Source organism: Bubalus kerabau, chromosome 9 (assembly GCF_029407905.1).
Source record: "Bubalus kerabau isolate K-KA32 ecotype Philippines breed swamp buffalo chromosome 9, PCC_UOA_SB_1v2, whole genome shotgun sequence".
In the NCBI taxonomy this organism is placed as follows: domain Eukaryota; kingdom Metazoa; phylum Chordata; class Mammalia; order Artiodactyla; family Bovidae; genus Bubalus; species Bubalus kerabau.
In genome coordinates, this window is record NC_073632.1 from 70,437,741 (window position 1) to 70,726,098 (window position 288,358).

Sequence of the window (288,358 nt, forward strand, 5' to 3'; positions counted from 1 at the left end):
CCTGGCGGTAAGGAGAGCTTTGGGGAGGCCACTAGGTTAGATAAGGAAAGCATTTATGTAGTCTAGGACAAAGCAATGACGCTGAAATTTAAGAGAAGGGACAGAATTTGGGAAATACTGCTAACGTGACTGTGAAAAGAATATTGGTAGAGGGAAGGGAGAAAGGGGAGTGGGGAAGTTCAGGTTTTAGCTTAAGAAGACAAGGTACGAACAGTGCAGCAGGCATTTGGAGACATAAAGAGAGAGACAGGTTTAAGACAAGCTGTTGTCATTCAGTTGCTAAGTCATGTCTGACTCTCTTTGATCGCATGGGCTGTAGCCCACCAGGCTCCTCTGTCCATGGGATTTCCCAGGCAAGAATACTGGACTGGGTTACTATTTCCTTCTTCATGTTCTGTTTTTTTAGCTGTGAGGCATGTGGGATCTTAGCTTACCCACCAGGGATTGAACTCACACTTCCTGCTCTGGAAGGTGACTATTTAACCACTAAATTGCCGGGGAAGTACCACCTCCTAGTCCGTGTTGACCCCTCTCACTGTTTTCTCTCCTCCATTAGACTTGGAGCCCATTGTAGCCTGAAATGTGCTTTTGAATATTTTGGTTTTCCATCAAAACGCTTACAGCTCAATAGTGCCATGCACATAACTGGGGATCCATACATGGTTTTTGACTGAATTTATTTAGTTTTTTGAATTGTGTCTTTTGTAGTGAAATTTCAGATGAAGACTTCTAATCAGGAGTTGTTTGGTTCTCTGGAATAATAAGATTGGAAGGTGTTTTCTTTCTTTCTGGCAGAATAAAATCTGCATGTCCTGGAGAGAGCTTTGGAAATGTATAGTTGATGTATTTTTGAAATGCTGCCCTGGTTTCCTGTAACTCTTCCTCCAGGAAGTCTTTCCAATTCGTCATAATTCCCAGTTGCTTCGCTATGGACAGCAGCTCCCCCTGAGTGTTAACCAGTTTGTCCATCACACTTCCAAGTTTGGCCTGATGTGTTTTCTCTGCTTCTTGAAGCACTTCCTGAACCTCTTCTTGCTTCTGCCTCTGAGTCATGCAATAGTAGAGGTTCATTTCGTGTTGTTTTTCCTTTATCAGTTGGTTCACACTCTTCTTCTGATCCTTCACAACTGTGACACCAGAACTCATAAGTTCCTCCATGGCCTTTCTATCGAAAAGAGTAAGAGTTGAATGTTAGTGGTTAGATGGATTACCCACTAAAAACCAAAAGATTTTGTCTTTCACCACAGATGGAGAAGACATGACTGTATGGTTTACATGAGTCCCAGTCTGAGACAGACTGGTCAAGATGAACTTTCGATTAAATGTTAACAATAAAAAAGTACTTTTCAGAGCAGGGAAGGAACACATGGATTTCCTTGCTGTGGGCTAGAGTGAAGCCACCAGTCTACTGACTAATGCTAACTTTAGGGAGTCTACCAAGGTCAGAAAATATGAATGGAGAGTTCTACAAAGATGAAGAAATAAGGTCAGAGCTCCAAACCCCTAGAGAAAGTATTTCTATATATCAACATAGCTACTCATCTTTAGTTAGAGAGCAGGAAACTATCTCACAAAGTGAGTTTAGCCTTAATTTTGATTCTATCTGAGCAATATTCTATGACAGCTAAACTTTTTGGTCTCAAGATCACTTTCACTCTTAAAATATCCAAGAAACCCAAAGAGCCTTTGTTTATATATATAGTTTATATCTACTGACCCTAACATTTTCAAAAATTCAGACATTTCACAAGCATTATAAATTCATGTGAAATATTGGATAAATCCATTAAATGTTAAAATAAAAAGCTTACCTTGTATGAAAAATATTTTTTGTAAATCAAAAATCATTTGATGAGAAAAGTGGCATCATTTTACATTTCTGTAAAACCCTTTATTGTCTGGCTAAATAGGAGAAAAGCTAGATTTTCATTTTGCTTCAATCTGTTGAGGTATCACACAGCATAAAACCCTGGAAAATGCCACTATATACTCCTGAGATGGAGTTAAAAGACAAACCATGTCTTAATATTATTAAGAAAATAGCTTTGACCTTAGTGTCCTACTAAAGGATCTGGGATCATACTTTGAGAACCATTGCTGAACAAATTCATATGCCTCTGATTATAATGTATCTAAAGGAAATCAACCTTGAATATTCATTGGAAGGACTGATGCTGAAGATGAAGCACCAATACTTTGGCCACCTGATGTGAAGAGCCAACTCATTGGAAAAGACCCTGATGCTGGGAAAGATCGAAGGCAGGAGGAAAAGGGGATGACAGAGAATTAGATGGTTGGATGGCATCACTGACTCAATAAACATGAGTTTGGGCAAACTCTGGGAAACAGTGAAGGACAGGGAAGCCAGGTGTGCTGCAGTTCATGGGGTCTCAAAGAGGTGGACACGACTGAGTGACTGAACAAGAACAACAAGAGATCCACAGTGGAATTCTAAACAGTGGGCTTCCTTAGTGGCTCAGCTGGTAAAGAACCCACCTGCAATGTGTGAGACATGGGTTCGATCCCTGGGGTGGGAAGATCCCCTGGAGAAGGGAAGGGAGTGGCTACCCATTCCAGTATTCTGGCCTGGAGAATTCTATGGACTGAATAGTCCATGGGGTTGCAATGAGTAGGACATGACTGAGTGACTTTCACATTCACTCCACATATTAGTTTCTGCAAATGTTCTAAAGAATGCTGGAATCTAGCAAAATCTCTAAATGAGATCTGGTGTGCTGCAGAGTGGGTTCAGCTGACTGGAACAAATTTGAACCTTTGACAATTATCTGAAGAATGCCCACTGTGTGCCAGGCTCTCTTATAGGCACTAGGGACACATCAAAGAACAAAATGGACATTCTAGGTGGATATACTTACATAACAGGCACAGCAGTTTCCTAGTCTTAGTCAACAGGTTCAGTGAAAGATGGCCATTGAAAGTCTTCCACCTTTAAACTTCATGGAGGAAGGGGCCAAAGGTGGGCAAAAGTTAAGGAGTGAAGGAGGGAGCAGGAGGCTCAGGGGAGTGTGAGGAGAGACCCAGATGTTCCTTTAGGATGGGCAGAGTTCCTGAGATGGAGCGGAGGAGGCAGAGGGAGAGAACCACCCTCCACTGCTTTGGACAACTCACTCAGGAGTTACTGTCTTCTCTAACTTTCTCCCCAAATCCTCTATTTTCTTCCTTCTGTACCTCACAATGACTTACAGACTATGCAGGTAGGGAACCACTGAAATAGCCAAGGCTGCAGCCTTCATTCCTATTTATCCATACTTCCTATAGGATTTTACTTTTGGCTCTCTTCTGAACAGTTCTAACAAGGAAATTTTGCCCATTAATTATATACAAATCAGATCAGATCAGATCAGTCGCCCAGTCGTGTCCGACTCTTTGCAACCCCATGAATCGCAGCACACCAGGCCTCCCTGTTCATCACCAACTCCCGAAGTTCACTCAGACTCACGTCCATCAAGTCAGTGATGCCATCCAGCCATCTCATCCTCTGTCATCCCCTTCTCCTCCTGCCCCCAATCCCTCCCAGCATCAGAGTCTTTTCCAATGAGTCAACTCTTCACATGAGGTGGCCAAAGTACTGGAGTTTCAGCTTTAGCATCATTCCTTCCAAAGAAGTCCCAGGGCTGATCTCCTTCAGAATGGACTGGTTGGATCTCCTTGCAGTCCAAGGGACTCTCAAGAGTCTTCTCCAACACCACAATTCAAAAGCATCAATTCTTCCGCGCTCAGCCTTCTTCACAGTCCAACTCTCACATCCATACATGACCACAGGAAAAACCATAGCCTTGACTAGACGAACCTTTGTTGGCAAAGTAATGTCTCTGCTTTTGAATATGCTATCTAGGTTGGTCATAACTTTCCTTCCAAGGAGTAAGCGTCTTTTAATTTCATGGCTGCAGTCACCATCTGCAGTGATTTTGGAGCCCAGAAAAATAAAGTCTGACACTGTTTCCACTGTTTACAAATAGATTTGTTAATTCAAGCAGTGAAGCAAGAGACAAGTCCTAGACCAGGAGGCCAAACAGAGAGGTTTCAGTTTGGGTCCAGCTGTGTCAGCTACATGAGCTTGGGCAGGTCACTTAGCACCCAGAAACAGGTTTGGAACCTCTGGATCCTGATAATTACTAGGGTTCTTGAATGCTGACTTGTTAAAACTGGCCAAACCCATCAAATGTTCACTACATATATAAAATGGTTACTTTGGTATTTTTCACATATATATTAATAAGTGTATATGTGATCTGATTTATGTAAAAGTTATTTCAAATTATGCACATATATAAGGCAGTTCAGTTCAGTCACTCAGTCATGTCGGACTCCTTGCGGCCCTATGGACCACAGCACGCCAGGCCTCCCTGTCCATCACCAACTCCTGAAGTTTACTCAAACTCATCTCCATTGAGTCGGTGATGCCATTCAACCATCTCATCCTCTGTCGTCTCCTTCTCCTCCTGCCCCCAATCCCTCCCAGCATCAGGGTCTTTTCCAATGAGTCAGCTCTTCGCATCAGGTGGCCAAAGTATTGAAGTTTCAGCTTCAACATTAGTCCTTTCAATGAACACTCAGGACTGATCTCCTTTAGGATGGACTAGCTGGATCTCCTTGCAGTCCAAGGGACTCTAAAGAGTCTTCACCAACACCATAGTTCAAAAGCCTCAATTCTTCGGTGCTCAGCTTTCTTTATAGTCCAACTTTCACATCCATACATGACCACTGTAGAAACCATAGCCTTAACGAGACGGATCTTTGTTGGCAAAATAATGTCTCTGCTTTTTAATATGCTGTGTCTAGGTTGGTCATAACTTTCTTTCCAAGGAGTAAGCGTCTTTTAATTTCATGGCTGCAGTCACCATCTGCAGTGATTTTGGAGCAAATATATCAAAAGAGCAAGGAAGGATACTGAACTACATTCTTTCAAATGATTGTCTCCGGGAGGCAGTGGGCAGGAAGCAGGGAGTCAGGACTTAGTAAATTTTGCTCTCTCTGTATTTCTAGAAGCTCAACTTTGTTTATAGCATTATGACTTGTGTAAAAATAAAGAGACCAAAAGTAACACATCCACAGTAGTATACCATGTGGGCTAAGGGATGTGAAGACCGTTATGTGTTTGTGGAAAAACATTTCTTAATACCTTGCCTCCCCTAAAATTGGAGATATGGAATGAAAAGCACAATTTTTAGGGCAGTAGTTACCTTGCAAGATAGGAGGAGAGGAAACAAAGGTGGTTGAGGAAGAACATGGGACTTTCCAATCCGCTGAAAAGGCTGGTAGGCCTTGAGTATTCATGTTATTTTTCTTTACATCTCTCTCTCACACACACACACACACACTCTACAATATATTATATACTGTTCCCCATGTTTGATATATTCTGTAATAAAAATGTAAAAGCACAAAAAGTAGGAAGTATCTACAGCATCCACCCTATCCTCTTTCCAAGGTGATTCTGACAGGGGACACACTGATTTGAAGGGGTGCTCCCTGGAGTACCTTCTCTGAGACTGGATCTCTTCCTGGGCCATGAGCCTCTCCTGCTCTCTCGCTTCCTGCACAGCCTGGACCTTCTCTCGGTGGCACTCCATCATGATCCTTTGGATCCTGTGGACCATGCGCTGCTCGGCAGCCAGGTGTTCTCGCTGCAGTTCTTGTTCCAAGTTTTTATGCAGTTGCATCTTGGTCCTACTTGCCATTTCCTTAAACAACAGGAAAACCAGGGTCAGATGCTACAGCTTTGATGTTTGAAAATGAATACTAAGAGGGTATTCAGATCATAATTTATCTGCCTGATGCCAATTAAGCCTGATGATTTAAGAGTGTATAACAATTAGAAAAGGCAGAGGAACCAGAGATCAAATTGCCAACATCCGCTGGATCATGGAAAAAGCAAGAGAGTTCCCGAAAAACATCGATTTCTGCTTTATTGACTATGCCAAAGCCTTTGACTGTGTGGATCACAATAAACTGTGGAAAATTCTTCAAGAGCTGGGAATACCAGACCACCTGATCTGCCTCTTGAGAAATTTGTATGCAGGTCAGGAAGCAACAGTTAGAACTGGACATGGAACAACAGACTGGTTCCAAATGGGAAAAGGAGTACATCAAGGCTGTATACTGTCACCCTGTTTATTTAACTTATATGCAGAGTACATCATGAGAAATGCTGGACTGGAAGAAGCACAAGCTGGAATCAAGATTGCCGGGAGAAATATCAATAACCTCAGGTATGCAGATGACACCACCCTTATGGCAGAAAGTGAAGAGGAACTGAAGAGCCTCTTGATGAAAGTGAAAGTGGAGAGTCAAAAAGTTGGCTTAAAGCTCAACATTCAGAAAACGAAGATCATGGCATCTGGTCCCATCACTTCTGGCTCCATCACTTCATGGGAAATAGATGGGGAAACAGTGGAAACAGTGTCAGACTTCATTATTCTGGGCTCCAAAATCACTGCAGATGGTGACTACAGCCATGAAATTAAAAGATGCTTACTCCTTGGAAGGAAAGTTATGACCAACCTAGATAGCATATTCAAAAGCAGAGACATTACTTTGCCAACAAAGGTTCGTCTAGTCAAGGCTATGGTTTTTCCTGTGGTCATGTATGGATGTGAGAGTTGGACTGTGAAGAAGGCTGAGCGCGGAAGAATTGATGCTTTTGAATTGTGGTGTTGGAGAAGACTCTTGAGAGTCCCTTGGACTGCAAGGAGATCCAACCAGTCCATTCTGAAGGAGATCAGCCCTGGGACTTCTTTGGAAGGAATGATGCTAAAGCTGAAACTCCAGTACTTTGGCCACCTCATGTGAAGAGTTGACTCATTGGAAAAGACTCTGATGCTGGGAGGGATTGGGGGCAGGAGGAGAAGGGGATGACAGAGGATGAGATGGCTGGATGGCATCACTGACTTGATGGACGTGAGTCTGAGTGAACTTCGGGAGTTGGTGATGAACAGGGAGGCCTGGTGTGCTGCGATTCATGGGGTTGCAAAGAGTCGGACACGACTGGGCGACTGATCTGATCTGAACAATAAGAAGCAGATCCACAGATATAGAGACCAAACAAATAAGTTACCAGTGGGAAGAGGTCAGGGGGAAGGCGTGATATAAGGGTGGGGAGAAAAGGAGGATTTTTATGGGGTTGTATGAAATCAAGTGTGTGAAACTTTTGAAAATTGTAAGGTACCATAGAATTTAAAGAATTTTTCATTCAATACAAAAAGAATTGTTTAGAAAAGTGAAGGAATACCAAAAAAGAAAACTTTAAAAAACTTGGGGGGCAGTGGTTGCGAGGGAGGCTCAAGGAGGAGGAGATATATATATATATATATATATATATATAGTTATGACTGATTTGCATTGTTGCATGGCAAAAACCAACACAACATTATAAAGCAATTATCTCCCAATTAAAAAGAAAAACTGAAATGGTATGTCTATACCATGGAATATTATTAATATACAACTATTGAAAAGGAAAGAAAAGGAGTATATACTATATGGGAAACTTATAAGATGCTAGGTAAAACCAGAAATGTACAAACTATATAGCATAAGTATGTATACTATAGCTGTTGTTTACATGCTAACTCATGTCTGCTTGTTTTGCAACCCCATGGACTGTAGCCCACCAGGCTCCTCTCTCCATGCGATTTCCCAGGCAAGAATACTAGAGTGGGTTGCCATTCCTTCTCCAGGCGAATCTTCCCAACCCAGGGATCAAACCCACATCTCCTGCATTGGCAGGTGGATTCTTTATCACTGAGCCACCAGGGAAGTCCAAGTATATACATAGATAATATTGAAAAGGAATATGCAAAAGGAAAAGTAATTGAGTCATGGTCATTTTTTGATTCTTCAAATATTCTATAGCATCCTATTATCTTTATCCATGATTAGAAATACAGACTACAATTCTGCTTTAGGAAGTCAGTCCTGGAAAGTGGCAGAAATAATGACCAGGAGAGTCTCTTGGGTAGGAGTGGACCTGAGCAAGCAGTCCAGAGGACGGCAGTCTCAGGAAGCTGCCTGCATGCCCTCACTGTCCTTCTGGAGTATTCCAGCTCATTCACCTTGAGAAGCCCGTCCTCAGTCATGATGGAGACAGGAACAAGAGTTCCACCACTTGTTCCTGTAGAAGGACCTATGGAGCCTTCAGCTAGGTAAAGAGAGGAGACACTTGTCAAACCAGGACTAGGGACTTCCCTGGAGATCCAGTGGTTAAGACTCTATGCTTCCAATGCAGGAGGTGCAGATTCAATTCTTGGTCCAGGAATAAGATCCCACATGCTGTGCAGCATGGCCAAAAGATAAAAAAAAAAAACAAAAACAAAACAGAACTTGAGGGCAACAGGCTCTCAAGGGAAACCCCGTATGCCTGGAAATGCCCAATGAAGGCATGGTACGCCAGGCACAGTGCTGGGCCCACTGCTCCAAGCAGGAGGAGGCTGGAATTCCATCCTCAGGACTCTGCCTATTGAAGGAGACCCAAACTGCATCCTGCAACCACTGTTCTAAAAGAAATACATGCCAGAAAGGAGGAGCAGTTAATTCTCTCCAGTTGTTTCAAAACTTTCATTTAAAGGGAAATGTGTATCTCTATTTTAGGGATAAGAGAGAACATACAGAAACTAAGTTGTTCAACATTCTGTAATAACCTAAATGGGAAGAGAATTTGAAAAACAATAGATCCATGTGTCAATATATGTATAACTGAATCTCTTTGCAGTACACCTGAAACTAATACAACATTGCTAATCAACTATGCTCCAATATAAAACAAAAAAAATTTTAATGTAAAAACAAAACATACAAAAAAAGAAATTAAGTTATTTCACAGGGTCATTGGAAGAACTACGCAGGATTCTCACCACACTTCTCACTTCATTGCTGGCTGTGATGTTCCAGAGAGCTCAGTTGTTCAACCAGAAGTTCAATTTCTGAGGAGAGTATGGAAGGTTCTGCTATGGGTAATAAGTCTAAGTCTTTATCTTGTAGTCAGAGGCTGCTGTTGAACATCTTAGGGGATATTTCAACTTCTTAGGTATCATTTCTGGGTTTTCAAGTACATTTTCAGCAACTGAGATTGACGAACGGTTGCGCCTTATAAAGATGATGTATTACCGTGATACATTTCTATTTGAATCACAGAACTTAAAAAGGATACCTCAGCCCTTTATTTTGACTGGGTTCTGAATTTAATTCAGAGAATGAAATCCTGTTCCTCTTTCATGTAATGATTTAGTGAAACCGAAATCATTTTACTGTATCACATGGCATGTCCAATAGCTATTTAAAGCTACAAAAAATAACTCAATGACCTACTGTTTGGCAGTGTTCCTATTCAACAGAAAGCCTTCCAGTCAAATTACTTTTATTGAAGTGCATTTTGGGAGAATGGGCCTCTATTGTGAAATAAGAGACAGCCTCGCCAAATCCATCATCTTGACTGTGCAGACGTGTGACAGACCTTTCTTCATGCCACCATGTCTCCCTCAGGAGAAGTTTCTCTCATGTATCACAGGCAGCAAGATCTTGGGCCTTGAATCTGTCTTTAGCTGGGGGACATGGTGATTTGTAGCACTTTCCTCTTTGAACTGACTGTCAGAAAGCTCAAAGGCCCAGCTGTGATAACAGCACAGGACCTCATGGCTAGTGACATTTCTGAGTCTTGGATTCACACCTGACTTGGTATTTCCTCTTCTCATTTTCCCTTAGCTTTCATTTTATTATTTACTTTTTAATATTATGGTATTTGAATAAGATAATATTAGCACTTTTTCAGAATCCTGTCTGTCCATTGGACAAGACCTGGAAATTTGGTTTCACAGCAATTCACCTAAAACTTATCCCAAATTCTTAGCATCACAGAAGAGCAGTACCTGGTGAGCTCTATGTATCAGAATGTAAGGCTGTTTGGTGCTACAAATTGGTTTTCTGCTCTCTGTAGTGGTAATCTCAAGCTTTCTTAGGCATGAGAAGCACATGGTTAAAAACACTGTCAGTGACTCTGTAGGACAGGTGGGACCAGGAATCTGTAGGGAGACTCTAGGGAGGTGGTTCAGAGGCACGCCCTGAGAAGCAATAATGAGGTCTATGTCTGGGGATCCTACAGCTGAAACAACCCTATGTACTCCACTTAGACAAATCTTCATTATATGAAAAAAGTCACTAAAACTTTTATGGAATAATTTGGAAAGGCCAACCTCCCTCTAACTATCCCCCTTAAATTTTCTTAGGACTTCCATTTTAACACTAAGTGGATTAACTCAACCCAGACATGTGCGTGTGTGCATGGTCAGTCATGTCTGAGTCTTTGTGACCCTGTGGACTGTAGCCTGCCAGGCTCCTCTGTCCATGGAATTCTCCATGCAAAAATACTTGGAAGGGTTGCCATTTCCTGCTCCAGGGGATCTTCCTGACCCAGGGATCGAACTTGCATCTCCTGTGTTCCCTGCATTGGCAGGCAGATCCTTTACTACTGAGCCGCCAAAGACTATATGTGATAAAGTGAAGTTGCTCAGTCGTGTCCAACTCTTTGTGACCCCATGGACTGTAGCCTACCAGGCTCCTCCGTCCATAAAATTTTCCAGGGAAGAGTACTGGAGTGGGTTGCCATTTCCAGGGGATCTTCCCGACCCAGGGATCGAACCCGGGTCTCCCACATTGCGGACAGGCTCTTTACCATCTGAGCCACCTGGGAAGCCCCTAAAGATGATACGGGGTACCACCAAATGACTTAAAGCAAGACTGTGATGTGAGCTCCTGGAAACAGGCATCACATCTAAGTTACCTTGTGTTGTCACAACCAAATGCCAGCAGCGATGTTTAAAATGTCTGTCCTCTGGTTGCAGCACAGAGCAGGGACATAAGGCCCCCACACCCATGGAAATGGTTACCCCTTGAAATTGTTGGTTGGGGAAGTCCAGGGTGGGCTTGGGCATGGTGATTTATCAACTGATAGAGAAGTATTTCACTGTTCAAGAACCGGTGTGGCCGTTCTGTCCCTGCTGGGTGAGCAGCAGGCCTCTCCAGACATGCTATAAATGCTCCTCATGTTTTGAGCTGAAATCAAGGATGGGCAGTGGTCCACTACAGCCAGCCCATCAGGGACCATGGCCCCTGGAGTCAGGCAGGGAGGGTCCACCACGCTTCAGGAGCCCTGGGATGGAGCTCTCTTTCCTACTAGCAAGTTTTCTGAGGGCAAGGACGGTCCATTTAACCTCCCTAGTACAGAGCTGATCAATGATAGGTGTGCATGGCGTTGACAATGGACAAATGGGCCTGTGGTCCCTGAACTGTTTATGAGTTATGTTCTTGCTGAATGAGGCCAACCTGCGGCCACACTTCTGTTGCTTTCCCTCCAGCCTCTGCCCAGGAATCATGACCTGGCACTGTGTCCTGTCCTTCCCATGACCCACATGTGAAAGGACTGCTGTGTGCTTTTCCTTTGAGCAGCTGTTGGACTGAACTGTGTGAGGAACCCTGGGGCTCTGCCTTGATAGTTTACTAACTACCCCAAGTCGTGCAGTCGTGTAATGGTACCAGGTACAGCCTGCAAAGAGTTTCCCTCATTGTGTGACTTCTGATCCTGCAGGAAATACCTGAGAAACAGCTCAGGGATCTCTCTTACCACCGCAGTAAATGCAAATGTAGGGAAAAGGATGCAATCAGAGAGCCCGCTTCCTCTGTCCAGCCTGCTTTCACACTTATAAAGTCAGGGCACCACACTGGCCCCCGGATAAAGGTGGTAGTGAGTCAGATGTGCCCTTGTGGAGACTGCAGGAGTGTGGCGACCAGACATTCAACAAGTAATCAATCCTCCCATCTATGTACCTACACCAGTGCTGGGTGGGGATGCTGTGAAAGAGGGTGGGGTGACAAGGACAGTGAATGGGTGTCAGCACAGAGCTGACTGGATAAGGCTTCCCTTGACCAGTGATGCTGGGTGTCTGATGAAGTGCATGAAGAACATTCTGACAAGGTCTCCAAGGTGGGAAAGAGGGTGGTGAGTACAGATTTGAGGATCCAGAGAAAGGGCAGTAAGAGGAGGTGTGCCAGTGACAAGAGATGTAGAGACTGACAGGCAGGGGTGCCTCCTTCATATCTAACCCCATAAAGGTTTGGGCTCATCCAAGGCCATTCATTATGGTTCATTATGTCAAAGGGATTCTCCTGCACCCAATCATCGCTCTTTCCATAGAGTCCAGGATTTCTTCTGTAAAAATCCTGGGCCTCCCAACCAACCTCCATAAAATACTCATCTAGACTTTCTGTATGATTGTTTTTCTCCCATTCCCTTGCCAGAGCTTTTTACAAACTTAAGTACTTCTTAAAAGATAACAAACAGGCCACTATAAAAACCTGTAAATCTCAGGAGACAAGTGGATGCAGTAGGGGAAGAGGAGGGTGGGATGAATTGGGAGAGTAGCAATGACATATATATACTACCATGTGGGAAGCTGCTGCACAGCACAGGAAAGTCGGCTTGGTGCTCTGTGGTGACCTAGAGGGCTGGGATGGGCATGGATGGGAGGGAGACTCAGGGAGGGGATGTGTGTATACTTATAGATGATTCACGTTGTTGTACAGCAGGAACTAACACAAAACTGTAAAGCAATTATACCCGAATAATAATTTTTTAAAAAACCTTTAACTCTTTTTCATGTTCCTCTTTCAGAAACTGGATTTGCATTTTGTACATATCATTTGCTTCTTCAAGGGCTTTCTTCACTGCTTGTCTTTGGCGTTCATCGGCCTTTGAAAGAGAGTTCATTTATTTGTTAATATACAGCAGGTTTTCAAGTTTAATGAAAATTAGCTACCACCATGGGGCCCCACTAACTGACTCTGTTCCCATCTCAGACCTCCCACAGCACACTGCTGTCTCAGGCAGAGATGTCCCTAACACAGCCGTAGCCCCTGGCTAACATTACTGTTTCAGGAGCTGCCCAGGAGAGCTTTACTGCAGGCTGCTGGGTGGTTTTTTTAATTTGGCACTCTATTTCTTGTTGACTAACTATCAAAGTAATGTAGGCTCATCCAAGAAATTATGGAAAATACAGAGAAGTAGAAAAATGCACAAAGTCAAAAATTTGCTGAGAAGGGAGGTTGAGTACCACCCCAGATCCCCTGCATCAGTTCAGTTCAGTTCAGTTGCGTCCGACTCTGCGATCCCATGGACTGTAGCACACCAGGCCTCCCTGTCCATCACCAACTCCCGGAGTCTACTCAAACTCATGACCACTGAGTCGGTGATGCCATCCAACCATCTCATCCTCTGTTGTCCCCTTCTCCTTCTGCCTTCAATCTTTCCCAGCATCAGGGTCTTTTCCAATGAGTCAGTTCTTCGCATCAGGTGCCAAAGTATTGAAGTTTCAGCTTCAACATCAGTCCTTTCAATGAACACTCAGGAATGATCTCCTTTAGGATGGACTGGTTGGATTTCCTTGCAGTCCAAGGGACTCTCAAGAGTCTTCTCCAACACCACAGTTCAAAAGCATCAATTTTTCGGTGCTCAGCTTTCTTTATAGTCCAACTCTCACATCCATACATGACCACTGGAAAAACCATAGCTTTGACTAGATGGACCTTTGTTGGCAAAGTAATGTCTCTCCTTTTTAATATGCTGTCTAGGTTGGTCATAGCTTTTCTTCCAAGGAGCAAGTGTTTTTTAATTTCATGGCTGCAATCACCATCTGCAGTGATTCTGGAGCCCAAAAAAATAAAGTCTGTCACTCTTTCCACTGTTTCCCCATCTATTTCCCATGAAGTGATGGGACCGGATGCCACGATCTTCGTTTTCTGAATGTTGAGTTTTAAGCCAACTTTTTCACTCTCCTCTTTCACTTTCATCAAGAGGCTCTTTAGTTTCTCTTCACTTTCTGCCATAAGGGTGGTGTCATCTGCATATCTGAGGTTACTGATATTTCTACTGACAATCTTGATTCCAGCTTGTGCTTCTTCCAGCCCAGAGTTTCTCATGATGTACTCTGCATATAAGTTAAATAAGCAGGGTGACCCCTGCATCAGGGTCTTAAGAAAGATGTTTCATTATTTTATTTGAAAAGAATGCCCAGAGCATTAGATAAACTTATATTTAAATTGTACATTATTCAAAAAAGCATTCCCTTGTATTAGGGAATATAATTAATGGCTCACAGTCAATTTAAATTGTATTATTATTGATAAGGATAAATGACTACTAAGACTTTTATATCTATTACCCTTCACACTGAAGCATTTTGTACTTTTGGAGAACTTTCATACAAAGCTTTTGCTGGAACTAATACTGGACAATTCCAATACTCTTTGCTATGATGTCTATATCATAGAGAAACTGAGAAATAACTTCTAAGCACTGTGGCTTATCCTGCTCTCAAGGAGTGTTAATCCACTTTAAGGAAGTCACATATAGCCTTTTCTTTCTTACTGGAAGAAATGGGAGCTGGAGGATAGAGGTTTTGCATTAATGAAGTGTCTGGGATCTGACTGTGAGCTCCAAGGCACTCAAATTGCTCCCATGGCCCTCAGCAGTCATGTGGACAAGGTGTCAAGGACTTTGGAGCAAAGAGGAGCTGGGAGAGGCTTGAAAAAAGAGACTCAGCTATGATGCAGTATTTGGGAAAAAAAAGCCACTTGGGGTATTACACGCTCCACAAATTGATGGTCTACATATTAAATATTAAGCAATAAGCATATTGAAAAGCAGAGACATTACTTTGCCAACAAAGGTCCGTCTAGTCAAGGCTATGGTTTTTCCAGCAGTCACGTATGGATGTGAGAGTTGGACTGTGAAGAAAGCTGAGCGCCGAAGAATTGATGCTTTTGAACTGTGGTGTTGGAGAAGACTCTTGAGAGTCCCTTGGACTGCAAGGAGATCCAACCAGTCCATTCTAAAGGAGATCAACCCTGGGTGTTCTTTGGAAGGAATGATGCTAAAGCTGAAACTCCAATACTTTGGCCACCTTATGCAAAGAGTTGACTCATTGGAAAAGACTCTGATGGTGGGAGGGATTGGGGGCAGGAGGAGAAGGGGACGACAGAGGATGAGATGGCTGGATGGCATCACCGACTCGATGGATGTGAGTCTGAGTGAACTCCGGGAGATGGTGATGGACAGGGAGGCCTGGCATGCTGCGATTCATGGGGTCGCAAAGAGTCGGACACAACTGAGCGACTGAACTGAAATGAATAGACAATTATCAACAAGAATATCTTTTTTTGAAGTTTTAATTCAGTGAAAATAAAGGGAGCCAGAGTCATCCACACACAGGGGCAATTTTAAAGGATGGAAGCTCCTGATGATTTCTGCTTCTTACTCAGCATCTATGTGTGCTGGGCATGTCATTTCATTGAACTTTCTCAACAATTCTAGAGAGTATTATTATTCCTCTTTCACATTTGAAGATGCCAAGACCACAGAGCTGAAGAACCTGCCCCACAGATGATCAACATTCAAAGTCAGCCCTGCCTGACTCTAGCATATACAAATCCCCAAAGAGAAAGAACTGCCAAGAGGCATGCAGGCGGATTTCCGGTTTCCTTTACCTTAGCCCATATGTCAGCTTCTGCCTGTGCAATACGTTCTTTGAGTGCATCCTCTTGAAATTGCTCTTCCTTATTCAGAATATCTTTCCCAATATCTGTGGAGTGGAAGAGGAAAAAAAATCACATATATCCACGGACTGTATCTTGGCTTTCTTTTTCACTGCTATCAAGTTATTTACTAGAGTTATCTAAGAGATCCTTTTGGGAAATTTCAATCTCTAAAGACACCAGTGAAAGAGGGAAGTTATTCCCCCAACTGACTAGGAAGGAGCTCACAGCAGGGTGAGACCTGGATGGACTCAGTCCCCTTCACCACCACCCACACATCTAGTTGTTGTTCAGTCACTCAGTCATGTCTGATTCTTTGCTGCCCCATGGACTGCAGCTCCAGGAGCTTGCTCAAACTCATGTCCACTGAGTTGGTGATGTCATCCAGCCATCTCATCCTCTGTCGTCCCTTTCTCCTCCTGCCTTCAATCTTTCCCACCATCAGGATCTTTTCCAATGAGTCAGCTCTTCACATCAGGTGCCCAAAGTATAGAAACTTCAGCATTAGTCCTTCCAAAAAATATTCAGGATTGAATTCCCTTAGGATTGACTGGTTTGGACTCCTTGCAGTCCAAGGGACTCTCAAGAGTCTTCTCCAACACCACAGTTCAAAAGCATCAATACTTCAGCACTCAGCCATCTTTATGGTCCAACTCTCACATTCACACCTGACTACTGGAAAAACCATAGCTTTGACTAGATGTAACTCTGTTGGCAAAGTAATGTTTGTGCTTTCTAATACACTGTCCAGGTTTGCCATAGCTTTTCTTCCAAGGAGCAAACATCTTTGAGTTTCATGGCTACAGTCACCATCTGCAGTGATTTTGGTGCCCAAGAAAATAACGTCTGTCACTTTATTTTAGATGAGGAAACACTGACAGACTTTATTTTCTCCTTCTGGTAACAGGACCCATTTTCCTCAAGAACTTCCTCCCTCACCTGTTCTGGGACTGCCAATCACAGCAGCCAACCTGCTTGGCCCATCACATGCTCCCCACCTTCCAAGCCCTGTTAACTAGAGCACAGACTCAAGCCTGGCCAAACACACTCTTCTTTATTTTATATAAGGCTATAAGGAGAACAGAGCTCTTTCCCTCTAAGGTTTCAAAGCTGGAGATTAGAGCAGTTTGGAACCACGTCCACTCCTTTCTCAGCTGCTGGAGTAAGCTTGGCTGCAGCAGTAAAACAACTAAGCCAACGCATGGAGACAGTGAGTGTGGACAGACTGCCAGCCCTGGTACCAGATCCCTCTTGGGTACCACTGTTATAAGGGTCAAGAAATCCTCTTTTATAAATAGTCTAGTCTGAGTTGTGTTTCTGTCACCCGCAACTGAAATACATATTATTGGCATTGATTTAACAGTCTTTGCTACTACATTATCAGTGAGTCTAAAAGTATAAAGCAGTGAATACTATGAGGAGGATGGACATATACTACACAGGGCCAACATTGTGAAGAGATCATTACGAAAGATTTAGAAAGAAATAGGACTAAGCATGGACTGGCAAAGTTTTGCACTTCATAAAAACGTGATACAAGTGTGGGCTGCTATTATCCTTTTTTATACATAAGTTCCAGTACTTTGTATTAGTCATTCTCCACCCTAACTGTACAACAGGATCCCTGCATAGCTTTTTTAAAATGCTGAAAAAAGGAACACACTATTAATATGAAGAATAACTTGTATCTTAAGGGCATGCTGAGTGAAAAAAGTCAATTTCAAAGAGTTACATACTGTATGATTATACACACACACAGGATATATAGAGAGAATATAGTATATTATATATATATATGTTTTATATATAAAACATTGTCAAAGAGCTTTAATTATAGTGACTGAGGACAGATTAGTGGTTTACAGCAGTTTAAATGAGGCGGTATTAAGAGGTAACATGAGCGAGTTTCTCTGTGGTGAAGAAATATTTCTGTGTTACGACTGCAGTGATGGATGCATGAATCTACATGTGATAGATTTAATAAAACTACACACCAAGGAAAAAGAACAAATAAGGTCTGCACCGAACTTAACAGTATTGCTCCAACACCATTTTCCTGGTTTTGACAATGTACCAGTGTTATGTAAGGCATCAGTGAGAGAACCTGGGTGGGAACTCTGTTCTATTTTTAAAATGTCTTCAACTATTTCCAAATAAAAACCTATTAAATATGTAAAAACTATTGGCAAAATTTTTTAAAAGCCCACATGCTGAGGGCCAATTCTGAAGGTTCTAATTTAGTAGGTCTGTGTTGGATTAGTATTGTAATAGGGAAGAACAGACCTGACTCCATATTAGATGTTTTCATTTACTTTAACCTTTGTATTCAATTGCTTTTGCTTAGAGTGAAGAATGTTGCCTATAGCCTGAAATATACAGGGTAGCCTGCTCTCAAGGTTCTGACCTTTAAAGGTATAACGCTTTTCCATTCATGTCAAGCCGAAAAGTTGCAGAACAGAAAATAAGATTTGTCTTGCTGGAGGTTTACAGGAACATCATGAACTGACCCATAATGGACAATTGCAAGAACAAAGGATTCCTGCACCAAGAGTTTGCACCAACCAACCCACCCCTCCTCCCCTTTTAATATGAAAAATGCCTGCATTCTGAAAGGGGTAAGAAGGTTCTTTGGCACATTAATCTGCCATCTCTGTTTGCTGGCTTTCTGAATAAAGTCGTTCTTCTTTGCCCCAACAACTCATCTCCTGATTTATTGGCCTGTCATGCAGTGAGTAGAATGAATTTGGACTTCATAACTATTAAATCCAATGAAGTTTGTGTTTGGATTTAAAAATTCCGTAGAACACTGCCAATGTTGAGAACTACCCTCTGCAATACTTATTAGCATTGATACATGTTTCAATTTATCCACTTAATGTTTCCATTCAAATATACTAGGAGGTATAAGGAATCAACCAAAAAAAAGCATATCTAAAAATGGATATCCACTGTTCTGGGTGTAAAAAGCCAAATCATTATAGAGATTATAATTAATAAGTCACACTAAACAGTTACTAGAAGTTAAAATCAGTAATCAATTTTGGTATTGATATTTTTAGAGGATGATCCCAATTTGATCTCCCTCTACATTTTAGTTTTTTTTTTTCAACACACTCTCCATTCTATAGCTTTTTACATTTTCAAAGATCAGGAGTAAAATTTAATCACCACTAATTTAACACGTTAAAGGAAGACAGGATGTGAGAAGTAGTTTGAGAGTACTTAGGAAAACACTTCCAAGGCTTAAAACCTGACTGAAAACCTTACAGGAATGAGGAGAAAAGGAAACCTGTAATTAAAATTTGATTTGCTTATTAGAAGTGCATATATAGGGGGAAGAGATAAATTAGGAAGTTGGGGATAACAGATAATACTACTATATATAAAATAGATAAGCAAAGACCTACCGTATGGCACAGGGAACTATATTCAATAGCTTAAAATAACCTATAATGGATAATAATCTGAAAGAGAACATATATATATAATTTAATATAAAATATATTGAATATAATACATATATGTATATATAAAACTGAATCACTTTTCTGTACACCTGAAATGTCATAAATCAGCTATACTTAAAATGTTTTTAAATACAAAAGGAGGACTTAAAAGATAAAAGAAGTATATACACAGTACATATTCTCATGCTATTTATAATCTATTTTATGTCACCAGTACTAACAAAGAACACAGTTTCTTTCATCTGTTTATTAAGGTGTTACTTGGAGATATTTCTCTCCTACGTGTATGGAAAGTGCCCAAGGATGGGCGAGGGCAAAAAGAACTCCAAGTTACTATTATGTACCAGGCTTTAGAATAGGTACGAATATTTCATTAAAGCCTCAAAAGAAACCTGCAAGAAAAGTATTATATTAACAACCCTGTTTACATATAAGGAGACAGATTGAGAGGCTAAGTATCCTGCCAAGGCACACAACTGGAAAGTGGAGAAGCAGGATTTCAACCCATATTCTTCTCATGCCAAACAGACACATCTGCAGGACAAGGAGCTTTGATTAGGACAGCTGATCAAAGTCTATATAACAAGAATAACATACAATGCTATGAAACATTAGGACAAAGAAAACCAGCAAAGTCACTTACCCAGTATATCTTTGTGAGTGTAAAAACGTGTCTTAAATGGTTTGTATTCATGGATCCGTTTGAAGGTTTCCCCAAAAGGGGCTGGTGGAATTATTTTATTACAAACAGCACAGCAAACAAAGTTTGTATAATTTGGATTTCTGATCATAATTAAAGTTGTCTTTTACGATGTACAGTTAAAACACTCTTAGGATTAGAAAAAGTAGTTTTAAGAAAAGTTCAAGTTTGAGAAAGCAGAAGAGATTCAAGGTTTGAAGACAATGCTAGAGGCTTATCAGGATTAAATGATTCACCATGATTAGGTAGTGGTTATATCCCTAGTGGTAAAGAATGGTACTGAAAGCCCCTGCCCATAGAAGGTCTGGGCACTGGATTTGGGAAGATTTAAGCAGCTGCTCCCTCCTAGAGTCTAGATTAAATTGTTAACTTACTTAGCAACTGTTGCTAGGTAAGACAAGCTTTGCTCATAAAAGCAACTAGAAATCATGACAAAAGGCAGCATGGTACAGCTCTTCATTTCCCAGATACTTTCTGTATGTTTCCTTCTGCTGCTGTAACAAACGACTACATAACTGGTGGCTTAAAACCACACAAATTCATTCTCTTGCAGTTCTGGAGGTCACAAGTCCACAACGGTGTTGGCAGCACTGCTTCCTTCTGGAGGCTTCAGGGAGAATCTATTTCCTTGCCTCTTCCAGCTCCCAGAGGCCGTCCGCATTCCTTGGCCCATGGGCTTGCATCAATATAGCCTCTTATCCTCCTGTTTGCAGGGTGACATTGCTTCTTCCTCTCATCATCTGCCTCCCTCTTATAAGGACTTTTGTGATTATATCAGGCTCACCCAAATAATAAAGGGTCATTTCCCTATTTCAAATCCTGAACTTAATCATATCTGTCAAGTCCCTTCTGCCATGGTTTTTCTTTTTCCCAGTAGTGTCTGACTCTTTGTGAGCCCCCGTGGACTGCAGCACACCAGGCTACCCTGTACTTCACTCTCTCTTTCTCATGTCCATTGAGTAGATGTTACCATCCAACCATCTCATCTTCTGTCACCCCCTTCTCCTCCTGCCCTCAATCTTTCCCAGCACCAGGGTCTTTTCCAACGAGTTTCTTCCAAGGAGCAAGGGTCTTTTAATTTCATAGCTGCAGTCACCATCTACAGTGATTTGAAAACCCAAGAAAATAAAGCCTGTCACTGTTTCCATTGTTTCCCCACCTATTTGCCATGAAGTGATGGGATCTTTGTTTTTTGAATGTTGAGTTTTAAGCCAGCTTTTTCACTCTCCTTTCACCTTCACCAAGAAGCTCTGTAGTTCCTCTTCACTTTGTGCCATTAGGGTGGTGTCATCTGCATATCTGAGGTTATTGGTATAACCTTGACTCTTCTGTCATATAATGAACATGTTTACAGGTTCTGGAATTAGGATCCAAACATCTCTAGGGTGGTGTGGGAAAAGAGGTCTATTATTCAGTCTACCATACTTTCTGTTAAATGTTTACTTAAAGAATTGATTTTTTAAGCCAGAACAAAAAAAAAGGAGTTTAATTTTTTTTAGGTTATCTATAATGCTTTTGTGCCAGGGCAATAAAGCTGGGAAAATCACACAGTACCTTAAAGGAAAAATTACTTTCAGTAAGCAAGCACTCAAAATTACTAAGGTTGGCTTTTAAAATCATAGTTAATTCATTTGTTGTCTTGTTTTAAAATGGAAAGAACTGCATCTCAAGAATCCCCTCCTTGCTTAGAAAACTAGGAAGGATCGGTTGCCTTACAGAAGATAAGGCTATTAAACAATAAATAACTTCACTGTTTACACTGGGAAATTCTTAACAACTAAACTGTTGCTCTTCTGGGCAAATGGCTCTTCTATCAGAAAAGATTACTTCCCTGGGCTAAGAGGTTGCTTGCAGCTTACCAGTAGTTCATTTATCAATACTTGCTTCAGGACAATCTATTATGTTACAGTTTGCCCAATCTCAACCAGATTCCTGCATTGGAAAACATTCCTCCTACCACTTGAACTCAGACTCCAAGATGCCCTGAGCATCTTGTCCTGAGCATCCCCTCCTTAGACCACTGACTTTGTCTCATTTTCCTTTAGAGAAGGACTGAAAACATCCACAGCCAAGCAGTCTTTGACACTGCACATAGAAGACCGTGCTACAGAACTTGTAACAGACCTATGAACAGTAGCACAGTTAGGTTGAAAGTGAAATTGAAAACGCTCAGTCCTGTCCCAACTCTTTGCAACACCATGGACTGTACCCTACCAGGCTCCTCTGTACATGGAATTTTCCAGGCAAGAATACTGGAGTGGGTTGCCATTTTCTTCTCCAGGGGATCTTCCTGACCCACGGATCAAACCTGGGTCTCCCACTGTAGGCAGACACTTTTACCGTCTAAGCCACCAGGGAAGTCAGGTTGTTTCTAAAATTCAATGGAATTCTTCCCTTGCACTATTTTTCGCAGCTGTGCACCTTGTGGAATCTACTGCTACCCTGGTTCACTCACACACAGTCACGTGGTTTAAGGCTGCCCTCTGCCCAGTTCCTGCAGCCCTTCTTTGCTGCAATAACCTCTTGATAGCTTACTAATACTTCCCCCACCAAAGAGTAACTTCTTTTGTTGAATATTAGAAGAACTCTAATGATGATGACGTGGCATTAAATGCATAAGTTGAAAACAGAAGAACTCTAGTTCTTTACCAACCAACAGCAAAAGATAATACTTTAAATTAAAAGGCATTGTATACCACCTAAGTGTATTTAAACTGTATGAAGTGTACTATATAGAGAGACCTCACAAAGAAATATTTAAGGGTCAGTAATAAAGATTTAATTTAGTTGCATGCAGATAACTCAATTAGCTAAGCTCTTTAATATCTACAAATCAGACATAATTACTTTTTCATGTATCTTACAAAACTACCATAAAGCACTGGAAATTAAATCTTACATTATGATGATAAACTCTGCCTGTGCAATTATTTTACTTGTTAATAATATATGAAACAAAATTTCAGAGACAAGATTTATTTACTAAGATGCAATTCCAATGATTTGGAGAATGTGGTAAATATCTAGAAATAAAACACATCTAGAACCCTCATCAGAAAAGTATAAGGTAAACCCCATATATTTACGGTTACTTTAAATCTAGAGCTTCTTATCTACTGAGCAGTTCTAGTTTTCAAGTAACTATAAGAACATTTGGTCTTACATTTATAGTATCATTGTAACATTAAATTACAATGATAACAATGAAATGAAATAACAATGAAATACAAATAACAATGAAATAACAAATTACAATGAAAACAAAATAGATAACATTTAGTTGTCAAATAAAAACATCATACTCAGTATAACATATTGTCTGGTTATTTTTTTTAAACAACTCCAATTACTCTGGGTTATTCTTTCATTTAATCTTTATTTGAGTAATTGAGTGGGAGTATCTTTTCAACTAAAATAAAAATCTGGACCAAAATTAGCTGAAATGGAAAACTGAAATATACAACCCATCTGTAATTCTGTAAAAACTGTTTTTAACTGCAGGCTTTACAATACTTTATAATCATTTTCTTCTTCACCAGAGAGAAAAAGAACACTGCCTTTGCAAAAAGCAAAACTAAACCTTCACAACAGCTGTAAATGCACATTCCCCTTAAAATATTAACAATACCAGGCAAATTTAAGAGCAGCAGTACTTTTATTGGACAGAACTTTATAATTTACAAAAATGACTTCCATTCTCATGGCACTTTTTAAAAGAGGATTTAATAAAATTAAAATACTGAACAGCTCTTTCTGTGGAAAAAAGAACACGATAATGCCTGCCATTTTGAAAGGACAACATTCACTCTAGGGGCCTGGCTGCAATCGGCATCCTTCTTCCTCAGCAGCATCTTCTGAACAACAAACAAGACACTGTGCGGTCCTAATCTTCAGCTGAAGATTTCAGAGCCCCCAGTAAACCTTCATCTGCAGCAACCAGCTCAATCAATCCCATTTAGATGTTTTCCTCCTCATATAACCGTGTCCCTCACTATCAATAGCTTCATAGAGGTCCTTCTTATTCTCCTGTGTCGCATGTAGGTAACCGATATAAGCCACGCAAAGTGAAAGGGTTATTAATCCGAAAGCCATTACAGGTTTGTTCTGTCAAAGAAAAAAAAAAAATCACGAGGTCTCAATAAGACCAATTTGAGGAGACTCAAATATCTCCTGCACTTTCCGCTCATCATGCCAAGGCTTTAGTACCATACCAGCATTCCTAGGGTAAAATTTCATTTCTAATATTTATCCATTTCTTTATTCAGTTAATTCAACTCCTGATAACTTAGAGACTATGGAAGACTCTTCCTTCTTCCCTTCACAGCTGGGACATCTCTGACCTTCACCTTTAGGAAGGAAATTGGTCTGGTGCTCAGTTTTCAGTTACCTATGTTGTGAAGAAGTTGCTTAACTTTTTTGGGCCCAAGTTTCCCATCTGCAAACCTTAAATTTTTTATTTTTATTAAGAAGTGAGGAATGAAGTCTACATGCTTTTCTTGTCACCCAGGATCATGAAAAACTGGCAGAATGCCTTTCATGTTATATACCAGGTACAGCAAAACAGACACACCCTTATCTGGGAACTTAGTCTATTACCTCAAGAAACACAGTCATAGAACAGATATGCTGTTATAATAACTCTGATTTGCTGTGTAAAATCCAAGAGGCAAAGGGATGCTACTTTGATTTTTTTTTTTTTTGTCACACCACAGAATTTTGGGGATTTTGGTTCCCCAGCCAGGGATTGAATGTGGGCCCTTGGCAGTGACAGGGCAGAGTCCTAACTACTGGATAGCTAGGGAATTTCTGAATTTTTTTAAAAAAAGCTTTTCGATTCTGTATTTTCTGCTTCTGTTTCACTACTATTCTTAATCATCAAAAAAATCAAGGTCAAACTTTTTCAGTGGGATGGACATCTGAGAAAGGCCACTCACTCAGAGCAGCTTACTTTTGCAGTTCTTGAACTGTACTTGGCAAGTAAAAAAACACATTAGCTCAAAGTTTTTAAAACATTCTGCCTTGATTTAATGATTTGATTGCTAAATTGACCTATTTAACTTTCAAACAGTTTATACTGGTAACTATGTTATTAAAATTCTAATCAAATTCAAACATTTAATTAAATTTTATGACTTGATTTGCATTTTTCAAAAAATAAAACTTAACAAATCAAATGTATTCAGTAACTTGCTACAAAAATATTATTAGCTAACTCCCTAACAGTGTATAAATGCATGTTTTCATATTTTTCAATATATGTTTGCAAAATCTCCTAGGTTAAAATATTATTAATAAGCCTGGAATTGTAGACTGATCAGATTTTCATTCTGTTTTCTTTGTTTCAATGGAAGGTCTTATTTACTTAATAATACCCAATCAAAAAGTTTCCTTAAAATCAATGCAGCTATTAAAATAAAATTTTAAACAGGAATTTGATCAGTTGATTAAAATTCAACTATTTACCATTTAAATTCTCAAACACCCTCAAAATAATTAGTTTTATATGTATATTTAGTGAAACAGCATTTAAGATTTTCCTTCCATCTACTTCTTATCCACAGAGAGGTCTTACTGCTGCTGCTGCTGCTAAGTCGCTTCAGTTGTGTCCAACTCTGTGCGACCCCATAGACGGCACTAGTTAACATCAAATATCCGTGATAAAATCAAATGTGACAGGAAAATTAGAACTTTCTATTTCTGAAAGCCTAGGTAAATTGAACATAAAGTCTTATCCCAGATGATTTCTTACAGGTTTAATGAAGAGCTCTGGATTCACAGCTCGAAATAAGGTTGTGGTGCGGACCCCTCTGAGCCCTACGTTTCCCAGGTCTTTCTCCTTGGGCAGCTCCTTTTTAAAGGCTGGAGGCTCAGGTGCTGAAGACATCTTGACTAATGATGATTTAATACCTAAAAATAAAATCAGAGACTTTTTTTCCCTTCAAAGTTATGTTTTTCTGATAATGCTCTTTAAAAAATCATTCTATATTCAGTCTTTTTTCGAATTCCAGTCTAGATATATACCAAAAGTGATGGTCAATTCTTTTATTACTTTGTATAACACATACTTTGTAAATGGCCTTTAGGTTTTGTTTGGTAAAATGGTTCTTTTTCATCTCATGGAACTAGTGAGGTATGAGTCATGCTGTATCTTGCTATATGAAGGGGGTACTAAGGGTAGGAGTGGCCAGTGGGTTATCCACACCTTAATTTCCTTCCATTTTCACTGTTCCTCACCTTCCAACAGCCCTTTCAGGGCACCAACCTAAGAAGCATGAACATTCTTTTGCTCCATTCCTCCTACAGATTGACTCCTCTCCCACTTTCCCTTCCCACCCCTCTGCCTTCCCCCACTGGGTCACCCCAGCACCAGTACCATGCAGGAAGGGTGAGCAGCTGTTGTCCTTACTCCTCTATCGCCCACTCTCTGGCAACAAACACTATGCTACCTCCTTAATTGGAAATCATTTTTCTCTTAATTAGAATCTATCCTAATCCTTAATTGGAAATCATTTTTCTCTTAATTACTCAGAATCTACACTAATAGATTGAAGTATGTCTTTTGGCTTCTGGTTCTCCCTGCTAGAATGTCAACACTTCGTGAATATTTTTTTCTTCTACATACTACTGGGCAAAAGGTTATTCTTACCAATCCTGCCACCAAACGCTGGTGGGGTGGGTGGGGGGAAGCTTGGAAGGGAAAAGATAGGGAAAGAAGCTTTCCAAAGAACGGCTGAGATTCATGACAATATAATAAAATTCTCTGGGGGAAATGCTGAACCCTCAGTAAATGTTATAAAATGAGAGTCAAACACTCACATTTAAACATTTGTTGGGGCTTTGTTTATTCAAGTATTAAGTTTTCCATTTTACAGTCTTTATAAAAGCAATATTTCTGCAACCTTATTACTTATGGAGAAACTTAGGAGTCCAGTTTTTTCAAAAGTGAAAAAGATTAGTCAATGAGAAAACTCAACACATGTGATCCAAACACAGGAGTGTGTTGGGCAGAGCAGGTGTCCATCAGCAAGAGGATCTTGCTTTTCACTCTTATCTTCCTCTTGCCAACCATTCTCAGTTATTCATCAAATAAACCTCATGTTCTCTAGACATGTATACTGGCTTCATCATCACTGGGGAGCAAATGAACATTTCTGAAGCCCTGGGAGTTAACTGACTTGCCAATGACAAGTGGTCTCATCTCTTCCGACCATGATGCATTACAGCAGAAAAGAATGATCATTAACCTCTATTTACCTCTTCTTTGAAGTCCACTTTGGACATGAATTATGAGGTAACAACTCATAAAACACTTGGTTCAACAGCATTTAACACATCATTCAAGCAGTAACTAGCAATTTTTTAAAAATTTCAACAGCATTCAAGTTACTAATTTTCTCTATTGGAACAGTGATTTTTTTTCCACTACAGACAACTTCTGAAACAATTCCATAATATGCCTGAAATCTGTTCAGCCAGCACATGCTTCCAACACATCATGCCCAAGGTTACCAAAAAACTCCAATGTTTTCTGCTGAACCAGGGGTCCACTCACATGCACATTTCTTAGGTGAATTTCTTGAAACTGTAAACTGAAGAAAAATGCACAAACTTAAAGTTGCAAGATAAGTTTTATTTGGGGATCTTACTGAGGTCTATCGCCTGGGAGACAGCATCTCTGCTATATATATAAATATTGTATTTGCACAAGATTCTCTCTTTACTTAGCTGAACCTACACTTACTTTGTGATGAAACAAATAAATAAGCAATCAAGGTAGTATTTATTTGTAAACTGTAGACACCAACATTCCATTTACGTTAAACTGTTCATGTTAAACTCTTTGCCAGAAATGACAATTAAAGAATACATAGGCTGGAAACTACTGCAAATGTTTATTGAAAGGGACTTTTACAAATTAAAGGGCTTCCCTGGTAGCTCAGATAGTAAAGAATCCACCTGCAATGCAGGAGACCCCTTTTCAATTCCTGGGTCAGGAAGATCCGCTGGAGAAGGGATAGGCTACCCACTCCAGTATTCTGGCCTGGAGAATTCCATGGACTGTACAGTCCATGGGGTCACAAAGGGTCGGACATGACTGAGTGACTTTTACAAATTAAAGAATTACCTACCACACTATATTTTAAAAGATTTAACATACCACAATTTTCATTGTTCGTGATATTTTTAGGAACATATGAGAGTATTGTGCTTAGTTGCTCAGTCACGTCTGACTCTTTGTAACCTCATGGACTGTAGTCTGCCAGGCTCCTCTGTCCATGGAGAGTCTCCAGGGAAGAATACTGGAATGGGTTGCCATACTCTCCTCCAGGGGATCTTCCAAACCCAGGTCTCTCATGTTACAAGCAGATTCTTTACTGTCTGAGCCACCAGGGAAGTCCAAGAATACTGGAGTGGGGAGCCTATCCTTTCTCCAGGGGATCTTCCTGACCCAGGAATCAAACCAGGGTCTCCGGCATTGTAGGTGGATTTTTTACCAGTTGAGCTACCAGGGAAGCCCAATGAAAGTACTACTTTCTATCATATAGCACTCTTTTACTAGGCCTGGGATAAGACTGCTCAGTTCTGTTGCCGCTTCTCTTTTTATGTGCCACAGTCACTGCAGATGCTTCAACAGTTCTCCCCAAAGTTCATGAACTTGTTTATACCACTCACGGAACTAACAAAAATTTTAACAACCTTCTATTCTTGCCTGGAGAATCTCCATGGATGAGGGAGCCTGGTGGGCTACAGCCCATGGGGTCACAGAGTCAGAAATGACTGAGTGATGAAGCGGGCATGCGTGCAACCACACACACACACACACACACAACCCTTACATTTATGAAAATAATTATACCAATATTAGTTAAATATAAAACTATTTATTTATTATTCTTAGGACTGGTCAGTGCATTTCTATTACAGTATGGCAAAATACTCCCTAAATATGACAAATCTTTGATTTGGAAATTATTTTAGAATCTTATACTTTAGAACTACTGACTTTAATTCATGTATGAATGTGGAGCTGGACCATAATGAAAACTGAGTGCTGAAGAATTGATGCTTTGGAACTGTGGTGTCAGAGAAGACTCTTGAGAGTCCCTTGGACTGCAAAGATATCAAACCAGACAATCCTAAAGGAAATCAGTTCTGAATATTCATTGGAAGGACTGATGTTGAAGCTGAAGCTCCAATACTTTGGCCACCTGATGTGAAAAACTGACTCAATGGAAATGACCCTGATGCTGGGAGATTGAAGGCAGGAGGAAAAAGGAGATGACAGAGGATGAGATCGTTGGATGGCATCACCGAGTAGATGAACATGAGTTTGAGCAAGCTCCGGGAGATGGTGAACAGGGAAGCCTGGCGTGCTGCAGTCAATGGGGTCGCAAAGAGTCGGACACAACTAAGTGACTGAACTGAATGACTGACTGATACTTTAAATAAAGAGAGACAGATTACTGAGGCCAAAAAGGGATTTATTAGGTAAGAATTTGTAATAAGAACAGAACAAAATGAGACTTTTCATGTAAGAAAATGTTCTTTTCTATCTCCTCACATGCCTGGCCCACAGAATGGTAGGAATATGACTGTGAAGGACATGCAAGATGTGGTGGTTGGATAAGTACATAAAATGCAAAACCTTAGTTGTTTCTTCACAGGTGTGTTAATCAGAGCTGATGTAAGTTCTAATTTTAAAAGCTACAGAACTAATCATGAATTCAAAGCACAGCAACAACCTATTCCAACACTGAGTGGACAGTACCTCAAAAACAGTTACCATCTGACACACATCCATTAGAGCTTCTAAGTCCCCCCATCACTTTCTCCCACTTCTTCTTACTCTTTTTTTTCCCCACTGCAAAGTGTGAGGTAAATCACACTTACTTATTCACATATGATATTGATCCATCTCTAGATATACTTGCTTTCAAGATGAGTTTATTTTTAAGCAAGGACCTACATTTATTGTGTTAAAAAGGGACTCTCTCTAGTGTGCACATGTGCCTGCATGCACACACACACACACACACACACTAGCAGGGATGATAGGAACTTGACATTGCACTGCTGCTGGCCAATTTGGTGATTAATTTCTGCGCCAGTTGACCTCTAAAACACTCAGTAAGTTAGGTGTCCCAGGGGCCACCCCATGGCTGTGCAATCTGTCCAGGTGCCCTCTTCTTATTTCTTCTTCATTTTTTTCCATCACCCATTTCTTGTTCCCTTAAATAAGAAATTGTGTACATAACTTTTTTTAATAGAAGAGACATGCATTTTTCATACCTGCCTATAAAAAAAGATCTAAACTAAGCTGTCTTTACTTCATACGTCTCTCCTGGACAAAAGACAAGTCTCTTCAACAACTGGTGCTGGGGAAACTGGACAGCCACATGTAAAAGAATGAAATTAGAAGATTCTCTAACACCATACACAAACACAAACTTAAAATGGATTATAGACCTAAGTTTAAGACTGGATACTATAAAACTCTTAGAGGAAAATACAGGCAGAACATTCTTTGACATAAGTCTCAGCAATATCTTTTTGGATCCCAAAGGATCCACCTACTACAGTGATGAAAATAAAAACAAAAATAAACAAATGGGATCTAATTAACTTAAAAGCTTTTGCACAGCAAAGGAAACCATAAACAAAATGAAAAGACAACCAAAGACGGGAAAAAATACTTACAAATCATGTGATCAAGGGATTAATTTCCAAACATACAAATAGCTCATGCAGCTCAATATCCAAAAAAAAAAAAAAAAAACAAAAACAAACAACCCAAACAAAAAATGGGCAGAAGACCTAAAAAGACATTTCTGCAAAGAAGACATACAGAAGGCCAAAAACCACATGAAAAGGTGCTCAACACTGCTAACTATCAGAGTATCAAAATCACAGTGAGGTATCACCTAGCACTGTTCAGAATGTCCATCATTGAAAAATCTACAAATAATAAATGCTGGAGAGGATGTGGGGAAAAGGGAAACCTCCATCACTGTTTGTGAGAGTGTGAACTGGTGCAGCAGTATGGAGGCTTCTTTAAAAACTAAAAATAGAGCTACTATATGATCCAGCAATCCCACTCCTGCGCATATACCCAGAGAAAACCATAATTCAAAAAGATACATGCACCCCAGTGTTCACTGCGGCACTATTTACAATAGCCAAGCCATGTAAGCAACCTAAATGTCCATCAACAGATGAATGGATAAAGATGTGGTACATACATACAATGGAATATTACTTAGTCCTAAAAAATAAAAGAAGAAAAACTATGACAAACCTAGATAGTGTATTAAAAAGCAGAGACCTTACTTTGCCGACAAAGGTCCGTAGAGTTAAAGCTATATAGATGTGAGAGTTGGACTAAAAAGAAGGTTGAATGCTGAAAAATTGATGCTTTTGAGCTGTGATGTTGGAGAAGACTTTTGAGAGTCCCTTGGACTGCAAGGAGATCCAACCAGTCCATCCTAAAGGAAATCAGTCCTGAATATTCATTGTAAGGACTGATGCTGAAGCTGAAGCTCCAATACTTTGGTCACCTGATGTGAAGAACTGATTCACTGGAAAAGACCCTCATGCTGGGAAAGACTGAAGGCAGGAGGAGAAGGGGACAACAGAGGATGAGATGGCTGGATGGCATCACTGACTCAATGGACATGAGTTTGAGCAAGCTCTGGGAGATGGTGAAGGACAGGGAAGCCTGGTGCGCTGCAGTCCATGGGGTAGCAAAGATTTGGACACAACTGAGCAACTGAACAACAAAAAAATGAAATAATGCCATTTGCAGCAAAATGGATAGACCTAGAGATCATACTAAGCAAAGTAAGTCAGAAAGAGAAAGACAAATACCATATGATATCACTTATACATGGAATCTAAACGATACAAACAAACTTATTTATAAAACAGAAAAAGACTCACGGACATAGAAAACAAACTTATGGTTACAAAAAAGGGAATGGTAGCATGGGATAAATTAGGAATCTGGGATTAACATACATGACTCTATATAAAATAATCAACACAGATGTACTGTATAACACAGGGAGCTACACTCAGTGTTTTGTAATAAACTATAAGGGGAAAGAATCTGGAAAAAACGTATGTATAACTAAATCATACATTGTGCTGCACACCTGCAGCTAACACAGCATTGTAAAGAAACTATACTCCAATCTAAAAGCTTTTTTTAAAAAAAAGATCTAAACTAAACTGCATTTACTTCATACGTCCCTCCCAGCAAAAGGTTCCTTACCTTTTTCTCCTGCCCATTCTCTGGGGAAGGCAATATGTGATGAAAAAGGAAGCAGCGGCCTCTTTGTAGCAACGCCCTAAAGTATGAGTGAAAATCGTGCCCCCAGAACAAATACACTGTGCGAGACTGTACAAAGATGATCTTAAGCAGCAGAAATTTTAAACCATTTTCTCTCCTTTATTAAAATTCCAGCTCTGTGGGATAATCCAGAATGTACTTGGCAGCTGATATTAAACAATTTGCTGGCACAAAACTGGCATGACATAAAAATTAGCCCAAGATAAAGAATATGAGTTACTTTGGTGAGAAACTTAATCCTTAGATATTCATTTTGAAATAAGCATCTGAACAGAAGATAAATGAAAAAAAAAAAAAAGGTCAGAATCACAGAATACTCGTGAAAAGGAATACCATCAATAAAGCCTTGCTTTTATTAAATAAAAGCCTTAGGGGAATTATAAAATGGATAAAATACTTTAAGGATATATAATGTACTTGTTATTTTTGTTTCACATACCACACTATTTCAGAATTTAAGAAAATAACTTGAAGTTTGGGGCAGGACACCTTAAAAATAATTTGATTTAGAATAAACAAGTTCAGGACAGAATCAGACAGCTTTCTGTCTTAAGGGAATGTACCATTGCTGCAAATTCCAATTTTGCTACCTATTAAGTGTATGTTTTTGAGTGACAACTTCTCTGAGCTTCAGTTTGCACTTTTATAAAAGGGATATTACCTACTGCATAGAATGACTTTGTAGATTAAATGAGGTAACATTTTTTAAAGGACATAACAAGTTCAACGAATAGTAGCTATTTTCATCTCCACCAATTAATTCAATCCCTTTTTCTAAACAAATCTAAACCAAAAGAGATTGATTGTCTTTGCCCATGGAAGAGTGAGATAATCCAGGTCACTCATGTTCCAGCCAACCACTGGTCCACCACTTCACTCCTAAATCGCTAAGACTCAGCATTTCTAAGTCATTATACGATTGAAGAAATGTAACAAAATGTTTCAATTGGAGTATAATTGCTTTAGTGTTAGTTTCTGCTGCATAACCACAGTGAATCAACTATATGTATACATATATCCCCCCTCTCTTGAGCCTCTCACCCCACCCTTGTCCACCCCTCTAGTCTCATAGAGCACTGAACTGAGCTTCCTGTGCTATACAGCAGCGTCTGGCTCTTTTGTCTCTCATTTGTCTCACCCTCCCCTTCCCAGCCCGCCTCACCATCCACAGTCTGTTCTCTACATCTGTCTCTCTATTCCTGTCCTGCAAATGGCTTCATCAGTACCATTTTCTGGATTCTATATACATGCATTAATATACAATATTGGTTTTTCTCTCTCTGATTTTCTCCACTCTGTATGACAGACTCCAGGTTCAACGACTTCTCTACAAATGACCCAATTTCATTCATTTTTATGGCTGAGTAATTAATATTCCAACGAAGCATAAAATTATAATCACTTAATTTTTTTAAATTTATTTTTAATTGAAGGATAATTGCTTTACAATACTGTGTTGGTTCTGTCATACATCAACATGAATCAGATAGATACACATATGTCCCCTCCCTTTTGGGTTTTAAAGATGAACTCTGTATTTGTTGTTTTTATTGGTAAAAGTTATTCTTTTTTTAATCCCTTGAAATTTACCATACCTAGAGACAGATACTGACAAGGAATGTTATTTACAAAGGATGTTGCCAACAATCTGAGGGCTGTAAAGTATTATTGGGTCCGCTGCCTTCCCCATACTGTGGGACCTACACTGCTGCTGCTGCTGCTGCTGCTGTTGCTTCAGTCGTGTCCGACTCTGTGCGACCCCATAGACAGCAGCCCACCAGGCTCCCCCGTCCCTGGGATTCTCCAGGCAAGAACACTGGAGTGGGTTGCCATTTCCTTCTCCAATGCATGAAAGTGGAAAGTGAAAGTGAAGTCACTCAGTCGTGTCCGACTCTTTGCGACCCCATGGACTGCATGCAGCCTACCAGGCTCCTCCGTCCATGGGCTTTTCCAAGCAAGAGTACTGGAGTGGGGTGCCATCGCCTTCTCGGGGACCTACACTACATCTTGCTATTAGTCAAAGACAGATGCCTTTGAGGCCTCCAGAAAAAGAAACTGCATTCAATTAAGTTCTAGACATTGTCTTGCAGGGGAGACACAGGACTGTAAACACACTTAAAAAGCAAAGAGGAAACTCACGTGAAAAAATTACAAAACCACTTTCCCCTAATTAGGAGTTTGGTGAGGTGGGATACCAAAAAAACTGTCCAGAATATGAGAAGGTTCTTTGGGTGGATGTGTCCACGTATGGGGCGGGACACGCGCCCCGTGGGGTCAGAAACCTCCAGATCCAGCTCTGGGAGTTCACCGAGTGCCGACGACTGTACCGGGAAAGAGGGGGCCTCGAGAGAACGCCCCCGAGTCCGAATCCACGCACCTGGGAGCGAGGTCCACAGGGCGGTAGGGCCCGCCAAGGACAGGATCAAGACCGCTGTGGAGCGGCCACCTCGTCTTCGACCCCGCCACGCCAACCCCTTCCGCCGCTCACCTGTCGCGGGGTCACCTCTGCCTGCCCGCCGCACTCCGTCTCGTCTCCTCCTGCGGGAGAGAGCGTCTCAGCGCACTCCGCAAACTCAGCGCTGCAGCGGCCCCTACGGCCTGGAGGCTGCGGCGCAGGGGCGCGGGAGTTGTGGAGATGAGTCCTCCAGCCCAACGGAGGGATGAAGTTTGCAAGGGGCATTTTAGGTTTCTTCCCTTTTTTGCCTTATGTTTTCAGTCCCCTAGGTTCCAATAACTTTCCAGTTTCGCGTGTGTGTTTTGTATAAGTAAAAGAAGAAATCACTTAGAACTACGTTTATTTAATGGAAGGGGAAAGCTTTCTGATTTGGGAAAGAACACTTGAATCTGGTCTCCTGCAGGCCCCATTTTATGGGCACAGTCTTTCAAATGCACAGTTAGTGCTCTGCCATTCTATTAGTGCCTTGAAATTCCAAGATGTGGTTATGGTTGTGATTTGCACACACTTTGCTGATGGTGATGGAGTGGGTTGCCATACCCTCTTCAGGGGATCTTCCCAACCCAAGGATCCAACCAGGCTCTCCTGCACTGCAGGCGGATTCTTCACTGCCTGAGCCACCAGGAAAGCCCAAGAACACTGGAGTGGGTAGCTTATCCCTTCTTCGTGGGAACTTCCTGACTCAGGAATGGAACCAGGGTCTCCTGCATTGCAGAGATTCTTTACCAGTTGAGCTACCCAGGAAGCCCTAAATGCCAAATACCACTATGCAAAGAAAAGCACTTTTACTATCATGATCAACCTAAAGTGATCAAGTAAAAGAATAAGTGAAACCTAAGAACCTGTTTAATTAAAAAAAAATAGCATAAACTATAGGTAATTATAAGAGAGAAAAGCCTAAAGATCTTGTCAGTTTAATGGATATGGTACAATGCAAATGATATGAATAGACAATAGTTCTATTTTATGATGCTTTTAAGAAATTACTTTGAAGAATGATGCTAGTCTGAATGCAGCTTTTATAATCCTGTTTTAAAATAGCATCATCAATATTTAATAATATTTAACAAGAGATTTGATATTTGCTAGGGTTAGGAGATTTTATATTTGATGGGACTAGCTGCATAAAACAAAGTTTCATCCATGTGAAAATTCGTTCAAGTTTACCAAAGATGTCTGTTTTAATTAGAAGTTCCCTGGTGGTCTGTGAGCCCTTTCAAGGGAATCTCATATGTGCTGGTGCATTTTTTTTCAGGCAAGAATTAATAGTTAATTTATAAGGTGTAATAAAATTGTATTAACTTATTACTATGATGTTAATATGGTGTTTTGTCAAAGGCAGGGTTTGTTTTATTGCTGCTGTAATTTTTATATAATAAATGCTGGCTTCTTTTCCCTAGCATCAGTCCATGTCAAAGCAGTTGATATGATTAATGTGGGCTCAGCATACAATTATTATTTTCAGCTGCAAATAACTGAAAGTAACTCAAGTGTGAAAGGATCTGTATTACCTCATGTAATTAGGTACAGGGAGGAAACTTGTTGGGGGAACAATGAGACGTGGTACATCCATATATGCCAACAGGGCTCTCTTGTCTCATTTCTCTATGTGCTTCAGTTGCTTCTTACATACACTTACTCCATGTCTTGGAGTAGGGTTCATCACGTTAAGGTTCATCCAAGTGGAAAGAGAGTTTTTCTAATCATCTATATATCAAATCTCATAAAAGAGCTCTGACTAGCTTTCATGACTTTTGGGTCATGTACCATTTTTCAGGACAAATTGCTGTGGACAGGAGGAAGGGATACCATGGCTGGCCCAGCCTGGGTCAAGGTCATATCATCATACCTCTGAGATTTAGGATGGGGTAGAGGTACTGCTGCTGCTGCTGCTAAGTCACGTCAGTCGTGTCTGACTCTGTGCGACCCTTTAGACAGCAGCCCACCAGGCTCCCGTCCCTGGGATTCTCCAGGCAAGAATTCTCCAGGCAAATGGAGTGGGTTGCCATTGCCTTCTCTGGTAGAGGTACTAGAAAGACAAAACCAGCAGATTTCCACCTTACCGGTAGACCTGCTTTCTAGTCCAGATTACACAGAACTCCTGAGAAGCAGCAGCCAGCAGGGACCACAGAACAGAACTTTTCCACCAAGGGGTGCCACAGCCACGCCCTCACATGGTGGTGAGGGGATGTGTTCTTATGGTGAGAGAAAGTCCAGAGTGAAAGAAATGGGTGGACCTGGTGCTGAACACACATGTGAGACTCCCAAGGGACTTTGAAAAAAATAGTGTCACTACCTGCCACTATACAATTTATTTCTTTATTGTCTTTCTTTTCCATTCTTCTTCATGTAAGCTCCATGAAGACATGAATGTGGAGTCCTATTCCAAGGCTACTGGTGCAAGACCTGGCATGAAGGCTACAAAAGGGGAGCCCAGAAACACGGTCATCTCCAGAACTGAATAAGCCCCTTTGTAACCGTTGCCAAAAGGCCCCCGATCATCATCAGCGAGCTTCCTGACTCCATATTAGGCAAAATGCCCACCTCAGTGCTCACCCTATAGCACCCTAACCAATCACCTGATGCCAACCTCCAGCAGGAAATTTCTCTGTCTTGAGGCTATAAAAATTTCCTACAAACCCATGAAGTGTTGGCTTTCCTAGTTCTGTCAGGAAGTCGGCCCGCTGTGTTTGCAGCATCCACATGACCTCTGCTGTTTACTCTTAATAAACTCACTCCCTTCTGAAATGCTCTGTGTCTGGAAATTCTTTTCCAACCTGTGCTAGGATTGCCATGACAATGAATACACCATGAAAGCTCCATGGAGCTTCTTCAAGGAAGCTGCATGAAGGCTCTATATTTTGCTCATAGGTGTATTTCCAGACATGAAGAGCTCCAGAAATACTCACTGAAGGGATGTTAAGTGGACTAGGGAGATGGTGAGGAGGAGGTTCCATGATGAAGAATAGCCAACCAACCCATTGCACTGTGCCTCTGGACCATGAGGAACACTTTCCCAGAATGGGGTGCAAGTGAGATATTGTGAAAGGGGGCCTAGTGGAGGAGGGTAGAGCTGTTAGGATGGGCCTGCAGGCCCACAGTTGTGAAAGCAGAATCAAAATGGGGTTGGTATTGCTGAGAGAATGCTCTCAAATGGAGCCAGGAGGCCATCAAGAAAGTGTGACTTGACACACGTCTTAGCCTGGATGGAACCTGACTTTTGATCACTTACCATCTAAAGCAGGTGTCCAGAGAATCTGCCCAGTGTTCCAGAAATTCAAGATACTTATTGGATTTCCCTAAAATAACTGGTGATGGCCTATCCCTTAAGGACAAATATTTCCTTTCTTGCACTTGCCTGGTGGCTCAGTGGTAAAGAATTCACCTGCCAATGCAGGAGACACAGATTTGATCCCTGGTCTGGGAAGATCCTACATGCTGCAAAGCAACTAACCCCTGTGCCACGACTACTGAGCCTGTGCTCTAGAGCCTGCGAGCTGCAACTACTAAGCCCATGTGCTACAACTACTGAAGCCCGCGTGCTCTAGAGCCCGTGCTCCCAACAAGAGAGGCCACCGCAATGAGGAGCCTGAGCACACAGCTAGAGAGTAGCTCCCACTCAGAGCAACGAGAGGAGAGCCCTCGCAGCAACGAAGACCCAGCACAGCCAACATCAACTAATTAATTAATGACATTTAAAAAAATTTCCTTCCTTGCACCAAAGTCAATCATAATTATTGAACAATCTTATGGCTTTTGTTTTTATAAGTGTCTGACTCTCTTCCCCAGAAGAGTCTTTCATTTGGTTTTTACCTGAATCTGTCTCCCAAATTGTAATTTTTAAGACCCCTCAAAAAGCTCTTTGTTCTTTGCAGCCTTGATACTGATTATTGTTGGACATCAATTCTGTGGCTACCTCCAATAGCAACCAAGGCTGCAGAACCTTCTCTGAACTGAGGCACAGATGTTTCAATCCTTTATCAATCTGCTCCCATCAGTGGTAAAACACAAACAAATCCCCAAGCCCACCCTTCTTACTCTTCCACCCTTGCCCAAACCCAATTTCCAAAAATAGGGGGATCTCCCTGAGGTAGAGAGGGGCCCATGCAAGGCTTTGCAACCTGCCTGTTTAACTAGCCATGCCCTTGGGTGGGGAGACCCTGAGATTTACAGGTAGGACAAATATGCCAGTGAAACACCGGTATCAATGTTCATGAGACCTTATTTTTATCTAGATGCTTGAAAAGCTTGGGTATATTTGGGTTGTACTAGAAACTACTGTTTCCTGTACATATCTTTGAAATAAAGCAAATTTAATGTAGTTATAAAATGCAGTATATTTAAAAATTTGCAAACATTTAGAGAGAGGTTGCAGAGCCTAACAAATGAACTCACAAGATGCTTAGTGTTTGTGAAGTCTTGTCAGTTGGTCTGACATCCACATACCCTCAGCATTTTCCCACATGAAGGGTTTGCAATTTGAGCAAGCGTCAGACTCAAAGGGCTTGTTAAAACATCAATTGTGAATGTGTGCTCAGTCAGTTGTGTCCAACTTTCTGCCACCCCGTGAACTGTGGCTGGCCAAGCTCCTCTGTCCATGGGATTTCCCAGACAAGAATATTGGGGTGGGTTGCCATTTCCTCCTCTAGGGGATACTCCCAACCCAGGGATCTAACCTGCTTCAGTTACCAGTGTCTCAGAAAGGAGGTCTGGGGTGGGGCCTGAGAAATTCCACTGTAAGTTCCCAGGCGCTGCTGTTCCTCCTCCTTGGACCTCACCTTGGGAACCACAGACATTCGTGGTGAGTCACTTTCCTTCTTCATCCACCAGGTAAGACATAACTGGTTTTTATAATATAGTTTCTACCCTGGGGAGAGGGATGTGTCATATTTTAACTCATCTTAAGAAATTCCTCTGGAGATTTATATGTCTGACTGGATGAAGCCTCCAGCAAATCAGACAAAATGGCCATTTCAGATGGTGGAGATTTAAATACAGTTGCTGTTGATCCTAGGTCTGCATGGATTGGGATCAGTGCAAATATAATCAAGTGAGTGGGATAATTTGGGGGCAATGACATTTATCTTGAGAAAATGCTTCCTAAGCTTCGAAAACAAAGCAGAGATTTGGACCTACTGCATAGCATAGGGAACTATAATCAATATTTCGTAACAACCTATAAGGGGAAAGAATCTGGATAAATATATATGTGTGTATGCATATATATATATATGCATGCATGTATAACAGAATCATTTTGCTGTACACCTGAACTAACACAACATTGCAAATCAACTATACTTCAATTTAAATAAATAAACAGAGCTTTTCGGAAGATTAGAAACTCTATTCTAATTATTTTTAACTCTATTCTTTTAGGGCATAAAGCAACTAATTGAGTTACTTCGATGAATAAAATACAATAAAGACCTTTATTGCAATGTCTCTAAAAGAATGTCATGACCTTGCTTAAACAAATAAGAAAAGTCTCTTTAAGTTCGAATAAGAAAGATTCCCTTTTCTTCTATTTTCTTTGACTCTCTCTCTTTTCTCCTGTTCTTTCTTTAGTTTGAAAACACTTGGAGCTTTTCCTCAAGTCATGTGGAAGTTGTTACACAGCAGATGACACACAGGGCAGGTTATATGTGGATTACGGTAAGTGTTTTTATTCACAGGAAAGCTGTAACTGTGCTGAAGTAAGGTGACCTGGTGACAAGCTAAGTGCTTTTCTGGATTAATGACAGCATTAATGTTGTCAAAATCCACAGTGAAAAGGCAAAGCAAGAGGCCAGCCTCCGTGTGAACAGGAGTAGAGGTTTTCTAATCTGACCCAGAGGCTCGCTCTATTTCTGTTTTTTGTTTTTAATTAATTTTTCCTGGAGAATAGTTGCTTTACAATGTTGTGTTAGTTTCTGCTGTACAGGAAAGTGAATCAGCCATATGTGTTCAGTTGTGACCCTATGGACTGTAGCCTGCCAGGCTCCTCTGTCTATGGGATTTTCCAGGCAAGAATACTGGAGTGGGTTGCCATTTCCTTCTCCAGGAGATCTTCCCAACCCAGTAATCAAACCTGTGTCTCCTGCATCTCCTGCATTGGCAGGCGGGTTCTTTACCACTCTGAGCCACCTGGGAAGATCCCCTTTATTTTGGACTCTCTTCTCATTCAAGGCTCCACAGTACATTAAGTAGAGTTCCCTAATCTATACAGTATGTTCTCATTAGTTATCTATTTTATATATGGTATCAATAAAGTATATATACCAATCCCAGTCTTCCAGTTCATCCCACATACCCCTTTCCCTGCTTGGTAGCCATATATTTATTCTTGACCTCTGTATCTCTGTTTCTGCTTTGTAAATAGGATCATCTACACTGTTTTTCTGGAGAAGGCAATGGCACCCCACTCCAGTACTCTTGCCTGGAAAATCCCATGGACAGAGGAGCCTGGTGGGCTGCTGTCCATGGGGTCGCTAAGAGTCGGACACGACTGAGCGACTTCCCTTTCACTTTTCACTTTCATGCATTGGAGAAGGAAATGGCAACCCACTCCAGTGTTCTTGCCTGGAGAATCCCAGGGACGGGGGAGCCTGATGGGCTGCCGTCTATGGGGTCGCACAGAGTCGGACACGACTGAAGCGACTTAGCAGCAGCAGCAGCACTCTGTTTTTCTAGATTCCACATATATGCATTAATATATCATATTTGGGGCTTTTTCTTACTAACTTCACTCTGTCTGACGTTCTCTAGGTCCACCCACATCTCTACAAATGATCCAATTTCTGTTCTAGATCAATCAGACTCTACCACTCACTCCAAGCAACCAAGAGTGTCTGTCTCTCTTCAAACCCGCAGATGTACTCTGCAGCCTATTACCAAATTTACAAACATTTAGAGAGAGGTCCCAGAGTCTAACAGAGCATCATGAACATCATATTGTACAATGTTTGTTTGTTTGCAGAAAGGATGCAGAGCTTTGATCAATATAATTGAGTGGGCAGACAGAGAAAGAGCGCTCTGCCATTAGTGCCTGGATGCCTGATGGAATAAAGCCAAGTGACACAGGCACAGAATAACAGAAAGCACGTGAATCAAGGCAAACAGACCAACAGGACCGTGTAATTATGAGGAATTGTTTCCTTTTGTTCAGATTTTCTTTAATATTGTTGGTATACTTATTTTCAGTAGCAATAATTTAATATACACTGGTGATAGACTTTAGACCTTTCTTTTACTCACTTCTATTCTTTCTTCCCAGGTGGCTCAGAATCCACCTGCCAATGCAGGAGACATGGGTCTGATCTCTGGGTTGAGAAGATCCACTGGAGAAGGAAATGGCAACCCACTCCAGTACTCCTGCCTGGAAAATCCCACGGACAGAGGAACCTGGTGGGCTAGAGTCCATGGGGGTGCAAAGAGTCGGACACAACTGAGTGACTGAGCACACACATATGGTGCTGGAATTTAGACTTTTCCTTTTTTCACCTCTATTTTTTAAATAATCTTCTTGTTTAACTAAAAGAAAGTATACAAATCCTAAGTGAACAGCTTGACGGATTCTTACCAAGTGTACACACTCAAGTGACCACCACTTGAGTTAGGAGCTAGGATATCTCAGAATATCCCATAAGGGCATCTCAGAACCCCATCACAGCTCCTCTCAGTCACTATCCAGCCCCTTCTCTGGTAACTGTTATTTTGATTTTTATCACTATGTATTAATTTTTTAAACTTTTCTGTTTTAAAATTTGTTCATATTAATGCACTTAGTCTGTTATTTATTTCCATTGCTACACAGTATTACATTGTCCTGAGAAGTGAGATTTCCTGCCTCAACATGAACTTAACTAATGGGACTGATTGCTGAGACCACCCAATGTCAATATAACAAGGAAGATACAATAGCAGATCAATAAATTACATTACTATTTATATCAGGAAATTTTTTGCTAACCAATTAATAAAAATGAACAGTTTTCCTGTCTAGGTAAACAACTCATTTACCAAGACAATGGTTTTATTTCTTGAAAACTCACCTGCAGAATGTCACTTTGCTATGACCACCACTCCTAAAATATGGTATCATGAACTTGACCCAATCCTAACCAGTTCCTTACCTTGAAAGACCTGCCATTAATCTTGTGAGCCCAGAATTCCAAACCCTAAAAACACTATTCCCTAATTCCCACGTTACAAAGACTCTGTAAGCTTTACTTGATCAACAGTTTTTCCTGGTAGTCTTTGTGAGGAGGTTGAAAATATGAATATGTCACAGTTCATGTACCCATTCTTATGCTGATGGACATTTGGGTATTTTCGGTTTGAGACTATTATGAACATTAGTGTATTTTGATGCACGTATATACACACTTGGCATTAGAACTGCTGAGTCATCAGTGGGTGTATGTTCAATTTTACTACATTTAATAGTTTCCAAAGTGATTGCACCAATTTATACTTCACCAGCAGTGTATGAGAGTTTCAGTGTTGCACACTCCCACCAATATCTTAATATTGTCTGTCTTTTCAATTTCAGTCATTCTGGTGGGTGTGTAGTGGTACTCCTGGCAAAGCCTTCTCCTTTCTCTACAGTGCCTGACACAGGTCATTACATATGCTGGGTTTCCTTCTCAGCCTTTCCAATAGGCTAAAGATGCTTAACAGTCTCTGAGATTGCTATGAAGCTTTGACTCTGGGTGCCATTGTGTTAATTCTGTGTATACCCATATGAAGGCTGGGTGTAAAATTAACTGTGTGGAGAGTTGCACCATAAAGAAGGCTGAGCACTGAAAAACTGATGCTTTTGAGCTGTGGTACTGGAGAAGACTCTTGAGAGTCCCTTGGACAGCAAGGAGATCAAACCAGTCAATCCTAAAGGAAATCAACCCTGAATATTTATAGGAAGGACTGATGCTGAAGCTGAAACTCAATACTTTGGCCACCTGATGCGAAGAGCAGACTCACTGGAAAAGACCCTGAAGCTGGGAAAGATTAAGGGCAAGAGGAGAAGGGGGCAACAGAAGATGAGGTGGTTGGATGGTATCACTGATTCCATGGACATGAGTTTGAGCAAATTCCAGGAGATAGTGAAGGACAGGGAAGCCTGGCATGCTGGAGTCCATGGGGTCACAAAGAATCCAACATGACTTAGTGACTATATAACAACAAATTATACTACATGGAGCAAAAGGTAAGCATACTTAGGCATGAAAACTTAGAAGAGCGTATGGCTGTTTTATGTCCATGTTTACTTTACAAAACACCATCTGCTGAAATGTTTTGGCAACACATGGAGTGGTCAAGCCACAGCCTTTACGCCCTGAATGGAATTTCAAGTGTGTGCCTCTCATTTGAATCACACACACAAAAAAGTCCGAGATAATTTTTAATCTGGATGTGGTTTTGTTTTGATTTTTTAAAGTTTAGTGTAGGCACTGGAGGAAGTATTTGACCCAATTATTTCATCTTCTATAGTTACATATGTATTAATATTTTTGCCCATCGATTGCATTGAAATAACCAGTAGCTCCTGCTTTTAACCTCCTGAGATCCCCTTTCATATGGGAATCTCAAACTGTTTCAACTATGACTCATTAGTCACCTTTTTAACCGTAAATTTAACTTTTATCAAATGCCTATTGCAGGTCAGACACTGTTATCCAATACCTGCACATTGTTGCCGGATGATGGAGCTAACTCCTGAGCACATAATGAAGTCATAGTCAGTGAGTATTCCAGCCACCCTGGAGTGGGGGGTACTTACTCATGTATGTATCTATTTATATTTCATATTATTAATCTACAGGGTACATTTACAGATTTCTATAGACTTTTCTATACACAGTGGGATTTTGTTGCCGGTACTTGTGTCTCCCATCTAGAATCTAACTATCAAAATAGTAATATTTTTTGGAAGGGTGGGGAGGCATGCAAGGATTAAATTAGGAACCATTTGACACAAATTGGTGGAGAAGATATAAATCTGTAGTTTGTTCTCCAATATCTGCATTAACATTTACATATACACAAAGCCATTCATATTATTATTTTTCTTAAAGAAAATTCAAATAATAAAGGGAGAGAAATGAAAACCCAGGTTTATTTGGCATACAAGTCTAGTATCTGTTACACTGTGTGTACTTTGAACATATCCAGGTGGATCTAAATGTTTTCTGATACTGCATACTTGTTTTCTTAAGTAGAGGTGTGTAAAATAGGGCCTTCTAACCGTAGACTTGACAGCTAGAAAAATCAAGTAGAAGGACTTCCCTGGTGGTCCAGTGGCTAAGACTCCTGACTCCTAATACAGGGGGCCTGGGTTTGATCCCTGGTCAGGGAACTAGATACAGCATGCCACAGTGAAGATTGAAGATTCCACCTGCTGCAACTAAGACCGAACACAGCCAATATATAATAAAGAAAACTCAACCAGAGCTAGAGGCATATGCATTGATTAACTTAGAGCCCACTCAAACCCAGAAAATTTTGAAAGCCTGGTGCCTGGGGAATATGTGACTTCCTTTTATTTAGGAAAAACAGTATCTCAAATAGGAAAGCAGTATCTCCTGGCTATGGAAAATGCTTAGAAAATACCTGATGCTCTAAGTGCAAATATTGAAAACGTGAGTGCTTTCAGTGACCTGGTGGGGAGATGTGGTTTCTGAGCTGGGTCTCTGCTGATGACTGCCTGGTGTGGGGCAAGCCCATTGTGCCACTGGATCCAGAAAGGGCTGATTTAGGAGGAGTTACAATCAGGAAAGGGCTTCCCTGGTGGTTAAGATGGTAAAGAATCTGCCTGAAATGCAGAAGACCCAAGTTTGACTTCTGTGTCAGGAAGACCCCCTGGAGGAGGGCATGGCTACCCACTCCACTATTTTTTCCTGGAGAATCCCATGGATAGAGGAGCCTGGTGGGCTAGGCTATGGGGTCACAAAGAGTCGGACATGACTGAGCAACTAATTTGCCTGGAGCATCCCATGGATAGAGGAGCCTGGTGGGCTAGTCTGTGGGGTCACGAAGAGTCAGACATGACTGAGCAACTAACACACAATCAGGAAATGATGCTCATATTTTCATTTGAAAACTGCTGAAAATTCACTTTAGATATAGAAATGTGACCTTTCCAACTCCTCGGATATTCTGTATCCACGAGGCATTTTTCCTCAATCCTTCCCTACATCAGTCAGAAGTTGAATGAATCACCAATGGCACCAGAATAAGAGGCAGCAGCTCAGGATACAGAGCCCTTTGGCTCATTCTTACCAGAATCTGAAACCTAGGAAGCACTATATTGCTCTCATCAACTATTACTTACTGAGAAATACATAGGAAGGGGAGGGATAAATTAGGAGTATGGGATTAACATTCACCTCTCTCTTTCTCTTTGCTAAGAGAAAAAATATTTCTAAATTATTGCTAAGTCGTGTCCGACTCTTGCAACCGCATAGATTGTTGCCTGCCAGGCTCCTCTGTCCATGGGATTCTCCAGGTAAGAACACTGGAGTGGGTTGCCATTTCCTTCTCCAGGGGATCTTCCCGACCCAGGAATCGAACCCAGGTCTCCTGCATTGCAGGCAGATTCTTTATCAACTGAGCTATGAATGAAAGTGAAAGTGAAGTCACTCAGTCGTGTCCGACTCTTTGCGACCCCATGGACTGTAGCTCGCCAGGCTCCTCCGTCCATGGGATTTTCCAGGCAAGAGTACTGGAATGGGTTGCCATTTCCTTCTCCAGAGGATCTTCCCGACCCAGGGATTGAACCCCGGGTCTCGCAGACACTTTACTGTCTGAGCCACCAGAGAAGCCCTAATACTATGAATACTATTATATAAAATAGATAAGCAACAAGGATCTACTGTATAGCACAGGGAACTCTACTCGATATTCTGTAATAATCTAAAAGGGAAAAGAATCTGAAAAAAATGTATGTATAACTGAATCACCATGCTGTACACCTGAAACTAATACAATATTGTAAATCAACTATGCTCCAATAAATAAATGAGAAATATTTATTGTGTTCCTGGAGTCGTTCTAAATGCTAAAAATCTTCCATGAGCTCCTGATATAACTGAGGATTGCATGTTAGAAAGAGAGAAGTAGGGACTTCTCTGGTGGTCCAGTGGTTAAGACTGTGCCTCCACTGTGATGGGTTCAATCCCTGATTGGGGAACTAACAGCTTGCATTATAAGAATGAAATTAGAGGCAACTTTCTCTCAGAGTTCACCCATGTGTATATCCACCTGTACCCCTTTTCCTCCTGAGAAAATATTTTTTCTCAGGAGGAAAAAAAAAAAAAGAATGAAATTAGAACACTCTCTAACACCATACACAAAAACAAACTCAGAATGGATTAAAGACCTAAATGTAAGGCCACATACTATAGAATTCTTAGAGGAAAACATGGGCAGAACACTCTCTGACATAAATTGCAGCAATATCTTTTTTGATCCACCTCTTAAAGTAATAAAAATAGAAAAAAATGAACAAATGGCACCTAATTAAACCCAAAAGCTTTTGTCCAGCAAGAGAAACCATAAACAAAATGAAAAAGCAACCTATAGAATGGAAGAAAATATTTGCAAAGAGATGGACAAGGGATAAATCTCCCAAATATACAAACAGCTCACGCAGCTCAACAACAAACAAACAAAAAATACAATCGAAAAATGGGCAGAAGATCTAAATAGACATTTCTCCAAAGAAGACATGCAGATGGCCAACAAACGCATGAAAAGATGTTCAACATCACTAATTATTAGATGCAAATCAAAACTACAATGAAGTATCACCTCACACCAGGCAGAATGACCATCATCTAAACATCTACAAACAATAAAAGCTGGAGAGGGTGTGGAGGAAAAAGAATCCTCTTACGCTGTTGGTAGGAACGTACATTGGTGCAGCCACAATGGCGAACAGTACAGAGGTTCCTTAAAAAACTGAAAATAACCTGTTTGGGAAAAGCATCTTGTGAACTTGTTTGGAAATCAGTGATTCTTAGAAGATGGCTGCTCTAAATCTACAGATCCTGCATTTCAGTTGCAAAATTTCCAGCCTCCAGCTAACCCTTCTTGCTTCAGACTGGCCCCCACAATCCAAACTGGCTCTGGCAAATCTATCCTGTTACTGTTTGGTCTGAATTATGTGGGTTTTTGTACACAGACTCCCTCAGTTTGTCTCAAGTCTGAAGTCAAGGGGAGATTCTGTCAGCAACCAAGGACTTCTCTTCAGTCCTGAGTGGCATGTTTTTCCTCCAATTTCAGGGTTTGTCCCTAAACTTTTGCTCCTAAGTGTATAGATTGTCTAATTGTTGGGTACATTGTGCAGTGTTAAATTCATTGCACCCTTAAAGCTGTACCTCCATTTTATCTTTATTTCAAAAATCTGAGCACATGGCTAGCAGATACTTGAATTCATTGTTAGTGAAATTTAAATGTTAATAAAATAGCATATTCCCCCCCACCAAAAAAAACTATAAATAGAGCTACCATATGATCCAGCAATCCCACTCCTGGGCATATACCTGGAGAAAACCGTAATTTGAAAAGACACATGGCACCCCAGTATTCATTGAAGCACTATTTGCAATAGCCAGGACATGGAAGCAACCCAAGTGTCCATTGACAGAGTAATGGATAACGAAGATGTGGTACACATATACAATAAAAAAGAATGAAATAATGCCATTTGCAGCAACATGGATGGACCTAGAGACTGTCATACTGTGTGAAGTAAGTCAGAGAAAGACAAATATCACATGATATCACCTACATGTGAAATCTAAAAAAATGGTACAAATGAACTTATTTACAAAAGAGAAACAGAGTTACAGACATAGATAATAATCTTATGGTTACCAGGAGGGACGGGGACAGGGATAAATTGAGAGATTGCAATTATCATATACACACTATTATATATAAAATTTTGAGCATTACTTTACTAGCATGTGAGATGAGTGCAATTGTGCAGTAGTTTGAGCATTCTTTGGCATTGCCTTTCTTTGGGAATGAAAACTGACCTTTTCCAGTCCTGTGGCCACTGCTGAGTTTTCCAAATAATATAGATAACTAATAAGGATCTACTGTATAGCACAAGAAACTCATTATTCTGTTATGATCTACATGGGAAAAGAATCTAAAAAAGAGTGGATATATGCATATATAACTGATTCACTTTGCTGCACAGCAGAAAGTAACACAATACTAAATCAACTATATTCCAATAAAAATTTTTTTAAAGAGGGAAAAAAGAAAGAGACAGGTACTTTTTCATGTAAGTACCTTGTGTTCACAGATTGTACTGGAGAGCAATTGTTCTGAGACGTGAAGGCACATTCTCCCCATATGTGGTTTGCTGACCAGGGCAATGCTTTTCAAGTCTCTGCATATTTCTCTATTTCTGGTCCCATTTCTTAAATTTATTTTTTAATTGGAGTATGATTGCTTTACAAGGCTGTGTTGGTTTCTGCCATACAAAAGTGTGAATCAGCTGGTCCCATTTTTCTTGACAGGAAATCTCACAACTCTAAAGTCAGCATTGCTTTCAGTGGACAAAGATAACAACAGCTACTATTTACTGAGGAGTTATTTTATTTAAGCACTACAAGAAAAACAAAGAAGGGAATGCCCTTCCCATTTTGCAAACACAGAAACTGAGGCTCAGAGAATTCAAGCACCTTGAGTAAGTTCACAAAGTTTGAAAAACAGGTCTGGAATTCCAACCTTTGTATATCTGAACTCAGGTCTGTGGGATTTCTACCTCTGCCCAAAAAAAAAAAAAAAAAAAATTCTTAATAGAGAATTGACACAAATTCTGATAAGTAACTCCCTTGAACTTTGCCTCTCTAGGCTAAACAAACACCTTCAATCCATCTTTTTAAGATTTGTTTAGAGACACCCTCTCCACTCTGGTCACTGTCTTCAAGACCTACTTGAGTTCATCGAAGGTCTTACTGAGGCCAGAAAAAAACACAGTGCTCCAGTTGTGTCTAAAATGTGCAGGAAGGACTGCTTACCTCCCTTGGAAGAGAAACTATGCTGGGAAACAATCAAGGTTGAGTTCAGAGCACAGCACTCTGCATGAGGGTTCCCGACACACAGGAGAGCTTAGACCTGCATCACCACCACCAGCTGTGATGTTAACTCTTAGACCTTGGCTGTCATACGGCTCTGCATTCAACACATCTCTGTACCCAAGCAGGTCTTCCTGCAGCCCCGACCCCTGTGCGGTTCATCCAGGGGGCACACTGGACACTCGACGGCTCTGGCTCATCCTGTTCTGGGCTCTGCTCCTGCTGACGCCCTGCAGGGCCGCATTTTCACACTGAAAACAGAGAACAAGGCAAACAGCATTCATTCCATTCTCTTTCCAGCTCTGGCTCTTCTCTTACCTCTCCCCGCCCTTAAATTTCTAACTCTAAAATGTTATTTTCCCTACAACATGCCACTCCTTTTTTCAGTTCTTATTATGTGTGTTTCCAACAACAAAAAAAGGAGGGTGGGAGTATTAAATCTGGCAAAAACAATAAAACATGAGCTTGATTAAGAAAGTGTCAGGTTCAGCAGAGCAAACCCATATACTTTCTTCTATACAATCTCTCCTGATGGTCCCCTGCCCCAGCAATTTCTGCCTCCTCTAGCTTATGTTACATGACCCCTGAGGACAGGGACCTTTGCCTAGAAAATTACACCTCTGCCACACTAGATCATCAAATGCTACCTTTGTTTGGGTTAGTGCTAACATTATCTGAAGGCTGGGATCTTTCAAATCATTAGTGCTGGAGCTTTCAGCAAGGCCACCTGAAGATTACCCTAACAACACACCACATCAGTCCAACCTTCCTGGCAGCAGGTGTCTTAGTACAACAGGTAATGTTCTAAGGCCAAGGGTGAAGTTTGATAAGTGCTCATTATAACAAAGGAGTGGAAACTAAAAGAAATGGTCACATCTGGAAACAAACTTTGGGATCTTGTCATGATAGTAACCATGGACAGAAGAGCCCGGTGGTCGCAAACAGTCGCACACGACTGAAGCAGCTGAGCACACACAAACCTTTGGGTCACTATTGTGGGATCCTGGGATCTCTCTGTAAAAACAAAACCAAATCAAACAAGATTTGCTTCATTAGGTATGGAAAAGGTTTATCCAGTAATACAATTCATAGTGTAAATCAATGCTTTTTCAAAGTAAACTGCGCTTCTAATTTTGGATTAAATATGTGAACATATGGAATAATTTTACAGGTCATGCATGTTAAGAGCAGTTAAGAGAGAACTGAAATCCACATGGTCTGTAGAAGTGGCTATCACAGTGTGGAAGTCTAGGACTTGGGTTTCCTGCTTAGCCCTTCTCTACACTTTATACCCTGGCTCTGGGACCTGTGGCAAGCTGCTTGCTGTGGTTCTGTTTTTCTCATCTCTAAAATGACGGCATTCGATTTCATGACATCTAATATCATTTCTAACTGTGAAAATTCTGTTTCTAAACTATTCTTATTCCAAGAGAGAGGGATTTCATTTTCACTTCTGCACGTCTTTAATTTTAGCTGAACTCATGCCTAGAAATGGCTCCATAAAAAGATAAAGTACTTTCTTTCTCTATTTATATACATAGAAAATGTCTATTATCAATGCTCCCTGGGTTTAGAAAAGTGATTTTTACTATGCCTTTTAACTTTCAGGATTTCTAAGATTAGAACCCATGACGTGAAGTTAAAATAAGCTCATTAAAGATAGATTGACTTATTCTTTCACCTAGTTTTTTCCCCCTGTCAATGTCTTCTGATAAATAACCTTTGGAAATCATTTGAAGAGATGAAACACCCTCTCCTATTGTCCCGGCTTCTTTGTGTAGATGATGACAAGGTTTTTTTAAAAAGGCATGTTCAATAAACTGTGTGTACGTGAACAGCTTTGAATTCGTTTTTCAGTTTCAATTCTCTTCTAACGTTTACTGTAAACAGCAGAGACACCAGAATTCTCATCAAAGTTATGAACCAAAACAAACGATCAGGTTACACCTGTTCAGCTTACACTACCTTGGAAACCAATAGACTCCATTTTCCTCACCTTAAAACACCATTCCCTCTCAGGGAAATAATATAATCAACTCATGGTTTTTAAATTGAATGAGCAACGGACCGGATTTCTTCTTAATCTTCACATCTGTGTCAAGAGGTAAGTTAAGCTTATTTCTCCTGTGGTAAGATTTGTTTATTTAATGGGAAGGTAAGCTACTTATTGTAATTGAGTAGTCATTCCCTCTTTCCCTTTAGGAAGGAATCCTAATTACTGTATTACAAACCTAGACAAGCTGCTTTGCAGTTTTGTGTCGCATCACAGGTGCCCTTTCTGGATGAGCTGCTTCTTAGTAAAGTTGCCCGTTTGGAATGTGGAGGTGACAAGGGTTTTGGGAGGCTCTGGCCAGGGCAGAAGCCTGGCAGGAAAATGGGACATTGGCTGATGTAAGTGGGGTAATGGGGGCACAGAGGCACAGCCCAGGACCTTTCAGTGGCCTTTTCTGTGTGGCCTGAGGACAACCTTTGCACTGTTCCTATGAGGGGATACTCTGAAAGTGTCAACACTTTTATTCATATAGGAAAGTGAAGTAGCAGACAAGTGCTGTGTATGGACATGTGTCAGCCTGGGTGGGTTCAGTTCGCCTCGGTTTTAGTATACTGTGATTGATAGGTACAAAAAATAAAATTAGCTGTAAAATAATTTTACACCTAATTTACAGGCTAATCTTTAGACTTACAACTTTAAAATACATATATTTATATGGCTGCACCAGGTCTTAGTTCCCTGACCAGGGATTAAACCTAGGCCTGCTGCACTGGGAGCACAGAATCTTAGGCACTGGACCACCAGGAAAGTCCCTGAACTTACGAGTTTCATGAGGCTATATTTACCAAAGGAAAATCAAACATCACAAAACCAATAAATTAAAGTTTAGTGGACAAAAGACATCATTTTGCCTGAAATAAAATTGCTACTCATTGAGAGAATGAGATTCTGACTGCAGAGTCCTTGCAATGGGCCTGCCTAATGGCAGGTCAGTCCTGGCTGCTTCTCCCATCGCTGGTCCCCATTCTAGCGCCCAGCACCTTGGTTCCCGTTGCCCTCCCCACTGCTTCCTGTGGCCTTCCGTTGAGCACAACCCATCCTGTGCTGTTGCTCACAAGCCTAGATGATTAAAGTTCTGCAACTTTTTGTTCCAAGATGCTTTAAAACACACTTTAAATATCAGAGGTCAACAAACATTTGTTGCAAAAGGCCTGAGAGTTAATATTTTAGGCTTTGAGAGCTGTTATATCTCGGTTGCAACTACTCAAGTGTGCTGTTTTGGCATGAAAGTGCCCAACAATAGTAAATGAATGGGCATGACTGTCTCCCAAAACTTTATTTACAGAACAGGTGGTGGACTGGATTTGGCCAGAAGGCTTTGTAGTCTGCCAGACACTGGTAAATATGAGTGCTGAAAGCCTGGGGCAGCCTGGGTTATGAGCTGGTTGTCCAGCGTTGCTTCTGTTTTTTTGTTTAAAGATCCTAGACCAAAGGCACACACATTCATACACTTCTCACACACCCTTGAGAATCTAACAACAGGCCTTCAGGGGCCACAAATCTTGAGCTAAGAAAATCTCTGGGGGATTTTTCCGAGCAGGCATCTCTAAAAATGAAATACTTTATATTCAAACAAGAGGTTAGAGAGTTCACACACGTCAGGGTCTCAGAGGTGGAAAGAGGCCCTTGAGAGGAAGCTTTTCTTTAGGGGTTAAATGATTTGTGTGCAAAGTAGGACAGAAACCAGCTGCAGGGGGAACTGGAGACCCGTCCTGCAGCATCTAGTTTCTGCTGCTGGACTTCCACCTGATTGCTGGGCGTTGTAGACTTCCCCCTCTGTGTTTCAGCTTCTTTATCACTGCACTGAGGGTCCTACTGTACACTGCCAACTACAGAGGATGGGGCGGGGGACAGACGAGATGCTGTGAGATGTTTTGGAAGTAGTCAAGCCCTATCCAAGGATAATAATATCCAAGGTGTTATTATTACTGAGAAGGGAAAGCAGCTGGGCACGGAGGCTGATGATGTTGTCCTTGGTAATGATGGAGCAGGTCCCTGGCTTCCAGCAGTACCAGGGTTTCTTGAACAGTGCCATCTGGAGCCCTGGGAGGGCACTTGGCTTGCTGATGCCTGAACCACACAAGAAGCCTCCTGTGTGGGAAGTTGCTAGCATGGCAAAGGCTCATCCTGCAATAAGAGAAGGATGGGAAAGGCTGGTACTCAGGCCAAATATTCAGAAGTTTGGGTGTATAGTTAGTTCACCCCAAGCGGAGTCAGCTTTAAGGGACTCATCCACAAGGGACTCATCCAGATTAACCAAGCCCTGGGAAGCCTGATTTATAAAGTGCCTCTCCAGGGACTGGAACTCCTGTATCTAATGTCAGGAAAACTTCTTTGGACAGCTTAAGGAGTCTTGGCAAGGACATGATTACTCAGAAGGTCACTTGGAGTAGTGAGATGCAAATGATTGTGATGGACATTTACTCTAGGATGTAGAGATGCCAGATGCATTAGCCCTCCTTGCTCTGCCAGGTGGTTAATGGAACTCATTTTCTGCACCTAAGACTTGCATATGTTCTCAGTAGCTCTGACAACAGCTCAGCACGTTTGCAATGGGGGTTGTCTCAGAAAATCCAGTATCCTTGGTTGCAGGAGAGTAGTGTCCACACATTTCAGTGTTCTCTCCATGTAGAGAGCCGTGTAGACACTGAGCAGGTAGGTATATGTCATTTTAGGTCATTTCTGCTCACCCATCTTTCACACAGAGCTCTAGTCCCTTGTGAATCTTTGCTGCTGTATCATGATGCCAGTCACAGGACCACACGATTGATTGTCTTCCGTTTCTTTCTTTACTTCCCACTTTACTCAGGTACCCTCTGGTTGCTATGAAATTCCCAATTCTTACCTTGCTGTTTGAAGTCCTGCATACTCCTACTCCTTGTTATCTACCAACATTCTAGTACTTTCCAGCGTATCCCAGGAATACAGGACAGATGATCTCTTTGGTATGGGTTTCTTCTACAAAGAGCTAGTCCTTTTCCATAATGGTTTTTACTCATTTCACACTCAAAGGAGGTATTTGTCTCCAAATTCTGAGTTACTTAATTTATCCTGGCTATACTCTCACTCCAGGGTGTCATGTTTTATGGAGGGCTGTGATTCCATCAATTTTTCTTTTTTTTAAATCTCTTCTCATTTTTTTATTTAAAAAAAACAGATTTAGGATTTTGTAAGAAACTACTGTTATTTTTTTTTTAATCAGTCAAGTACTACAGTAATGAAATAAATAAATAAGATTTTAAAAAATTCAATGTTTACAGACATATTTATTAAAAATGGCTAAATTAGAAGACATTGAATAATGCTGATACACATCAGGAAGGGATTAGGCAAGTAAAGGCACATCATTTCATCACAAGAAATAAAGACCAGTTGGAAGTTAATACCCACCGAAGCTCTAGGTCTGTGGTAGTTTTCCTAACTCCAGAGGGTTGTTATGGTGGAACCTTCTTTATGGTACTTAGCTGAAACAGATAGCAACTGGAAAATTTTACTCAGTGACCTCAATGTATTGTTAAAATAGAAAGCACTCTTTCATTAAGTCCAGTGTGTGAGGAGGGAAGGAACAAAAGTCTAAAATGGTTTGGTGATACTGGAAATCCTATTGACATATAAAAGATTAAAAAAAAAAAAAAGTAAAACAAGGTTAATCCTTTTGTCTGGATGAATCAGTTCGTAGAACCTTAGAATAGCTGGTGGAGGATTTTGAGTTTTATGGTTTTTGCAACCCACTCCAGTATTCTTGCCTGGAGAATTCCCATGGACAGAGGAGCCTGGGGGGGTTTTGTCCATAGGGTGACAAAGAGTTGGACACGACTGAAATAACTTAACACACATGTACGCATGGTTTTAGCTCTTTAGGCCATCAGTCCATTTTGAGTTCATTTTTTTAATGGTGTGAGGAAGTGATCCAACTTCATTTTTTCACATGTGGAAATATGATTGTTCTCACACCTTCTTCCCACTCTCACTTTTAATTGAGATCAAATGTTTGGGGGAAATTTCTAATTTTCAAAATTATTCCTTATATTAGAATACTGAACATTTTACTTTTAAAAAATATTGGAGTTTTCCAAACTAAAATTCCTGTGCAGTAAACTGCTGCTTCTTAAGGGAAAGGAGAAAGTCACAGGATAATTTGTACATTAGAAATGGTAAGTGGAAACTCTTCAAAAATTGGGAGCAATACTTAGTGATTTAAGAAAAGGGATAAATTAAAGACCCTTTTTAAAATTAAGGAGGTGATCTACATTATTAAGAGATTAAAATGTTGAGCTGATGACTTCACAGCTTTCAAATGCTCAAAAGGGCTATTAGGAGATTCCTATTACCCACATTCATAGGAACAGAGCTAGAGGGGGAAAAATGCATTTACCTTGCAATTGGAAAGACTTCACTTTGACATCAATAAAATGGCAAAACTAAAAATTATAATGATAATGCTTACCGAGTACCTAAAGTGTGTCAGTCTCTGTTTTCAGCCCCATGAGGGAAGTACTGTCTGCATCAGAGATGAACTTGGACTTGAACCCAAGAGGTCCAACACTGTGCCCAGGCTCTTATCCATACTGCAAAAGCACCCCCGTTTAAAATGGGTGTTAGAACACCCCTCCCTCCTGAGAAAATGTGCCTTTCTACCAGCAGAGAGATTCAAAATAGGATGGACATTAGTCAGATGATACTCATAATCCCGGCACTTTTGATGGCAGCAGTCTGATTCTATTTAAACACTGGTCACTTTCTTACTACTTTTGGAAAAACAGGAAGATAATCTCTTAACCTTTATCCCTTCTCCAAAATGTCCAACAGGCTACTTTTAAACGTTTTGCAACATTACATACACATCCTCCTGAGTAACATGGACAAATGCCCAGTGACACATGTCATAGGAAACATAATATCCCCCTTTCCCCTTTTTAATCTCTGAGGCTTTGTTTTAATAATTCATGGAGATGTTAACCTTTGAGGTGGATTTGAGAATCCTTTTTATTTAATGCAATTTTGTTTGTGTTCTGAAGCCAAGGACATTGAAGTATTTTATTCCCTACTGAATAGGGCATTGTGTACCTGTGTCTTTGTTTTTTCTGAAAACACCTCTTTACTTTCATACATCTCCTCGGGGCTCTAGCACAAGGGCTCGTTACATATTGTTCCCTCTGGAAGAGACCATGTGATGTGCTCTGATAGGAATGTTGTTGCCACAACATCCCCATTTTCTTAACCCCCTGGTTTCCCTTACGTCATCATTTCCATGATACTCCTTTAGCTGAGTCTATACAGAAAGCAAGAAGTAATTCATCTTTGTAATTGGAGATAGAACCTGAAGTGGCAAGATTTTCACCTGAGAAATAATGCAGTATCTTAGTGGCAGACCTGGAGCTCCAGTCCATATATTTTGATTGTGGTAGAGAGTTAAGACCAATGGTTTTTTGGTGTTTTGTTTTTTTTTTTTTTTTTGTTTTTTTTTTTTGTCACCACCGTGTGACGTGCAGGATCTTAGTTCTTCAACCAGGGATTGAGCCCATGCCCTCGACAGTGGAAGCACTGAGTCTTAATCGCTGGACTGCCAGGGAAGTTCCAAGAGTAATGGTTTTAAACTGGAGAGATTTTTCTGTCCCTAGTGTACATTTGGAAATGTCTGGAGACATTTTTGGTCATCGCAAATGGGGTGGGAGGTGATGCTGATATATAGCTGGTAGAGGCCAAGGATGCTGCTAAACAGTCTACATACACAGGACAGCTGCTGGAACAAAGAATCACCCAGCCCCCAATGTCAGTGTTGACCGTGGTGAGGGACTCCGTCTTAGCATAATGGAAACTGGATTTGAACCCTGCTCTGCCTCTTATTTTGTGAGCCTGGCAGATGACTTTATTTTTCAGAGTCTGCTTTCTCATCTGAAAAAACACTACCACCACCACCACAAACAAAACCCCGCCTTTTCGGGGTGACTGTGAGAGACCAACTCAAAAGACTGCTAAACAGAGAGTGCTGAGCACACTGTGGGCCCAACACACAAATCAGGGCCCAGACCAGAGTTCAGTTCTACAGCAAAATGGAAGCAGAGTGCAAGAAAGACCATGTCACCGAGATGACAGCTTCCCATCGGCTTTTACAGGGAAGAGAGCAGAAGAGGTGGAGAGGTGGAGAGGGGAGCAAGAGAACTGAGCAGCACAGACAGCGTACTAGGAGGGGAGGGATACATTAGGAGTTGGGGATTAACAGATACACATAGCTATATGTAAAACAGCTGAGTAATGAGGATTAACTGCATAGCACAGGGAACTCTACTCAGTATCTTGTAATAACATATAATGGAAAATAACCTGAAAAAAACACATAACTGAATCACTTTGCCATATACCTGAAACCAAGGCAATGTTTTAAATCTGCTGTGTGTGCTGTGCTTAGTCACTCAGTTGTGTCTTTGCGACCCCGTGGACTGTAGCCCACCAGGCTCCTCTGTTCATGGGGATTCTCCAGGCAAGAATACTGGAGTGGATCGCCATGCCCCCTTCCAGGGAATCTTCCCAACCCAGGGATAGAACCCAGTTCTCCTGCACTGCAGGCAGATTCTTTACTGTCTGAGCCACCAGGGAAGCCCAAATCTACTGTACTTCAATTAAAAAAAAAGAACATTATACAAAGAGAGAAAGAAGATGGCATGTGAAGGTTATCTGAAGGTACCCAGGTCACCTAGGGGGTCACATCTAATTCTTTCCAGCTCAGCCACAGAGCCCAACCACCCTGAGAGAGAAGCCATAAATTAGAAGGATTTGTTTGGAGATGGGGTAGTCTGGGTGACCAAACAAATTCCAAATCAAACTGGGCATAGGATCATTTATGTCCTGTAGACCAGCTGTGTCATCTCCTTGTATGAAAGTGAGGATATCCTATGGGATTTAGAGAGCCCTCAATATCCAGGGTTGTAATAATGCAAAATGTCAATTCCATAACCAACAGGTAGCAAAAACGATCAATGGAATCGAGATAAATGAATCATGAGGGATTTTCTTTTGCAGAATCTTGCCTTCTTTGGAACCTCAGCCATGAGTTGGATGTTCCTCAGAGACCTCTTGAGTGGAGTAAATAAATACTCCACGGGGATTGGGCGGATCTGGCTGGCTGTCGTGTTCATCTTCCGTTTGCTGGTCTACATGGTGGCGGCAGAACATGTGTGGAAAGAAGAGCAGAAAGAGTTTGAGTGCAACGTTAGACAGCCCGGTTGTGAAAATGTGTGTTTTGACTACTTCTTCCCCATCTCCCAGGTCAGACTTTGGGCCTTACAACTAATCATGGTCTCCACGCCTTCACTGCTGGTGGTTCTACATGTAGCCTATCGTGAGGGTAGAGAGAAAAGGCACAGGAAGAAACTCTATGTCAGCCCAGGCGCCATGGGTGGGGGCCTGTGGTACACATACCTTGTCAGCCTCGTGGTTAAAACCGGTTTTGAAATTGGTTTCCTGGTTTTATTTTACAAGCTATATGATGGCTTTCGTGTTCCCTACCTCTTGAAGTGTGATCTGAAGCCCTGCCCCAATACTGTGGACTGCTTTGTCTCCAAACCCACAGAGAAGACAATTTTCATCCTCTTCCTGGTCGTAACTTCATGCCTGTGCATTGTGTTGAATGTCACTGAACTGAGCTTTTTGGTCCTCAAGTGTTTTATTAAGTGCTGCCTCCAAAAATACTCTAAAAGACTCAAGTCCTCCATGTGTGAATGCCACAACCTCAGGTATGTTACATGTGCTGAGATAGGGGCCCCTCCCCTGCTCCAGAAGCACTCTTCAGACTTGGCCACAAGCATAGCCCAGGGAGGTGAAACAAAGTTACTGTGTGACACACAAGAGGCTTAAACAAAGCAAAGCCTGCATCTCCCTTAAGCAAGAACTAGGCTTCCTTGGCGGAGAAGGCGATGGCACCCCACTCCAGTACTCTTGCCTGGAAAATCCCATGGATGGAGGAGCCTGGAAGGCTGCAGTCCATGGGGTTGCTGAGGGTCAGACACGACTGAGCGACTTCACTTTCACTTTTCACTTTCATGCATTGGAGAAGGAAATGGCAACCCACTCCAGTGTTCTTGCCTGGAGAATCCCAGGGACAGGGGAGCCTTGTGGGCTGCCGTCTATGGGGTCGCACAGAGTCGGGCACGACTGAAGTGACTTAGCAGTAGCAGGCTTCCTTGGCAAACAAAGTGTGTCAACTTTAATGTCATTTGGGAGAAATTCTTAAAAATTTTCATGCTCAGTTGTATATACTAAACAGAGGTCTCATTGGTTGGTTGTAGGGTTCATGAGGCTACATGAGTTGTGTTTGAATAGTTAACTGCAAATTAGTTTGAAGAAATCCAACAACATTCTTCTAAGCACTTAGATCTATCAACTGGAAAACATAAAAAGTGACACTTCTGACAAATGTGACGGCCTCCAAGCAACCATGGAGGCACTGGCGATCTTTCTCAAGTTGCAGCCAAGGCTCCCCTCACTCAGCCCTGCTCAGTCTCTGTGGAGAAAGACCGTGATGAGGGTGGAATAGCAGCCGAGCCAGGGGCACACAGGAGCACATTCTGTGAGAAGGTTCAGTCCAGGACACTTTGCAGTATAGGTGTCTCTGGATAGAAGTGGACTAGGGGAAAGGGAAGAAAGCCATCATTTATTGGTCTCCAACTTCCCAGGTGGCTCTGATGATCAAGAATCTACCTGCCAATGCAGGAGACCTGGGTTTGATCCCTGGGTGGGGAAGACCCCCTGGAGAAGGAAAGGACAACCCATTTCAGTATTCTTGCCTGGAGAATCCTATGGACAAAGGAGCCTGGCAGGCTACAGTCAGTAGGGTTGCAAAGAGTTGGACATGACTGAGCATGCATGCAAGGCAACTTAAATACAAATATTCCTGGGGGATAGTCCACTTGAACCTGAACTAGCAGACATATGCAAGGGGCACTGTAGTCACGAGGGAGGTAGGTCCCACGTGGATGGGGAGCAGAACCCAGGAAAAAAATACACCCACCTGATAATTTCTGAACACTTATCTTAAACCATAGAACACTCAACGATTTTGTAAATTTCCATATTGTTGGACCTTTCTACAAGCAGGAATTCACAAGGGTCATGGTTTGCCTACAATTTGCTGGTACATCTCCCTCTAGGACAGACAGTAACAGTGTACTATGCTGTTATGTTAGTGTAAAAAAATGTTAAAAAAAAGATGTTTATTATTACTTGATTTGAAGACTATCGCTTTCACTTTCCTACTTTTTTTGGATTTAATATGCTAACACATGTGCATTTCTCCAGAATAAAAATGAAGTGACTTTGTGGTGTTACTTGGCTGTCATTGATGTCACTACTTGGCCACACTGGGCATGATTATTCTGTGACATAAAACTTGTTCTGACAATTTTAGAATAGGATTTGCAACCCTGCCTGGTAAAGATAGCTCAGAAATAATACTTCTCAGCTGGGACTTTTTTAAACAAAAAGTCAGTGCATAAAAATGTAATTTTAACAAAAACTGATTATGTCATGTCTTCCCTGGCCTTCCCTCCTTTAACCTAAACTGTCTCGTTACAATTCATGTGTAACAAAGGTTGTGTCATTATGTAGCCCACAGATCATGCCACCAACAACAGTTGTAATCTGTCTTAAAGACTTGTCTTGGAGAGCAGAGAGGATGTGAACTTTGTGGTCCCCCTTCCTCCAAGTTTATTCCACAGGTCACTGCTGGACTCAGGCACTTATATCCAGTTTACTTCACCTTGTGATATGGAAAGCAGGTAGCCATCACAAATGCAGGTAACCACTGAAAGCCTTACACTGAATGCAGGTAACACACACATATATATTCCTTTAGGAATATATCTGCAGTTAACAGAGGTTTAAGGTTTTGGAGGCCCTGATCATGGCATGGAATCTAGAAAATAGGGTTCTGTGTACAGAACTGGGAGGGAGGTCAGGGAATTTTTCAGTCTGAGGATGAATTTGCTGTCAAAATGTCTTTGGGGACCTCAGCCTCTTCACCTGACAAGCTCTGCTCAAGCTAAAAGGACTGAAAACATATGTACATTTGTGCTTTTCCATTTTGCATACGGAGAAGAGTTAAAGCTAATGGAAGCAAAGGCCATGCGTGAAGTTGTTTAGATACAAAGGGGGATAATTTTTTCCTCTAAAGCTTAATTTACAAAATGAGTTTCCTATACAAACATTCTGGAAGCTGTCTGGGTGTCAGTGAAGACTCAAAGCATTTGAGAAAAACTGGCAGTTAAATTTTGCCTTCTTTATTCTTTCTCTTATGGATACATTGATATTTATTGAGCAACAATTAATAGAAGACTGTGTTGTGCATCTTTAGAGATACATAATTCCCATCTCAAGAAAATTTCCGCTTCTATTAATGAGGGTGGAGGCGAAAGTGCCATGGAGTATTTCACACCTGTGTCCTGTATTTATTAATGTACCACCTCACTTAACCCCCTGCATGCTTCTGGTGCCCAGGAAGCAGACAGAGAAGAAAGTGAGATCCCAAAACGCAGTTGCCTTTTTCAGAGACACTCATCTAGTAAAAGCAGAGTTAAAAATCACCATGCTGCTGCTGCTAAGTTGCTTCAGTCGTGTCCGACTCTGTGCGACCCATAGACGGCAGCCCACCAGGCTCCCCCGTCCCTGGGATTCTCCAGGCAAGAACACTGGAGTGGGTTGCCATTTCCTCCTCCAATGCATGAAAGTGAAAAGTGAAAGTGAAGTCGCTCAGTCGTGTCCGACTCTTAGCAACCCCATGGACTGCAGCCTACCAGGCTCCTCCATCCATGGGATTTTCCAGGCAAGAGTACTGGAGTGGGGTGCCATTGCCTTCTCCATAGGTCTCCCTTAAACCACCTGCTCACCACATCAGGCTTCCAGATCAGTAAACAGATTTAATTCAAGCCATTTCCTGGTGACTCAGATGGTAAATAATCTGCCTATGATGCAGGAGATGTGGGTTCAATCCCTGGATTTTGAAGATCCTCTGGAGAAGGGAATGGCTACCCACTCCAGTATTCTTGCCTGGGATAATTCCACAGACAGAGGAGCCTGGCAGGCTACAATCCCTGGGGTCCGAAAGAGTTGGATGCAACTGAGCAACTAACACTTTTCACTTTCATTCTTGATTTGCAACGATTTTGTCTTCCTTGTACTTTTCTGCAAAAATCTTTCTGGTTACAGATTTTGCCCCTGGCCACAGGGTTTCTTCTAATTGGAGCTGGCGGGGAAAAAAATTTTTTTTCAAGTTCTTGGATGAAAGAATGTCTAGGCATGCAAGTGGTATGGTTCCCGTCTTTCCAAGGAAATTAAGCCAGCTTTCTTCAGACAGACTGCAGACTCGAGAGGAGGTGGGGGAAAGGGAAAGACCTGAGGATGTTGATTCTTCAATCCTGCTGTCCCTGACACTGGCTCCACCCTACCCTTTCTAGTTTACTTACATGGAAGGTAAGACCCCATTTTTGTTTAAATTGGTTTAAATTAAGTTTCTAGATCTTGCAACTAAAAGAGTCCTAATAAAATTCATGTTCTTCAAAAACTTCTTCCCTGTATACTAGAAAAAAGAGGTATGACTCGTATCAGCCTTTCCTTTTTAGGCTTCAAGCGTTCTAACTTTGACACATGTATGTATAGAATTTTTGTCAATAGGAAGAAAGAACGAGAAGGATGTCAACACCGGTCACAATAAGAGGAGAGATGAACTTTTTCTTTATAAATCTTTTCATTGTTTGGCATGTACTTTTGCTTTTAAGTTTTTAATAAGCAAAGCAATTGAAAACCCCAAAGAGCCCCATCTCAAAATATTTCTAGCTCATATCCCATCACAGGTATGTAACACTTTCCATAAACACTGATTGAATTCATCCGTAGTTTACATTTTATTTGTATATTTAGTATGACAGCATAAACAAGAGGCCCAAGGGAGGTGTGGAAGAGACCTGCCAGCAGCTTTCTTCAGTATAAATTTGGGTCTTCTCTCCAAAGCAAATCTTCCTTCAGCTATAAAAGGTATTGGTGATTGTGGTGAGTTCTGAGAATTTTCCACAGAGCTATCCTGCCTGCCAAGCTCCTCTGTCCATGGAATTCTCCAGGCAAGAATACTGGTGTGGGCAGCCATTGCCTTCTCCAGGGGATCTTCCCAACCCAGGGATCTAACCCAGGTCGCCTGCATTGCAGGCAGATTCTTTACCTTCTGAGCCACCAGGGAAGTCCTTCTTGTGCCAGAGGGTCTAGTAAACAACTTTCTGACTCTGAGAAGACAAAGATGAACTTTCATAATTCTATAATGTACCCACACATTGTGTCTGAAAGCAAAGGGAAATGAGTGCGTAAGTCAACAGTCCCTGTACTTACAGGTGAAGTATTAGATCCTTCCCCAGCTATGGAGATCTAATGTTCTATTAAAAGGAAAAAGAAAACATGTTCAGATCAAAGTAATATATGTAATTTGTTAACTTATTTTTATCTTAAAATTTTTTCAGACATTAATGCCTTCTATCAGAGTAGAGATTGATAGGACAACTATGGTATAGAATCGAGGCAGACTCTACTTGTCTGTGCAGAGTAACAGGATGTTGAAGAAGTGGACTGCAGGGTCCTGACCCTTAGGAAAAGGTCACTGTTAAAACTGCAGTAGAGTGAGGCAGAGGAGACAAATTTTTAAATTAATTTTTAGTGATAAGTAATAAGCAACACAATTTCCACATTCTTGCTATAAAAATGTAATTAACTAAATTGATGATCAATCTCATTACTAAAAGAAGTATGAATCATCAGGTTAGCCAAGTGACTTCAATTAAAAAGTATCTCAAAGGAGAGTAAGTACAGTAACTTGAGACTTGACTTTCTGTAGATTAGCAAACCTGATAAGCCAATCTTCCTAGAGAAGACTGCTCCTAATCACATTAATTTGATGATGACGTTACTGTGACCAAGGTTGAGAATCTTATCTTATTCATCTATTCACATCTTTGTATTGCCACAGCTTTTTAGGTCCATGGTACTGAGAAGCACAGTGTTTCTGGGGGAAAAAAATGTGTTCCTCTTGCCTCTTCCATCTATTTATTCCTCTCCACCTAAAAGAATTCTGATTTTGCTTGGGATGCCAACGTTCCCTGCTTAAAAAAAGGAAAAGCACATCTCCAAGTCTCCTTTGCATGCAGAGTTAGCAGGGTGAGAACCTTTTTGTCAAAACAAAATATTGTGACTGATGCTTTGGGGAAGAGTTAAAAAGTGGGGCTGAACCACCTTGCATGTTTTTTGTTCCCCATCCTCTTTCTGCCTGAGACATCATAGTTGGAGCTGCTTATGGACCTTATGGATAAAGGAGGAGAAAGATAGCTCCCGGGACACTGATGATGCAATATGGAATTGCCATCAGCTCTGCACCACTTGTCTCTATGATTTTATTATTATAATATTTTATTATTTATTTTGGCTGCTTGGGGTCTTAGTTGCAGCACGGGAGGTCTTTGTTGCAGCCCATGGGCTCCAAAGTGTGTGGGTTTAGCTGCTCTGTGCCATGTTGGATCTTCTTTTCCCGAGCACGGATCAAACCCACTTCCCTTGCATTGGAGGGCAGATTCCTAACCACTGGACCACCAGAGAAGTCCCTCCATGCTTTTATTTTTGTTGTTATGTGAGAGAGAACTTAACTTCCACCTTATGGAAGTCACTGACTTGTTAGCCTCTTTTATTTACAGACAAAAACAGTTCCTGACTACATTCATGTTAGTGATTAGAATGAAGACAGAGAAGGCATGCTTCCATCTACTGAAGACAGAAGAAATGACCAATATACGGAATGACAGAAATGAAACATGATAGGGATTGACTTTCCCAACGCCTGGAAGACAAATTGCTTATTTCATGTTCCAAGATTTGAGAACCAGGACCAATGGGTGAACATCATAAAGATTTTTACCTAATATAGAAACATTCTATTGATTTGAACTGCCTGATATTTAAATGATTGCCTGATAAAGCACTGAGATTCCTAAATAACACTGAAAGAGATGATCAAGAATAATGCTGGACTGAATGGAAGGTATAGCTAGATGAGTTCAATATTTCCTTTGAATTCCCCAAGGTCCAGATTGTGGTTCTTGTACCTAGAACATATATTGTGTGGATGCAAAGTGAGACATTATACTGATTATATTACTACATAAACCTGATATCGTAGAAAGATCTCTGATAATTAAGAGAATCACCTTAAAAAAGAAATGACATGTACAATAACAAGACCTCCTTGTATAACAATTTAGGAAGTTCCACAGAAATGATTATAAGATTTATCTTTTTTAAAATCATGGCTATATTATAGTGAAATGTAAGGTAATCAATATTTTGTATTATTCCATTCTTTTTTTCTCCAGCTTGAGAAATTCTCATTTCAAAGCTTAGATCAAGTATTTCTACTAGAGAGCAAATTTTTGCTGTAAAATGGGGATAGATAATACCTATCTCATAGGGTTGTTGAACAAATTAAATGAGGTGATCCACGTGAAGCATCAGCATATAGACATTACTTTTTAAAGTGTTAGATATTGTAATTAGCACATGGCTTTATTATATCACTTCTTCCTATACTATTTGCTTGTTTTCTTAGCCCCACTCTAGATTATAAGTATACTGAATGCACGCAAAAATCAAGGCCTTCATCATCATACCTTAAGGGCTTAATCCATAGTAGTTGCTGGCATCAATTAATGTATTCATGAAATTCACAGCATATCTACATTGTATAAACTAAAAAAAAAATTATAGCATTCTGGAATCAGAGGAAATCTTAAAAATACTTACAAATTAAAAAATGACAACTCAGAATTATAAAGTGACTTGCCTAATGTTAAATGAAATGACAGAGCAAGAATTTGATTTTTTAAAACTCCAAATCTAGCCTTCCAGAATCTTCCTGTACAAAGTTTCAAAGATCTTTGGAATGTTGGTATTCCATGTAACAAACAACTGCGCTACATCCAGTTATTTTTGTTTTTCTACTTTGTTAGGCAACGAATTCTGATTTTGATGATTCTGATTTTGTTGGGAATGGCAACATGCTCAGTTGCCATTTCCAAGTCTCCCTTGCATATACACGAAGCACAATCTTTTTATCAAAACAAGACTTTTTGACTGGTGCTTTGGGAAAAGTTAAAAATACGCATAATCCATGCAAGGTGACTCTAGTCTGTTTCTACTGTAAACCGTGGCCTACTTATCCTAAAATGAATCAACAGCCAATCTATTATAGTCATCTCCCAATTTTTAAAACTGTTTCAGTAGTTATTCCAATCATAAGTATTCAAAAATGTAAATGACCACCACGTATCAGCCCACGCCCTTTACAAAGTAGAAATAAAAATAAATAAAAACAATGAAAATGTAATTTCTCGTTCAGTTTTGGGACCCTAACTGCACACGTGCTTTCCAGTGTTAGCTTGCCATCTTGTGGCCTCTCACTCTCGTGCAGCTCAGCGTCTGACCAGCACACACGGTAAGGCCTCTGGTATCCTTGACTTTACACAGGCACATCCACTTTAGATGTATTTATATGCATGTAAACGAGCTGCACCGCAAATTTCACCTCCAGACCAACTTCATTTCAGCAAAGGCTTACAAACTTTAAGTCAGAGAGAGAGGTGCTGGCAGCTAAACCTGCACGGAGACAAGTGCGCATAAACCACCTACATACTGATGAACTGCAACATGCATACGTGATTGCGGAAAACGTGTGTGTGTAACGTATCCTGGGAAGACAATATGAACATCGCCTCATATAAAGATGGGAAAGCAAGGTGGTAACAGGGTTTAAATACAGATTTTTACCAAATCAAACGGTGGCAAGGTCTCTCTTCCCATTCTGACAGGATTATAAAATCTACTGCGATGTCTGCTTTCTCTCTTGAAGGTATTCATACAAACGTGTGTGTACATGCACATGCATACTATTATAACTACTATATAAGTTCCCTTCAAGCAGTATTCTAGGATTGGTAACCTCAGTAAGAACACACAGGTCTCCTGGAATAGATGAGTATGGCAGTGACACAAATAAAAACTGTGACAATTATGTCCAATGCCAGCTTCTTCCTATGGTTGTGATTAAATGAGTGGACATTGTCAGGAGCTTTGGGCTCAGGTGGCGCTTGTGGTAAAGAATGTCTGCCAATGTAGGAGATGCAAGAGACAGGGGTTTGATCCCTGGGTTGGCAAGATCCCCTGGAGTAGGAAATGGCACCCTACTCCAGTATTCTTGCCTGGGAAATCCTATGGGTGCAGGAGCCTGGTAGGATACAGTCCATGGGGTTGCAAAGAGTCAGACACTACCGAGCAACGGAGCATGTCAGAAACTCAAACAGTGTCTGACATGACTGTTTATTAATTATTATCCACTATTCACTTAGATAGAGCCAGACTTGAGCAATAACACAAGGTGAAAGCTCAATGACTACACACAACCATTATTCTGGGTTGGAAAGGCGCACACCATCATCACACAGAACATTCTGGATGTTTTTGATTGCCTCACTTCTAGCAGAGCAACTGTTGCCTTTCATACTTCTGGCTCATCTACTTTGGCTGGAGGACTGGTGTGGGATCAAGGTTTTGTTGGAAGAAACTAGAATTGCTTTAGTTTCTTGTTTTATACTGGTAACATGTAGACTACATTTTTTTCAAAAAACTATTTTTGAAGTGTAAGACACCAACATATGCGATGGCATTTGACTTGAAACATTTGTATTACTAAAATATTGCACTGCCTCCCATATCATCAACAAGAACTTTCCATAAAACAAGGTTGCTAACTTTCCTGTGGTTGAGAATTACATTTTAAATTGTGTAACTCAGGCTAGAATACCACCCAACCACCTTCATGGATTAGAAAATTTCCATTTGAGGGCAGATAAACTTGAGAAAAAAAACTTTGATATGCTCCAGTTTAAAGTAGCTGTTAAGTGTTAACAGGTTTAATAAATACATTAAGGATGCTTTTGAAATTTTCAAGTAAGGAAAGACAATGAGTTTACCAGCTAAGTGGTTTTCTGGAGGGTTGGAGAAAACAAGCAAGAATTGCCAAAATGACTCAGTTGTTTGAACATCTGGGTTGTACTGATTACAGAAGTGTTCTGGAAACATGTAAGACTATAAAACCCCAATCCCCTTTCCATCCCTAAGTGTCTAGGTGTTGATGAACACTGTGAAGCCTCTGTATAAAAGAAAGGACTATGATTTGGTAAGAAAGAGGGGCCAACCCCTGGTCAGAATGACTCCTAGGTACCTGATTCCTAAGAATTATTCCCGGTGTGATCTGTTCCTGAATAGTTTGAAACCCACCCTGTGTCCTTAAACCCCCTGCAACTTTAACACCTCATTGCTTCACAGGGACCTTGGCACATGAGGGTTACTGTTACGACCCTTATTTCTGGTTCCTCTTCTCCAACCTCTCCTGTGGAACAGGGACATTTGGGGGGCCCAAGACTGGCAGCACTAAAGCTTCTGGGGCACGCAGGATGAATGTTCTTTTGCTGTGCCCACAGCTATTCTGTGGAACACACAAGAACCTGGTAGTCAAGGTGGCAGCGAACAAAACTCCGGACTACGGTTTCAAGTATAGGGCTTCCAACATATGCTAACTAGAGTGGAGAGTGAGACAGAGTCCACTCCAGTCCTCCAGAGCTGCTTCTCACTTCCTTCTCTCTTAGCTTCTTTGGTTTCCAAGTGCAGACCTCTAATGGGGGTCCTCTGCTCCTCCAGGTTCCCTACTTTCATGATCACTGCCACCTCTGTCACGACTCTAGACTGGGTTCCAGAAAGGGTTTCCCCTCCTTTGGAATCACTATTAAACTACAGACCAAAAAATTTAGATGTGGGTCTTAAAAGAGTGAAAGTTGCTCAGTCATGTCCAACTCTGTGTGACCCCAAGGAACTATATAGTCTCGGGAATGCTCCACATCAGAATACTGGAGTGGGTAGCCATTCCCTTCTCTAGGGGATCTTCCCAATCCAGGGATCAAATCCAGGTCTCCCACATTACAGGCAGATTCTTTACCAGCTAAGCCACCAGGGAAGCCCTAAAAGAGTTATCATTTACAAATCATCTCCTAATACTGATTCCTAAAATTCCCTCCAGCTACCAGGACAATTTTCACAGCATCATTTCAGCTAAAGACACTGAGCAAGCTGTCAGCCTGTTCTCCAAATCAAGGGATACGCAAACTCTGGAGTCAGTCTGCCTATTTTCAGCTCTCAGCTCTGCCACATACTAGCCATGAAATCATTAGGCAAGACACCTAGACTTCCTCATCTTAAAATGAGAATGAGAGCACCAAACTCTTTGAGTTGGTAAAAGAATAAACGAACATACAAGGAAAATTCTTAGTACAGTGCCTGGCACATAGTCAAATAATACAACTGTTTTGGGCTTCCCTGGTAGCTCTGCTGGTAAAGAAACCACCTGCAATGCAGGAGACCCCAGTTTGACTCCTGGGTTGGACAGATCCTCTGGAAAAGGGATAGGCTACCCATGCTAGTATTCTTGGGCTTCCCTGGTGGCTCAACTGGTAAAGAATCTGCCTGCAATATGGGAGACCTGGGTTGGGAAGATCCCCTGGAAGCTATCCACACCTGTATTCCTGCCTGGAGAGAATCCCCACGGACAGAGGAGCCTGGAGGGCTACAGTCTGGGGAGCTGTAAGGAGTGGGACACAACTAAGTGACTAAGCACACACAATATAACTGTTTTACTATCAATGGCAGATCTGAACATGGAGCCTAGGCCTAGGAAAGCCAGATACAGCAGATTCCTGTTAGACTGTACCCTTGGTCTTGAAGAATTCAAAGCTCATCTTTATATTCTGGAACTGAATCTTCACTGAACCTGGATCTCCCAAGGATTTGGGGCCAAGATGATACCATGAAGAAGCTATTTTCCAAACTCCTACATGTACCACATAGTTTGGAAGGAAGCAAGCTCCCCACCAAATCTCTAATAAAAGCAGGACTTCAGCACTGGACTCGGGCTCTTACATCACTTCCTACTAACAGCATCTTCTGTGTACAGTCCGTCCAATAATCAGACCAAAATCTGTTTCAATTTCTCAACTCATCAACATTCTAATTTAGCCTTCATTGACATTCTAATTCAGTAATATACTTCTACGGTCATTTCCAGACACTGCATTACTCCTACAATCTTAAGTTTCAACACTCTAGTCTTTCATACCTAATTCTCAGCCTTATTCCCATAATACCCTCTCTTCAGCACCATTAAGACCTCCAGTCCCATACTGATTATCTGTGGAATCTAAAAATAATAAAACAAATGAACTTATTAACAAAACAGACTCAGAGACTTAGAGAAAGAACTTATGGTTAGCAGGGTGGAGGAAAGATGAGGGGCAGGGACAGATTGGGAGTTTGGGATTGACATGCATACACTGCTATATTTAAAACAGATGACCAACAAGGACCTACTGTATAGCACAGGAACTCTGCAAAAACCTAAATGGGAAAAAAATCTGAAAAAGCATATGGGAATATGTACAACTCAATCACTTTACTGTACAGCTGAAACACACTGCTAATCAACTATACTCCAAAATTTAAAAAAATTTAAACTGTATAAAAATAAAAAACATTGAGTCTTCTAACACTCCCACTCTCCCCCCAAAAGACCTCCAGTCCCTTGACTGTTCAATTTTCTTCTGTCCTCTTAGCTTTGTTTCGTACCCTAACCAGGATCGACTCACTGATGAAATACCTGTCCTGGGACTATGCAACCTCTTCCTTCTTCCTCCTCTATTCAAATTGAGCAGCACTACTGGAAATACTGCAAGATTATGTTCTAACTTAGCTGGGTTTTGAATGCTCTATCAGCAATCCTTGTATATATAGCCTCTCCTCCTATTCTACTAACATTTAAGTTGATTTCCTACTTTTTCAAGGCTTGCTGTGGGGCAGCAATGCTGTTTCCTAGATCATCATTCCTACTTAACAGACTTAGTCTAGATGTCCTATTTGGTAATGCTGACCTTGGCCACCTATTCTTGAGGCAAGGTTCCATCTACTAATCTGTCAACTTTTGCCTCTTTAATGGGTACCTCCCCAGTGTGCGCGTGCTCAGTCACTCAGTCGTGTCTGACTCTTTGTGACCCCATGCACTGTAGCCAGCCTGGCTCCTCTGTCCATGGGATTCCAGCTACCATTCTATCTTCTCCTTCACAACCAAACTTTCCAAAAATAGGTTTTTACAGAGTCAAGCTACGAAACTGCCAAGGTCACCAATTAACTTTCTTACTACTAAATCCAGAGGATACTTGCTTCCTTTTAGTTTCATGATTTTTCCTATTTCTCTTAATCTACTTTAAAATACTCAATTAACTCACCTCAGAGTTCAGCCCTAGGCCCTTTTGTATACACTCCTCTAGTCAATCACCCATTCACAAAACTGCTCCTCTTCCAGTCTCATCTACCTGAATAAATGGTATTTCTTCAACCATTCAAGCCAAAACCCTGGAAATCTTCTCTACTTCTCCCTTCCTCTTCCTTTTCCATAACTCATAATGATTTAAGTCCTGTCCAATATTCTAGATCTCTCAAGTCCATTCACTTTTCTCCTTCGGCCATCACCATTCCACACCAACAGTATCCTCTCTCCCCCAGATGACTTGGAAAGCCTTAACTGGTCTACTTGAATTCCCCAGTAAGATGCTCTAATAGAGTGAATTTTTAAACTTGTAAGAATTTCATTGTTTCGTTTTGAAACCCAAATGTGAACCGAGGATAAAGTCAAATACAATTAGGTCTAAGACACTGTGTGATGTGGCCCTTGCTTATCTTTCCTTGTTCACTTTAAACTCTTTTCAGCTTTTTGCCATCTCCTCAAGTTATTCTTACCACAGCTTTTCATATTTCCCCATAGCCTGGAGCTTTCTCTTTCCCTCCCTCAACATCTCCTTCTTCAGTTAAACCTTTAAATGCTTCCCCTCACTACAGACCATACAGTATCATATTCTCACCTTATTAATCTTATGGTATCCCTAGAACTAGGAAATTATAATAAGTGTATAATTCTGAGCTCCATGAGAATTTGAATAATCTTCCATTTAAGAATTCAATAAAATTTTACTTCTGTTAAGTATGTTCTGTTATGTTCAAGGTACTGGACTAGGTACTTGGCATAAAGTGGTAGGTGATCTAATTAGAAAGATTTCTGCGCTTGTGCAACCTGTAAGTTGCTTCTGTGGCATGGGTGGTGAGATTTCAGCAAGGTAGAAAAAAAGCAATTACAACTGAAGATGAGTGGTATCAAGGAAATTGGGTGCTGTAACACTGTTAACTGGCCATGTTACAGCTGGGGCTACAAAGCCTAACTTGAGAAACCTAGGTAGTGACTTTGGATAGAGAGAACTGGGAGAGGAATAGGTTGAAGGCAAAGCGGGGAACACAATGATTTTGGACGTGACATGCTTAACTGTGATGTAGACAGCTGAACATGAAAGCCTGAAGCTATAAAAAGTTTGATCTTTGGGTTATGAATTTAGGTGTGACAGGCACACTGGTAACACTGAACTCCACAGAATGGACTGCAACATCCAGAGTGTAGAGACTCACATGGAGCCAAAGGTCAGGTCCTAGGAGAACTAGGATTGGATCCAGTGATGAAGCAGCCAGAAAAGCTCAAGATAAGGAGAAAACCAAGAGGAAATGCAAAAAAACCCCCAAGAAAACACTTTAAAGAGGAAGTCATCAACCCTACTGAATGCTCCTGAGGTAGTAAATGAGAAGAACCAACAGCTATGACAGCATGGAAGAGACTGCTGATCCTAATGAAAGTAATTTCAGAAAACTTGTAGGGATATACAAAGTGCTGCTGCTGCTGCTAAGTCACTTCAGTCGTGTCCGACTCTGTGCGACCCCATAGACGGCAGCCCACCAGGCTCCTCCGTCCCTGGGATTCTCCAGGCAAGAGTACTGGAGTGAGTTGCCATTGCCTTCTCCGATACAAGGTGCTAGTACATGAAAAATGGAGGTAACTCAAATTAGTTATGATGGGAACTAAATAAAATAGGTTATAGTTGGATGGGAACAAAAGACCCCTCTCCTTCACCCCTTTCTTTAAATAGCAGCAGCCATTAGGGGCATAAATACTGATGAAACAAGAATAGTTAATTCAAAGTTCTGAGAAAGTGAGGAGGGACTGACTTTTCCTAAGTAGAAGAGAGTGCAGATATCAATGGGTTTGTAAATTTAGGGATGAAAAGCTGAGAAAGTTCCTATCAAATTTTTGCATTTTTCTCAGAAAATTTAAAAATTGCCAGGTAGTTTTGGGCCTATTTGAGATTGTTAACCTGCCTTTTGTAATAATTTTCTCCCATTCAACTGCTCAATAGTAGACAGAAAACACTGAGGGTTTTCCAGATCATGATGTAAAGGGAGATGCAGGGGTATGGTCTGAAGCTATCTGTAAAGTGGAATCTAGCCTCTAAGCCAGACCAGATGAAGACAGGAGTGAACTGGTAGAGTGATCAAGTGGTGGGATTAACTGTTAGTTGTGATGAAGTAGAAATACTTTTTAGTGGAGGGAGCTCAAGCAGATGAGCTGGAAAGTTTGTGGTTGGAGAAATGGAATTTTAATTCCAGACTTGGAAGTGATACAGGTTTTGATTATGTCAAAGCACAGTGCTCCCATTTATGGGACGATCACTGCAATGAGAGGTACCTTTAATGAGCAAGGTCATTAGGAAATAAAAGAAGATATAATTTGTTCACTGAGTGGTAGGTTGGGAGGCAGATAATTAACCACAAATACAAAAATTAAACACACTGGTATAGAAAATGAACACATGAAACTTCACTAGAGTGATCTGGGTGACTCTCTGAGAAGCTGCCATTTAAGCTGAGTTTATAAAAATAGAGGAATAAGCATTCCAAAGAAAATGTGTAAAGGCTTGAGGTGGTGGGGGTGGGTAAGCTTACAATGTGTTCAAGGATGTGGAAGCATCAGGAAAATGGGAAATCGGATGAGTGTCTGGAAAGATTCTAGTTCAAGATGGTGGAGCAGAAGGAGGTGCACTCATCTCCTTCTGTGAGAAGACCAAAATTGCAACTAGCTGCTGAACAACCATTGAGAGGAGGATGCTAGAACCCAACAAAAAACGATAGCCCACATCCAAAGACAAAGGCCGCAAGGAGATGGCAGGAGGGATACAATCACAATAAAATCAAATACCATACCTGCCAGGTGGGTGACCCACAGACTGGAGAACAAGAATACCGAAGTTGTTCTTGCACTGTTGTGAAAGTTCTTAACCCCAGGCTTCCCAGCCTAGGGATCCGACAAAAGAACTGGGACTCCACAGGGAATCTTGCCTTGAGGGCCAGCGGGATTTGATTATAGTCCCCTTCTAGAGGACTAGGGGAAATAGACTCCAGTCTTGGAGGGCACAAAACCACCAAAACTATCTGCTAGTGTTGGAGGGCCTCCTATGGAGATGTGGGTCAGCAAGGGCTCACCACAGGGATGCAAACACTGGATGGTCACCCTTGGTGTAAACCCTCTTGGAGCTCGCCATTAGCCCTACCATAGAGTCTGCAGGCCCCAGGGCTGGGTTGCCTCAGGCCAAACTACTACAAGGCAGGGAGTGCAACCTCACCAATCAGCGGATAACTGTATTAAAGCTTTACTGAGCAAGGTCCTGCCCACCAGAGTAAAACCCAGTTTTCCCCATCACCAGTCCCTCTCATCAGGAAGCTTACACAAGTCTCTTAGCCTCATCCATCAGAAGGCAGTCAGAAGAAGGAGCAAGTCTCACAGTGGCTAAAACAAAAACCAAATTAGAGAAAATTAATCATGATAAAAAGCAGAAAGTTATGTCCCAGATGAAGGGACAAAATAAAACCTGAGAAAAACAACTCAAGAAGTAGAGAGGTGCAACCTTCCAAAAGAATTCAGAAACATGATAGTGAAGACAATTCAGGATCTCGAGAAAAGAATGGAGCCAAAAGACTTGAGAAAACGCAAGCAATGTTTACCAAAGAAGCAAGCAATGTTTACCAAAGACCTAGAAGAACTAAAGAACGAACAAACAAGAGATGAGTAATACACTAGAAGGAATCAAAAGCAGAATAACTGAACCAGAACAGATAAATGACCTGGAGGACAGAATAGTGGAAATCACTGCTGTAAAACAGAATACAGAAAAAAGAATGAAAAGAAATGAAGACAGCTTAAGAGATCTCTCAACAACACTGAAAGTGAAAGTGAAGTCACTCAAGTCGAATTGGACTCTTAGCGAACCCATGGACTGTAGTCTACCAGGCTTCTCCATCCACGGGATTTAGAGTACTGCAGTGGGCTGCTCTTGATGAAAGTGAAAAAGGAGAGTGAAAAAGCTGGCTTAAAACTCAACATTTAGAAAACTAAGATAATGGCATCTGGTCCCACCACTTCATGGCAAATAGTGGAAACAGTGGCAGATTTTATTTCTTTGGGATCCAGAATCAATGCAGATGGTGACTGTAGCCATGAAATTAAGACGCTTGCTCCTTAGAAGAAAAGTTATGACCAACCTAGACAGCTTATTAAAAAGCAGAGACATTACTTTGTCAACAAAGGTCCATCTAGTCAAGGCTATGGTTTTTCCAGTAGTCATGTATGGATATGAGAGTTGGACTATAAAGAAAGCTAAGTGCTAAAGAATTGATGCTTTTGAACTGTGGTGTTGGAGAAGACTCTTGAGAGTCCCTTGGGCTGCAAGGAGATCAAACCAGTCAATCCTAAAGGAAATGAGTCCTGAATATTCATTGGAAGGACTGATGCTGAAGCTGAAACTCCAATACTTTGGCCACCTGATGGGAAGAGCTGATTTGTTTGAAAAGACCCTGATGCTGTGGAAGACTGAAGGTAGGAAAAGGGGTTGACAGAGGATGAGATGGTTGGATGGCATCACCAACTCGGTGGACATGAGTTTGAGCAAGCTCTGGGAGTTAGTGATGGACAGGGAAGCCTAGTTGCTGCAGTTGATGGGGTTACAGTCAGACATGATTGAGCATAGCTGAAAACTTTCCGAACACAGAAAAGGAAATAATCAACCAAGTCCAGGAAGCACAGAGTCCCAGGCAGGACAGACCCAAGGAGGAACACACAGAGACATACAGTAATCAAACTTACAAATATTAAAGACACAGATAAAATATTAAATGCAACACATAGTAAACACGGGGAAAATGACAAATGACCTACAAAGGAACTCCCATCAGGCTATCAGCTGATTTTTCAACAGAAACTCTACAAGCCAGAAGGGAATGGCATGATATATTAAAAGTGATGAAAGGGAAGAAACTACAGTCAAGTATATTCTACCCAGCAAGACTCTCCCTCAGGTTTGACAGAGAAATCAAAAGCCTTCCAGACAAGCAAATGTTAAGAGAGTTCAGCACCACCAAACCAGCTTTACAACAAATACTAAAGGAACTTCTCTAGGCAGGCAGGAAACACAAGAGAAGGAAAAGACCTACAGAAAGTAAACCCAAAACAATTAAAAATTAAGAAAACGGTAGTAGGATCATACATATGGATAATTACCTTAAATGTAAATGGATTAAATGCATCAACCGAAAGACACAGACTGGCTGGGTAGATGAAAACATGTGCATGTATGCACTTCCACTTACCACATGACTCTCAGACTCCCCAAATTATATGTAATTATTTTATATTATCATGTTAATCATGTTCCCATTATGGCTTACAATTATCTTTTCTGTCTGGCTATTGATTATGAAACTGATAAACGTCTTTTACTCTAGTGAATAATGTAAACTCACTTAATACCATTGTATGATTGGTCAACAGAAAAAGAATAAAACTCTATTTTCACTGAAATGCTTCTGTGGTGGCTCAAATGGTAACGAACTTGCCTACAATGCAGGAGACCTGGGTTCAATCCCTGGGTTGGGAAGATACCCTGGAGGAGGGTGTGGCAACCCACTCCAGTGTTCTTGCCTGGAGAATCCCACGGACAGAGGAGCCTGGCGGGCTACAATCCATGGGGTTGCAAACAGTCAAACACAACTGAGTGACTAACCACATTTTCACCAAAACTAGGATATAACAGAAAAACCTATAATCACCTTTTAAAATCCAGATGCATATCAGAATTATCTGAAATTTTTTGAAAAATACAAATGCTCAGGCATTGCTTTTTTCTCCAGAGCTCCAGATGTTTCTAATGAGCAGTCATGTTTAAAAACAACTGTACTACACAATGATCTTTTATCTAGTATGTTTTACTTTTTCTATTTCATATTCAGTCCTCCAGTTTCATTTAGTTTGTTTTTCAACTTTTCCATCTCTTGTTTTTTATGATCTTTCTGAAGTCTTTATCAAGTGTAGTAGGAAAGCTTTTGTATACATATATATATAAATGCATTATATATGTATTAGGAAAATAATTAATTTTTCCTAAAAAATTATGACATTTTGATTCCACTAGACTATGAGTAGAATGTTAGATTTCTAATTAAAAAATAGATATGAAACAAAGGTTTACTGTATAGCATAGGGAACTATAGTCAATCTTATATTTCACCATCACTGAAGTCTGAAAAATTCCCACTTTAACATTTAACATCTTTTCTGTACAAAAGTTGCACATGCTAAGACACACTGGGTTCTTTAACAGGACATCTAATACAGTTTAGAAAACTTCTCTGATCACTCCCATCACCTTCCCATGCACTGACATCACACACACTACCCACTAATTTTTGCCTGAACTATTTCAAGTTTCCCAACTTTTAACTTCCAACTTACCTGACCTATCCTCTATACTGTACCAACTGCCTTTCTAAAATTGGTACCTGATTAGATCTTTCAACATAAATGCATTCAGTAAGCACTTACAAATCAAAGCATAGTGAAGATAACATGGCATACGAGAACCTTCATGACCTGGCCCATCTGCCTCTTGGGTTCAGCTTCTCCAACTCCCTGTTTCCACACTGACCACCTTAATACTGCAAACGCACTATGCTACTCCCTACCTACAGCCTAGAATTCCCTTTTCCCCTCTGATCAGTTGCTGACCTCTCACTGATCTTTCCAGACTCATCTTTCTATAAACACTCATAACCACTTATCTTTTGCCCTGAAAACAGAGCATTTCCTCAATATCTCTAGCTTTTATGTAGTTTTAATAGCTATAGCAACTGTGTTTGCTTACCTGATCAAAATTTGCCCTGTTAAACTCTCTGTCCAGCGGTTTAAAAAAATAATTTACTTATGCTGACTGAATTTGACATTGCTGAAAAAATTCTCAAAACGTTACATTTCACTTAACTCGATGTATTTTGAATAACATGTTCTGACTGGTAAGATTCAAATTCTCTGGGTTTAGAAGAGGGGAAAAAAAAATCCACTTTTCAAACGATGAAAGCTTAGGTAAATTTACACTGTGGGAAGAAAATATCTCAAAGACAAGGCATTGAGGAAAAGTATACCATGAAAAATATATACTTTTTGATTCTTTTTTAATACTTAGGCATTACATTCCGTATCAAATTTTACCAACATGCTGTTGCTCTATAAATTCATTATTTATTTTATACCATAATTTGATTTTTCTGTTCCATGCTAAAAAGCCCACTATTCCATAATTAGTTTTAGCATACAGTACCTGGAATATAAAAAAATTAACTCAATGTTGGCAAATCTCCCCCACTGACACGTAGGAGAACAATTACAGAAACATCTAGTGGTTAATTTTCTTAAGCTAATGAGCAAAAGAAAAGCCCCAATACATTGGCATTTTTCCTTAACAGGTTCATCACTACATTCATCAGAAATAAACCTATTTGCTGCTGTACTATAGAGCAGTTTGCCAAATGCCTACCTTTAAGAGTTAGGTCAACTTCTAAGAAAACTGTACGGAAACATTCAGTTGTTGACAAAAATTTAATATTAAAATTACTCAAAGTTAAGTTATTATTTAGGAATAAAACATGTATTAATCACCCATAAGAACAATTTTTATTTTAATAAATAACAGTGGGCTTACCAAAGGGTAGAGATTTTAATGTGTCAAGTTTTATGCATATTGGTAATAAACCTTAAGGAGGTGAAACCAACTATTCCATATACCCCATTTGGCCCTAAAAATAAAACTATAATATTTTAATAATAAAACTTAAAAAAATATTTCCCAAAAGAAAATAATTCACTCCTTGACCATGCTTATTTATTCAGAGTACCAGCAATTTCAGTTAATATTAAGTGCTTCATTTTTCCTGCCAAGTCTGATGTTGCACAGGGAATATACACATTTTCATATCACAATATCATCAATATCTCAGGCAATAATATTGTGAATGTAACTGGTTTATAACAAACAAAGTCAAAAATCAATGCTACTATTCATGGCAAACAGAAACAAAAGTAAATTTGAGAGAATGTTTTCTTTTGTTTCCAGTACTGATTTTAGTTGGACTTCAAATAAAGATTCATAAACTCTCCTGAAATAACCTCTATCTCTGGCCATAAATCCACAGTATAAATATGGTGAATAAAGCTAAACTATAAGAGCTAACTATATACTGAATAATCAAAATAATCAATTATAACAACTAATACTGTTCTGGAAGACCAATCTAATGAAAAAAGTATCATTAGATATGGCAGGAAAATACAGACAAATCTGTACAATCTAACATCTATAAACAGTAAAATCAAAACATCCAACTTCCTTATAGAAAGTGTTTTATCTATGTAATTATAAATGTTTAAGGAACTCTTGCATTTTATAAACACAAGATGGGCTCACTTTGATGATACCAATTTTAAGATTTATAAAAATGTTTAAAAAAATCTTTCCACAAAAGTTTATACAGTTTAAAGCTATACACCAATCTATAAATCTCAGAAAATGGGGGAGAAAAAAACAAAACCTTTATAAGATCACATGTATAAAACAAGAAATGAAATGTGATTTTATTTAAGGCAATACTGGGCTACTTCACAAATCACCACCTCAAATATTTACACTGCTCCACACTACTAGTTTCTATCACATTCACAAAGGATTTTTTTTTTTTAATACCAAATGTTTAAAATCTTTGATGTAGGAAATCCTTTATTCACATTCCCATTATATTTCATGGAATCATAGTAACTATATCCAATTGAAAGCTTTGAAAAAAAAAATTGTAGCTATAGGAAATTGCTAAAGAATCTGCTTTAATTTCACATGTATACCACCCAAAAAAATCCTGGAAGGTAAATTTACAAAGCAGAGCAAGTTGCTGATATAATGTGCCTACTCTGTGAAAAGTACATTTTTTTGGGAGATCATCTTATAAATAAATGTTTTATGTAAAAAAAAATCAATGAACTATGGCAGAGTTTCTAGTTTTTAGTTCAAAAAATTCTTAATTTAAAACAATAAAAGAACAGTTTTAAAAACTTGATCACTTGGTTAAAAATTAAAATTCCAAATATAAACGTGTCATTTAATAGTTTAGACTTACACACTGCTGGTGGCAGCAAATGATTTACAATAATAAATATATACAAAAAAAGGTATCTACAAAGAGTACTGTTACACATGAGCAGTGACCTGGTGAGACAAATCAATCACACAGATAACTCAGTTTAGTTCATGAAAAGGGCAACTGGCTGATAGAAATTTGAGGTTTAGCTCAACTATTTACAGTAACTAAAGTATGGATTCTGTTCCTCAAGTCCCATAGGGATAAAAAAAAGTTTTACATGACAAAACGTCATGTTTTTTTTTTTTTTTTTCTTTTTTGGCCAGGTTAATTCACGTCAGCAACAACAAAAAATAACGAAAAGGTTTCACAATTTTAGCATGCTTGATGGCTTCCTATTTAAAATAAAACTGTAAATAATGTATTTATAGCACATCAGTTATCAGTACTGCCCTCTCCCTGTGGCTTTGCCCATACTGATGTCTTTCATAACAGACACATCTGGATCATTTGAACGTACTTCAAGTTTTTTCAGACTGACGGTAGGTTTCATTTCCTGAAGCTGCTTTAAGACAAGCTCAGTGCAATCTTTCAGAGTCTTGTCTAAAACAATTTTTACATTATCACTGCACTGAAGCTGTGTTGGATTGGCAAACTGTACAAAAGTTTCACTTTCTTTACAAGAACATATATGATTTCCACTAGTCACAGCAGTCTTGTCGACATTTTTTCTTGAATTTGAATGGGATCCTTTTTTACTCCCACTATTGGGATGATCTTTGTCGGTATTTTTCTTCTGTTTCACTGCAGACTCCTCCAGGAATTTGAGAAATGATACCTCAAATCCCATTGGTTTAAATGAGCTCCAGTCAAAAGACGCAGGGTGCTCCTCAGTGGTTTGAATTGCAACAGCAGTTTCTTCTTCCTTATGTATACTACTTAATTCAACTGCTGGTGCTGGTTCGGCTTTTTCAACTTTTCTCTTTTTATTTTGGGAGACATTTTTTTCTTTATTAACTCTCTTCAAATTACTTGCTTTTAGTTTTTCTGACTGGCAGGGGTTATTTTCCTTAAAATCATTACTTACATTTGAAGAGGTCTGAGGCTGGGTCTCCACACTTGTGTTGTCTTCATTTATTAATTTGGTAATAAATAATTCTGTTAGTTCATCCACTTCATCTTTTTCATTTTTTACAACTTCCTTCTGTGGAACTACAGCTGTTCTTGCATTATCATTGCTCTCTGATACACTTGTGTCAGAATCCTTCACACCACTCTTTTCAACCTCTTGCTCAGAAGCTTCCTTTAATTGTGAGCTGCAACACCGTTTGAAGACAATGAGGAGATTGCGGTGTTGTGATGTAAATGCCTTCGATAATTTATGGCATTTATAATGTCTGATTATATTGCTTTCACTTGTAACAACCGACGTACACCCCTTTATCATACATGGATACTGGGTGACAAATCTGCTCGTACACTCAGACAAGGCATCGTTTCTAGCCTTTATAGAATATACATGCTTTCCACGTTTCAGCGAGTAAGGCTTATTTTCTTCAATCTGCACAATCTTTGCAGTCTTGTTTTCCAAATTATTTTTTTTCTTTCGTTTGGTCTTAGGCATTTTGACTCCTTCCCTTCCAGATCTGTATTTTGTTCCCCGGTGTTTAGACTTAGTCTTTTCTTGGTTTGCTTTGCTTGATATATTTTCCTGACCAGGTGTTAATCTTCGTGGCCGAATGAGATGAGCTTTATGTTTGTCATTATGCTTATTAAAAATGTGTCGGAGGAGATTAGACCGGGTTGCATATATTCGGTCACAGCCTTCACAGTCGCACTTGTATATGCCATCTTCTTCAGTTTTACTTCCCCTGGCCCCGATTCCATGGTCTGCCTCAAGATGAACAACATAGTTCAAATATGTGGTAAATGAAGATTTACACTCTGACTGATCACATGGAAATTTCCCTACATCCACAGAAGCGGTCATACTTTCAATTTCTTCAGGCGACATCTCGTGAAGCTTCATGTAGTGTTGTATTAGGCCAGTAATTGCTTGGAAAATTCGAGAACAGTCACTCACCTGACATCGAAATTCTTTCACAGTTTGCTTCGTTTCAATTTCTTCACTCTCTTTACCAGCTTCACTCTCCTCTTCAACCTCTGCAGAAAATGCAGGTAGATCTGATTTGTGCACAGCCTGGTAATGCAGAATTAAGTTCTGCTGTATTGTGAAAGCGGCAAAGCAACCCTGATGAACACAGCGATAAGGTCTGTAGGGACTGTATCTTGTGGGAAACTCAGGAGACTGAGAAACTGGCTTCTTGCGTTTCCTCTCCTCCTTTTCTTTTTTATGTCTCCTAACTTTCCGTCCTTTGGTTTGCACATTTGTGAGAGGATTTGTATTACACTGTTCTGAAGTAATTGCAATCACTTGAGAAGAACTTTCCGTTTTTTCAGGACTTTTTTTTTCTAGAAGTTGTTTTTCTGGGATCACCGCTATATTACTGAGGGTATTTTCTTTCATTGCTCCCAATTCTAAAGCAGGCTGGAATTCCCTTTTATTTTCCTCTGTCAGAGCTAGCTGTCTTTTCACTTGTGTAATTCGTGGGGCTGATGAATTTTCACTCTGAGACTTTCTTCCATAAGGTCTTTTTATTTTTAATTTGACCATTTCTTCTGTTGTAAAATGATGTACCAACTGACAGTGTGCCCGAAGATTAGAATTTCTTGTAAATGTCTTCGTACATGTAGGTACTACACATTTAAATGGAGCAAATTTCAACTGATTCTTCTTAATTTCAAGAATCATCTCTGGAGTGTACTGATGAATTTTACCATAGTGCTTAAACAGCGCATCTTTTGTCATAGCACTGTAATTACAGCCTTGGTTTTGACACACAAAGGGTTTATTAACTCTGTCATTAAACTGAATGTTGCTTATAATTTCAGAAATTGGCTGAACAACTGTGACATTTGGAATTGATTTCACAGGAGTGGGAGTCAGTGTCACTGATGTATTTATCAGTACACACTGGGGTGCTGGAGTGGACAGGTCATTTTCTAATTTTAATTTCTGTAAGCCTTCTAAAATCTCCTGTATTTGATCCTCCTTATGTAATACTTCAGACTGAGGAATGTTACTTTTTGTTGGCATGACACCTATGAAGGAGGAAAACTGAGACGACTCAGATAACTTGTTATTTTGTACAGTGTTTACTGAAGGAAGCTGAATGTTATAATTTATTTGAGCATTCTGTGATGTTTCACCAATACCCTGAGATCCATTTTTTACCTCAAGTATCTGAGAATTCATAGCACTTTTAATAATTTCAAGAGTCTTTTCAAAGTTTTGTATGACATTGTCTTCAGAGATCTGCAAGTCAGAATTTATTGAAGGTGTGCATGAATTCAAAGCCATCATTTGGGAATCACCATTTTCAGTTTTTAATGTTAAAGGAGCTAACACTGTATGGGACTCAAGACTGGTTTTGAAGTTTTCTTTCACATCAGTCATAAACAACTGATTGTCAACATTATTTAATTTTTGTGTTAGATTTTCCACCAAACCCTGAGGTTCACAATTGGGAATTACAGTGGAATGAAGGTTAGTAGTTGGTATTTCAATACTCTTTGCTATAAGTCCCATTGCTGTTAAGTCACTCGTTACCAAGTTTTGGGGAGTATTAGGGGCAATTAGTGGAGGAGTAACTTTCTTTCTTCTCTTAGAAGCACTGTTTCCCTTCTTATTTAAATGACTAGACCTTGTGTTCTGAGGACCACTTATAACTGAAACACGAGAACTGCTACTGGTAAAATTTTGTGATGGCCCGCTAGAATTAGGGAATGAACTAGAACACAAACCATTTTCAACAGTCTTTAGTAGTAAGTCGTTTGTTGGAAAAACAGGCAAACTGCTGCATTCCTCAATGGAGGAAGTTTTGGGGTTTGGTGTCCCATTCTGGTCTGTCAACACGGGGCTTGGGTGGCACACTGTCTGCAGCAGGGTTGGCACAGGTGGATTTGGCATCACTGTTGTGTTTACTTGTGCTGTGTCAGAGACACAACCTGTGGGGACGTGAGAGAGCACATCGGCACCCTCAAATGTACTGGGAATGCCAGCAGTTTCCAAAGCCTGTTTAATGATTTCGCTCCCCTCTTGACTAACACTTGTATTAAAGCTAGTCACAGCAGTCCGAGGAAATGTATTTGGTAAAAATGTTGAGGAGCGGTTTTCGGCAGCAAGAAGTTGCAGGAATGCTGGATCTTTAAAACATGCTTCTGCACTGAATGTAGACTGTTGTGGCTGCTGCAAGTTCACGGCATTTGTGGAGAGAATCATGCTGGCAAGAAGAGAAGGCTGCCCATTATTCTGTAGAAGTTCTTGAGCAATTTCTGCTCCATCCAGTGGTTTACAGTAAGATCGCTTAGACAAGTGTCCACCCAGAGATCTGGGGTTAGTGAAAGCCCTGTAACACCTGCTACAGATAAATTTCCCATCTCTGATGATTGCCGGCCATTTAGCCCTTTTGTTGTGCTTAGGTTTTCTTTCCTTCCCATTTGGGCCCCGCCCGCGGTCTTTTTTCACTTTTTCTGGTCCAGGCTGTTGGGCACCAGTGCCACTGAAGTCATTTGCAACACTGACTTGTGAAGGAAAAACTGCATTCTCACCATTCCCTCCCTTTAGAAAGGAGGAATTGGCATTTCCTTCGATCTGTGAAGAAAAATGACTTGTATTATTTTCCAGTTGGGAGAAAACAGAGTTAGTCCCACTGTCTGCTGGTGAAGGGAAGAGAGACACTGAGCTGCTTTCTGCAGGTAACGGAAGGAAAGGATCTGAGCCGCTGTCGATATTCAAAGGCAAAACCGTTTTGGTTAGGTCTTCCATTTGTGCTGGCAAGGTGGTGCTAGATAAAGTCTCCATCTGGGAACATAACAGACCACCACCTTGTTCGTTTTTATCCTGAGAAGGTATACTTGGATTTATGACACTTTCCACCGAGGGCAACAGTGGAGCTGACACACTCGCTAGATGAGCTGGGAAAATGGATGATGAGACATGCTGCAACTGAGGAGAACAGGCAGGAGTCCCACTGGCTTTGGTCTGTGGTGTAAAAAACGCATTATTAGAGCTGCTCACCTGCGATGGCAAAAAATAAACAAACTTTCCATTATTTGGTGTATTTAAATTGTTAGCTTTCTGGCCCCTTTTGCTTTTGCGCTGCATTTTGAATGCTGCATACTGGTCGGGGTGTGCTGTCTTCATGTGTTTCCCAATACTCTGTGAAGAGTTGTAGGTTCGAGTACATCCCTCAACCTGGCAACTGAATTTCTGAACTGGCGCTTTTGGAGGCACTGATGGAGTTCCTAAAGAATTACTGAGGCTGGGCTGTGGTGGAACAAATGTGATACTTTCCAGCGTCTTCAGAGGTAAATTATAAAGACTGGATGACGTTTTAACATTACCTCCACATTCAAACTTGGGAGTTGGCAAACTGTTCTGAAACCCTGCCTGGTTTTGCACAGAAAAGGTCATCAGGTTGCTCACTTGTCTTTCTAAGTTTTGTGTGGTCATGCCGTCTATCTTGAGGGCTTCTGAGGCCACTAAAGAATTCTGAGTAATCTGGGTTTCATTAAAACAATCCTGTTCCTTTCTCTCTTGGAAATCCGTGTGACACAAATCATTATAAGCATTTTCAACTGGTATATGTAAGTTTGTGACCAGTGATTCACCAGTGCTTTCCACAGTCGAGTTTTCTTGCTTTCCAAAGTTCTCCTCGATCCCCTGATTGAGGGACACCTTAATGGACACGGCTACTTCACTGGCCTGAAGCAGAGGAGTAGGAGCAGCGTTTCCCAAACCATTTGGCAGTGGTCCATCAGCCTGCCCAAGCTCCGAAGCAGAAATCTGGTCTTGCTTGGTCACAGGTGATTCTGCCTTGCTTTTATCCCAAGCACCACTTCTATCAGCTGGGATGGTGTTTTCAGCACTATTTTCTGAAGGAAGCATGGATCTTTCCTTCTCAGCATTCCCTTCTGTACTCTGATTTACTCTGGAAGGCTGAACAGAATCTCTGGCTGAATTAAGTTGGTCTTCAGGAGGCAGCACTTCTTCAGGCTTATTGTGATCTTCCAGATGCTTTTCAAGCTCACTCTGAGAACGGTAAACTTTACCACAACCTGTGAACTTACACGTGTAGGTATTATAATGCTGTGCTTCATGGTCATACAGTAAATAAGCTTCTGAAAAAATTCGACCACATTTAGGAAACATGCACTTTGCTCTAAAGACTTGATGTTCCTTTCGGTGGGTTAAGAGCTCCGCATAGCTGTTAAAACCAGCCTTACACTTCATTTGTATACAGATGTATGGTTTACTGCCACAGTGCATTTGTAAGTGATCATTGAGATGAGTAACACTTACAAAATGCCGCCTACAGTACTGGCAAATAACTTTTTTGCTTTGCATTTCAAGAAAGCGCTTGGCATCTTCATTATCCTTATGTCCCTTTACGTGAGCAATTAAATTTTTAAAGTACTTAAAGCCCTTTTTACAAAAAGTGACAGGACAATTGAACTCATTAACAGGTACTGGTTTCTGGACTGGGATCACCTCTGGCTCGTAAGATTTGTCTTTGTCGTCAGTTTCATCATCTGAGCCGTCATTGTCATTAAACACTATGAAATCTGTGGAATAGAGACTGTTCTTCTTGATCGGCCGCTGCTCCTGCTTGGCCACAGCATTTGTCTTCTGATTCTCGTTGGTAGCTGTGATCTTAGGAGGCCTTCCCAACCTTCTTAATGGTTTCATAGCTGCCAGTCTCTCTTTACTTGATTGTTTAACATGCAACGTGACGTGAGGGACAAAAGTTTCTTTAGAATTAAAGTTCTTTGCACATATGGGGCAACTGTAAATCCCATCTTTGTAATGCTTTTGAGCATGTCGTACTATTCGATGACCAAGGAACTCTTTGTCACATAGCACACAATACTGCATGTAGGCTTGCCAATTCCTGAACCGAGCTGATATAAATCCCCTCTCTCTTAACTGTTTTATCTCTCTCTTTTTCTGCTTTTCATCACAAATGTCTCTAAGGCCAGAATTAGCACCAATTCCACCATTCACAGAAGTGTCTTTACTATCTTCCTGGTAGTCTGCTACTTTCTCATAAACCTCACTGTCATTTAATTCATCTATTGAAGACACAATGGATGCTTCTTCTCCCATTAATGCCAGACACTGTCGTTTTAAAGTTTTCCAATCCCAGAATTCTGGATCAAAGGGCCACTGAGTTTTCAATACAAGTAAGAGCTCACAGCGTAGAGAATTTGGTATTGGAAGATTCTCTTCATCATATTTCTGGTCTGGCTGGTTATACAACATTTCCACAGCATAATATGCATCTACTGTAGGCTCAATAAGAAATTCACTCAGTTGACAAGCACGTTTAACTTCCAGATCATCAGGCAACAAGCATGAAATGGTCTTGCAGATAGATATTTTCACTTCAGTGTTTTCTGTAGATTCCAGGCGAAGAGCTTTTACACACAGCTCTATACAAGTGGCAAGTCCAGCTCCTTCAGTCTGTGAACAAGCAAGCAAGAAATGTTACCTTAATTTACACTCATCAATGCAGATTTGTGAATTTAGTAATTTTAAAACTGAGGTTTGTTTTCTCAGATTTTGCAATAGACCATCTATGAAGATAACCCCTCCCAAGCATCGTGGCTGTGGTGTGTGTGTGTGAAATGAGCTGTAGAGAATAGCAAAAAACATAAACATTGGTAGCTAAGACATGAGTATAAAATCATGTAATGGCCCAGCAAATTTGGAAGTTATTTAACTTCTCTGATCTTTTATATCACAATATAAAATAAGAGATCAAAACAGCACTTAAACTTAATCAAACTGCTGTGAACGTTAATAGATATCATGGATCTAAAGTATCACGTCTGGCACATAGTAAGTGATCAAGAAACATCATTAACTTTATCGCAAATTTCATTTCCTAAGTTTGTATTTACAATCCTTCTGAAAACAACAACCCTCTTAGTTCAGTTATAAAACTGAGAATGTCCCCATATTCCTAACTCATTAGCAATGAAAAGAGATTCTCACATTTGAGAATAAAGTTCTTTTTTTAATACTGGGAATCCTAATTTGATCATAAAGTGAAGTGAAGTGAAAGTTGCTCAGTCATGTCCTTTGCGACCCCATGGACTATACAGTCCATGGAATTCTCCAGGCCAGGATACTGGATGCAGTGGGTAGCCTTTCCCTTCTCCAGGGGAGCTTCCCAACCCAGGGACTGAACCCAGGTCTCCTGCATTGCAAGAGGATTCTTTACCAGCTGAGCCACGAGGGAAGCCCAAAATTGAATGCCAAATAACCTACCTCATGACTGGAACATCCTAAGAATAAGGAATAGCAGAAGACACAACAAACCTTTTATCCTTTTGAATTAGCATCTTGAACTATTATGATAATATAGCAGTAACACAGGTAAGAGTCATTTGAAAAATATATGAAGAGATAAAAATGGGTTTTAAAAGGCTAAAAGAGAACAAACAATTGAAAAATAAGCCAGTCACAAGATGTGGCCACATCCAGGGTAATGAAATATGTGTGCTTCAGACCAAAGGGCAAGGAAGTCAAAAGAAGTTCAAAAGAGCTGAAAGGATTTGTATTTTCACAGGTTAAGAAAACAAAATATTTTACTGAAAGGGAAGCTTAGATTTGTGGGCCAAAAGGAGAGTGAGCGAAACAGGCTGAGAAACTGAACTGGCCATCTTAATGATGTAAATCAATTTGAAACCTTAACAAATAAGGCCAACAAAACAGTATCAAAATTTTTGTTCTTGTGAGTTTTTTATCATTCTGTGTATGTGTGACTGATGATTAAGTTTACAGGTAATATTCAATTCATAAACTGGTTATATGACAACTATCTTTAGAGTTGAGTAGAGATTGAGGTAGGTGAACAGTGTCAGAACTGAGTTAAATTATAGAACACTGAACTGGTGTCTGGAGAATCAGAGGAGTACTTAGTGTAGGAAAAAAATCACACACGTGGTGCTCAGAAGCACTTAGTGAGTAGCGAACAGAGGAGAAAACAGTTTTTTTCTTTAAACTACTTTTCATGCTTTTTTGGTTACTAGGAACTTTGACCAACACTACTTGAGAGTCTAATAGGTAAATGGGTTAGAGGGCCCTCTTCTTTCTTCACTCAGCACCTACTCTATACCAGAGACTCTGCTAAGCCATGTGCTCTTTCCCTCTCAGGAGTCTTGATATTCCACTATTAGAGAAAGACACATTACAAAGCAACTGGTAATGTGTCTTGGCAAAAATGAGGTCCTTAAGGGTAGGGCTTTATTTTTTCAACTCTTTGTCTGCAGGGGTCTAGGAAATAATAAATAAAATGATGAACTAAGTTATTCGCTCCATTTTCTTTACAGATCTCAATTACAGTTTAAGAAGGAAATAATTATTTTAAGTCATTATGTGAGTAGCTGGGCAATAATTCTCAACAACTCCTAGAGTTTTGAGGTACAAAGGGGAAAGGGGTACACCAGATAAACATTCCTGTTCTTTACTGTTCTTTCCTTTACTGTTCATCCCTGTTCTTTAATCCTGAAAATGAAGAGAAGTTATTTCAGGAGAAAAAAAAAAGCAAAAGATACATGTAAGATTTACTGACCAAATATAGATCTTAAAAGATCAAAGACAGTAAGAATGTCTGCCGGACCCTACTTTCAAAAATAAAATTATACATACAAATACTTCATGTCATGCTACATCCTAGCTTTCAAGGATCCCTAAGACCTGTTTGGCATCCCATCCCACACAGTGGTAGCACCTTTGGAAACTGTGTTTTGTGTACTTTTAAAGTGGAAACCAAATGCATTCCTACAAGGATTACTATTACAAAAGAAATTAGTTTTGTAAAAGCTGGATTCTGATTTTTGCTAGTAAATGAATGGAAACACATATGCAATCTGTTATCACTTCCCTTTAGAATTTTGTCTAATGTACTGTTTAATCCATCTATTGTTTTCATGTCTATGATTATGTTTTTGTATTTCTAAAAGTTCTTTTGACTCTTTTTAAAAATCTGCCTGGTCATTTTATAGGACCTCTCTCTCTTTTTCATACTTTCATTCCTTATTTTATATCTTTAAATATATGTATTTTATAGATTTATCAGACTGTATTTAAAGAATTAAGCAAATGACTCCATCATTCTGTCTACTGAAATTCATTCATGTTGGATTGTTTTGTATGCTTAATAGATATTGATGATTAAATTATGTCTTTAAATATATGTAATTTATATACTTTTTATCCTTTAAAAAGTTTAATCCTACTGTTAGTTCTCTCCTCAAAAACTGCCCATGGATGACATTTTCATTGTAAATCTTGATGGTGAACCTATCTTGAGAAGAACTTTATCAAAGAATCATGTATTGAAGGTATGTTCCTCCAAAGTAGTTCTTCAATTTGCTTCTGCCAGGGATACTAGGCATTTACCAGCCCAGGACTTCACGCTTACCTTTTCAAATATTATTTACGTAGGGGAGCAAACTCTACCACCCCAAAATGTGTCTCTTTGACAGGAGGATTATTTTAGGCTGATTGTTTAAGAAACAGAAGACTAAGAAGGTTTTTCTTGTTACCCCCCAAAACTCCTCTTTATCAACTAAAAGAATTTAGAAAAAGGGCCTGTTCCTGTAACAGAGCTATCCCAGATGTATCTGCAAAGAACATGGGTTGGGCATGGTAGAGGAGACTCTACAGGGCCTGGAGATCAGAGTCCACTGTGTCCCCTTGTCTCTGCAGGACCCAACAAGCACTTGCTTTTCCATTTCCATGTGAACTGCCTCCTTTTGCTCTGAAGGCCCAAACCGCTACTCCCAACATCCTCTCTTTGTCTTTAACTGAAAGTGGTATTTAAGGTGAGGATTTTGGCCATTTTGGCGAGCTTCTTAGTTTTCCTGGGCTTCTCCTATGTATATCTGTTATTAAACTTTTGCTTGGTGTTCTCCTGTTAATCTGCCCCATGTCTGTTTAATTCTTAGAACAACCAACATAACTAAGAAGGAAATGAAGAGGAAAAGGTCTTCTTCCCTGACACTCACTTGATGTGGGGATTCCTGGTTATAGTGTAGGGTAAATGTGGACCCTAAATCTGTGTGAGGGCAGACCTATGGTTACAATTTATTAGGGAAAATATTTTCCTTCTCTGACCCATAGTCCAGATGGACACGTACAAGGTTCCTGACCATCATCTGTGTTCAAGTAATATTTTCCTAGTTCACTTTGCCATGAAATTGTAGTATTTTACAAGTTAGTGGAGAGGAGGTGGGGGACATGGAACTCAGTTCTAAATCTCCAACTTAAAAGGGCCCAAGATTCTATCTCTTATCCCTGTGTGGATATAAAAGTTCAAACCCCTTAGCCGCTCCAAGTTCTAACACACCCCACTCCCCAGCAGGTTAAGAGAACCCTAGCCTCAGCTCAAAGTTTCTACTCCAGTTTTTAGATTCTTCTTTTTGAGCCTAGGGAATTCTCTACTATTCTTGTAATTAAGCTGCTAAGCACTAAGAACAATGGTTTATTTCATCAAGTATTTCTTGGTCTTTTGTAGAAGAAGGAATTTTAGATACTGTAGTCTGCCAGATGGCAAGCAAAGGAAGCTGTATTTCTTTTTACACTTTCTAAATTTACACAGAACCAAATTATCAAAACAGCGTAACACCTAGAAGAAAAACCGTGGAATGATAAAATATGAGTATTATGTATACATTGCTTGTCTTTGGGCTAAGAGCAAGCCCCTGGCTCTTATTTGCATTTTTAAGTTTCTCTGTATCAAGTAAAATTAAGGACTAATAAGAAAATCAATGTTCAAAGCATTAAATGAAATAAAAGTCACTGGAAGTCCACATATTAAATGTGTAATTTACATATCTGAAATTAAGATACCTTGATCATTCTTACCTCTGAATTAATAACTTTAATCAGGAAGAAAATGTGATATACTGTCTTGGTTAACAAAGAAAGTTGACGACACCTTTCTAGGTACACTTGAATAGATGGTTCTACTCTCTGCTGTAATTTACTCCAAAAGAGAGTGAGTTCCCTAAAAAGAAAAAAAAAGTAAAAAAGTAAGTTGGAGGTGCAATGTAAAATCATGAACTTAGTCTAGTAATTACATTTGAAATTAAAACTAGTTTCAGATTCTAAAGCTATATGTGGAATGAGGTTTAAAAGAAAAAGACTCTCAATTTTCTAGAGACTTATTAAATAAAATCAAGATATGATTTATCATTTTATTAAGATTTTTCAATCTCAAAGAAGCACTCACTACCTTTTACTAGGAAAGCACCTGACATTTAAATAAGATACATACCTGACATTTAACCAAGATACACACACCACATCTGAACTTTAAAAGTAATAAGAAATGCAAAATACATGTGTATATATAAAATGCATCAATGGCAAAATGATTTTTAAAAAGCATTTAATTTTTATCTTCTAATAATTTATTATTAGATAATGTTAAGAATCAATGATGACATAGAACCCAGAAGAAAATAACTGCTCTGTGCTACCACAGTTAGAAAATAACCCTACTGAACTGAGAAATTTTCCACCTTTTTACCTATCATCCTATTTCTCTCTGTCCTCCACAGTTAACTTCCACACAAATCTTTGCTACTTCAAGTATTCTCCATACAGGCCTTTCCAATTAGCTCCTCAGTTTCCAGTCCTAGAAACTTTGCCCTTTTCACCATCCACTTGAATAACCCGCTCATCTACTGGATTTTAACCTGCATACTGAGGACTTCAAAATCTGTCTCTCTAGTTTTGACCACTTTTACCTCTTTAGTTTTTTCTAAGAATTCCCCACTTTGATCTCTCCTGAAACCTGAAAGTTAATACATGAAAAGGATAATTAACATTCTTTTTGGTTCACTGCCCTTCTAATTTAACACATCATTATTACTGACCCTATCTATCAGTCTCTTCAAACATTTCTCTCACCTCACCCCATATCCACAGGAAACTTTCCTAACTTCCCAGCTGAACTACTTACAGGCTTTCTAGTTGATTTTTCTATCTCAACTCAATTCCCTGTACTGCCACTTCCTACCATGAGCTCACCCTCACAATTCAGGTAAATATTCTTAAATTTCAGAATGTTGTACACTAAATTTTCTTTTGTGTTTCCACAATACAAGCACAACACTGAAGACTAATAATACAGTCGACTGACCAGATAAATCGCCAGTTTGAGCTAACACCAACTTAAGACAGCTGATCTTAAGTTTTTTGATTTAACTGAAGTAATTATCCCTGCTATCTGTATCCTCCCCAAAGATGATATATTTAACAGGTTTGCACACTAGGGAATGTACCATATGAAGAAATGTGTATTGAAGAATTTAGTGAAGTATTAATAGAATGACACCTCGTAAGTGGGTAAATTAACTGTATTTCTACACATTAATGACTAGCACCTAGTTATGCATTAATAGCAAAAAGTATGCAATATGCAAAAGAACAATACATACATTAAATTAAAGGTGCCTTACATAGCCGAAAACATTTTTATTGTAGCATTAAATAAAATAAGCCCTTCTTTCATCTTCCAAAATTTAAAATTTTCCTAATTATAACTCATCATTATATGATCATTACTGGTATACTAAGGAATTGTGTGGTCTCTTAATATAAAAAATTTTTAAAGTTATAATATGAACTACTCGATAATCAGTTTACACAGCATACAGTATCTGAAAATAAGCTTTTTTGTCTTGGTAACACTAAAAAGACTTTTAAAAATATGTTCTTAAGGTATCTGCACAACCTATCTGTAATCTTATTTAACAACCTTCTCTTTTCAAAAGAAAATCAACTCACCAAGCACAGTACATATCTCCCTGTTGAAGCTGACGTGATAAAAATGCAGTACATAAGACAAGAGCACTTTTTTCATCACCCTCAGATTCTAAGTTACAGATCATTTCTAGGGCATCTTTGCAATCAACTTCTGAAATCTACAGAGAAAGGATACAGAAATATGCCATAAAATGGTTTTATGTTAGAATATATAGTAATATACTTTACAATTTTTATTAATATGTACAGATCATTTTCTTTGGCAAAACCTCATTAACTCATAAATTAGCAATTCATAATTTGTCATGACTGGGCTACTGTTTAAAAAAATAATCTTTATTCAAGTCAGAGAACCAATGATTTTCAAGACCTTTACAACTATTCATTTATATGTAAATAACTAATGCTAATTATAAGCAACCTCTACCCATTAAATCAGGTCTATAATACTGAAAAAGAAAAGCTGCTACTTGTATTTTTTCCCCTTTATCCAGTAATTTAAAAAGCATTAGAATGAACAAAAAGACAAACATTTACTGGATATAGACTAAAAAACAAAGTGTCTATTCATCAGAGGGAATAAAATAAAACATGAAACATTTTATGTAGCTATACCACTTTTAAATGAAGCTCACCTCAGTTTTCTATAAATCTCCATTATTTTTCTTTTCATATATATTCATTCCATCTCAAAGCTTGTCAAGTCATGCATGCATAAGTATAACCTAGATGAAGGCAACTTGCTTCATTTAATTATGCACTTACATCTATTGCTTATTTTTTAAAAATTAAAATTTATTATCTCTACTACAATGATTTACTACATAAAACAATCAGAATTTACGTATGATCTCTAAAAGTATTTGCTTTAAGATAAAGATGTGACAAAGAGCATACAATCCCAAATCACTGGTGTTCCACAGAATTAACATGGTACAACTGTCAAGTGGCAAAAAGAATTGAAGATCAATACAAACCATTAGCACCCATGTACCACAGAGCTAACTATACATCTCTCTGTTAATCTCTGTGTCTCCTCATTAATTTCTGAGTACAGGAAAAGTGTGTGTGTTTGTGTGTGTCTGTGTGTAAAATGTAAGGTGTTTAGAATTAAACAAGTGTGTGAATGGAAATGGGGTAATCCTGAGGTTTGATCTTTGACAACAAGGATAAAGACTGCAAGGGGACAGATTCAGAAGTTCCATTTTACACAGTAAATCAAGCTAGAAAACACTAAGACCCAACTCTGAATCTATGTGTTTAACAACAATCACTTCTTAAAGTAAATATGAAGTTAGTATAAGAGTTATGACTAAAACCCAAATCCTGGAATTCCTTGGCACAGTACTTTTTCCATTATTCCTGTGTCTGCCTCTTTTGTATAGATCTTTATCTATAAGGAACCCTATGTAAACAAACACAAAAAGGGCTGAACAATATATATTTATACAATTAGTATTTTCAAATACCTACAATAAGTTAAATGTATTGTTAGACATCTTATACATGTATATAATTATTAATCATAATTTTTCTACTAGATAGGTATTAGTAACATTTTATACATTAAGATGTCAGTAATAATAACAAATAGCAGCTACTCTACTATTCATTTATTTGTGTCAGTTTCTTCAGGAACAGCATTGCTAAACCAACACAATGGCTTGCCTGGTAAATACTATTACTATTTTTTTTTTTTTTTAACTAATACTCTTTCTTTTTAGAGACAAGGCTTAGAGAATTAAGTTACTTGCTCAAAGCTGCGTGCTTAATCAGCAGTCAAGATTTCAACCCAGATCTAGCTTCAGAGTCTGTGCTTTTTCTAGACTTCTACACAAGCATATTGCATAAGCACATTGAGGGTCTTCATTGATCAATGCTGATTTTACAAGTTCAATTTTAAAAAATTCGTACATCATGAAAGTCTAATTTATTTTGAATCAAATTTTCATGTGTTTTAAAAACCTAAGGTGTTCTTACTGAATGGTTAGATAATGCAAAATGTAATAAATTAGTTTTTCCAAGGATATTATCTGTATTAGCTTACACTTAATAATAAAACATGTATCCATGTAAAATATAAAAACAACAAAAGTACTATAAACAAACAACAACAAATAACTATAAATCCACAAATACATAACATACTAACTGAAACATCTGCTATATTTAATTACACACTTTTTATTGGTATGCTATGGAAGCAATTTTTACTATGCACTATTCGATAGCCTTTATTTCCCTAATATAGATACTCCACTTGAAAAAAAAGATAGGACACTACAGAGAAAATGAAACCTAATCAATGGCTGAATTAAAACTGTGCAAGTGAAACATAGGTCAACTTTAGTCATCAATGAGCAAGAACTATTTTTCATAATCCAAGGCAGCATAAAGTAAGGACTATCAATATATTACCAATATAGGGACTATTTATGTGTTACAAATATCTACTCTGTATTGCTTTGAAAAAATGACCAAAAATTTAACACTAGAAAATTTAAAAATATGAATAAAACACTTAAAAGTCAATTAGCATGATCTGTTTGTTAAAGATATACTTTTCTAAATCCCTTTGTAAAGTGTAAAAATTATTTCAAAACTGCAAATAATGACTTTTATGTTTTAATATGGCTTTCTGCCAGATACTCAAAATATACAGAACACTTCATATTTCACATACATTCACCAAGTGCACTTTTAAAATGTATGGGCTTGAACACATTTCAGGAGAAGCTTTTTGCTTATCAAAATAAAACTGCTTTCCTCCATCCAGAAAAGGACTTAAATGGTAAACCTGTTACACTAAAATAATTAGCTACTGTTTGTTTTTTTAAACTCTCAGAATAGCAAAATCTTAAGCTAGATTTAAAAGATAAATACTCTATAGTGTTAAGGAATAAAAAATTTCATATACTGTTTATGGGAGCATAACTCATATAATCTTTTTTTTTGGGGGGGGGGGATGGTAGCATGGCCCTATTTAAGATGTGTAGGTTCTCTGATTCAGCAATTCTACTTATAGAAATTTACCCCACCAGTGCACTCCCAAGAAGAATGAAAGGATCTATCAATAAGTACCAGGCAACAATTTAAATGTTCTCTAGTTTGACTAAAATATTAATTACAAACCTATACTATGGAATTATGCAGCCAGAAGAAGGAATGAGGTTGATTTATAAAGAAATGACATGGAAAGATGTCCATACTAAGAGCAGGAAAAGTGCCTAGCAGCCAGGATGTGTGCATGTTTAAAGTATGTTTCTATGTAAAAATATTAGAAATAAAAAAATTTCACATTTAATGATTACTTGGGTCAAATGGGAAATAACAGAGAGAGACAAAGTAGAAGATTTTACTTTTATGTTTATTTTGACAACAAAACCAATAGAAATACTGAATATAACATAAACACTTCTAACTTCATTTTTATATTGACACCAAGAACCCAGGCCAAAGCCCAGTCCTTCAAGAGAAGCCAGATAAACACTGGTCTCTCTCAGCCTCATTCCTCGGCCATCCACCAGGGCTAGCTGTTATTTCTATCACAGTGGAAGGGTCCTGAGAAATAGTCAATTCCTTGCTTACTGGCTCATCTGGACACAGACTATAGGTCCAGGTCATGGTTGACTCTTTCCAATATCTATTCCCACCTACTCTAAGGAATGGGTAAAAACCGCAAATGTTTACAAGAACCATATAGGTAAAGAAAATGTTTCTTGCCAGTCCAGGTTCGATGCACGATACTGGATGCTTGGGGCTGGTGCACTGGGACGACCCAGAGGGATGGAATGGGGAGGGAGGAGGGAGGAGGGTTCAGGATGGGGAACACATGTGTACCTGTGGCGGATTCATTTTGATATTTGGCAAATCTAATACAGTTATGTTAAGTTTAAAAATAAAATAAAATTTAAAAAAAAAAAAAAAGAAAATGTTTCAAGTGGGTCATGTGAGGGAGAGAGCATTCCTCTTTCGAAGGGGGCAATGTTTGGACAATTGCTCCAAAGTGATTACTTTCCCTGGGGCAGAAGTGATGACATAATTTACTTCACTTGGAACAATGAAGAGTCAGTTTCAACATGTTTCTAATAGAAAAATAAATGAATAATCAAACAATCTCTTAAGTGAAAAGGGATTTCTAACAAGAAATGTTGTTAGACTTACACATATCCTGTTCTGTTCTACAGTATGTGATCTAGTTTTGCTTCTGGGTGGGGAAACTGATTCTGTGTACTCTGCTTAAAGAACACGAAGTATCTTAATTCCACCTGCTTAAAATGAGAAGGAAAAAACAACTTCATATGACATCAGAGATACCCAGGGTCCTCAGAGAGACTTTTCCTGAGGATCTCCCACAGCAGGGTGGGCTGTTGTTACTTAACTCTGGATAATTAAACCAAGAGGGAATTTAGGTTCAGTGCTGCAAGATTTTTTTGACTACTCAGGATAGCTAGAAACAGAGACTTTCCTGGAGATAACAAATTCAGTCTTCAACTTCAAACAGGACTTTAGAAGTTACTGTAACCACCCTATCTTTAGACAGTTTCCTGCTAGAAGGTATGTTTCTAAGGACCCATGCTTTACTCACTTACAACCCCCTCGGTGTTTAGATGACACCTTTCATTTACTTAATAAAAATCTCCTGAAGGAAGGATGAGCAGATGGACAGACTTAATTAAGAGCTGGGACTGAACTGATAATAAAAACTTAAATGAAGATGAAAAATACACAGGATGCAATATCATAATAACTATTTAAGGACTAAAAAATGTCACACACATTTCAAAGGCTGTATCTCAAGAAACTTTATACATCTGCCAATAAATTGTCTACAAAGTTATTCTTGACTAATAAGAAAATTTCAATCCTCTATTTAGCTCCTATTAAACAGCAATGAAAAAGCCATTACCTGAGATAAAAGAGAAACACTAAAGACAAAAATAGCTAATATCCAAACTAATGATCTCCTAAGCCAGAGCCCTTGGCTCTACTTCATCCGGTCTAGAAACTGCATGCCATCACTCTTCCTAGGATCCTCATTATCCAAAACATACACAACAGGCTTCTCATCTTGGTCCAAGGCTATCATCTTCCTCTTTTCTATTCTCAAGAAAAATCACACAATCACCATTATAATTCCAACCTTTAACCTCATGTGGCCATTTAGCTTTCTGTTAGAGGTTATCTTTCTTCTGGATTCTGATTACAATCTCCATCTATTCAGGGGATCATGCACCCTCTGTTAATTGTCCTCTCTTTTATTTCAGCTTCTCCCTTTGCATATCCTAAAATCTGTCCCACAATCCCTTTGTTCTCCATTTGCTACTGCTCTGGAATCAAAGGATACTTATATTAGAGATAATAAGACATATATACACATCACTGTCCAATGTATTATAGTTTTATCTATTCTCTTTATATACATAATTCTGCTTTTTTGATCAACAACTTTCAATTCTCCTACCCTATCTTCAACTTCATTTTGGAATTATGAGTCCTCTAAGATGCAAAATTCCATTTGGATTACGATTCTACTTTTAGAAATCTGTAGTATAAAATACACAAATACAGGAATACTATGCTTTATGCCAACTAGAAGTGAAAAAAACACAATCACTTGTCTTACAAACAAAAACTAAACATGCAAATTTAAATTAAACTATGCAAATAAAAATATATATAGATAGATATAGAGATAGACATGTATACAGAGGGAGAGAGAGAAGAGTATACTTAGGGGGAAGACATACATTTTTTTAAGTTACTTAGTTGAAATTAAAGCCTGAACACTAATAAAAAATGCTAGCTAAATTAAGCTACCACCATCTTTCCGATAAAAAAGAGCCAATTTATTTAAAGTAGAAGCCAGGTGAAATGTTTACATATAATCCTGAAAGCTGCTTACAATCACTATCTAAGAGCACATCAAAAACTTAACACTGATAACAATGGCTCTTCACTATTTAAGAGAAAAGGAAGTCAAAGACATTCTAATGTAATTAAAAATTATTAGTTTTACTTTAAAAAATAATTACTAACAAAAGAAAACATACTCACCTCTTCGATTAACTTTTCATTTGGTGATGATGTACAAAGACAGACAAGGTAAGTTTGCTTAAAACTACCTTTTGTACCAATCTCTGGATGGTCAGAACACAGCTTTGCTAGAGCAGTTGCTTGACTTAACTGATTTGTTTTGATTAGATGTTTAATTCTCATATCCAACAAGATGGGACCCTCAAAAGCTAAAAATTCATTCACTTTAAAAAACAAGACATAATAGATTATTAACATTTGGTAAATAGTTCATTTGCAATACAAATACTTACAAGGAATATTTGTTTAAAGCAGAGAAACTAAACTTTTTTGTTGTTGCAATTTTCTATTATTCTCAGACTGTCACAAAATACTTGATCTTATAAGCAGAAGATGATCATGTAGTTAATTTTTTAGAGTTGCATTAATACTTTAGCCACTTAAAGTACCATTTATAGTTATTTACAATGAGGTGAGTTGAATTCCTGATGATAAAAATAATTTTGCATTGAATTCTGAGTCAGTGTTATTAAAATTATACTAAATTCTTTCTCCCACAGCTTTTATTCCTGAATATCAGGGGTTAGCATTTCTAGAAATTTGCAGGGCAAGGGCATTACACACTCATGTGTATATGCGCAGTCCCTCAGTTGTGCCTCACTTTTTGCAATCTCATGGACTAAAGCCCACCAGTTTCCCCTGACCATAAACTATTCCAGCCAATACTGAAGTGGGTTGCCATTTCCTACTCCAGGGCATCTTACCGAGCCAGGGATTGAACCTGTCTCTCTTGGCATTTCCTGTGATGGCAGGAGGATTCTTATATGATAACCACAAAAGGAAGTTTGGATATTCTAGAGGATGAAATTCAACTAATATTGTGTTCAATTCTGTTGATGTATTTTTCATTTTAAAAGGTGCAGTCTGAGCATGCATGCTCAGTCATGTCTGACTCTGTGTGACCCCATGGATTGTAACCTGCCAGGCTACTCTATCCATGAGATTTTTTCAGGCAAAAATACCCGAGTAGGCTGCCATTTCCTCCTCCAGGGGATCTTCCTGACCCAGGGGTGGAACCTGCATCTTCTGCGGCTCCTGCACTGCATGTGGATTCTATACCGCTGAGCCATCAGGGAAGCCCTATCTTGCCTTAATAGGTGTCTTAGGACAAATTTAAATTATCTATGGAAAAATAAATAAGGGGTTGGAGGGTAGTCTGCTGAAAGTTCTCTAAAAGTATCAACCAATAAACCTCAACACTTGCTTAAGACCCACTGCTGCTGCTGCTGCTGCTGCTGCTGGCTGCTGCTGCTGGCTGCTGCTGCTGGCTGCTGCTGCTAAGTCGCGTCAGTCATGTCCGACTCTGTGCGACCCCATAGACAGCAGCCCACCAGGCTCCTCTGTCCATGGGATTCTCCAGGCAAGAATACTGGAGTGGGTTGCCATTTCCTTCTCCAATGCATGAAAGTGAAAAGTGAAAGTGAAGTCGCTTAGTCATGTCCGACTCTTAGCGACCCCATGGACTGTAGCCTACCAGGCTCCTCCGTCCATGGGATTTTCCAGGCAAGAGTACTGGAGTGGGGTGCCACTGCCTTCTCCGTAAGACCCACTAATGTATAATAAATATTCATTCTGTTCAAACTTTGAATTTCTGAGTGCTTGTCTGATCAACTACAAGAAAGAATTTAACTTTTTTTCTAATTTGTGAAGGAGATTTTAAAATTTAACAAACACAAATTTAAACTTTTCCCTAAGTTTTCTTTACCAGGATGAAAATGGTGCTTAAAAATTTACTTGGTGATGGCTAGCCGACAACCTTTGGAAGGCTTTCAAGGGATAAAATTTTATATGCCCTATAAATAAAATACAAGATTTCTCAACTTGTGAAAGGACTGGAAAACATGTCTAGGAAGTAACGTGGGTTAGAACATGGAAAATAAAAGATGTTCTTCCTCTCTACTTCCTCTGCTACTAAATGGTAGCAAAGGATAGTAAATATCCTTTGCTACCATTTAGTAACTTTAGCTCTAACTGTACTCCACTGTGAAAATATTCTTCTATAAAATAGTATGATCAAAGCTCCTCAGTATTAAAACCATGAGCATATAAGCAATTTAATAATACAGGATCCCAAATTTCATCCTTTTCTTGAAGTCTAGACCTTATTCCTGCTACTCTCTATTCTTTACACGTTAAACTACACCAAAAAAAAAAAAAGTATGAAGACTAAACACAGATAAATAACACTATCTGTATAACTCTCTGGTACCTCTGACGGTATGTCTGACATACATAGGGCATTACTTTTCTTTTCAATATCACACGATTCTGTTAGGACAATTACACTGCAAATATCTTTTCATAGTTTAGCTCAATAGCCAAAGCAAAATCTATAAAGATTTTCAATGAAAACATAAGGAAATAAGAGTTTTTTTAAAAAGTTATTCTGGCTATAAGTTATGGACTTTAAGAAACAGCCTGAGGTTCCAGGAAACACTAGTGGTAAAAAGCCTGGTAATTATTTCACATACTCCCACAAAAACTCATACTCAGCGAACTCTGAAGATCATAGCAAAGAAATTATTTAAAGGTGGCAACTTTTAAATGAAACTAATGATAATCTTAATAGAATTTCAAACACTCCCTAAAATCTCAAAGAGCAGCATGTAGTTAGAATGACAAATTATACAAAATAGTTTCTGTACTAACTCAAGTAGAGTAGAATATGTTACTATATATTTCAAAAACATACTTGTGTGTTTTTAAACAATGGGAAACCATTGCCACACTTAGCGCAAAACAGATTTCCAAGAAATACAGAATATTAGAGCACAAGGAGCTTTATAGATCGTTTTATCCAGCTCCATCATTTGGCAGATGAGTAAACTGAGGCTCACAGAAGGCAAATGACTTCCTAGGGTCATAAAACCAGTTAACAATAGAACCGGGACCAGAAGCAGACCAGTCTTGCAAACTTCCACCTTAACATAGTGATGCAATGAGAAAAAGTAAATTCTTTAGCTAGTGTGCCTACTACTTGTTAGAATAGCACTTTAAGTAAAAGAGCTGTGAAGCAGCATTTGTTTTCAGAGGAAAGTAATAATGTATTCTGAAGCTCACGGTTCCAATGGATCAAAAGTAGATTACATTTAACCTCTATTCAGAACTTCCCCCTTAGGGGAGGGAAACTCACTCCCCACGTTTCCCCTTCTCCTTCTCCATTTTCCTTTTACCTGCTTTCCTTCCCTCATTCTTCTAGATGTTTCTCTATTTCTCTCCATTCCAGGACCTGTTTTCCTTACAAAGTTATAACAGCACATCGAAGATTATCAGACTCTTGAAAAAAGCTTTATCTTTATTCTTAAGTAGCTAGTCACATCAAATTTCACTCCCTACCCTGCAGATGGGGAAACAGTGGAAACAGTGTCAGACTTTATTTTTCTGGGCTCCAAAATCACTACAGATGATGACTGCAGCCATGAAATTAAAAGATGCTTACTCCTTGGAAGGAAAGTTATGACCAACCTAGATAGCATATTCAAAAGCAGAGACGTTACTTTGCCAACAAAGGTTCGTCTAGTCAAGGTCATGTATGGATGTGAGAGTTGGACTGTGAAGAAGGCTGAGCGCCGAAGAATTGATGCTTTTGAACTGTGGTGTTGGAAAAGACTCTTGAGAGTCCCTTGGACTGCAAGGAGATCCAACCAGTCCATTCTGAAGATCAGCCCTGGGATTTCTTTGGAAGGAATGATGCTAAAGCTGAAACTCCAGTACTTTGGCCACCTCATGCGAAGAGTTGATTCATTGGAAAAGACTCTGATGCTGGGAGGGATTGGGGGCAGGAGGAGAAGGGGACGACAGAGGATGAGATGGCTGCATGGCATCACTGACTCGATGGACGTGAGTCTGAGTGAACTCCGGGAGTTGGTGATGGACAGGGAGGCCTGGCGTGCTGCGATTCATGGGGTCGCAAGGAGTCGGACATGACTGAGCGACTGATCTGATCTGATCTGACCCTGCTTTCCCCACCCCCATCCCAGAAAACCATAAAATACACTGAATTTTACTTGGGTAGCCTTTTTATTTATTTTCTGTGTATTTACATACTTGGGAGGAAAAAGCAGGTTTTACTACATTCAACCCTATCAAGAGATCTGGATGACCTACAATGGCAATGTAAATGAGTGATACTGTCAGTTCAATTAAAGTAATAATGGCTTTCTTTCCATAAAATGCCACTTACATAATAGTAAAAAGAAAAACATGAAAGATTTTTAAACTATTACAATATGTAAGTTGAATATCTGTGATAAATCTTTATATAAATATTAACTGATCATGTACCATACACCAAAATTTAGGACTAGGTCCTGGATTCCCCCCAAAGTGGAGTCAAATCTATTCACTGAGTGTCTATCTCCACATTCAGATTTGCACATAATTCCCCTTGCAGCATCTCCAGCTAGCTTGAAAATTTCACAATCATCTCAAACTCTGCATACAAAAATATGTATGCCACAATATGTGTTATAAAACTAAAGAGAACTAACTAAAAGGTGGTATGAAAACTTTCCTCTTCTGCCTTGTTCCTCCTTATCCTAACCTACAATCCACCATACGATCCTGTCACTTCCAACTCCCAAATACTTCAGTTCAGTTCAGTCGCTCAGTCATGTTCGACTTTTTGTGACCCCATGAATCACAGCACGCCAGGCCTCCCTGTCTATCACCATCTCCCGGAGTTCACTCAAACTCGAGTCCATAGAGTCATCCCAGCCATTTCATCCTCTGTCGTCCCCTTTTCCTCCTGCCCCCAATCCCTCCCAACATTAGAATCTTTTCCAATGACTCAACTCTTCGCATGAGGTGGCCAAAGTACTGGAGTTTCAGCTTTAGCATCATTCCTTCCACTGATCTCCTTTTAGAATGGACTGGTTGGATCTCCTTGCAGTCCAAGGGACTCTCAAGAGTCTTCTCCAACACCACAGTTCAAAAGCACCAATTCTTCGGCACTCAGCTTTCTTCACAGTCCAACTCTCACATCCATACTCCCATTCATTTTTCTCCACCTACACACCTACCATTCACCCTCTTCTCTCAGCTCAAACTGTTCATCTCCCAGACCACTCTGTTGCATTCTGGCTAGTCTTTCTAACACATCTCCACTAGGACTCAGGATGCTTTTTTTTCCCTGCCCCTCTGAAGACCATACTCAACTCTCCTTTCCCAGTTAAAATCTCCAAGTGGTTTCCCTTTGTGTTCAAATGATAAATTCCAAAATTCCCGTCATAACCTTCATGAATCTGCATCACCTATTCCATTAAAAAAATTTATTTTCTCTTAAAATCGATTTAGCATTTGGGCAAGAAGTAAAAAGCATCCAAAATAAAAAGGAAGAAATATCATCATCTGAATGCAGATGGCATCATCTTATAGGTAGAAAATCCTCAAGATTACATACACACACGCACTAAATAAATTTAGTGAAGTTGCAGGATATCAAAATCAGAACACAAAAACAAGACGCATTTCTATACGCTAACGATGAACAAACTGAATAGGTAATTCAGAAAACAATTCCATTTATAATAGCAACAAAAAGAATAAAGTACTTAGCAGACCTGACCAAGAGAGTGCAATACTTGTACAGTGAAACCTATAAACACTGGGTGTGTGCCAAGTCGCTTTGGGCGTTTCCAACTCTTTGCAACTCCATGGAGTGTAGCCTGTCAGGCTTCTCTGTCCATGGCCTTCTCCAGGCAAGAATACTGCAATGGGTTGCCATGCCCTCCTCCAGGGAATCTTCCCAACCCAGGGATTGAACCCGAGTCTCTTTCATCTCCTGCACTGGCAGGGGGGTTCTTTACCACTAGTGCCACCTGGAGAAGGAAATGGTAGCCCACTCCAGTGTTCTTGCCTGGAGAATCCCAGGGACGGGGAGCCTGGTGGGCTGCCATCTCTGGGGTCGCACAGAGTCGGACACGACTGAAGCGACTTAGCAGCAGCAGTGCCACCTGGGAAGCAAACAGCTAATCTGAATGAATTTGAATTCACGTTGCTCAGTCATGTTCGACTCTTTGCAACCCTATGGACTACAGCTCACCAGACTCCTATGTCCATGGAATTCTCCAGGTAAGAATACTGGAGTGGGTAGCCATTACCTTCTTCAGGGATCTTACCGACCCAGGAACTGAACCCAGGTCTTTCACACTGCAGGCAGATTCTTTACTGTCTGAGCCACCAGGGAAACTCTGAAAGAAATTAAACATTACTGAAAGAAATTAAAGAAGACCCAGGGAAATGCAAGGGAACCTCATATTCATGGATTTGAAGACTTAATGTGGTTAAGATGTCCAATAACCTAAAGCAAGCTATGGATTCAATGTAATCCCAACAAAACTGGAATGGCTATTTTGAAGAGATAGAAAAATTGACCCTAAAAGTAATATGCAATCTTAAGGAATCCCAAACAGCCAAAACAAATTTGAAAAAGAACAAAGGTGGAGATCTCACACTTCCTCACTTCAAATGGACTACAAAACAATCAAAAGTGGCATAAAAGGAATATAGGCAATGCAACAGAATAGAAAAAGCTCAGAAAGAAACCATCACTAAATGATCAAATAATCTTCAACCAGGTGGCAAGACCACTCAAGAGGAAATGATAGTCTCTTCAACAAATGATGCTGGGTAAACTGGATATCCACATGCAAAAGATTAAAATTAAACCCTTATACCATATAAAAAAAAATCTGAAATGAATTAAAGACCTAAATATAACACCCAAAACTATAAAATTTCTAGAAGAAAACAATGGGGAAAAGCTTCAAGAACTGGACTTGGCAATGATTTATTAGATATGATACCAAGGGTTAGCCAAGAACAACAACAAAAAAATAAGACTACATCAAAGTTAACTTCCTACATCAAAGGACAGAATCAACAGAATAAAAAGGCACTTACACAATGGGAGAGAATATTTGCAAATTACATATGTGATAAGAGGTTAATGTTCAGAATATATAAAGAACTCCTATAACTCAACAACAACAACAATCAAATAATCCAAATGAAAATAGGCAAAGGACTTGAAGAGACACTTCTCCAAAAATGATACACAAATCAAAACTACAATGAGATATCACTTCACACCTGTCTCAGAATGGCTATTTTCAAAAACACAACAACAAAACAAAAAGAGAAAATAAATGTTGGTTGAAGATGTAGAGGAACTGTAACCTTTGTGTCCTATTGATAGCACTATAAAATGATACAACCTCTAAGGAAAACAGTCTAGAAGTTCCTCAAAAAATCAGAAACAGAACTACCATGTGGTGCAGCTATCCCACTTCTGGATGCCACAAAGGAGTCAAGGAGGGTCTCAAGGAGACATCTGCACTCCTGTGTTCACAGCAGCACTCCTCACAAGGGCCAGGAAATAGAAGTAATCCAGATATCCATCAACAGGTAAATTGATAAATAAATGTGCCATATACATATAACGTAGTATTATTCACCTTTAAAACAGAAGGAAATTCTGTCACATGCTAACAACAGTTGTATTTGGAGGACATTATGTTAAATGAAATAAGCCAGTCAAAAAAAGGTAAATATGTAATATGATTACACTTATATAAGAGGTATGTAAAGTAGTCAAAGTCATAGAAACAAAAAGCAGAATGTTGACTAACCAGGGACTGGGAGTGGAGTATGGGAAAAGGAGGGAGCTATTGTTTAAAATCACTCTTGCAAGTGATAAAATCTTTTTGTAAGATTAAAAAAGTTCTGCAGATATGTTTCAAAACAGTATGAACATACAAAACACTACCAAACACTTACTGAAGTGAAGTCGCTCAGTCGTGTCCGACTCTTAGCGACCCCATGGACTGCAGCCCACCAGGCTCCTCCATCCATGAGATTTTCCAGGCAAGAGTACTGGAGTGGGGTGCCATTGCCTTCTCCAACTATACACTTAAAAATGATTATATTCTGCATTTTATTTTGTTTTTACCACAAGAAAAAAATGCAGTAAAAAAATCAATTCAGCATTAGTTCAAAAAATTCAAATTCAGAAATTTAATAAAAGCTTAACACTTCCTTCACCCAACCTCTCACCCTTTCCTGGGAGAATAAGCTAAATTTCAAGACACAGCATTTTCACTGAAGATTTCAGAATTGCTTAAACCGCCTGCTTTGTCATTAAGCCTGAAACTTTATGATCGTAACTGATTTTTGACATGATTGATGAAAAACAGAATTTATATAAATTTTAAAAATTCCATGTTATAGATGAATCTAGTAAGTCTCTGGGAAATAGTGGAAGACAGAGGAGCCTGGCCTGCTATAGTCCATGGGGCTGCAAACAGTCAGACACAACTTATCAACTGAACAACAACAACAAAAGTAAGTATGTAACCATAAAATTTTCTTGTGGAATAAGATTTAATTATTACTATTACATTTAATTAAATTCTCACATCTTTATCCATGTAACATGATAATGAAATCAGACTCATTAGAACAGAAACAATGACTTTTTCTAGGATGTTTAGAAAAGCCAGTAAGTTTATGTTTTAAATCATTACTAGTAAAAATAAAATCTTGGTGGTCACCATATATCTAGTTATGTAACAGTAGAATATAATTAAGGTTAACAAAATGCAAAATTAAACATCCGTCTGAAATGGGAAAGTGAACACTTCTACAGTTTTACTGCCGTTAAATTCCATCAGCTTAATTCTATCCAGAGTCACTGATCCTCAATGATCTAAGTAAAACTTAAACAGAAGGCAATCTAATTTAGCAGTGATTTTTAAAAATAAAATTCAAAATATTCCATTTATTTATTTTTTATAACAAGACAAGGTCAGTAAGAGCAAAAGAGAGAGAAAGCAAAAAAATTTTTTTAACTAAAAAAAAAAAAAAAGATAACCAAATAGAAATGTTAGGAGAACTGTATTTCTTAAGCTTACTTAATGTATAATCTACAAGATGTTCTTTTTAGTGATTTTGTATAAGAAATGTTTTAACACTCAAAAAAACTGTCAACATATTTAAGTGTACATTTCAGAATCACCCATTTTGGTATTCTATACATAGAATACAGGTGAAGATACACACAGGCCCATAAAATATACAGGAAAAGTTTCAACAAGTAAAAGAACTAGAGATTTCTATCTGAAAACAAATTCAGCTGCATGTAATCAGATCTGGCCTCATTTCATCTGTTCTCTCCTCCCATCTCTTCCTTTAAAATATTATTACATCGTAGATATGCTAATATCTGGTAAACCAAGCAGCATGTTTTTCCTGTTTATTTTAAAATGCAAAGTTTATTACTGAAATAAAGACTTATTTTCTCACAAAGCTCTGAAGGACTTATAAGTACTATGGAAAATCTTAAGCTTTAGAAATTTCCTTTGAAAACCAAGGAGTTCAAAAAACAAAAAATGAAACCCAGGGCTTAGGATTCAAGAAAGAACTGGCAAGCTGAATAAAAACACAATTTATGCAACTGCAAATTATTCCAAAATAGAAGGGAAAGGGCTGAAGGAATTCAGTGTAACTGTTAGTAGGGAGCTCTTTCAAAGTTTAGATTTTACAATAATGACACATACAAAAAAAGAAAAAACAGCAGGTTCAGGACCAAGGATGCATACACCATGCAAACTGTTATTAAAAAGATGACCCCTAGCTTATCAACTGGACTGCCCTGGTGGTTCAGTGGTAAAGAATCTGCTTGCGATGCAATCTCCTAGAAAAGTAAATGGCAACTCACTCTAGTATTCTTGCCAGGGAAATCCCATGGACAGAGGCAGCTGGAAGGGTATAGTCCATGGGGTCGAAAAAGTGTCAGAAACAACATAGCAACTAAACAACAAGCATGCCAAATAAGATGAATATAATCAAATTGGTGGAGGTGGGTAACTTCTTGAGAAGGGTCTCTGCTCCTTGGGTTTGATTATTCATTATTTATGATGATAGAGAGAATGGTGGGTCTGATAACAACCTTTAGATTGAAAAAGATAGAACAATGGAGCAAATGGAAACAGGTGGGAAAATATAATTTTCAAAATGGGACCTGAGGTACATTTTGCAAACTGTACACTAGAGGAATAAATATATTCCTAAGAGTCTTACGTCAAGGCTGTATATTGTCACCCTGCTTATTTAACTTATATACAGAGTACATCATGAGAAACGCTGGGCTGGAAGAAGCACAAGCTGCAATCAAGATTGCCGAGAGAAATATCAATAACCTCAGATATGCAGATGACACCACCCTTATGGCAGAAAGTGAAGAGGAACTCAAAAGCCTCTTGATAAAAGTGAAAGTGGAGAGTGAAAAAGTTGGCTTAAAGCTCAACATTCAGAAAACGAAGATCATGGCATCTGGTCCCACCACTTCATGGGAAATAGATGGGGAAACAGTGGAAACAATGTCAGACTTTATTTTTTGGGGCTCCAAAATCACTGCAGATGGTGACTGCAGCCATGAAATTAAAAGACGCTTACTCCTTGGAAGAAAAGTTATGACCAACCTAGATAGCATATTCAAAAGCAGAGACATTACTTTGCCAACAAAGGTTCGTCTAGTCAAGGCTATGGTTTTTCCTGTGGTCATGTATGGATGTGAGAGACTATGAAGAAAGCTGAGCGCCGAAAAATTGATGCTTTTGAACTGTGGTGTTGGAGAAGACTCTTGAGAGTCCCTTGGACTACAAGGAGATCCAATCAGCCCATTCTGAAGGAGATCAACCCTGGGATTTCTTTTGAAGGAATGATGCTAAAGCGGAAACTCCAGTACTTTGGCCACCTCATGCGAAGAGTTGACTCACTGGAAAAGACTCTGATGCTGGGAGGGATTGAGGGCAGGAGGAAAAGGGGACGACAGTGGATGAGATGGCTGGATGGCATCACCGACTCGATGGACGTGAGTTTGAGTGAACCCTGGGAGTTGGTGATGGACAGGGAGGCCTGGTGTGCTGCGATTCATGGGGTCGCAAAAAGTCGGACATGACTGAGCGACTGAACTGAAGATTCTTAAAATTAATACATTAGAAATATGACTTGTGAGTGTTCAGGGAAAAAAAGTGACTGTTAAGAACCAAGAAAGATTCACCAAACATAAATTAGGTTACACTTCTACAAAAATTATCTCAAAATGTATCACAGACCAAAATATATAACGCAAAACTATTAATATGATACATCCAGGAGATAAAGTAAAGTGAAGTCGTTCAGTCGTGTCTGACTCTTTGCAACCCTATGGACTGTAGCTTACCAGGCTCCTCTGCCCATGGGGTTTTCCAGGCAGGAACACTGGAGTGGGTTGCCATTTCCTTCTCCAGGGTCCAGGAGATAAGAGGAGAAAAATCTGTATGATCTTGGGTTTGGTGATTCTTTTTAGATAAAACAACAAAAGCACAATCCATGAAAGAAAAAAAAATAAGTTGGACTTAATTAAAATTTAGAACTTCTGCCCTCTGCAAGGCACTGTAAAGACAAACAAGTCACAGAGTAAATGAAAATGTTTGCCAAGCTCCTATCTGCTAAAGGACCTGTATCAAACTATAACAACAAAAGGGAACAGTGAATGACCTAGAGATTGTCATACTGAATAAGTCAGAGAAAGACAAATATCATGATATCGCTTATATGTGGAATCTAAAAAAATAGAGTACAAATAAACCTATTCACAAAACTGGAATAGTCACAGATGTAGAAGACAAACTTACAGTTACCAAGGGGGAAAGACGGGGAGATAAAGTGGGAGATTGGGATAGACATATACACTCTACTATACATAAAATAGATAAGTTAAAAAGAACCTACTGTATAGCACATGGAACTCTACTCAATACCCTGTAATGACCTACATGGGAACAGAAGCTAAAAACGGTGGCTATATGTATATGTATGAATGATTTACTTCCCTGTACAGCAGAAACTAACACAACATTGTAAATCAACTATATACCAGTAAAAAATTAAAAAAAAAAAAAAAAACCTCAACTAAAAAGCAAAAGATATAAACAGATCCTTTTCCCAAGAAGATATACAGATGGCAAATATTCATGTAAAAAGATGTTCAGTATCATCTGTCTATGCAGAAACACAAATTAAAGCAATGGGATATCATGACACACATATTAGAATGGCTAAAATTCCCAAAATAGATAAAAGTAACTACCAGTGAGAATCTAGAACAGCATGCAGAATGGTATAGTTTGGCAGCTTCTCACAAAGCAAAATATACTCTTACCATATAAGCAATCTTTCTCCTAGGTATTTACCCAACTGATCTGAAAATTTATCCAGAAAAACTTGTATGCAAATATTTATAGCAGTTATACTCATTAATGCCAAAAACTGGTAGAAAACAAGATGTCTTTTAAGAGGTGAATGGATAAACAAACTGTGGTAGATTCTTACAATGGAATATAATTCAGCAACTTTTTTTTGAATGAGCTATTAAGTCACTCTAATACATAGATAAATGTTACATGCATATTGTTAAATGAACGAAGGTAGACTGAAAAGTCTATAAACGTGGATAAGTAATTGTCATTGTTCAGGAGAGGGTTGAACAGGTGAAGCACAGTTAATCCTTTTTAGGGCAACAAAACTATCCTGTATGATACTATAATGGAGGATACATGATAATATGCATTGGTCAAAACCCAAACTACTTTACGGCATGAAGAAGGACTCCAAAGGTAGGCAACTTTGAAAATATGAATTAGGAGGTTGCGAAGCCCAGGATAGACTGTAGAATAGGGCAAAAGATTCTCTCTTATAAATGTAATGAAAGAACTTCACTGAAAGAGATGGGAGAATGGGCTGCTCACCTAACTTGGGATAAGAGGAGTCAGTACGAATATGGAAAAAGGAACTGTGTACACTGATAAAAGTTGTTTTCCACAGGGGTACAGGTTATCAATTCTGAAATCACTATACATACACTAGGAGTAAGTAAGTAGTAATATATGGATGATTAAGTAATATATGGATGGTCTACGGTAAAAGAAGTCTGAAAATGCTACATACAGTATAATCCCAATTATATGACATTCTTTTGAAATGAGAGGTTATAGATAAGAAGAGACGGTCAGAATGATCCAGGTGCTATAGATCAGAGTTGGAGACATCTGTATAAACTCTCACATTTAGTTTAATATAGATACAACTGGTTACATATACAAACATTTATAAATATGTGTGCACACACAGATTAATTATACCTACATATATTTTTTTACTCTGTCTGCTGAGAGTTCCTGGAGGCAATGACACCTCAGTAGCAATGAGCACAACCAGTTACCAGGGCTTGGTTCCTAACACTATTCTCCACTGAAAGGAACTAAGGTTCCTTGGAGAAACAGCTGATTATAGGATTGGGGCAAGAAATACACAAAAGAAACATAGAGCATCTTGTAGAAACAAAAAACAAGGAAGTACTCAAACAAAAACATAACCCACAACCATGGGGCTATGTCAAAGGGACAGAGAAGTTAACTTGAAGAGTTTCCAGTGGCCAAAGCTGAACAATTTGATCAACAAAATAGTGTTGGATTATCACTAAAGCATAAAGTAAATATCAGTGAGTCCATACTAATTAAACAAATAGATAAGGAAGAAAAGACAGATTTCGGGTTTCCTTGGTGGTACAGTGGTTAAGAATTTGCCTTGCAATGCAAGCAATTCCAGTTCGATCCCTGGTCTGGGAAGATCCCACAATTAAGTCCAGGTGCCACAACTACTGAGCCCAGGCACTCCAACTACTGAAGCCGGCAAGCCTAGAACCAGAGTCTGCAACAAGAGAAGCCAAAGGAATGAGAAGCTCACACACAAACAGTAGCCCCCACTCACCGTAACTAAGAGAAAGCCCGAGGGCAGTAATGAAGACCCGCCACAGTGCTTGCTTCGGCAGCACATATAACGAAGACCTACCACAGCCAAAACATCAGTAATCTTTAAAAAAGAAAAGACAAATTGCTTGTGGAGAACTCCAAACAATCTGTGTAGATACTGCCTCCTCAAGGAGGTAGAGCTTAACTCTCCAACTCGTAAGTGTGGGCTGCATATGGTAACTTCTTTCCAAAGAGTACAGCATGGAAAGGTGGAAAAAGAGTAATTTCACAGTGGAAAAACCTGAAAAACACACTCAGCCAGGTGACCAAGGTTAATACCAACAGTGAGGAAGTCATGTTGGTTACAGGTACCTTTCGTATGATGACCATGACACTGTACCTCAGTGATCTTCCTCCCCTAAACCCATAAGCCAAGTACTAATCACGTGAGCAACATCAGACAGATCCCAACTGAGGGAAATCCTACAATACTCTTCAAAACTGCCAAGATCATCAAAAACAAGCAAAGTCTGAAAATACTATCATAGCCAAGAGGAACCTATGCAGACATGATGACTAAATGTAATGTGATATCCTGGATGGGATCCTAGAACAGAAGGAAAACAGGTAAAAACCAGGGAAATCTGAATAAGGTATAGACTTAGTTAATAGCAAGGTATTGATATTGGTTTATTAATTGTGACAAACAGATCATACTAATGTACAATACTAACAGTTGGGAAAACTGGTGTGGAGTATTTAGAAAACTATTCTAAAATAGTTCATTTAAAATATGATTAGGTCAGGGACTTCCCTGGTGGCCCAGTGTTTGAGAATCCACCTTGCAATGCAGAAGACATGGGTTCAGTCTTCCTTTGGGGAACTAAGATACCACATGCCGTGGAGCAACTAAGCCCCTGTACCACAACTACTGAGCCCACATGCTCTGGAGCCCTTGTGCCACAACTAGAGCCCATGAGCAGCAGTAAAAGATCTCACATGATGCAATGAACATTCTGTGCACTACAACTAAGATCAGACGCAGTCAAATAAATAAACAAAAATATTTTTTAAAACATTAATGTCAGACTAACCTCAATAGTAAATAATCTTACTTAATAAAACTCTAGCCAAATACCTCTTGTGGTCTTTCATCATAGTGTCACTATAGACAAAAGGAAAGCCATGGACCAGACTCAAGGAAACAGGCATATGTGATGAAACAACCATAATCAAAAGGGCATTGGCTAAAAGACTAAAAGGAAACAAGAAAATGTCTATAAGTATCCCAGGGGCTAGGTGTTTGAGTATGACCTTTTTAATGGTCATTATCAAGAACCTGGATGCCAACATACTGTATGCTAATAATATCTGCTTAAAATTGGAAAGACAAAACCCTTGAACTAACCAAACCAAGATTTAACATAATATGGACAAGCTGCAGAAGCAAAATGGATTTAACACAGTGAAATTTAAAAAAAGAAAAAAAGGAATACTTTGTATGCCAAAATACTATGTATAAAAATGCTGGCCAGATCGTATTTGGGGTTCATGTTAAGTTTTGAGAATTACACATGAACAAGAAACAAAATGCACTGAAGTCAGAAATCATGATTGTAGACTTAAAGTTGGGACACACCAGGATAGCTTTTAGTCCCTTTAGAGGGATTTGTACTTTGTTAGGTATGCATGGCCTTATGGGTAGCACTAGATCCAAGACAGCAACTCTTAAGTACATAGTTTTTCACAATTTACACAATAAAGATTATCTAAGAGCAGCTATAAATGGAGTGAATCACATAGTTACCATTCTCATTATCCACTGTTCAAATACTACATCAAAACCTCAAACGCTTTGCTATAAACAAACTAATGAACATAGCCTATTCCAGTGTACCTATTGCTGGCAGAGCTCTAGCTCTTATCAAACTTGCCATAGGCCAGTATAGGTTAAACCAAGGGTTTGGATATATCATATAAAAAGCTGAAAGTTCCACATGCTGTACAATTGCCCAATTTGAAAATGTAAATAAATTAGTGTATATGTGTAAAATGTTAATTGCTTCAACATATAGTTCAAGTCTATGTGATTACCCACAGAGTAACTCCCGTCAAAGAAGTAGGCTAAATAACAGGGCCAAATAAAGATTATAGCTGCACAGTCTCTCAGTCATATAACATCTCTCTGGTTACTTTACAAGTCATATTAAAATCTGGCTACCTACGGTCTATCTGTTACTGTAGAAACTCCTTTTGCTTTATAGCCCAAATTATTCCAGTAGCTATGCCAGGTGAGGATCATGAAATAAAGTGGCACAGAGATGGGCAAAGACATTTGTTACAGAAACAATGTTAGGCACATTGAAACAAGAAAAGGACACTGAGCACATAACTGAGCACATATTCTTTTAAGGTAAATTTTAAATCTCTGCTAAGGTAAAGGTTCTATTTTTCTGCATTAGCATAATGTGAGAGTTTTGCAAAGATGCTCTTCAGAAGCTGACAACAGAAAAAAGGAGTTAAATCTTTATTTAAGCTAGGTGTGATTTTATTTTATTAGGCTGGGTGCAACATGGCATAATATAAAAAGGACAGAGCTGGGCTCCTCACTTCGATTCCCAGCTCTACTTCACATCATTGGCAATGTGATACAGAAAAGACAACTAATCTTTCTGAGCCTGTATTTTCTCACCTGTGAAACAGGGACAAAAAAAGATCCCATTTTTCCACAGGATCACTGTGAAGATTAAAAGCACATTTCAAACTGCAATAACTATACAATGTAATTTGGTATTATTATTAATATATTCTATCCAATATTTCTAAAGCTGAGAAGAGTAAAAAGTAGAATTTAATTATAGAAATAAAAACATAGTGGTGGTAATATACTGGGGATAAAAAATAATACACCAAAGGCAAAAAGTCCCTAAGACTCTCAACCTTTAAATGTTGTTCTTATTATTTTAAATAATGAGGATCTATTTCTCTAAGGTCTAAGAGACCTCTATTGTAACTAATCTGTGGAAACACACAAAGGGCAGTAATACAAATAAACTTGCAGTGAAAGCCAAGAAACAGATAACACTGCTAAAACTATCCAGAAAGCTGGGGAAATATTAAGAGAGGAGTCAGGTAGGAACAATCAGCTTGATGAGAAGTTTGGAGATTAGCTGAGAAGTCTTTTGGTAAATATCAAAGTACCAGAAGAGTTAACAAATAATGAGTTTACTCCTTTCTAAATCAGAAATTGCTATCACATAGCAAAATGCCTAAGCTTTGCCATCAACCAACACGAAAAGCGACAATGGAAGAAGCTTATTTATTTCTCTAGTTAAATACCTTGGGAAATCTGAGCACTTTCCTAAATAATCTCAATACCAAAGATAATAATATGTGCTCTTCTTCACAGCACATACAGTTTTTCAACTCTGAACATTAAGTGTTATACATATTAGTGGTTTAGCCATCTATCTAGTAGGATACCTGTCAGTTTAACCGGGATCTTTATTGCCTAAGCCCATATAATAATAACAAAGCAGGATAAAATAAGTCTGAGAAAAAAACTGTTTAAGAAAGAGTACTAATCTTAGAGGCACAAGACTTTAGAGTTACTAGCATTAATTTCTTATCTATTTTGAGAAAAATCATTTCACTACCCTACTTTTGCTTCTCCATCTGTCAAATAAGTTATCAAGTATAAGCTAGATTGCCACCTGTCAGATGTTAGAGGGAATTCCTCTGATAAAATAATGTTGAGGAAAAAAAAAGAGTTTCTCTGTTACCCTAAGATTACATAATCCTATAAATACATCTTCCCCCAATTAAAAAAAAAAGTGAAGGGCCTCAAGCACCTCATATAAAACTTAAACAAAATGGTCCTTCTTGGAATATTCTGGGATTATATCAAAACAATTTTAAGTACTTATTTTCTCTAGTCTAATGATTCTTTTTTCTTTCTCTCTTCTCTCTAGAAAATTTACCTTTATCCTTATCCAATGGTTCCTGGGAAAGAATAGTGCACAGTACCGGGTTTTTCCACACCCCAGTCTCTTGAGCTAGAGTAGCTAAAAAATGCAATTCACAGCTGCCATTCTCCATCAGCTTTTCATGAGCTACCTATAAATATTAAATAAACATCCAAAGAATTACAACAGATTTTCAAAAGCAAGCTTATCAGCCTTTAAATATAATACTAAACTTTTGAAAAATAAGACTTTAATCTTAAAATTTTCATGTCACATTACAAAGTGCTGCATCCTTCTGATTTTTAAGATGAATCTCAAGAATAAGAATTATACTAATTATAAATTTTAAATAAATAAAATATATTTCTAGAAATAAGTTCATATTATTTTTCCCCCAAGATCTAAACCAACAGCAAAGTTATTTCTCGAGGAAGCTATCAGAATATCCATACCATGAAAGACCTTATACATTTTATATCCTCTGTTAGTAAAAAAAAATTTCCAAAAAACTTCTACCATTAACAGATGACAAATTACATCAAGCCTAAATGACAACTTATATACACGTTATTTCAATAAAAGGGACTTAGGGAAACAACTAAATGTATGACTTTTCATACATTTGTAAGACTGCATAGTCTTAACAATATCCTATTAAAGCTGACACTGAACCTTGCTTACTTGTTTTAAAGTGTTCGTGCAACTGGCATATTTTTCAGGCCACAAAAGACCAAAAATTTTAATTCAATTCAGAAACTGTTTACTGAGAATTTCTGTGGGCAAAGTACCAGGGAAGAGAGCAACTAGTCCCTGCGTTTCTGGGGCTTATCCTCTAGGGGGGGTAGAGAAATGTTGAGTTAAAACACAGGCAAAATAAAATAAATGTAGTTAACCCAGTATAAAATAAGCCCAAAGAAGCTCTGAAATGAAAGCAAAGTGTCATGGAAACTCTTAAAGCTCATGCTGTATTTGTATTAAAAATCTATTCCTCAAAACCATAAAAAATCTCACTGAAACAAGTTCAAGTGCCTTAAGATTTTTTTTTTTGAGCAACTGCTGAGAGCTACCATACTGGGATTTAGTTATTTCCTTCTTATTAATCCACATGGAAAAGTATCAAGTAGCACTACTGTTTCAAAAAGGAAAGTTTCAAAGTTTACCTTATGCTGACAAACAATAAAATTAGTATGAGGAATTCAGTATTATATTTGCATATAAACTATCTACTTAATTAATTCTGTGGTAGAGTGTATGTGAGTACCAAACTATGAAAATAGTTCTGAAACAATCATTTACCTAAAAATAACCACTTGCTGGGGGAAAAAACCTGAGACACAAGTTATTGATATGCTGAAGTAGAAACTGCATGATCAAAAAGTTAGTTGCAATGTGACAAACAGGACAAGACACTTTCAACAGTTATTAAGTATCTCTATGTGTAAAATATTATGTGAAATCCTATGGTATAAAGACAGGAATCCTATCTTCAAGAATTTTGCACTTGACATAGATTTTAATATTTAATATTAAAACAGAAAAGTTGACTTTTCTGCCTAACTATAGTTTATTTCACATGCTTCTAAAATCTGAGACTAATCTACTTTTATATTTCTTCTATGGAAAAACATAAGGCCAAAAGGTATTTTAAGAACTCTGGCTAGAGGAATAGAGAGAAAACTATACTTTCTGAGATTAGCTGGCAGGAACATTCTTTTAAACTAACCAATTAATCAAAATTTACTCGAAGCTATAATATATCCAGCACAATCTAGTGCTTAAACAAAATTTAATATTCTTGAAATACTCCAAAACAACTAAGTGCTAAACTATGTAGTACTTTTATAAGTAGAATAACAGCACTAAGTAAAAGAGATAAAGCATGTGTTTTCAGATACAGGAGAAAAAGTATGGGCTATGGAATAAAGAATCTTGGTTCAAATTACTACTCTGATATTAGCTGTATAAGTATGGGCCAATAAATACTGTAGAATTGAGCCTCAGTTTCCTCACCTTTAAAATGGGAAAAATATACCTACCCCCACAAAGTTTTCATAAGGATTAAATGAGATATGTTAAATTCTTATAAAGCACACCACAATTTTCAGCAATTAAACTGTTTCTAAACACAAATGAGGGCATTTTCTTTTGTGTTCTTTTACTGCTGTGGCAAAGTTCTAATGTGATCTTAAAGAACTGTGCAATACTCAATCTACTTAAATGTATATATTCATTTAATAAACATCTTGAGTACTGACTATGTGCAAGTCATCACTGTTAATAAGAACAGCAATTAATGTTTGTCATCACTTAAATCTTTTAAATTTTAACTAAATAATTTATTCAGAATAAAGAAAATCGCCATAAGATATACCTATGTTAAATCTAGTAGGTAAATAGTCTCACCTGCACCAGTGTCTGAAATTGCTCCCACTGCTTATCAGATAATTCAACAGGCAGACACAGCAAAAGTTCAACACAGCTTCTAAAAAACAAGAAGTTGTAAGGATACAAATAATTATTAAAATTTAAAGTAAAATAAGATAAATAATTCTAATATTATCAGTAGAGCCTCCATAATGAATCTATTTAAAATTAAACTATCATAAGACCTGAGATGCAGAGTTAAAACAAAAAGCTTAATCTAAGTTTTTTATTTACTCAAAAGTTTACTCACAATGCCAAGCGTTCCAGAACCAAAGCTACATTTTCACATTCAGAGGTAAGATAAGGTCGGGCTTTAACGTAACTTTGGATAGCCACTGTGTATACCTCCAATAAAGGTAAAGGATCTTCTGAAGTTTTCCATTTCTCTGCATATTCAAGGAGTGTCTGTTTGGAAGGAATAATAAAAAGTATTCAATGTAAATCAAAATACAGATTGACAAATCAACTGTTTTTCTTTCCTCCCCAGGAAATTTTGAAAAACAAAAAGCAGTTTATACTGATTAAAATACTAAAAGTAATAAAGCCATAATCCAGCAGCTCTTTGTAGGAGAAAATAATAGTGTTAATTCATCCAAAAATAGCATCATTTCATGAAGTCTGGTTTTAAATAGTGTAAGCATTCTCTTCTATCTTTCTGAGTCAAAATGCCATCTTTCACCCCCAAATTTCAGAGATTTAAAAGTTATTTTAAAAAGAAGATGTGTGGGCAAGTTATATTTGAGCAGGCATGCAGTGAAGAATTTCAAATATTTATGTTTTCTATTTTTCATTCAAGGAACATAAAACTCAACATCTAACAATAAATGAATCACATTATGGCCAGAAAAGACATGAAGTATTTTCAGTTATAAAAAATTACTGTTTTATGACAAGTTTTACCATTAAAAAAATGAATCTAAAGATGTTCAACATACATAAAATCATTATTAAAGACTTAATGATTATAAGTTCAAGAAATTTTTATAATAAAGCGCTTATTTTTTAAAATAAAGAACACTATTCCTTAATGAAGTAGAGTTCAAATATTTCACCTCATCAAAATTATTACAAGGAAAATCAAAATGCTGTTTATCCTACAGAAGTAAGAAATGGAAGAAACTGGCAGCAGTAATTAGACACACACCTGTTCTACAACTATTAAAATAGTTAACTTACTAAAAACTATCTAAAAGGTTCTACAATTATGCTAAATGAAGTAGAACTCTAATTAAATGTTTTTATAATATAGAAGATGGCCACAATTAGTGGCCTTCTCACACTTCAAGGTTTAAGACTCATCAACACATGGCAAATTTAGGTGCTATTTCCTAGAAAAGAGGGCATCTTGAAGGAATACTCCATGAGGTCCTGCTTGTATCCTCTGGCATACAGAGGAAGCTTTTTAAAACTGTGCAAGGAGGAAAGTAGGAAGGACAGAATTATATTTTACTATCAAACACTCAAAAGAAAACACTTATTACCTTGTCCTCTCTACAACCCTATAACTACTAGAAGTAGTAAGCCATCAAAGAGGAGGAAGAATAGAAAAGGTAATCTGGTGAACTGAAGAACAACATAGTAACAAGTTACTTTTTCTGAGTATATATATTCCTAAACCCAGACCCTCTCCAAGTTGGACAGAAGTACAAATTACCTGAAGGCCTAGTCCTTGGAACTGGCATGTGAAACAAGAGCAGTCTTGTGGGATTGAGCCCTTTACCTGTGGAGTATGACCTAATTGAATTGAATTGTAGGACATCTATTTGGTGTTAAAAGAGTCTGAGAAGTGGTACTAGAAAAAATACCACGTGTTTATAGAGTTGTCAGTACAAATCTCTCTCAATAGGACTTGGAAAAATCAAAACAAAACCTACCAATTGAATGGAAAAAATCTGCATTCTGGAATGGTCTTGTGATTATCCTTCTACTTCTAGGAATAAAACTCAGCAGATGTTCTGTGTCTAAAAAACGTTAAATGTGCAAATGTTGTCATGGCTTGGTTATGCAGGAGACATAAGAGACTCGGGTTCGATCCCTGGGTCAGAAAGATCCCCTGGAGAAGAGAATGGCTACCCACTCCAGTATTATTGCCTGGGCAATTCCATGGACAGAGGAGCCTGCTAGGCTACAGTCTCCAGGGTCACAAAGAGTCAGACACACTGAGTGTTTAACACTTCACTTTGGTTATTTTATGATATGATGATATGATGCAGGATGACTTCACTCACACATTCAAGTTTTTTGAAATTAACACCAATCATGAACAGTATGAAAAGGCAAAAGGACAGGACGCTGAAAAGATGAACTTCCCAGGTCGGTAGGTGCCCAATATGCTACTGGAGATCAGTGGAAAATAACTCTAGAAAGAATGAAGAGACAGAGCCAAAGCAAAAACAACACCCAGTTGTGGATGTGACTGGTGATGGAAGTACAGTCCGATGCTGTAAAGAGCAATATTGCATAGGAACCTGGAATGGTAGGTCCATGAATCAAGGCAAACTGGAAGTGGTCAAACAGGAGATGGCAAGAGTGAACATCAACATTTTAGGAATCGGCGAACTAAAATGGACTGGAATGCATGAATTCCAGATGAACTCAGATGACCATTATATCTACTACTGTGGGCAAGAATCCCTTAGAAGAAATGGAGTAGCGATCACAGTCAACAGAAGAGTCTGAAATGCAGAATGTTCAATATTGCAGTAATTCAAGTCTATGCCCTGACCAGTAATGCTGAAGTTGAACAGTTCTATGAAGACCTATAAGACCTTCTGGAACTAACACCCCCAAAATATGTCCTTTTCATTACAGGGGACTGGAATGCAGAAGTAGGAAGTCAAAAGATACCTGGAGTAACAGGCAAATTTGGCTTTGGGAGTACAAAACGAAGCAGGGTAAAGGCTAACAGAGTTGTGCCAGGAGTACGCACGGGTCACAGCAAACACTCTCTTCCAACAACACAAGAGACGACGCTACACGTGGACATCACCAGGTGGTCAATACTGAAATCAGACTGATAATATTCTTTGCAGCCAAAAATGGAAAAGCTCTCTACAGTCAGTAAAAACAAGATGGGGAGCTGACAGTGGCTCAGATCATGAACTCTTTATTGCAAAATTCATACTTAAATTGAAGAAAATAGGGAAAACCACTAAGACCATTCAGATATGATGACCTAAATCAAATTCCTTACGATTATACAGTGGAAGTAAACAAATAGAGTCTGTGGAAAATTCTTAAAGAAATGGGAATAATCAGACCATCTGACCTGCCTCTTGAGAAACCTGTATGCAGATCAGGAAGCAACAGTTAGAACTGGACGTGGAACAACAGACTGGTTCCAAACGGGAAAAGGAGTACGTCGAGGCTGTACGTTGTCACCCTGTTTATTTAACTTCTATGCAGAGTACATCATGAGAAACGCTGGGCTGGAAGAAGCACAAGCTGGAATCAAGATTGCCGGGACAAATGTCAATAACCTCAGATATGCAAATGACACCACCCTTATGGCAGAAAGTGAAGAAGAACTAAAGAGCCTCTTGATGAAAGTGAAAAAGGAGAGTGAAAAAGTTGGCTTAAAACTCAACATTCAGAAAACTAAGATCATGGCATCTGGTCCCATCACTTCATGGCAAATAGATGGGGAAACAATGGAAACAGTGACAGACTTTATTTTTTGAGGCTCTAAAATCTCTGCAGATGGTAACTGCAGCCATGAAATTAAAGGATGCTTGCTCCTTGGAAGAAAAGTTATGCCCAACCTAGACAGTATATTAAAAAGCAGAGACATCACTTTGCCAACAAAGGTCCATCTAGTCAAAGCTATGGTTTTTCTGGTAGTCATGTATGGATGTGAGAGTTGGACTATAGAGAAAGCTGAGTGCTGAAGAATCGATGCTTTTGAACTGTGGTGTTGGCGAAGACTCTTGAGAGTCCCTTGGACTGCAAGGAGATCCAACCAGTCCATCCTAAAGGAAATCAAAGACTGAGGCTGAAACTCCAATACTTTGGCCACCTGATGTGAAGAACGGACTCATTGGAAAAGACCCTGACGCTGGAAAAGATTGAAGGCGGGAGAAGAAGGGGGATGACAAAGGATGAGAGAACTGGATGGCATCACTGACTCAATGGACATGAGTTTGAGTAAACTCTGGGAGTTGGTGATGGACAGGGAGGCTGGGAATGCTGCAGTCCATGGGGTTGCAAAGAGTCGGACACGACTGAGCAGCTGAACTGAACTGATGCGTATAATTCTTACTTCACCTAGCACCTGTCTCTCTACTGAAGATCATTAAACATTATTTTCCTTTTTCTGGAAAAAGAAGTGTAGATGTCAAGGAATTTCATGCCTGGCAAATGTTAATATGGGTTTGATCAAACACTTAGGTTTCCCCTATTAGTTCTCTTGCAGTAATGAATCAATCTTGTAATAGTTGTAACTTTTCCTGGAAAAGAAAATAATGTACTGAGTTCCCAAAAGTTTTGAAGTTATAAGTTTCTTCCTTTTCTTGTCTCCCAATCAATCCCCTTCCAAAAAAAACCTTAAAAAACTATATATATCTACATGTGTGTATATATATCTACATTTTGCCCAGGCTCTACATTTCTTGATATCCTGGCTCTGCACAGGGTATTTAATGCATTACCTTTTTTCCTTTACATAAGTGAGTTCTACTGTCCTGAGGTGAAACATTTCTTAACTTTAGTTATAACCAAAGATGAGTTATTTTAGGTATAACAGGGCCTGAACTGATGAGAAAAATAACTGACAAATCACAGAATGTTAGAACCATAAAGCACCTTAAAAATTATATATTTTCACTTCATTTATAGATGAAGAAAGAGGGAGAGAAAGAGTCTCGTGAAAAGCAGAGCTCTTAGGTGGCTGCTTAGTGGTCTGGGACTAAGTGTATTAGTAACTGGGGAAAGGGTAGAAGAAAAGGATCACAGCAGATGATGAGATGGTATGAAAAAGAAAACTAACGACATGCTCATACTGATGACTTACAGGGGAATAAGTTTCAAAGTTGGTTTAAAAAACAAATACCTATTTTTACAAAGCTATGAGATGATATTCAAGCTGGTTAGTGTACTGATAGTAGAGCTTCCTTTGTTTCCCAAGACACTAAAATTAGTAGAACCACTGTGGAACTGGAAGCATTCCCAACATGACTGGCTAATAAATAACGCTTTCTTCAACTAAAAAAGTTATTTATATCTACTGCCTTAATCTATACAAAACCTTCCATTTCAGGCAGGAATTCCAGAATAATATTCTTTACGCATAATCAGAAAAATCTTAAATATCACTTAATTTTGTTTTATGAAGTTGAGTGACCTGCAATTCGAATATTAACTGAATCAGTAATTAGCAAAGCCAGGTAGCCTCACTCTCTATGAAACATTCTGTCCACTCACATACTGTTTGTGGCAATGTCACAGAACTGTAAATCTGAAGATTACTTTATTATTTCAATTATTCCTCCTAATTTTATGAGGTTATGGATTATTTATCCAATTTGCCAGCCATATTTCAGGTGAAAGTAAGAAAATCCAACTCAAGGCAGCAGAATCAGTAAGAAAAGTTTCACACATAATAAGAAATTTAGAGGAAGGACAGGTTGCGGGACTGGCTAGTTCAGCAGCTCAACAATGTCTCCAAGGACCCATCTCTGCCTTCACTCTGCCATCCTCAGGTGGTACTCCCACCCAATCCCCAGGTCTCAGCAATAGCCAGAAGATGAGACCACCACTTCATGTCAATCTTTTTAAGGAACAAAGAAACCTTTTCCAGAAACCACAAGCTCAATTCTATCAGTAAATTTTTCCTCAGGTCTCAATGACCAGAATTTCATCACATGCCTATGCCAAAAATCACAGAGCTATTAAGAGAAAATGGATACATGTGTATGTATGACTGAGTCCCTTTCCTGTCCACCTGAAACTATTACAACATGGTTAATCTGCTATACTCCAATACAAAATAAAAAGTTAAAAAAAAAATCACACAGTATAAAGGAACTCCATGGTTGACTTTTAAACCAATCAAATGGCACTCTCCAAGGTTCCTATTTTAAAATCAAAATGTGTGAGCAAAATCAGGGTTCTATTACAAGTGGGGACGGCCTAAACCTCACACTTTGGTTGTCCCTCCAATGATCTTGTGTTCAAGAATGAGTAAGTCTGTGTGCCTGTGTGTGGTGCTTTACATACAGAAATGAACAAAGATAAAAGTTATAGTGAACTGGTTTGGAGAGGCATATGGGAGGAAATAGTATAGAAGAGATAGGAAAAGAAATCTGTAAGTTTTCCTACAAGGCATAGACTGCTTCCATTAATGAGTAAACTATAAGTTTAGTAAGCAAATTTAAACCTGTGGTCTATGAAGAATGGCTTCCTTGGTAGCTCAGAGTCCACCTGAAATGTGGGATACCTGGGTTTAATTCCTGGGTTGGGAAGATCCCCTGGAGGTGGGCATGGCGATCTACTCCAGTATTCTTCCCTAGAGAATCCCCATGGACAGAGGAGCCTGGGTGGCTACAATCCATAGGGTTGCAAAGAGTCAGACACAACTGAGCAACTAAGCACAGCACAGCTTGAAGAATGACTGATGGAACTAAGGGTCAGATGCTTAATGTGGGAAATAAACAACATTTACTGAATATTTACTATATACCAGACATGTAATACCTATTACCAATTAGATAAATTACAGTCATATGCTGGTATTAAAATGGACAAAGGTATAAAATAAATAAGTCCTAAGATCACAGAACTAGACACAGAGAGGAGATTCAAACCTTAGTAGTCTGACTTCAGAGCCCAAATTCTCAAATACTGTGCTCTACATTTCTGGAAAAATAAAGCGCTGATTCAGAGCCAAAGTAACAAATCTGAAGACTTGTCGCACAAAACCAGAGTTTTAGTCTTATTCTTTGTGGTCTCACAGGATAAACCAAGACCACTAGGTTAAAGTTTTAAGATAAATCTCTGCTTCCTATCAGACTGACCATGCAACAGAGTTAACTAAAAATTGAGCAGGTTGGCCTCCTGGGACAGGAGGCTCTATCACTGAAGTTACCCAAGCAGCAGCAAAATGGCTCTGAGTTTAGAATGCAATAAATAAAGGAGTCATACTTAGGGAGACACATTCCATCATGCCAAAAGAGACTATACTAGTGGGGATTGGGGGGGAGTCCCTAAACTGGTGATTCTCAGAGGTTTTGACTGATGGGCATATTGTTTACACATTATTTTAGCTTCTAACATTTAGAAATCATAAGTTTACAGAGAATTTGGATTTCTAATTTTTTTTAATTTGGAAAATTTGGAATCCTTGGGTTCATAGTCCAGCCCTGCAACAACTGGTTGAAGCTGAGGCACTAGTTCTCTGGTTGCTGGAATCCTCACCTAGCGTCTCCCTCTTGAAGGGACCTAGTGGATTCCCACAAGTTAACTATTGCCATCACCCCAATTCTGTGTATTAGGCAGCAAGCCTCGGATCTGAGAAAGAAATACAAGCAAAAGAAAGGTTAAAGGGTCATATTCCAGCAGGATCTCTAAAACAGTGTTTCTCAACCTCTTTTTCATTCTCATCTGCTCCTATGGAGACTTAACTTTTTTCCCTAACTCGCCCTCACCCCCAATGAAACTGTAAGACCACAAATGTACCATATATCTGTTTATGGACCACATACTACTATGATATCTAAAATTCTTTTTACTCCCTGAGAACCAATTTTGTTCCCTAGGGAACAAAAATGCACATTCAATATTCTGGCCAAGCTGATTTATTATTATCTAAATCAGCAGAGACCAGAATATCTATAGGGATAACAACAGTATAGATTGTAACTTCCAGAAGCTTCATTTAGTTCCTCTCATGATTATTAGGAGAAAAAAACAAAAGAAGAACAAATCCACAGGAGTGTTCAATCTAATAAGCATGAGGATTAAATTACACTATTGTGCTATGTAAAGATAAGACTGGAGTGTTGGATATGTCTATATTGTTAAAAACATGGTCCAATTTCAGTTTACATCTATGATTCTCTAGAGCACATGTTTTCAAAATTTTGACCTCATAACCCTTTACTTTCTTAAAAATTACTGAGAAATCCAAAGTGTTTATGAAGGCTGTAACTACTGATTTTCACCACATGAGAATTAGAAATGAAAACTGAGATGTTTAATTATATACTTATAAATGGATTTTAAATAACAAGAAACTCATCCTATATTTCTATCAACATGGTATTTTTAATGAAAAATCTTTTTCAAAAAATTAGAAGAGTGGCCTTTTTACATTTTTCAAATCTCTTCAATGTTTGACTTAACAGAAAAGAGGAGGATTCCCGTATCTATCTCTGCATTTAATCTGCTGCAAAATCACATATCATGTAACCTCCAGAAAACTCCACTGGACAGAAGTGGAAGAAATAACAGGGTTTTCAATTTTTTGTACCCACTGAGCATGAGTGTGGGTGATACTCTTTCAGAATTTCAAACTTGCTAAATGTTACTTTAAGGTTTTGTGTGAAAACGGTGGATCTAGACACATACAATTTGTACTTTGCTCCCTTCAAACCTCACTAAACCAAGAGTGATTTTTTTTAAGTGACATAAACTTACAAGGACTAAGAAAACAGAAGTAGGGGAAAGATAAACAAAACTTTAAACACTGGAAAGCATATGTAAGATTAGCACTCTGAGAAAAATGACTCCTAAGTAGGGTTTAGGTAAAGACCTAATTCTTCGCAATCACCAAAGGGCTCCAGAACCAGAGCATTTGGTGCCTCTGGCAATGAGGCAAAGGTGAGACCGAGAATGACAGGACTGTGTAGGCAGGTGGCCCCTCTGATTTCTGCATCCCTCTCTATAGTTAGGTGACCCAAGCTGGGCACCACCACAATCCCCAGTAGTTTATTCTGGAGAGAAGTAGAGGGGAAAAAAGATATCTGCATGAGATGTGGGGAGCATTCAGTTCAGTTCAATAGCTTCAGTCGTGTCTGACTCTTTGCAACCCCATGGACTGCAGCATGCCAGGCCTCCCTGTCCATCACCAACTCCCTGAGCTTGCTCAAACTCATGTCCATCGAATTGGTGATGCCATCCAACCATCTCATCCTCTGGCATCCCCTTCTATTCCACCTTCAATCTTTACAAGAATCAGGGTCTTTTCAAATGAGTTAGTTCTTCAGCATCAGGTGGCCAAAGTATCTGGAGTTTCAGTTTCAGCATCAGTCCTTCCAATGAATATTCATGACTGATTTCCTTTAGAATGGACTGGTTGGATCTCCTTGCAGTCCAAGGGACTCTCAAGAGTCTTTGCCAACACCACAGTTCAAAAGCATCGATTCTTCAGCACTCAGCTTTCTCTATAGTCCAACTCTCACATCCATACATGACTACTGGAAAAACCATAGCTTTGACTAGATGGACCTTTGTTGGCAAAGTGATGTCTCTGCTTTTTAATATACTGTCTAGGTTGGGCATAACTTTTCTTCCAAAGAGCAAGCATCCTTTAATTTCATGGCTGCAGTCACCATCTGCAGTGATTTTAGAGCCTCAAAAAATAAAGTCTGTCACTGTTTCCAATGTTTCCCCATCTATGTGCCATGAAGTGATGGGACCAGATGCCATGATCTTAGTTTTCTGAATGTTGAGTTTTAAGCCAACTTTTTCACTCTCCTTTTTCACTTTCATCAAGAGGCTCTTTAGTTCTTCTTCACTTTCTGCCATAAGGGTGGTGTCATTTGCATATCTGAGGTTATTGACATTTGTCCCGGCAATCTTGATTCCAGCTTGTGCTTCTTCCAGCCCAGCATTTCTCATGATGTATACTCTGCATAGAAGTTAAATAAGCAGGGTGACAATATACAGCCTTGACGCACTCCTTTTCCTATTTGGAACCAGTCTGTTGTTCCATGTCCAGTTCTAACTGTTGCTTCCCGACCTGCATACAGGTTTCTCAAGAGGCAGATCAGGTGGTCTGGTATCCCCATTTCTTTCAGAATTTTCCACAGTTTATTGTGATCCACACAGTCAAAGGCTTTGGCATAGTCAATAAAGCAGAAATAGATGTTTTTCTGCAACTCTTTTGCTTTTTCAATAATTTAATGGATGTTGGCAATTTGATCTCTGGTTCCTTTGCTTTTTCTAAATCCAGCTTGAAGATGTGGAAGTTCATGGTTCACATACTGTTGAAGCCTGGCTTGGAAAATTTTGAGCATTACTTTACTAGCGTGTGAGATGAGTACAATTGTCTGGTAGTTTAAGCATTCTTTGGCATTGCTATTCTTTGGGATCGGAATGAAAATTGACCTTTTCCAGTCCTGTGGCCACTGCTGAGTTTTCCAAATACGGACTATAGAGACAACCTCCCTTCTTGAGTTCCTTTCTCCTCAAAATTGCCAAAATCTCCTTAGCTGAGTCATTCTCAGGAAATTCAAGAGAAAAGACCCAAAGATTCTGAAACAAAGTCTTCCACCATGAAAAGACAACAGCTGAATCCCCTTATGGTGAAGGTCACAACAAATCCCACTTGGAGTTCTCAGTCGGTTTATTGGTAGTATACCTTTAAATGGGGCTTCCCAGGTGACTCAGTGGAAAGAATCCACCTGCCAATGCAGTTTTCTCTGGTCAGAAAGATTCCTGGCGAAGGATATGGCAACCCACTCCAGTATTCCAGTCTAGAAAATCCCATGGACAGAGGAGCCTAGTGGGCTACAGTCCATGGTGTTGCAGAGTTGAACATGACTGAGCACTCATGCACACACACACCCCTTTAAAGAAAGGTAACCAAGGACCACTCAAGAGGTTAAAACATATTAGTTTAAAAGGAAACTTGGAGTATACAAGAAGACAAAATTTCAAGAAACTATCATTACTATTTAGGGGTCAGAGAATGTATTAGACCTATGAATAAAAATACCATATCATAAAGGAATATTTATAGAAAAAAGATTTAAATTAAAAATATAATAGCAGAAATGAAAACCTCAATCAAAGAGTTGGAAGGTAAATTCAGGAAATTTACCCCCAAATTAAAAGGCATAGTAAAGAAAAGATAAGAAGATCTGGAGAAGAGCACTAGAGATCTCAAAATCAACAACAGGAATTCCAGAAATTAGAACAGAAAAACGGAGGGGAAGAAATCAAAGAACTAATTCGAGTTAATTTCCTAGAATCTAAGGACACAAATTCTAAGAATTGAAAGACCCACTGAGTGTGCAGCACAATCACTTAAATTAGACCTGTATCAAAGCACTACTTCATAGAATTCTGACACTCAAGGACAGAAAAGATCAAAACAAACTTCAGACAAGACTGGGGGCAGAACAGAATTCTTAATAGCAACACTGAAGCCAAAGGAAAATGAGGTACTCCATTAAAAACTGAAGGGGAATCATTTCTGCCCAACTACCACAGGTATTAAGACGGAAAAGTCATTTTCAGACATGCAAGTTCTCAAAAAGTTCAACTTGTAGGCATATTTTTTGTCACAATGCTATGAAGAGAGAATTTCATCAAAATGAGGGGAGATAAACCAAGGAAGGAATGAAAATGATATCTAGGAACAAGGGAAACAGGAGAGAAGTAAAGAAGAAACATCCCAAGAAGACAATGGGCCTGAAAAACAACTATCACATATCAGATGACTCTGGGACCAATTTCCTCAAGATGAACTTAACAGACTACCTAACGTGCCTGAATAAGCTGAGAGGAGATTTATACAACTGAGGGAGAGTCTGGATTGCATTAGTGAGATAAACATAGAATATTCAGCTAAGAAAATAAGGTAATTTAAATATATTAACCTTTACTCAGCAATTAGAGAATGCACATCTTTAAAAATGCAAAGCATTTACAAAAACTGACTCCACACTACGCCACAGTCACAAAAATAACTAAGAATATTATACATTTCACATTCTTTGAACACAAAGCAATGTTAGAAAATATTAACAAGATACACCTACAAAGAAAACTACAAATTTGAAAGTTTTTAAGAGCATTTCTTTTTTTAAAAGAATTTTTATTTTATATTGGAGTACAGTTGAGTAACAAAGCTGTGTTAGGTTTCAGGTGTACAGTGATGTGATTCAGTTATACATGTTATCTACTCTTTTTCCAAATTCTTTTCCCATTTAGGTTATTACAGAATATTGAGAAGAGTTCCTCGTGCTAGGTCCTTGTTGGTTATCTATTTTAAATATAGGAGTGTGTACATGTTAACCCCGAATTCCAAATCTATCCCTCCCTCATGTGTATTTCTAAATCATGGGTTGAAGAAATCATAATAGAAATCAGAGACTACTCAGATTTAAATTATAGCCAAAATATATAAAAATCTGCAGGATGCAGCTAAAGCAATCTTAAGAGGGAAATTTATAGATGCATATGTTTGTACTTTAAGTTATGCTATAGCTTAAAAAAACATGCAAATTTGTTCCAACACAGTATGAGCAAAACATTAATCTTCTATTTGCATATGTGTAACTTTTTTAGTGAGAAACATTAGGTGAAACTAGAAAACTACACCCGGCTGAACTAAGCTGTGTAGGAAAACAGAAAATGCACACAACTCAAATATGTACCAGCTATGTCAGTTCACCAGGTGTGTGATGAGCCATAACTATTCACACATGGTTTCAACTTTCTGTCCAATTTCAGAGAATTCTCTTCCCACCACCTCACCGACAAACTGCAACCCTTCTGAAACCACTCCTACAAAGTATAGGTCTTTTTCAAGGTAAAGCACCACGTTTATCTTAGTTATGTATGTCTTAACCACTAGATACAAAATTGTACTGCAGTTCTTACAAGCCTCCATGGGTGACACTGATGAAGTTTTGAGTGTTGTACCTTTAACCCCATTTCCCCTATAAGCCTTGTGATTTTTGTTGTGCAATTCTGCACAGCAAAGTGATTGGCAGTAATACTTACGTTGTGATAAAGCTAAACTGGCTGCATTAGAAAAAGACCAAATGAAAAGTCAGAGAATATTGAGACAGAGAAATCTGAAGATATATTGTAATCAGACAATATTATTATTATTGTGTCAGTATTGAATTTCCTGAGTGTGATGACTGCATTTTTTGGACTTAAGAGAGAAACACAAGGGAGCAATGTCACGATGCCTAACTCTAAAGAATTCAAGGGAAAAAAAGAGAATTAAAGCATGAGACAAAATACATATAGCAAAATGCTAACACTGGGCATTCAGTGTACTATCCTTGTACTTCTTCTATAATAAAAAGCTTGGAAAAGCAAAACACTGGGGATGGCAAGTGGCAGACTGAATTCCTCACTCTTTGTATCCACACTTTTTCACATGACTTTGGAATACTTCTCTCAGAATGGCAGAGAATATTTTCCTACCCCACGTGACTTGTTTTAACAGAGTGTGGCAGAAGTGATAGTACGTTATCTATGAGTTTAAGAATCTTGCTCCTTTGTATGCTTCTACCATCAAAAGGAGGTGTGTCCAAATTAGCCTGCTGTTCCAGGAAGATGAGAACATGTCATCCCTGTTGCTCTAGGGAGCAACCACCCTCTATCTGTTGAGACCACCCTCTATCAGTTGACATCCAGTCAACCTTAAACCTGTGTATGACTTCAGCCAAGGCCAGCAGATTGCCTTGCCAACCCTGTCCTGACTTCAGATAAATGAGCAATATATATTATCAGATGTCACTAGGGTTTTGTGGTTATTACACAGAATTTTGTCAAAACAACTAAGCAGTTAATTAGACAAAGAGAATAAATTCAAAGAAAGCATAAAAATTTAAAAGTAATAAAAAATATGAGCAGACGTATAAGAAATAGAAAATAAAAATGCAACAAAGAGGATCAACAAAACCAAACATTGGTCATCTGAAAAGACTTTAAAAAAAAAAAAAAAAAAAAAACCTCAGGCAAAAGTAATCAAGAAAAAAGAGAAGGTACAAACAGACTTAGGAATGAGAAAGGGACCAAAACTACAGAATACAAGTTTTTTTTTTTTAATCTTAATATACTGTTATTCCTTATTTGAAACAGCTTTAAAAATCTTTTTTTAACTATTTGTTTTTTAATGAAACAGCTTAAAGATATGAATGAAATGGGAAGTGTTTTAGAAAAAGTTACTAAAACTATCTCAATAATAAAGTTTCTTTACTCTCTAAAGAAACTGAATCCATTTTTTAAAAAAGAATCAAGTTGGTTTTCTATAGGAAAATCCAGGAAGTGATCCTTTAGGAAACAGATTGTCTACTAAAGAAACCTTTGGAAGAAAGGAAGGGATAAAGGGAGGGAATAAAAGTTCCCCAAAAGGCTACAAACCTAAAAACCGAATAAACATAATATGAGAAAGGAAAATCACAGACCAATCTCACTTAGTAAACAGATTTTAAAATCCCAAATATTACCCAACCAAATCCTGCGATAAACTCTCAAAATTAAAGAACAAAAAACAAACTGAAACAATCACAAAGTTATAGAAAGTTGAAAACACAGTATAAAGAAAGTTTTTTTCCAGAACTATTTGGGAGTAAGTTGCCAACCTGGTGCTCCATGGCTTTCAAGTATTTAATGTGTATTTCCTACATGATCAGAGTAAGACCATGAGAATCAGGAATAAATAGTACACTACTACCATTTAACTCTCAGACACCACTCAAGTCTGCCAATTATTCCAATGTCATCTTGGACGGAAAAGGATATAGTTCAGAACCATGTTCTGCATTTAGTTGGCATGGTCCCTTCAATCTCTAAGTCCTAAGTGGAACCTTAAAGACTCATTTAGGACTCTTACACTATCAAAGATTAGATGCCAGTTCTTCTTGTAGAAAAGCTGTCAAATTGGATTCAGTGTTTTCTCATAATTTTACCCATGAATTTTGGCAGAAATATCACAGAAGCATGATGATTTCTGCCCACTGGATCCTATCAAGCAACACATGATTTCAATTTGTCCCATTATGGATGATGTTTATGTTGGTCACTTGATTAAGTTAGGGCCTGCCCTCATCAATCACAGAAGGCAATGGCAACCCAATTCAGTACTCTTGCCTGGAAAATCCCATGGATGGAGGAGCCTGGTAGGCTGCAGTCCATGGGGTCGCTAAGAGTTGGACGCGACTGAGTGACCTCACTTTCCCTTTTCACTTTCATGCATTGGAGAAGGAAATGGCAACCCAATCCAGTGTTCTTGCCTGGAGAATCGCAGGGATGGGGGAGCCTGGTGGGCTGCTGTCTATGGGGTCACACAGAGTCAGACACGACTGAAGCGACTTAGCAGCAGCAGCAGCAGCAGCCGCAGCCCTCATCAATGCTTGGGCTCACCATGCTGCAACTGGCTGTGTATCCAGGTAGTTCTTCCTTCTCTCTCTGCTTAGACACTGATATCCCCTGCCAGGCTGCCCCTATGTGGAAATGCCCCCCTTGTGAAGCCCCAAACCAGACTGCTCTGCCCTTCCCCACCTATACTCATCTTACTTGAGCTCTAAACGCCCACATGCAGCCACCCCTGCAAACTCCCTGTGGAGTCCTCACCCTAATTGGGCTGTGACTCCTGCCCCACAGAGCTGCTACTCACCCTACCTGGGCTGTGACACTCACCCTGGGCCAATGCAACACCCTGCTCCCACCACAGACACCTACTTTGCTCTCCTCTCCATAAGGAATCAAGGACTGAATTGTTCAAAAAAGGAAATGGGAAGGACTGCAATGTATGCTTTAAATGTATTTTGGACTCAGGAAGATTTATCTTACCAATAAACAGATTTCTCTAATTTTAAACTAATTTATAACAGATTTAAAGGGAAGCTATATGATTATCTCAATAACTACCAAAAAAGGACAGGATAAAAATACAACCCATTCAAGGTAAAGAATAATACAAAACCTTTCTGAAACGAAGAATAAAAGGAGAGCTCTTTAACTCGATAAAATGTATTTAGTAAAAGCCAGGGCAAACCTCATACTTAACAGTGAAATGTTAACAGCATTTCTCTTTAAAGTCAGAAACAAAACAAATGCCTGCTATCACTGCTTCTACTCAACGCTGTAGGCCTCATCAGAGCAATGAGAAAAAGAAACGAATACAATAAAGACTGAAAAGGAAAAATAAAAATGTCATTACTGCAGAAAATGCATACATAAGAAGTCCAAGAGCATTCAGATTAGTTGGAGGATATAAAACTGATAAAAAAATATATCAACTCTATTCACAAGCAAGCAAGTAGAAATATCAGTTAAAAAGACACCATTCACAGTAACTAAATCCATGAGGTACTTAAGAATAAATCTAACTATATATATATATATATATATATATATATATATATATATATATATAAGATCTTTCCAGGAAAAATTATGAAACTTCATCTAAAGACATAAAAGAAGGCCTGCATAAATGGAGATACTGCATTCATGGATATCAGAAGACAAAATTTTTAAATGGCAATATGTCCCAAATTCAGAGAAGGCAATGGCACCCTACTCCAGTACTCTTGCTTGGAAAATCCCATGGACGGAGGAGCCTGGTAGGCTGCAGTCCATGGGGTCGCTGAGGGTCGGACCCGACTGAACGACTTCACTTTAACTTTTCACTTTCATGCATTGGAGAAGGAAATGGCAACCCACTCCAGTGTTCTTGCCTGGAGAATCCCAGGGACGGGGGAGCCCGGTGGGCTGCCATTTATGGGGTCGCACAGAGTCGGACACGACTGAAGTGACTTAGCAGCAGCAGCATGTCCTAAATTTAATATAAAAAGTGAAAGGAATGCTGAAGAAATTCCCCATAAGGATTTTTCATATAACCTGACAAGTTGACTCTAAAATTCACACAAAATGCCAAACCAATTTTGAAAGAGCCAGGTGGGATTATATCCCCTAATCAGATAGAAAGACATCCTAAAGAGATGGAAATTGAGAGTGCATGATATCTGTACAGGTACAGATGACAAAGGAGAACTAGAGGGCTTTAACAGAGTTAAGTATATATGGAAATTTGGGTATATAACAGATGTGCCATTAGTTTTATCAGTGAGAAATATACAGATCATTCCATAGATAATGCTGAAAAAACCAGCTCCTCAGAAGAAAAAAAATTACAATTCCCAGTATATAACAGAATTATATTCCAAATGGATTAAATATAAAATAATCTAAATGTGAAAAGCAATACTTTAAGAATACAGGAGAAGATCTCAAGATCTTGAGAGTATTTCAAAGGACAATGAAGGATTTCTTACACAAGACACAAAACACACAACCAAAAAGGAAGATGCTGACAGCTATAGTTCCACTAGAACTTAGTATTTGGTCACCAAAACCCCACATAAAATGAAACGCTACAACTGGCAAGAAGTATTTGAAACCCATATTCCCAGGAATACATATTAACATATCCATAATAAAAAGTTCCTCTGAATAGAACTGGTAAAGGAAGTTATTTCCAACTACCAAACTAGTCAGAAGTCTAACTTCAAAAAATCGACTGACACTTATCTGCATCCTTGGCAACTCCCGAGTCTTCCTCAGCATCTCAGGCTGGAGTTTGTCCCTTAATGCTGGTGCTATTTTTGTATCATCTTTCTCCTAAACAGTGAGAACTGAATGAGTCATTCTTCAGTTCAGTTCAGTCGATCAGTCATGTCCGACTCTTTGCAACCCCATGAATTGCAGCACGCCAGGACTCCCTGTCCATCACCAACTCCCGGAGTTCACTCAGACTCATGTCCATCGAGTCAGTGATGCCATCCAACCATCTCATCCTCTGTCATCCCCTTCTCCTCCTGCCCCCAGTCCCTCCCGGCATCAGAGTCTTTTCCAATGAGTCAACTCTTCGCATGAGGTGGCCAAAGTATTGGAGTTCCAGCTTTAGCATCATTCCTTCCAAAGAACACGCAGGGCTGACCTCCTTTAGAAGGGACTGGTTGGATCTCTTTGCAGTCCAAGGGACTCGCAAGAATCTTCTCCAACACCACAGTTCAAAAGCATCAATTCTTCGGTGCTCAGCTTTCTTCACAGTCCAACTCTCTCATCCATACATGACCACTGGAAAAACTAGCCTTGACTACACGGACCTTTGTTGATAAAGTAATGTCTCTGCTTTTCAATATGCTATCTAGGTTGGTCATAACTTTTCAAAATTCCAAGGAGTAAGCGTCTTTTAATTTCATGGCTGCAGTCACCATCTGCAGTGATTTTGGAGCCCCCAAAAATAAAGTCTGACACTGTTTCCACTGTTTCCCCATCTATTTCCCATGAAGTGATGGGACCAGATGCCATGATCTTCGTTTTCTGAATGTTGAGCTTTAAGCCAATTTTTTCACTCTCCTCTTTCACTTTCATCAAGAGGCTTTTTAGTTCCTCTTCACTTTCTGCCATAAGGGTGATGTCATCTGCATATCTGAGGTTAAGTCACTCTTACTTGTGATGTAATTCAAAATTATTTCATAATCTTACTTCCATATTATTCTGGTGCAGACACTTGTTTCCCAATACCACAGTCTACTGTCCTTGACCAATGGCCCACTCTTGTAGCTATTTCAGTAGCACTTCTGCATTTTCAAAGAAAATCAATTATGAACTTGACATAATTCACACGCCCATACGCTCATTCTAGGATGTGAAGTGACCATTCAGAACCTGAGCGTCTGACAGCTTTAAATCCTAAATAATTTCTAATATGGATGCTATAACACTCACTTTCCAGAATTTCTAAGAATCCAAGGCCTAATTCCTTGCAGCATTTTGGTGGCATGAACATCACAACCCCAAAGTTTTCTATTCCCTTCCTTGCCATGGTATGGCCCATTAATTCCTCTAGTTCTAATAGTATTGGCTTGGCCAAAAAGTTTGGTTTTACCATACCATCTTATGGAAAACTCAAATGAACTTTTTAGCTAACCCAATGTATCTTCCCAATCCTAAAGAAAGGCAACGTCAGAGAATGTTCAAACTACCATACAAATGCACTCACTTCACATGCTGGCAAGATAATGCTCAAAATCCTTCAAGCAAGGCTTTAGAAATATGTGAACAGATAACTTCCAGATGTACAAGCTGGGTTTTGAAGAGGCAGGGATCAAATTGCCAACATTTGCTAGAACACAGAAAAAGCAAAAGAATTCTAGAAAAAAATCTACTCCTGCTTCACTGACTACACTAAATTGACTGTGAGGATCACACAAACTGTGGAAAATCAAAGAGATGGGGAATACCAGACCACCTTACCTGTCTCCTGAGAAACCAGCACGCAGGTCAAGAATCAACAGTTAGAACCAGACATGGAACAAATCACTGCTTCAAAAGTGGGAAAGGAGTATGACAAGCCTGTATATTGTCACCCTGCTTATTTAATTTACATACAGAGTACATCATACAAAATGCCAGGTTGGATGAATCACATGCTGGAATCAAGACTGCCGGGAGAAATACAACCTCAGATACGCAGGTTTAGATTTTTGGGCTCCAAAATCACTGCAGATGGTGACTGCAGCCACAAAATTTAAAAGATGCTCCTTGGAAGAAAAGCTATGACCAACCTAGACAGCATTATCAAAATGCAGAGACATCACTTTGCCAACAGAGATCCGTCCAGTCAAAGCTATGGTTTCTCCAATAGTCATGTATGGATGTGAGAGTTGGATCATAAAGAAAGCTGAGCACCGAAAAATTGATGCTTTTGAATTGTGGTATTGGGGAAGACTCTTGAGAGTCCCTTGGACTGCAAGGAGATCAAACCAGTCCATCCTAAAGGACTCCAAGGACTTGCACTGCAAGGACTGATGCTGAAGCTGAAACTCCAAATACTTTGGCCACCTGATGGGAAGAGCCAACTCACTGGAAAAGATCCTGATGCTGGGAAAGACTGAAGGCAGAAGGAGAAGGGAATGACATAGGACAAGATGGTTGGATGGCATCACTGACTCAACCAATATGAGTTTGAGCAAGCTCTGGGAAATGGTGAATGACAGGGAAGCCTGGCATGCTTCAGTCCATGGGGTCACAGAGTTGCACACGACTGAGGGACTGAACAACCAGAGACACACAGATGATACCACTCTAATGACAAAAAGCAAAGAGGAACAAAAGAGCTTCTTGTTGAAGGTCAAAGAGGAGCATGTAAAAGCTGAATTGAAACTCAACATCCAAAAACCAAAGACCACAAGCATCTGGTCCCATCACTTCATGGCAAACAGAAGAGGAAAAAGTGGAAGCAATGACAGACTTTATTTTCTTGGGCTCCAAAATCACTGTGGACAGTGAGAGCAGCCATGAAATTAAAAGACACGTGGCTCCTTGGGAGGAAAGCTATGACAAACCTAGACAGCAGATCAAAAAGCAGAGACATCACTTTGCAAATAAAGATCCATACAGTGAAAGCTATGGTTTTTCCAGCAGTCATGCATGGATGTGAGAGATGGACCATAATGAAGGTTGGTAAGAATTGATGCTTTTGAATCATGGGGCTGGAGAAGACTCTTGAGAGTCCCTTGGACTACAAGAGATCAAATCAGTCAATCCTAAAGGAAATCAATCCTGAATATTCATTGAAAGGACTGATGCCAAAGCTGAAGCTCCAATACTTCAGCCACCTGATGTGAAGAGCTGACTCACTGGAAAAGACCCTGATGCTGGGAATGACTGAAGAAGGCAAAAGAAGGGGGTGGCAGACGATGAGATGATTAGATAGCATCACCAACTCAACGGACATGAATTGGAGCAAACTCAGAGATGGCAGAGGACAGAGAAGCCTGCCTTGCTACAGTTCACGGGGTTGCAGAGTTGGACACAAGACTTAGCAAATGAACAAATAACATAAGCAAGGTTTACAAAAGCAGTCAAATGAGTTCCTTGGTGTAGAAGGTCTCAATTTTAGACTAATATATACATGTTTGACACTAACCTGTTCACAATGCCCATGAAAGTGAAAGTGGCCCAGATATGTTCAACTCTTTGCAACCCCATGGACTATATAGTCCTTGGAATTCTCCAGGCCAGAATACTGGAGTGGGTAGCCTTTCCCTTCTCCAGGGGATCTTCCCAACCCAGGGATTGAACCCAGGTCTCCCGCACTGCAGGTGGACTCTTCACCAGCTGAACCAAAATGCCCATTATTGACTCTTTAATTTCCTAAGAAACTTGATGTAACAGAGATTAAAAAGTAACAATGTCTAGCACATAACCTAGAAAGGAAGTGTTTTTAGATTCCATCCAATTAACTCTTACAACACTATATAACTCTTTCTACATACAGGAAATATACCCTCAAAATGACAACTGTGACCGCAGTTTCGTCTCCACAGAATTTCTCATTTTTAGAATTATATTCTAAGAACACAAAATACATCTGGTTAGTGCTGTTATGGAGAAGGCAATGGCACGCCACTCCAGTACTCTTGTCTGGAAAATCCCATGGACGGAGGAGCCTGGTAGGCTGCAGTCCATGGGGTCACCAAGAGTCGGACACGACTGAGCGACTTCATTTTCACTTTTCACTTTCATGCGTTCGAGAGGGAAATGGCACCCCACTGCAGTGTTCTTGCCTGGAGAATCCCAGGGATGGGGGAGCCTGGTGGGCTGCTGTCTATGGGGCCGCACAGAGTTGGACACGACTGAAGCGACTTAGCAGCAGCAGCAGCAGCAGTGCTGTTACAGAAGAGGTCCTAGAAAGCTCCCTTGCCTCTTCTATTATGTGGGACAAAGTGAAAAGGTGTTGTCTATGAACTAGAAAGTGGGCTGTCACCAGACCAGATTCTGTTCATGCCTTGATATTGGACTCCCTAATCCCCAGACCTGTGAGAAATGAACTTCTATTGCTTTTAAGCCATTCAAATTTATGTTAATTAGGTTATAGCATCTCAAATGAACTAATACACCTACTTTAGAACATGAAATATTACAGCAGAAAGCCCACCTTAAAAAGTGATCAATTCTTCAAAACTAAACCTCTATCTTAAACCACTCATAAAACTTAACTCAAAATAGACTGCAGAGGTAAAAGTAAGGAAGATTGGAGACTGTAGATCTTCTAGAATAAAACGTAGGAAAAAACCTCCTTTGCTGTACAGAAGCCTTTTAGTTTGATGTGGTCCTCCTTATCTACTTTTGCTAATCATTAGGGAAATGCAAATCAAAACCATGACAAGGTATCAACTCAGATCTCTTAGGGTATCTGTCATCAAAAAGACCAAATTAGTCCTGGAGAAGATGTGGAGGAAAGGGAACCCTTGTGAACATTGGTGGGAGTGTAAAGTGTACAACCATTATGGAAAACAGTATGGAGGATCCTCAAAAAATTAAAAATGGAACTACTGTATGATCCAGCAATTCTACTTCTTGAATATATACCCAAAGAAACTAAATTAGTATTTTGAAAAGATATTTGGAACCCCATGTTCATGTGGCATTTTTCACAATCGCCAAAATATGGAAACAGCTGAGTCTACTGACAAACAAGGAAAATGTTATATATACAAATTCAGTCACAAAAAAAGAAAAAAAATCCTGTTATTTGCTACATCTTGGATGAACCTAGAGGACGTTATGCTAAGTGAAATAAGCCAGACAGAAAACCAGACACTATATGATCTCACTCATACACAGAATTAAAAAAAAAAAATTAAGTCAAAATCATAGAAGCAAAGAGTAGAATGGTGACTGCCAGAGATTGGGGTGTGGGAGGAATGTAGAATGCTGGTCCAAGGGTACAAACATTCAGTTATAAGGTAAATAGGCTTTAGGAATCTAATGTACAGTACAGTGACCAGAATTAATTTCAAATTTGCTATGACAGTAAATCCCAGTGTTCTTACCACACACACACATACATACACATACATAAATATGATAACTATGCGAGGTGATGGATAGGCTAATTTGATTGTAATAATCTCATAATGTGCATGTATATCAAATCATCATCACACACACCCTAAATAAATACAATTTTATTTATTAGTTGCACCTCAAGAGACCTGGAAAAAATTGAAAGCATTTATTTAAAAAAAAAAAAAAAAAAGAAAATGAAAAGACAAGGCTTAGGCTGGGAGAAAATTTTTGCAAATAATGTACCTGATACAAGCCTTGTATCCAGAATACATAAAGAACTATTACAACTCTATAAAAAAAGAAAAATGACCACCCCCTCCTAAAATAAATGGGCAAAAGTTTTACATGGACAGTCCACCAAAGATTAACAAATGACTTAAGAAGCACATGAAATGATGTTTAATATCATTAGTCACTGCTGCTGCTGCTGCTGCTAAGTTGTTTCAGTCGTGTCCGACTCTGTGCAACCCCATAGACGGCAGTCCACCAGGCTCCACCGTCCCTGGGATTCTCCAGGCAAGAACACTGGAGTGGGTTGCCATTTCCTTCTCCAGGAGATCTTCCTGACCCAGGGATCGAACCAGGGTCTTCTGCATTGTAGACAGATGTTTTACCGTCTGAGCCTCCAGGGAAGCCACAAATCCACTAGAATAGCTGTAATTAAAGACAGACAATACCTAGTTTTGGTGAGAATCTAGAGATACTAGAACCCTCATGCCGTGCTGGGAAGAATGTAAAATGGTACATACAACCACTTGTGACAAATAATCTGGCAGTTTCACAAAACTGTAAAAATAAATTCACTATCTAAACCAGCAATTCTACTAGCAAAGCACCCCAACAAATATAAACATGTTGATAAAAAGAAATGTATATGAATGTTCACAGCAACACTAACTGGCAACAAGTCAAATGTCCATTAGATGGAGTAGATGGGCAAATAGACTGTATTATATCCATAGAGTTGAATATTATCCAATGAAAAAAAATAAAAAGAAATGAAATACTTCACAGCTTTTATCCCACTTACTGAGAATATTCATATATCCTGCTATGTGCCTATGGGCAACCCAAAGCCCGTCTTTGGTACTGTGTAAAACACAGTACATGTACCATATAACTTTTTGAAAAGTCATAAAATTTTGAATTCTGAATCACATCTGGCTTCAATGGTTTAAAATAAGGATTGCTGAATTCAGAGAGAATTAATAACTTTCTCAAGCCCTTCTAACACATTCAAGTATTCTGTATCATTTAATCACCTATATTAAGCATCATCCATTTCCCAACTACAAATTAGTCCTTATTTTAACATTTTTTAAATGACTGAACATGAAGCACAAAGACAATGTGTATTATGTAATATGACTCAATTATTTTAGAATTTAAATTTTAAACAGATCAGCATCATATAATACATAGATCTTTAGCTGTCTGAATTTCCTGATTTTAATGCATCATATTCATAGAATCAATATGAAACTAATGGAAAATACTGATCAATATATTTAACATTGCTTAAAACATTAATGGTTTGAAATATTTTTTCCAAAAAAATATTAACTATCAATTCAGAGGCACCTGATATAAAGATTTAACAAAATACTCCTAAAACAGAAACTATCTGAAAACCATTTCAGCTGTAGCTTTATAACCTTGAATCAGAGATGGAAAATAAAACCTTCTGAAAGGCTCCTCCATCGCATAGTCTATGAAAAAGAAATTTCATACCACCCCAGCTGTCAGGAATATAAGACTAAGAGCAGCAAGTAACTACCATTTCACTTTGCAAAATGACAAAGATTATAAAACTTAAATGTCAGTAATAGATTGTTTAATAAATTATGGTATAGGTATAGTAAAGTCACTCAGTCGTGTCCGACTCTTTGTGACCCCACGGACTGTAGCCCAGCAGGCTCCTCTGTCCATGGGATTCTCCAGGCAAGAACACTGGAGTGGGTTGCCATTTCCTTCTCCAGGGGATCTTCCCGACCCAGGGATCAAACCTGGGTCTTCCTGTATTGCCGCCAGACGCTTTACCGCCTGAATCACCAGGGAAGCCCTAAATTATGGTATGTGCTCATTATAAAATGTTTTATTTGAAAAGAATGAAGTAGTTTTGAATTTACTAACATGAAATGATCAGTATATTAGGTGAAAAAAAAATGTACAGCACAGAACAATATTTATTATCTTGCTACTTAAATACAAACATATAAAGAATTACATTTAAGTGAATGCATGGAAAATGTCTACAAAGATACAATTTTGTAACTAGTTATCTCTGGAGTGAAGAGTAGAACAGGATAGGGAGGATGACACTTTTGTATTGATGGATTTTTAAATAACACAAATGTCATTTTTAACTTAAAGGGAATAGTTAAAAAATGGAAAGAGACTATTAATATTATGTACTGGAGAGCTAAGAAAAACTAGTAACAGAGAAGCATCTTATCTGACTTAAAGAATGTTTCAACTACATAGATAACCATGTTAGAACTGACTTTGAGAGGATGTTAATGACTATTACATTTCTATGAATAATTACTATCAGTGAGTAACCTCACTCCAAACAATGACTTCACTGGCTCCTAATAAATCAAACTCTACAGACAGATTATATATTAGGGTCCAATCCCTGGAAATGAGTTTTATATCACCAAAAACTATTAAAGTTGATCAAAAGTAAAATAAGTGTATGTTTCAAAGATATTTTTTAGATATTTAAATATTCCTTTGAAGGAATTATCTGCAGTATTCTTAAAAAATATATCCATGGGCCTAAGAACTCCTTTTTCTGCTAAATTTTCCTGTAGCAAGCATAGGCATTTTTCACTGCTTCAAGAACTTCAAAATCTTCTAGGATTTTCTATCTTGACAATATTTACTTCCAAGATAATGTTCACCAATGCCTGTGAAAGTACCAGAATAAAGAAAGCCGAGAATAGGGCATAACCATAATAGTGGAATTTTGCTAGTTACTATGGAGATTTAGGGTTAGCAAGAGAGTAAAAATAGAAAGATTATCTGTGTTTAAAACTTAACCTCTATTAAAAACAATTTTTTCCCCTAGATAGACTTATTGTGCTAACACACACACACACACACACACACACACACACACAGAGAACTGGTAGGGACAGGAAGTAATCCAAAAGGACACGTGAGTCAAATGAAAGAGCTGCCAATGCCCCAAACTGGAACAATTTGAGCAACAAAGTACAATAGTATTAAATTATAACCCAAAGTATAAAACATAGCCATGAATCCATATTGATGTAAATAAATGTGGCAAAAGAGACAAACTTCCCATTACAAAAAAATTACAAGGACTTCCCTGGTTGTACAGTGGGTAAGAATCTGCCTGCCAATGCAGAGAACACAGATTCAATCCCTGGTCAAGGAAGATCCCACATGCTGCGGAGCAACTACCCCATGTGCCACAACTACTAAGCCCTCCCTCTAGAATCCTCGAGCCACAACTACCGAAACCCATGAACTTAGAGCCCATGCTCTGCAATAAGAGAAGCCACTGCAGTGAGAAGCCCAAGCATCACAACCAAGAGCAGGCCCTGCTTGCTGCAACTAGAGAAAGCCTGCACACAGCAACAAAGATCCAGACTAACCAAAATAAATATTTTTAAATGACTATAAAAGGTTATTAATTTCTTAAAAAAAAAAAAAAATTACAAATAATCTATCCAAACACCATAATCAAGGAGGTAGGACCTACCTTCCCACATCTTAAGTGTAGTGATTTCCTTCCAAAGAGTACATCATGGGAAGGGTGAAAAAAAGAGTGACATTACATTGGAGAAACCTACAAACACTACTGAGCCAGGTAATCAAGGTCAACATCAACAGTGTTAGATCGTATCATTAATATGTACCTGTAACATGACTGATATGACAACAGCACTTTACATGCTTGGTCTTCCTGCCAAAAAACTATAACTTCAGTCTAATCAAGAAAAAAATCATTAGACAAATCCCAATTGAGGGATTTTCACAATATCTCACCAGTACTTCTCAAAACAGAAGGAGGTATTAAGAAGAGGTGGCAAGAATACACAGAAGAACTGTACAAAAAAGATCTTCACGACCCAGATAATCACGATGGTGTGATCACTCACACTCACCTAGAGCCAGACATCCTGGAATGTGAAGTCAAGTGGGCCTTAGGAAGCATCACTACAAAACTAGTGGAGGTGACGGAATTCCAGTTGAGCTATTTCAATTCCTAAAAGATGATGCTGTGAAAGTGCTGCACTCAATATGCCAACAAATTTGGAAAACTCAGCAGTGGCCACAGGACTGGAAAAGGTCAGTTTTCATTCCAGCTCCAAAGAAAGGCAATGCCAAAGAATGCTCAAACTACCGCACAACTGCACTCATCTCACACGCTAGTAAAGTAATGCTCAAAATTCTCCAAGCCAGGCTTCAACAGTACGTGAACCATGAACTTCCAGATGTTCCAGCTGGTTTTAGAAAAGGCAGAGGAACCAGAGGTCAAATTGCCAACATCTGCTGGATCACTGAAAAAGCAAGAGAGTTCCAGAAAAACATCTATTTCTGCTTTATTGACTATGCCAAAGCCTCTGACTGTGTGGATCACAACAAACTGTGGAAAATTTATGAAAGAGATGGGAATACCAGACCACCTAACCTTGCCTCTTGAGAAACCTATATGCAGGTCAGGAATCAACAGTTAGAACTGGACATGCAACAGCAGGCAGGTTCCAAACTGGGAAAGGAGTAGGTCAAGGCTGTATATTGTCATCCTGCTTATTTAACTTATATGCAGAGTACATCATGAGAAATGCCAGGCTGGATGAAGAACAAGCTGGAATCAAGATTGCTGGGAGAAATATCAAGAACCTCAGATATGCAAATGACACCACCCTTATGGCAGAAAGTAAAGAAGAACTAAAGAGCCTTCTGATGAAAGTGAAAGAGGAGAGGGAAAAAGTTGGCTTAAAACTCAACATTCAGAAAACGAAGATCATGACATCTGGTCCCATCACTTCATGGCAAATAGACGGGGAAACAGTGGCTGACTTTATTTTTTTGTGCTCCAAAATCACTGCAGATGGTGACTGCATCCATGAAATTAAAAGACACTTACTCCTTGGAAGGAAAATTATGACCAAAGTAGACAGCATATTAAAAAGGAGAGACATTACTTTGCCCACAAAGGTCTGTCTAGTCAAAGCTATGGTTTTTCCAGTAGTCATGTATGGATGTGAGTTGGACTATAAAGAAAGCTGAGCGCCAAAGAATTGATGCTTCTGAACTGTGGTGCTGGAGAAGACTCTTGAGAGTCTCTTGGACTGCAAGCAGATCCAACCAGTCCATCCCAAAGGAGATCAGTCCTGAGTGTTCACTGGAAGGACTGATGTTGAAGCTGAAACTCCAATACTTTGGCCACCTGATGCGAAGAACTGAATCACTGGAAAAGAGCCTGATGCTGGGAAAGATTGAAGGCGGAAGAAGGGGACAATGGAGGATGTGATGGTTGGATGGCATCAGCGACTCAATGGACATGAGTCTGGGTAATCACTGGGAGTTGGTGATGGACAGGGAGGTCTGGTGTGCTGCAGTCCATGGGGTCACAAAGAGTCTGACACAACTGAGTGACTCAACTGAACTGAACTGAACTGCTCAAAACTTAAGGTCATCAAATACAAAAAGTCTGAGAAGTTCATTACAGCACAAAGAAACCTAAGGAGATATGACAACTAAGTATAAAGTGTTCTACATGGGATTCTGAAACAAGAAAAACATTAAGATAAAAAACTAAGAAAATGCAAATAAAGTATGACTTCAGTTAGTGATTATGTATCAATATAGGTTCATTAACTATGACAAATTTACTACACAAATGCAAGATGTGACTAATGTGGGAAACTGGTCATCGGGTAAATGGGAATTCACTGTCCTGTCTGTCTTCAGAATGTTTTTGTAAATCTAAAACTATCCTAACAAGAAATTTATTTTTAGGGACTTCCTGGTGGTCCCGTGGTTAAGAATCTGCGTTGCAGTGCAGGGATGCAGGTTCAGTCCCTGGTTGGGGAACTAAGATCCCACACGCCTTGGAGCAACTAAACCCACACTGCAACTACTGAGGATGAGCACAATGCAGCCAAACAAATAAATAAAAAAGAAATTTATTTTTAAAAGGTTATTTACTTGTTAAAATCTTTCATTAATTTTTAAACTTAGTATTTGGCTATTTGTTACAAAAACTAATACAGCTAATTAATTCTAAACTTAAGAATTCTTCTTAGATAATGCAAAAAAATTAAATAAGAATACTAACATTCTAAAACCTAATTTTAACAGAAGTATATTTTTAACTCTTTAAAATAACCACCCAAACCAAATTAACAGGGTTGCAAGCTAATATTATCTGATGTGCTCTCCTCTGTCTTTCCATTGATATACAGTCACCCTTGGATATATATATAACATTTAAACAGTTCCTGAAACTTAGAATACTGGTTAAAAATCTGTCAGGCCTCAGGATAAATTAAACAATGCATAGAGTCCTACAGCAGAAATACAAGACTTGGAGGATGGTAAGAGACTTCTTAGGTATCTGCCAATAGGACTCGTTACCTCAGGGAGCTCTCTATTCTAAAGAAGGTGCCAAAGCTGACTGACTTGTTTCTGTCCTCCCACCATATTAGCCATTTGTACACACCTCTTTCCAGATGCCTTCAGGAGAGTACTATTTTCAGAGATGCAAATGAAGAAGGGAAACTCATTAACAGTGATGGAATCATAACCAAATCTCACTCTGTGGGAGGAGTTTTTCCATGTACTGTTTCTGGCAAACTGTAGACTACTCAAAATATCCAGGAATAAATTTAAATTTCCCAGACATGTTTTGTTTGGCTGACACAATGTGTTTTGGGGATCCTCCCAGACATTCTGAGTTAAGTGCCAATATTTCAAAATTAGGACAATACACATCTGATTTCTAGTTCTTGGAAAAACCGGAAGATCTAGCAATAATGGATCCAGAACTCCCCACGGCAGTAATAAGCAAGAAGGGAGCACCTCAGGAATCATGGAGGAGCTTTCTGGTTCTTCGCTGCTCTTTCCCTATCAAAGTAATTTATTTATTTCACATTCCTGGTATTTACGGGCATTCAGTGTTCTCACTGCCAGCACAAACAGTTAAGCAGTAAAAACAGTTTTAACACAGAAGCACCAAACTACATTAGGTCATCAGTAAATATCAAACATTTGTCCACAAAATAGGTTCATTCAACAGGCCATCAACTAAAGATTCGGCTGAGGACACGTATATTTTCCAGTATTAGGTGCCAAGGCCTTGGAATCCAGAGGTGTAGTCAAGTGAGTTATTGGACAAGATGATTTCTTCTTTAAAGTTCACTGACACATATAATTTATCTGAACCCATAATTATCTGTATGTTTTATGTCAGAGAGGACCGACAACTTGTTACATTTTTGTACTTAATTTCCCCTTAAAATTTGGATTATATTTTTATTAGGATTAGAAATTCAACACAAAATCACTTAAGTAAAAAAGGGGAAAAAAAGTTAATTTATTTGCCCACATAACTGCAAGATGAGAGTGATGATGACATAACTGGGATCCTGAACATACAAATCCATACTACACCTATGGCTCCCATCTTCCTATTCATCTATTCCATCAACACTTGCTGTAATGTAACAAGAGGAGTTAGGGAAATGTTTTCAGTTCAAGTTTTCAGAGAAACTGTATGCCTTTAGGAGCACAGAAACAACTTAAAAAAAAAAAAATACAAGGTTGCACTCAGGTAACAGCAATAGAGTGGTTTTTCTCTTTGAAGACTCTTCTAACTTACCCTTCCCCAAATTATCCATATTTTTTTATTATCTATTCAATATTTTATCTAATTAAGACATCATAAATTAGTCTAGATCTTCCTTAACAGGTAGCTGAATTCTTCAACACCTGCAATAGGGGGTGTGAGTGAGGATGCAAAGTGGGACTCAGAAATATGAAAACAGTGACTACTTGGGGAAAAGCTCAGGGGAAAGGAGAAGGAATGAAATTAAGTTTTAAGGAACCTCCCCACCTCCTCAAAAAAAAAAAAAAAAAAGAAACCACCCACAACTATTATTTCTAAACTGCAGAGTAAGCTTGCCTAATATTCAAAAAAAAATAGTAGGAAACCCTTCTTTCCTCCATGGCATCATGTTCCTAGAATACAAAATAATATTTAAGGCTTACTGTGTGAATAAAAAGACAGGCAATGGCACCCCACTCCAGTACTCTTACCTGGAAAATCCCATGGACGGAGGAGCCTGGTAGGCTGCAGTCCATGGGGTCGCTAAGAGTCGGACACGACTGAGCGACTTCACTTTCACCTCCATTAATAACACAGAAAAGTATGCTTAAAGTTCTAAAAGAATACAGAGAGTACACCAAGAAAATTAAAATTACTGTGTTAACTGCCATACTGTGTCAACCAAAGGAGGCTTTTAAAAAATGTAACTTTTAAGTTACAACACTGTATAATATACTTGAATTTTATTTTAGTAAGATACAACATATGCCACATCTATTTCATGTTATATTTTCTTGCAGAAGACAACCAGCAAGAAAAAAAGGTATTTGATAGTAATACATACTATAAATTGGGCTTCCTGGTGGCTCAGACAGTAAACAATCGCCTGCAATGCAGGAGACCCGGGTTCGATCCCTGGGTTGGAAGATCCCCTGGAGAAGGAAATGGCAACCCACTCCAGTATTCTCGCCTGGAAAAATCCATGGATAGAGAAGCCTGGTGGGCTCCTTCTCAGGGGGTCACAAAGAGTTGGACACAACTGAGTGACTAATATACACATACACACACTACAAATTATTTTCCTCCCAATTACTTTTACTATTGCAAAGAATTCTATTTTTCTTTAAGATGATTAGGTTCATCTCTTTGTAATTATAGTCCTTCTCAAGTACATCACATCCTTATTGAATCAACCTTATATGTCAAAGACTTAAAGACATATAAGGTACCATTCTTTCCACTGCAGGGAGAAAAATTTCTACTTGTAACTTTATTAAAAAATACATTTTTCCTTTTCAAAAGCACTCATGGTGCACACAGTAATTATAAGCTAGGTTTTGTTTTTTTTTTAATTTGCTCCTTCACAGGAAATGTTATTTATTTTTAAAATTTTACTTAAAATACTAACTGGATAAATGTTCCACTGGGAAAATAATCATCTACAAAGTTAGGACTATCAGTTTTATCTTCAATAATCTTTCTACCAAAGTTGTTACAAATAGTGAAGTTAAACACAAATCAGATTTTGGTGTCCTTTTATTAATTAAAAATACATGATTTATTTAATACACTGTAGATTCATTACTTTCATGCCAGTGTAAAGGCTATTGGATACCTCAAAATTATTGGCTACAGAATCAATAATCTGATTATTTTTATTATTCTATTCTTTAACTTCTGGAAACATTATCTTCATCCATTTTAAGCTTCAAAGAAAAAGCTGGAACTAGGGTTCACACAAACCACAGTGGAAGTCAGAAATCCAGTAACCAGTAAATTGAGAAAAATTCCTGGGAATGAATGTAGTATTAATAGAGTATTTTAGTCTACTGTATAGCAATAACTGCAGGTATGTGGTACGTGTTACTAAAGATATGAGATGAATCTTAAAATTAGCAAAGCTGATTTTAAACATCCACAAGAAACCTCAAACACGAAAATGTTAAACAGAATCAAATTTAGAGGTCTACAAATAAACCATTTAAGAAGTTACTACTACTAATAAGTTACTCAAGATAACATTTCTGTCTCCTTGCCTCACCAGCCCTACATCCTCTGGGAGTGTGGGTGTTCTTTTTTCTTAACCCAAACTACTACTTGGGGAATTTTTTTAAAGATAACTTCTGCCTGTCAGTTGCTAATTTATTCCAAAAACTGACCAGGTGGAAATTTTTTGAGCAATAAATATGCTAATAACTTTATAAGACTGGAAAGTTCTCATTTGACACTTCCTGATTGTTTCAAGTATAAGAGATATTAAACTATGAAAACACACACAATTGCTCCATTCCCTCATCTAAACAACTCTGGGGAGCAATAAACGGAATTTACAACCATGGTGTGTGTGTGTGTGTGTGTGTGTGTGTGTGTATTCTTTTAATACCAAAGCCAGTTTCCATGAACTAGCTGATGAGCCAAATATCCAAAGTGTATGAGGCTGAAAGTTCTGATACTAATCTGCATACAGTTTTTATGTTTAGTATGTAATTTATCTCATGTTAGCCTACTGCATCAGGGTCAAACCAAAAAACTGGAGATTCGAACAGGGAAAGTTTCACATGAAGAATGATCATAACAGGGAGAAACACAGACAAGTAAACAGCACTCTAAAAAAATACTCAAGAGCCGAGACAGTACCAGAAGCAAAAAAACACACCAGGTAGTGGGCCCTTCCCCAAAGCTAGGGCTTAAACTTTGTTGGAGAAGATACGGTTGCAGCCTACTGGATAGTAAAGAAGTCTGTCAGGTTGGGTTCTCTGGGCTTAAGTCGCTGGGAGGTGAGCCCACAAAGGGAGCTGAGAGCCTGCTTGCCAGCAGCATCTGCACGGAGGGCCACGGGAAACAACCTATGGAGCAAGCAGCCACACAGAGAAAGGTGGGGTGCTGGAGCTGGGGACTGCAGTGTCCATGTCAGGACATTGAGAGGTGGTCACAAATTTGGGGCTGGGACTGTGAGCTCAACAAGACTCTGTCCACTCTGGGCACTCACCTGGGGCAGAGAACCACTGGATGTCCCTGTATCTGTGCCACTCATGGTCATGCAGTAGCAGCAAGAAGCCCCTCTGTGTAAAGTCCCTTCAGATCCTCTACTGACAAACTTAATACCAATCAATGGAGAAATGCTTAAAGGACCACGCTCCAATATCAGAGCAAGTTGATTCAGAGCTGAGAGGGAATCTGATGTAACTGGCACTCAGTGCTCAGGGATCTTCATAAAGGGTAAAGCATGACAGAAACAATAAACTGGGAATACACATTATATTAAATGTGACTAAAAGGCAGGATGAAAAACAAAATCTGATTGGGTCACTACTGTCACTTCTCCAGTACACTATGAAAATGGGGAAAATAAACCCAGCAGTTACTTAACGTTATCTCAGAAACATCAGCTATTTGTAGCGCTATAAACCAGCGGTTTCCAAACAGGGTATAAAATACAGTACAGAAGAGGGAAAAAACTTTTTCTATGAAATCTATCTAAAATACAAATTTTATTACTTAATAAACATTCAAATAGCAATATAAGCTGAAGTAATATGCATGCACATGTGTGAAGTTTATAATGCGACATCCCTATACTGAGGTTTCATATTCAAATGTTGACAGGATACCCAACTAAAAGCAGCCTTAAAGACCACTGATGACCTACTTTCCCCCATGGACTTCAAGTACTTCTTTGCACCATACAAAGAGGCCAAACAACACAAATGCTTTTTTTTTTTTAATCCAATAAAGAATTGATCTTAGTTATATTAGGACATTAGAAACAGATTTCTTCAACAAGTTGTCCTGATTTTAATTTATAAATATGTATTGATTATACCCTTAAAAGACCTAGAAATTGTTGTTGAGAGACCTCAAGGACTGCAGCATGCCAGGCTTCTGTGTCCTTCACCATCTACCAGAGGTTGTTCAAACTTGTGTCACTGAGTCGGTGATGCCATTCAACCATCTCGTGCTCTGTTATCCCCTTCTCTTCCTGAATTCAATCTTTCCCAGCATGAGGGTCTTTTCAAATGAGTCAGCTCTTCACGTCAGGTGCCCAAAGTATTGGAGCCTCAGCTTTAGCATCAGTCCTTCCAGTGAACATTCAGGATTGATTTCCTTTAGGACTGACTGGTTTGATCTCCTTGCAGTCCAAAGGATTCTCAAGTCTCCTCCAATACCACAGTTCAAAAGCACCAATTCTTCGGCACTCAGCCTTCTTTATGGTTCAACTCTCACATCCATACAGGACTACTGTAAAAACCACAGCTTTGACTAAAAGGACCTTTGTTGGCAACATAATGTCTCTGCTTTTTAATATGCTGTCTAGGTTGGTCACAGCTTTTCTTTCAAGGAGCAAGCATCTTTTAACTTCATGGCTGCAGTCACCATCTGCAGTGATTTTGGGGCCCAAGAAAATAAAGTCTCTCATTGTTTCCACTGTTTCCCCATCTATTTTCCACGAAGTGATGGGACTGGATGCCATGATCTTCATTTTTTGAATGCTGAGTTTTAAGCCAGCTTTTTCACTCTCTTCTTTCACCTTCGAGAAGAGGCTCTTTAGTTCCTCTTCACTTTCTGCCATTAAGGTGGTGTCATCTGTATATCTGCGGTTACTGATATTTCTCCCAGCAATCTTGATTCCAGCTTGTGCTTCATCCAGCCTGGCATTTTGCATGATGTATTCTGCATATAAGTTAAATAAGCAGAGTGACGATATACAGCCTTGACATACTTCTTCCCCAATTTGCAACGTTACTCAAAGAAATTCAAAACTAATGAAATTCCCACTACTGCTAAACAAAGAAGCCAAGACATTCTTAAATAAGACTATTACTCAAATTTGATCACAGTAACTGCCTATATTCATTGCTCTGCTTTCCTGAAGTTTAGTTTCAAATAATTTAAGGTTATTATTGTAAGTTCTCTTTGTATGTAAAACAAATTTTAATACCCAAAAAGAAAAAAAAATGTTAAACTTAGTTTGGGTTTTGCTTTTCTTTTCAATTACATGAGTTTACTGACTTGGGCAAGCTACTTTACTTATCTGTGCCTCAGCAGTCTCATATATAAATAGGGATAGTAGCCACCCACCTAAGAGGATGACTGAGGATTACAATGAGCTCCTTTCTCTCAGTCCTTCACGCCATCTCTCTCTCTCTCTCTCACACATACACACACATACACCAGTGCCTTGCACACAATCAGTTCAGTTCAGTCGCTCAGTCGTGTCCGACTCTTTGCGACTCCATGGACTGCAGCACGCCAGGCGTCCCTGTCAATCACCAACTCCTGGAGTCCACCCAAACCCATGTCCATTGAGTAGGTGATATCATCCAACCATCTCATCCTCTGTTGTCCCGTTCTTCTCCTGCCCTCAATCTTTCCCAACATCGGGGTCTTTTCAAATGAGTCAGCTCTTCACATCAGGTGGCCAAAGTACTGGAGTTTCAGCCTCAACATCAGTCCTTCCAATGAACACCAAGGACTGATTTCCTTTAGGATGGACTGGTTGGATCTCCTTGCTGTCCAAGGGACTCTCAAGAGTCTTCTCCAACACCACAGTTCAAACCATCAATTCTTCTGCACTCAGCTTTCTTTATAGTCCAACTCTCACATCCATACATGACCACTGGAAAAACCATAGCCTTGACTAGACGGACCTTTGTCGGCAAAGTAATGTCTGCTTTTTAATATGCTGTCTAGGTTGGTTATAACTTTCCTTCCAGCACTTAATAAATGCAAGATACTATGACAGCTACTACTCATCATACACTCAAGTTTGCTTTATAAAAACATTTGATCAAATTGAACCCTTGCCTTGAACATAGAAAACTGATGTCGGAATTGAGATGAAACAAGAGTGTTCAGAAGAAACCTAATTTCAGTAAGTAATGGAGCACAAAATTCAACCCACAATTTAAACCAACCTATTCAAGAAAAAAAAGAGGAGACACTCATTCAACAGATTTAACCACTTCTGCTTCAGTAAAATAAGGCATGGCCCCTGCTTTTAAGGAGCTCCAATTTGGGGAGAGGATGAAGCGACAACCACAATGTTAACATGGAAAAACTGTGATAAAAAGTCAGAAAAGCACACACAATTCATTAAAAAAGGATAGGGAATATATCATTAAATCCATTTAGAAGTACAGGAAAGCCCCATGAAAAATGTAATAATAACTAACAATCTGATCAGATTGAAGAGAAAAAATATGGAGAAATGGAGCTGAAAAAAGAAGGAAAACACTAAAGGGGAAAGCTAAAGCCAAAGCACAGACGTGAGGGAAGTTATGTAAACTGTAGTAAAAGAACAGACTATAAACTCTTAAGGCTTTACCTAAAAAAGAAATAAGATATGGCTGCCAATCAGTCAGGCTGGCATGCTAGGTGCCAGGTCATGACAGTCCTTGAATGCAAGGCTAATGAGTTTGAATTTTATTTTTCATGGAAGAGCATTTTATGTGGTGCTTGTTAATGTGATGGGTGCTGTGCTGATGCCTCACAATACAACTATCCTCATTTAACAGGTTACGAAACTGAGCTCGTAGCCAGTAAACAGTGGAGCTGGGATTTCAATTCATGGTGTCTGAACTCTTCCACACTGTGTTACCCTTCTAAAAGTCTTTAAAAATATGATACCCATGCTTTGAAAGGATAACATAATCTTAATGACAATGTAAAAAACAGATTAGCAAAGTGAAGGGACAGAAAAGTACCTTCATGAAAAAAAACCTCTGTTGGGTTTTTTTGGTTATAAGAAACTAAATGGTTACTAAGAGTACATCAGATATAACCAGAGAAAGATACAAGAAACGGTGTGTGTATAAAATTAACAGAACTCAGTGACTGGGCTGCGGAAGTGAAAGGTGGAGCTAAAAATGACTCAAGGTTTCACTAAGTTTGAGGGGGAGGGGAGTAGTTACACCAATACCATCAGTCTTTCTTTTGGTAGGGGGTGGGGGAGTGGAGAGGAGCGTGAATGGGTTCAATTTCAGACTTGTTTAATTAGAAATACCAACTTGGGGCCTCCCTGATGGCTCAGTGGTAAAGAATCCACCTGCCAATACAGGAGACATGGGTTCAATCCCTGATCAGGAAAGATCCCACATGCCAAGGAGCAACTAAGCCCGTGTGCCACAATTACTGAGCCTGTGCTCCAAGGGGTGGGAGCCACAACTACTGAAGCTCAGGCACCCTAGAGACAGGGCTCCGCAACAAGAGAAGCCACCACAATGAGAAGCCCAAGCACCGCAACTAGAGAGTAGCCCCCAATCTTTGCAACTAGACAAAAGCCTGTGCGGTAGCAAAGACTGAGCACTGCCAAAAATAAATAAGTAAATAAATAAAAATGAAAATAACAACAAAAAAAGTACCTACTGAACTCCCATGAGGAAGGGTTCCACAAGGGGTTGGAACAGAAAGCAAGAGCTAAGAAGAGTGGCAAGACCTAAGAGAAGGGACCCCCTGGAAATCGCATCCAGAACGACAGGGGGCTGTCAGAGTGGATACCTGCTGAAGATGAGTATGTAAGCACGGATTATCAACCAGGGCACATAAGCCACCTCCTGATTAGTGTCCTGTCTCAGGCATGATGATGAGGTGGGATAAATGGTTGAGGGTCACCAATGAAGAGTGAAAGGAAGAAAAGAACACTGAAGAAATGCCACAAAAATTTTCAGAAATGTTGGATCTAGTCCCCTTAAATACTAATATATTAATACTAGCTAATAATGACCATGCATTTCCAGCAGGTGAAAGGAAAAGTCAGTGAAGACGACTAAGGAGCAGTCACAAAGGTAGGAGAATCTGAAGAGCAGTGTAAATAAATTGAAGGGAGAGCAACTTAAAATGGGGTCAAACATTTTAAAATGCTAACAGAGGCTGAGCAAGCATTACTTCAGCTTGTATCCATGAATGAGTTCAATAATACCCAATTTTCTAATTTTTCAGGAGAAATCACTCTCATGTCAACATGAAAGCTTATGATTTTTAAAATGTTGACAATTAAATTTTATTAAACACAACCTGCAGGCATATGAAATAGTCTAAGTTGCTGGATTGCTACCTGGGTCTAAAATTAATAAAGTATTGCAAATATGCCAAGCAAAGGACCTTAAAAAGAGAATTTTCAAAAGACTACATGTGGGGTACTTTTCCAAAGCCTGGCAAGAAAGACTAGAAAACAAGAGTTAAAGAAATACATTTAAAAATGGTACTGATGAACCTATTTGCAGGGCAGGAAGAGAGACACAAACAAAGAGAATGGACTTGTGGACACAGCTGGGGAATGAGAAAGTGAGACGAATCAAATGGCACTGACACAAATACATTACAATGTGCAAAACAGATAGCTAGTGGGAATCTCCTATATAACACAGGGAGCCCCGCCCGGCACTCTGTGATGACCTAGAGGGATGGGATGGTGGTGGGTGCAGGGGGAGGCTCAAGAGGGAGGGGTTATATATATATATATCAGTTCAGTCGCTCAGTCATGTCCGACTCTTTGAGACCCCATGAACTGCAGCACGCCAGGCCTCCCTTTCCATCACCAACTCCCAGAGTTTACTCAAACTCATGTCCATCAAGTCGGTGATGCCATCCAGTCATCTCATCCTCTGCCGTCCCCTTCTCCTCCTGCCCACAATCCCTCCCAGCATCAGGGTCTTTCCCAATGAGTCAATCTTCACAGGAGGTGGCCAAAGTACTGGAGTTTCAGCTTTAGCATCATTCCTTCCAAAGAAATCCCAGGGCTGATCTCCTTCAGAATGGACTGGTTGGATCTCCTTGCAGTCCAAGGGACTCTCAAGAGTCTTCTCCAACACCACAGTTCAAAAGCATCAATTCTTTGGCACTCAGCTTTCTTCACAGTCCAACTCTCACATCTGTACATAACCACTGGAAAAACCTTAGCCTTGACTAGATGGACCTTTGTTGTCAAAGTAATGTCTCAGCTTTTTAATGTTATCTAGGTTGGTCATAACTTTCCTTCCAAGGAGTAAGCGTCTTTTAATTTCATGGATACTTTCGGCTAATATGCACTGTTGTACGACAGAAACCAATGCAACATTACAAAGCAATTACCCTCCAGTTAAAAATTAAAAAGAAAATAAATTTTAGGATAGGAGACATCTCATATGTGGAGAGAAGGGGTTAGAAAAAATGAAGACAATCTGAAGACATAATCAACAAAGCAACAAGACAAGAAAGACACACACACATCTCTATAAGTTAAAGGAGAGAAGTGATGGAAAGAAAAATGTAAAGGAATAGGAAAGTGGAAAGGTTCTCTGAGAAGATGCACAGGTGAAAAGACCATCCAGTCTGCAGCAAGGATTAGGGTTAGCAGAAAGGTTATCTAAGAAGGTCACAGATAAAAAGATCCTCTTGCCAGGTAACAGTCACTTCTTCTCAAATCCAAGGAAGAAAATAAATAATTTAGAGAAAAATATGAAATTTGAGGGAATATACAAGATGGTCTAGGTCCTCTCAATAAATTTTCAGAAAGAATTAAACATAAACACTGAGTATACTTGTGGGACTGTTCCATGTGTAAGTTTCACTATTATTTAACATTTACTGTTTCTCTGATAAAATACAGTTTCTCTATTTAGACATATTTACATCAGTGCCCTGCTTCCAGAGAAGTAAATATATTTTAAATCTGAAGTACCAAAAAATGAGTTTATTTAGCGTAGAAAAATTAAATACAATATACTACTTCATTGATGGCTTTGTTAATGCCTCTAAGACAAGGTCATTCATTCTCTTTTGGGAGAGTGTAGAGCAGCAGTAGAATAAAGGGAAAGAAAAAAGAACCATCTAAGAAGAAAATAACATCTGAAGAGAACAATGCTTGAACTCCCTTTACAATCTCTGGCAACAGTGTTATTAATTTTTTATTCTTATACTTACCAAACTGTTTCGCAGCTGTAACTTTTCTGTTTTACTCATCAAGATTTCAAGTCAGATTTTAGGGGGGGAGGAGAAGGAAAAGAGAGTTCCCTCATTTCTTAAGTTTGAAAACCACTAGAGAAGAAGCTAAATAGTATTTTACTAAGATTAATATTCTCTTATGGGGTCGAAAAGAGTCAGACCTGACTTGGTGACAGAAAAATATTCTTTTATGAGGGAAAGTTTCAGATCTCGTACTTGTAAATGTATTATAAATAATAGCTAACGTTTCTTTGTACTTCCAGCATCATGATATGCAAAGCACCCAACATATATTATATCTTAATCATAGCAGCTTTAAGGCAGATATTATTCTTACTTCTAGTCTAGAGATGAGGACAGAGGCCCAAAACCAAGCTTGAAGTCCCAGAGAAGACAGCTGGAATTCAAATCATAGCTCAAAATCTATACTTTTGGTTACTAGGTAACACTAGATTCTCTCATCCCAGCCTCTCAAATCCCAGTCTTACAATTTTGGACAAAGGAAAGATTTTAATTGCAAAGTCAATTATCTTCTCCTGGCATATTCACACACATTGAGTAATATGTACCCCTTCTCCAAAGACAAAATGATCTTTCATAAGTTATTATAAAATCTAATCCTGTGTTCTCTAAAATGTAGGTTTCAACCAAGTTGGTAAATCAGTAATCTAATGCTATTGTCAGAGTGATAGTAGATGACCTGGAAATGATAGTATTAATGCAAAAAAATTATGCTAGATCATTATCATATATAAAACATCAAAGGTGTTTCCAAAGTAGTCTCTAAGTGTAAATTAAAATGTTACTTTATATGACAACAATCACTTTACATAATCATGCCTTTGATCAATTCTTATAACAACCAACAAAAGTCTGTAGCATCTCAATTTCAAAGATAAAGAAACAGGAAAGTCATAGGTAGCATGTCAAGGGTCACAATAAACAATTTTTATGAAAATTAAAATCAACACCCTTAGAATTCCAATACTTTAATTCACAGTATCTAATGGGCTGTCAAGCAAAGTATATGTGAAAGAATCTACAGGGTAGGTTTTCCCATCAAGTAAAACAAAAGATGATTCTGGGGGGAGGGGGGTACCAAACACTAAAAATGTTTTCACTCAAGATAGGTAAATCCTCAAACGTCTTTTTGGGTGTCAGTAATTTCTCTTTAGGTAGCATGTACAAAATCAGGTTGCCTTTTCAGAAATACTAAATAGGTCACAATACTAAATATACTAAGTCTGACTCATTTCTTGCCAACATATTCAATTTTACATACTACTAGGGTTAATCCTGAATTACTAAGAAGCAGTAGTTTATGACAAGCATTCATATACTCTTCCTACAAGCACTCAGATATTCTCCCTATAAAATATCTTCATGCTGATGATGAACTTCATGATCAATTTGTTTGAGGATATAAATTTTATTCACACTGTCTATTATGCTATCTGCAATATCCCATTTTAGTCCGGCGGTTTTAAAAAAATATGAAATTTGAGGGAATATACAAGATGGTCTAGGTCCTCTCAATAAATTTTCAGAAAGAATTAAACATAAACACTGAGTATACTTGTGGGACTGTTCCATGTGTAAGTTTCACTATTATTTAACATTTACTGTTTCTCTGATAAAATACAGTTTCTCTATTTAGACATATTTACATCAGTGCCCTGCTTCCAGAGAAGTAAATATATTTTAAATCTGAAGTACCAAAAAATGAGTTTATTTAGCGTAGAAAAATTAAATACAATATACTACTTCATTGATGGCTTTGTTAATGCCTCTAAGACAAGGTCATTCATTCTCTTTTGGGAGAGTGTAGAGCAGCAGTAGAATAAAGGGAAAGACTCAGATTCGATCTAGGATCCTACATGCCGCAGAGCAACAAAGGCCGCATGACGGCTACTGAGCCCAAATACCCTAAGATCCCACATGCTACAACTAAGACCCAATCCAGACAAATAAATAATAGTAAAAAAAAAAAAAAAAAAAGTAAATAAAGCTTGTATCTAGGAGTGATAAACTTAGAACATAAATAACATTGCCTACCAAACTTCTGGAGATGGTGAGGGGACAGGGAGGCCTGGTGTGCTGCAGTCCATGGGGTTGCAAAGAGCTGGACATGACTAGGTAACTGAACACACACTGTAACACTGCCTATATGTCAGGCATCACTAAGGATGCCAAATCTTCCACACGAATACATTATCCATATATTTGAAAATCGTGTTTTAAAGAACTGCTTCATTTTGACCATTTATCCACATAGCTCAGTCTTCCTAAACAAATGCCTGACAACACTGAACATTTTCTGATAAATCAATGTCATAATGAACAAGCATTATATAGCAAAGATGAGATCTTAACAGGCAATTTGGGTAAACAAACATTTAAACAGACTAAACAGTTCTTAATCCTATGACCTCATAGGTCTTCAGATTAAACAATTCACTGTTAGTAAAGCATCTAATAGTGCCTGCATTGAACATTAATTCTTTTCCTCTTCAATCTGTTCGATCTAGTCTCTAATGCCAAGCTTCATCCTCACCCCAGACAAAGTATGAGTAAAACCTTGTGTGGATTGCTGTAGACCTCCTATTTGAACTCAAAGACATCTGACTTTTCACTGCATAACACTGCTCCTTTGAACAAAGTCACAAAAGCAGCAAAATGAGGAATGAACAATTTAGATGGAGCAGAAAATTCCTGGTGAATAGTGAAAGTGTGAAAAAAAGTAGTAACAAAGAATGGAGATCACTGGGCTCAAGCTTCAATGTGGATTTGAGCCTATGTACCAACATTTTTCAAACCGATTCCCTGGACATATGTTGGGTTTTTAGCATTCATTATAAGAAATTTTAAATTATATTTTAATTTTGATGCTCCTCTAAAATAAAAATGTATGCATGTTCTGAATCAACTAGACTAGAAGGCCACCTTACAACAAAGGGCTACCTTTGTGCTTATTAGTGAATTGTGCCCAGTAATTCCCCGAAAGTAGTGTTTTCCAATTTGTTGGTTATGATGTATTAGTGGATCACAAAATCAACAGCAGCTTTCAAAAAATAATAAATGAATACAGAATGTATCACACATAGTAAAGGTAAGTATTTCTGCCTGATAATCTTGTTTCAGTGGACAACTAAGTGATGCCATAAAAAAAAGTCACATCTTACTGAGCTGAGTAACTCTAAAATCTGCAGACTCTTGAGTTTCTGCACACACAAACCTGAAAAAAACTGTCATGAGTACTGGACTGTCACTGAGGTAGAAGGTTAAAAGCAGGATGTTGGGAGAATTTCACAAACTGAATGACAGGTTAAAAGAAGTTTATTAGTTAAGAAAAATTAAGTTCAAACATTAGGACAATAACTATATTGCTATTATTAAATTGTGTAAGGCAGAGAGACAACACAAAACACCAAATACAGACTAGGTTTAACATTAAGGTAAAGAACCATGGGAAATGAGAGATTGTTCCATACATTTTCCAAAGGTACAATGATGGGGTGGGGTGCCTTTCTATTTGGAGACTGAGATTAGAAAGCAGGAATGAAATGCTTTTTGCCAACCAGAGAGAAAAGGGGCAATTAGATATGCTTTGAAAATCTAATAATCTTTGAACATCTTTGAATATCACAGAATATATGTGAGAAGAAAGCAGAGGTGGGGCTATACAGAATAAAAATCTGATCCATAAAAGTGCCCGGAATTGCAGTGGAGAATAAACCCAAGTGGGATATGTCATTCTGTTCAATTCAGTTGCTCAGTCATGTCCAACTCTTTGCGACCCCATGGACTGCAGCATGCCAGGCCTCCCTGTCCATCTTCAACTCCCAGAGTTTACTAAAATTCATGTCCATTGAGTCAGTGATGCCATCCAACCATCTCATCCTCTGTCATCCCCTTCTCCTCCTGCCTTCAATCTTTCCCAGCATCAGGGTCTTTTCCAATGAGTCAGTTCTTCACATCAGGTGGCCAAAGTACTGGAGTTTCAGCTTCAGCATCAGTCCTTCCAATGAATATTGAAGACTGATTTCCTGTCAGATGGACTGGCTGATTTCCTTGCTGTCCAAGGGACTCTCAAGAGTCTTCCCAACTCCACAGTTCAAAAGCATCAATTCTTCGGCACTCAGCTTTATTTAGGATCCAACTCTCACATCCATACAGGACTACTGGGAAAACCATAGCTTTGACTAGATGGACCTTTGTTGGCAAAGTAATGTCTCTGTTTTTTAATAAGCTGTCTAGGTTGGTCATAACTTTTCTTCCAAGAAGCAAGCGTCTTAATTTTATGGCTGCAGTCCCTATCTGCAGTGATTTTGGAGCCTCCCAAAATAAAATCTGTCACTGTTTCCACTGTTTCCCCATCTATTTGCCATTAAGTGATGGGACCAGATGCCATGATCTTAGTTTTCTGAATGTTGAGTTTTAAGCCAACTTTCTCACTCTCTCTTTCACTTTCATCAGGAGGCTCTTTTCTTTAGTTCTTCTTCGCTTTCTGCCATAAGGGTGATGTCATCTGCATATCTGAGGTTATTGACCCTGACAATCTTGATTCCAGCTTGTGCTTCATCCAGTCCATACATTCTCATGATGTACTCTGCATATACATTAAATAAGCAGGGTGACAATATACAGCCTCGATGTACTCCTTTCCCGATTTGAAACCAGTCTGTTGTTCCAAGTCCAGTTCTGTTGCTTCTTGACCCGCGTAAGGATTTCTCAGGAGGCAGGTCAGGTGATCTGGTATTCCCATCTCTTGAAGAGTTTTCCACAGTTTGTTGTGATCCACACAGTCAAAGGCTTTGGCATAGTCAATAAAGCAGAAATAGATGTTTTTTTCTGGAACTCTCTTGCTTTTTCGATGATCCAACAGATGTTGGCAATTTGATCTCTGGTTCTTCTGCCTCTTCTAAAACCAGCTTGAACATCTGGAAGTTCACGGTTCATGTATCGTTTAACTCTGGCTTGGAGAATTTTGAGCATCACTTTGCTAGCATGCGAGATGAGTGCAATTGTGTGGTAGTTTGAACATTCTTTGGCACTGCCTTTCTTTGGGATTAGAAAGAAAACTGACCTTTTCCAGTCCTATGGCCACTGCTGAGTTTTCCAAATTTGCCGGCATATTGACTGCAGCACTTTCACAGCATCATCTTTTAGGATGTGAAATAGCTCAACTGGAATTCCATCACCTCACTAGCTTTGTTTGTAGTGATGCTTCCTAAGGCCCACTTGACTTCACATTCTAGTATGTCTGGCTCTAGGTGAAGGATTACACCATCGGGATATGTCACAGATTGTTATAAAATTGGTCCCTGAAAAATCACATCTCCCTATACCCAAAGAGGCTGATTTTGACTACTTGTTGAGCCAGTGGGTCATGACACAATCAGAAGCTTGGAAAGCAGTTGTTCAAGGGAACTGGCATTCCTGCTGCAAAGTGAAGAAATTGAGGCTACCTCACTAGAGGGTAGGTAGAGGGTAAGAGTGGAGCAGAGACTAGCCAACTTAACTGGGGCTCCTCAACCAAACTACCAACTGCGAGACATGAGTGGGATCATCTGGGATCATTCAGTTCAGACAACCAACCAGCTGACTGCAGAACTATCCATCAGACCCATAAACTTGATAACAGTAATAAAAACGGGCTACTCTTTTAGCACCACTGTAGTTGAGTAGTTACCTGGCATTAACTGATACAGGAGATTTCAAAAAAAAACAAAGGCTGTAAGATTCTGAACTTCTAAATATGCCAGGACCTCAAACTTGGAAGCGCAAGTCTTCAGGAAATGGTAACTATATATCATCTACACTTACAAAGATCAGTTAAAACTCCTTGGTTTGGATCTTACACCCTTAAGCTGGTTCTAATCTACCTTTTCTATCCTATTTTTCATCTCAGCCCCTGACGTTTTCTCCAAGATGCCAAAGTTGTTCCAGTTCTCTGAGGTTTATTCTCATCCTTCTAACATTAGTTACCCATATTTAAGACCCAACATAAACAGTGCTTTCCTTTCCTGTTCAATTTTTAGTTAATTTAAGTAATTTCAAAATGCTCTGCTGCTGCTGCTAAGTCGCTCCAGTCGTGTCCGACTCTGTGCGACCCCAGAGACGGCAGCCCACCAGGCTCCCCCGTTGCTGGGATTCTCCAGGAAAGAACACTGGAGTGGGGTTGCCATTTCCATCTAGTTTTTCTTAATTCACACTCTATTTACTGTATCACCAGGTACTTTACTATCTAATAGTATTACTTAACTATGAATATATGTGCCAGATCTTGTAAACTCTATGCTACAAGTCTCCATAGCTCTCTTAGTGCTCCCACATAAGAGGAATTTAAATATTTGTTTAAAATAAATTTCAAAATATATATGTAATTGATTGAATTTTAACAAATCTTGGCTAAATATAGGTAAGGCGGGAAAGGTAACATTTTTTCTAATGAGGTGCACTGTGCAACTCTAAATGCTAAAAGAGAAACAATGAATCAAGAGACTCTCCTGGAAAATACATAGTTAAAAGTTACACAGGGTATCTGACAAACACATTAATAATAAGTAAACTTTCCATTTTAGAAGCCAGGCTACTCACATATTGGTTGGTTAATTTTATGAACTGAATTTGTGTGGGAGTTGAGAAAAATCATGTCATTTCTCAACTTTGAAAGAATCTCAAGGAAAGTAAGTGCAGCAGCAGTTTCATAGTTAACACCATGTATTTTTAAAAATCCTTGGTTTTGCAGGTTAGTAATATAAAATATTATGAATGGCAATTGCAGAATACATCTTCCCTTCCCCTATTTTAAGTTAGGACCAAGAAGTGTTAAGAAGGAGACAACAAAATTTGGTAAGGCTTTCCTTTGCTAAAACTGGTAAAAGTATATTCTGGAAAGCAGAATTTAATGTCTCTAGCATGCAATCATTCTAATTATGAACACTTAAATTATTTCCCCTGAGCATTACCTCAACTTTTGAAGTTTAAATGACTTATTACTCCCTCAATACCTAAAGTAATTATCACTAATTAACAAGCAAGCCATCTTTTCTTCTGATTTGAAGTGACCTACAAATTAAGATAGTCTCTATCAATCCAGTCTGGTTTCTCAAGGAGAACTTTAAGAATTTTCAAAATTCTTGCCACTACAATTAAAAGGAAGCAAAACATGCAGACAAAAGAATCAACTTGTATCACATAGATGAAAGAAACATATACAAAGATATACTGTAACTGCACAATTTTAACTGAGTAGCTCTCAACAGTTTTAATTTCATTTTTGTTTCTTACACCAATAAGGCACTAAACATAGTTTTAATAAAGGCATTAGGGTCTAAGTCAAATCCTATCTCTTCAATAAAGCCTTCTGATACCCCAGGCTGAGGTGCTTACTACCTATTTTGAATTCTACTGAAACTACTGCACGTGAAATTAAATTATTCTTTTAAATAATCACCAACAATTAACTGATTAAGACACAGACAGGAATCAATATACAATTTAAAACAGAAAGCCACAGGTTTACACGTGCAGCTACAAAATGCTCTCAGATACCTTTTTTTTTTTTTGGTGAAACAAAGATGCACTGTACACTATGCCTTCATTTTTAAATTTTTTCTTAAAAGAGTAAATGGCATTTCTGGAAAGATCCATAAAATACTATTAAGGGACTGTCTTTGTGGAAGGTGACTGGACGCCTAGGGTGGGAAGGAGATCAAGTTTTCAGTGTTCGTCTTTTAAAAAATTATTTTAACATACCACATTTTCAATTTAAAAAGAGAATAAAAAATAAAGCAAGTATGTTCGTGATAACACAGCCTTTTGACTCTCTTCAACTGTCATCTTGAAGTGACATTTAAATCTTTTCTTTTTTGGGGGGTTGGGGAGGGAACAATGCTTTGCCACTTGGCATGTGAGATCCTAGCTCACCTATGAGACCAGGGATTGACTCTCACGCCCCCTGCAGTGGAAGCAGAAATCTAACCACTGGACCGCCAAGGATGTACCTAAAGTGATTTTTACATCTTATCTTATTCGTTTACATCTTACTAGTCTCCTGTATCATCTTATAAGCACAGAATTTCAGTGATATCAAAAGGTCAAATCTCTGCTTTAATCAGGTCAACTAAGTATGCTGAATTTGTCACCTTTTTAACCCTAGTAAAAGTGAATTGTTTGAGTAACTGTTTAAGTGAAATGAAGTGAAAGTCACTCAGTCGTGTTCGACTCTTTGCGACCCCATGGACTGTAGTCTACCACATTCCTCCGTCCATGGGATTTTCCAGGCAAGGGTACTTGAGTGGGTTGCCATTTCCTTCTCCAGAGGATATTCCCGACCCAGGGAGCGAACCCAGGTCTTCCGCATTGTAGGCAGATGCTTTACCGTTTAAGTAATTGCTTGTAATCTGTGCTAAGAAAGTAGAAATGCTCACATTCAATGTGCACTGAAGCTCAGTGTGCACTTACACAACGGTCAAAAAGCACTGGCCTAGATCTGTTCCAGATTAACTACATTTCTTAATATACCTATGTGCCTAGTTGCTCAGTCATATCTGACTCTGCAACCCCATGGACTGTAGCCTGCCAGGCTCCTCTGTCCATGGGGGATTCTCCAGGCAAGAATACTGGAGTGGGTTGCCATGACCTCCTTCAGGAGATCTTCCCAACCCAGGGATCAAACCCAGGTCTCCAGCATTGCAAGTGGTTTCTTTATTGTCTGAGGCAGCAGGGAAGCCCAATATACCTATATATTAATGTAAAAAGAACATAACAACCAAAAACATGAATATATTCCTTTTCTTTCTTGCCACTGTTTCTCAAAAGGGAACTGTGGGTCTTTAGGCAGAGCGGTACATTTCAATGGTGTCCAACTGTCTTGGTGACTTCAGAAAATGTAGCATCCATGGCCATGAGCACTAAATGCCAGTTATCACAACCCCAGTCACTGGAATAACCAAACAACTGACCCACATATTTCCAAATGTCCTTGAAGAGAGAAATGCAGTGGGAAAAGCACTATGCCTAGTTGAGAAGCACTGCTGATATGCATTATGATATGAACAAAGGTATGAGATGTGTGTGTGTGTGTGTGTGTGTGTATGATATGCAACTGAATTTCCATGACAGGAATTCCACCTTTAAAAATAATTATTAGGGACTTCCCTGGTGGTCCGCTGGCTAAGATTCCACACTCCCAACTCAAGAACTAGATCCTGCATGCCACAACTAAGTATCCCACATGTAGCAATGAAGACTGAAGATCTCATATCACAACTGAACCTGGTGCAGCCAAATAAATAAAATTTTAAAAAAAATTTTAAAAAATGGTCATCAGTTTTGATAATAACCAAAAAACAGTCATTACTCATTCATCAAGCAGTCATCCAGTCCAGTATATAATGCTGTCAACAGACACCATGCTCCAGCAACTCATTCTTCAACTATTACAATGGTATAACTTTTTAAATGAACAGTCATTTTAAAATCCTTTCAGAACAATTCTTCTACTGGAATGCCTTTGCTGAAACTTCCAAATAAACAGTGTTCCGTATAAAAGATATAAATCACATTTTGCTGCAATTATTTGTCTTTCTCCAGAGACTGTAGAATCCTTGTGACCAAGGACCACACTCATGGTTACCTGGTCCACGGTGCAGGTATTCAAAAATAATGCTGAATGCGTGAGTGAATGCTGGTCTAGTCTAATACAATAAAGAGTCCCAAGTCCCAACTACAATCAGTTTTTATATATAATAATGACAACAGATATTTTTATTCTAATTTGGTTTTTTAAAAAGTAAGCATTATCCAGATTACAACTAGCTTATAAAGATATAAAGAAATCTAAGATTTTTTCTTTACAGACACTCCCATGTACCCATCCTCTACCATCTTCCCCTCCTTTTCCTTTTAAGCTTAAAGCAAATGCTCATGTAAAAGTGAGGCATGCTTCCAGGAAGCAACCCAATATAAAGAGCAAAACAATACTGTTAACATTAAGAAGAACTTAAACATTTTTCATTTCTATTTTAGAAATGAAAGAGTTCTCAGAACTCAAGGAATCTGTTACTCTCCTATACCTCATTCAAAAAGAAAGAAAAATCTGTAACAGAAAAGAGTAAGCAATTTTACTTCTGTTGGTTTCACTTCATTCTCCAGAATTCACCTTTTGTTGAGGTAAAAAATTCAGGATATAAACTAAGTCATATTTTAAAATAAATGCAACAATGAGGATTACACAAGCACTAAGCATCAACACTCACAGAATGTTAACTCTGAAGCACACTAACTCTGACAAATATTTATTCATCTTTGCATTCCTGAAGCATGTGAATATCCCAGTTTTACAAGGAAACCGGAGAGAAAAAGCTAAATAATAAAGGTAGATGCAATTTATAGCTCCTAGTATTTCTAGCACTGTTTTTAGACCTCTCTAATAAATTCTGTAATTGTTTGTTAACCATTGCTCTGCTCAATTCCTATCTGAAATGTTAAGTAACAATGGCTATGATACAATTTTAAAGAAACAATTGTTTCCAGTTACCTCCCATCTGGCAAGACCAAATAGGTAACCAAATATATACACACACACACACACACATAAAGAAAATGTTCTACAGCGGATACACCCTCATATTCAAATAATGGAGACCACTTTTAAATGCAGTTACATTATTGCAGGATTTTAGTGCCTGCAATACTTCATTATTTTTGAAATTCACAAACCCAGCATTTGTTTTATTACTATTTCAAGTAACACTCGTCAGTATAAACAAAGTACATGTTGTAAGACTGAACACTTAAAACTGCTACAGGAAATTTCTTTCATGTTGACAAAAAAGGAAGACTGCTTCATACATGAAAAATCATTTTAAAGTGACAACTCTCTATGCTGCACACCCTCCAGATGAAGACCGACTTGCATGAGACTTCACTTTCCCAGAATTATTAATTCTGCTTATAATTACAGCTGGTCAAGAGTATTTACAGTAATCAGCCTTAAATCCATCAGTGGAAACTGCTACCTGAAAAATGTCTTTCAGCTAACATACACTTTTCACGGACTAAAAAGCTAACTTCACTTACAAATGAAAGAGCTCCTTTTATGCATATCTTACTAAAGTTTTGTGGCTTTTTAAAACAAAAAATCTAAGTAAACTTTAATATCTACAAGGCCAATTAGGAATGAATGGTTACAGTCAGGATAGTGAAATTAGTAAATTTCAACAATTCTTTAAACCTAGGATTCAAAGGAATGACATAATCTCTAATTATGCCATAGGTATTCACCAGACCTATATTACTTTAAGAGGGTGGCTTTCACATTGCATTTATTCCCAGAAAGTCATCCTGCGGTCTCACAAAGTTGTTTTTGGTTTGCTTGTTTCAAGAAAATGAACCACTATCAAATAATCTGTGACAATAAGGTGCAAACAACAATGGAGAATTTTGAGTATGGTATCAAGTATCCCCTGATCTTGTAAAGATTTCAGAACGTGGAGGCTAAAAATTAAGTGAAAATGTGATCGACTCTGATATGCTAAAACGGCCCACCATTGTTCCACCTTAAGTTCAGTATCTTTCGGAAACAACTTCTCTATAATGTGTTCACAAGCTAACTCGAAATGCGACCCGTATAAATTCTTTTGCTTCCTCAAGAAAATAATCTAACCAAAATTTTCACCATAGCCAGCAGCAGCACCTTGAAATTTCAAACTTAACTGGAGGGTATGTAATCAAGTCCAAATGTAGACACAAACTCCCCGATTTCTATCAAACAGTGCTATTAACATTCCAAATCCTGGTTAGAACGCAGTTACTGAAAAGCAGTGTCCTTGTTGCAAAAAAAAGGAGGGTAAGGCCTGAAGCTGACCTGAGCACGGGTCCACATAATCGTCTCCGTTCCACCGGGAGGCCAAACAGGGACGGCTCTAAGTGATAGGGGGTGGTAGACGGGGGAGGAAGGGCAGAGAGGAAAACACACTCCTCCAAGGGTGAAAGCAAAAGAGAACCGGACTCTGGAGAAGCCACCCCATAGAGACATTCGACCCTAGGATACACACACAGCTTTCCTCCGCCGAGGAGAGCAACCTTTACCACGGAAGCGGGGCTCCTAGCAAGTAAAGGCAGGAGGGGACAATCTCCGCCCCCCTACCCCCGAACGTCTCGCCGGCTAGAAGGGGTCGGCGGGGACTGCTCCTCGGAACATCAACAAAGGCCCCTTCAGTCCTAAAGGGAAACTCGAACAACAAAGGCCGGGAGACAGCGAGAACGGGACCAGGGGGCGGGACGGATGAAAGCAAGCTAGCGGAGGCAAAGGAATCAAACCAGTGGGGGCGCAGGCCCGTCGGAGTGGGAAGCAGGGGCGCAGAGGCGCGGGGCGCGGTAATCCCCAGTGCACAATAAGAGGAGGAAGCGAACCTAGCCTGCATTCCCCGCTTACCCTCTCCCACAGAGAGGAGGGCTCCAGACCTCGGCGTCTGCATCTCTCGGTCTCGGGGACCGCGCAGTCCCGAGTTCGGGGAAGGAAAGAGGAGGGGGGATTTTCCATCCTGACCACAACTCCCTTCCCCCAGCCGACAACAGCAGCCACAACGGCAGCTACACAAAGGCGTCTTCCTGGTACTCGCCGCTCCCGCCCGGGCGGCGGCGCCGACGATGCCAAGGCAGCGCCGACCACCGCTCGGCCGCCAGGCGCTCGCTCGCCCTCTTCCCCCTCTAGCAGGGGGAAAGGGGGAGGGGACCCCAGGCGCCCTCACCTGGCACAGCTGCTGACAGTACTCCGTGGCCGCCTCCACGGCCGGCACCCGGCTCTCCCGCAGCTGCCGCTCCAGCTCCTGGAGCCGCTCGCCCAGGCGCTGCAGCTCCGCGGCGCAGCCGCCTCCGCCGCGACTCAACCTCTCCTGCTCGGCCTCTTCGTCCGCCATCTTCACACCCCGCTCCGTCGCGTACGCACCTGGGTCACGTGATAACACAATGCCACGTTCGGCGGGGTCACGTGCCGGGCGCGCTCGCACGCCGCCGAGCACGTACAAAGGGCCCAGTGGGGAGGATGGGGGCGGGTAGAGTGGTGCGAGGGAGCCGGAGGGAGGTGAAGGGAAGGGGAAAGGAGGAGGGCGGGGTTGGGCTGTGCGGAAAACCGCGGTTTACTTACCGCGAGCGGGAAGTGGGCAGCAGCGGACGAAAGGGGCGGGCCGGTGGAGGCCTGTTCTCGGTCACGTGGGTGCCGCGACGCGGGGAAAAGCTTAGGGAGGGGCTGCCCTTTCGAGCGTCCGGATCCGGCGTGGCTTTCCCCAGTCCCCGAAATCTTCTACGGACACATGCCCCAGTTCCCCAAGAGAACGGGTGAGGGAGCGCTCTGGGTGGGGTGGGGTAAGGGCTGCATTTGCTATTGGCCCGAAGGCAGGCCAGAGGCAGGCAAAGTGGGAGCAGGTAAAACCGACCCATGGACCACAAGCCCGAGAGCCAAAGCGAGACTGAACTGTCAAAATTGTCCCCAGCTTCTCACCGGGATGCGGAGGAGGGATCTCCTCCTATTGCCTGAGGTACCAGATCTCGTCCCACTCTCTGCAGCCCCAAGAACGCATCTCCCTTGAAAATACAATCTCTAGGGGGTGGAGGCAACAAAGAAAAATAACAATTGGATCACAGCAGAATGAGGTCCAGTCAGTCCTCAGTTTGGAGAACGGAGCAAACCCATGAAAAGCAGAGCTTAAAAGATTTCAGACTGTGAAATTGTGGACGTTGGAACCAGGTGATTTGAAACCACGAAGACATTTATGGAATAAATGATAGCCAACTAATCTGTTCCACCGCGATTTAAGACTCTCCTACACACTACAGAAATCACCACCACTGAAAACACGTCGTATATGAAAGCTCTTGAAAGTAGGTCAAGGAAAAAAAAAAAAAAGCAATAAGGACTTCATTAAAAATCACAACGGAGGTAAAATTGCTAAAAGAATAAGGTTATCGAGTTATAAGTTTAACAGCAGTTTTTCCTGGCGCTGCAAATAGAGATGGTATTCTGAACCATATTTTATTTACAACCTGAGAAGAATGGATACTTGGCACTTGTACAAAACAGTAAAAGTAGTACAAAAATTCAAGTGCTTAAGCCTAAAGTTCAGACTAAAACAAATATTTTTTAGTAGTCTAAAATTAGACAAAAGGCTTATCTTCCTTACAACTTGGTCTACAGAAATTCAGAAACAATGATAGTGATGAGGTATCTAGAGATTTCTAGTATTAGTAGAAAACTTTCTAGACAGTATGTTGTCCAGAATGAACGTTTTGTAATGCATCAGTGATGGCAATGTTTAACTGCCATTATATGAGTGGGCACAAAACGAATCCTTTATGAAAATTATTATCAGCTAAATAATAAGAATGTGTGTGCTGATATTACCTATTAATAACACAGGTTCTTCAGATATTTAGGAATAGAAAAGTCTGTGGAGTACACTCAAAGGGTACGGAACAAAGATACAAAAGTATCATTGAGAGCTAAAAAGCAACAATAAAGGCAGCTAATGGATTTTAGTATTTGTAGGCCATGTGCCCAAGTGAAGTATTTTAGGTGTCTAAACCAGATTTCTCCAATGTATGTTATGGTAGGGTGCCAGTGAAAAGATAAAAAGTGAGAAATATGAGATTAGCTACCGGTAAATCCAAAGCATCTAAGGTTTCAAAGGCCAGCAAGGCATACTTTGAAGTATAATGGCTTACACCACACCTAATATATAGAAAGAAAGAAAAAAAAAAGAGAAGAAAGCAAAATATATCCCAAAGAAATGTATCCACTTATTGGCATTAAAAAAAAGCGGGAGAATGTGGATCATTTCCACTTCCTGCCCATGATAGTCCTAAAACCAAAAAGATTTGATTAACAAATTGATTCTAAGCATTATCACTGTCTTGCAAATGTGCCCCAGCTTGGACTAATAAATCGTTCACTTTTATTTGGTATCTTTCCTCCCCACCGCCCCCTTCCTACATTCCTCCTTTAGAATTTATAGAAAATGTAAGGATTGGAGGGTGTGGTGTAATCATTTAACAATCATTTATTGAGTACTTTTGCGCAGGGGAAAATCAAAGATGAATGAAAACTATTCCTGCCTGAAGGCGGCTTACAGTTTTGAGGAAGAGTGCCCTGCAATGGCAGTTCCTCTGACAAGTGTTCCATTGTGAAAATGAATGGAGATTCAATTTGGAACTCCAAAGGTGCTAGCTAGACACGTCCATCGAATCTCTACAGAATGCAGGTTTTTTAATTAAACGAGGACTGGAAATACTATGCTTTGACAAGTTGATCTTCAAGATCGCAGAAATTTCTTCATCTATTTAAAAAGGTATCTACAAGTACACGATGTATTATTGCACTTAAGTCTATTTGGTCTTATATTAATAACACACCTGTGAGGTCATAGGAATCATTGCACACACACGCACACCCACCCCTACTTACTGAGACGTTCCTGGAGGAATTCGGAGGCCTGTTCCATCCAGAAAACAAGCATAAGCCCTGGGGCCGAGAGACTCAGCGTCTCTGGGGACCTCAGTCTGCGTGGCGAGTACCCCGTACCCATATAGGACACAGCGCGACTGCTATGGACGTGATATAATCATGTGGACCTTCACTCACCAGAGACTCGATTTCAGAGTAAATTTGGGAGACAGAAAAAAAACCCCCACTCCACCCCTGCGATCAGCAAAGCTGGGGACACCCTTAGAGGGCAGAGGTCACTGCATCCAGGCCGTGCCTGCCGGCCTGCTTCACGAGTTTCCCAGGCTGCGTGGGCCCCCACCTCGCCAGTGCACATTTTTCCCCCTAAAATTCTTGAAATAGCAGAGCCTGGGAGCCGGAAGGGCGTGGGGCTGTGCCTGCTAACAGAGCCAGAAGGCCGCGCCCGGGCTGCGGCTGGCGCGGCGGATGGCTCAGGGCTGAGGCCCCCAGGGCGCAGAGCAATCCCGGCAAGCTGGGAGAGCCCGCGGGCAGCAGAGGGAGGAGGGCACGCCGCCCTCCCGCCGCCCTTTCACCCTTCCCCGGCTTTCTCCTGGGGCGACCGGGAAGGTGCATGGGGCTGGAGCCGGGCTGAGGTTGCTTCCGATCCGCTCGGCTAGCCTTGTCCTCGGGTCCCCACTCGGGCGGGGCTGGGCTCCCGGGGCGCGGCAGGGAGCTCGCTGCCCGGAGGCCGGCGCTTAGCAGCCGCAGCCCTGACATCTGGCGGCGCGGCTCTTCCACCCGGCCCTGCGGATCAAGGCCGCGGAACCACTGTGGATCCTGGCTCAGGAGTCGCGGCCGCCCGGGACCTCCAGGCCGAGGGATGCTGGAGCCTCTCAAGGGAGCGGCGGGGATGCTCGAGTCTGTCGTGCAGAGGCCCAGACGCGGGCACGGCTGCTGGGTCTCCGGTGGGCTCTACCTGCTCTTCTCCGAGGGGCTGGGCTGCCAGGCCCGACAGGCCGCCTTCTGAATCTCTGAGGTGAGGGCCGGAGTCTGTCTGGGGATCGGTCCGGTCCGGTAGAAAGTATCCCCCGCTCCCCACCCCACGCCGCCCGGAGTCTGGGAATCACTCATTGTGTGCAGACACAAAGAAGGAGCATGGGTTGACGGTCTATTGGAATCGGTTAAAAACACACCACACTTTGCCGAGGAAAACATTTTTCATGAGACGAGCAGAGAGTGGAGTCCAAAGTTGAAAACAACAGGCAGGTGCTGTGCCGCACACTGAAACGATGCCAAAGGCACCGGGAACGCTGGGCCCGCATTTAAAGGGATTACTTCGAGTCCTTGAATTCTTCCCAGAAAGAAGATAGCATATATATTTAAATGAAAGTGAAAAAGTAAAAGTGTTAGTTGCTCAGTCCATGAACCATAGCCCACCAGGCTCCTCTGTCCATGGGATTCTCCAGGCAAGAATACTGCAGTGGGTAGCCATTCCCTCTCCAGGGGATATATTTAAATGAAAAAGTAGTTAATGAAGAGGGATATTTGTATTGCCTATTTGGATTTGTCTTTCTTTCCACGAGGAAAAGCCCAGTGCAGGTGAGAAAGAGTAATAGCATTCTAAAGAAAAAAAGCCTCAATTATTCAAACATATTAACTTAGGTGAAAAAAATGGCAAGATAAAGCAAAATAAAATCTTGAAATCATAAATGTGGTCTATGCTGTCTCAGGGAATGCTTGTGTTGATTCACAGCGTCTGTCCAGAGAAGAAATATAGAAATTGCCTTTAGAAAGGCAATATAAAAAGTGCATATTTCTTATTTCTAAGTATTAATCATTGCATTTCCTTTACCTCATTGAAAATCCATGAAAGAATATCACTTTTGTGGTATCTGGATTTTTAAAAACAGGTCTGTCAAAGTGTGATGAACTTGGAAATGCACAGGTTTCTTTTACTATTTTAGGACATCAACTTCTTAGGAGTTTTGCTGATTTCTGTGATTCGTACAGGTATATTCTTCAATATAACAACAATAATAATAATGTCAATTTGAGTGTTTAATATTCTGTTCATACACTGGACCAGATCAGTCCCACTAGGTGCTTACCCTCTATCACACCTTTACAAAAATGTTCATTTACTCATGATTCCTCTCTCCACATCTTCACTCTCTAAACCACACCCTCTGTAATCAGGGCTCCTCTGATAAGTCTTCCTTTATCTTGGTAGTGGAGTAAAAGTCTGGATATATCTGTCACCAAAGTAGAGTTGACTGATTTGTTCTGCTTTCCCTTAGCTCACATGCACCACCCCCCACTTTCCATACAGAAATAACCACCCTTCAAAACTCCTATAGCTTCAATCTATTATTTACTGCATTTTGATTTGAAATCCCTTATCTTGCTTTTTATTACAGTCTATGCTCATGAGCCTGTAAGCCCTTTGAGGGTAGAGATTGTGTCTTATATCCAGGCTCCCTTCTCTAATATTCCTTGACACATTTCAAGGTAAAAATGAGCAGTCAATAAATGCCATTGAACTAAATTCAATTCATTTTGGGCGGTCATAGGTAATGGATTTATACTTATCCTCATATTATCAAAAATATCCTAGATTTTACAGAGTGAGTAATGATCCTCTCTCAACACTGTGTGCATGCTAAGTTGCTTCAGTCGTGTCCAGCTCTTTGCAACCCTATGGACTGTAGCCCAGCAGGCTCCTATGTCCATTCTGTAGGCAAGAATGGTGGCTCAGACGGTAAAGTGTCTGCCTACAGTGTGGGAGACCCGGGTTCGATCCCTGGTTTGGGAAGATCCCCTGGAGAAGGAAATGGCAACCCACTCCGGTACTCTTGCCTGGAAAATTCCATGGACTGAGGAGCTTGGTAGGCTACAGTCTATGGGGTCGAGTCGGACATGACTGAGTGACTTCACTTCACTTCAGGCATTTAGATATGTCCTAAACAAAATCCCTTATCATTATACAGTGGAAGTGACAAATAGATTCAAGGGATTAGATCTGATAGACAGAGTCCCTGAAGAACTTTGGATGGGGGTTCATGGCATTGTACCAGAGGCAGTGATCACAACCATTACCAAGAAAAAGAAAGGCAAAAAGGCAAAATGGTTGTCTGAGGAGGTCTTACAAATAGCTGAGAGAAGAGAAGTGAAAGGCAAAGAAGAAAAGGAAAGATATACCCATTTTAATACAGAGTTCCAAAGAATAGCAAGGAGAGATTTAAAAAAGCCTTCCTCAATGATCAGTGCAAAGAAATAGAGGAAAATAATAGAATGGGAAAGACTAGAGATCTCTTCAAGAAAATTAGATATACCAAGGGAACATTTCATGCAAAGATGGGCACAATAAAGGACAGAAATGGTATGGACCTAACAGAAGCAGAAGATATTAAGAAAAAGTGGCAAGAATACACAGAAAAACTATACAAAAAAGATCTTCATGACCAGATAATCACATTGTGATGGTGTGATCACTCACCTAGAGCCAGACATCCTGGAATGCAAAGTCAAGTGGGCCTTAGGAAGCATCACTATGAATAAAGCTAGTGGAGGTGATGGCATTCCAGTTGAGCTATTTCAAATCCTAAAAGATGATGCTGTGAAAGTGCTGCACTCAATATGCCAGCAAACTGGGATACTGGAAAACTCAGCAGTGGCCACAGGACTGGAAAAGGTCAGTTTTCATTCCAATCCCAAAGAAAGGCAATGCCAAAGAATGTTCAAACTACCGCACAATTGCACTCATCTCACACGCTAATAAAGTAATGCTCAAAATTCTCCAAACTAGGCTTCAACAGTACATGAACCATGAACTTCCAGATGTTCAAGATGGCTTTAGAAAAGGCAGAGGAGCCAGAGATCAAATTGCCAACATCTGTTGGATCATTGAAAAAGCAAGAGAGTTCCAGAAAACTATCTGCTGCTGCTGCTGCTAAGTCCCTTCAGTCATGTCTGACTCTGTGCGACCCCAGAGACGGCAGCCCACCAGGCTCCCCCGTCCCTGGGATTCTCCAGGCAAGAACACTGGAGTGGATTGCCATTTCCTTCTCCAATGCATGAAAGTGAAAAGTGAAAGTGAAATCGCTCAGTTGTGTCCAACTCTTAGCGACCCCATGGACTGCAGCCTACCAGGCTTCTCTGTCCATGGGATTCTCCAGGCAAGAGTACTGGAGTGGGTTGCCATTGCCTTCTCCAAGAAAAGTATCTACTTTTGCTTTATTGACTATGCCAAAGCCTTTGACTGTGTAGATCACGACAAACTGTGGAAAATTCTTAAAGAGATGGAACTACCAGACCACCTAACCTGCCTCCTGAGAAATGTTTATGCAGGCCAAGAAGAAACAGAAGTGGACATGGAACAACACACTGGTTCTAAATAGGTAAAGGAGTATATACGTCAATATATATGTCAAGGCTGTATATTGTCCCCATGCTTATTTAACTTATATGCAGATACTTTATGAGAAATTCTGTGCTGGATGAGGCATTAGCTGGAATCAAGATTGCCAGGAGAAATACCAATAACCTCAGATACGGAGATGACACCACCCTTATGGCAGAAAGTGAAGAAGAGCTCTTTCCCTTCAGCACGCCACTGAAGATCCTGGTGTCGCCATGGGCTGTCGCCCCACCCGGTGTTACAGGTATTGGAAGAACAAGCTGTGCCCAAAGTCCCGCTTCTGCCGAGGTGTCCCTGATGCTAAGATCCACATCTTCGACTTGGGGCATAAGAAAGCCAAAGTGGATGAGTTCCCACTCTGTGGCCACATGGTGTCATATGAGTATGAGCAGCTCTCCTCTGAAGCCTGGAGGCTGCGCATATTTGTGCCAACAAGTACATGGTGAAAAGCTGTGGCAAAGATGGTTTTCACATCCGAGTGTGGCTCGACTTCTTTCATGTCATCTGCATCAACAAGACGTTATCTTGCACTGGAGCTGATAGACTCCAGACAGGTATGTGTGGTGCCTTTGGAAAGCCCCAGGGCACAGTGGCCAGGGCCCACATTGGCCAGGTCATAATGTCCATCCACATCAAGCTGCAGAACAAGGAGCATGTTATTGAAGCCCTCCACCGGGCAAAGTTCAAGTTCCCTGGCCGCCAGAACATCCACATCTCCAAGAAGTGGGGATTTACCAAGTTCAACACAGATGAATTTGAAAACCTTGTGGCAGAAAAGCAACTCATCCTGGACAGCTGTGGGGTCAAATACATCTCTAATCGTGGTCCCCTGGACAAATGGCGGGCCCTGCACTCATGAGCATCAGCGCTGTCCCCTCCTTAATCATACTCACCAATAAATGCTATTTCCTGTCAAAAAAAAACACAAAAAACTGAAACAAACAAAAAAAGAAAGTGAAGAAGAGCTAAAGAGCCTCTTGATGAAAATGAAAGAGGAGAGTGAAAAAGTTAGCTTAAAACTCAGTATTCAGAAAACTAAGATCATGGCATCCAGTTCCATCACTTCATGCCAAATAGATGGGGAAACAGTGAGAAACTTTATTTTGGGGGGCTCCAAAATCACTGCAAATGGTGGCTGAAGCCATGAAATTAAAAGACACTTGCTCCTTGGAAGAAAAGTTATGACCAACCTAGACAGCGTATTAAAAAGCAGAGACATTACTTTACCAACAAATGTCCGTCTAGTCAACTAGACTAGATGACTAGTCTTATCCATACATGATAAGAGAGTTGGACCCTAAGTAAAGCTGAGCACTGAAGAATTGATGCTTTTGAACTGTGGTGTTGGAGAAGACTCTTGAGAGTCCCTTGGACTACAAGGAGATCCAACCAGTCCATCCTAAAGGAAATCAGTCCTGAATATTCATTGGAAGAACTGATGCTGAAGCTGAAACCCCAATACTTTGGCCACCTGATGCAAAGGACTGACTCATTGTAAAAGACCCTGATGCTGAGAATGATTGAAGCAGGAAGGAGAAGGGGATGACAGAGGATGAGATGGTTGGATGGCATCACTGACTAGATGGATATGAGTTTGAGCAAGCTCCGGGTGTTGGTGAAGGACAGGGAGGCCTGGCATGCTGCAGCCCATGGAGTTGCAAAGAGTCAGACATGACTGAGCGACTGAACTGAACTAAATTAAGAATATTGGAATGGGTTGCCATGCTCTTCTCCAGATGGTAAAGAATCTGCCTGCAATGCGGAAGACCTGGGTTCGATACCTGGGTTGGGAAGATCCTCTCGAAGAGTGTATGGCAACCCATTCCAGTATACTTGCCTGGAGAATCTCCATGGACAGAGGAGCCTGGGAGGCTACAGTCAATGGGGTCACAGAGTCAGGCACAACTGAGCGACTTAGCACAGCACACCTCCAAGAACCTATTTGCAGCTGCCTTTCAAATATTTTGGGGAATTCGTGTTTTATCAACCAAATTATCTATAATCAAAAGTTATGGCAAGTAGAATCAAAAGATGGCAAGATGGATGTTCAGTTGTTACACTATATCAGATGAACTGCAAAAACGCAGGCTCTAGCTTTCTCGTTAACAAACTGCTTTAGATCTGATTTAATTTTGTCTTTGCTCTTACATTTTGTCACAATATTGTTTTTTTTAATCATCTGCTCTGGTGGGCTGCCTTCTATGGGGTCGCACAGAGTCAGACACAAGTGAAGCGACTTAGCAGCAGCAGGAGCAAGAGATTCTAAATTTCCAGTCCGATTGTTTTTTAACATAATCGAATCTTTTCTCAATTTCTTCACCATGAGTTTACTCACTGTCATCTAGTGCAGTGCTTGATATGGGACCTTACCACGTTCCTAGAATTCTAAAGAGAAAAATTAATGTAAGAAGATTACGTCTGACTCCAGATACGCGTTATTCTTCAGTATCTGAATTATCTTACAGGAGAAACTTTAAAACTTTAGTGTGCATAAATTCACTTGAAAATTTTGACTTAAATGCAAATTCTCAGGCCACACCTCTAGAAAGTCTGATTAAGTAGACTGAAGTTGGGCTCTAGAAATTTGCATTTCTAACCATCACTTTGGGATCCTTCAAATAATATGGTTCCAGACGTAGAGTTACCGAATTTCTACCTTCCCCTCCTTCCCTCTGACTCATGGTCATTGTACCTATTTTGTAAAAAAGAAAGAAAAAAAGCCTAAATAACCTCTTTCTTGCCCCACCCACCAGTGGGCACAAATCATATTTTCAAAAAAGTTATAGCCAAGTCCTCTAAATTTGCTCTAATCATCCTATTGTTCAAAGCCTTTGTTTTGTGAATCATTGAACTCTTAAGCTCCTAGTTCAATGTGAAGCTTGTGGGTGTGTTTTTAATAAATATGAATTTTTGAACCTCTTCCTCATGCATCCCCAGAAAAGCTTCTTGTTTAGGAGAAGAATATGATTACTTTTTAACAGCCCTATGAGAAGTGGTGTGAGGGGTAGGAGAAGAGAGTTCAAAAATTTCCCTGTATTTATCAGTCTTATTAAAATGCATCTTTTTATAGATATAAGGGCAAGTGGACAGGGAAGAAAGACTTAAATTTGATTTGCAAATTCCAAATATCCATGGTTCTGAGACTTCTTATGATTGCTAATTAGGTGCCATTAATTTTAAAATTATAAATATAATTTGTATTTGCATAAAATTTTCAAACAGAAAATAAAGATATAAAAAATAAACATCTTCCTCCATTTCTTACCTCCAAGATCAAGTCCCACCCTGTTACTTGGCTCAGCAATGGTTTACTTAGTCTTAAAATATTATTTTCCCTGGTGATACAGTGGTTAGAAATCCATACTCTCACTGCCAGGAACTGAGGTTCAATCCCTGGTTGGGGAACTAAGATTCTGCAAGCCATGCAGTGCCAAAAAAAAAAAAAAAATTTCTTCTGTATATATAAGCAATGTATGCTTATTACTACTCTTATTTTCTTAACATATCTATTCATGCCACTTAGTTGGATGGTTTTCCATTTTGCTTTTTTCTCTCAGTAATTTATTTACAAGTTTTCCATATCAGGATTCTGTTTAATGGGCATATGATAGTCCATGGTATAAATGAAGGTAATTCAATTAACCATTTCTCTGATGGGCAATTAGGTTATTTTTTCTTTTTTTTTTAAATATAAAAATGCTGCAGTGACCTTCCTTGTGCATATATTTGATTATTTGAATAGGTAAATATGAATGGGATAATTTCCCTAGTAAAGAATTGTTAAATCAAAATAATTTGTGATCTTAATTTAGTCAGATGTTGCTAAATTGTGCTTCCTAAATGTTGGACCAGCTACAGTCCCATCAACACTTTAGAAAGGTGTTGAAAAGAACCCATTTTCAAGGACTCCTTAGCAGAACTATGTTTTGTCAAGCCTTTAAAACAATCTCATCATTTAAAAATAGTTCCATATTTTGATGAGCATTTCTTAAATTTTGAGTCGAATTGAGCATCTTTTTTTAAGTTGAAGTATAGTCGATTGACATTATTGTGTTAGTTTCAGTTGTACAACACAGGCATTCAGTATTTTTTCAAATTATATTCCATTATAGGTTGTAACAAGATTTTTGGTATACTTCCCTGTGTTATGCAATAAACCCTTGTTACTTATTTGCTCTACTTATGGTAGTTTGTATATGTTAATTTTGTGCCTGTCAGCTGTTCTCCCCACCTTTGGTAACCATAAGTCTGTGAGTCTGTTTCTGGTTTGTATATACATTCATTTGTATTCTTTTTTAGATTCCACATATAAGAGATATCATATAGTATTTGTCTTTCTCTGACTTACTTCACTAAATATAATATTTTCTAGGTCCATCCATGTTGCTGCAAATGGCAATATTTCATTCTTTTTTATGGCTGAGTAACATTCCATTGTGTGTGTGTGCCTGTGTATGTGTGTGTGTATTCATACCACATCTTAAGTCAGTCATCTATTAATGAGCATTTGGGTTGCTCTGTGTCTTGGCTATGGTAAATAGTGCTGCTATGAACATAGGGTTACATGTATCTTTTCAAATTAGAATTTTCTCCCTTGTCAAGATGTATACTCAGGAACGGAATTGTTGGGTCATATGATAGTTCTACTTAATATTTTTTGAAGGAAGTTCCATTGTTTTCCATAGTGGCTGTACCAATTTACAACCCCACCAAAGTGTAGGAGGGTTCTCTTTTCCCAACACCTTCTCCAGTATGTTATTTGTTGACTTTTTGATGATGACTATTCTGACAAGTGTGATGTGGTACTTCATTGTGGTTTTGTTTTGCCTTCTCTAATAATTGGTGACACTGAGCCTCTTTTCATGTGGCCTTCACTTTTTGGCAAAAATTTCCATTGCATTATGAGGTCTTGGAGCTCCCATTCAAGTCTATATCTTTCTCTGCAGACTAAGTAAATTATAAATTTAACTTCACTTTTAATATTGGTATTGCTTTTAGCAAACTCACAATAGAAAATTTCAGATCTTTCTACAAACATTTATTGAAAGGGTCTATGGATGTCACAATTTGTAAGAATGATGAGAAAATGTAAAGATAAGAAGACACTACTCATACCCTCAGTTCAATTCAGTTCAGTCGCTCAGTCGTGTCTGACTCTGTGACCCCATGAATCGCAGCACGCCAGGCCTCCCTGTCAATCACCAACTCCCAGAGTTCACTCAAACTCATGTCCATCGAGTCGGTGATGCCATCCAGCCATCTCATCCTCTGTTATCCCCTTCTCCTCCTGCCCTCAATCCCTCCCAGCATCAGAGTCTTTTCCAATGAGTCAACTCTTCGCATGAGGTGGCCAAAGTACTGCAGTTTCAGCTTTAGCATCATTCCTTCCAAAGAACACCCAGGACCAATCTCCTTCAGAATGGACTGGTTGGATCTCCTTGTAGTCCAAGGGACTCATACCCTAATGATCTTATTTTCTGAGACATTAACTGTCTTTGGAACATCTTACCCTGAATGGATGTGCTCTGAGAACTGCCTGGCATACACAGGGTGGGCCCTGGCCACTCGGATTGTTTGAGGCAATCTGCCTTCATGTTGTACCTGATTGTATTGTAATGACTCTTTGACCCAGAAATTTGCAGTTGGAATGCAGAGTCACTTGATCTGTGTGTGAAATTGAGTGGATGGAAATAGTGAGGCATACACCTGTGAGGTGAGTTGCTGCAGGTAGAAGAAGAGGCAGAGAAAGCCAACTTGCTGGGCAGGAAATGAAGCTGATGTGTAGAAAGAAGTGGAGCCTGTGGGGTCCCCAAAAGCCAGCGACCAAGGAGGTGCTTTCCATGAGGCTTGACATCCTTGTAGTCCCTGATTGACTCCCATGGTTGAGTTAATAATATCCCTTTTTACTTAACTTCACTGTGAAAAGTATATAAGTCAGTTGTAATTAACAGAATGTTGACTCAGGGGAAATTAAATAAACAACCATGAGACAAACCAGAAACTAAGAAACATATTAGGTAAATGAAATGTGTAGAGAACAGTTCAGCACGTACGACTGAAAATAGTTTGTGAAGGTCCAGTAAGTGGGATTCAGCACTAGAAAGGTAGATTAGAGGTGTGACTATTACAGAACCACTGATAATTTTTTGTTTGACCACACCTCACGGCTTGAGGAATCTTACTTCTCTGACCAGGGATCAGACCTCCACTGGCAGTGACAACATGGAGTCCTAACCACTGGACTGCCAGTCTATTGACAATTTTGAGCAGCAAAGTGACATGATAATTAACTTACCATCTACTGAGTGCTATTAATAATAAAATGCCAGGCAAGAATTCCTGGAGTGAGTTGCCATTTTCTTCTCCAGAGGATCTTCCCAATTCAGGGATCAAAGCTCTGTCTCCTGCATCTTTTGCATTGTTAGGTGGATTCTTTATCACTGCACCACCTGGGAAGACCAAAACTGCCAGGGAAAATCATCTTATGTGCATATTTTCATGTAATTGCAACTATAATGATAGCTTATAGAAGTTATTATTATCCACTTTATAAATAAGAACTAGTGAATTGAAGATAAAGTGGCTTAACTAATCCTCCACCCTTAGATTTGGGGGCTCCAGATTTGGGGGCTCAAATCTGATGTTGTTGTTTAGTCACAAAGTCTTGTCTGATCCTTTTGCAAACCCTTGGACTGTAGCCTGCCAAGCTTCTCTGTCCATGGGAATTTCCCAGGCAAGAATACTGGAGCAGGTTGCCACTGACCTCCAGAAGATCTTCCTGACCCAGGGATCGAACCCACGTCTTCCACATGTCTCCTGCATTGTGTCAGATTCTTTACCACTGAGCCACCTTGCCTTGCCTTAAAATTGGAGTTGTTCTTTACAAGAGCAGCTGTAGCTGGAAATCCTTAGGACAAAATAGAAGAGACAGAAGTCAAAGAGGCTAATTAAGAAACTTCTTCCTGGGAGAGATTTATGAGAGCTGCTGGGATACAACATTGGGAAGGGAGAAGAGAAGTGATGGAAAGATTTCGTAGGCAAGTTTGAACAGCTGTGGGACAGACAGGAGAGGGGAAGCAAAAGGTCAAAGCTGAACTCAAGGTTTGGAAGCCAAAACTTGGAAGGGCAGTAATACCCTGAACAGAAATAAGAAAGCAAGAAAGCTTAACCTGGGTGAGAGCAAGTGTGGGAGGGGATCTTGATGGGTTCCTTTTGGGATGGAGATGCCAGCACAACATCTAGGTGATGCTGTCTATCAGGCAGGTGGAGGTGTGAAGGGAAAAGTTCAGTTTGGAGATATTGATTCGGGAGTCAGGTTTCTAAAAATTAAAATATAAATTAAAGCCATGAAAATGGCTGAGATGGCCAAAGTAGAGGATAAAATGAGAAGGCTGATGGCCAAAACTTAGAAACATATTTAGTGGCCTGAAGGGGGTTTCTAAAGAGATCAAAGATCCAATATAATAGAAGCATGTTATGTCACTGCAAGCAAAACAAAACAAAAAAAATAGTAATCACTCAACATCAAGAGCAACTAAGAAACAAGTTCAAATTTTAAAGATCTGAGACGATATGCCCCCCCACCCCAAATAGAAACTTAACAGTGGCAAATGTGTCAAAGGAAGTTATTTTCCAAAAGAACTGTAGCAAAAAATGGCTTTATGAGTTCAGAGGTGGAAATGGAGGGCTTAGGCTTCAATTCACAAAGATCATCACTACAGATATTCTGGACATCCTGCATGACACACTGCAAGGCGCATACATGCAGTCATCTTCAACACAACTAGGGACTTTAGGGGTACTGTGTTTTAAAGGGAAAGTATTTGGAGTAACGGAAAATTCTTAGTGCAAAAACTTTATACGGGATAGTAATGGTGATCGGTTACCCTTTTAAAAGTAACATTTTGAGTCATATATATATATATATTTTTATATATATATGGCTTGAGTAAATGAAAAATACAAAATACTCCAACATCTTGTTTGTCATAAACTAGTTTTGATAGTTATAGACCTACAACCTCAAATAAATATGTACACAGTAGTTTCTAATTCCTCTGTGAGGAGCGATACATATTGATCACTTGGAAGTTAAAACCTGATGTTTTGACTTTAATCTTTAATCTTTCAAAGGTTTATTTGAAGCACATTCGATTCATTTTTTAATTCCTGCTTTTACTCGTTTGACAGGAAACCCAAGCATAGAGAACACATAAGTTTCTCCTGGTTTCTCTTTTCGGCTTTACTCCCCTGCTGTGTTGTGCCAGTCAGCACTCAGTGAAAAATGGTTCTTACTTTCTAAATGATGCACCAAAGCTGTAGACAGTTGAGTGCTTGTAAGCGTTCTGTTTCTTTCTATACTTGAAATAGGGCAGAGCACTAAAGAAGGAAATCCTATAGTGGAATGAAAGTAACAGCAAGACTTGGGCTTCCTGAAGCAAAGTTAAAAGAAGTTGCCTCCTTGGTTCACTGAATATTTTATATAAAATAAGTAATTCTTACTAGAAATCAAGCCATTTGCGACCTGTCACTAATACAAAACAGAAATAATATACCAGAAAGCCATTCTATCAGAAATATCAAATGAGAAAGAAACTTTAGCTCACTCTTAATATTCCTTTACTGATGTAAGAGAATAAGTTTTCTCCTTAAGGGGATATTTTAACATCTAAGTTAATAAACAATTTCAAGCATGGTAAATTCATGGAATTTCTTACTAATACTACACAGCATAATAGTTGCTTAAAATTGAGTCTCATTTAATTGAATAAACAAAATAAGAAATGAAAGAGGAGAAATAAAAACCAATACTACAAAATATAAAAAATCATAAGAGGAACAGTTATATGCCAATAAATTGGACAGCCTATAAGAAATGGGCAAATTTCTCGAAAGATGCAGCTTGCTAAGACTGAGTCAAGAAGAAACAGACAATATCACTTACATGTGGAATCTAATTTTTTTTTTAAATGATACAAATGAACTCATTAAAAAACAGTATTTCTGACTCACAGATTTTGAAAACAAGCTTATAGTTACCAAAGGAGAAGTAGGGGAGAAGGATAAATTAGGCACTTGGAATTAACATATACATACTACTATATTTAATACAGATAATCAACAAGGACCTGCTGTATAGCACAGGAAATTCTACTCAATATTCTGTAATAACCTAAATGGGAAAAGAATCTGAAAAAGAATTAATACATTTATACGTGTTGGTGATGGTGGTCGGTTACCCTTTTATACATTTATACGTATAACTGAATGATGCTGCTTATAGCTGAAACTAACATGCCATTGTAAATCAACTCTACTCAAATTTTTTAAAAAAGAAGAAGAAACAGACAAATTGAACAGACCAATTGCTAGAAGTGAAACAGAATCTATAATTTTAAAAAATCATCACACACAAAACTCCAAGGGTAGATGGCTTCACTGTGGAATTCTACCAAATATATAAAGAAGAACTTATACTATACTTCTCAAACTATTCCAAAAACTTGAAGATAATAATAGTAAACAATAAATGCTGGAGAGGGTGTGGAGAAAAGGGGCCCTCCTACACTGTTGGTGGGACTGTAAATTGGTGTAGCCACTGTGGAGAACATAGTTTTCATATATGTATGGAAACTCCATACATATATATTGAGCTTCCCTTGTGGCTCAGCTGGTAAAGAATCTGCCTGCAATGTGGGAGACCTGGGTTCGATCCCTGGGTTGGGAAGATCCCGTGGAGAAGGGAATGGCTACCCACTCCAGTATTCTGGCCTAGATATTCCATGGACTTTATAGTCCATGGGGTTGCATAGAGTTGGACATGACTGAGCAACTTTCACTTCTCATACACACATATCATATGTATGTAGCCATATCTATACATATACACATATACATGTATAGGGAACACTACTCAGCCATAAAAAAGAATTTGTAGCAACATGGATGGACCTAGAGATTAACATGCTAAGTGAAGTGTCAGAAACAAATATCATGTGATATCACATAAATGTGGAATCTGAAAAAATTATACAAATGAATATGGATAATTCAGTTCAGTTCAGTTGCTCAGTCATGTCTGACTCTTTGTGACCCCATGGACTGCAGCACCTCAGGCATCCCTGTCCATCACCAACTCCCAGAGCCTACTCAAACTCATGCCCATCGAGCTGGTAATACCATCCAACCATCTCATCCTCTGTTGTCCCCTTCTCCTCCCCCCTTCAATCATTCCCAGCATCAGGGTTTTTTCACATGAGTCAGTTCTTCAAATCAGGTGGCAAAAGTATTGGAGTTTCAGCTTCAGCATCAGTTCTTCCAATGAATATTCAGGACTGATTTCCTTTAGGATGGACTGGTTGGATCTCCTTGCAGTCCAAGGGACTCTCAAGAGTCTTCTCCAACACCACAGTTCAAAAGCATCAATTCTTCGGCGCTCAGCTTTCTTCACAGTCCAACTCTCATATCCATACATGACCACTGGAAAAACCATAGCCCTGACTAGATGGACCTTTGTTGGTAAAGTAATGTCTCTGCTTTTTAATATGCTGTCTAGGTTGGTCATAACATATGGAGGTCAGAATGATTCACTGTGAGAAAGACTTGATTAGCCACTGCTGGCTTTGAAGATGAAAGGGAGCAACAGCTTTTAGAAACTGGAAAAGGCAAGAAAATGGATTTTCTTTTAGAGCCTCTAGAAGGAATGTAGCCCTGCCAAAACCTTGACTTAAGCAGTGAGACTCCTTTAGGACTTCTGACTTCCCAAACTGTGAGATAACAAATCTGTGTTGTTCTAAGCTACTTAGTCTGTGGTCATTTAGTACAATAGTCACAAGTGCAAATGTAACAAGTGCTCATGTCCTAAAAAGATGGAAGATAGTCTTTAAACTGATTAATTTTAGTATAGAATCAGCAACTTGAAATTTGTAAAACAGAGATAGCTAAGACAAAATGGGCTTCCCATGTGGCTCAGTGGTGAAATAATTCACCTACCAAGGCAGGAGTTGCAGGAGATCCCTGTTCGACACTTGGGTCTGGAAGATCCCCTGGAGAAGGAAATGGCAACCCACTCCTGTATTCTTGCCTGGAGAACCCCATGGAGAGAGGAGCCTTGGAGATGTTAGAAAATATAACAGTGATTTGGCTTAGAAAACAATTTATCAAAACCAATTGCTAAGTGTTACTGCTGGTTGTAAAAGATGTTAATACCAGATTCTTGATGCAGAGGATGTTTTCACATGGTTCAGCAGCATTACACTCAGAAGTCAAATAAGCCTTTCAATCAGAGTATTTGTACTTTGTTTCCATTTACTAAAATAAAGCTTACTAAAAGGAGGCCTATGCCCAGTAGAGTGTGTTGAATTCAATCAACATAGCTGGATTTGGAATTTTAATTTCACTAACAGTACGGGAAGGTTCACCTGTAACCAGCTCTCTGGGGAAGATTGTCTTTCTGTGTAATCTGATTTCCATAGTTACATAGAATGAGAATCCGGCTCCTTGAAAACAAGGTATTGATCTGCTAAGAATTTACCTTATTCTTATTCATAAAGCTGTTTTCAGTTGCAAGCATTTAAGGCTCTGAAAAATCACCCTAGTCTAAAGGAATATTAACTAAAGCTTGGAGTGATGGTTGTTGCCCTGATTTTTCTTCTCCTATTTTATAGATTACCATGCATTCAAGTTGTAATATTCTGCAAAAGTAATATTAGCCTTTGAGAAGCCGAGAAGTCTCTGAACTGACCAGTTGTTCAATCACTCAGTCGTGTCCAACTCTTTGCAACCCTGGGGACAGCAGCATGCCAGGCTCCCCTGTCCTTCACCATCTCCTGGAGCTTGCTCAAACTCAAGTCCATTGAGTTGGTGATGCCATCCATCCTCTGTCATCCCTTTCTCCTCTGCCTTCAATCTTTCCCAGCATGAGAGTCTTTTCTAATGAGTTCCTGCATTTTCATAAACTGAAATTCTTTTTTTTTTTTTATCGGAATAGTTGCTTTACAATGCTGTGTTAGTTTCTGCAGTACAGTGAAGTGAGCCAGCTATGTATACATGTTCCCCTTCCCTCCTGGACCTCCCTGCCACATCCCCTTCATCCCACCCATCTAGGTCATCACCGAGCACCAAGCTGAGATTCTTGTGTTTTGTAGCAGGTTCCTGCTAACTATCTATTTTAAACCTGCTGCTAAGTCACTTCAGTCGTGTCTGACCCTGTGCGACCCCATAGACGGCAGCGCACCAGGCTCACCCGTCCCTGAGATTCTTCAGGCAAGAACACTGGAGTGGGTTGCCGTTTCCTTCTCCAATTTTACACCTGGTTTTAAATGGGCCTTATCCTCTTTTGGTTTATTGGACATTTTCAACAAAATACCCCTGACTTTAATTTATAAATCAAATGGTGGGAGAAAAGGGAGTGACAGCCCTCTGAGGACTTTTTTTGGGAGGATAGATTGATTAGAGAAGGGTTTGTAAGCCCAGAGATTTTATGGTTAGTCTTACAAAATTCCCAATTTCTTACAGAGACTTATTTCTAATTACTAAACTGTATTCTCCACAAAGTGTGTACACCTTCCCACCTTTCCTTTCTTTTCCTTTTCTTAACTATCAAAACATTCCCCAGAAATTTCCTTTATAACCTTATACATGCATGTACAGACAACATAGCCATTTCAAACAATATTGAGTTCCATTTGGTGAGGATAATGTGTAAAAATAATGGCTGTGAGTTTCTTGAAGTGGAAGAGTGTGCTCCTAGCACTGTTGATGCTGTGCTGTGTTAATATAAGTGAGAATTATTCTTTGGTAAATATTCAGCCATAAATTCTTCCTGGTAGGTGGGAAAAACCAGCAAGTGGGTTCCAGAACCCAAAGAAATACTGCAGGTTGGACTGTGATGGGCTGCAATAAAGGAAGAAGTAACCCAGTGACAGAGGATTATACAAGGAGACCAACGCATGAAAAGTTTGAGGTCCTGGCCTGACAGCTCATTTCTATCATCTCTGCATTGTTACATCTGGAGTTGTCTGGTTTTCCATACCAGGACCTCTCATTGCTAGCTAGAATCTGTACCCGTATTTTCAGCTTTCCTTAGTATTAACTATGTATTTTCCCTTCTACTCCTAATAATGATTAGTGCCACACTCTAATTCTAAAGTTCTGCCATCATTTTAATAATTTGATCTTTAAGTTTTTGGCTTGTCCCAGTTTAGTTTCTTGGCTTAGGGGTAGACAGTATAATCAAATAACCAAAGACAACTTCATGTTATTTTTTTTTATTTTTAACTTCATGTTATTTTAAGCAGCTTTTCCTCAAAAATATGAGACTGGTTTTGCCTTCCTGGAAAGCACTCTTATCTCCTATCTCCTTTTAAGTAAAGGTTTTCTATGTAAAAATTACATAAAGCCAAAGTAGTCTCAAAATATCCATCTCTACTATATTACCAAAGCAGAATGAGAGTGGAAGAAAAGGGTTCCAAATTTTCATGTTCCAGCTATGTGCAATAAATTATTTTTTTCTGAATTACATTTCCTTAAATCTTTTGTCAATTATCATTGAGAATTGCATCATTTTCTCAGTAAAATAATCCAGAACCTGTAAAAGAGGTTTCACAAAATACAATAGCAAGGATGAAATCCAACTCAATTTTAATAAGTGCTGTGTTAGGTCCTTGGGGTTTTTGATTGATGATAAACCTATGTATAGTACTTGTTAAATGTTTATTGATTTCAGCCTCCTGGTAAAAATCATTGCCTAGTGGAAAAACAATAGCAGAGAAATAAAATGAAAAGCAATACAGTATTTATTTTTAAAAGATTAATGGGAATACAATGAAAGTAATAAATTCCTCTTGTAACATAGTTGAGTAGCAGAACTAAGAATGTAGAAAATATTGGGAGAAGAATGTAATATTAACCATTTCTTAATAAAAAGCTTTATAACACATATATCTTCAGCAGCTAAATTTATTTTCCTGTAGCTCTTTGTATATAATTGTCACTCATACAAACCTTTGCATTAATTTGCAATTAATTCAAAGTATTATGGTGATATAGAATTTAGCAAGAGAGTATTAACTTTCTCCTCTAAATCTCTCCTGAAATCAACAACTTGCAAATACATTCTTTGTTCCGGATGCACAGACTCCATTGTTTAGCACCAGGATAGCAGCTCCACACACAGTTATTCTCTTACTTGATCAGGGGCAAAATGTCACCTTTGCTGAAAGCAAACCACTGTTTTCACAGCAATCAAATGATCAAAATTGCACTTTACAGATATAAATTGTTAATGGATTTCTGTAGGAAAAAAAATGTCATTGATAGGGTAAGTTGTGTGAGCCAAGAATTGGAGAAACCTGTAGGAATCGAGGACGAACATAATTTTATGATTCATTAAAGAATAATTATTTAAATTGATCACTAAATCCTGTTTCTCAAATGTATTCTTTTTAATAAGTCCTTCAATAGTTATTCAACCGCCTTTGGTACTGAATCAAATCACCATAATCTGCACCCAAAAGAGGTTTTAGAACACTAAATAGTTATGTGTCCCCTCTGTGTTCTTCTGTTTCCTTAACCCTTTCCCAGTTGTACTATGGGATGGATGTTAGGCTGCCAGTGCCCCCAGATGTCCCAAGGACAATGGAACCAGAAAAACGAGGTAGCAACTTCCTTTTTTCTTTTTCTCTTTTGTGCCACATAAGATCATATTTCTCTGATCAGGGATTGAACTCAGGTCCTCAGCTGCGAAAGCACAGAATCCTAACCAGAATGGAGGAATTCTTAAGGCAGCAACCTCTTGTTTTTGATCAATTGTTTCCTTGCTTTTAAATTTGAATCTCCAGGACCAAGTATAAGGCAGAGAGATTGGAAAGAATACTTGATAAATGAGTTCCACTCTGCCCTGACCTCCCTTCATTCCTGCCTGAGAGCTGTGAATGAAAACCATTGCCTGATGGCATAAACCATGAAGAGGTTTCCAGAAGAAGCTCAATGGCACATAGCTTGCTGTCTTTCCTGTTAGCTCTCTCTTTTTAAGGAAACAGGTAATTAATAGACTCTTGTGTGCTTGTGCTCAGTCACTAAGTCACGTGCTACCATTTGTGACTCCATGGACTGTAGCCTTTGCCAGGCTCCTCTAAGAGATTTTCCAGGCAAGAGTACCTGAATGGGTTGCCATTTCCTTCTCTAGGGGATCTTCCTGCACCAGGGTTCGAACCACATCTCCTGCATTAGCAGGTGGATTCTTTACCACTGAGCCACCATGTGTGTGTGATAAGTTGCCTCAATTGTGTCCAACTCTTTGTGACCCTGTGGACTGTAGCCCACCAGGTTCCTCTGTCCAAGAATAGTGGTATGGGTTGCTGTGCCGTCCTCCAGGGGATCTTCCTGACCCAGGGATCAAACCCTGTGTTTCTCATGTCTCCTGCATTGGCAGGCAGGTTCTTTATCACTAGCACCACCTGGGAAGCCCCACCACCTGAGCCACCAGGGAAGTCCAATTAATAGACTAGAAGTATTTATATAGAATATCAAATATTTACTGAATGTTATATGTGATCACCTTAACGAACTATTGGGGAAGTGATTATGCAGCCCATACAATGCATGCTTTAAGAACCAGAAAAAGGAAAAATTTAGAATGGAATGAAATATGATTCATGGGGGAGAGAGGACTTGGGTGGAAGGCAAAGACATATTGCTGTTGCTTTTATCGCTAAGTCGTGTGCAACTCTTTTGTGACCCCATGGACTGTAGCCTGCCAGGCTCTTCTGTCCATGGGATTTCCCGGCAAGAATACTGGAGTGGGTTGCCATTTCCTTCTCTAGAGACATATTGGTTATTAGTAAAAATTAAACAAACACAAAACACAAAAACCAAGCAAGGAAGGAACAGGTCTTCAAAAGGATAATCTTTTATTTCTGGAATCCCCTCTAAAGTAAAGAATCACTATAGCCTGGATACATGCAGAAACTGAAAAAGAATTAAGAGCTGATAATAAATGACAACAATTCCTTTTCCCCTTAACTGGTTCAATCCCATAATGGGCAAAGCAGTGCTCTTTATGAAGGCTCAGTTGTGGATGTAGATATATGAAGAAACTTCCCTTCAGCAGGCAAAATGTCCAGGGGAGAATGATTGCTCTTTACTTTTCTTTCTCTGGCTAGTCTTCAGGTGGAATTGTCCAAAAAAAAAAAAAAAAAAAAAAAAAAAACCCACCAAAAATTAGCCTGAAATATAAATTTCCCTGTGCTGTTCTTAGTCACTCAGTTGTGTCTGACTCTTTGTGATCCCATGATCTGTAGCCCACCAGGCTTCTCTGTCCATGGGGATTCTCCAGGCAAGGATACTGGAGTGGGTTGCCATGCCCTCCTTCAGGGGATCTTCCCAACACAAGAATCGAACCCAGGTCTCCTGCATTGCAGATGGATTATTTACCATCTGAGCCACCAGAGAAGCCCAAGAATACTGGAGTGGGTAGTGTATCCTTTCTCCAGGGGAACATCCCGACCCAGGAATTGAACCAGGGTTTCCTGCATTGCAGGTGGATTCTTTACCGTCTGACCTACCATGGAAGCCCATAAATTTCCCCTCTAGAAACAAATAGGAGAGCAAATTGCTGCTTATGTTAAGACCATGCACTACTGTTTGGGGAAATTTCCCAGATGCCACTTGTGAAATCATGTGTGTCTGTGTGTTTGTGTGTGCGTGCATGAAGTTCATGATGAAGATCTTGCACTTAAACCTCTATTGCCACATCAGTCCTTTCACATGCTTTTCCCATGGAGCTTAACCTCTGCATAACTATTCCATTATTTGCTCAGAAAAAACATTATGAAACTGTCATGGACTGAATTATGTCCCCTCCCCCACCACCAGAAATTAATGCATTTAAGCCCTAACTTCTATTGTCATGGTATTCAGAGATAGAATCCTTGGGAGGTAATTAGATTTTGTTGTTGTTCAGTCTCTCAGTCAAGTCTGATTCTGTGAGCTCATGGACTGCAGCATGCCAGGCTTCCCAGTCCTTTGCTATCTCCCAAAGTTTGCTCAATCTCATGTTGAGTTGGTGATGCCATCCAACCATCTTATCCTCTGTCATTCCCTTCTCCTCTTGCCTTCAATCTTTTTCAGCATCAGGGTCTCTTCTCATCAGGTGGTCAAAGTACTGGAGCATCAGTTTCAATATCAGTCCTTCCAGTGAATATTCAGGGTTGACTTCCTTTAGGATTAGTTAGTTCAGTCATTCAGTCATGTCTGACTCTTTGCGACCCCACGGACTGTGGCATGCCAGGCTTCCCTGTCCATCACCAACTCCTAGAGTTTACTCAAACTCATGTCCATCTCGTCGGTGATCCCATCCAACCATTTCATCCTCTGTCGTCCCTTTCTCGTCCCGCCTTCAATCTTTCCCAGCCTCAGGGTCTTTTCCCATGAGTCAGTTCTTTACATCAGGTAGCCAAAGTATTGGAGTTTCAGCTTCAGCATCAGTCCTTCCAATGAATATTTAGGACTGATTTCCTTTAGGATAGACTGGTTGGATCTCCTTGCAATCCAAGGGACTCTCAAAGTCTTCTCCAACTCCACAGTTCACAAACATCAATTCTTTAGTGCTCAGCTTTCTTTATAGTCCAACTCTCACATTCATACATGACTACTGGAAAAACCATAGCTTTGACTAGACAGACCTTTGTTGTAACGTAATGTCTCGGCTTTTTAATATGCTGTGTAGGTTGGTCATAACTTTTCTTCCAAGGAGCAAGTGTCTTTTAATTTCATGGCTGCAGTCACCATCTGCAGTAATTTTGGAGCCCCCCAAAATAAAGTCTCCCACTGTTTCCATTGTTTCCCCATCTATTTGGCATGAAGTGATGAAACTAGATGCCATGATCTTAGTTTTCTGAATATTGAGTTTTAAGCCAACTTTTTCACTCTCCTCTTTCACTTTCATCAAGAGGCTCTTTTCTTTAGTTCTTCTTCGCTTTCTGCCATAAGGGTGGAGTTATCTGCATAAGGGTGGAGTCATCTGCATATCTGAGGTTATTGATATTTCTCCCTGCAATCTTGATTCCAGCTTGTGCTTCATCCAGCATGGCATTTTGCATGACATACTTTGCATATAAGATAAATAAGCAGGGTGAGAATATACAGCCTTGACGTACTCCTTTCCTGATTTGGAACGAGTGTGTTGTTCCATGTCCAGTTCTAACTGTTGCTCCTCGAACTGCATACAGATTTCTCAGGAGGCAGGTAGGGTGGTCTGGTATTCCCATCTCTTGAAGAATTTTCCTCAGTTTGTTGTGATCCACACAGTCAAAAGCTTTGGCATAGTCAATAAAGCAAAAGTAGATACTTTTCTGGAACTCTCTTGCTTTTTCAATGATCCAGCAGATGTTGGCAATTTGATCTCTGGGTCCTCTGCCTTTTCTAAATCTAGCTTGAACATCTGGAAGTTCACAGTTCATGTACTATTGAAGCCTGGCTTGGAGAATTTTGAGCATTACTTTATTAGCATGTGAGATGAGTGCAATTGTGAGGTAATCTGAACATTCTTTGGCATTGCTTTTCTTTGGGATTGGAATGAAAACTGACCTTTTCCAGTCCTGTGGCCACTGCTAAGTTTTCCAAATTTGCTGGCATATTGAGTGCAGCACTTTCACAGCATCATCTTTTAGGATTTGAAATAGCTCAGCTGGAATTCCTCCACTAGCTCCACTAGCTTTGTTCATAGTGATGTTTCCTAAGCCCCACTTGACTTCGCATTCCAGGATGTCTGGCTCTAGGTGAGTGATCATACCATTGTGGTTATCTGGGTCATGAAGATCTTTTTTGTATAGTTCTTCTGTGCATTCTTGCAACCTTTTCTTAATATCTTCTGTTTCTGTTTGGATTGACTGGTTTGATCTCCTTGCAATCCAAGGAACTTTCAAAAGTCTTCTCCAGCATCACTGTTCAAAAGCATTAATTCTTCAGTACTCAGTCTTCTTTATAGTTTAGATGAGGTCATCAGGATGGGACCCTCAAGAAGGGGTTAGTGACCTTTAGGAAGAGATGCCAGAGTTTGCTCTCTCTTTCTCTTCACTGTGTTGGGATATAGCAAGAAGGTGACCATCTGCAAGCCAGGAATGGAATCCTCACCAGGATCCAACCATGATAGCATCCTGATCTCAGACTTCCAGCCTCAGAACTGAGAAAATAAATTTGTGCTGTGTAAGCCCCACAGTCTATGGTATTTGTTCATGGCAGGCTCATGAGGACATTTTCTGAATGTCAAGTGGGATATTGACTTTTAGTCTACAGGAATGTATTATGATGAACATAAACTGCAGCTTCTTACCTCTTATGCATCATGATGTCAGGGCTGCAGCTGGGTCTGATCATAAAATGCCAGTGACAAAGAGACCCCAACTGTTACTTACTTGAGAGAGTATTGCTGAGAGAACAGAACTATTCACAAATGGCAGAGAAGCCCTTAATGTTACCTCAGGGGTTAAGGCTCTCACATCTTCTTCTGCTGGGCCATGCTTTTATACTTTGTACAGATCACCAACTTGCTCTGCAAGTCTTGTGGAAAAATCATCTTGTATCCCTAATTACTGTCACATGCACAGAACGAGAGATTTTTTACTTGGTGTGTGTCTAGGTGAACAAGTATAAACTTCAACAAGCAGAATCTGATGCTTATGATTGGAACCATCTACCACAGCAAAGACCAGAATCTGCAGCACTGATTTCTTTAAAAGTATGATGGAGAGAAACTTCTGGATGATCAGACTGAACCATTAAATTAATTCCAGGTTTTTTGTTCTCCCCACCCCTCACCCTGACCATGTGGTGTGACTTGCAAGATCTTAGTTCCCCAACCAGGGATAGAACCTGGGCCCCACCAGTGAAAGCACCCAGCCCTACCCATTGGAAGACCAGGGAATTCCCAGTCAGCAGTTTAAACTGGGTGTGAGGGTATGTGCAGGAGAGAAACTGCTTGAGTTATTAAACTATTTATTAGCTGGAAACACAAATTATCCCTCCCATCTTTTGGGAAAAGTCACATTATCCCTTAAATTATTGTGACTATGGTCCATGTATGGGGGGCTTCCCAGGTGGCTCTAGTGATGAAGTATCTGCCTGCAATGCAGGACATGCAAGAGGCGTGGGTTCGATCCTTGGGTGGGGAAGATCCCCTGGAGAAGAAAATGGCAACCCACTCTATCACTCTTGCCTGGGACACCCCATGGACAGAGGAGGCTAGCGGGCTACATTATAGTCCATAGGGCCGCAAAGAGCTGGACGTGATGGAGGACGCATGCGCAAACGTGCACATGGTGAGTATATAGAGAGTCCTGGGTTGTCCGCACGGAAAGTAATGGCTAGAATTATATTCAGAGATTGTAAAGCCAGCAGTCCTTCCCTAAACACAAGTTCTTTTTACATGAAATTGTAATATACTTAATTTTATTTTTGTATGCATTTTAGTAATCATGAAAAGTTTACTTCCAAAATAGGTGAGTTTTGGAAAAAAAAAATTATTTTTGGAGTAATTTAGGGAAGGAGAGAACTGGAAATAGGAAAGAAGAAAACGACAATAGCATTGATGGCAAATTATGAGAACAGGGTTCTAGAAATTTTGAACTAGAGGAACAAGGGTGAAAAAAATACAAATATTGGAATCAGCCTGTTATGTCTGCTAAAAGAAAGGACACTGAGATGCCCCTAAAGGGGTGACTCAGAAACCTGCTTCAGTCAAATTCTGGGGGCACCAGTAAAAGTCTTGGGTAATGAAAGGAGTACAGCTTAAACATCTGGGTGAAAAAGCAGACACATGGAAAGCATAAATTTTCATGTGATAATACACAACTTAGGATGTGTATTATCTCCAGAAAAGTTAAACAAGCTTACCAGAATTTCCTTGAGACTGTAAGTGAAGGAGATTCTAAGAAGTTGCTAGTAAACAGGAAATGGTACATGGAAATTAATGGTATAGTGCCCATTATTACTCATTTACAATGTTTCTGCACCCAGCTTCAACCCTGGTCAAATGCATGGTGGAAGGAAGACTGTATATGACAGGTGTTTTTACATCTGTTCAAGTTCACAAACCCACATCTGCAACCCTTGGACACAAATCTGTTTCAGAATTCAGAGATTTTTTTGAAGTATTAATTTTAGAAAAATTGTATTTATGTATATATACACATATACATGTTTTGCTGAGAAATACTGAAGTGCTTTATTACTCTATTATAAGCTATTTTCCCAAACTCCACCAGAGGCCAGATAGATAGATATAAAAAGAATATAATAATTACATATAACATATATTCTTTATATACATATTATAATTATTTATATATATATATACACATATATATAAAGTTTAGGAAAGCAACTCATAATCAAGTAATCTAGCACTCTGATATTTCTCAAGAATACATAAATATTCACACAAAGTAAAATAAAGATTGTAAATGATCTCCTCAGTTTGGGCCAGGATTTACTGTCAAATGAGTCTGAGTTGGGTCGGGTTTTATTGCCAACAGGGTAATGAATAAGATTTCAGTTTTAAGAGATTTTTAGATTTCAGAGGTAGGGCTGTGGGATTATAAAATTATATTACTTTTTAAAAAACCTAAGACTTAGTTTTGGTCAAGAACTATGGAGTTGTGCCAAATTACACTTTTTCCATGATAGCTGAGGTCATAGAATCTGGGGTAGACAAAACATAAGATGTAGATGGGTTCCTAGGACATCTCCCAGGGAAGTTGCCTGGGAAGGGTTTTCTCATAGTGACCAGGCATGCACAGAGCTATTGGCACAATCTTGTCTTGTGACTCTAGTCAGTAGGACCTGTTCAAATTTTCCAGCATTTTTATCAAACTTCCTTGTCTTGATGAGGTTGCAGGAACCCAGCCTGCAATTATTTTAGCATGCACCTATAACAAAGCAACAGAAACATAAACGCCAGCACCACGGTAAGCCCAGACATACAAAGCAGGAGTGTTTCAGGAAAATAATAAACTGAGCAAAACGGAGAAACAGAAAATAAGAAATGCAGGGAATGTGAGGAAAAGTAGGTAAGAGTTCCCAGAATAACTTCATGCTGGATCCTAACAGAAAAAAAGCTGAAAAAGCAGTATGGGACCAGGCAGGAACCGATAGGCTTGTGCTAAGATGTCTGCATTATTGATTTTCCCCAGTGGCTCAGCGGTAAAGAATCAACCTGCCATGCAGAAGCTGTAGGAGACACAGGTTCAATCCCTGGCTTGAGAAGATCCCCTGGAGGAGGGCATGGCAACCCACTTCAGTATTATTGCCTGGAGAATCCCATAGACAGAGGAGCCTGGTGGTCTATAGTCCATGCAGTCACAAAGAGTGGGACACAACTCAAGTGACTTAGCATGCATGCCAAGTGTAGGGAGAATAATATTAATAGCTAATACAGATAGAATAGTCTTTGAGTGCCTGGCATTGTCTGTGTTACGTGAACTGGGTTAATTAATTGTCAAGCAACTTCATGAAGAGGATACTCTTATTACCCACATTTTATGGATGAAGAGACTAAGGCATTTCTAAACATTTTAGAAATGCATGGGGAAACAGCTGTAATTCATATGATTGTTACTTCTATGCCAAGTACAAGGGTCATAATGATAAAAATAATAATAGTTAATGTGTATTAGTGTTGATTTTTTGTGACTCATGGTCTACGGCATTTTTGTGTTAGTTTATTTACTGTTCACAGCAGTACTATGATGTGACTCTTACTACTCACATTTTACATGCATCTATGGATAATTCCCAGGTAGCTCAGAGGGTAAAGAATCTGCCTGCAATGCAGGAGACCTAGATTTGATCCCTGGGTCAGGAAGACTCCTGGAGAAGGGAATGGCAACCCACATCAGTATTCCTGCTTGGAGAATTCCATGGCAGAGGAGCCCAGCAGGCTACAGCCCATGGGTCTCAAAGAGTTGGAGACGACTGAGCAACCATCAGTTTCACTTTCATGGATAGCTATTACATATCATAAGAAGAAGATGGAATTTGCAGCATCAATTCTATTCAATTTTCAAAAAAAATTTAATGATGTAACCTGTGAGAAATCTTTATTCCTGTAAGTAATGGGAATGGAAGAAGCTTTATTGTGGCAATATTACCCAATTTTAAAAACTTCTTTCAAGTTTTGTGCTAAAAATAGGGCAACTGACAGCTTGATTAGGTGCTCCTTCAATTTTGTTGAAAGCACAGAATTAGAAACCTCCTAACCGGCAAAGTATTTGTTACTGTCATTAGAGTTCTCTCATTTCTGCGAATCTCCCAGAGGGGCTTCACTCAAAGTTATCAAATGAGTATTCAGTGTGCAGAGCCACAAGCCTTAGCTTTTCACACCAAACCGGCTGGGATTACAATGCAGGGGTCTCATAAAGTAGTCATCTCACTTTGGCACAGAGATGGCTATGGCAGCATCTTTAGGCACGGCAAGATTCTTCTCAAGAAGCAATATTTGCTGAGGGTGAAAACACAGACAAATGAGCTCTCAGAGGTCAAAGTTCTTTACTCTGACCACATACACAATCAGTTCATTCCGGAAAGACTTTAGAGGAGCTATAATTAATCATTGACCTTGGCCATAAAACTATTTCAGTAAAGGACTCAGAAAATTGTATACCTTTAAGAAATATGATATTCTGATGGAAATATTAAGTTAAACTGGTTGTAAGATATTGATAAATGGATTTATAGTGTTTTAAATTATGAACTCATTTAAGGTTGGATGATATTGAACAAAAATAAAGACTTTGATTTGAGAATACTTGGTTTCTAGTTTTTTTGAGGGAAGTCATGTAATAGAAAGTTTGATTCTATCTTGAAGCCAATATTGGACTATTTGAATAGGCATGTAATCTGTGTATAAGAGAATGTTTATCTCTGCTTGTAGTGGAACCATGTATCCAAACCATGGAAAAAGTGAGAGTGTTAGTCACTCGGTTGTATCTAACTCTTTGTAGTACACCAGGCTCCTCTGTCCATGGAATGCTCCAGGCAAGAAGACTGGAGTGGGTACCATACCCTTCTCCAGCAGATCTTCCTGACCCAGGGATTGAACCCAAGTCTCCTGCATTGCAGGTGGGTTCTTTACCATTTGAGCTACCAAAAAGTGCTATCAAATCACAAGGGAAAAAGTAGAAAGCAGGGAGGGGCATTGCAGAGGCCTATTTTGTCTCAATGAAAATTGTTAGTGGGAATATCAAGAAACCACTCTTTTTTTTTCATACTCTTCTTAAGCTAGTTCAAATAGATACAGATTATAAATGAGCACAAAAGGCAAAACAATATGATTTTAAAAGGATTTCTACTTGAGTGTGTGCAGCTTGACCAATAATTTATGCTGTTCTCAAAAGACAAGAGATAAAGCAATTATCCTTCAAAAAAAAAGACGAGAAAGATGAATAAAAGACAAAAAATCATTATGTTATTGTGGGAGAAATAGGAATGCTCACCAAATGTTGCATTTGTCAAATGTTTCATTTGGTTCCTCCTCCGTTTCTCAGCCTCTTTATGGTTTGTGAACCTGTGTGACTAGTTTTGGCCAATGAAATGGGAGCCAAAGAGATCTTCAGAGTGAAGGAATAAGCAGCTTATGTATAATTTTCAGCCTCTCTTCTTTTCTAATTGAGGAAGCTATGTGTTCCATATGGAGTGCCTGCAATTTGATAGGGTCTTGGTCAGCCTGGGTCCTTGAATCGAGCGAGATACTTGCTGACCTGTGATGGACATGTAGGTTGAGCAAAAAATACATCTTTATTGTGTTAAGCAAGCAACCAAGAATTCAAGATTAATTTATTGCCACAGTATAACCCAGTATATCTCAACACTTGCATTTTTGTAATAGATTTCTCCACAAGATGAGTGTTTAATAATGTTAATAGGTAAATTATTTTCTCTGAAGAATGCCTTTTCTTCACAATGAACATCAGTTTGAGAAATCCAGCATTAGTTTAAAAAACGCAGAACTGACATACACATTAGATGAAAGATGTAGTACATCAGTAGGTTAAAGAACTTTTCTTTGGGAATGGTACATATACATGTACGGTTGAGTCCTTCCACCGTTCACCTGGAAATGTCGCAGCATTGTTAATCGGCTATACCCCAATACAAAAGAAAAAGTTCAAAGAAAAAAAACAACTGTTCTTTGAAATATGATATATAACTATTGTTGGGATCTAAACTGACAGACTTATATATATGTAGAGTTAATGAAGGCAAACTGTTTGGATGCATTCAGAACAGTACTTATTGTTGTTTAGCTGCTAAGTCATGTCTGACTCTTTTGCAACCCCATGGACTGTAGCCTGCCAAGCTCCTCTGTCCATGGGATTTCCCAGGCAATCCTGGAGTGGGTTGCCACTTCCTTCTCCAGAGGATCTTACCAACCCAGGGATCGGAACCTACATCTCCTGCACTGGCAGGTGGATTCTTTACCACTGAGCCACCTGGGAAGCCCAAAGCAGTGCTTCAGGGCTTAACAATTCCAAAATTAGAAAATCACGTACTATTGTTTATTTTAGGTTGAGCTTTTAAAGTCAATAAGCAATTAAAACAATACTGATAGGCAGGCAGAGAGCATCGTGTGATGTGGAAAGTGTGGTCTGGGTTTGACTGCTGGCTCTACTGTTTCTAGTTTTCTAAGTGTCATTTCACTTATTCGTAAAATGAGGATAAATGTTTTTATCTTTCAGAGTCACTGTGAGAAGTAATTATGGTAATCTGATGTATATTAACTATTTAGTCTGGATTCCGGCCCTAAAAAATCGCTCATGACTGTGATTATAATGATGGTGGTTTCATCAACCAAGATCTGAGATTCTACAGATTAATTCACAGATTCATACCTTGAGTAACTTGGCCCCAGAAACTGCCCTCATTATAAGATCTGATTTGTTGTTTAAACTCTGCTTGTGCTGTAATCCAAGATTTTGTGTGTCTGTGTGTGCGTGTGTGTATAATTTCTTTTTGTCCTTTTAAAGAAGATTAAGGAGATTAAACAATTTGTAGGGAATAAGGAACCAATAGCATCTTCTAAATTCTTTCAGATGTCTTATTAACTGTGGCTTTTTTGACTCCTGTGATCTTGATCAAACTCCTTTTGGGTCAGAGCCCAATTTGCTGAAAGGCAGCTGCGTAACTGTGATCAGCAGTCCATTGATAGCAGGTGAGGAGGACAGTCTCGCCTTTGAAGAAGCAGTGCTGATTTTTAGAAATCACTGGATAGCAAGAATCTACCCACAAAATCAGGAAGATTCCTGGTCTCTTTACCCTCGCCACAGCCTTAATTTTTACCATCCAATCCCAAGGGTAAATGGCTTCTTGGTAAACTATGAAAAGGAATTTTTAAAAAGTAAAAATAATAATTTAGCCCAAATATTCATTTTGAGAGAAAGCAGGGAGGAAATAAACAGGATATCTTTTGTAACAATATCCAGGGTAGAAATATAGCCAAAGCTTTTTCCAAATTTATCTTACTTGCTACCTTTCAGCACACACAGATTCTGTGTTTAAATACATTTAGAGAGAATTTTTCCTTTTAGATGAATATATTTTTGTCTTAAAGACTGGCTCACTGGAAAGCCCAAGATAAGTTTCCACAGGAAGTTGCCACCAATCCTTAATGGGTTATTTGGAATAAATAAAAGAAGAATGTAAAGAAGAAGGTATATGTTCAAAATTCAGATTGAGCCTCTATTCAGGAAATATATTATATATACCTAAGGATGAAAGATGTCAGTGTGGCTAAATCACTTTTACTTCTGATGGATTTTTTTTTACCTTGAAATCTGAAGAGATTAAAAACTAAATTTTTCTGACTTGTTTCCCATTTAAATTATATTCTCTCTAAATTTTGCTTCATAATTTGTCTCCTTTTTGCTGCCAGAACATTATTATAATTTATAATTACATTTTAATTAATATTTATTTGACTTTATTTAGTATTTATCTCTCCTATTCAAAATACACACTGTGAAAGCAGAGCTCAATTATGTGTGTATATATATATATATATATAATTTATTTATTCTTCTTCTTCTTTTACTTTTTGATCATGCCATGAGGCACGCTGGATCTTAGTTCCCTAACCAGGGATTGAACTCGAGCCCCCCTGCAATGGAAGTGCGGAGCCTTAATCAGCAGATCATCACAGAAGTCCCAGAAATCACTTACATTTTGTTCACACATAAATATTTGTTTATAATCACCAGCACCTGGGTGGATAGTGTCTGGTACATGGGAGTCATTTAATGATCATGACTGAATAGAGAATTTAGAGAATTAAATCTTATACTGTTATATCTTAATATATGTTATACAATTTAGTTGTTTTAGAATATATACATATATATATATATATATATATATAAATTGCTTGGAAAGTCAATATATTAGAATCTTTACCTTTAGTTTACCAATTGGTCATGTTATCCTAAAGAAATCTTAGCTGTTGAGAGTCCTCAAGGGAGTTTAATAGCTTAAACAATTTCACATCTGTCAGCTCTATAATGTAGCCTAGAATGCAGATACTATTAATGGGTGATATTGCTCATAGGAAATCAATGTGAGGCAGGATCTGACTCAAGTTGGACTCAAGCTCAGCCCATTCCCTGGCCATATTTGATTGGTATATTAATTTCCTATGGCTGCTATAAGGTAGTATCACAAACATATTGGCTTAAAATCAACCACATTTATTATTATACAGTTCTAGAGATCAGAAATCCAGAATTGTTCCACTGGGATAAAATTGGTGCCAGCAAGCCTGCATGCCTTCTGGAAGTTCATGGGGAAAATGCATTTCCTCTCCTTTTCTGGCCTCCAGCGGCTGTCTACATTTCTTAACCTGTGGCCCCTTCCTCCATCTTCAAAGCCAGCAGTATAGCATCTTCTCTCCTCTATGACCTCTGCTTCTGCCTTTACATCTCTCTCTCTTTGTTTCTTTCTGATTCTCTTGCTTCCTTATTATAAGGACCCTTGTGATTATATTGGCCTCACACAGATAATCCAAGACAATCCTTCTTTCCAGATCCTTAACTTAGTCTCAACTGCAAGATCCCTGTAAGGCAGGTTCTGGGGATCAGGATGTGGGCATCTATTGAGAGGGTCATTATGTAACATGTCACAGTTGATCCAGGTAAGAATATGATCAAAGTCAGGCCAGCATCCTTCTGGACTTTTTTTGCCTTGAAACTTGAGAAAAATCACTTATGGTAATGGAAGCTCTGACATATGAGGTTTAGGATCCATCAGCAATCATATTCTGTGAGGTACAGAAGAGACTGGCATAAAGGAAAAAGAATGGAGTCCCAGACACAGACAACAAAATGTATGAATACCAAGGGCGGGGGGCGCAGGGAGAGAGAAGAGGGGTGGGCTGGGAGACTGGCATTGACATATATACACTATTTATGTGTGCATGCATGCTAAGTTGCTTTAGTTGTGTTTGACTCTTTGCAACGCTATGGACTGTAGCCCACCAGGCTCCTCTGTCCAAGGGATTCTCCAGGCAAGAATACTGGAGTGGGTTGCCATGTCGTCCTCCAGGGGATCTTCCTGACCCAGGGATCAAACTGATGTCTCTTTTCAGTTTCCTGCATTGGCAGGTGGGTTCTTTACCATTAACACCATCTGGTAAGCCCCATCACTATTGATACTATGTGTAAAATAGATAACTAATGAGAACCAACTGTATAGCACAGGGAGCTCTACTCAAAGCTCTCTGTGTGTTAGTTGCTCAGTCATGTCCAACTCTTTGCAACCCCATGGACTGTAGCCCACCAGGCTCCTCTGACCCTGGGATTCTCCAGGCAAGAATACAGGAGTGAATTGCGATTCTCTTCTCCAGAGGATCTTCCTGACCCATGGATTGAACCCTGGTCTCCTGCATTGCAGGCAGATTCTTTACCATTTGAGCTCCAGGAAAGTCCTACTCAAAGCTCTGTGGTGTCCTAAATAGGAAGGAAATTCAAAAAGAGGGGTTATACGTATACATATAGCTGATTGATTTGCTGTACAGCAGAAACTAATGTCAGAGAAGGCAATGGCACCCCACTCCAGTATTCTTGCCTGGAAAATCCCATGGACGGAGGAGCCTGGAAGGCTGCAGTCCATGGGGTTGGTGAGGGTCGGACATGATTGAATGACTTCACTTTCACTTTTCACTTTCATGCATTGGAGAAGGAAATGGCAACCCACTCCAGTGTTATTACCTGGAGAACCCCAGGGACGGGGGAGCCTGGTGGGCTGCCATCTATGGGGTGGCACAGAGTCAGACACGACTGAAGCGACTTAGCAGCAGCAGCAGCAGCAGCAGCAGAAACTAATGTAACATTATAAAGCAACTATACTCCAATTTAAAAAAGAAAATAATGGAGTCCCCTGAAAGAAAAACTAATGTGAAAACAGAGGGCTGAGGTGCAGGTGTCCTTTTGCTAGGTGCCTATAACTGAGTCACACTGCTATACACTTGAAACTAGCACAACATTTTAAATTAGCTATACTTCAATGTACTATAGCATTTTAAATAACTATACTTCAATAACAAAATCATGAAAAAGAGCATGCAACAAAAGACAGTCTTCACCCTCAAGGAGCTAACAGTCCCATGGGAGGCATGGCAGCAAATCTTCTCCGTGATGAGTACTGTGGCCGGGGCCTGGGCCACCCTGTGGAAGCAGGCTTGAGGACACTTCATTCAGGAGTGTGCAGGCCAGCGTCTATTCCCAGAAAGGTGATGCATGGGCTGAACCTTCAAATATAACAGGAGATTTTGGATAGTTAGGGAGAGGATATTCCATGTCATAGAGTCATAGAAGTCATAGAGCATGGTAGCTTCCATGTACCAATGAGCCATGTGATACTATAAGAACAAATATTTTATGTGCCATACTGATGAGAAATGAGATTAAGGAGCTTGACAGGGCAAAACTGAAAAGGTCTCAAGGCTCACGCTAGGAAGTTAAGGTGCTGTTTCCAAAAGCAATTGCACAGTGCCTGGCATAGAATATTGACCATCACATCGTTGATGGTTCTGATGCAGAGACTGCTCATAATCAATACAGAAATCAAAAGGCCTGTTTGCAGAATTGATATTTGACATTGGGACTGTTACACTGATGTCTTTACTCTGGGAGAGAAAAATCAATGTTGGAGAACTATGTTTTATTTTGCATTTTTAAAATCCAAAGATCAAAGACGTGAATATGACTGGGCAGTTGTACAATGAAGGGGATGACAAGTAAAACTGGAAAGATTGAAAATAATATACACTTAAGACTTAACTCAGGTTCCTCTATATTCCTAATACACTAATTGCTAATAGCGAGGATCTTAGCCTGGGGTCTGGGATTCTGAAAATATTTTGAAGTTTTAAGCAAAATTTTGGGCATGATACAAAAAGGAATGAAGTGATGTAGATGAATCTAGAGTTTGTCATACAGAGTGAGATAAGTCAGAAAGAGAAAAACAAATACTGTATATTAATGCATATGTATGGAATCTATAAAGATAGTACAGATGAGTCTATTTGCAGAGCACAAATAGAGACACAGACAAAGAGGAAGTACATGTGGACAGAAGGGGAAGAAGGTGGAATGGATAGGGAGAGTAGTCTTGACATATATACACTACACTCAGATGGTAAAGAATCTGCCTGCAAAGCAGAAGACCTACCACTATGGTAGATCCCTGGTTTGGGAAGATCCCCTGGAAATTGCTAAGGCTATTCTTTCCTGAAGAATCCCCATGGACAGAGGAACCTGGCAGGCTACAGTCCGTGGGGTCTCAAAGAGTCAGATACTACTGAGTGACTAACACTTGCAGTTTCATGTGTAAAATAGATAGCTAGTGGGAGGCTGCTGTATAACACAGGGAGCTCAGCTCAGTGCTCTGTGATGACTTAGAGGGGATGGGACAGGGTTGGTGGAAGGCAGGTTCAAGAGTGAGGGGATATATGTATGCTTATAGCTGAGTCACCTCATTGCGTAGTAGAAACTAACACAACATTGTAAAGCAATTATCTTCCAATTAAAAAAAATTGGGAACATGAGTGCATTTGTTTATTTTCTGATGGATAAGGGTTTTGAATTTTTATCAAATTCAAAAACTTCCTTGGCTTTCAAGTTAGGATCCACTGGCTTTGAGCAGGCAGCTAGAACAAAAAAAATGTGAAGACAAAAGAATTGTTTAGACATTGCATGGTAGCTCATAGTGGTAGAAATTTCTTTTGAGGGGAGCAAAGAGATAGTAAGTAAGCCAACAGCCAGTAGTTTGATAAACAATCTCCGAAACTCTGATGCCTTATCATAATGACAATTTATTTCCTTCTCACTGTGAAGATCAATGCAGTTAGTGGTGGAAGGCGGAAGGTATGGGAGGGTCTTCTATATACAGTTGACTGAGAATCAGGCTCCTTCTGTGCTGTGACTCTGCTATCTTCAACATGTCACCTCAGAGGCACCCTAGCATTATCCAGGTAGCACGGGGGGAAGCCCTCTTAACTGCCTTGATGGACAGAGGCACATCCCTTTTCACATCTCATTCACAAGAACTGATTATATGGTCTTCTTCTTAAGTGCTGAGGGGTTGGGAAGTGTTTATCTGGGTGCAGAGGAAGAGGAAAAGTATTTGGTGAATATCCAGCTAGTCTCTGCCCTGGGGATTTTAGTTTGTTTTTGTATTAATTTATTGGAGCATAGTTGCTTTATGATGTCATGTTAGTTTCTGCTGTACAGTGAAGTGAATCAGCTATATATTTACACATAACCCCCCTTTTTTGGATTTTCTTTCTGTTTAGGTCACCACAGAACATTGAGTAGAATTCCCTGTGCTGTACAGTATGTTTTCATTAATTATCTATTTTATATATATAGCATCAATAGTGTATATATGTCAATCCCAGTCTCCCAATTCATCACCACCACCCCCACCGCTACTTCCCCCTTGATATCCACACATTTGTTCTCTACGTCTGTGTCTCTATTTCTGCTTTGTAAATCAGATAATCTATACTATTTTTCTAGATTCCACATATATGCATTCATATATGATATTTGTTTTTCTGATTTACTTCACTCTGTTCGATAGTCTTTAGGTCCATCCACATTTCTGGTAGCTCAGCTAGTAAAGAATCCACATGCAAAGCAGGAGACCCCGGTTTAATTCCTGGGTTAGAAAGATCCCCTGGAGAAGGGATAGGCTACCCACTCCAGTATTCTTGGGCTTCCCTGGTGGCTCAGACAGTAAAGAATCCACCTGCAGTGCAGGAGACCCTGGTTCGATCCCTGGGTTGGGAAGATGCCGTGGAGGAGGGCATGGCAACTCACTCCAGTATACTTGCCTGGAGAAGCCCCATGGACAGAGGAGCCTGGCAGGCTACAGTCTATGGGGTCACAAAGTGTCGGACACAACTGAGCGACTAAGCACAGCACAGGTCTCTGCAAATGGCACAATTTCATTTCTTTTTATGGCTGAGTAATATTCCATTGTACATATATACCACCTCTTTATCAATACATTCCTCTGCTGATGGACATTTAGGTTGCTTCCATGTCCTGGCCACTGTCAATAGTGTTGCAATGAATATTAGGGTGCATGTGTCTTTTTGAATTATGATTTTCTCTGGGTAAATGCCCAGGAGTAGGATTGTTGGATCATAGGGTAGTTCTATTTTTAGTTTCTTAAGAAACCTCCATACTGTTCTCCACAGTAGCTGTACCAATTTACATTCCCAATAACAGTGTAAGAGGTTTTCCATTTCTCCACATCCTCTCCAGCATTTTTTGTTTGTAGATTTTTTTGGAGATGGCCTTCTGATTGGTATGAAGTGATACCTTATTGTAGTTTTTATTTACATTTCTCTTATAATTAGTGATGTTGAGCATGTTTTCATGTGTACCCTGGGGAGTTTTAAAAATTGGTTTATTATCTGCTGGTCATGGTTTTGGTGTAACTCTAGATGAAATAAAAAAATGGAATAAACTAGATATCCTTTCTCAAAGATCATATGGTTGTTCACATGGGGTTTTAAACAATGTGTCTTTTGTTTAAAAAATGTTCTAAGTCAGAAGCACAACCGCAAGAATTTTCTGATTCATCAGCACCCTCAAAGATAGTCACGCATCCAATAACTCAAATGGACTGTGAGATAAAGGTCCAAGCCTTTAATATGAAGAAAATGATTCCTCTCTCTCCTCCTTTCTACACTGAAAGAAGTCCTCAATCAGTATGTAAAGGACCAGGATATTTTATTGTCAGATAAGATTCTCTTTCTTCTTTCATTCTGATAAACTCCTTTCTAAAACATCAGTCCAAGAGTTCCTTAACTCAACCTGCAGAACAAGTCAATTCCAGAGGAGAACACAAAGATCAAGTGATGTAGATCATCTAAGAACTGGAGCATACTAAAATGCTTTACTTTGAAAGACATTTTCAAGTGACTACTTTAATCATATAGAATTTTGCTAATTAAACAGCCAATTTAAATGCCAACTCTACTAACTGAATTTTGAGTTACATTTAATTTTAATTGTTTCTGTCCTCTAAAAATATACATCAGAGCTTTTTAATTTTAATTCCACATTTATCATAGTAGTTAACTCTCCCACACAGCCAGCTCCAACAGTCACAGAAGCAGAAATAAGTGCTTGCTTAGGGTACTGTTTTCCAGTTTCAAGTTTATTAAAAGTTCATCTGTTGAACTGTTTAGATTAAGTACTACCCTTTACTGTATCTTACCGATCTGACAAAAGCCAAACAGATAGTGTGGTCTGTATGAATGCAATCATGGTCGAATTCTGACTTGACCTAGTCCTTTTCTGACTTTAAATAGTTTCTTCTCCATTAAAAACAGTCCTGCCTCTTCCTCTTGATTGCTAAGTCAATTTCCTAGTTCTGTCTTCATTTCAAAAATGTACTGAAAATCTTCTTAGCTATGTGGCCTTAGGCAAATCACCATGCATTACAGAGCCTCAGATTTTTAAACTTTGAAATAAGAATAATCTCCTAGGTTTGTTGAGAAGTCCTCAAACTCGATGATGAAAAGGAAAGTAGTTTGCAATCTTTCAATGGCTGTAGAAATACCATTATCAATACAACCACTTCCTGGGTACTGAACAATCAGTATTGCCGAGTTCAGAGAAGGAAGCAAGTGCGACTTGAGGAGCAAGAGATGAAAGTGGGGAGATAGAGGACTTGTGCTGAGCCATGGTGGAAGAAAAGGATTGAAATATATGGAGAGGAGGGACTTCCCTGGTGGTCCAGTGGCTAAGACTTTGCACTCTCAATGCTGGGGGCCCGGGTTCAATCTGTGGTCAGGAACTAGATCCCACATGCCACAACTGAAAAATCTGGTTCACCCAAATAGATGAATACATTCATAAATAAATATATTTAAAAAATATATAAATATATGGAGAGGAAAGGAGAGGGCAACTCAAAACTGTAAGATCTCTCTTGAAGAAAATACACACAGGTGGAACTGCACAACTCAGGTTGGCTGGCTCTGAAGCAGGCTGTTGACCTGGGTGGACTGAGGAATAAACTCGAAAAGTAGATTCGGATCAAGCAGAGAGTCTTTTTGTCAACAAAGACATTGAATCAATTTTCAATTAGGACATGGTAGGATAAGGTTGGCATTTTCAGAAGACTCATCTGGCAAGAAGGGTGAGTGACTGGATGCACAAACACTGGTTAGAGGGCTGCCATGTTCTAATCCTGGTGAGACGAAACAAAAGCCTGAACTATATGAGAGCAGTGGGGTAAGAAAAGGAAATGGTGCGTGAGAGAAACGCAAAACCCTCGTGGTCATCAGCGTACCACTGCTGCCACCACCAAAAGCACAAAAGCCATGATTGCAAGAGAGCAGCACGGATTTGGCAGGGCAGATAGAGGGAGACGTGGACAATGACTCCAGCTTTAGGGTTTCACTGACTAGGAAAATTACATCCTCAACAGGCAAGATGGTACTTTTCTAGGACAGAGGGATGGGGGCTTTCATGTTGAATATATTGAGCTTGAGGTGAAAGCTGCTCGCATGAGTGAAAGGCTCAGGACTCTGTTCTTGCATTCCTTGCTTTGACAGTTATGTCCTTGTAAGATTGAACTGTTGGAGTCTCTTTCTTGCATACACCATGCTGTCATACTTTCATGCCTTTTCTCTTGCCCTCCCCACCTTTACTTTTATATTTTCCTTAAGTCAGGCTTGTTCAGTCACTAAGTCTGAAGGTCAGACTCTTTGTGACCCAATGGACTACAGCATGACAGGCTTCTGTCCTTTGCTATCTTCCGGAGTTTGCTCAAATTCAAGTCCATTGAATTGGTGATGCTATCTAACCATCTCACCGTCTGCTGCCCCCATTTCCTTTTGCCTTCAATCTTTCCCAGCATCAGGGTCTTTTCTTTAAGTGGCCAAAGTATTGGAGCTTCAGCTTTGGCATCAGTCCTTCCAATGAATAAAATCAGACTTAGTGATGTATAATTGACATACAGTAAAATCCATCATTTCCAGATTATGCTATGAGTATCAAGAAAAGCATAATGTCATAGAAGGACTCTCCTGGTGGTTCAGAGATTAAGACTCTGTGCTTCCAATGCAGGGGATGCAGGTTTGATCCCTGGTCAGGAAACTAAGATCCCACATGTGACAGGGCAATGAAGCCCATGTGCCACAATTAGAGAAGCCTGTGCATCCCAGTGAAGAGCCCACTCACTGCCATGAAGACTCAGCCCAGCCAAAATTTAAAAAAAAGTATATGGTCATATAACCACCACTGCACTCAAACAGAAAATTTCCTCTGTGTTTCTCTGGAGTCAAACTCCTCACTCTATTTCCAAAACTCTGATCTCTGTCCCTATAGTTTTGCCTTTTCCATTCCAGAATCACACCTTTTGTGCCAGATCTCCTTGCTTAGCCTAATGATTTTGAGATTCACTCCTGCTTTACAGGTACCAATAGTTTCTTTCTTTTTATTGTTGAATAGAATTCCTATGTATGGAGGTGCCATACTTTGCATATACATTCACAGTTGAAGAACAACTGAATTATTTTTAGTTTTGGCTATTATGCTTCAAGCTTTGATAAACTTTCGCCTGCAGGTCTTTGCACAGACATAATTTCTCTTGGATAAATACCTAGGAGAGAGACTGTTGGATCACAACATAAATATATATTTAATGTTACAAGAAACTGACGAACTTTTCTAAAATGACAATACCATTGGTATTCCCACTAACAATGAATGAGGGTTCCAGTGGATGTTTGGGGTGCCTCCTCTCTCTCCCCTGCTTCCTCCCACTGCCCACCATATTGTTATGCTGTTAACCACCCTATGGAGAAGACTGTGTTATAAATATCCTGTCTGAACAACAGGTAATGAGGAATTGAGGCTTGCCCGCAACCACTTACATGAGTTAGGAAATCGGTTCTCTGCCCTAGTAGAGCTTTGAGATGACTGCAACCACATGTGACAGCTGGGCTGCAGTCTCAAGAGAGACCTTGATTCAGATTCACCCAACTAAGACAGTCCCAGATTTCTGACCCTCCGAAACTATGTGAGGTAACAAATATTTGTTGTTTTAAGCTCCAGACTTTGGGGTAATTGGTTACATAGCAACGTCTCGTTAGTGTACTAAAACAAGACCCTGGTGTGAAGCTCAGGGGAGAGGTCAGGTCTGGAAGAGAGATTTCACATGACACTATGAGAGAGGGTAAGGCTCGAATGCTTTATGTTTGAGGTCAGAGCTTTCAACCTTTCTAGGACCTGATCCAGCATGTCTCCATCACAAAGGATAGAAATAATTTTCAAAGCAAAAGAAATTGTTAAAAATACAGTATTTGATGGGTAGGGAGAGGGAGTGACATACTCAGTAATGATTGTATTCTCTCAATTCTCTGAACTTTTTTTTTTTAATTTTGGTAACTCCACACAGCATGAGGGATCTTAGCTCCCTGACCAAGGATTGAACATTCTTTGGCATTGCCTTTCTTATGGATTGAAATGAAAACTGACCTTTTCCCGTTCTGTGGCCACTGCTGCATTTTCCAAATGTTGTCATATTGAGTGCAGCACTTTCACAGCATCATCTTTCAGGATTTGAAATAGCTCAGCTGAAATTCCGTCACCTCCACTAGCTTTGTTTGAAGTGATGCTTCCTAAGGCCCACTTGACTTTGCATTCCAGGACGTCTGGCTCTAGGTGAGTGATCACACCATCGTGGTTATCTGGGTTGTGAAGATCTTTTTTGTATAGTACTTCTGTGTATTCTTGCCATCTTTTCTTATTATCTTCTGCTTCTGTTAGGTCCATACCATTTCTGTCCTTTATTGTGCCCATCTTTGCATGAAATGTTCCCTTGGTATCTCTAATTTTCTTGAAGAGATCTCTAGTCTTTCTCAATCTATTATTTTCCTCTATTTCTTTATATTGATCACTGAGAAGGCTTTCTTATCTCTCCCTGCTATTCTTTGGAATTCTGCATTCGAATGAGTATATCTTTCCTTTACTCCTTTGCCTTTAGCTTCTCTTCTTTCCTCATGTATTAGTAAGGCCTCCTCAGACAACCATTTTGCCTTTTTGCATGTCTTTTTCTTGGGGATGGTTTTGATCATTGCCTCCTGTACAGTGTCATGAACCTCTGTTCATAGTTCTTCAGGCACTCTATCAGATCTAATCCCTTGAATCTATTTGTCACTTCCACTGTATAATCATAAGGGATTTGATTTAGGTCATACCTGAATGACCTAGTGGTTTTCCCTACTTTCTTCAATTTAAGTCTGAATTTTGCAGTAAGGAGTTCATGATCTGAGCCACAGTCAGCTCCTGGTCTTGTTTTTGTTAACTGTATAGAGCTTCTCCATCTTTGGCTGCAAAGAATATAATCAATCTGATTTCAGTATTGACCACCTGGTGATGTCCATGTGTAGAGTCATCTCGTGTTGTTGTAAAAGAGTGTTTGCTATGACCCATGCATTCTCTTGGCAAAACTCTGTTAGCCTTTGCCCTGCTTCTTTTTGTATTCCAAGGCCAAACCTGCCTGTTATTCCAGGTATCTCTGGACTTCCTACTTTTGCATTCCAGTCCCCTATGAAGAAAGGGACATCTTTTTTTGGTGTTAGTTCTAGAAGGTCTTATAAATCATCATAGTACTGTTTAACTTCAGCTTCTTTGGCATTAGTGGTTGGAGCATAGACTTGGATTACTGTGATATTGAATGGTTTGTCTTGGAAATGAACAGAGATCATTCAATCATTTTTGATTCTTGCCCACAATAGTAGATATAATGGTCATCTGAATTAAATTTGCCCATTCCAGTCCAATTTAGTTCACTGATTCCTAAAATGTCAATGTTCACTCTTGCCATCTCCTGTTTGACCACTTCCAATTTACCTTGATTCATGAACCTAACATCCATATTCCTATGCAATATTGTTCTTTACAGCATCTGACTTTACTTCCATCACCAGTCACATCAACAACTGGGCATTGTTTTTGCTTTGGCTCCATCTCTTCATCTTTCTGGAGTTATTTCTCCACTCTTCTCCAGTAGCATATTAGGCATCTACTGACCTGGAGAGTTCATCTTTCAGTGTCCTATCTTTTTGCCTTTTCATACTGTTCATGGGGTTCTCAAGGAAAGAGTACTGAAGTGGTTTGTCATTCCCTTCTCCAGTGGACCACATTTTGTCAGAACTCTTCACCATGACCCATCTGTCTTGGGTGGCCCTACATGGCATAGCTCATACTTTCATTGAGTTAGACAAGGCTGTGGTCCATGTGACCAGATTGGTTAATTTTCTGTGACTGTGGTTTTCATTCTGTCTTCCCTGTGATGAATAAGGATAAGAAGCTTATGGAAGCTTCCTTTTGGAAGAGACTGACTGTGGGGGAAACTGGGTCTTGTTCTGATGGGCAGGGCCATACTCAGTAAATCTTTAATCGAATTTTCTGTCGATGGGTGGGGCTGTGTTCCCTCCCTGTTATTTGGCCTGAGGCCAAACTGTCGACCCATGCCTCCACCAGAAACTCCTGGATACTCACAGGCAAAACTGACTCAGTCTATTTTGGGGACACTGCTCCTTTCTCCTGGCTCCTGGTGCACAGATGGTTTTGTTTGTGCCCTCCAAGAGTTTGTTTCCCCAGTCCTGTGGAAGTTCTGTAATCAAATCCCACTGGCCTCCAATGTCAAATTCCCTTGGGGTTCTCAGTCCCTTTGCTGGATCCCCAGGTTGGGAAATCTGTTATGGGTCCTACAACTTTCTTAACAGTGTGAGAATGTCTTTGGTATAATTGCTATGCAGTTTGTGGGTCATCTGCTGGGTGACTCTATGGTGGGTAATGCTGTGTGACCCAGGTCTGCTGCAGCCAGAGCCCCTGCTCTCTGGCAGGCTACTACTGACTCATGTCTCTGCAGGAGACACTCAAACACTCAAAGGCACGTCTGGCTCAGTCCCTGTGGGGTCCCTGGGTCCTGGCGTGCACAAGGTTTTCTTTGAGCCACTGATTCTAAATGCAGTTTTGCCCCTCCTACTGTCTTGTTGGGGCTTCTTCTTTGCCCTTGGACATGGGATATCTTTCATTGGTGTGATCCAACATTTTCCTGTCAATGGTTGTTTAGCAGTAAGTTGCAATTTTGGAGTTCTTGAAGGAGAAGATGAGCTCATGACCTTCTACATTTATTTATTTAGAAAATATTTATTTATTTGGCTGCATCAGGTCTTAGTTGTTTCACTCGGGATCTTCAGTCTAGCATTGTGGCATGTGGAATCTCTGTTGTGGGACTTGGGATCTTTAGTGGTGGCCTGCTGGACTAAGCATTTGAACACTTAGTCATGGCATGTGGTATCTAGTTCCCTGACCAGGGATCAAACCCCATTTCCCTACTTTGGGAGCAAGGAGTCTTAGCCACTGGATCACCAGGGAATTCCCTTAGGCAGCACTTAGACTATGAACTTAGGCAGAATCCTTCCACCCTCCTGTTCAACTAGAGCTTGGGGGTTGGGGTGGTTGGGTATGTGGTGAAAGAGTGTCAGGATAATGTTTGTGACAAGGTTTCCTTGTGGCTCAGCTCGTGAATAATCCACCTGCAATTTGGGAGACCTGGGTTCGACCCCTGAGTTGGGAAGATCCGCTGGAGAAGAGAAAGGCCACCCACTCCAGTATTCTGGCCTGGAGAATTTCATGGACTGTATAGTCCATGGGGTCACAAAGAGTTGGACATGACTGAGCAACTTTCCCTTTCCCTCTTTCCCTTTGAATATACTTTCTGTTGAATTGTAGCCTAGATTTCACACCAGGACAGCCGCACTGCTGGCCCTCCTTATTGAGGGAATCATGGGGCATCTGTGACCCACCAAAGGCGTTATTCCAAGGACATGTCTTTTACTGAATGAAAGTGACTATGATTGCCTCCCACCAAGTTCTTCACTGTCTCTGAATCTGCACATGGCAATTGATACAGACACAGAGGGAAAAGACACAATTTTCTGAATGTAGCACCCTTACCTCTCCCAGCAAAATAGCCAAGCCCTTCAGGATGGGGAGGCTTTAAGCAAACCCACAACACATCTAATGTCTCCTAAGACTTCAACAGAATGAGGGTAGGAAGTTCCTTTGGGCTTCATTTTTCTGTCTCCTCATGCACTATAAATATAACTAAACCACTCTATCAATTCAATTGCTTCTTCTTTGATTTTTGCACAAAACCCAATTCTTTCATGAAGCCTTTCATTGATAGTCCACTACCAAAAGCTTTCTTAAACGAAAGTGGGAGGAGGTATGTGCAAAGCCAAAAAAAAAAAAGGAAAAATGTTAAGCAAATTACTTTTCACCTGTGAGATTTTCCTCTCTCTGCAGCATTATTTGCCTCCTCTATTGACATTTCAGGCTAGAGGAAGATTATGCATAATTGTAGCAGCAGTTTCTTTATCTCTCTGAGGATTCCAGTGACAGAGTCTGTTAGCCCGGGAAACAGGATGTTTGCATTATTGATTAGGCCATGCTGTTTTCACTGAAATAGCAGAGAATATTCTCAGGTGGTTAGCATGTGTCAAGTTGGCCTGCTTCTCGTCCATCACTTCTGGGGAGAGTTTGTTGCTGCTGCGTGTGTTAGACATCACGTCTCAGGTTGTTCTTTCAGACTGTCAGTCAATTACCTGCTGCTACTGATTAAAAACCTTATCTTAACTGAGAAACTGTCTGCTGCCAGCTTTTGAGTCTGTGACCACGGGGATAGTTGTTTGGTGCTTCGGGCTATCTTTATCGCAGGTGCCTGGTGCTTGGGGTTCCAGCTGTTGGTGGGAAGTGGAGGCTTGCAGAGCTGAACAAATGACTCTACCATTTTCAATTTAGTTGTGCTACAGGGACAGCTGAAGATGAAACCACATGGTATTACACCTTAACTACATGGCTGGTTTGCTAAACGGTGCTGCACAATCGTGGTTTGCAAGCTTTGGTACATAAAATGCAAATCTTTTGGCTCAGCTGACTGAGAATTTGATCCAGGAGGTCCCAGATGGATACAAGATAAAATACAAGAATCTGTATTTTAAGCAAACAGCCTGATCAATCTGATTGAGATGGAACAGGGTATAGACTACAAGAAACAGCTACACAACATTAAAGAGTCAAGTTAAGGTTAGGAGTTCTGTCTTCATAGCCTCATGACAAGTCAAAGAGAACATTGAGGGAAAAATCCCAATACTTTTAATTCATAGCAACCAGACTGTTAAAGATATGATTTATGTTTAATTTCTCTCTTTTTTTTTTCTTTTTTTTGAGTAAGTAAATTTATTATGGTAATCAGTATTTTAAAAAACTGAAGCATAGTGGATTTATCATGTTGTGTAGAAATAGACTCACAAAGGAAACAAACATGGTTACCACATAAGTGGCGGGGTGGTGGGGGATGGGTAGAGAGGTTATAAATTAGGAGTTTGGGATTAGCAGATACAAACTACTATACATAAAATAGATATACAAAATTAAAGATAAAATTAACAACTTGGGGAATATTTTTGAATAGGTAGTTACAGAAAAATAATCCATAAATTCTCTATAATTTATGCAATGATGTTTAGCCTTGCTCAAAATAATATAAATAAAAATTAGATACTCTTTTTCATCTATTTCACAGAAATTAACATATTTCATGACATCAACTTTGGGGTGGTGGTGGAGAAGAGCACTTGAGCAATCTCTAAATAAGTTTAAAACACTCAAATTCTTTGATCCAGCAATTACACTTCTCAGTGTATCCTAGAACTATAAATGTACATGTAACCAGAACAAGGATAATAAATATAGTACTGTTTGTAATAGTAAAAAACTTGGAAATAATCCAAATAATGCTTATTAGAGGGCTGGTTAAGTAATTCATGATTCATAATTCTTTGTACTATTTTTTTTTCTGACCAAGCCACTTGCAGATCTTATTTCCCCAATCAGGGATTGAAACCAGGCGCTCAGCAGTGAAAGCACAGAGTCTTAATAGCTAGACCACAAGGAATTTCCTACTGGGTAATATTTTAAAAAGTATGTTTAGATTTGTGTGGTTGGATATGGAAAAAAAAACACCAAAATACATTGCTAGATGTAAAAAGAGAAGGTAAGACATTCAACAATATGTTTATTATTTTTCTATTTGTATACAGCAACCCCCCCATAAAAGTGCTTATGTACTCAGAAAATTTCTGGAAACATTAAGAAATTGTTCAAAGTGAATACTTTTGGGAATGGGAGTGTGTTAAGAGGAAGGCTTATTTTTCCTCATAAATACTCTTGTGTGGCTTGAAAATTTAAAATCATGTAATGCATCTTTGGAATCACTGAAGCAAAAGCTACTTGAAAAAGCAAGAATTTTACATATCTCAGTTGTTCTGATTGAGGCAATATGTTTGTGATATTCATACTTTGCTATTAGAAAGATTAAATTATGTTTTATAAAACAAATCAACTGAGTATATGAAACATTTACAAAGGTAGTTAATTCTGAAAAAAAAAATAGAGTACATGACAAAATGTTGTTAGGAAAAATCCATGCATTTTAGCATAGCCTGTACGTACTTCACTGAGTCACATAGTTGTGGTTGTTCTGTTGCTCAATTGCATCCAACTCTGTGACCCCATGGACTGCAGCACACCAGACTTCCCCGTCCTTCACCATCTCTGGGAGCTCGCTCAAACTTATGTCCATTGAGTTAGTGATGTCATCCAACCATCTCATCCTCTGTCATCCCCTTCTCCTCCTGCCTTCAATTTTTCCCAGCATCAGGGTCTTTTCTAATAAGTCTGCTCTTCACATCAGGTGGCCCAGGTATTGGAGCTTCAGCATCAGTCCTTCCAATGAATATTCAGGATTGATTTCCTTTAGGATTGACTGGTTTGATCTCCTTGCAGTCACTGTGTCATACTGCTATGAAAAGATGTTCCTGACGCCTGCTCTGTACTATGACATGCTTTTAGGACTTTGCCTAGCAAGGATGGATATTTTCCTTGTCATCTGGAACCAGTTAAGTTAGGGGGTCCCTAGAGAAAAAGAACCAGGAATGGCTTTCTAGATATAAGAGAAGTGATTTTTCACCTAAGCCATTTTGTGATCTAAAGCTGGCCACAAGCTTGCCCTTAAACAGGACTCAGTAATTTATAACCTTAAAAAAATTTTTTTGGTGGCTACACTGGGTCTTTGTTGTGGCATATGGGCTTTTTCTAGTTGTGGAGCTGAGGCTTAGTTGCCCTTCAAAGTGTAGAATCTTCCCAGACCAGCAATAGAACCCATGTCCCCTGGATTGGAAAGCAGATTCTTAGCCATGGGACCACCAGAGAAGTCTCACTTTTTAAAATACTTTTATTAAAAAATGTTTTTTTCTATTCTTTTTCAAATTCTTTTCTCATATAGGTCATTAAGTAATTAATGATCTTAAGGGAACAAAGGAATGCAGGAACAGAGAAAAGGCAAGCAACAGTGCAGTGATAAAGCAGAGTTCTTTCGCAAGGGATGTATACATAATACATAATAATACATACAGTATCTTTGAGTTCTGCAGGAACCAAGGCCCCCACCCACGTGGAGGATGGAATGATTACATTGACTCTCCTCAGTTCAGTTCAATCGCTCAGTCGTGTCTGACTCTTTGAGACCCCATGGACTGCAGCACGCCAGGCCTCCCTGTCCATCACCAACTCCTGGAGTTCACTCAAACTCACGTCCATTGAGTCGGTGATACCATCCAACCATCTCATTCTCTGTCATCCCCTTTTCTTCCCAACTTCAATCTTTCCCAGCATCAGGGTCTTTTCAAATGAGACAGCTCTTCACATTAAGTGGCCAAAGTATTGGAGCTTCAGCTTCAACATCCATCCTTCCAACGAATATTCAGGACTGATTTCCTTTGGGATGAACTGGTTGGATCTCCTTGTTGTCCAAGGGACTCTCAAGAGTCTTCTCCAACACCACAGTTCAAAAGCATCAATTCTTCAGTGCTCAGCCTTCTTTATAGTCCACCTCTCACATCCATACATGACTACTGGAAAAACCATAGCTTTGACTAGACAGACCTTTGCTGGTAATGTAATGTCTCAGTTTTTTAATATGCTGTCTAGGTTGGTCATAACTTTTCTTCCAAAGAGCAAGAGTCTTTTAATTTCATGGCTGTGGTCACCATCTACAGTGATTTTGGAGCCCCCCCCCCAAAATAAAGTCTCTATTTCCATTGTTTCCCCATCTATTTGCCATGAAGTGATGGGACCAGAGGCCATGATCTTAGTTTTCTGAATGCTGAGTTTTAAGCCAACTTTTTCACTCTCCTCTTTCACTTTCATCAAGAGATTCTTTTCTTTAGTTCTTCTTTGCTTTCTGCCATAAGGCTGGTGTCATCTGCGTATCTGAGGTTATTGATATTTCTCCCTGCAGTCTTGATTCTAGCTTGTGCTTTATCCAGCCCGGCATTTCTCATGAGGTACTCTGCATAAACATTAAATAAGCAGGGTGACAATATACAGCCTTGAGGTACTCCTTTCCCGATTTGGAACCAGTCCGTTGTTCCATGTCCATTTCTAGCTGTTGCTTCCTGACCTGCATACCTGTTGACCCTCCTGACTTCAATCAACTAAAGCTAGGACTCTGTCGACCTCTGCCCCAATTCTATGCTGAGTTCAAGCTCCTGCATGAATAAGCACATACCCTTAACTTAAAACTTCCCCAATTTTGCCTTTTGGGGAGATACTGCTTTGGGAAAGATCTGTGTGTTCTCCTTACTTGCTGCAAGTAATAATAAATACTTCCTTCTCCTGATCTTCGGTTTGGTTGCGTCTAGTGGCTTGACATCCACCAAGAGGCAAATCCAGTTTTCAGGTTAACAGTCCTAGTGTCTTTAGCCAGTCTACCTCTTTGTAATGGGCACTGCGGATTTTAGCAATGGAAATGATGTCTGGTGTTAGGGACTGTGTCCCACTTTTTGCGACTTCATGGACTGTAGCCCGCCAGGCTTCTGTCCACGGAATTCTCCAGGCAAGAATATTGCAGTGCATTTCTATTTCCTTTTCCAGGGGATCTTCCTAAGCCAGGGATCGAACCCAGGTCTCCTGCATTGCAGGTGGATTTTTTACTGCCTGAGCCACCAAAGAAGTCCCTTAGCAACTGAAAGACAACAGTAGATGAATGAGAGGTCTGGCCATCTCACCCACCAGCCCTACAAGTTACCCAAGTGAAAGTGAAGTCGCTCAGTCGTGTCCGACTTCTAGCGATCCTGTGGACTGCAGCTTACCAGGCCCCTCAGTCCATGGGATTTTCCAGGCAAGAGTACTGGAGTGGGTTGCCATGGCCTTCTCCAACAAGTTATCCAAAGAAGGGAGGAAATAAAGCTGCCAAGTATGGGATAGTCCTGTCAATAATATGTGGAAGCAACTACATAAAATTGTTTGACTTTAAAATGTTTTTGTTAATAGTACTTCACCCAATTATAAATAAAAATTGTATTTTCCCAGTTATTTAAAATTTAATTTCCCCAATTATAATTAAAAGTAATATGTGTTCTATACTTTAAAAAGTATAGAAAAGTATAATTTATACTATATTAACAGAAAGATGTTTCTCTAAACTCTGAGGACAAAGGCAGAGTTTCCTTCAATTTTATATTCTGTTCATTGTTTTAAGAGAATTTGGATGGGGATGGGAAGTTAATGTATTTACTCATGTATACATAGGCTATGTGTAGAAACATATATAAAGAATTGGAAACATTGTTACAGAGTAGAGAAACTGGGATCTGGGGTCAGGGAGTGGTCACATGTAGAAGGAATTGTTTTATTTTTTTTTAACTTATTTATTTTTAACTGGAGGATAATTACTTTAAAATATTGTGTTGGCTTCTGCCATACATCAACATGAATCAGCCATAGGTATATATATGTCCTTTCCCGCTTGTACCTACAGCCCACCTCCCAGAAGGGATTATTTTTGACAACTCTTTTGTATAGTTTATTTTGCCACATCATGTTAAAAAACTGTAAACTCTAAAAACACTATAAAATGTTCATATGAATCCCCTAATATTCTTAATTCTTACATAGAAACATGTGAAATAAAAATGGAATCCATAACCAATCATAAACCAAATGAAAATACTTTAATAAGATCACACAAGAAACATAAATTCTACTTAATTTTCCAGATACAAAAGAAAGAAGTTTTGAAAGAAGGTGCAAATGGAGGGGAGAGACTAAGATAACGGAGAGTGAAATGACTGAATGATTGTAAGGGAGGGAGGGAAAAGGAAGTTTTCCATAAGACATGAAAGGCTTTCTTCTCCTAAAGCTATAAAGGTTCTAGACTTCCAAAATAAGCCTTCTACTTTGAAAATACACTGCCAACCCTTTGGGGTTTAAATGGCAGAAATTCACAAAGAATGGTGATACCAGTCATTACCAGGAAAAGGAGAACAGGGGATTTACCTGGTGGTCCAGTGGCTAAGACTCTGCACTTCCAGTGCAGGAGACCAGGTCTAATCCCTGGTCAGGGCACTAGATCCCTTGTTCTGCTAAAGCTCCTGCACATCCCACAACTGTGACCCAGCCCAGCCAAAAAATATATATCTTTTAAAGGTGAATGGATACAGTAGATACTGGAAGAAACTATGGAAGGAGAATATGGAAATCTGAAAAAGGTGGAAGAACTGAAAGTGAAGGAGGAAACAGGCAGAACAGGCTCCATCTTGAAAGCAGAACTCCATCTTGGGCGGGACTGTGAACTTTGAGCTACATGCCCAGTATCTATGGAAAAGACAAACCAACTGGAAAACCAGATGCATGGAAGAACCCCACGCTTGTACCTAGACTCTCCATCGCCTAAAAGAATACCCTAATTATCTGTGTAACTGAATAGAATCATAAATTCTATTATGCTTATTGGGGTATGACCACAGGCCTACTGATAATTGTCCACTGTTAACTACCTAGGCTTAAGGCATATGAATCACGGGTTAACTTTGTATCTTTCTTTTCCATTGTTCAGACTAGTTTCAGGGAATTTGGGGAGGTGGGTTTGGGCACGTACATTTAGGGTATATAAGGTTTTCACAGAAACTGGTCGGGGTCCTTGGCTTAGAGGAGACTCTGCCTTGGGCCCACAGGAGTAATAAACTTCACTCTACTATCTGCATCGTCCTTCTGAGTGAGTTTGTTTCCCGGAATGCATGGCTACAACAAACAAATCAACTTATTGGAGATAATAAGTCACAGAACAACTTTGTTTTCTTTGGTCCATTTCTTCATGTTAAATGAGAATTGCTTTTTGTGTTTACAGGGATCTTCCCCCTGGGGAAGTATTTGGTAGTTTGTGTCTAAGTTCTTACAGAAGTGGCACTAAGCAGAGTAGACGGAGGCAGGAAGGTTTTTTAGGATCACAACCCTAAAGGCAGGATAGAAGCAGCCCTAAAAGGAGCCTGAGGCTCTTGGTGAATTTTGGGAATACAATGTACTGGGAATCTTGGAGCAAAATGTTCCACAGTTGGCAAGCTGTGAAATGTAAGTATTTTTCTGTTTGGAAGAAACTGAGCTTTTCAAAAGTAAAGTAAGGGGGAAAAGGCACAAATATTGAGAACCAATCAGTCCTTCTCAGCATTACCTTATACCTTCTCCATGCATCCTTATTAAAACCTGATGCACATTTAATTTTAGAAGAGTCTAAATAAGTGTATGTTTTCTTTTTCTGTTTTCTACTGGGATAATGTTGTAAGGCTAGAAATGCTCTGTATCTAGAATCTGAATTTTACAGCTCTGCTTTTTTAAGTAAACATCAGGTACTTAGCTAATTAAATGTAATACTTGTAAAGATCTTGTTTATAGGAAAGTGTCAACTTTCAGGATGTTGTGTATAAGTCTTGAAAAAATTACATAGAAAATAACAGAGTACTCTTGTTTCATAGGCTGACCTTGCAGTCAACACCATCTGAAAATGGCTCAAAACAAAAAATAATCTAAGGGCTGAAACAAGATAAGATAAAATTGATGTCATGGTAATTATGTGAAGTACCATTCAATCATTGGGTGGAATTTACTGTTGATCCCTGGACTTAGATGTAGGTGGGAACATGCAGCTTTTATGACTCTGCTGGTATATAAGACAGGTGAGGACTTTATTAAAAGCAGTTGCTGAGAAATCACAAGACAAAGCTAAAATTCTTCTTCAGATCCACAGTCAACTGCCCTGACTACATTCTGCAAAAATCCAGAGGACGGTAATATGAATGAAATAATTTGGGGGATTTTAATTGAGGGGTAAAATATTTGAGGATACAAGGGAGCTGGTTGTGCATAAACCCTAGTAAGAAGAGAGACAGGCATTTATGCATTCTCCTTTCAGCACTCATGATTGAATTGGGAGGAAGTCTGCAAAATTGTGGTCTGTGATCACAGGCTAAGATGTTATCTAACTGAAGCCAGAAACCAACTGTCTCCTGCTGTGATGTCTGAGTGCCTGTCAGTAACTAAAAATTTTTCTCAAGAAATATTGGATGTCATTTGAAAGGCATCTGTTTCAGTGGCTTCCAGGGGTCAGGTAGAGGGAGAGTAGACCTTATGTAAGTTGTTGATACTGTTTCGTCGTCAGTTTTTAAATGACACATAACTATATTCAAGCTGGTCAGTGGTAAAGCAGCTCACCTGTTCAGCTGAATGACCATGGCTTTGCCTATCTTTTCAAATAGATGTTCTTGGGTAGACTTGAATTGTAACACTGAAATCTCTTGAACAACATTGTTTCCTTTTTCTTCTTTCATAGAATGCCAGGAAAATAAGTGCAGTAGTATTTCCCACTGTTACTGATGGACCTTGCAATTCAACATCACTTGGCTAATTTGAATTTGTTTGTTCTGCTGAGAGTTTCCAGAAATGTTTGCTAAAAGTTATATTTGCATCAGTGCTACTTAGAATGGCAGCTGGCTAGGAAATTAAGACTAGAAAATAAAAGTGCTCCCCCCTACACTTATTTTTTTTGAGAAACAGGATTTGGGCAAATGGAAGAATTATGAGCTGACACTACATGGGTCTCTCAGGAATACAGAAGCTCCGTGTCACTTTCATGGGAACTTTCTTTTCCTAAGTTCTACTACCCTCTCTCCATCCAAAAAGAAGATATTTTATATTAGAATGGAGGAATATTTTTAAGTTTCTGAAAATGTCTTTTAAATAATTACTTGACTTAACACCAATTCAATTACTCAAAATTTTGGTTATCCAATATTTTGATTCTAATACTTAGCTATAGTCTTGAGTTATTTTTAAGTGATAAGAGCAATCACCATTTATGAAAAGTTTATGTGTCTTCATTTTAACTTTGACTTTGGTTTAAGTTTCTTTTTCCCCTTTTCTTTCTTTTTCTGCAGTAATAGAGTTGTTGAAATTTTGAGTCATATTTCTCACCATTTCTTGCTGAAAATAGTAGCATGTGAACAGTGTTAGAAAAGCAATTTATTATGTTCCAGAACAAATTCTCAGTTTTATTGTATATTTCTCAAATTTACATTAAAACTCAAAGTAAGAGCCAGGAGACAAAATAGTAAAATTAGAAGGTAATGTGCATTTTGTTAAAAAATAGAGCAAGATATTCTGCTTTTACAAAGAGAAAATGTACAGGAATCAATTCATATTTCCATTGAGAACAGCATGACCTATAGCACCAAACTTCCATTTTTATAGATTGTGAATCCCAGAGTAGCTTACTATCAACTTATGATCCTTGCAAATTCTGGTTTTGGTATGTAACATTTTAGCATTACCCATTGTTGTGGTTGCTCAGTTGATAAATTGTGTCTGACTCTTGGCAACCTCATGGACTGCAGCACAACAGGCTTCCCTGTCCTTCACGATCTCCTGAAGTAGGCTCAAACTCATGTTCACTGAGGCAGTGGTACCATCAAACCATCTCATTCTCTGTTGCCCCATTCTCCTCTTGCCCTCAGTCTTTCTTAGCATCAGGGTCCTTTTCTGATGAGTCAGCTCTTTGCATCAGGTGGCCAAAGTATTGGAACTTCAGCTTCAGCATCAGTCTTTCCAATGAATATTCAGGGTTGATTTCCTTTAGGACTGACTGGTTTGATCTCCTTGCTGTCCAGGATACCCTCAAGAGTCTTCTCCAGCACCACAGTTTGAAAGCATCAGTTCTTTGGCATTCACGTTCTATATGGTCCAGCTCTCTCATCTGTATGTGACTACCAGAAAGACCATAGCGTTGACTATACTCATTGTAATATTGTAGAAAAGAATCCAGTAATTTCTTGATTCATCAGACTCAGAGATAACGTTATAGAAATGCTCTAGCATTCTTTGTTCACTGGGGTCTGCGAAAGAGAGAGAGAGAGCGATCGAGAGTGCACTGAGGCTAGAGTGGGAGCTGAATCAAGGGCAGTGTTATGAATTGAATTTGAAAAGACAACAGCATGATCCATGCTCAAATCAATGCTCTAAAGAGTTTGGATTAACTGTGTGCTTCTAGGCAGATGAAGGGCACTATCTTAGGATTAGTTCACTTTCCAGATGATTTTGGCAAATCCTTTTACTTTTCTGAAATAGGTGCCATAATGCTTTCCCTATAGAACTGTAGAGAGAATGGATATAAAACCTCGTGCTTGGGACTTCCCTGGTGATCCAGTGATTAAGACTTGACCTTCCGATGCAGGGGGTGAGTTTGGTCCCTGGTCGGGAAGCTAAGATCCCACACGCCTCGAGGCCAAAAAAACAAAAAACGTAAAACAGGAGCACTATTGTAACAAGTTCATCAAAAAAAAATTTTTTTTAAAGCTAATGATTGTCCACTTTTCCCACTCTCATTAATCAGACACTAGTTCTCATAACTTGATCAGATATAAATTATCTCTTTATCTGAATGAAATCCCTTTCTTAAGGTTGTTCTGAAGAAGGTGAAGTCAGAAACATACGCAAAATAAAAAACTACACAAGCAAATGATCTTTAAGCTGGCACAACATAATGTTGCTCTCAATGAAAAGACGTCAGTATTTTATTTATGTGTATGGTTGTGCTAGTGGTAAGTAATCCGCCTGCCTATGCAGGAGACATAAGAGACACGGGTTCGATCCCTGGATAGGGAAGATCCCCTGGAGGAGGAAATGGCAACCCATTCCAGTATTGTTGCCTGGAGAATCCCCATGGATAGAAGGGCCTGGCGGGCTACAGTCTGTAGGGTTGCCAAAAGTCGGACACGAATGAAGCAACTTAGCAATTGTAGCATATCACCTGAGAAAACCATTTAAGAAGTTCATTGTGAAATATAAAGATTTGAAGGCAGTTTAGGAATATGGGATTCAGAGCTTGTAAAGAGTTGTAAAGAGACCTTCTAAAATCTTAGCTCTGTGAGTGATGAATTTTATAAACTTGCCTGGGTTACTTCACTTATGGAATTTCTTTATCTGCCAAAATGAGAGGAATACCTCACAGTGTCACCATGAGTATTAAATATATTTGTGTGTTCAAGGTGCTCAAAAGAATACCTAGCACACACAAATACTCAATTAACGGTAGGCTTTCTTTGTAAAGTGGAAGTTATTACTGAATTCAGTATGACAGATATTGTGTACAATTCTAAATCCAAGTTTTCACACTTTTCTCCCTAATAGATTAACTGAATGTGTGTTATATAAATTACACCTCACAGAGGAAAAGTACCAGAAGAAAAAGGAGAGACAAGACTGGGGTCCCATATCTCAGACCTTGGAGGAGAGGTTTTTGTTATAAGAGAGAGCAGTTGTTCTGGTTATGTATTACTGTGCATCACAGTACTTAAAAACTTAGTGGGTAAAACAGAAAGTTATTATTATCTCTCAGGGTTCTGCAGGATTGGGCTCAGTTGGGCAGTTTTTATTTAAGTGTCTGTTGAATTTGTTACAATATCGTTTCTGTTTTATGTTTTGGTTTTTTGGCTGCGAGGCAGTTAGGATCTTAGCTCCCCGACCAGGGATCCACCCTGCAGCCCCTGAACTGGAAGGTGAAGTCTTAACCACCAGACCATCAGGGAAGTCCTTGGGCAGTTCTTAACTTTCGTTTCTCATGCATTTGTGATCCGACAGTGACTGGGGCTGGAGTCATCTAAAGGATTGACTGGGCTGGTCATCCAGAGGGCTTCTTTACTCATCACTTTTTGGCCTCTTTCTTTCTCTCCATGTAGCATCTCATTCTCCAGGGCTGGTCCGCGTGGCTCATAGCCTTCTCACAGTGTGGTGGTCTCAGAGCAGTAGCACTTCTTACACGGCAGCTGGCTTCTAAGACCCAGGAAGCAGGAACTGCCAGGTCAGTGCAGGGCTACTCCCAGGACTGGCCCAGTGTTGTACTGGTGTAAGGGGCTCTCTCACAGCTGCCTGATTCTCTCGGTGTCAGTAGTCACAGAGCCCACCTAGAGCAGTGGGATACAAAGACAGACACACCACTTTTTGATGTGAAAGTAGCAAGGTCATACTGCAGAGTGAATGTAGACCGAGAAATATTTTTGTGTCCATATCTTGGGAAGTACACTTGCCATAGCAGGGGAAACTTAGGGGCAATAAATGATAAGGGAACTGCTTTTTGCAGTTCTGTTCTGTTTTTATCATAGAAAAATAATGCTTATAAAGTAAGGTGCTGAAATCTACAATCTCAGGTCCATATCACAGTTGAGAAACTTTAGGGCAATGTTTGTATAACTTAGTGCTTTTAAATGGAAATCATAGTTGGTATGCCAAATGCATGAAAATAGCTCAAATAAACATTAAAAATGTTTTCACAAATTTTAAAAGTTACAAGGAAGATTCTTATATTGCTACAATAGTGCTCGGTGTAAAACTGTTCTGGCTTCTGGATGTTTTACCTTTCTGTGTGATAAGTTGACACTATTCAATATTTTGTTCCTGATAGCATTTTTAACTGCAATAATGTTGAATTTAAAAAAAAATGAGTATTTTTAAACAACAAATATTTGAATTTCTCATTTAAAACAGTATTTTTATGATGCATAGAATTTGTCCTATCTAAGTTTCTTGCGATTTAGTTTGTAGAAAAGTTAAAAAATGCTTATGTGCTAGAAAAGCCAGAAGGGTAATGGTAGAGCTAAGATTTTAATTACATAATTATGACAACAGTCTAAAGTGCCTTAATATAACAATTAAAGTAGAACGTGTACATCTTATTTTAGACCCCTTAAATTTAGTCAGTTAAGAAAAGAAGCTTCTCACATACAGATGGCCAACAAACACATGAAAAGATGCTCAACATTGCTCGTTATTAGAGAAATGCAAATCAGATCTACAATGAAGTATCACCTCACACCAGTCAGAATGGCCATATGTATACACATTACTGTATGTAGCATAGATGGCAAGTGGGAATTTACTGTGTGACACAGCTCAACTCAGTGCTCTGTGACCACCTAGAGGGGTGGGATGAGGTGGCAGATGGGAGGGGGCTTCAGGACTGAGGGGATAAAAGATAAGGAGAGTATAATACAAAAAATAAAGAAAAGAAGCTTCTCAAAATATGACTGTTACAAGAATGATCATAAAGGAATTGAAATTTTTATAATTCTATGAGCATTTCAATTCCCTTCTAAATACTGCCTGTTCTTTTCCTTTTTTTAAAAAAATATTTAAAGGCCATCTTTTGTTCTCCTTGTTTTTATGGAAACCCCTGTTTTTTTTTTGTTTGTTTTGGTTTATTTTGTTTGCAAAGTATAGTTGTACAAGTTGTACTTTATATGTCTCTTGTCTCTGAGACCTCCCCTTTTTTTTCGCTCTTTCTCTTCATTTCATGTGGAAAATAAGTTGAGTCCCTTTTAGAATTTTGCAAAGCCACAAAGCACTGTTAAGTAATTGATCAACAGAAATCCCATCCCAGATACGGTCGCAGAACTCTATGACTTCACTGACTTTCCTCTGGATGCTGGAGCAGTTTGTGACCATAGTATTTGCAACCCCTGTAATTAGACTGGGGAAATTATGAGGACTGCTGAATACATGAAGCTCCAGAACAAATGTCAAAATGGTAAAATATCTATTTACTACTTTCATGGCTTTTGTCCCCATGAAGCATGTGTTCTTTATTCTCATTAGCTTTTCACCTCTCCATTTTCCTGCCCCCAGCCTATCAAATGTTTCAACATCTACAAATGCTTTTACTGCAGCATTCACCACTCTAATTCATAGTTATTCACCTTTGTATCTGGGTCAGAGAGCAGGAAACTTACTCATATTTGTGTCACTCATACTTGGCCCAGTGCCTGGTATGTAGCAGGTACTTACTCAGTCTTTAAATCTTTCAAAGGTTCAACTTGGACCTTAAATCTTGTGTTTCACAATGTTGAACTGTCAAATCATCCAAAACTCAGATTTTCATATATTAGAGAAAATATTAATTATATCAAAGAATGGTTGAGGGGATTTGAGACAGATCTTAGGAGTATTAACCAGTTTCTCCTCATTCCATCCCCCCAACCTCTCAGCCATCCTTTGACCATCAGTGAATGCACTGCTGGGTCTCAAGGTCACTTTGGGGCCTAGGAGCAAGTTCAATGTCTACTTGGAGGATTTGGGGCTGGAGCGTGGGATCGTAGAATACACACACTGCTGGACCTGGGATTCAAAATATGTTACAAGAACAGGGTGAAAAACCACTTACTGAAACTAGAGCACATGAAGAAAGAAAATGAGTAGTCAAGGCTACTCCAGCTGAGTTTCCTGAGCACTGACCAAGCCATCCAGCAAGAGACAGTGGTGGTCAATTGATAAGAGGTAGAGGTGAGAATATTCAGGGATCCACTCCCTGGAAGTTGGTGGGATAAAGGATGAAGGATGCTGAACACTTACCCCTCCGACTGTCCACCTTCAGATCTTTCATCAAGGCTGAACTATTGTTATTCGCTGTTCCAGACACAGGTGGTGCTAGTGTTAAAGAACCCACCTGTCAATGCAGGAGACATAAAAGAAGCGGGTTTGATCCTTGCATCAGGAAGATTCCCCTGGAGGAGGGCATGGCAACCCACTGCAATATTCTTGCCTGGAGAATCCCATAGACAGAGGAGCTATAGCCATAGAGTCACAAAGGGTCAGACACAACTGAAATGACTACACGTGCATGCACTTGCCAGGCAAGATGTTGAAACTTACAGACCTCTCTTCAGTTTAACAAACATGTCTTGAATACCTATCACATGCCAGGCAGTGTGCTGGGGATTAAAGGCTTTTCTTTCAAGGGTCCCTTTCATTAGTGATCCTTCACTGAAGGCAGCCTACTTTTCTTCTTCTTGGTTGTTAGCTGGGCTAGATGGGGCTAATGAGGTGAAACCTTAGGTTAACCCTCTAGAAATCAGTTAGATTTAGTCTGTTTTGTTAACAAAGAATTATGCCTCTACACCTAACCAGTCATCTCAAAAGTGTGCTATGAATCAGTTGCGCCTCCTGGTATGAAGAGTATGGATGAGTCACCCCATCTATCACCACCTTTAGAAAAATTGAAAACCTCACTCTCTGGCTGTGGGGGGAGAAATGACACCATCTTCGCAGATAAACAAAGGGCAGGATGTCACATTGAACCAAAGACTTGTCATCTTGAAACAATCTTTTCTATATGTAATGTACATATATATGTGTTCATGTACATACATGCATGTACAAACATATCCACACACATCCACATACATATTACATATGTAAATATACATATATAAATATACACATACAGGCATATACATATATAAATATACATATATAAATATACATATGTAATATGTATGTATCTATGTACATTTAATTTGCCTTGAAGCCTTTTAATAATAGGATAGATAGACTAGGATGATAGATTTCTCAATCTTGGCACCTTACTTCATAGACACTTTTTTTTCTGATAAAAATAGAGTGGAGGAGCTGCAAGGAGAAGCCTTTCTGTTCATTGTCCCTAAGTTTTCACAGCTATGGCAGGTTAACTTTTCAAAAATAGCCCCCAAAATGCATGCAGGCGTGTAAGTCACTTCAGAGATTAGTATATTTAATTTAGATCAAGCATGTTTTGCAAAATTGCATAAATCCCAGCTGAACCTAATTATTGTTCCTGCCCTGGATCTTAATGTTTTTTAATATATCATTGCATAAAGTGACTCCTACCTGCAGCATATTTAACACTTACACATTCATATATTAGCCAGCTACAAATTTTATAGCCAAATGAGAATACATTGTTTCTAATGAATTTATTATCTGAAAATATTTTATTTAATTAAACATTTATTTTAAGTTGTCATTCAAGAGTTATCTTGTTCCTCAGTATGAATGACAGCTCTCCACAAGCAAGTTTTGATTGATATTATTACTGACCTAAAGTCCCAGTGGGGCTTCCCAGTTGGCGTGAGTGGTAAAGAACCTGCCTGCCAGTGTAGGAGACATAAGAGATGCGAGTTTGATCCCTGGGTTGGGAAGATCCTCTGGAGGAAGGCATGGCAACCCATTCCAGTATTCTTGCCTGGAGAATCCCATGGACAGAGGAGCCTGGCAGGCTACAGTCCATGGGTTCACAAAAAAATTGAACAGGACTGAAGCGACTTAGCATGCATGCGCACAAACTGCATCTGCTCTAGGCCTCGTGCTAGGAAGGGGTGGGTTAGGGGTCACCATTTTTACCCTTAAGAAGCTTTACATGGATGGAAAGACAAACGTACATAACTGGCTAGTATTCAGGACAGATTGTGGAACTTTAGCTAAAAATTATAAGCAAAGTTATAGGTAAACGCAGTGGAGAGTTATTTATTCTGCCTTTGAGGTAGTCACGCTGGTGGCTGGCAGCTCCTTAAACTAAGTCTGAGGTGGGTGGGCTGAGAAACGGGAGAAAGGCCTTACAGGTCAAGTTGAACACACATTTCCTTGGCCTCATGTTACTTTGATGGGGCAGGTGGCAGGAGGGGAGGGCCTGTTGAGTGGATGTTGAGATGGACTGCGGTGTTGGATGTCTAAAGTCTGTGATGCCTGCAGTGTCCTCACTCAGAATACGGAGAGGCTGAGATTAGTATATCTGATTTAGATCAAGCATTTTTTGCAAAATCGCATAAATCTCAGCTTAACATAATTATTGTTCCTGTCCTGGATCTTAATGTTTTTCTTCCCAAACAGAAAGACCTAAGGGTGATTAGACTGATGAAAATGTTTGTTAAAATGTTTTCAGAAACACCTAGAATTTGAGAGTTAATCCCTTTTTGCTTGGTTAGTCTCATCTCTTTTTAAAATAAAGACAAAGCCATTTCTGTTATTAAAAGCTAAAGCTATGGTGACTTGGTTCTGCTTTTTAAATCTTCCCCTCAGCATAAAGCAAATCCTAAAATGTGCAGCAGCTTTGTGCTCTCACTTTCTGCCATCTTGTTATAAATGCTTCTCTCTGAATTAATTCTGATATAATTGTTCACTGCATAATGCTGAATTTTCATAATATATGAGCTGCAATATCAAAGCATGAAAATGATACTAGTTTAAAAAGGAAACCCATTGCAATTCTGATATTTTCCCTGTGACTTTGTATATCACTTAAGAAGTTGTTCTCAAACTTTTGAATCTTAGAAACAGTTTATGATCTTAAAAATTATTGAAGAGCTCAAATAATTTTTTAATGAAATTATATTTATTAATAGCCTTTGATTTAGAAATTATGTTATGAGTTTTAAAATATTTGTTCATTTTAAAACAACTTAAAAAACATGTCAACATAGATAAAATATATTTATTAAAAAATGACAGTTTCCAAAACAAAAAAGCCAGTGGGAAGAATGAAATTGTTTTACCTTTAAGCAAACATTTAAACAGCACTGAGCTAATAGAATACAGTTACATTCTCACGTGCTTCTTTATTCAGTCTGTTACAATACCATATATTATATAGCCTCTAGAATATTTCCCTGAACACTTGTGAGGGAGTAAGTGGGAAAAACCCAAACAACATCTTGGTATTGTGAAAATAATTTTGACCTCCCAGACCCACTAAAACTCTTAAGGATTCTCAGATCACTTGTTGAGAGCCACTGACTTAGGACAATATTTATTCAGTGTTAATCATGGATGAAGATAAATAAAACCCCTAAATACTAGGCATAAGTATATAGATCAGGTAGAAATAATGACATACATATGTTTTAGCCTTACCAATATGTACATAGTCTGCTTTCTGTTTTATAAACTGTTAGTTCTGCTGTCTGACAAATTATTCTTATAAAAGGTATGGGTTTATATAAACATCTGGCAAAAACATGGTCTTATTATGGCAGTCCACATGAAAAATAACCACAGGTTTTGAATCACATGAAATTTTAACTCATTCTGAAAAGTCTTTTTTCTTTTTTTTTTTTTTTAAGAAACTTTTGGTTTTGATAAATTATAGATTTAGAGGAAGTTGCAAAAAAATACTTGGGGAAGTCCTGAGTACTCTTTAGCTAATTCCCCCAGGAGCACTTCCCAGGTGGCTCAGTGGGTAAAGAATCTGCCTTTCAATGCAGGAGACACAGGAGAGAAGGTTTTATCCCTGGGTTGGGGAGATCTTCTGGAGGAGGAAATGGCAACCCACTCCAGTATACTTGCCTGACAAATCCCACTGACAGAGGAGCCTGGCAGGTCCATGGGGTCTCAAAGCGTCGGACACAATTGAGCACTGAACACACACACAACAAACCCAGTGATAATACCCTCCATAACTATAGTACAAAGGGAAAACCAGGAAATTGACATTGGTACAACACACAGAGTTTATCTGGATTTCATTAGTATTGTGTGTATTTCTCTTCAGTTTCACCATGAGTATATTTTAGTGTATCCATATCACAATCAAGATAGAGAACTCTTCCATCGCCACAGGCTCCCTGATGCTATCTGTGTATGAAAGTGAAAGTGCAGTTGCTCAGTCATGTCCGACTCTGTGACCCCATGGACTGTAGCCTACCATGCTCCTCTGTCCATGGGATTTTCCAGGTAATAGTACTGGAGTGGATTGCCACACTTATTTACTCCCATCAACTCCCTCTCCAATACTAACTTCTCAAAACTGCTAATCTATTCTCCATCTCTATAATTTTATTATTTCATAAGTGTTATATAAATGGAATCATACAGTATGCAGCCTTCACTCAGCATGATACCCTTGAGATTCATCCAAGTTGTATGTCTATCAATAATGTGTTCCTTTTTGCTGCTACACCACGTTCTCTGGTATGGAGGTACCATTGTTTGCACAACCAACTATTCATCTCCATCCACCGGAGGGCATCTGGATCATTTCCAGTTTGGGGCTTTTATAAGTAAAGCTGCTCTGAACTTCTGTGTACAAATTTTACTTGAACATAGTTTTCATTTCTCTGAGACAAATGCCCAAGTGTAACTGTTGGGCTACACGGTATGGTAAGTACATGTTCGGTTTTATAAGAAACTTCCAAACTATTTTCCTCAGAGCTTGTACCATTTTATATTTCCACCAGCAAAGTTTGAATTATCCTGTTTCTCTGCATCCATTTGGTGTTATTTTAATTTTATCTGTTAGGTATGTAATATCTCATGGTGGTTTTAATTCACATGTCCCTAGTGGTTGATGTAGAATATTTTAAATGTGTTTATTTGCCTTCTATATGGGCTTCTCTAGTAGCTCAGCTGGTAAAGAATCCACCTGCAATGCAGGAGACTCTGGTTCGATTCCTGAGTTGGGAAGATCCACTGGAGAAGGGATAGGCTACCCACTCCAGTATTCTTGGGCTTCCCTGGTGGCTCAGCTGGTAAAGAATCTGCCAGCAATGTGGGAGACCTGGGTTCAATCCCTGGGTTCTATATATCTTTTCCAGGGCAATGCCCATTTTCCAATTGGATTTTTTTTTCTACTGACTTTTGAGAGTTCTTTATATATTCCAAATGCTAGTCCTTTGTTAGATATGCAGCTTGCAAATGTTTTCTCCAAGTCTGTATCTTGTAGTTTCATCCTCTTTAAGAATTAACTCATAATTTAGATGAGGTCCAATATATCAATTTTCTTTTTATTAATTTTTTTTGACTATAAAAACTCTTCACCTAGACCCTGCCCCCATCAATTTTTTCTTAATAATTTTATAATATCACATTTTACAGTTAAATGGATGGCTCATTTTGAATTAGTTTTCTCTTTCCTTTTTTAACTTTTTGAAAAAAATTATTTTTAATTGGAGGATAATTGCTTTACAATTTTGTGTTGGTTTCTGCTGTCCAAGAACATGAATCAGCTACAAGTATACATACATTCCTTCCCTCTTGAGCCTTCCTCCCCCTACTCCAGGGAATTAATTTTCATATAAGATGTGAGATTTACACTGAGGTGTTTGTTTTATATGTTTATATGTTCTGTTTTTGTGTTTGTTTTGCCTGTGGATGTCCAATTGTTATAGCAGCCATTATTGGAAAAGTTGAACCCATCAGTTAAATTGCTCTGACATCTTTGTCAAAAGCCAACTGGACATATTTGTGTAGAGTCTATATTTTGGTTCTCTATTGTGTTCCATTGGTCTAGTATCTATCCTTCTGCTAATATCATGCTATTTTGATTACTATATTTATATTATAATATAGTAAGACTTAACACTTAACCAGGGAGTCTGGTTCCTCCCACTTTGTTTCTAAAATTGTTTTAGCTATTCTAGATCCTTCGCCGTTCAGTAATCATAAACTTCTCTGTGTCTACAAAAGCTGTGCCAGGATTTTGATAGACATTTCATTAAACATAGAGATCAGTTTGAAGAGAACTGACATCTTTACTATGTTGAGTCTTCCAATCCATGAACATGATTTGTCTCTCCATTTATTTAGGTCTTCTTTGATTTACTTCATCGATACTTTGTAATTTTCAGCATACAAGTCTTGTTCATATTTCATTAGATTTATACTTAAGTATTTTATTTTCTTTGGAGTGAGTATAAATAGTATTGTGTTTTAATTTGTTTCCTCATTATTGTTTTTGGTATATAGACATGTAGTTGATTTTTGTATGTTGTTCTTGTCATTCAATCTTGTTGCTGAACTCACTAATTAATTCCAGGACCTTTTTTGTAGGTTCCTTGTTTTGTTTTTTTAAATGTAGATGATCATATCATCTATAAATAGGGACAGTTTTACTTCTTCCTTTTAAATTTGTGTTTATGCGCTGGCTAGAATGTCTAGTACTATATTGAATAAGAGTAACGAGAATGGACATCCTCATCATGCTTCTGAGCTTAAGAGGAAAGCATTAGGTTTTTTACATTAAGTATGATATTATCTGTAGGTTTTTATAAATGCTCTTTATCAAGTCTTTATCAAGTTGAGAAAACTGTTTTGGTTCTTGTTTTCTGAGAGTGTTTGTTGTGAAAGAGTATTGGATTTTGTCAAATGCTTTCCTGTGTCAATTGGTATAATCATATGGTTCTTTTCTTTATTCTTTTGATATGGTGGATTACAATTAAGTGATTTTCAAATATTGAACTGGTCTTCACTATTGCAAATTATTTCCAGTTGGTTGTGTTGAATAATTTTTCTTATACATTACTGTATTCAGTTTGCTATTATTTTTCTTAGGATTTTCCCATCTAAATATCATGAGATAAAAAAAATATCTTTTTTTTTTGTGGAGCCCTGGGTCCAGAAAAACCCAACCAATCACTTTCCTTCTTCAGAAAGAGGCTCCACAAAGCCTTCCCTGTTGCCCAAAGCTTGGACAGAGATGGATATCATGGAACATGTTGGGCAAAAGCTCTGGAATCACAAGGGGCACAGGGTTCTACGACTCCGCTTCGTGTGTCAGCAGCCAAGAGGTAGTGAGGTTCGTGAGTTCTGGTGGCATGGCACTTCATCATTGGACACTGTCTTCTTGTTACTGTATTTCAATGACACTCAGAGTGTTCAGAAGACCAAACCTCTCCCTAAAGGCCTGAAAGAGTTTACAGAAAAAGACCCTTCTCTTCTCTTGAGGAGGGCTCGTCAAGCAGGCAGTATTGCATCTGAAGTTCCTGGCCCCTCCAGGGAGCATGACGGGCCTGAAAGTAACCAGTGTTCCCTCCACCCTTTTCAAGTCAGCTTCCAGCAGCTGGGCTGGGATCACTGGATCATCGCTCCCCATCTCTATACCCCAAACTACTGTAAGGGAGTATGTCCTCGGGTACTACACTATGGTCTCAATTCTCCCAATCATGCCATCATCCAGAACCTTGTCAATGAGCTGGTGGATCAGAGTGTCCCTCAGCCTTCCTGTGTCCCTTATAAGTATGTTCCCATTAGCATCCTTCTGATTGAGGCAAATGGGAGTATCTTGTACAAGGAGTATGAGGGTATGATTGCCCAGTCCTGCTTTTATTTTTTATATTGAAAAAAAAAAGAAAACAACAATAGATGCAGAGAAAGCCTTTCACAAAATTCAACATCCATTTATGATCAAAACTCTCCAGAAAGCAGGAATAGAAGGAACATACCTCAACATAATAAAAGCTATATATGACAAACCCACAGCAAACATTATCCTCAATGGTGAAAAATTGAAAGCATTTCCTCTAAAGTCAGGAACAAGACAAGGGTGCCCACTTTCACCATTACTATTCAACATAGTTTTGGAAGTTTTGGCCACAGCAATCAGAGCAGAAAAAGAAATAAAAGGAATCCAAATTGGAAACGAAGAAGTAAAACTCTCACTATTTGCAGATGACATGATCCTCTACATAGAAAACCCTAAAGACTCCACCAGAAAATTACTAGAACTAATCAATGACTATAGTAAAGTCGCAGGATATAAAATCAACACACAGAAATCCCTTGCATTCCTATACACTAATAATGAGAAAACAGAAAGAGAAATTAAGGAAACAATTCCATTCACCATTGCAACGGAAAGAATTAAATACTTAGGAATATATCTACCTAAAGAAACTAAAGACCTATATATAGAAAACTATAAAACACTGGTGAAAGAAATCAAAGAGGACACTAATAGTTGGAGAAATATACCATGTTCATGGATTGGAAGAATCAATATAGTGAAAATGAGTATACTACCCAAAGCAATTTATAGATTCAATGCAATCCCTATCAAGCTACCAACAGTATTCTTCACAGAGCTAGAACAAATAATTTCACAATTTGTATGGAAATACAAAAAACCTCGAATAGCCAAAGCGATCTTGAGAAAGAAGAATGGAACTGGAGGAATCAACCTACCTGACTTCAGGCTCTACTACAAAGCCACAGTTATCAAGACAGTATGGTACTGGCACAAAGACAGAAATATAGATCAATGGAACAAAATAGAAAGCCCAGAGATAAATCCACGCATATATGGACACCTTATCTTTGACAAAGGAGGCAAGAATATACAATGGATTAAAGACAATCTCTTTAACAAGTGGTGCTGGGAAATCTGGTCAACCACTTGTAAAAGAATGAAACTAGAACACTTTCTAACACCATACACAAAAATAAACTCAAAATGGATTAAAGATCTCAATGTAAGACCAGAAACTATAAAACTCCTAGAGGAGAACATAGGCAAAACACTCTCTGACATACATCACAGCAGGATCCTCTATGACCCACCTCCCAGAATATTGGAAATAAAAGCAAAAATAAACAAATGGGACCTAATTAACCTTAAAAGCTTCTGCACATCAAAGGAAACTATTAGCAAGGTGAAAAGACAGCCTTCAGAATGGGAGAAGATAATAGCAAATGAAGCAACTGACAAACAACTAATCTCGAGAATATACAAGCGACTCCTACAGCTCAACTCCAGAAAAATAAATGACCCAATCAAAAAATGGGCCAAAGAACTAAATAGACATTTCTCCAAAGAAGACATCCAGATGGCTAACAAACACATGAAAAGATGCTCAACATCACTCATTATCAGAGAAATGCAAATCAAAACCACTATGAGGTACCATTTCACACCAGTCAGAATGGCTGCAATCCAAAAGTCTACAAGCAATAAATGCTGGAGAGGGTGTGGAGAAAAGGGGACCCTCTTACACTGTTGGTGGGAATGCAAACTAGTACAGCCACTATGGAGAACAGTGTGGAGATTCCTTAAAAAACTGAAAATAGACCTGCCTTATGATCCAGCAATCCCACTGCTGGGCATACACACTGAGGAAACCAGAAGGGAAAGAGACACGTGTACCCCAATGTTCATCGCAGCACTGTTTATAATAGCCAGGACATGGAAGCAACCTAGATGTCCATCAGCAGATGAATGGATAAGAAAGGTGTGGTACATATACACAATGGAGTACTACTCAGCCATTAAAAAGAATACATTTGAATCAGTTCTAATGAGGTGGATGAAACTGGAGCCTATTATACAGAGTGAAGTAAGCCAGAAAGAAAAACACCAATACAGTATACTAACGCATATATATGGAATTTAGAAAGATGGTAACAATAACCCTGTGTATGAGACAGCAAAAGAGACACTGATGTATAGAACAGTCTTATGGACTCTGTGGGAGAGGGAGAGGGTGGGAAGATTTGGGAGAATGGCATTGAAACATGTGTAATATCATGCATGAAACGAGTTGCCAGTCCAGGTTCAATGCACGATACTGGATACTTGGGGCTGGTGCACTGGGACGACCCAGAGGGATGGTGTGGGGAGGGAGGAGGGAGGAGGGTTCAGGATGGGGAGCACATGTATACCTGTGGCGGATTCGTTTTGATGTTTGGCAAAACTAATACAGTGTTTCAGGTTTAAAAATAAAATAAAATAAAAAATATTAAAAAAAAAATTTCATAAGATGTACCAATCTCTTGTTTTCTTTCTTTGTTCTGTATATCTGGCTTTTGTGTCAGGGTAATCCTGGACTCATAAACTGAGTTGGGAACTGTTCCCTCTTCCATTTTATAAAAGTGATTCTGTTAAATTGGTGTTAATTCTTTAAGTGTTCTGAATTGTCTTTTCATAGGTAATTGATTCTCTGTCTCTTATCTTTCATGGTTTGAACATAAGCTCTTTAAATAAACAGGGATAAACATCTGCCCCTTTTATCTTACATGAGATTTTTATGAAACATGTAGAGATAAAACCCAATTTTTAAATGCAGTCAATATCTGGATATGATCAATCATTCAGCTGACCTTACTTAACATGATCTCATGCATTCAGAATGCTTAGGTAAAGCTGTACTACAGGTATAAATAAGTCAGGAAGTGCATTTAGGAAAACTTTGATTAATACTACCTGCTGTCTATTCTTGCCACATTGTTAGATTAGCATTTACTTTGCAATTCATAACTAGCCTTACAACTCAGCTACTCCCAGTGAATAAAAAACAAGAGAGGCATTGTCATTTCCTTCTGTTCTCCCACATGGAACTGGGAAGGATGGGCTCAAGTACTGTTTATTTTATAAATCATATTTAAGCTTGTCTATTTATCCATCCATCCATCCATCATATAGATATCCTTAGATATTATCTATTGAAGTTTCATATTTTATAAATAAGGTAATTAAAGATTCTTAACAGGATGTTAAGATTTTGGAAACAGAATTTCTTATTGTTATCATTAGGCCTGGTTATACTGGTTGATATAAGAAATGAGAAGAGTCAATTCTCTACTTCTTTCCTAAAGAGAAATTGCTTTTTTATACATGGCTTTAAAGTGTATTGGGAGCTGGAGGCCAAGGGGTCAAGACATTGATGACTTAGTTGCAGCAATGTTAAAACTACTGGTTGTTGTTATGCCTGTTAAGCCAATTTTATAGTAACTTTTTTTTCCTATGTCTGTTTTGCAGAAGAGCCATGGATTACTACAGAAAATATGCAGCTGTCATTCTGGCCATTTTGTCTCTTTTTCTGCAAATTCTCCATTCCTTTCCTGATGGAGAGTTTACAATGCAGGGTATGTGACCAAACTTGGGTTTGCAGTAACAAGAAAGCACACATTTCTAAATGTACATCAATAACTCCATTAATTACATTTCTACCTCCTTTTCAAATGTGATAAATCTTTGCCATTGGGTATATATCGAGACACTTCTGGATTGTGAACATAAAATTAAATTAGGTTCCAAAAAATGTACAGTGAAAATGATATCTTACATGTCCATTTAAATAGCAGCTTGTACATTTCCATCTGAAATAGATTCCTGATTACTCTTTATCTGAGTTTTACAAGCAAAAAATGCTCCTTATGCAGTTTAGCTTGTTGGGTTGTTGTTTTTTTTTTTTTTTTTTTACATTTCTCCCAGAAGATTTTGAATTATTTTAACATTGCCTTTGTAGATGAATTTTCGTATCAGTTAACAAGTTAGAAAACAAAACCACTTTATGCAGTAAATTTTTTGAAAAATCTCATATAGTAGCTGATACCACCCCATCTGCTATGAAACTGTGAGCTACTATTGGTGATGGTTTTTCTCTAGACAAGTGGTAATATTTTAACCTCTGTTCCCAAGTGCAGATGCCAGATCTAGTAGCAGGCTGTCCTACTCACCAAGCTTTCTTAATTCTGACAAGTTTTCTTCTGTCAGTATTTGGAGTTTCTATGGGGGAAAGAAATAGTAGATTCTAAAGTGCAAAATATTTTGCCTCTGGGCAAAATTCTTCTTTTGGGTGAGCATGGTGTTTTCATCTGTCAAGCCTTGCACTACCTATAGACATACTACCAGCACTGAAAGTGAGAAGTCATTCTTAAAGAATCTTCTACTACTGAGCTGTCCCATACTTCCTAGCTGCAAAAATTATTTTCCAATGAAAATAACTGTAGTCAGGACAAACAGATATTGTGTATGAAGATGAACATACAACCAAAAAGTATTTATTTATTTTAACTTCCAATAGAAAAAAAGAATATTTGTTGTCCAATAATAAGGAATCATTCACAGTTTTTTTAAAAAAATTCTTTTTGGATTACTTTACTCTTTGCCTTTTTCTTTCTTTTTTTTTTTCTTTCTCTCTCTCTCTTTTTAAATTTGTTTTTTTGGTGATAGGCTGTCCTGAATGCAAGCTAAAAGAAAACAAATACTTCTCCAAGCCAGATGCTCCAATCTATCAGTGCATGGGATGCTGCTTCTCCAGGGCATACCCCACTCCAGCGAGGTCTAAGAAGACAATGTTGGTCCCCAAGAACATCACCTCGGAAGCCACATGCTGTGTGGCCAAAGCATTTACCAAGGTGAGGACCTAAAGGGCCCCAGAAACTTTCTAACAGTTCAACCAGAGAAATGTCCTCACAGCACATCCATGGGCTTCACGCCAGAGGTAGCTAGTGACCAGTCCTTCAATGGACATTTGTAGAGCGAAGGGCTGAACTTGTCTGCTTTAACCAAGACAGTCAGCAACCTTGTGGGCAGAGGCTGGATCTATCCAGAATGAAGACAGTGAACAGAGGTGATAAGGGGCAGGTTGGGAGAAAACATAAAATACTTCTACAGTGCAAATCTAAGCTTTTGGAATGAAAATATCAGCTGAAAAGGAGACTATGCAAATATAACAAGCATCTGTTTTTTAAAGTGCTTATTTATTTGTTTGGCTGCACAGGGTCTTAGTTGTAGCACTCAGTATGTGGGATCTTTAGTTGTGGCAGGCGGGATCTAGTTCTCTGACCAGGGATGGAACCTGGGTCCCCTGCACTGAGAGCTAGAGACCTAGCCACTGGACCAGCACAGAAGTCCCATATAGCAAGCATTTATTCAGTTCAGCTGGCTAGAGAGTATTTTACTGAACAGTTTTCAATTTTGCTAGCCTACCTATGTATCCATCTGCATCTACCTATCATCTATCTTTTTTTTCCCTTCCGTTTAGGCCACAGTGATGGGAAATGTCAGAGTGGAGAACCACACCGAGTGCCACTGCAGTACTTGTTATTATCACAAATCTTAAATATTTTGCAGTGAGCTTTGTTGATGATGGCTGATTTGCTCAAAAGGAAAATTAATTTGTCCAGTGTCTATGGCTTTGTGAGATAAAACCCTCCTTTTCCTTGCCATACCATTTTTAACCTGCTTTGAGAATATACTGCAGCTTTATTGCTTTTCTCCTTATCCTACAATATAATCAGCAGTCTTGATCTTTTCATTTGGAATGAAATATGGCATTTAGCATGACCATAAAAAGCTGGTTCCACTGGAAATAAAGTCTTTTAAATCATCACTCTATCACTGAATTCTAATTTTTTCTGAAAAGTTTCAAGCCAGTTACTTTTGATAGGATTAACGGAAGGGAGTGAGCCAGTGGGTGAGGTGGCTTCCCATGTAGTCAATGGCCTAATACTGGAGAATCTTATTCTAACCAAGCCTTGCAGAGCAAGCTGTGAGCCCCTCAGACAGTGGGCTACTCATGAGACAGTCCACTGGGGTGAAGGAAGAAAACATAACTTCTATTTCTATTCATTTGCACATTGTCTTTAGATGCCCATTTGGGTGAGTTTTATAGAAGTACAGATACATTAAAAAATAGAACTGATAACAGATAAGGCTTTAAAAAAACTTCATTCATCACCAATTTGTCAAGATTCCATTTCAAAGTGAAAAACCAATTTCTAACGGGTTGGTAAACACAGCAGATGGCAGGGTGAAAAATTAAAGTGAGTGCATGTACCTTGAAAGAAACACTGAAATGCGCACACATTACTTAACCTGCTCATTCATTTATTTACATATAGTCTTGGGTGTACAAAATTTATAAATAAATACATATGTGGATATTGGGGATGTTTGGTCACAAACTTTTTTACTGAAAATTATTTTTTAAAAAAAGGAAGATCACTGTTCTAAGGTTTGGTAAAGCCAAAATCATCTAAAGTTGCTTTCTGCTGGCTTATGCCTGACCGTAGTTCCTGGCAGCCAGGTTATAATCAAATAGTGGCTAAGGTAAGGATAACATCCTCTAACATTCCAAATTTACATCCAGAAGGGAATGAGCAAGTTATGAACAAAGAATTCACTGAGTGCTCACTGTGGACTTGGAGGAGGACCAAGTACTTGCACTTAGCTCTGTCCAAATGCTTAGGAGGAGTGCCCTGCTTCAAAACCACATTTATTGTGCATTTATACTTATAAGCAGAGATAGACCATGGTTTTTACCCACTAAATTATATTAGCTATGGTAAAGATCAAAGCCACCCAAAAGTTCAATTCCTAAAGGAGCCAGAATTTTTTTTTTTAAATATCACACTGGTTACAGATAAGATTTAAAAAAAAAATTCATTCATCACCAGTTTGTCAAGATCCCATTTCCGAGTGAAAAATCAATTTCTAACAGGTTGGTAAAAACACCAGGTGTTAGGATGAAAAATTAAACTGAGTGCATGTACTTTTAAAGAAACACTGAAATGCACACACATTAGCTTATTCATTTGCTTATTTATTACACATTTATTTGATGTCCAGTAAGTGCTGGCCTGTGGTTAGATGTTGGAAATTCAGAGATATCAGGATTCTCTGGAAGGTAAGATTGAGAAAACAGAATGCAGCTTAAGAAAACCATGGTGCTGCTCATGGCTTCATTCAAACATTTAACTGATATTCACTGAGAATCTACATGTATCAGGTCTTCAGAGCTTGTTTGGAGGATAGAGCAGGAGAAGAAAGCTAGGGATCCACCATTGACTGGAGAGCTCCTGTCCACCTGGGGGTCATCCTATTGGACAGAGGGGATGGACTGAGTAATGAGAGAGGAACTGGACATCCCCATGGCCATTCAGGGCAGCCAAATCTACCCTGGAGAGCACTACAATAAGATACAGACTGCCCTGAAACAATCCACAGTCAGGGAGGAGAGACATAGCAAAGAATTAAGATCAAGTGAGACACAAATCGGGCTTCCCAGGGGCTCGAGTGGTAAAGAACCTGCCTGCCAATACAGGAGACATTAAGAGATGTGGGTCCTATCTTTGTGTCAGGAAGAGCCCCTGGAGGAGGGCATGGCAACTCACTCCAGGATTCTTGCCTGGAGAATTCCATGGACAGAGGAGACTGGTGTGCTATGGTCCATAGAGTCACATAGGGTCGCAGTGTCGGACTCAACTGAAGCAACTGAGCTTGCAGCAAGCATGCACAATATGCAAATCAGGTGCTCTGTGACAACCTAGAGGGGTGGGAGGAAGGTTCAAGAAGGAGAGGGCATATACATACCTATGGCTGATTCATGTTGATGTACGGCAGAAACCAACACAATACTGTAAAGCAGTTATTCTACAAATAAAAATAAATTAAAAATAAAGATGAAGTGAGACGATGCTATGGGAAAGGTATGGATTTTGGGGCATTCAGTGAGGGATAGTTAACTCAGTCTCTAGTGGAGTTCATCATGGAGAGCTTCACAGGAAAGGTGATACTTGAGTTGAAATCTAGAGGATAAGCAGATAGATGGGGGAAGGGTTTGGTCTGGTTTGAGGAAACAGAATATGTAAACAGGACACAGGTAAACGTCCTGAGATGCGAACCAGTGTGCTGGTCACAGAATGACAAGCAGTTCAGAGTGCCTGGACTTCACGGAGCTGGATGGAGGGCTGGAGCTGCAGAGACAAATGGACACCTGTAGTCGAGTCATGCAAATAAAATGCAAAGAAATGGACGTTCCAGCTCGGACCCATGCTTCTCAAACTAGGGGGCTTGAAAGTTCTGGCAGCCATAGGATTAAACATCCACCTTTCTAAAGATCAATTTTGCTTGAAGATTTGGGGACATGTTATTTTAATTTCAAAACAAAAACAGAGATGTTATAGAGTAGAATGCAAAATTGACGCAATGAGTTTAAAAAGTGGGACTTGAAAAGAAACTTCACATTGTGGGTGGGGCCTTCTGGACTGTGCTCTTTTGACCTTTCCCAAACCTCCTGGGGTCTGGTTCACTCTTCTTGCATTAGGCCTACTTAAGTGGAGGAGTTTGAGAAGTGCTGTTAAAGGAATAATAATAGGTCCCACTTTGCACTTTAGAAAACTCATTCTGGCAGCAAGTAAACAGTGATTTGAGAAGGTGAGAGACTGGTCACAGGATCTTGAGTCTGGTCCTTCATCAAACTGTCTCAGCAGGAGGTGGTGGTGGCCTACTGGCAGGGAGGGTGAGGGTAAGAGGTGGGGACAGAATTGGGAGAAATTAGGAGAAAATGAAGAGATGATTGTGGCCCAGACTGGCTAAGAAAGTGGGCTGCGATGTCTTTGTTGTTTTTCAGTTGCTCAGTTGTGTCCAACTCTTTGTAGTCCAACTCTCCTGACTTCTTGGATCACTGATGACTGTTCCCTAAACTGGGAAATAAAAAAGGTCTGTGTGGCCACAGAGGGGGGAAATGACAGTTCAGATTGGGACATGCGGAGTTGAGGTGTCCAAAGGGTACTGGGTAGGCATGTCTAATAGGCAGCATGAACAGCGCTAGACAGAGCTTAGGAAAGACCTCCAGCCAGGAGGAGTAGCTTTGAGGGTCGCCCGTGGTCAGGGGTATCAAAACCACAGGGGTGGGTAGGATTGCTCCGGAGGGTGTGAGGGTGTGAGGAAGGAAAGATGCTGGACCACCTAGGATAGATTCTGGCCCAGCCTGGCTAAGAAAGTGGGCTGTGATGTCTTTGTTGTTTTTCAGTTGCTCAGTTGTGTCCCACTCTTTGCAGTCCAACTCTTCATGGACTGCAGCACACAAGGCTTCCTCGTCCTTCAGCATCTCCCGGAGCTTGCTCAAAATCATATCCATTGAGTCAGTGATGTCATCCAGCCATCTTGTCCTCTGTCGTCCCCTTCTCCTCCTGCCTTCAATCTTTCCCAGCAGGGGACAGTCAATTAGAAAGCTGTGGTATGAGCCCTCTAGAGAAAAGTTGATTATCTCAGATGGAGAAGTAGCGAGGAGGCCGAGAGGCAGGTAAGGAGACTGGAAATCTTGTTTCAAGCCCATCTGAAAAGTGCTTAAAAGTCGTATGAAGGGAAGAATGATCACGTTTGAGGGGTGCTTCTTTCAAGCAAACCTCTCCAAGATTCACCTCAGCCAGAGAGTTGCCCCAAATTCTCCTGTTTTGAGTTTCTTTTCTTATGGTTAAAACATGAGATCCCAGGCACCACCCCCTCTTAAGTGACAACACATCTGACTGAGGCAACACAGCTGACAGTTAACGCCAATAACAAGATGACGGAAACAGGACCAGGTCTGTCTGCGCTGCGGGCCCTGGATCTAATTATCAGGGGAGGGGGGGTTGGGGGAGAAGGGGAGGGGTGTTGGGCAGGACAATCAAAGGATGAAACAAAGAAGCAAGACGTCTACTACTTTGTGGTTGTGTGGAGAATTGACAATGAGTAGAACCAGGGACGGAGGAGCCTGGTGGGCTGCCATCTATGGGGTCACGCAGAGTCGGACACGACTGACGAGACTTAGCAGCAGCAGCAGAAACTCTGCTGTGATTACAGGGCTGTCACTGTGGACTGGGGCTCAAGGAAGAGGCCTATAAAACAGAGATGGCTCCTGTCTGTCTCCTGAGAGTGAGGGAAAAGGGCAGATAAAGGTGGGACAGCAAAGGATAGATGGAAGGGAAGAACAAGAAGCATGGAAAAAGTTGAGCGAGGAACAATATGTAAGAGGGACTTCCCTGGTGGTGCAGTGGAAAAGAATCTGCTTGCCAATGCAGGGTTCAATCCCTGGTCTGGGAAAATTCCACATGCCATGGAGCAACTAATCCCATGAGCTGCAACTATGGAAGCCCGTGCTCCTGGAGCCTGTGCGCTGCAACAAGAGAAGCCCCTGTAATGAGTAGCCTGGGCACTGAAGCGTACAGTAGGTCCTGCTCGCCATGACTAGAGAAAGCCTGCATGCAGCAATGAAGACCCTGTGCAGCCAACAGCTTTTTAAAAAACGTGTAAGAGGGAGGCAGGAGAGGTGAGAAGCACTGCTGGAGGAGTCTGTGGCCTCAGATGTGGCTGAACTGGATTAAAGAAGAGAGAAAAAGCCATAATTCTACTTGCTCCTACTTCGTCCTCTAACCACGATCAGAATCTAAGCAATCATCTGTAGTCAAGACCTCTAGTCTACATAAAGTCTTTGCATGAATGAAAAGAATGCCTCTCTGGGCAGGCAGAGCATTTTTAGAAATTGAAATATAGTTGATTTATCATGTGTTATTTTCAGGTGTATAGCAAAGTGATTCAGTGTTGTACATATATAAATAAAATATATATTCTTCTTCAGAATCTTTCCCCTCATATGTTATTACAGAGTATTGAGTTTTTAGTTCCCTGTGGTATACAGTCAGTCCTTGTTGGTTATCTATTTTATATAGAGTAGTGTGTATATGTTAATGCCAAACTCCTAATGTATCCCCTAACCCCTTTCCCCTTTGGTAACTGTACGCTTTCTATGTCTATGAGACTATTTATTTTTTGTAAATAAGTTCATTTGTATCATTTTTAAAGATTTCACATTTAACTGATATCATATGATATTTGTCTTTGAGTTCACTTAGCATGGTAATCTCTAGGTCCATCTATGTTGCCACAAATGGCATTATTTCATTGTTTTTTTATGGCTGAGTAATTTCCATTGTATATATATACCATATCTTCTTCTTCATCCATTCATCTGTCAATGGATTTATTTAGTTTGCTTCTATGTCTTGCTTACTGTAAACAATGTTGCTGTGATCCTTGAGGTGTATGTAACTCCAGCTATGTACCCAAGCAGAGCATCTTGAGTAAATGACTTCATACATAAATGGCATAGAAGAGTGGATGTCAGGCAGTCCTTATCCCCTTGCTGGGCACCTCTGTGCAGTGCATACACTGTGCAGTCTTACATGGCAGCTCTGCGCACAATCTCATCATCCTGTTATGACTTGTTACATTTTATAGAGATAATGTCTTACATTGGCAAGAATCTCAGTTGACATCTACAATTCCAAATGTTGATGTCTTCATTATCCTTATACTGCTCAGAAACTTCTTGAGAAAATACTGCCCCAAATTGTTTTCTTTTGCTCTTATCATCTCTGGGGAAACTAGAAGAACTGAACATAATCTGGTCCAACAGGAAGGTAAAACTAAAGAATCCTTCGAAACTGGCATGAAGAGGTTGGTTAGGAACACAAACCTCAAGAGAGGTCCAGCTGTGCTGTGCTGTGCTTAGTCACTCAGTCGTGTCCGACTCTTTGCAACCTCCTGGACTATAGCCCACCAGAATTCCCTGTCCATGGGGATTCTCCAGGCAAGAATACTGGAGTGGGTTACTATGCCCTTCTCCAGGGGATCTTCCCAACCCTGGGATCGAACCCAGGTCTCCCACATTACAGGCAGATTCTTTACTGTCTGAGCCACCAGGGAAGCCCCAATAGGTCTAGAGAGGTCTGCTTATTTGGTGAAAAGTTAATCAACACCAAACTACCTGCCATTAGTATGGCACCTTTACTTTCTCAGAAAGCCCTGAGATGATACCTCAATGAGTCTCACTCAGCCCTTCATGTACCAAAAGTCAAGGCACCATCTCCACCTGACAATTAGATAAAATGAGGCACAAAAAGCTTCAGCTGCACAAGAACTGGGGATGCATGGAATTCTGGGTTTCCCCATCTCTAACTTTGGGTAGCTTCTTTTAAATTCCATTGTTTTCTCAAAGGATGATATTTTTGCTTTACCAACAAAGGACTCATTTCTCCATGGATACTGAATATGACAACTCTCTTGGGGGTTTGCCCAGGGTAAGAAGCCATCATACTAAAAACAATTGAAATTTGAATTGTAATTGTAACTTGTCCATTGATGTTCTATCTTGAAGTGTGAACTTCAACTTCACCTTTCTTTCTCCTCTTGACTCACTCAACATCTCCTCCAGGAACTTTCTTTTTGAACTTAATTAGGATAAACACGAAGAAATTTCTCTGTTCTGAAAGCCAAGTAGGATTTCCATATTCTCCTCTTCAAAACTACGTAGCACATGGAATTGTAAATATTAAACACTGCTGTTTTCATGAAGAACTGAAGCTGGGTCTGAGTTTCCTTGAATTGAAGAGAAAAGTTAATTATTGCATGCAACTTCAAAACAGGAGACATAAAAAGGAACTGTTGGATGTTTTAAATAAATTCCTTTTTTGCCCCCCGGAAAATACATATTCAGAAAAGTATTTTCCTACTGAACTTGACTCCCAGGCCTTACTCGTCTGAAAGACTTGAAAGCTGAGGTCTTGGGGAGAGAGTGAGGAAAATGGGGGTCAGGTAGGACACTCTGAAGAAGCAGCCAAAAACTTGACAGGTGAACAAAAGTTTCTAAGAGGGTTTTCAAAGGAGAGATTTTGTCTTTTTAAAGCCATTTTCATTAATGGAATGTTTTAAAAATGAAGGATAGTAAACTGCAAAGCACAAAAAATGTATCAATTTTCTCCAGATGCTCTTGATCAGAAAGTGTGTTTGAAATATAGTCACGTATTCAGTTGTAAATTGCCTGTGAATGGTAATTGATTTTCAGCTAAACTGACAGTAAGTAGAATTTCAGGATGTGCAAATTTCCTTCTACACACCTTTTTCTCAATTGCCATTCATGTTGGGAGATAATTAGAAAAAGCCAGCATTAGTGGTTGGACTAGGAAATGGAGGGCAACAGGGAGGCAGAGTAAAAGTAGCAGTTTGCCCAAGACAGCTCCTGAGGAAGAAAGGAAAAGACAGCTCCTGAGGAAGAAAGGAAATCTGAGCTTGACACAGAAATGCACCCCAGCTTGGACAAAATGCAGGAAGTGGGAAGGGCATGTGGATGCCTGGCAGACACTTGGATTGATGATGTGGTTGTTGTTGTTCAGTCACTCACTCATGTCCGACTCTTTGTGACCTCATGCACTGCAGCATGCCAGGCTTCCTTGTCCTTCACCATCTCCTGGAGCTTGCTCAAACTCATGTCCATTGAGTCGGTGATACCATCCAACCATCTCATCCTCTGTTGCCCTCTTCTCCTGCCCTCAGTCTTTCCCAGCATCAGGGTCTTTTCTAATGAGTTGGCTCTTCGCATCAGGTGGCCAAACCATTGGAGCTTCAGCTGCAATATTAGACCTTCCAGTGAACATTCAGGCTTGACTTCCTTTAGGGTTGACTTGTTTGACCTTGCAGTCCAAGGGACTCTTAGGACTCTTCTCCAACACTGCAGTTCAAAAGCATCAATTCTTTGGCACTCAGCCTTCTTTATGGTTCAGCTCTTGCATCTGTACATGACGGCTGGAAAAACCATAGCTTTGACTATACAGACCTTTGTTGGCAAAGTGATGTCTCTGCCTTTTAATATGTTGTTAGGTATGTCATAGCTTTCCTTCCAAGGAGCAAGCATATTTTAATTATTTCATGGCTGCAGTCACCATCCACGTGATTTTGGAGCCCAAGAAAATAAAGTCTGTCAGCGTTTCCATTGTTTCCCCATCTATTTGCCATGAAGTGATGGACCAGATGCCATGATCTTTGTTTTTTGAATGCTGAGTTTTAATCCAGCTTTTTTACTCTCCTCTTTCACATTCATCAAGAGGCTGTTTAGTTCCTCTTCGCTTTCTGCTGTAATGGTGGTGTCATCTGCATATCTGAGGCTATTGATATTTCTCCCAGAAATATTCATTACAGCTTGCACTTCATCCAGCCCAGCATTTTGCGTGATGTACTCTGCATATAAGTTAAATAAGCAGGGTGACAATACACAGGCTTGATGTACTCCTTTCCCAATTTGGAACCAGTCCATTATTCCATGTCCGATTCTAACTGTTGTTTCTTGACCTGTGTATGCTGCTGCTGCTAAGTCGCTTCAGTCGTGTCCGACTTTGTGCGACCCCTTAGATGGCAGCCCACCAGGCTCCCCCGTCCCTGGGATTCTCCAGGCAAGAACACTGGAGTGGGTTGCCACTTCCTTCTCCAATGCAGGAAAGTGAAAAGTGAAAGTGAAGTCGCTCAGTCGTGTCTGACTCCTAGCGACCCCACGGACTGCAGCCCACCAGGCCCCTCCGTCCATGGGATTTTCCAGGCAAGAGTACTGGAGTGGGTTGCCATTGCCTTCTCCAGACCTGTGTATAGGAGGCAAGTAAGATGGTGTGGTATTTCCATCTCTTGAAGAATTTTCCACAGTTTGTTGTGATCCACACAGTCAAAGGCTTTGGTATAGTTAATGAAACGGAAGTAGATGCTTTCCTGGAATTCCCCTGCTTTTTCTATGATCCAACTGATATTGGCAATTTGATCTCTGGTTCCTCTGCCTTTTCTAAATCCAGCTTGTACATCTGAAAGTTCTTGGTTCATGCACTGTTGAAGTCTAGCTTGAAGGATTTTGAGCATTACCTTGCTAGCATGTGAAATGAGTACAATTGTGCGGTAGTTTGGGCAGTCTTTGGCATTGTCTTTCTTTGGAACTGGAATGAAAACTGACTTTGTACAGATGAACATTATATTCACTAATGTATAGCACTCAACAAATTATAGCTTCATTATTTAAACTATTTGATAAGCTAAAGTAAAGCTCAAATTCATTCACATTAATATACAGATTTCAATATGTCATTTATCAATGAGAGAAAAGGAAAATCCCTTAGATTCCTTATATATTTTTTAAACTATTATAATGTTTTGAATGGTTGTAAAATAATGGTTTTAAGAATTTTTTGGTTACCTTCATGCCCAAAGTTTTTTTGCAGGTAGTGACTATCAAGGGCCTCCTAGGTGGTACTAGTGGTAAAGAACCTACCTGCCAATGCAGGAGACATAAGCGATGTGCTTTCAATCCCTGGGTTGGGAAGATTCCCCTGGAGGAGGGCATGGCAATCCATTCCAGTATTTTCACCTGGGAAATCTCATAGATACAGGAGCCTGGTGGGCTCCTCTGTTCATAGGGTCATAAAGAGTTGGACACGACTGAAGCGACTTAGCACACATGCATGACTATCAATAATTTGAAGAGAGAATCGTTAAAAAGTCTTGATGAATTTCATGTAGCCATTTTGAAGGTAAAGCTTGACAAAAAGCTATCAAGAAATAACCTCATTTTCCTCAGTGAAATATCTGAAAGTATTTTATTTGAAATTTTATACAAATTTGATACTTTTTTGTATCAAAAAGTATTTGTGTATTATTTTTTGTATTTTTCTCAGAACCATAATTATTTTTCTTTTTCATCAAGCCCCATATGAACATCCCCAAATATCCTCCAGTTCACTCTGTTTTGTCCTAATTTTTATTTGATTTTATTTTTTATTGGAGTATCATTGCTTTACAATGTTGTGTTAGTTTCTGCTATAATCAGCTCTGTGTGCACATATATCCCCTCCCTCTAAAGCCTCCCTGCCCCCCAATCCCACCCCTCTAGGTCATCGTAGAGAACCGAGCTGAGCTCCCTGTGCTGCACAGAAGTCTCCCACTAGCTCTCTACCTTACATATGGTAGTGTACACATGTCTATCCTACTCTCCCAATTTATCCTTTCCTAATTTTTGTGTGCCACCCATGCCAGTATTCTTGCCTGGAGAATCCCAAGGACAGAAGAGCCTGGCAGGCCATAGTCCATGGGTTCGCAAAGAGTCGGATCTGACTGAGTGACTATCACTCACTCATATGAAAAGGTGGGAAACTGGAACAGATGACCAGATTAGAAAAAAGAAAAAGGCTCTTTGGTTGCCATCCATCACAAAGCAAAGCACACACAAAAGCATTTACTGAACATTCAGGAAAGGGAGATCCTGAAAAATGTTAGCAAACTAAGGATGGAAAATAGAATTAGTTATGTAATCACTGTTATTACTAATTTGAGATGTGTGGAATGCTTCTAACTTTATCCTCATTTGGTTTGCTGTCTTTACTGTCTTACATTAGTGAACATAAAAGTATTTAGAAGCACTTTCATAGGTTCATTCTGCTGAGCCCCTTTTCTTTCCTGTGGTTGGGAGAATGGTCACTCTATTTGTTTTTTCTTATCTGTAGGTTCATTGAGTCACGTTTCTTATTTGGATTTGACCAGTTTCTCCACTAATATTCTTTTTCTTTTCTGGGATCCAGTCCAAGAATCCCACTCTTCATTTAGGTGTTATATCTCCTGAATCTCCTCTCATCTGTGACAGGCTCTCATCTTTCCTTTTCTTACCTGACTGCGACATTTAAAAAGAGAACTGACCAGCTATTCTCTAGATTGGCTCTCAATTTGGAGGGCCAATCTGGTGCTTCCTCATGATCAGATTGACGCTTTGAATTTTGGTCCTTCTCAGTACGTCATTCTGGGGGCTTATAATGTTGATAACACCAGGTTTCTGGGGATGTAAACCATGATGTGTTGGTTAAGGCAGAATCCATCAGCTTTCTCCACTTCTCCAAAGTTGTCATTTATTACTTATTGCTACTTTCCTGCAATCTAAAATTATTTCAAAATAAAACATTAACAAAAATCCTCATTATAATCTGACTTCTTCATCCCTTACTCTACTGTATTGAGTCTCTCAATGGTCACTGCATGCATGCTAAATCACTTCAGTTGTGTCTGACCCTGTGCGACCCCATAGATGGCAGCCCACCAGGCTCCTCTGTCCCTGGAATCCTCCAGGCAAGAATACTGGAGTGGGTTGCCATTTCCTTCTCCCTCAGTGGTCACTACTTATCTGTTTATTTGGCAGATTCAAAAGCTTTGGTCTCTTCGAAGCATCTGACACTCTTGGCCTCTTCCTTAAAACTCTCTTTTTCCCTGCCTTACATTACACTTTTCCTCTCTTGGTTTTCCTTCTCTCGGACTGCTCTGTTTAAATTTGTTTTCTCTCTACTCCCTCAGGAAGGTATTTCCAAGAGTTTTGCCATTTGTCCCCCTTTTCTTGTGTTTACTTGTATTAAGTTGGCCTTGTAAATTAAAATCCTCTCTACTTATAAGTTTCATTAAAAATTTTTTAAATTTTATTATTTTATCAGCTGCACTGTACTACACATAGGATCTTAGTTCCCTGAGTAGGGATCGAACCCATGCCACCTGCATTGGGAACATGGAATCTTAACCACTTGAATGCCAGGGAAGACCTACAAGCCTCTTGGGGGAGAATGGATACATGCATATGTATGCCTGAGTCCCTTTGCTGTCCACCTGAAACTATCACAACATTGTTAATCGGCTGTACTCCAATATAAAATAAATGCTCAAAAATTAAAAAAAAAAAAGACTCTTTACAATGGGCTCCAATCCATTCCTTTGCCTTATTTCCTCGTTTCCTCATATAACTGTGCCAACCTGCTGGCCACACCCAACTTTTGTTTCACAAATGTGTGTTCCCTTGCCCTGGGTGTTTTCACTGCCTTGAAAGCTTTCCTTCTTCACAGCCCAGAAAATCTTAGTAATTTTTCCACACTCAGTTCATGTGTCTCCTTCTTTGTGATACCTTCTTGGATCTTTTTTTTTTTTTTTGGGTGCTTCAGGTCTTAGATGAGGCACGCGGGATCTAGTTCCCTGACCAGGGATCAGACCCAGGCTCCTGCATTGGTAGCACAGAGTCTTAACTGCTGGCCCATCAAGAAGTCCCTTGGATCATTTCTAACAGTATTCATTCTCTTTTCCCCTCAAGGCATGTTGGACTCCCTTCTGTTATATCACATATTCATTTGTCCAGCCATTCATTAAGTGACAAGGATTTCTGAGCACTCTGTGCCAGGCCCTGTTAGGCTTGTGAGTGTTCACTGGTGAGTGAAATAGCATAGTCCTTTCTTTGAGCTGGAGAAGGAAATGGCAACCCACTCCAGTGTTCTTGCCTTGAGAATCCCAGGGACGGGGGAGCCTAGTGGGCTGCCATCTATGGGGTCGCACAGAGTCGGACACGACTGAAGTGACTTAGAGTTTCTTTGAGCAGTTTGTGGTTAGCAGGTAAAGATAGAAAATCAACAAATGAATAAATAGGTATATGAGTACAAATTGTGGTAAGGGTATAGAAAACCAACGGTATGCAGTGGTAGAGAACAATGACATGGAAAAATGTGGGCATTTTTAGACAAAAGAGTCACAGGAGAAAAAAAAGTGCCAAAGGAGGCTGCTTTAAAAATGACTATTAAAATATCCTCATTAAAAAACTCTGTCAATGTGGAAAAATGCAAAAATTAATCATAATTCTATCACTCACAAACAATAATTGTAATCAGATATATTTTAGATATATAGCTATATTTGTACATGTATATATGCATACATATATACATCCCAGGTTAGATCCCTGGGTTAGGAAGATCCCCTGGAGAAGGGCATGGCAACCCACATCAATATTCTTGTCTGGAGAATTCCATGGGCAGAGAAACCTGGCAGGCTACAGTCCGTGGGATCACAAAGAGTAAGACAACGACTAAGCAACTAACACACATACACATATAGTTTTGACCATGCTGCGTGGTTTGTGGGATCTTAGTTCCCTAACCAGGGACTGAACGCAGGCCACCTCGGTAAAAATGTCAAGTCCTAACCACTGGACAACCAGGGAATTCTCAGATATTTTAATATAAATAATATATATTATATGTTTATTATATATAATATTTATTTATAATATAAATATATTTATAATATATAATATATTAAAATACAGTATAAATATAAATATATTTATTTATAATAATTTATTGTATATGTATATATACATAGAGAGAGAGAGAAGGATAGGGCTTCCCTGGTGGCTTAGATGGTAAAGTATCCACCTGTAATGTGGGAGACCTGGCAACCCACTCCAGTATTCTTGCCTGGAGAATCCCCATGGACAGAGGAGCCTGGTTTGCTACAGTCCATGGGGTCACAAAGAGTTGGACATGACTGAGAGACTAAGCACAGCACATAGAGAAGGATAAATATCCAGGCTATCATGATCATACTGTATATGTCACTTAAAAAAATTACATTTAGGGAACTCCCTGATGGTCCAGTGGTCAGAACTCTGAGCTTTCACTGCTAATGATGCAAGTTCAATCCTTGGTTGGGGGACTAAGTTCCTAAAAGCTGGTGTGGTGTGGCAGAAAGAGAAAACAACCCCCCACAAATCCATTACATTTAGCTTTGTTGGATTCAACCTAATTGAAAAAGATAGAACTTTGAATTTCAAATAAACACGTAATAGATACTAGTTCTGAGACAGTGATTCTCAACCTCAGCTGCCTGTGAGTACTCCCTGAGGGGACTGGCACAGGTGAAGGGGTTGGGTAATCGGTTCAACTTAGGGCAGGAATTTGAAGCAGCAACCACTTTAGGCAGGTGATACTGTCTAAGCCAGGCTTCCCTGATGGCTCAGTCAGTGAAGAATCTGCTTGTAATGCAGGAGAAGCAGGGTCAATCCCTGGGTTGGGAAGATCCCCTGGAGGAGGAAATGGCAACCCACTCCAGTATTCTTGAGAGAATCCCATGGACAGAGGAGCCTGGCCGGCCACAGTCCATGGGGTCGCAGAGAGTTGGACACGACTGAAGTGACCGAGCACGCATGTATGCATGCACAACGTCTAAGCCTGGCTTTGTCCCGTAAGCATGTCTTTACAAGGCAGAAGAAGAAGATGAAGGAGACTTCAGTCAGAAGCAAGAGGTCCGTGTTCTCTGAGGCAGGACGCTCCTGTGTGAGGCAGTGGTCCAGTCCTCAGCACAGTCGTTAGTGCTGGGGGCTCTGAAATGTGGGAGCCATAGCCAAACATATAGATGAGGCCCACATGACAAAGCGGCTGGTCTGTGCCGCTAAGGCATTTAAGTATTAATTGCTCAGTGTGTCCGACTCTGTGCAACCCCATGGACTGTAGCTAACCAGACTGCTCTGTTCATGGAATTCTCCAGGCAATAATACTGGAGTGGAGTGCCATGCCCTCTCCAGGGGGATCTTTCCGACCCAGGGATTGAACCCATGTCTCCTGCATTGCAAGCAGTTTCTTTACTGTCTGAGCCAACAGGGAAGCCCAATCTATGTAAGGGAGTTAGCAAAAGAAATATCCATGTTTTCATAAAAAAAAAAAGTCAGTAGTTAAAGTCAGTTAAGCTACTTAAATGTTTCTTAATCAAAGACTCCTGTGACAAATTCCTCCTGACTTTCAACTCATGAAACATTTATGGAAGATAGTTGTCCATGTGTATTAAAGCAGAAGATGAAACTCATGAAAATCAGCTTGTTGTTCCTTGGCTTTAGTTTTGAGGAGACTCAAAGCCAGAGAGGGGGCCTAATTCAATGCCTTTCCAGACTCTGAACATGTAGCTAGAGTAGATCTCCAGATTTCAATGACTTCTGAATTCCCGGGGACCAGATTCCCCCAAACACTCCTTACTTTATGGTAGAACTCCCTGAAACTGAGCAGACAACTCTCAGTGCAGCATGAGCTCTTCCAGACAGACTGGACTGCTGCAAAGCCCAGAGCTGCATCCCTGCCCTGGTGCCTGCTCCATGCTAGTGGCCAACTAGTCCATGTTCCTGCCCATTTAGGCCTATCCTGTCTAGAGACCACTTGATGTGTTGAGGCAGAAAATGTTGGCTGGTGTGGCTGGGATGAGTGAAGGGAGACAAGGGCTACATCACACAGGAATTGCTTTTGCCTAGATAGGAAGAGAAGACAAATGCTAATTATCTTGCTGTCACAGATTGACAATCTGCTCATAGCTAGATAGGGGCCATACACAATTCAGAGAGGAACTCTGACAAGCAGAATTTAATTATCACTTATATCGTGGTAAATAATTGGGAATGATTATGGGTTAAGAAAATCCCAGGTGTGATTTCAGCTCTGATAATGACTCTTTCGGTGGTGATGAGGTGTGGTCTGTGGTAGGCATGGGGGTCTGACTCAGTTTCCCTATTTGAATAAATGGAGGATGTATTAGTGACTGTAAATTCCATTGAAGAATAAAATGCAGAATGCCACTTTCCTTTAGGCAACAGAGGTCATACCATTAAAACTGCTTCCTAAGTAAAAAAAGCATATATATATATATATATATATACTCATATATATTTAATAAAAATATTACACACACACACACACACACACACACACATATATATTTTCTTATCTAGGACTTTAAAAATTGCAGATGCTTGTGCCCTCAAACTCATTGAATCAGAATCCCTGATGCTTGAGTCCAAGTGTAGGCACAACTTTAAAACTCCACAGATATTTCTAAAGTGCACCCTTGATTGAGAAATCCTTTTCTAGATGATGATAAAAGTCCTCAAACAAGAATAAGAACTCAAGTAAGAATGGGGACTAGTGTCATCTATTTTTTTTTTTTTTTTTGCTTTTGAAATTCCTTTCCCTAAGGATGTTAGTCTTAATTTCAAAGCACTGCTTGAAAATCCTGTATTTTGTATTTCTTTCCCCTCAACTCTCTTGAATAAACATCTTGAGCTAAGCATCAGCAGGAGAAAGTAGCAATGATTATTGCTTTTGGTCTCTGGAGTTTTGGCTTCACTCAAATGAGAGGCATTTCTTAGTAGATTCATTTGTCATGTCACTTCACATTTTTTGATGTGAAGAAAGCTGGTTATGGGGTTCTTATTTATGCATGTTCTTCCTCTTAGGACACAGGTAATAAAACAAATCACTACCACGGCAAATAACAATTTCATGAAGTTACAGCACAAAGGAAAATGTTGTCTTTACCTTTGCTTTCAAGCAAGCGAACTCCAGTGTTTATTGTCTGACTATTCTCCACTCAGAATGTAAAGAGATAATGTTCCACTTAGTTACATTCTGTAGTTGTTCCATTATGGCTCAGCTGGTAAAGAATCTGCCTGCAGCGCGGGAGACCTGGGTTTGATCCCTGGGTTGCAAAGATCCCTGGAGAAGGGAAAGGCTACCCACTCCAGTATTCTGGCCTGGAGAATTCCACTGGGGTTGCAAAGAGTCGGACACAACTGAGCGACTTTCACTTCACTTCACTATTCCATTAATCAACATATCAAAGAAGGCCTACCAGATTATTTTAACTCAAAGAGACAGATGTTGATGTGGCTTGGAAGGAATTTAATCTCTGATTCAGGAATTCAACACACTGAGGTCATCCATTTGGACTCTCAATTCTCCTCATATGTGACTTATTTATGCAGATTATTGAGTCTCCTATACCTTTTCCAGAAGACATGGACACTGATATCCACTAGAGCAGAAATGCAGGACAGTGTGTCTAAGACATCTGGGGTAAACTTATCCTCTTAAAGATAGATGGAGCCATGTGACTACTTCTGGTCAATGAGCTGTGCGTGAAAGAGTGACCTGTCACTTCTGGGCTGGGGTGAATTCTCTTCCATAGGGACTGTTCCAGGGTGGTGTTCCAGATGATGGGACCTCTATGAGCTTGCGTCCCTTAGTGACCAGGAGCAGCAGGGCTCCCCATATATATCTGTGCAGTGGATATATAGCATGAAGAAAAAGTTAGCCTTTATTCTATTGAGCTTATGCAGTATTACCCACCCAGGATGACCAATGCAGGTATTATGAGGTGTCAAAAAACACCCCAAGACATGGGCTCCCTTGCTGTGTTTTCTTCAGAGTGATCAGTGCTTGGAAGATAAAAATCAAACCTCTGCGAAGCCATGCAAATTTAAGCAAGCACACATTTTATTTTATAAACTTTTTGACTAGGGGACTCTGGTAATTAGAGAATAACTCCTTATTCAAAACTGTTAAAACCATTTAAAAATACACACACACATATAAAGTATATTCTTTCTTGGTCAGTCCCAATATTTCTTGGTGATAGCACACTTTCTTATACCCTAAGAGCTTGCTGAGTGTTTCATTGACTAGTGCCTGCTAAGTTGCTTCAGTTGTGCCTGACTCTTTGCGATCCCATGGACTGTAGCCTACCAGGGTCCTCTGACCATGGGATTCTCCAGGCAAAAATACTGGAGTGGGTTGCCATGCCCTCCTCCAGGGGATCTTCCCAACCCAGGGATTGAACCCATGTCTCTTTATGTCTCCTGCACTGGCAGGTGGGTTCATTACCATTAGCGCCACCTGGGAAGCCCCTTCATTGACTGGAGCCTTCAGGAACAATTGATCTGCTCGGAACTTGGTGCCAGTGAGGCTGCTGTTTTTCTTTAGGACTTCTAGCTGTACTTCACTACTTCAGGAAATCTAGAAAGACTCAGCATCTCACACCCACCTTCTTAGATCTTTCCACTTAAATTTTCAGGTTCTCAGGACCACAAATTAAGATTCCTATTAGGCTGAAAGAGGAGTTCTCTCCAGCTTTGCTCTCCTGAAAGAATGCTTCAGAGCCTCTCATATCCTAGTTTAGGACCTTTAGCTATAGAAATTAATATACAGATGTGAGGATAACAGTCATGGTAATTGCAATAACCTGGTCCATATTCCTCTGAAAGCTCCAGGTTCTCTAGTTCACTTAAAAGAAAATACACATTCAGTAGAAAACATACTTCACCTTTTGAATTTTGGTCTTTTTCTGGACTGGTGCAATGAGGTGTGATCCTCTGTTGGGATGCTGGGCAGAGGCAGAGTGCCCCAGCTCCCAGCCAGCCAGGCGATCACCAGGGTAAGCAACCGATACACTCGCAACCATCCTGCGCCCTTACAGCCATCCTGTTTTTCACTTTCGGTACAGTTTTCAATAGATTACATGATATATTCAACACCCTGTGGTAAAATAGGCTTTGTGTTAGATGATTTGCCCAACTGTAGGCTTATGTAAATGTTCTGAGCACATTTAAGGTAGGCGAAGCTAAGCTATGATGTTCGTGAGGTTAGGTGTATCAAACACACTTTCGACTTGTGATATTTTCAACTTATGCTGGGTTTATCTGGACATAGACCCTTCACAAATTGAAGGAGATGTGTAATCAATTTCAACAATCACTGCCTTCAATTTTCTTATAATCTATCTGAGAAAAAGAAGAGGATAGCAACAAAACATGTGAATAAGTGTAGAGAAATAAATGAGTGGGCAAAAGAGAAAGCTATGGAAATTCTTACTAGAAAAAAAGTTGCTTCAGGCTGAGGGAAGAGTAAGATTTAACCTATGGCTAAACACATGTTAACTTTTGACAGATGGGAGTGGGCATATTGGCATATGTGTGGAGTAGTATGTACAAACGCATAGGGTGGTAATGAGGCTGGAATAAAGAGAGAAGAACTGGGGAGAGAAGCTTGCAAAGAGGGGTTGGGAGCAGACTGTTGAAAGTATTGGGCTGTGGACTAAGAATACAGATCTTTAGTTTCTAGAAAATGTAGAGTTATGGTTAAAAAATCTTTTTTAATTATGGAGAGTGTCATAAACCTAGTGACATTATAGTGACACTAGTCTGCCAGCCAACTGCTAGGTTCTTTGGAGAGGGAGGGACCTGGAAGTGAAAATGCTTTCCTGGTAGACCAGTAGTATGTGTGCTGTCATGGTAGACCAGTAGTATGCGTGGTGGCAGCGAAAGAGGTTGTGGTTTAAAAAGGGGTGCAAATCTTGAGCTGCTGAATTAATGATAATGGTCACAATCAGCATCTATTAGCTCATACCCTGTGCCAGGCACTGTTAAAAACATTATATACATACATGTGCTCAGACTCTCAGTTGTGTTCTACTCTTGGTGACCCTATGGACTGTAACTCATCAGGTTCCTCTGTCCATGAGATTTTCCTGGCAAGAATACTGAATAAGGGTGCCATTTTCTCTTCCAGAGGATCTTTCTGAGCCAGGGATCAAACCCACATCTCTTACAGCTCCTGCATTGGCAGGTGGATTCTTTATCACTAGTGTCCCCTGGGAAACGCATTATATACCAAGTGAGCTCATTTAATTCTCACAAAAACCTTTGAGGTAGGTATTGTTATTATTTGTGTTTTGAAGATTTAAGAACAGAAATGAGGGTAAGTAACATACCCACGTCTTACAAGTTGTAAGATTTGGAGTACTCTCCAGTCACTGCCATGGGATGGAAACGGAGGTCAGCGGAATCCCAACTGTCTGATGAGCCTTTCCACTGGCTGCAGAGGGCATGCTGACATGCTGAGCTTATGACATGCTTAGGGGTGGAATATCCCTTTGGGAAGCTGGGACGTGGTCTTCTTTCATCCTCAGATTTCAGTACTGCTCTGTGGAACCCAGGGACTAATGGGGCAGGGCCAGAAAGATAGCTCTTAACCAGGACATCTTCCCTGAGACTGAGTTCTTTAACTAGGACACCCTGAAATCTCAGTTAAATGTTCTCGTAGAAAAGGAACAACATGCACTTTGGTGCAGAGATTCGTCTGAGTCAGGCACCGCGTTTCCTAGCCATCCATCCTTGTGCAAGTTACGTAACCTTGATGAGCTTCATTTCCATACTTGCAAAGTGGAGATGATAATTCCTTTCTCATAGGGTTTTTGTATTAAAGGGAGTGAGGAGGTAAATTGTTCAGCACCTGGCATGTACACGCTTATTAAGTGTCAACTTTTTTTTTTAATTGCCTGGGACTATCAGCTATTTTAGTATTACTGAACTACATTTTGTTAAGCATGTATTAGATAAATCTGTACAATAAAAGGAAACTGAACATTGGAAAAATGTTAGCATAGCTACAAAAGAAAATGCTAAAAAAAAAAAAAAAAGAAAATGCTAGAGCCAGTCAAGACACACTTGATTCCCATCTTCGTTTCATCAAATGACCTTTCAGCACAGGCTCTGTAGATAATGAAAAGCTCACTACTCTTTCCTCTTCTGGTTTGCAACCCTTTCTTTCAGGGGTTTGACAAATGGGGGAAAGTGCAAGTCGCCTTATCTAAAGCAGTGCAATAATTGGTTGTTTGAACAGCATTTTATATTTGATTTTCCCAAGGGGAGAGTTGCTGGAGCCAGACAGATGTCTGGGCCCCAAGGGCAACCCTTGGCCTTCTTTGTAGGAACGTGTTTAATGTAGACGCCTAAGATGCACAAGTCCACACAGTGTACACATGCAAAATGTAGCTGCAGAAGAGGCCTCTGTGCAACTAGAAAAGCTGATTAAAAAAAACAAAACCCTCTGTGCAAGGACTTTGATTCTGTCATTATTGTAAGCTGCCAGTCATGCCCTCAGTCAAAGGAGATTGAACATTATTGATCTCTGGAAACTTGTTTCAGCAGCCTCTTTCCTAGTTGGCTGGTTTTGTCTTGTTTTTCACAGTTGCAGAGATGCTTTTGTTCTTTCTAAAGATAGCTACTCCCTTCCTTCGGTGTTTGTGCTTCTTTATGCATCAATACAAGAGAGAAAATATTTTAAATGTTTTGTTCATATGTCTGAAAACCAGTCAGCGGCTGCCTGCTTTTTAATTTGCTCCCTGCAGTTCCAAGATGCTACCATGGACTGGGAGCGCCACCCAGTGGCAATGTGTAGCCAAAACCTTAAAAAAAGGATGATTAGTTTTCTTTGAAATGACCTAGAGAAATGGTGTTTCCAAAGCAGGGATATGACCAGGTCATTGCAATCACCATGACTGATAGCCTGATCTTTTTTTTTTTTCCTTCTTGCTTTGGTTCCTTCAGTCATTTCATGCCATTTTAATATATTGTTGCTGCCACATGTTTAAAAAAAATAATTTGTGATGATTTGCAGTACTTATTCCTGAAACAGAGCAGGACCCTATGGGGCCTTCCCAGGACAGATACTCCCATCTCCCGTCAGCCCCACATCATGTCCTTCTGCCTTTTGTCTGTAGAAAAACTGTTGTCAAGGAATAAACTTAAGAGAAATGAGAAAATGCAGAAGTAAAGGAAAAGCAGCCAAACAGGACAAAATAATGATAGTTTGGTCATTTAGCAAAGTGAGGGACAGTTAGTTCCTCCTCAAGGGCTCTAGAGAATATTCTGAGCCATATCCTGTGAACTGTTCTGTAGATACTGAAACCCTCACCAGGTGGAAAAAGTTAACTATGTGATGCCCAGACTGTAGCCATGACAAAAGCTGCTGCGGTTCCAAGAACTGGCCTCAAAGGAACGGGAACAAACCGACCCTGAAACTGAAGACTAATTGTGCTTGAAACAATCCAGATGCTGCTGACCAGACCACTGAGTGACTGATTTCAAGAGACTGTCATTTAGAATATATCATTTAATTTTACTTATATTTGAACTTACATAAATGGAAACAATGTATCCCTTTTTCCCTCCGACCTCCTTTATTCAGTCCAACGTTACTAATGAGATGCTTCCTTGTGGGTGCCCAGTGGTCCACTCATGGCTGAATGGCGTTCCACTGCATACTCGCGACACATGTATTCATCAGCCCTCCTGTTGATGGACATCTGAGTTGTTTCCAGTTTGGGATTATTATAAACACTGTGCTACAAATATTCTGGTACTTAGAACAGTGGTCCCCAACCTTTTTGGCCAGGGACCGGTTTCCTAGAAGACAATTGTTCTATGGATGGGGGTGGGGAGGACGGTTTTGGGATGACTCAAGCACGTTACATTCACTGTGCACTTTATCTCTATTGTTATCACATCAGCTCCACCTCGGACCATCAGGCATGAGATTCTGCAGGCTGGGGACCCCTGTCTTAGAACACATATGCCGTTTCTTCTCTGTGGAGGGCATGAAGTGCTGTGCTCAGAAGTCCTTCGAGAGAACCCACCTGGACAAGTGTGGCTGGTGATGGACAAGCCCTGTGATCACACCTCTGGGTCAACCACACCAGGCTGTGCCTCCTCTACCCAGTCCCCAGCTGGTGACTGAGAGCAGTTTAGGAAGCATAACTGTCCTACAAATAACTGCTCTAAGGAAGAATCTTAGCTCAGGGCCTTACCATCAGCCTGGCTGAAATTTCTTAGAATTGCCTTGCAGTCCAGGGCTCTTTCTAATCAACCTTCCCCTTCTCCCCTGCCTGCCCCCCCCCCCCCCAATTAAGTTCTTGGCGAGTAGCTTCAGAGTTATCATGGGAAAGGCTGAGGAAAACATCTGAATCTACTTTCTTGCCCCACTCCAGCCACAGGTCAAGATAGTAAGACACAAATCATACTGACTCTCAGGGGCTGGTTCCATCACTAAAAAAAAGATTCGAACATGGTGGTCCCCATGTCCACTGGATTTGAGTGTATGATTGTCATGTGTGTGCAAGCGGAAAACAGACAGCAGCTATGTTTGGGATGGTCTTGAAAAATCTTCCCAAGGGGAAATTTTTTCCTTTTTGGGTCTTAGACCTTTCATCTGAGGTAGTTTTCTTTCTCAGTAAAGTACAAACTTTAGAATTTTCTTTAACGAGCAGCCATTGGTGCCAGTTTCTCAGTTTTTGTTTGTCTGAAATGTCTTATTTTGCCCTAATTCTTAGAAGAATTTTCTTTCTTCCTTTGCTGTGCTCCCCCCTCCCTTCCTCCATTCTTTCCCTCCTTCCTTTGTTCCTTCCATCCTTCCTTCCTTTGTTCCTTCCATCCTTCCATTCTTGGGTTGGATATTCTAGGTTACTTGTCAGTTTGGATCCACATATTTGAAGAAATTATTTCACTGATTCTTGGCTTCTATGGTTGCTGTTGATAAGTCAGTTTTTGAAATTCTAGCTGCTTAGGCTGCTTTTAAGTTCTGTAATTTCAATGCGGTGCATCTATCTGTGTGTAGTTTTTGTTTATTTTTTAAGTTCTTGGGATTTGCTGGTTTCTTAAATCTGTGGATTGCTGTATTCACTCAGTTTTGAAATCTTTGAATATTACTTGTGCCCCATATGTCTTTCCTCTTTGACAACCTGGGGGACTGAATCAGTATAGACAGCCAGTGTTCAGATTTCAGAGAACTGGCTTCTCTGATAAATATTTTTATTTTTAGAAATACTTTTATTTTGATGGAAAAATGTATAAGTTTTTGAATATATCTTTTAGTTCCCTGATAGCTCAGTTGGTAAAGAATCTGCCTGCAATGCAGGAGACCCCAATTTGATTCATGGATCAGGAAGATCCACTGGAGAAGGGATAGGCTACCCACTCCAGTATTCTTGGGCTTCCCTGGTGGCTCAGCTGGTAAAAAATCCACCCGCAGTGCGGGAGACCTGGGTTCAATCCCTGGGTTGGGAAGATCCCTTGGAGAAGGGAAAGACTACCCGCTTCAGTATTCTGGCCTGGAGAATTCCATGGACTGTATCATCCATGGGGTCACAAAGAGTCGGACACGACTGAATGAATTTCACTTTCACTTTCATTTTTAAATATAAGACATGGACCACCATATTACCATTTCTTGCAGTGGGGAGCAGGAGCTGGCTTTTAAAAACTGAGCAGAGAAGAGTCTGAGTCTGTTAAACATTCAGAACTTTGCAAGCTGATTGTTAAACTATTAATAGCTTGAAATCAGCCATAGTGGTAGTAGCATTTACACTAGAAGTCATCAAATGCTAAAATTAAGGCTTATTGTTTTGGGTTAGTTTGATGAGGGGGAGGGTGGTTTGTTGTTGTTTATTTGTTTTTGTTTCTGGTTTTAGGGGCCTTTTCGTCTATTTGGCTTTTGAGAACCAGTCTACCAGCATCCCACTGGCTATCATGCTTTAGTACATCCTCCACGCTGAGTGATCTTTCATTAATGATCCATCTGTTGGGTTGTTTCTTTGTTCATGACTTTCTTTAATTTCTAGGTGGGCGGGCCTACATTTTTTAGCCTGAAGCGGCAGCACCAGGAGTGACTTTTGCCAGGGCTTTACCCCTTCTAGAATCTACATCAGTCTTTCTCCCTTATTTGAGTCTGAAACTTGATATTTGCTCATTGACGCACAAAGCCACTCTACTCCCCTACAAGAAGATGGCCAGGTGGTCTTTTCTGGCTCAAGTCCCTCCTTCCTCCCTTCCCATCTTCCACAGAAATAATATATTGTATTCCACTTGCTAGAGTTTTGCATAAAAGAGCAAGTGAATATAGAAAAGAGCAGGAGTCTCTTCTCTGAGAGAGCGCATAAGCTAAAGTAGATGATCTATGGTATAAGACTCAATTACATATGGATAGGGCTTCCCTGGTAGCTCAGCCGATAAAGAATCCTCCTGCAACACAGGAGACCCAGGTTCAATTCCTGGGTCAGGAAGATCTGCGGGAGAGGCTACCCACTCCAGTATTCATGGGCTTCCCTTGTGGCTCAGTGGTAAAGAATCGGCCTGCAATGCGGGAAACCTGGGTTTGATCCCTGGGTTGGGAAGATGCCCTGGCGAAGGGAAAGGCTACCTGCTCCAGCATTCTGGCCTGCAGAATTCAATATATGGGTATTGGCTACTAGGTAACTTTTTAATGTTCTCCTTCTTAGTGGTGTTTGGAGTATGTGATGCATTACTTGGTCCTGAATTGCTGTTTTCGCATCCGCTGTCCACGTTTAGCCCACCCTGGAAAAGTGTCACCACAGGTTGAACCTGTCATTTCCTCTGCTGTACGACACTTACTTCTACAAGGAATAGCAGACATCAGCTTGACATTATGGGGAGAATGTCGGAAGCCTGGTGGTCTGAAAACAAAAGGTGCTCTGCCAAAAGCCAGGGCCTTAAACTCAGCCTCCTGGGTCCTGACATTTTCGGTCATCTAGGCATATGCATGGTGTAATCCCAGAGAGGCTTGGTGAATATGAGCCTGCTGGCCTGTGAACCAAAAACAAGTTATGTTTTACTGAGATAAACCCAAAGGATACATTTCCCACAAAGGACACCAGTGGGTATCATGGACATTTGGTGAGTCTTTTTTATCAGTGTTAATATCAGAAAAGTTTTAATGATAGAAAAGGCACAGGCACCAGCCCAGTGGGGCAGCTTCTAGATGTGCTGTGGCAGCTGTTAATCCTTCAGTTTTTAGGTTTTAAGGTGATGGGCAGGGGACCAGAACAAAGGGCTAGGGCTGCTTTTAATTCCTTCCAGGACAAAGCTACCAGATTCACAGTAGCAAGGATTGTACGAAGTATGTACCTGGGGGGCTTTCCTGTTGGTCCAATGGCTAAGACTCCACGCTCCTCACGCAAGGCGCCCAAGTTTGATCCCTGATTAGATCCCACATGCCACAACTAAGAGTTTGCAGGCTGCAACTAAGAGCTGGTGCAGCCAAATAAATGAATGTGAAAAAAATACATATAAGAGATGGGGGAGAAGGGCTGGGCAGAGGGGCTTGCCAGCCATTCCAGAATTGTGCCTGTCATACCGCTAGAATTGCTTTGAGGATTTGCTGAGTAATGGCTAGAAAATACTCATCACAGTGCCTGAAACAAATGTTATCTGTTATTATTATTGGGTTATTAATTTCTTTGAGCCTTAATTTTCTCATTTGTGAAACAGAGATAAAAAGAACAGAGACACTCTAGGAATTAAATGCAGTACTGTAGGTGAATGAACTTTTTAAATTTTAAAGAGTTATACAAATTTAATTATATTAATCTTCATGCAAGGAGGTGGGTGAGTGGAGGGGGGAACACAGAGTCTTCAAGGACCCTTGGGGGAACTGATATTTCTATACAGTGTGAGTTTAACTTGCACTGAGTGGGCCCAGGTTAAGCAGAGGAGATGTGGGAAGGGTTAGAAATGCCTTAGCTCACCTTTGAACTTATTGACTGCCATGTCCTAAATAGCAAAAGAGTGATTCTTTATGTCTGTGTCTCTATTTCTGCTTTGCAACTAAGATCATCTGTAACATTTTTCTAGATCCCACATATATACACATATCTGACTTACTTCACTCTGTAAGCAAACAAATGTCTGGATACTGGGGGTGGGGGAAGTGGGGGTGGGATGAATTGGGAGATTGGGATTGACATATATACACTATTGATACTATGTGTAAAATAGGTAACTAGTGACAATCAACTGTATAGCATATAGAAATCTACTCAATGCTCTGTGGTGAACTAAATGTAAGGAAATCCAAAAAGAGGGGATATATGTAAACATATACCTGTTTCACTTCGCTGTACAGCAGACACTAATACAATTTTGTAAAGCAACTAGACTACAATAAAAAAATAGCAACACACACACACACACACACACAAAAGAGTGATTCTTGTACCCTGAGTCAAATGGATGAGAATTAAGATTTATTCAAGAAAGACTCAGTGCCAAGTATTGTGCTAATAATAATTCTCACAGTAGTAATGATAGTATTGAAAAATAAAGATAACATATTACGTACTTTGTAGCAGATATTTCATGTATATCATGCATTATAATTTTCTCAAAATCCATGTGGTGAAACAGAAAAACCACAGTTTGCTATAGAGGAAACTAAGCCTAGACAGTTGTTGAATCCAGGTCTGTTTTTCTTTTCATTTGTTTCTGTATTCAGTGCTTCTCATCCTCAGCACACAGCCAGACAGCAAACCCAGCCTCAAAAGTTCACAAAGCTTTTTTATTTGTTTTTGTTTTTTGTTCAGCAAAATTTATTGGTAGATGTTGCAAACAATCTAATTCACGCTAAATTCAACTTCGTGTGTGTGTGTGTGTTAGTCGCTCAGTCATGTCCTACTCTTTGCGACCCCATGGACTGTAGCCCACCAGGTTCCTCTGTCCATGGAGTTCTCCAGGCAAGAATACTGGGGTGGGTTGCCATTCCCGTCTCCAAGGGGTCTTCCCCACTCGGGCATCGAGTCTGGGTATCCTGCATTGCAGGCATATTCTTTACCCTCTGAGCCGCCAGGGAAACCGATCGTCATGTGGGTAGTAAATATCTCTTTCTCTACGCAATGTTTCCATTTAATTTTAATAGGACAGAAGCATTACTGCAAGTGCTTCCTAACTGCTAAAAAACTGGATGCTTTTATTCATTTATTGGCATTAATAGGAATAAAAAATTTTTTTTAAACTAGTAGGAATCATCAAAGATAGTCATATATTGAGACAAGAGCAGTAAGCAATACAAATTTCAATTCTCCTTGGTCAAAGAGAACTTTGACTTAGAAGCTCTCGAAACTTATTAGCACTGGAAATGTGAACTTCATTTAGATGGACTGCTAGCTGTGATAGCAAGAAGAGATCCAGCATGAGCAATCATGCCCAGCAAGGTCAGAATCCTGCCTGCCTCTTGCTTGTGCTCCCTGAAAAATTTAGATAACATATATCTGGATAATTTGTTTTCAATGGTGGGTGTTTGATAACAGTATGGAATTATGAATAAGCTATATTAACTTGCCACTCAGTATCATTTTAGGGAAAATTGCTTTGTTAATAAAACAGTTCTCTTTAGGATAATACATTTTGAATGAAGTAGATGAATTAGATGCCAACCAATATATATCCATGTTCTCTTTTCTATATGAAAATGACCTGAGAGTCTTAGCATCAATTGCTTTGTGATAGTATCTCAATTGTGATGACAGATTAATTTTTTTGAGTCTCATTTTCTTTTTATGGTCCCTGTCAGCATGCTTGTGCAAGATACTGGCTGGCAATGGGGTCCATGGTGATGCTAAAAGGTCAGAGATGTAGAAAAGTATGGAAAACATTTTAGATAGTATCTGTTTAGGGTTTCTCAAACTGAATTAAAGCCCAGGCCTCCTTGAAAGGCCAAATTCTTCACACTTTCAGTGTTGATTTAAACTCTATTATGATAATAGAGAAGTATGTACATTTACAAAACTGAGATGAAGACTAATTATCAATTTAGTATGACATATTACTTTGTGGAGACAAAATTTATAACATTGAATTTAATATAAAAATGTTTAAATTTTAGATGTCATTTGTGGATTGGATTCCTTTGACCTTCAGTGTAGCGGAACATCTTTGGAGTCCTTACTATTATTGATATTGATGCCCTTTCAGAACATGTATTCATTTCAAATGGACCTATACATTTATAGTATATCCCAATATTGGAGATTTAGAAATTTTTTTTCAACCAAAAGACTTCTCTGAGTTTTGGTTGCTGCATTTATTCTAACAGTGTATACATGTAAGAAACATGTTTCTTGGCAAACTGCATTTGACTCTGATGCCACAATGTTATTTGTTTCTTTTTTGTTGTTATTTGTTTTGTTTTTAGTTCAGTTCAATCTGCTTTGTGATACCTGAATTCTAGGAACTCTGTTCTCTATTCAAACCACTTCTTTTCCAAGCCCCACTGGAGTACCATAAAACCTACCTTGTTATACATTGAATCATTTATACATTACATTTCTATCTATTTTCTTCCCATTTGCCAAAGGGATACATTTTGATGGGGCTTCCCCAGTGACTCAGAGGTAAAGAATTCACCTGCAACGCCACGACTCAGGAGACATGGATTTGATCCCTGGGTCAGGAAGGTCTCCTGGAGGAGGAAACAGCAACCCACTCCAGTATTCTTGCCTGGAGAATCCCAAGGACAGAGGAGCCTGGCAGGTTACAGACCATGGGGTTGTAAAAAGTCAGACTCAACAGAGTGACTGAGCATGTATGTACATCATGACGCTTTACTACATTTCTTATATCATTAAAACAATTTCAGTTTAATAAGTAAATTAAGAAAGTCTTATTTTATTAAAAATATCTTTAAATTGTAAAGGAAAAAAAAGTTTTCATTTACAACTAGTAAGCAAAACCAAATTAGTCTTTTGATGTTAGAATATGCCAAGAGAATGGTGGTCACACTTGTTACCCACCACATGTGTAAGATAAAAACCATGATTACAGGTGGTCCTTAGGCACCATAGGATTGTAAAGTGTTCATCACTTTAGTCATACCCAACTCTTTGTGACCCCATGGACTGTGGCCCACCAGGCTCCTCTGTCCATGGGATTCTTTAGGCAAGAACACTGGAGTGGGTTGCTATCCCCTTCTTCAGGGGATCTCCCCAACCTAGGAATCGAACCCAGGTCTCCCCCATTGCAGGCAGATTCTTTTACCATCTAAGCCACCAGGGAAGGCAAACACAAATGCAAGTACTGAATTATAGGGCAGTCTTGGTAATGAGAAAGTAATCCAGATGACTCAAAACATACTTTTTAAAAAAGATCATTGCTAAAATTGAAAAATAATGTGAACTTTCTTATAGTAAAATGGAGCAGGACCCTATGATCCTTCACCACCCGTGTCCTCCACCTGCCTTTAGTTTGTAGAAAAACTTTAGCCGAAGAGTAAGTTTAATCAGAGAAGTGAGAAAATACAAAAGCAAAGGAAAACAGTCAAACAGGACAAAATAATATTAGTTTAGTCATTAAGCAGAGTCAAGGACCTTTAGTTCCCCCTCAAGGGCTGTGGATAATATTCTGAGCCATATCCTGTGAGCTGTCTTATAAATACTGAAAGCCCCAGCAGGTGGAAAGAGTTAACTACTCGATGAACAGCTACTTGTTGCTCTAAAGTCAATAAAGAGGCCAGGTTGGTGGAAAGGAAAGTGTGCTTTATTTTGAATGCTGGCAACCTGGGGAGGAGGGAGGGGGACTCCTGTCCAAAGGCCAACTCTCCCACACTGGGCATCAGTGGATAAGAGCTTTTATAGGCAGAGGGTGGGGGCTACATGCAGAAACAGCACAGTCAGCTGACAGTCATCTTGAAATTGATCACGTGGTGGTCTGGTCAGCATCACCTCAGTTGTTTTAAGCACAGTTAGTCTTCAGTTCCAGGGTCAGTTTGTTCCCATTTTTGAGGCCAGTTCTCAGAACTGTGGCAGCTTGTGCCATGGTTGCGGCCTGGTCATTGTGTAAGTAGGTGGGAATGTTTACTCTGAATTTTAGATGTGTTTAAATCTGTAATCAAGGAACTCTATGTGAGACAAGATTGGTGTAGTTTTGAAAATCTAATTTAATTCTACTTTTTGTAAAAGCAATAGTGTAAATCCTTTACAATGGCTTGAGGAATGAGATGCTTCAAGAGAATTCACAATTGTGTCTTTATTCACCAAGTCCACTGAATTGGAACTGTGAATATTCTCTCTTACAATAGTTTCTTCTACTTCTTTTTCTTTCATGTGTCATCTCCATCTAATACGCAATTCTCACGTAAAGATACTTTCTAACAAAAACTGCTATATTTGGGTTGTATTATTTCCCTGGGCTATTATTTCTCCTGTTACTGATCTTTAAAATATATAAATCAAATTTGGAAACCAAGCTTTTAAAGGACAGTTGGTGCTTTGATGAAAATGTCATAAGGTAGAGCCATCTGTTGTAGGTGACATTTTTCCTCCCTTCATACCTAACTATAAACTTTCGAATACTATTTAGGTTGGAGTTAGGACTCTGGACTAGAATTAATGTTATTTTACTTTACCATTTAGCACAGTCATCAACTGAGATCTTGATTTTATCTTTGTAAAAGATAATACTTTTTTCATTTAAGGAGACCGTGTGTGATCTTGACTCCCGTCATTCTGTTAGTATGTTGACTCAGTGAGGGGAACCTTTGCTAGGTAGTGTTAGAATGTGACATGCATACCTACTTATTCAACAAACACCTGTTGAGAACCACACAGTGTTTAATATGAGACCAAGAGGCCTTTTAGCTCTTGTTAATTGGAAACATGAAAAAAATCGAGATAAAGACACAGAATGATCTCTTGCTAGTTGACAATGAAAAAATAGATGTAAACAAATAAAGTTACAGTTAACAATCCAAATGTAAATATAACACCAATTTTAAAGAATTTATCACTTCTTTTTTTAGAGGCTACTCACAAGTTTGTGCTATTTAAATTTTTAAATCTTCTCTTATGTCATACATATGACCAAAGGTTCTCTTCCTGAGGTCACCAGTGACCTCCATATTGCTAAATTCACTGGACAATTCTAAATCTTCATCTTGTCTCATTATTAGTACTTGGCAGAGTTTATCATCTCATCATTCTAGAAACGTTCTTCATTTGGCTTATAGGATTCCACATTCTCCTGCGTTTTCTTCTTATCTCACTAGCCATTTTCCCTCCATTTTCTTTTGCTGGCTCCTCCAATCTTCATCTTTTCACTTTGGTAATATCCTCGGGTTTCTTCTCTTCATTATCTCCTCCTTGACAACTATAGAACCTTGAAAAGTACAGTACAGCAGCTGGCACTACTTAGCAACACAGCTATTTCACTGCTGCCTTCATGCTTGCTCCGGACATCCCGAGCTTGAAATAAAGGTACTGCACTACAGTACTCTGTACAGTGAAGTACACAAAAGCGCAACTGCTTGTAGAGGACGCACGCATGTGACAGTGCATGCCAGACACATGAGCTGACCTACATGATTGGACATGCGAACGCATGTTCAAATATTTGAAAGTCTGCAGCTTGATGGTTCATATGTAGGGGGCTTACTGTACCTCAGCTCAGTGAGAAAGGATGAATTATTGAATAAATGTTGCTGGTACAACTGGCTGTGTAAAAGATCAGTTTGTACTCCCACCTTTATCTGCATCTTAAAGGAAAAAATTTCAAATCAGTTAAAAATTTAATATAAAAATATCAGTATCTTACAACAAAATCCTGGTGCTTATATGAAAAACCTAGGGGCTGGAGATACCTTACCCATGACTGCAAATCCAGGGACTGTTAGAGAAAAGATAGGATATTTGAATATGTAAATACGGCAAAAGATGCTATAAACTAAGTCAAAATGCAAATGAAAGCCATGGGGAAATATCTGCAATACAGAGAACAGACAAATGTTTAATATTTATAATATTCAAAGACCTCCTGCAAATTGAGACAAGCTGTCAAAAGACCTCAATAGAGATATAATCAAAAAGCATGAACAAACAATTCATTGAAGAGAAAAGTCAGATAGGTTGTAGCCATATGAAGATCCTAAAACTCACTAATGATTCAGAGATGCAAATTTAAGTAACATCAAGATGTTATTTTATAACTCAGATGGTTGGAAATTGAAAGCCCAATAATACCTACTGCTGGTGGGAATGCAGGGCAAAGGCTTCTCTCATTCACTGCAGGTGAAAATATGCATTGTTATAGCCTTTTAGTAATATAACATCTGGCAACAGTATTAAAATTATGAATACAAATACATTCTGTTCCAGAAATTTCACTCTAGGGAATCTATCCTGTATAGATAAGATGGGGGAATTTTATGCAGCCTGTACAAAGAATTTACCTATTAGAACCTACTTATTAATTGATTCAGCGGGGTTAGTTATCAAGGAGTTATGACTGTGCAAAGCAAGATGTCAAAGAGTGCATAAAAATCCAGTTTTTATAAAATAATTACAAATTCACACATGTCTATACGATTAATAGCTTTCTTATATGCTTGTATGAGAAGGAAGAGAATTATGGTAGACTGTTAACATGGGCTCCCTAAGGCAAAAAGTGGAGGGGGCGGTAGGTGAGGAAGGGGGAGCCAGCAAAGAAGAAAAGCATTAACATACAATAAAAGTTTGTCAAGACAGGGACTTCCCTGGTGGTCCAGTGGTTGAGAATCTGCCTTCCAATGCAGGGGACGTGGGTTCAATCCCTGTTGGCAAACTAAGATTCCACATGCTACAGGGCAGCTAAGTCCACATGTTGCAACTAAAGAAGCCCAAGGGCCACCAAGACTGAGACTGGATGCCACTGTGAACACGACTCAGTGCAGCCAAAATAAAAGATAATATTAAAAAATTAAAAGACAGAAGTAAAATTCAACAAATTTTAAAAAGTATGCCGATACAGTCACATTTGTGCTTTTAAGCACACTTCTATAGATTTTAAGGTGAAATGAAATGAAATCAAATATGATGAATAAAATAAGGCAAAATTTATGGAATTATTCCTCCCACATCCTTCCCTCTTCTACCAATTATCTTTATTTTAATTTCTTATATAAGTAACAATTCTATTTTATAGCTTGGTAGTTGCCCAGCCCAGAAGTCGGAGGGGGTAGGTGTGATGCTGGGTGTGGGACTGGGGGGACTCATTTGTCACATATGACTGAGACCAGCTTTATGAATATAGCACAGTCTGTGCTGGTTTAGACTAAGGGCTATATGGTAGGTTTCCCTCAGAGGGCCTACAACTGGGTCTGAATGATGAGCAAAAATAAGCATAAATTGTGCCCTTATTAAACCCATGTCTTTCCCCTGAGTCCTGTTGAAGAATTCTATCCTATCACACAACACGAAACTTCCATTATGTACTCAACATTTCATTCAGACAGTTTATACACAGTTTCTAGTGCCTACTCTGTTAAACACTGGCTAATCACTATGATGCATATATAGGTAAATGATGCCTGCAGGCAGTTCTCAATGAGACTGTGGCTTGAGGTGAGAGATAGGCATTTAACAGTGGGAAGCTGCTATAAAGCACAGGGAGCTAGGTTTGGTGCTCTGTGATGACCTAGCAGAGTGGGATGGGGATGGGGAGGGAAGAAGGCTCAAGAGGATGGGGATATATGTATGTATATACCTGATTCATTTCACTGTACATCAGAAACTAACACATTATAAAGCAATTATATTCCAATTAAAAAAAAAGATTAAATGGATTCAGTTCAGTTCAGTTCAGTCACTCAGTTGTGTCCAACTCTTTGCAACCCCATGAAGTGCAGCACACCAGGCTTCCCTGTCCTTCACCAACTCTCAGAGTCCACCCAAACCCATGTCCATTGAGTCAGTGATGCATGCCATCCAACCATCTCATCCTCTGTCGTCCCCTTCTCCTCCCGCCCTCAATCTTTCCCAGCATCAGGGTCTTTTCAAATGAGTCAGCTCTTCGCATCAGGTGGCCAAAGTATTGGAGTTTCAGCCTCAACATCAGTTCTTCCAATGAACACCCAGGACTGATGTCCTTTAGGATGGACTGGTTGGATCTCCTTGCAGTCCAAGGGACTCTCAAGAGTATTCTCCAACACCACAGTTCAAAAGCATCAATTCTTTGGCACTCAGCTTTCTTTATAGTCCAACTCTCACATCCATACATGACTACTGGAAAAATCATAGCCTTGACTAGATGGACCTTTGTGGACAAAGTAATGTCTTTGCTTTTTAATATGCTGTCTAGTTTGGTCATAACTTTCCTTCCAAGGAGTAAACGTCTTTAAATTTCATGGCTGCAATCACTACCTGCAATGATTTTGGAGCCCCCCAAAATAAAGTCAGCCACTGTTTCCACTGTTTCCCCATCTATTTGCCATGAAGTGATGGGACCGGATGCCGTGATCTTAGTTTTCTGAACGTTGAGCTTTAAGCCAACTTTTTCACTTTCCTCTTTCACTTTCATCAAGAGGCTCTTTCGTTATTCTTCACTTTCTGCCATAAGGGTGGTGTCATCTGCATATCTGAGGTTATTGATATTTCTCCCTGCAATCTTGATTCATAAGTGCAAACATAGAGATATCAACAAAATGGCTGGGAAGCGGAGGACAGAGACAGTTCAGGGAATGCTTGTAGAACAAGCAATGGCTGTGTTGGCTTGGGCAGCTGAGGGAACAGCAGCAAGGTTTGGAGTCATCACAGTACCCTTGGCTTTAGGACAGGGGGAGCTGTCCCCTGTGTCTGGATATAGAGCATTGGAAGGATGAGGATTGCAGAATGGTTTGAGATCAGGTCATGGACAGTCTTCAATTCCATGCTAAGGATTTAGAATAGGGCATGATGTGATCTGACATATGCATTTTAGGAAACTCAGTCTAGGTCAGTGTTCTGGGATGAACTGAAGAATAGAAGCTGGAGACAAGAAAGGCTTGAAGTGATGCAGCAGTCCTTGTGAAAGGCAGGGCAGGTGATGAGACCCTGGACCAGGTCTAAGAGAATAGAAATGGGATAAATAGTAAGAAGTGGGTACGTGGGATTTCAAAATAACTTAAAACACGTTATTTAAAAAAGGGGATAATGTGATTGAGATTTTTCATCTGAATGAGTAGAAGGAGGCAGATGCTACTATTTATGGCAGGAAGGGAGCAGATCTATGAATGAGGAGTTTTATGTGAGGTGCCAGTGGGGCAATCATTCATTCATTCCTTCATCCATTATATTCATGGGTAATATTGGCTTTTGCACCAGTGTTGTGAGCACTAGGGGTGTAGAACTGAACATATTAGATAAAAAATGCCTGCCCTTGGAAGCTTGCATGGAGAGATAAGCAATAAACAGAATATGTAAGCAACACATATGTTTTAGAAGTTGTAATTGCTATGGAGAAGAGTAAGGCAGGGAGAGGGAACAGGGAATACAGGAGTCTGACGTAGTTTGTGTTGCAGTTTTAAAGGGGGTGGTCAGGAAGTTCTCCCTGACATTAGATAAAGACATGAAGGAGGCAAGGAAGCCAGCCATGCATATGAAGGGAAACAGTGTTCCAAACAGAGAAAGCAGCAGATGCAAAGGCCTGGAGGTGGGAGTGTGCTTGGCATCGGCAAAAGACAACACCAAGCCTAGTCTAGACCATTGTCATGAATTTGAAAAGATGCAGGTAAATATACGGATAAATAAAGGTGTTAAACACAGTGATGGAACAAACCTCCTGGAATTTGAGGGAAATGTGAGCTGGTCATATGGATGCAGGACCAACTCCAAGACATGATGGCTGAACCCAAGAAAATAAGGAGAGAGGAAAAGAAAGACCAGTGAAGGACAGATAAATAGGGGAATAAAGGGACCTTCTGAGACCCCAGTTGTAAGATGTGATCAGAGGTAGAGAAACCAGGGAAGGATGCTGAGTAGCTGGAGAGGGCTGGGATGTTGCCATGAAGACTTTGTATGTAATTTCACATTTAAATTTTTTTACTTAATGAATTTACAAGCAATGATGGTTAAAAATAATAATGTATTCAAAATTATTCTGCAAAATAGTCTATCCTACAGGATGGGATCTTAGCTAATTAGACAAAGCTTTGCCAAAATGTTAAGTTTAGCACCAGCAAAGATTCCATCTCCCTGCAATTTCTTTCAATTCTGTATGTTTTCCTTTTGTGTCTCATATTGTTAGCTTTGAAAACAGGAGAATTAGGTTATTCTGAGCAGTTACTAGGTAAGCACAGATGGTTTTGTGTGGTTGCTGGGTGGCCAGCCCTGTGGCACAGATCTATACTCATAAATTGAGTTTGTCAAAAGCATGGAGAATATCCAGCTCTTTACAGGAGCTATATTTCACCAACCTGTTTTTCTTTTCTCTCTCTCAACTACAGCAAAGCACCTGAGTGAACTCTCACATATCATAATCAATAATTTCTTACTTGCTCCTGGGAACAACATATTATTTTTTGTTTGTTCCTGGGCATTTTTCATATGCAATAAACCCAGCTGACATACGTATCCATTAATTAAGAGTGTCAAAGCTTAATGATTAAGGGCAGATAAGGAAAGTCTCGCTAGGGGTCAGGTCTAATAAATTGCATGGGTTTATTTGTAGTGCCAATCAACTGTTTTTGGTCTCTCTTTTTTCAGCCAAGTTAAGTGTGAGTTACAGTGCTCACTACTGTAGCACATACACTAAAATCAAAATGATACAGAGAAGATTAACATGCAACCCGACCAAGTAGGATATGCAAATTTGTGAAGCATTTCATTTTTTTTTAAGTGAGTTACAGCCACAAAACCTAGAATCTTCTAGTTTCCTCATTGCTATTTCTTTTGTTAAGAGGAATTTACTGGCTAAGAATGTGGTCATTGGCAAAACCCATCTTTCATCTTCATTATTTTTAAACTGCATGATCACAGGCAAGTTATCATTCTCCTTACCCTCAATTTTCTCATCTGTCTCAAAAGAGTTTTTTGTGAAGCTTATGTGAGATAAAGCATGCAACACATAATACAGGGTCAATAGTGATTGAAAGATTGGAAAAACTTAAACTTTCTGTCATAAACTCATACCCACCAAAACGAAAGCCCCACAAAGTCACTTTAAAGTCAACCTAACTACTGGATTCTGAATAAAGAGGTTATCATTATTTATTACTTGTTAAGTATCCTGAAGGACTGTGTTTGCACATGTATATAATGTAAACTTCCCAGATGGTGCTAGTGTTACCAGAGGCACTAGCATCTGCCTGCCAGTGCAGCAGACACAGGAGCCGAGGGCTTGATCCCTGTATCAGGAAGATCCCCTGGAGCAGGAAAAGGCAACCCACTCCAGTATTCTTGCCTGGAAAATTCCCAGGACAGAGAAGCCTGGTGGGCTACAGTGCACAGAGTTACAAAGAGTTGGGCAGGACACACCCCATAATGTAAGCTACAGAAACCACAGGTTGCACAGACCAGGTCTTCTCTTTTTCCTCTAGCTCTGAAATATTTTTCTGTCACGAAGGAGGTTATTTGGGTTATTTATTTTTATCTTGTGAGCCCAAGCCTGTGATCACGTGAGACCAGTTCACTATA

General features: G+C 39.5%; 6 protein-coding genes, 1 non-coding gene and 1 pseudogene across 14 annotated transcripts; 5 read left to right on the top strand and 3 right to left on the bottom strand.

Moving 5' to 3' along the window:
• Positions 1–392: 392 nt before the first annotated feature.
• Positions 393–21,039, bottom strand: C9H6orf163 (chromosome 9 C6orf163 homolog). The gene is made up of 5 exons (XM_055535547.1): positions 19,711–21,039; positions 15,553–15,647; positions 12,653–12,760; positions 5,503–5,705; positions 393–1,165 (listed from the first exon to the last, which is right to left on the bottom strand). The coding sequence occupies exons 1-5, from the start codon at positions 19,856–19,858 to the stop codon at positions 730–732; spliced, it is 990 nt and encodes a 329-aa protein (XP_055391522.1). The 5' UTR covers positions 19,859–21,039; the 3' UTR covers positions 393–729.
• Positions 21,040–23,403: 2,364 nt separating this feature from the next.
• SMIM8 (small integral membrane protein 8) lies at positions 23,404–34,725 on the bottom strand. 3 transcript variants are annotated; one of them, XM_055535543.1, is made up of 3 exons: positions 34,605–34,725; positions 25,517–25,674; positions 23,404–23,871 (listed from the first exon to the last, which is right to left on the bottom strand). In XM_055535543.1, exons 2-3 carry the CDS (start codon positions 25,649–25,651, stop codon positions 23,713–23,715), a joined length of 294 nt encoding a protein of 97 aa, XP_055391518.1. In that variant the 5' UTR covers positions 25,652–25,674; positions 34,605–34,725; the 3' UTR covers positions 23,404–23,712. The 3 variants fall into 3 exon arrangements, with proteins under 3 accessions (XP_055391518.1, XP_055391519.1, XP_055391520.1); XM_055535544.1 differs by having other exon boundaries at positions 34,494–34,620; XM_055535545.1 differs by lacking the exon at positions 34,605–34,725 and adding an exon at positions 27,277–27,299.
• A 24,002-nt stretch (positions 34,726–58,727) lies between these two features.
• On the top strand, positions 58,728–59,552 carry GJB7 (gap junction protein beta 7). Its single transcript, XM_055591420.1, has one exon. It carries the CDS (start codon positions 58,746–58,748, stop codon positions 59,550–59,552), a length of 807 nt encoding a protein of 268 aa, XP_055447395.1. The 5' UTR covers positions 58,728–58,745.
• A 4,038-nt stretch (positions 59,553–63,590) lies between these two features.
• Positions 63,591–174,990, bottom strand: ZNF292 (zinc finger protein 292). 6 transcript variants are annotated; one of them, XM_055535549.1, is made up of 11 exons: positions 174,704–174,990; positions 121,635–121,789; positions 121,364–121,442; positions 118,976–119,111; positions 101,164–101,366; positions 95,128–95,264; positions 93,199–93,340; positions 78,941–88,785; positions 64,068–64,111; positions 63,904–63,964; positions 63,591–63,713 (listed from the first exon to the last, which is right to left on the bottom strand). In XM_055535549.1, the coding sequence occupies exons 1-8, from the start codon at positions 174,869–174,871 to the stop codon at positions 81,643–81,645; spliced, it is 8,163 nt and encodes a 2,720-aa protein (XP_055391524.1). In that variant the 5' UTR covers positions 174,872–174,990; the 3' UTR covers positions 63,591–63,713; positions 63,904–63,964; positions 64,068–64,111; positions 78,941–81,642. The 6 variants fall into 6 exon arrangements, with proteins under 6 accessions (XP_055391524.1, XP_055391523.1, XP_055391525.1 ...); XM_055535548.1 differs by having other exon boundaries at positions 63,591–63,964; XM_055535550.1 differs by having other exon boundaries at positions 63,591–63,964; positions 121,730–121,789; positions 174,704–174,837.
• A 7,032-nt stretch (positions 174,991–182,022) lies between these two features.
• LOC129619413 (60S ribosomal protein L10-like) lies at positions 182,023–182,666 on the top strand (annotated as a pseudogene).
• A 36,263-nt stretch (positions 182,667–218,929) lies between these two features.
• On the top strand, positions 218,930–250,460 carry CGA (glycoprotein hormones, alpha polypeptide). Its single transcript, XM_055534664.1, has 4 exons — positions 218,930–219,042; positions 248,108–248,214; positions 249,305–249,489; positions 250,119–250,460. Exons 1-4 carry the CDS (start codon positions 218,993–218,995, stop codon positions 250,194–250,196), a joined length of 420 nt encoding a protein of 139 aa, XP_055390639.1. The 5' UTR covers positions 218,930–218,992; the 3' UTR covers positions 250,197–250,460.
• Positions 238,642–244,696, top strand: LOC129619522 (bone morphogenetic protein 15-like). The gene is made up of 2 exons (XM_055534722.1): positions 238,642–238,716; positions 243,965–244,696. The coding sequence occupies exons 1-2, from the start codon at positions 238,642–238,644 to the stop codon at positions 244,694–244,696; spliced, it is 807 nt and encodes a 268-aa protein (XP_055390697.1).
• A 36,989-nt stretch (positions 250,461–287,449) lies between the features above and the next one.
• On the top strand, positions 287,450–287,556 carry LOC129620305 (U6 spliceosomal RNA). Its single transcript, XR_008698491.1, has one exon. It is a non-coding gene; the product is annotated as a U6 spliceosomal RNA (small nuclear RNA).
• The last annotated feature ends 802 nt before the right edge of the window (positions 287,557–288,358 follow it).

Excerpts from the sequence above, each read along its gene's own strand:
- SMIM8 (XM_055535543.1), bottom strand. The coding sequence starts at position 25,651 with ATGTCTTCAGCACCTGAGCCTCCAGCCTTTAAAAAGGAGCTGCCCAAG. Across the intron at positions 23,872-25,516 it reads CAGAGCTCTTCATTAAACCT|AACAAACCTGTAATGGCTTT; the intron begins GTAAGAAATCAT and ends TTTCTTTGACAG.
- ZNF292 (XM_055535549.1), bottom strand. The coding sequence starts at position 174,871 with ATGGCGGACGAAGAGGCCGAGCAGGAGAGGTTGAGTCGCGGCGGAGGC. Across the intron at positions 119,112-121,363 it reads AATTTCAGACACTGGTGCAG|GTAGCTCATGAAAAGCTGAT; the intron begins GTGAGACTATTT and ends TAATATTTATAG. Across the intron at positions 88,786-93,198 it reads TTAAAGTTATTAATTCAGAG|ACTGAAGGAGCTGGACTTGC; the intron begins GTAAGAATGATC and ends GCTTGTTCACAG.
- GJB7 (XM_055591420.1), top strand. The coding sequence starts at position 58,746 with ATGAGTTGGATGTTCCTCAGAGACCTCTTGAGTGGAGTAAATAAATAC.
- CGA (XM_055534664.1), top strand. The coding sequence starts at position 218,993 with ATGCTTCCTAAGGCCCACTTGACTTTGCATTCCAGGACGTCTGGCTCT. Across the intron at positions 248,215-249,304 it reads TGGAGAGTTTACAATGCAGG|GCTGTCCTGAATGCAAGCTA; the intron begins GTATGTGACCAA and ends TTTTGGTGATAG. Across the intron at positions 249,490-250,118 it reads TGGCCAAAGCATTTACCAAG|GCCACAGTGATGGGAAATGT; the intron begins GTGAGGACCTAA and ends CCTTCCGTTTAG.
- LOC129619522 (XM_055534722.1), top strand. The coding sequence starts at position 238,642 with ATGACAGCTCTCCACAAGCAAGTTTTGATTGATATTATTACTGACCTA. Across the intron at positions 238,717-243,964 it reads AGTGGGGCTTCCCAGTTGGC|CCCTGGGTCCAGAAAAACCC; the intron begins GTGAGTGGTAAA and ends TTTTTTGTGGAG.
- C9H6orf163 (XM_055535547.1), bottom strand. The coding sequence starts at position 19,858 with ATGATCAGAAATCCAAATTATACAAACTTTGTTTGCTGTGCTGTTTGT. Across the intron at positions 15,648-19,710 it reads CACTCACAAAGATATACTGG|ATATTGGGAAAGATATTCTG; the intron begins GTAAGTGACTTT and ends TCCACTCCACAG. Across the intron at positions 12,761-15,552 it reads AAGCTGACATATGGGCTAAG|GCCGATGAACGCCAAAGACA; the intron begins GTAAAGGAAACC and ends TCTCTTTCAAAG.